This window comes from Notolepis coatsorum, assembly GCF_963971535.1.
Source record: "Notolepis coatsorum genome assembly, chromosome: 17".
NCBI lineage: Eukaryota > Metazoa > Chordata > Actinopteri > Aulopiformes > Paralepididae > Notolepis > Notolepis coatsorum.
The window spans coordinates 100,725,658-100,955,657 of NC_140181.1; the positions used below are offsets into that span (position 1 = coordinate 100,725,658).

The 230,000-nt window shown below is 42.8% G+C and overlaps 6 protein-coding genes across 6 annotated transcripts in view; 4 read left to right on the plus strand and 2 right to left on the minus strand.

Annotated features, from left to right (window-relative positions):
- Positions 1 to 50,547, minus strand: part of LOC311243549 (microphthalmia-associated transcription factor-like) — a gene marked incomplete at both ends in the record, with an annotated part of 94,699 nt that extends 44,152 nt beyond the window's left edge. Inside the window, 1 exon segment of the mRNA XM_084332804.1 lies at positions 50,431 to 50,547. Within this exon segment, the coding sequence (XP_084188930.1) occupies positions 50,431 to 50,547 (117 nt within the window).
- Positions 50,548 to 70,203: 19,656 nt separating this feature from the next.
- frmd4bb (FERM domain containing 4Bb) lies at positions 70,204 to 145,134 on the plus strand. The gene is made up of 24 exons (XM_084332808.1): positions 70,204 to 70,310; positions 97,020 to 97,085; positions 98,324 to 98,418; positions 100,354 to 100,446; positions 100,820 to 100,904; positions 101,650 to 101,706; positions 101,804 to 101,826; positions 104,946 to 105,029; positions 107,989 to 108,054; positions 108,707 to 108,764; positions 108,852 to 108,938; positions 114,935 to 115,011; positions 117,857 to 117,995; positions 122,818 to 122,959; positions 126,906 to 127,039; positions 128,363 to 128,479; positions 131,148 to 131,376; positions 133,957 to 134,010; positions 134,617 to 134,758; positions 135,949 to 136,125; positions 137,046 to 137,848; positions 139,527 to 139,668; positions 142,861 to 142,986; positions 145,093 to 145,134. Exons 2-23 carry the CDS (start codon positions 97,020 to 97,022, stop codon positions 142,982 to 142,984), a joined length of 2,994 nt encoding a protein of 997 aa, XP_084188934.1. The 5' UTR covers positions 70,204 to 70,310; the 3' UTR covers positions 142,985 to 142,986; positions 145,093 to 145,134.
- Positions 145,135 to 152,998: 7,864 nt separating this feature from the next.
- Positions 152,999 to 155,970, plus strand: lmod3 (leiomodin 3 (fetal); the record flags this gene model as incomplete). Its single annotated transcript, XM_084333583.1, has 3 exons — positions 152,999 to 153,289; positions 153,960 to 155,639; positions 155,858 to 155,970. The coding sequence occupies 3 exons, from the start codon at positions 152,999 to 153,001 to the stop codon at positions 155,903 to 155,905; spliced, it is 2,019 nt and encodes a 672-aa protein (XP_084189709.1). The 3' UTR covers positions 155,906 to 155,970.
- Positions 155,971 to 162,373: 6,403 nt separating this feature from the next.
- LOC311243551 (PRA1 family protein 3-like) lies at positions 162,374 to 191,380 on the minus strand. Its single transcript, XM_084332806.1, has 3 exons — positions 191,109 to 191,380; positions 188,617 to 188,834; positions 162,374 to 164,329 (listed from the first exon to the last, which is right to left on the minus strand). Exons 1-3 carry the CDS (start codon positions 191,288 to 191,290, stop codon positions 164,154 to 164,156), a joined length of 576 nt encoding a protein of 191 aa, XP_084188932.1. The 5' UTR covers positions 191,291 to 191,380; the 3' UTR covers positions 162,374 to 164,153.
- Positions 191,381 to 197,778: 6,398 nt separating this feature from the next.
- On the plus strand, positions 197,779 to 219,697 carry LOC311243550 (NEDD8-activating enzyme E1 catalytic subunit-like). Its single transcript, XM_084332805.1, has 18 exons — positions 197,779 to 197,891; positions 197,992 to 198,030; positions 205,970 to 206,087; positions 206,889 to 206,969; positions 208,682 to 208,764; positions 208,898 to 208,978; positions 209,761 to 209,804; positions 209,931 to 209,995; positions 212,042 to 212,197; positions 214,132 to 214,234; positions 215,197 to 215,307; positions 215,768 to 215,821; positions 215,967 to 216,003; positions 216,098 to 216,179; positions 217,837 to 217,937; positions 218,088 to 218,151; positions 218,244 to 218,298; positions 218,445 to 219,697. The coding sequence occupies exons 1-18, from the start codon at positions 197,872 to 197,874 to the stop codon at positions 218,531 to 218,533; spliced, it is 1,383 nt and encodes a 460-aa protein (XP_084188931.1). The 5' UTR covers positions 197,779 to 197,871; the 3' UTR covers positions 218,534 to 219,697.
- Positions 219,698 to 223,269: 3,572 nt separating this feature from the next.
- Positions 223,270 to 230,000, plus strand: part of LOC311244177 (chemokine-like protein TAFA-2) — a gene marked incomplete at its 3' end in the record, with an annotated part of 11,442 nt that continues 4,711 nt past the window's right edge. The window contains exons 1-2 of the mRNA XM_084333584.1: positions 223,270 to 223,394; positions 228,169 to 228,309. Coding sequence (XP_084189710.1) covers positions 228,174 to 228,309 — 136 coding nt within the window. The 5' untranslated portion in view covers positions 223,270 to 223,394; positions 228,169 to 228,173. The remainder of the gene's footprint in view (positions 223,395 to 228,168; positions 228,310 to 230,000) is intronic.

A 230,000-nucleotide genomic window follows, 5' to 3' on the forward strand; every position in this document is an offset into this window, starting at 1 on the left:
GAGAGAGGGGGAGAGGGAGGCTGGAGAGGGAGAGAGAGAGAGAGAGAGAGAGAGAGAGAGAGAGAGAGAGAGAGAGAGAGAGAGAGCGAGAGAGAGAGAGAGAGAGAGGTGGAGGGACGGGGTCAGGAGGGAGAGGGAGAGAGGGAGAGAGAGAGGGAGAGGGAGAGGGAGGAGAGGGAGAGAGAGAGAGAGAGCGAGAGAGAGAGAGAGAGAGAGAGGTGGAGGGACGGGGTCAGGAGGGAGGGAGAGAGAGGGAGAGAGGAGAGAGAGAGAGCGAGAGAGAGAGAGAGAGAGAGGTGGAGGGACGGGGTCAGGAGGGAGAGGGAGAGAGGGAGAGAGAGAGGGAGAGGGAGAGGGAGAGAGAGAGAGAGAGAGAGAGAGAGAGAGGCAGACTGGAGAGGAAGAAAGAGGGAGACTAGAGAGGGAGAGAGAGATAGGGAGAGAGGGAGAGGGAGAGAGGGAGACTGGAGAGAGGGATAGGGAGAGAGGGAGACTGGAGAGGAAGAGAGGCTGGAGAGGGAGAGAGAGAGAGGGAGAGCGGGAGACTGGAGAGGAGAGAGGGAGAGGGAGAGAGAGAGAGGGAGACTGGAGAGGAAGAGAGAGGCTGGAGAGGGAGAGAGAGGGAGAGAGAGGGAGAGCGGGAGACTGGATAGGGAGAGAGAGGCTGGAGAAAGAGAGAGGGAGAGAGAGGCTGGAGAGGGAGAGAGAGAGAGAGGCTGGAGAGGGAGAGAGATAGAGAGGGAGAGGGAGAGCGGGAGACTGGAGAGGGAGAGAGAGGGAGACTGGAGAGGGAGAGAGAGGAAGAGACGGGGAGAGAGACAGGGGCATATGAGGAGGTGATATGGGGAGAGGGGAAGCGAAAGGAGAAGAACATGTTGAATGGATTACAGAGAGAGAGAGTGGTGAGAGTGAGAGATAAGGAGAGAGAGAGGGGAGAGGGGAAAGTGAGAGAGATAAAGAGAGATGGGGAGGGAAAGTGGGGGGAGAGAGGAGAGGAGATAGAGAGGAGAGAGGGAGAGAGGGGAGATAGAGAGAGGAGATAGATATAAGGAGAGAGGGAGAGAGAGAGGAGATAGAGAGAGGAGATAGAGATAAGGAGAGAGGGAGAGAGAGGAGATAGAGAGAGGAGATAGAGATAAGAAGAGAGAGAGGAGATAGAGAGAGGAGATAGAGAGAGGAGATAGAGATAAGGAGAGAGGGAGAGAGAGGAGATAGAGAGAGGAGATAAAGATAAGGAGAGAGAGAGGAGATAGAGAAGACAGTGCAGGACCAGAGTAAGAGAGAGGAGGTGAAGCGTCAAAGGAGAGGTCAAGCAAAAGAGAGGCGAAAGGGGAAAAGATTAGCAAGAGTGGAAAGAAGAAAAGACAGTGAGAGAGAGAAGACAAGGAGGACAGAGAGGACATGGTTACTGTGAAGAGATGAAGGAGAGGACAGTGAGGACATGGTTACTGTGAAGAGAGGAGATGAAGGAGAGGACAGTGAGGCCATGGTTACTGTGAAGAGATGAAGGAGAGGACAGTGAGGACATGGTTACTGTGAAGAGAGGAGATGAAGGAGAGGACAGTGAGGACATGGTTACTGTGAAGAGAGGAGATGAAGGAGAGGACAGTGAGGACATGGTTACTGTGAAGAGAGGAGATGAAGGAGAGGACAGTGAGGACATGGTTACTGTGAAGAGAGGAGATGAGGAGAGGACAGTGAGGACATGGTTACTGTGAAGAGAGGAGATGAAGGAGAGGACAGTGAGGACATGGTTACTGTGAAGAGAGGAGATGAAGGAGAGGACAGTGATGACATGGTTACTGTGAAGAGAGGAGATGAAGGAGAGGACAGTGAGTGAGGAGGAAGAGAGGGAGACTGGAGAGGAAGAGAGAGGGAGAGAGAGGGAGACTGGAGAGGAAGAGAGAGGGAGACTGGAGAGGAAGAGAGAGGGAGACTGGAGAGGAAGAGAGAGGGAGACTGGATGGAGAGAGAGAGGAAGACTGGAGAGGGAGATAGAGGTAGACTGGAGAGGGAGAGAGAGGGAGACTGGAGAGGGAGACTGGAGAGGAAGAGAGAGGGAGACTGGAGAGGAAGAGAGAGAGGGAGACTGGAGAGGGAGAGAGAGGGAGACTGGAGAGGAAGAGAGAGGGAGACTGGAGAGGAAGAGAGAGAGGGAGACTGGAGAGGGAGAGAGAGGGAGACTGGAGAGGAAGAGAGAGGGAGACTGGAGAGGAAGAGAGAGGGAGACTGGAGAGGAAGAGAGAGGGAGACTGGAGAGGAAGAGAGAGGGAGACTGGAGGGAAAGAGAGAGGAAGACTGGAGAGGGAGATAGAGGTAGACTGGAGAGGGAGAGAGAGGGAGACTGGAGGAAGAGAGAGGGAGACTGGAGAGGAAGAGAGAGGGAGACTGGAGAGGAAGAGAGAGGAAGACTGGAGGAAGAGAGAGGGAGACTGGAGAGGAAGAGAGAGGGAGACTGGAGAGGAAGAGAGAGGGAGAGGACAGAGTCAGGAGGAAAAATAAATGTTCAACAATTGAAACAGAATTCCAAAATGAACTGTACGTTGTCAGTCATTTTGAATAGAGATGTGTCACGATATACGTGAGATCATGGAAGTAACAGCCCATACAGATCTATGGATTAATTCAACGGCACACTGTCTCTTAACACAAAGAGGAAGACTTCTCCTCAAACGTCTGTTTCAGTTCTCCCCACGGCCTCCCAGACAGAAGAAACCCGCGGGCCTAAAATAGAGAGGCTCTGGTGAAGCAGAACTTGTCAGGATGAAGTCTTCGGCGAGTGAGTGATCCTTTTGATAAAACCTCAGCAAAATGTCCGACCAATCCAGCTGTGCGGTAATCGCACTAATTAGCCTCGGGAGTCGAACACAGCTTTCGCTCTGCGGCGCAGTGTATTCATTGGGTGTGTTGAGTCCCCACCCTCCACATACCATAATCCCCGCCCCACCCCCCCAGCCCCCACCCCCCCCCCCCCCCCCCCCCCCCCCCCCCCCCCCCCCCTCGCTACATATAAACGCAGTGTCTCACCGAACCCTCCTCAACCCTGCGGAAGAAACACCACATTTCTATTTTATTATCTTTATACCTAGCGTGGATCTTATCTACACTGTACATTTGACTGTATATTTCTGTATATTTCTGGCTGGATAGTATATTCAAGATTGTAGAATGTATATACATACCATAATGTATATCCCGGACCGTATTTTATTCTTATTTTTTATATTATTATATTCTTATTCCTATTTTAGTCGTATTGACTACCTAAATGTTTATTGTTGTTCAATGTGAGCGATCTCTATTCCCCGTACCTGGTTCAACTAAGTTGATCAAAAGTCCCATAAGCCAGATTCAATTAACCCGATGTTTGAATCCAGGCTTTCTGTTCCTCGAACGCTGATTCAGTCTCGTTAATTCGAACCAGACTTGATACTCAGGATAATTGTGCGCGGCCGCCTCACCTGAAAAGACAGCAGGTGTCGATCGCAGAAATCCAGATTTTCTAACGGCATTGATTGATTGATTGATTGATTGAAAACTTTATTAACAGATTGCAGAATGGGTACAATACAGTACGGCTCAATAGCCTCGCCGACAAGTTAAATGCATAATCTATAGGCACATTTTAAGTCCCTCATTACCCCAATCAATCAGATTATATTTCTTTAAATGTGTAGTAGGCTTAATGGAATGAATAATCGAATGAGATCTTGCTAGCGATAATAATTAGTTCAACTCTTTGACTTTCAGAATAAGTAGATAAAAACAAGCCCAAAGAGTATCTAATTGATACGAATTAATACTTATGAGGATATATGTACTGTATGCGCTCGGCTTAGGTATCATGTACTATATAAATACATGGTTCCCAAAGTTTTCAAGGAGCGACCCCCCGAAATAATGGTGTCAGAGAGGCTTGGAGGGAGGCTATACAGTTTCACTATTAATCAGGTTTTAATCGTTTTCGGACATCATCCATACATGCATTGAATTGATTAACCTTTGGTTTATACCAGTGACACCTCATGTTCATCATCAGATAACAGTGCTTGAACAGATAAATGCATTTTCTCAAATTCATTCATCAAAACATCAAAGGCTCATTCAATTTCTCAAGTCACATCCACGTCATCAAATCCGTCAAACAGAGCATCTCCTCATACATTTTAATCCCAGTTACAATATCACAATAACGTGTGAGTGATACAATTCAACAATCCACAGATTCAGATTCCTCGTAATTCATATCCACAATCCATGCATAAAGACGCTTCAATTTATGCTTGAATGAAACACAATCCGGGCGCTTCGTTAAGCAAATACATCCACAGCGGAGAATATGAAACTAATCAAAGCCAAACGGCCGATAGGTTTCATTCATTAAAAATATCCCAGTGGGGGCGCCCCAGTGGCGAACCACATAGCACGCTCAGCCGCGACACGGCCGACCCGGGTTCGACTCCCGAACCCGTCGTTATTTGCCGAATGTCTTCCCCCCACTCTGTCTCCCATTCCTCCTCTGTCTCTCCCTACTGGACTGCCCAGTAGAAATAAAGCGATAAAACGCCATTTTTTTTTTAAATAAAAAAAAAAAAAATATCCCAGTGGGATTCACATTTGCAATGCTCCGTTATTAAAATAACCACATAGTGTGTGTCGCGACTTGCGAGTGCCGTATCCGTATAACTATGACGTGCATTATTTAAGTAAATCCATAGGCTGAATATGATTTATTATCAGAATTTTAGCTCTATTATTTTACATTTCAAAAGCCCCCTCTAGAAAAATGAAGCACAAAAACATAATTCAGAATGGTATAATGGAATCTGTGAGGAGAGCTGGCATTTCTTTGCGAGGGCGTGGCCAGTTTATCCAGCTATCTGAACTTAACCCTGCGCTGGAGCAGGTTCAAACTTTCTGATCTGTTGCCATAGTGATTTAGACAATCGCACGTCGGGGAACCGAAAGGTCTGGCTTAAGTCAAGTTATCTTGAAAATTATCCGACTAACTCAGTTAGCCAGGTACGAAGAACAGGGCCCTGTAGTGCCGATTTTCCCTCGGGATTATTAAAGGATTTCTATTCTATTCTATTCATCTCGAGGTGTAGAAAGTAGTGAGCATTACGCAAGGAGCTACTTTATTAAATGGTCAAATGGCTGCATTTATATAGCAGCTTTTATCCAAAGCGATTTACAATTCGTTCCTCACATTTGATACATTCACTCACACTCGGACGGCGGTGGTGACCTGTGCAAGGAGCCAACTTGCTCACCGGGAGCAGTTAGGGGTTAAGTGTCTTGCTCAAGGACACTTCGACACGCTGCCCGGGAGAAGCAGGAATCGAATTGGGAACCTCCGGATTACCAGACGACTGCTCTACCTTCCGAGCCACCGTCGCCCCATCACCATTAGTGTAGCTTCTCTGCTATTCACTATCACTAAGTTAATGGAGGAGAATGAGCAATTTTGTATTCATTCACAACACTGTAAAGATAAATAATAAGTGTCTTATTTCTTTTATGTATGGTGAAATAGGCGTTGTTTTATATATATATATATATATATATATGTCCCTACCATACCACAGAAACATAAATTATCCCTACAAAATAATTTCTGAGTGTAGTTTTAGTATTATAACTCTCAACTCTCAACAACACAACACTCAACTAACCACCTCGGCTTGTCCTTCATACCAGCGGCCATCAGGCTCCACAACACTGGGCAGGGACCGCTGCCAGACATCCAACTACTAGGAACTTCTATCACTGAGTGACTGACTCTGACTCCCACCTAAACAGACAATATATAACGTGTGAAGTATATCAGGCATACATAACCATACATACTGCACCTTATGTGTATACTGTATACTTACTTCATCACAGCATATATTTAGCATTTTTAGATTAGATATATTAGATTAGATATTAGATTATATATATTGTAACTATATTTATTGTAGGGAAAATATAACTGGGAGGGCTCAGGGCATACATACCCTCATCTTGCACCTTGACCTTTTTACACTGCCTACTTGCCCATATGCGCATGTCCAGAGTTAATTATATTGTTATATTGTTTACACTGACTATTTTTACTTTTTATTCAATTTTTATTTTAGGCCAAAGGCATCAGTTCAGGAGGTTAAAGGGGGCAACAACAGTGGCTCAGAAGGTAGAGCAGTTGTCTGGTAATCAGAAGGTTCCCTGTTAGTTTCTGGCTCCTCCCAGGCAGCGTGTCGAAGTGTCCTTGAGCAAGACACTTAACCCCTAACTGCTCCTGATCGTCAGGTTGGCACTTTGCGCGGTCGCCTCTGCCGTCAGTGTGTGAATGTGTGAGTGAATGGGTAAATATGAGACATATGTTGTGTAAAGCACTTTGTATTAATAAATGCAGTCAATTTAATTAAAGAAACATCGGGATAAGCTGATGCTCTTTGTAGCTCAAAAAGCAGCATTTACGTGCAAAAAAACACTTCTGCTCGCACACTTTCCGTCGTTTATTGAGAAGTGATTACGTTAGGCCTATGGCGTGTCTGGGGAAAGGGACGCATCTCTCTTTTTCGGCTGAAGAGCCAGATGACTGACTTGACTTACGCAAGACAACGTTTCAGATCAAAATAATCCTCATCATCTGGAGGATCTCTCCTGCTGTCGGGCACCAACGAGCCTGCTAACAAGAAAGGCACTTGTCGAAGTAAATAACGATGAGAGAAAAATAACCAAACCAGTTCCATTTCCCATCGCTTGGCAGTGTGTGTCAGTGACAGAGCTAAAAATGTGTTTTTTTCTAATTCCCTGGCTGTTTATATAACGTGTCCAACCTAGCCTTCAAAATAACCGCTTGGGTCCTTGTATAGAGTTTGCGTTGTGCCGCTAGTGCTGAAACTCCTCAGCCAGGAAGAGGGAGACTGCAGTAAAACGAGGCTTTTTTTAAATACAGGTCACGCTCTATAGCCTAAGGGTCTTCCTGCATCATTATCATGCTGAAGTCCACTGTGGCCTGCAAACTTTGAGTTCATCGGTGGACAGAGTCTTACCAAGAAATGCTAGCTTGACGGGCTAACGCATCCCACCACTGTTAACCCTTTCACTACCACACTACAGAAGGTTAACCTTTCACTACCACACTACAGACTAGTGTGGCAGTGAAAGTGTTAACCTTCTGTAGTGTGATAGTGAAAGGGTTAAACGTATGTAGTGTGATAGTGAAAGGGCTAACCGTCTGTAGTGTGGTAGTGAAAGGGTTAACCTTATGTAGTGTGGTAGTGAAATGGTTAACCTTCTGTAGTGTGGTAGTGAAAGGGTTAACAGTCTGTAGTGTGGTAGTGAAAGGGTTAACCTTCTGTAGTGTGGTCGTGAGAGGGTTAACCCTTTGCCGTGTGGCAGTAAAAGGGTTAACCTTCTGTATTGTCGCAGTGAAAGGGTGAAAGGGTTGTTGTGTGGCAGTGAAAGGGTTAAATGTCATTCATGCAAGGTGGTTCCTTGTGAATGACAACTGCGAGTGCATGTTGCAAAAATAATCAACACTTTTTAAAATACTTGACCATATTTAGAAAATGTTGTCGTTAGCCAAAATCTGTCGTAGCGAATGCAAAGTAAACGGAGCCTGTGTGTGGTTTATTCAACTGCCCCCCCTGGACCCTACAATGTGATGTACAAGTGTGTCTGAAAATAAATGGAACAGGCAAATTCACTGAGCCTCTCTGACCCAAAAGGAGGAAGAGAGGACTTGGAACAGAATTGCGGCCGTCATGGAGAGTGTGGCCTGTCGGGGAGAGAGAGCAGGGAACAGCCTGCAGCCTCCCTGGGCCAGGAGTTCAATTCATCTGTCAATTCACTCCCCTTCCTTCCTTTTGTTTGGAAGGTCTAATTAGGTCCGTTCACTCTCCCAACTCAACCATGTGATGCCAGGTTGCTGTGTGTGTATCGTCTCGTGTGTCTGCAGGACGCCCGCCGCAACGCCATGTCTCTGAATCACTGCAGTGGCGACTACCTCACACTAGAGGGACACATTTCTTTATGATCAGAACTGAGTATTACTTTTGCCCCTGTTTAATGTGAAGACCATACTACATAGGCTACATTCAATATCCTACTCACATTTGCATAACATGGCAGGTGTCAGACAGTGTGCTAGATTCCATCCATAGTGGAGCTCAAACAAATCTAATGCCACACACGGTGCATGTGTGTCTATATATTCAATTTAATTTCAAACCTTTATTTAAACTCAAAAGGGAACTGAGGTTTCCCTCATTTACAGTCACGTCGAGTGTACATACAGAAATAAGCCAAAAAAAGAAAAAGTATTAAAAGCATAAAAAGGGACAACAAGGCGAGGCAAAAAGCAGGGATAGCAAATAAATTAAAACACGTACAACTTGATTGACAAAGGTTGGAGGTTTTAAACTCTGCAACAGAGGGGATAATCTCAAGCTTCAAGGACTGTTGGAGTTCATTCCATGAGCTAGAGGGGCATCATAACAAAATGCAGATTTACCCTGTTCAGAGCAAACTCTGGAGACCTTAAGGATCAGCCAGTCACTAGAACAGGTTCCATACTGTAAAATATTTATGTTTTTTTCACAGGAAATTCACTGTATTATTTTACAGATTACTTTTGTTTTTCTACTTTAAGTGAAAATGCCATAAAAATACAGTAAATTACCTTTTATCAAAATATTAACCATTAAATAAAGGTTGTAATCTGTAAATGTATTTGATTTTACTGTAATTTGACAGTAAGTATTTGGCAACCATTGATGGCAGACATTTACCGTTTTCTTGCAGCTTTTTTTCTTACATATAGGTACCAAAATTCCATTCCAATAACGATGTAGTATAAGGAGGTAGCTTACCAATAATGATGTAGTATAAGGAGGTAGCTTACCAATAATGATGTAGTATAAGGAGGTAGCTTACCAATAATGATGTAGTATAAGGAGGTAGCTTACCAATAATGATGTAGTATAAGGAGGTAGCTTACCAATAATGATGTAGTATAAGGAGGTAGCTTACCAATAATGATGTAGTATAAGGAGGTAGCTTACCAATAATGATGTAGTATAATGAGGTAGCTTACCAATAATGATGTAGTATAAGGAGGTAGCTTACCAATAATGATGTAGTATAAGGAGGTAGCTTACCAATAATGATGTAGTATAAGGAGGTAGCTTACCAATAATGATGTAGTATAAGGAGGTAGCTTACCAATAATGATGTAGTATAATTAAGGAGGTAGCTTACCAATAATGATGTAGTATAATTAAGGAGGTAGCTTACCAATAATGATGTAGTATAAGGAGGTAGCTTACCAATAATGATGTAGTATAAGGAGGGAGCTTACCAATAATGATGTAGTATAAGGAGGTAGCTTACCAGTAATGATGTAGTATAAGGAGGTAGCTTACCAATAATGATGTAGTATAAGGAGGTAGCTTACCAATAATGATGTAGTATAAGGAGGTAGCTTACCAGTAATGATGTAGTATAAGGAGGTAGCTTACCAATAATGATGTAGTATAAGGATCTAGCTTACCAATAATGGTGTAGTATAAGGAGGTAGCTTACCAATAATGATGTAGTATAAGGAGGTAGCTTACCAATAATGATGTAGTATAAGGAGGTAGCTTACCAATAATGATGTAGTATAAGGAGGTAGCTTACCAATAATGATGTAGTATAATTAAGGAGGTAGCTTACCAATAATGATGTAGTATAAGGAGGTAGCTTACCAATAATGATGTAGTATAAGGAGGTAGCTTACCAATAATGATGTAGTATAATTAAGGAGGTAGCTTACCAATAATGATGTAGTATAAGGAGATGGCTTACCAATAATGATGTAGTATAAGGAGGTAGCTTACCAATAATGATGTAGTATAAGGAGGTAGCTTACCAGTAATGATGTAGTATAAGGAGGTAGCTTACCAATAATGATGTAGTATAAGGAGGTAGCTTACCAATAATGATGTAGTATAAGGAGGTAGCTTACCAATAATGATGTAGTATAAGGAAGTAGCTTACCAATAATGATGTAGTATAAGGAGGTAGCTTACCAATAATGATGTAGTATAAGGAGGTAGCTTACCAATAATGATGTAGTATAATTAAGGAGGTAGCTTACCAATAATGATGTAGTATAAGGAGGTAGCTTACCAATAATGATGTAGTATAAGGAGGTAGCTTACCAATAATGATGTAGTATAAGGATCTAGCTTACCAATAATGGTGTAGTATAAGGAGGTAGCTTACCAATAATGATGTAGTATAAGGAGGTAGCTTACCAATAATGATGTAGTATAAGGAGGTAGCTTACCAATAATGATGTAGTATAATTAAGGAGGTAGCTTACCAATAATGATGTAGTATAATTAAGGAGGTAGCTTACCAATAATGATGTAGTATAAGGAGGTAGCTTACCAATAATGATGTAGTATAAGGAGGTAGCTTACCAATAATGATGTAGTATAAGGAGGTAGCTTACCAATAATGATGTAGTATAAGGAGGTAGCTTACCAATAATGATGTAGTATAAGGAGGTAGCTTACCAATAATGATGTAGTATAAGGAGGTAGCTTACCAATAATGATGTAGTATAAGGAGGTAGCTTACCAATAATGATGTAGTATAAGGAGGTAGCTTACCAATAATGATGTAGTATAAGGAGGTAGCTTACCAATAATGATGTAGTATAATTAAGGAGGTAGCTTACCAATAATGATGTAGTATAAGGAGGTAGCTTACCAATAATGATGTAGTATAAGGAGGTAGCTTACCAATAATGATGTAGTATAAGGAGGTAGCTTACCAATAATGATGTAGTATAAGGAGGTAGCTTACCAATAATGATGTAGTATAAGGAGGTAGCTTACCAATAAGGGCCTTAAAAATGTACAAATAACATTGTTTGTTGTGCCTCTCCGTCAGAGAAACGACAGTGACGAGTGTCGTATCTATCATTAGTGATGGATCTGAGGGCAGAGTGATAGACAGAGTCCAGAATGTATAATAATAAACCTCCTCTCTCAACCCATCATCAAAACGTTGGCCCTGTGAGACGGGATCCAGAGGCATCCTGGAGAATGCAGGAAACTCAGAGCTCCATCACTGATAGCCTGAACTGTCAGCGACACTGAGGGGCTCCAGGCCCACAGTGAGCGCAGCCCCCGCAACCACAGAGCCACAGAGAGGCCCGTCAGTGAGTTGGCTGTGGGCTCTGCCATAGATATCATATTTATTTTTGACCATACCGCCAAGCCCCTAGGCAAAGGCCTCAGCAGCTTTCCCGACTACACTCTGGCCAAGTGAAAACCATTAAGAGTTCAGAGGGAGGTTTCACTGGACCCTTCTGGTTGTCCCTACCCTCTCCAACTTCTGCCAACACTTAGAAGACCTCCAGCTTCTCCTCAAACTTGTTCGACACAGAGAAACTCTTGAAAGAGAGGATGAGATCCGGAGAGAAGCTACTCTGAGGGATTGATCTCTGTATGCAAACAAAGTAATATATGCACGTATCCACCTTTTCCGCTGGTGCAGGAAATAGAACAAGAGATTTAGCAACAACACCATAGTCTCTATAGCCTAACTGCTCTCTGTTTACTGACAGACAAAGCGCATAACATGCGTTGAGCTGTGTTGGTCTTCATCGGTCCTGCTGCCAGAACTATCGCTGTCAGAACTCGGGATGTGGGAACTCACGTGCACTCATTGTACTTTTTGTATTTTGTACTTTTATGTTGTATTTGTATTTATATTCTATATTGTATTTATAGTGTATATAGATACTGGACTGTATAGAACTGTGAAGCTCTATATCCCCCCCCACCCCCCCCCCCCCCATGCTGCTTTGCTTTGACACCTGAATTTCCCCAAGGGGATTAATAAAGGATCATCTTAATCTTATCGGGTGTTGAAAAGCTGTGTTTGCTTCGTCCGTCAATAAATATCTCGGAGCAGCTGTGCTGTCGTGTGGAATTGCTGGACTGTTCAGGGATTAGTCTGGACCGTCAAGGAAGAGAGTTAGGAGGAGACCTGGATAGCTTGTGTCCTCAGCCACCGGAATGATGCCGAGGTGAATTAGGCAAATTAGCGCCCTGCCTGAAACCTAGTAAGCCTAATATCTCCCCTGGCCATGGGAGGGGGGGGGGGGGGGGGGGGGGGGGGGGGGGCCTTTGGTCCCCTCTGGCAGATGTTTGGTGTCCCATGCGGGGGACCCGGGTTTGAATCCGTGTTAGTTTTTACAGTGGTGGTGCCGTGTGCCAGACAGGTTTTCTCTGTGGGAGGTCCAAGGAGTGTAAGAGAGTCGCCCCCCTGCCTGAAGCCTAGTAAGCCGAAAAGCTCCCTTAGCCACAAAGCATTACCCTTTAAGGCTGACCAGTAGATGGCTGCTTTCCAAAATGCGGTGGGAGTTTGAATCCAGGTGAGTTACATTAGCAGTCGTGTTGTGATCATTATTATTGCTCTTTCAGTCATTTTAAAGGTATTGGTACATTTTATATAAATGTGTTCCCCTATTTGGCCCTGTCGTGTGTGTGTGTGTGTGTGTGTGTGTGTGTGTGTGTGTGTGTGTGTGTGTGTGTGTGTGTGTGTGTGTGTGTGTAGGTGTGTGTGTGTGTGTGTGTTTCAATGATCAGAAATGTATGAAGAAAAACTCAAGCTCTCTCTCTCTCTCTCTCTCTCTCTCTCTCTCTCTCTCTCTCTCTCTCTCTCTCTCTCTCTCTCTCTCTGCTGACAGCGAAGTGGCTTTCTGCCAAGTTGCTCCTAAACAGACCACTGAAACACATAAAAAGCTCCTTTGTCCTGTTTAACTTCCCATTATTGTATGTTGCGCACACCTCCGCCATGCTTGTGTGTATATCAAGGAACACAATGGCTGCACAGTCTTAGATAGCCACGCCCCCCCCCCCCCCCCACCCCCAGCTCATCGTTTCTCTGATTCCGTTCCCTGCTCCAATGTAAGTCTGTTAAAGCTAAGTCTAACATGACTGACAGTAAAAAATTATGAATAGGGAGTCGCCCTAAGCCTGAGCCTACTGTACCTTACAAGAGTCAGTGAGCAGTGATTTCATCACCTCAAAAGCCCAGTTTTTCTAAAAATCAACCGGGCTTTTGAGGTGATGAAATCACTGCGCCCAGACAGCAGTGGTTCGGCAAAAAAATATTCTGAGTATCTGCTTAGAAAACGAAAATGTCTAATTAAAAAAAAGAATTCTCCATGTGGCAAATACACAGTTCACAACATGTTTACAGGAACGTCTTGGAGTTGTATTTGGAGTGTATTTCATGACTGTTGGGAACTAGGCTACACTGGCACACCTACTTCCAGTGAATGACGCTAAGCTAGGCTAACGGTGCGGCTGTTCCCTAAGCCTAATGCATGCACAGAGAAGAAAAGGGTATGTATCTGCAAGTCTAACTCCAGGGTAGATGGCAAATAAGCTAATTTCCCAAAAGGTTGGCGTGTTCCTTTAAGAGTAGAGTGAACGCAGGAAGGAGGAGGCAGCTTCCTGCCAAGACACCCTCCTAATTACACACTGGCTCAAGAATAGCTCCATCGAATGGACAATAAATGATGTCTGTCGGAAAAACTGTTTGTGTAAAGAAGCAATTAGCCTAACCTCTGAATCTTTAATCAATTGCACTTCTGTCACACATCTGCCACCGTTGATATCCTCCATAAAGGTCGGTGTGAGTATTTTGTTTACAACTCTTTAAAAGCATGTAAAAGTCTCATTTGTCAAAAAGTTTTCAATATAAATCATTATTTTGCACACTCATAATAACCCTGCTTCATGAGCAGCCAATGCATCCAAAGCTCTGGAATGAGCTGCCACTGCATGTTAAGCAGGCCCCCACTCTGCAGGTGTTTAAATCACGCCTTGAGTCAAAACTAATTTATTTGCTTTGGCTTTTGGCTTTTAAACAGTTTGAGAGACCTGCCTTTTTTATGTGACATATTGTATATGTTTTTATTGTGTGCTTTTATCTTTTTATCTTATGTTGTGGGATTTGTACAGCACTTTGGTCAACTTTGTTGTTTTTAAATGTGCTCTATAAATAAAGTGGATTGGATTGGATCCAACTAAAATGCTAATTCTTCAAAATAAACCAGTTAAAACCGGCAAAAAGCACCAAACAATAAAACATCACCTACAGATGGCAATATGAGCTGCACACACACTCAGGGACCGAAACTAAAGCCCGCCGCCCGCCAGGGGCGGTCTGTTTTTACCTTTGGCGCATGACACTTAGAGGGCTGTCCGCCGTGTGGCGTGTAGACGTGTAGTTCATAACGATACTCTTGTGCGAGTACAGATTATAGCCGCTCGTCTTTTTTTTCTCCGCCGCGAGATCGTTAAAAAACTACAAGTCCCACATCGCACTCAAGTCAACGGTCCAATCACAGTAGAGTGATGTGACTGGTTTCATGAGAAAAAAAAGCAAATGACCAATCGGAAGCTATCATTTGGCTTGTTTACTTCCGTCTGCTCTAGTCTATATCGGACCTCCATGAGCTAACGTTACTGTTTAAACAATGACCCAGTCAACTATTCACTTTTAGTTTAATACATGATGAGGCATTGTCTAACGGTATCTAGCTGGCTAGCTACTGATAGCTGCTGATATCAACAAATGCTCCAGCAATAGTCTACTCGAGTGCATAATACCTCCGTTCCCTCGTTAGCTAGCTTAGCTAGCTCTCGTTAGATCCATCTGTCCCAGTAAACTAAATTGTCTTAACGTTATCTACCGGGCTAGCAGTAGCTACAGATAGCTCCTGATATCAATGTCTTATAACATTGATTGAATGCGTATTCTAGCTGAGGGCATGTTGAATGTGATTTGACAAAAGAACCGTAATGTTAAATAGGGTCCAGCTGCATCGCCGGAGAATCCTTGCATGCTGAATGTAGGGTCTAGCTGAATATAGGGTCTAGCTACAGGGCCGGAGAATCCTTGCTGGAGCTGGAGGCTACTCAAGTATACACACAGACAGTGGAGCTGTTTGCAGATAGCAAGCATTTTGACTTATTGCGTGGTGGCGATGTCTCGCAGATAATACAACTACAAGTATGATTATATAATATATATTTTATTTAAAAAAAGAAATGTTTATATAAAATATATATATATTTTTTTTTAATCAAAAGAATTTTGGCAGGTAAGAAATATGCTTGGCGGGTAGACTCTTCCCATCTACCCGCCACTGGCCGGTGAGTCAAAAAGTTTATTTCGCTCCCTGCACACACTGCACAAAGCGAAAGCTATTAATAGCCGTAGCCTGCATGTGTTACAGTTTTAACAAAAGGGTCCGCAGCGCTACCGTCCTTCACCCGACACACAAAGAAGACACGTCCTTAATGCAATGCGTCACGCAAATAATGTCACTGGTGCGGAGTCGCCGTACTCACGGGTAGTAAGAGGAGCGGCAGGGTCTGTGCACTTGTACTCCCAAGGCCTCCATGCTTTGTTTTTCACGAGAGATCAGTGAAAGTCAAGCTGGGTAATGCAGCGCTGGAAGCGTGTCACAAGGGGGGAGGCCTCCAGGGTCACTGGAGAGAGAGAGAGAGAGAGAGAACCGGCCCCCGGACCTGCAAACTCACGTCTACTCACAGGGGGACGGACGGGCATGTGCCCAATGGAGACATATTGTCTGTACGTAGCATGGAAAACCAAATACGGACCCTGGGTAGAGATTGAAAAACACACACACACACACACACACGCATGTACACACACAAACATACACACATGCGCACACACACACACACACACACACACACAAACATACATGCATGTACACACACATACATACACACATGCACACACACACACATACAAACATACACGCATGCACACACACAAACATACACGCATGTACACACACAAACATACACACATGCACACACACACACACACACATACAAACATACATGCATGCACACACACAAACATACACGCATGTACACACACAAACATACACACATGTACACACACAAACATACACACATGTACACACACAAACATACACACACACATACATACAAACATATACACACACACACACACAAACATACACGCATGCACACAGACAAACATACACGCATGTACACACACAAACATACACGCATGTACACACACAAACATACACACAGACACACACACACACAAACATATACAAACATACACACACACATACTGTACAAACATACACACACACACACACACACACACAAACATACACGCATGCACACACACAAACGTACACACACAAACATACACGCATGTACACACACAAACATACACACACACACACACACACATACAAACATACATGCATGCACACACACAAACATACACGCATGTACACACACAAACATACACGCATGTACACACACAAACATACATGCATGTACACACACACACAAACATATACACACATGCACACACACACACACACATACATACAAACATACATGCATGCACACACACAAACATACACGCATGTACACACACAAACATACACACATGCACACACACACATACAAACATACATACATCATGCACACACACAAACATACACGCATGTACACACACAAACATACACACATGCACACACACATACATACAAACATACGTGTACACACACAGTCACACACACACACAAACATACACGCATGTACAGTACACACACAAACTTACACGCATGTACACACACAAACATACACGCATGCACACACACATTTAGTCATACTGTTTATTAGGGCTGCAACGATTAGTCGACATAATCGACGACGTCGATTATAAAAAATCGTCTACGAGAAATTGTTGCGTCGATTAGTCATTAAAAAAAAAAAAAAAAAAAAATGTTGTGCACTACTTATCTTTGTGAGAGTGGCTTCTCAGGGTTCCAGACAACATCATAACATGCTGATCCCATAGCAAATTTTGGACATTGAAAACATTGTTCCCCTGCAGGAGATGATGATCAGACTAGACACACAATACATTACACACGCACTCCTCTCACTCACACACAGCGATCAGAGTAAGACACACACATACACACTCCTCTCACTCACACACAGCGATCAGAGTAAGACACACACACATACACACTCCTCTCACTCACACACAGCGATCAGAGTAAGACACACACACATTCACACTCCTCTCTCTCACACACAGCGATCAGAGTAAGACACACACACATTCACACTCCTCTCACTCACACACAGCGATCAGAGTAAGACACACACACATACACAAATTACACAGTACACACCTCTCACTCACACAGCGATCAGAGTAAGACACACACACAAATTACACAGTACACACACTCCTCTCACTCACACAGCGATCAGAGTAAGACACACACACATACACACACACACGGACTCCTCTCACACACAGCAAACAAAAGTTATTTAAAGTACACTTCCACTTTAATTTGTATTATTTAATTTATTTATCTTGTTATGAGTGATTGCTGTATTGTTCTTCAAATACATTTTCATTTAAAGTGGCTTAAAGATCCAAATTCAAATGTTTCATGAGTCATTATTTTTATTTGCTATGGGATCATCATGTTATGATGTTGTTGTTTGGTCCTGACAAGAGTCTCAAAGTCTGGGGTGATGGTAGACAAGCAACTCTGAGGTCATGCTCAATGTCCAATCTGTTCCTCTGCTCTGTCTTCAGCTGGACCAGAGCTGAGAAGCCACTTTCACAAAGATAGGTAATAAAAAAATAAATAAAAAAAAAATCCTTTTTTTTTTTTTTTTTTTTTTGTTGTCGTTTACATTGGTTTTCGATTAGTCGACTAATCGAAAAAATAATCGGCAGATTAGTCGACTACCAAATTAGTCATTAGTTGCAGCCCTACTGTTTATAGTATGTGTACATGTACAGAGACATACATCGCAAACACACATTCTGCATTAAGATGGCAATGGAAGATAATCTGTACAGCTTTTCCCCACCAGAGGGCGATATACCATCTCCAGCCTAGCCTACAGTGTATCCCAACTACCGGGATAGGAAGAAAAATCAGGGGTGGTCACACTATAAACGGCCACAAGAGATACTTCGCCTCTCTATTAGGGAATGTAAAGTTGACATCTCATTTCTGGGGCAAGCCGCCATGTGTAGAGAATAATTCCTATTGACCGCCACGTTCTCTATCCGTTCTTCAGTTTTTGTACATTTCGCAATGCAAATTGGTGTAAGTGATAGGGATGGTAAAAACTCACAAAATTACTATTTGATAGGGCGGCTGGGTGGCGCAGCAGAGATTGCGCTCATCACCAATGCAAGAGACTCCGGTCTCGAATCCGGGTGTCAGCATTGCCTCCGGCTTGGGCCGGCCGTCATACTGGCTCAATTGGCAGAGTCAGCGGGTGGAAGTCGATGGGTGGTAATCTGGACGTTGTGGACAGCGACTCCTACAGGACGGTTGGGGGACGCCTGCACAGCAGAGACAGGAAATAGCGGGGGTAGTGTGAGCCTCCCACACGTTACACCTCGCCAATGAGAGTCCGCGCTGGCAGGTGAAAAGATGCGACTGGCTGCCTCCACATGTATCAGAGGGGACATGCAATGGGCTTCTATCCTCCCTACAACCGGCCAGTGGGGGGCATATGCGAGCAACGTTCAAGACAGGGGAGGGGAGAATTGGAAACACGAAATTGGGATGGGAGGAAAATAGAAAAATAAGGAGAAAAAGTGGATAAAAAAAAAGTATTACTATTTGATAGTCACTGGGAACTATTCGACTTAATAGTGCTTATTTTTACTTAACAGCATATATGAGATAATCCAACATGCAAGCTAGCTGGCTGCTGTCATTGCTAACAGCTAACGCTAGCAGACCAGGCTAGCGTATTTCCGCGAACAAAAGCCTTCATTCTGAACCAGCGTTTCCGTTAGCCGGTAATTACCGGTATTTGAAGTCCGACATATTTAATCTCTCCGGTCTTAATGTCCGGTGAAAATAATTCCCTGAGTCTAAGCACAATTTGATTATTTGAATTGTATTAAAATAGGCTAAAATTAAATAGCCTATGCGATGAACGAAACAATCATTACATTTGTTTCATCGTTGCTTCTAATAATGACAACGACGTTGTCAGCGAGAGCTTAGTGCTGGGTGTGCAAACTTTTGTGAAGCTGCAGAGCCGGAGCAGCAGCAGCACAATGCAGTACTCCAGCAGTACTCCAATTCAGCCATTTTCAATTCAATGTTGGGTGGGGGGCGCTGCTGTGCGGTCCCCAGAAAAGAGCCAATAACAGCTGAATCTGCTGCTCTGCATCGACATACTCTCGCAAATAAGTCATTGGGAGGTGGAGAGAGAGAGTCGTCACGCAAACCCACGATAATGTTGCCGTCTCTCTCTGCCAAATTTCTCAGTTCTTCGCTTGATATAATTAATACAAATGTCCAATATAACGGAATTCGTTAGCTCATAAAAATGTGATTATAACAGACTGTTGTTTATTAATGTCGGGCGACTGCCCACAGACACCTATTTGATTTAAAGTCGGCAGCAGCACGAGTCTCAGGACTTATTTTATTTGGAATATAATGACTTTATACGCAAAAGTAGCCTAGTTTTAAGTAAAAATATTATAAATCTACATGCCTTGATGATGTCATTCTTTTGTTTTGTTTGTCATTCTTTTGCCTATCAATTGTTTTTAAGCTCAATAAACTCTGACCGGAATTTCTCTCATTTGACCGGTAGATTGAAATCTACCGGACACTGAGGCCGGCAACAATTTTTTCTAACGGAAACCGTTGATGCTTGAAATGTGTGAACTTAGAGAAACAACATGGCAAACATACAAAACGTTGCTACCATATAACATCTCCGGTCTCTCTTCTGCATCTTTCTTTTCTGTTCTCCCAGCTGGGTCACTTCCGGCTTCAACATGGACGGTCGCATTTTACCCAGCTCCCGTAACCAACGCAACAGAACAACAACAAAAAAGTATTTTGCGCATTTTCTACTTTCCCTCCTGTAGATTATGGACTTGTACCTGAATTCACAACTCAAGCAACAACTCCAGACAGAAGTGGAGGGTAGCGAAAATGCAAATCAGCAGTCCCATTGCGACTTCTACTTGTTAATGGGCATGGAGAGGAAACATCCAGCCTTCGGAGCCACGACTATTCACACAGTACTTACTGCAAATCCGGAACGAAAGAAATTACCCCCGACAGGCAAGTGTAATAAGAGATCAATGTTTTTATTATATCTGCTCATGTCGGGTGACATACACCAGAACCCTGGTCCCGTAATGACACGGAACCAGAGACTACAGTTAGATCTGCTGACCCAAGAAGCAGCATCGCTCCAAACACCGGCGCCGGCAGTCGAGATCAACAGCATCCACGCAGCTGACGCTACAGCCAGCAGTTGCACCAGCCGACCAGCAAGCGGCGACATACCCTCACCGAAGCCCCAACAGACGAGGCGAGAGGCGAGAGAAAGAGCGGCGCGGGACGTCGAGATCATATCTATGGTCGAGATCACCAAGGACGCGCCGGTTAGCTCGGCTGGCCCCGCCATGCCAGCTAGACTACCCGGGCCGGGGCCAGGACAAAAGGCACCCCCCCTCCCCCACAATGGAGTACTAACAGACACATCTGTAATCAACCAGCCCCCCCCCCCCCCCCACATCGCGGGCTTTCACACAGAGGAATACAGACTCCAGCAAAGGATAAAGGATCACCCCCTCCCCACTCACGGCACAAACAACAACAACGCCCCCCCTCACCCCACCACAGGACAGGACACAAATGAACAGAGTTACCTCCAGTGTGACGACATCAATCAGATTACCTGCAAAAATGGACTTCATATATTCCACATTAATACAAACAGCCTGAGACCTAAACTGGCTGAAATCAAACAATTGTTTTTAAACGTTAAGGCTAGAGCCATATGGAATCCGCGATCACGGAATCGCAGACGGAATCGCGGAATTGAGCAATAAAAATGGAATCAACTATAAAAGAAATTAAAAAAAATACGTTTTTTTTTTTTACTTTTTTTACTTTTTTTATGTTGTGGGACTTGTACAGCACTTTGTTCAACTTTGTCAGTGCTGTAAAGTTTAAACCTTTTAAAATCTTAGACAAACAAAAACACTTTGCTTTCATGAAATATTGTAAGCCGTCATTTGAGGCTTTATAAAAGCAGCATAATGAACACAAATCTGTCAGTGCCGAGTCCGACCTCATCTTAAATAACAAACAGCATTGCTTGTTGTAGTTAACAAAGAGAGGCAGAGTTGATTTTGCTAAAATATATATAATCTTTTTTTTTTTTTTAAATAATCAAATTTTATTTTCATATTCGAATCCCATGCCCACCGAACGAAGCTTCGAAGTATTTAAGACAGCCCTATTAAATGGACTGTTATATCTTATTAAATTGTGGACATTTATTCATTCCCACTTATTAGACACTATTTCTGATGGTAAAATGAGCGTACAAAGCAAAATACAGAATTCTGAAATATTAAAACGGAAAAAACGGAATTTGGAAAAAAATAAAATGGAATTTGGAAAAAAATAAAACGGATTTCATATGGCTCTAGGTAAGGCTAACATATTGTGTTTCACAGAAACAAAATTAGACTCATCTGTACAGGATCCAGAGATTGAAATAGAAAACTACTCAATAGTCAGGAGGGATAGAAACCAGTATGGAGGTGGCGTCTGCGTGTATATACACAAAGATACCAAATACATCAACCGTACTGACCTTAACCATCACGAAATTGAAACTGTTTGGATTGAAATCTTATTAGACAGGGCGAAACCAGTACTAGTAGGCACAATCTATAGACCGCCAGAACAGAGTGGCTTTTATGACACACTTGATGGGTGTTTAGCTGGGGTGGAGGGGGTAGAAAAAATTCGTATTGGGGACTGGAACACGGATATGCTGCGTAAAGCAGCACCCGTCTTCAAGGCCTTCAGTAGATTTTCTGATCTGCACGGTTTCAGCCAGCTAATCACCCAACCCACAAGGGTATGTGACTCGACACAAACCACCATTGACCTCATTTTGACCTCTGACAAGTCCATGATCTCCAATAAAGGGGTGATAACATGTGGGTTAAGTGATCATTATATGATTTTCTGTACCCGCAAAAAGCTAAAACAGAAGGCCGGCTGTCACAAAACAGTCACATCTAGAGACCTCAAAACTTACTCTAGAGAGGCCTTTAACCTAGAACTGGGGAGCTTGGACTGGTCAGATGAACTCAGTGGTACACAGGTTGAAGAAACATGGCTTGGATTCAAAACAAAATTCAGAGCAATACTCAACAACATGGCACCCATAAGAACCACCAGGGTTAAAAATCACGCTGAGCCATGGATGCACACTGAAATACTGGCCGCTATGAAAACCAGAGACAAAAAATGCTCTGAACTTCATAAAAGTCAGACAAAGCTTTCGAAAAGCTCAAACAGTGAACTCCAAGCCCACGTGGTTGAACTAAAAATTCAAAGAAACAGACTAAGAAATGACGTAAACACCATGATCAAAACCGCAAAAAGAAATTTCATCAACGACAAAACTGAGGAAAACAAAAACAAACCCTGCGAACTTTGGAAACTAGGTTGCAGTAAAAAACTTAAAACCAGATTCTCAAACATAAACATAAAGACGGACAACACGCTCATCACAGACAAGCTGGATGTAGCCAATTACTTAAACATCTTCTTCACAAACATAGCCACAACACTGGTAAACAAACTACCCTCCCACTCAGGGCATTATGGGGTAGAACACATAGTAGCATACTACAAAAACCTAGGGGTCCACAAAGACGACTTCAAACTTGAAATGGTAACAACCGATGAGGTACTCAAAAAAATGTGCGCCCTCCAACCTAACAAGGCCACTGGCCATGACAACATCCCCTCCAAATTCCTCAGAGACGCAGCAGCCGCCATCACCCCAGTCATCACTCACATAATAAACCTCTCTATAAAACAGGGACACGTCCCCAAGGACTTCAAAATTGCGAGAGTGACCCCTCTGCACAAAAAGGGCAGCAAATTAGACCCAGGCAACTACCGCCCTGTTTCTATTCTTACCTCCATCTCGAAAGTCATGGAGAAAATAGTCTTCGAACAGGTCGAAAAGTACCTGGCGGAAAAAAATCTAATCTACGAATTCCAATCTGGCTTCAGAACGTCCCACTCCACTGACACATGCCTCCTCTATTTGAACGACCACATCAAACAAGAGGTGGACGCAGGCAAATACTGCGGCATGGTCATGCTGGACCTACAAAAGGCCTTCGACACTGTCAATCACTCCATTCTGATTGACAAGCTAAAAGCAATTGGTTTTGATAGCTTATCAGTGAGCTGGATGCAATCCTACCTGGAGGGGAGAGAACAGATGGTAGAGGTAAACGGTACTCTATCCCCCCCCCTCACAGTGAGCTGTGGTGTTCCACAAGGAAGCATACTAGGACCCAGCATTTCCGTTAGCCGGTAATTATCTGTTGAAGTCCGACATATTTAATCTCTCCGGTCTTAATGTCCGGTGAAAATAATTCCCTGAGTCTAAGCACAATTTGATTATTTGAATTGTATTAAAATAGGCTAAAATTAAATAGCCTATGCGATGAACGAAACGATCATTACATTTGTTTCCTCGTTGCTTCTAATAATGACAACGACGTTGTCAGCGAGAGCTTAGTGCTGGGTGTGCGAACTTTTGTGAAGCTGCAGAGCCGGAGCAGCAGCAGCACAATGCAGTATTCCAGCAGTACTCCAATTCAGCCATTTTCAATTCAATGTTGGGTGGGGGGCGCTGCTGTGCGGTCCCCAGAAAAGAGCCAATAACAGCTGAATCAGCTGCTCTGCAGCGCCATGCTCTTTGCAAATAAGTCGTTGCGAGGTGGAGAGAGTCGTCACGCAAACCCACGATAATGTTGCCGTCTCTCTCTGCCAAATTTCTCAGTTCTTCGCTTGATATAATTAATACAAATGTCCAATATAACGGAATTCGTTAGCTCATAAAAATTTGATTATAACAGATTGTTGTTTATTAATGTCGGGCGACTGCCCACAGACACCTATTTGATTTAAAGACGGCAGCAGCACGAGTCTCGGGACTTATTTTATTTGGAATATAATGACTTTATACGCAAAAGTAGCCTAGTTTTAAGTAAAAATATTATAAATCTACATGCCTTGATGATGTCATTCTTTTGTTTTGTTGTCATTCTTTTGCCTATCAATTGTTTTTAAGCTCAATAAACTGACCGGAATTTCTCTCATTTGACCGGTAGATTGAAATCTACCGGACACTGAGGCCGGCAACAATTTTTTCTAACGGAAACCCTGCTAGGACCGCTACTCTTCCTAATTTATGCAAATGACATGTCGTCAGCCTGTGACTGCAACTTGTTCCTGTTTGCGGACGACTCAGCCCTGCTGGTCTCTGACAAGAACAAGTTGCAGGTTGAAAAAACCCTCAGCTCGGAACTAGGCAAAATCTGCATATGGCTCGCTGATAACAAACTATCATTACACATGGGCAAAACAGAGTCCATTCTCTTCGGTTCAAATAACAAACTCAGCAAGACCGACGGCTTCTCAGTTGCAGTGGGTGACAATATTGTCACAAGGAAAGACGAAATTACCTACCTGGGTTCCATCCTAGAGGCAAATCTTTCCTGTGACAAAATGGCATCCAATGTAATAAAAAAAGTCAACCAACGAACTAGATTTTTGTACCGGATCTCCTCTCTGGTAAACAAGAATACCCTGAAGACTCTGGCAGGAGCACTCATTCAAGGGTACTACGACTATGCGTGCACCTCATGGTACCAAAGCACCTCAAAGGCGCTTAAAACAAAATTACAAACATCACAAAACAAACTGGTCAGACTACTACTTGACCTTACCCCCAGAACCCACCTCACCCCTGCCCACTTTGACAACCTAGGATGGCTTAGAGTAGACGACAGAGTACAGCAACTTGCAATGGGCCTGGTCTACAAGATCTAGGTCTACACTATACGACTAAGGTACCCATGTACATGTCAAAATACTTCCCAAAGGTCAGTGAATACCACAACCACTACACCAGAGGAAGCTCAACAAATCATGTTAAACCCAGATTCGGCTCAAACAAGGGACTAAATACGTTTCGCAATTATGCCACATCAATGTGGAACGCCCTACCTAAAGCTGTAAAGGAATGTGAATCCCTACCCACATTCAAAACTGCTCTTAAAGAGCACCTACGGGAGGCTGCAATTCGAAACTGGCCACCGTAAATGCCCAAAACCCCCACCACCTCCTAATAGACAGTCTCCTCCCCACCGCATGTATATATTCCCTCCCCGCCGTATGTATATCTCTCTCCCACCCACCCACCCCCTCCTAATGTACAGTCCCCATCCCATCATATGTATATACTCTGTCAGGATCTAGGGGTAACAGTACTGTATATTTGAATACCGTTTATGTCACAAATGTATCAGTACTAAATACCTATATGTCCCTATGCCATAAATGTCATGTATGTTGTGTATGTCATAAATGTCTATATTAATTGAAAATGGGGGTATTGAGCCGTACTGTATTGTACCCATTCTGCAATCTGTTAAATAAAGTTTTCATTCATTCATTCATTCAACAGACTGTTATGCTACCTGTCAAGCTAGCCTTTAACATTCACTTAGACACTTTAAAAACACTTTTAACACTACACCATATTTAATTTATTACAAAAAAATTTGCACTACATCCATACCTGATTTTTGCATTTTAAAAGTTAGCATTTTGTACTTTAGGTTGTACTTTAGTTTGTACTGTATATTGAATATTTTGTATAGTGTTTTTGTATAGTGTTTGGACATTATTCTTTTAAACTTTTTTTTACTGTATGAAGCACATTCTCAGGGGGCTCATACAGAACCATGCATTTCACTGTAATGTACATGTACCTTATACGTGACAAATAAAAACAAACTTGAACTTGAACTATTCTATTTTATTTTTAATTAAACGACTATTCCAATATTCGAAAATCGACACCCATCCCAAGTAAATCTTCCAAACATGGTGGTCGGGTAACAAACATGGTGGTCGGGTAACAAACCTACTCTTTTAAGCCTACGGGCCCCTCCTGGGGCCCATTTACCACTGCTGCTTCTCTGTATCGTAACTCTTTGAGTATTTACGCTATCGAAAAAAGCTCAACGCCGTCTGAAAGCCAAGGAGATGTGCTTTCTTCACATATATGGCTTATTACGGTACTTTAATTCGGACTTTAATTAATGGGTTTGAACGTTCGGTGAAAACAAAATAAAGCAGGCGCACGACGTTGAGGCGATGTGAAGCGGCACGTCCCCCGAGGCGCTTGGCTCAACCAGTATGGTCTCTGCCGGGCTGTAGCTGGATACTATTGTCTCAACCAATGCAATAGAACAATTTTGATTGACAGGCGATTCTGCCAATTACGTCACACCGCTTGCACCCGCCTCTGCTGTTACCACCAATCGGCAAGCGCTTATTATTTTTTTACTTCCGGCAATGCCGCCATTGATCTGCTTGCGAGAAGCACAACAGACTTCACCGTAGCTAATACGTTAGCTCCCCGCCGAGGAAGGATCATTAATGAATACCAGCCTTTTTCGGCCACGGAGCGCGAGCTTCATGGCGGGAGGTGGTTGCGTTGGAAACAACTCTGGCCGAGGGCGGACGGGCGGCAGGCGTGTTGGGAGCCCGGTGGGACCCCGCCGGTGTCTCTCTGTCTCTCTGCCGTCCCCCGTTCCGAGGTAGACGGTGGACGGGTCTGTTGAGGAGCCGAGGCGCGCGCCTCTCTCCCCTTCCCGTCGACCAAGAGTTATTGAACGTGTAACACTAACTATATAACGTTAATGCCACAAAACGAATGCCTTTGTTTATCTAGCCCCTTACGTGACTGCGGTGTGCAAGGGCTATTGTTTATCATAAGTAGTAACTTTGATGCAGTAGCTTGTTTATTTTCTTCTGAGTGCATTGTTTAATTACATGTTTACATGAACAGCCACCACTGTAAACAACATGTTTTTCACCAATAGACTATGCAATGCCGCCCTCCGTAGGATCTATAATAATACAATAAAAAAAATATATATATTATTAAAATTAAAAAAAATTAAATATTAAAAAAAACGAACGTTCGAACGTTCGTTCGATAAACCCTGGCGAACGTTCGAACCCTAAAAACAGGGTTCGGGGACAGCCTTAGGAAGTAAACACAGGTAGAATTCTACCTGCTTCAAGGTCAACCACCAAGGTCAAATTCCGCCTGGACAAAAGTGAGTAAAAAGGAGCCTAAGAAGAATAAATCTAAAAGGCCAGGGTTCACAAACTTGATACACACTCAACACATAGAGTAAGTTAAGTTTTTTTATTTGTTTTTTTACTATTTTTTTTTTGTGTGTATTGTTTTTATTGACTTATAGTCCATTCATGCTGAGTGAATCAGTTCCCCCAGCCACATTTGTGTATTCAAATTCTTTTGGGGAATTAACTGATAGAAAATTAATCGAAAATGTATCGAACATTTATCGAATCGTGCTCAAATGAAGAGATTTCATGATGCATTGAATCGTTGCCTGAATAATCGTAATCGAAATTAATCGTTGTGAGGTCGCATCGGTACACCCCTACTCACAGCACATTCTCTGACAATTACACAGCAATAACAACTACATATACCCAGGCGGACTGTTTCAGGCTTAGGTTTAAAAGGGTTTCCGCTCACTTCACAAGTAAGGCCTGTTGGAGAGAAGCCGTCTTCATGACCTACACGAAAGTCCTTGATCTGCCTGCAGTAACTACCTCCTGCTGATCACAATGCCACCGCTTACTGCTAGACACCTGTTCTGCAGCAGATTACTGGCAGCCACATCACTAAGACAGGTGGGGCGACAAGCAGTTCTCGAACAGTGAAGCTCAATTGTGTCTTGAGATTTTGATCAAATGTTGGAGGGTGAGTGTGAACCGTCATACTAGATTTGGGATTTTAGTCAATAATTAGGTGTGTCTCGTCTTGTGTGTTTTGTGGACATATATACACAGCATTTAATGCCCCAATCAACCACATCAATGTGTGGGGTGTAGTACATTCTTGAAGAGTACGCTCTGTGAATGGAGAAAATACTCTATTTGGAACTTTCTTTCTGTTTTATGTATCGCTTTACTGCTACAAAATACAGTGGATACAATAGAGGCCTTGCACAGAATGTTTACAGCGAATACAATAGAGGCCTTGCACAGAATGTTTATAGCGAATACAATAGAGGCCTTGCACAGAATGTTTACAGCGAATACAATAGCGGCCTTGCACAGAATGTTTACTGCAAATACAATAGCGGCCTTGCACAGAATGTTTACAGCGAATACAATAGAGGCCTTGCACAGAATGTTTACTGCAAATACAATAGAGGCCTTGCACAGAATGTTTACAGCGAATACAATAGCGGCCTTGCACAGAATGTTTACTGCAAATACAATAGAGGCCTTGCACAGAATGTTTACAGCGAATACAATAGCGGCCTTCCACAGAATGTTTACAGCGAATACAATAGCGGCCTTGCACAGAATGTTTACAGCGAATACAATAGCGGCCTTGCACAGAATGTTTACTGCAAATACAATAGAGGCCTTGCACAGAATGTTTACAGCGAATACAATAGAGGCCTTGCACAGAATGTTTACAGCGAATACAATAGAGGCCTTGCACAGAATGTTTACAGCGAATACAATAGCGGCCTTGCACAGAATGTTTACAGCGAATACAATAGAGGCCTTGCACAGAATGTTTACAGCGAATACAATAGAGGCCTTGCACAGAATGTGTGTGTTAGTTATCTTTATTCCAGTATGGCTGCTTGTAACCATTGGTAACCACTTTCAAATAGAAATGCCTACTTTCTAGGGGTGGGAATCACCAGTTTCATCATGATACGATACGATATCGATTCTTTGGACAACGATACGATATTTGCCGATATCACAAAGTCTCTCACGATACAATACGATACGATTAGATTCAGGTGCCTGCGATCGATATGAGATGATATCATATGCCCATTTAACACAATCAGTAACATTTAGATAAAAAAAGGTAATGAAAATATCATTTGACATTTGTATTTTTGAGCTCTTCCAGACATTTAAAGGAAAATCAATCTATTGTTTTTAATACAAATAGACCTCCTGTTCACTGTAAAGTGCCACGTTTTTATATATTGAGCTTTAAACTTTAAGCTACATTTTTTGGAACTCAAAACTCACAACCTCCCTCTCCCAAACCGTTCCTACAACAATTTGTTGATGTTGCATGATCATGTATAGGCCTACATTTATTATGTATTATATTGTTTCTGTTTAAATAACATTTAAACATCAAACTCCTCTGACCTCATCTGGTCTTTCCAAAGACGCGCGCACACACACACACACACACACAGAAAGGGAGAATGCTATGCTGTAACATCTACACACACGGAGCTACTGCTGTTGTTCTTGGGCGGATATGAGACTCGCCACAGGATTTTCAAAATAAGAGTATCGATATGAATCGATCTTATTACATCGCATCGATCCGATTCGATTGTTGATAATTACATCGATGTATCGATCTGGATCGATGTATCGTCCCACCCCTACTACTTTCTGTGCAGTGGTAGAGCAGGAAAAACACTGGAAACACAGTTTACAAGATCCAGTGATAAGACACCAAATTCTTATCTTTTTTATTGATATATTATTTCTCATGTATCAACCGCTGCTTTGCACATTGTCTCTTCCATTGCCTCGTATAAAACAATGGTTGCCATGTTACGGGCAGCCATGTTGGAAGACAGAGAACTACACAAACATGCCGTGCAAGGCCTCTACTAAACACGTATATTTAGGCCTAACTGTTTGTCTAGTCCTCGTATCAAGCAATTAGCTCAAATGAATGATAAAATATATTTTTCTATATTGTTGGTGTGGTGGGGCTATCCTGGTTGGGCCTTTTAAGTTCAAATCAGGGAATGTTTGAGTGTATTAATAATAATGGCAAGATTGTTAAACCACAGGACTCTGATAGAATATTATGTCTATTCAACTTCTAGACCCCCCCATAACTGGTCCATTTTGCGCAAATGTACACTACAGTACAAACATAAACAAACCATTTACAGCATAAAGACGCAAACCCATTTCAAACCCATTTCTAACAAAGACATTTAATGAAATAGCTAAACATAGAGCCAGTATTGGGGAAACTATGGAGCATGCAGGGCGGCTGTTTACAAACTCCAGACAGAGTAAAAAGGTTGACAACCGTTGACACCAGGGATGGGTATTGAAAACCGATACCATTTGGTATTGGTTCTTGATTGGGTCAGTCCAGGGTTCGAAATTAACGGGGGCTTGGGGCAAAATGCCCTCGAAAATTTACCAAATGCCCTCGAAAATCAGTTAAGGGGGGCAAGAAAAGCCCCAGACAGTTTACTAATTATATATATAATTATATATATAATTATATATATGCTCTACAGTGCGAGCATTTCCCTCGTATTTGCCCCTAATAATATGTGTGTGTGCGAACCGGAAAAATCATTTACTTGCAGACAGTGTGCGAGACGAGTGAAGATTACAAAACAGCTCCGCTGTTAATAGTTCAGAAACTGGACTGAAATTCAGTTTTTGGGTGGAATGTCTGTTGCAAGGAGGGAGGGAGGCGGGGCCCGCTGCGTGTTACAGGGTGCTTGAGAGGTGCGAACGCAGACAGACAGAGAGCTCTGCTCTCATCAAGCATACATAGTGTAACATAATTTACACTGCTATCTTAACGTTAGCAAGCTAAGCATCTGCATAGCGCGACCTGTGTAACGTTAAGTAACTTGTGTTCCACGGGGAAAGACCGTTCCATTTGTAACACAACTCCAAAGAATAACATCCAAATCCGATCCCGATGCGCATTTCCTTCATTCCACAGCGCTGAGCGCGCAACGTATTTCATTGATCGATCTGGCCAGAGCCTATACTCACAAACGTTGCGTGTGTGGGGTTTTTCATGTATCAATTTGAAACAAGCCTCTTGACTGTTGGAATTAGGGATGTTAAAAATAAAATAGCTAATAATATTATTCAATATTAGACATTCATTGATCCAGAGGCAACCGGCTATTCGTCTGCTATTTGTAGATATATCAAGACAACAACACAACTTGCCCTCAGGGACAATAATATTTAATCTATTTAGATAGAGTATGTATGTATTATTTACAGATAATTGAAGGTACCTCAAAACATGAAACCAAGCCATGATGTCACATATCGTGTGTGTGTGTGTGTGTGTGTGTGTGTGTGTGTGTGTGTGTGTGTGTGTGTGTGTGTGTGTGTGTGTTACTTGAACAATTGTCACTGTGCTCCTAAATTTCTGTGTGCTCCTAAATTTGTATTTAGATTTAATTTATTAACATTTTATTTAGGAGCACATGTGCTCCTTGGGAAAAAGGTTAGCGTAGAGCCCTATATATGGAGACATTAACATTACGTTATCAAACATAGGGACGAAGACTGTAAAAAAAAGTGTCAACAATGTTTTATAATATTTATGTTAATTTTCATTATAAAAATGCTGTGCCCCTGAAAAAAAAAAAAAAAAGCCCCCGAAAATCAATTAAGGGGGGCAAAAAAAGCCCTTGAAAAAAAATGTTAATTTCTAACCCTGGATCAGTCAGTACTGAAATATCAATAAGCTCCTGTACAAATGGTGTTGCTATGGATACTTCCGTCCCCTAATGATGACAGAGCTGCTGGTGTGCTGTGCTCTCCAGTCATACGTGTACGGCTCACTTTACTAAATGTAATGATGCAGCTAAGTCCAATATTGTGAACATCTACAGAAGATTGCGGAACTTGAAACTAAAATATTTAGTTTGGCTAAGCTAATGTGAACACTGCTAAGCTAACGCTAGTTCTGGATACTGATAGGGCTAGTATCCGAGGCTGCCATGGAGATCATGGCGGTCTCATGAACTCTGACCTGCTGGGGAGACAGGAAGAGAACACCCGAAACACACACACACAAACACACACCATCAGAAAAGACCTGAGGCCTGTGATCACATCTTTTTGCACCAAATTATGGAGAGTAGTTTATCGATAAGAGTTGATAATTAAGTATCGATAACTATCGGTATTGATAAGCAGTATCGGTATCGATAAAATCCTAACGATACCGATCCCCAGTTGACACAGTAAGAGATGCATTCAAACGGAATTCAGTTCAGGTGCAAATCGTTTGGATACAGCAGTCTGTTACTTTGGATTAGGCCTACTTAACTTCTTCTAATGACAAACTACAAACTGGAACGCGTTTGCAGAAAAAACAAGTACAACAGTGGCTCGGGAGGTAGAGAAGTTGTCTGGTAATCCGGAGGTTTCCGGTTCGATTCCCGCTCCTCCTGGACAGTGTGTTGAACTGTCCTTGAGCAAGACACTTACTTAACCCCTAATTGCTCCTGATGAGCAGGTTGGCACCTTGCATGGTTGCCTCTGCCATCGGTGTGTGAATGTGTGAGTGAATGGGTAAAATGTGAAGAACAAATTGTAAAGCGCTTTGGCACGGTGGTGTAGTGGTTAACACTGTCGCCTCACAGCTAGAAGGTCCAGGGTTCGATTCCCGCTTGGGGACCAGCTTGGCGAGTTGCCAGTTACCCAGGTGTGGGGTATCTCCCGGGCCTTTCTGTGTGGAGTTTGCATGTTCTCCAAGAAAAAGAGATAAGGAAAAACATGCAGAACAGATCGCTAACGCTGTCGCGTCCCTGACGAAGACAGACAGGAGCACTTGGATTGGTCCCCCCCGGGGTGCGGAAGTTTGGTACCGTTGGGTACCGGTATCGATTCACAGGTACCGGTACCGGTATCGGTTCAAATGTGAAAGGTACCCACTGCATGACGACATTGTCAATGTGTGCAATGAATAAAGACTTCTTCAAAGTCCAGTTTAATATTAATATTTAATATGAATAAAGGTTTGAATAGATGATGGCAGGTACAGTACTAGGTTAACGCATCGGGGGAACAAAGAGGTACGCTCAAGCTGGTGAACCACCCCGGAGGATAATCACCGTCTTTGTTGTGGTATTCTCAGGAAGCAGGAAGCCAAGGCTGCTGAAGATAATTTCAACTTGCTGGGTCTTATTTCTCTAATTAGGTTTCATGCCCCCCCCCCCCCCCCCCCCCCCCCCTTCCACCCACTATACACTGACTTGGCCGATAGAAGGAGCACGTTCAGTGTTCTCGGACTCCCAAGATGCAACACTGAACGTCACAGGAAGTCCTTCATACCAACAGCCATCAGACTGTATATAACGCCTCACTGCCTCACTGAGTAACTTCTTGCATATCTTCCTGGACATTTTATTTCATTTAAAAAACATTTACAGTACATTTTACTGTATATTATTGGCTGTATATACATATTTTAGAATGTATATCCTTGGCTGTATTTTTATTCTTATTTGACATTTTTGTCTACCTAAATGTTTATTGTGAGCGATCAGTACAGTGCTGAATTCCCCTCAGGATCAATAAAGTACTTTTCTATTCCATTCTATTCCCTAAGTCTCTCTCGACTGTTTGCGGTACCGTGGCCTTTTCCCGTGCACTTTTCCCGTGCACTTGCCTCCCTGGCTGCTTTGACTATAGGATGAGGATACGGGACACATTCAAGGACAGACAACTAGGGCTACACTCTAATTCCGTAGGACACATACTGTAGAAGGAAGAGACGTCCACTTATTTTCCCACAGTACTTCAGACAAAACATTTATGATTAGCCTGGAGATGACGTGTGCAGCCACCGACACCGACGCTTGTTGTGAGAACAGGATCAATGCAACTGACTGTGTTGATGAATAGAATAGAATAGAATAGAATAGAATAGAATAGAATAGAATAGAATAGAATAGAATAGAATAGAATAGAATAGAATAGAAGTGACTTGACCCTCATTTCTCAAAACACAACAACTATGAAACAACACAACACAAACATTCCAACAGGGACGTTTTCCTTCCCAGTAATACATGCACTGATACTAATACTGGGCCAAAGCCAAACACCAAGGTAAACGGGGTATTTGTTTCACTGATACTGGGCCAACTATTTAGGGCAGCGGTTCTCAAACTATAAAATGGGGTCGTGCCGTGGTATAAAAAAGTTTGAGAACCCCTGATTTAGGGTATTAGTATTTGATCATTTCCCCAGTACTAAGATATTTTCTAGAGTGTTTAGGGGACCTCAAAGACCTAAATGGTAAATGGCTGCATTTATAAATATAGCAGCTTTTATCCAAAGCGCTTTACGATTTGTTCCTCCCATTTTTACCCATTCACTCACTCATTCACACACTGATGGCGGAGGCAACCATGCAAGGTGCCAACCTGTTCATCGGGGGCAATTAGGGGTTTAAAGTGTCTTGCTCACGCTGCCCCGGTAGGAGCGGGAATCGAACCGGGAGCCTCCGGATTACCAGGCGACTACTCTACATCCCGGGGGGGCGGGGACGCTCTCTCATTGACGGTACACAGTGTGAGAAGAGCATTTATGCAGGTGAACACCAGGAAGGCGGCTGGCCCAGATGGAATAACAGGACGCATACTTAAGTCCTGTGCTAACCAGCTAGCCCCTGTGTTCACCACCATATTTAATCGATCCCTGAAGGAGTCAGTGGTCCCTGCCTGCTTCAAGATGTCTACCATTATCCCGGTACCAAAGAAACCCTCCCCAGCAGGTCTCAATGACTACAGACCGGTGGCACTCACCTCTGTGGCCATGAAATGTTTCGAGAGGCTGGTCAAGGATCACATTTGTGCCTCCCTCCCCAGTGATATGGACCCTATGCAATTTGCATACAGGCCAAACAGGTCCACTGACGATGCGGTCTCCCAAGTACTGCACAGCACCCTCTCTCACCTGGACCGTCAGAAGGGGGGCTATGTGAGACTGTTGTTCATTGACTACAGCTCAGCGTTCAACACCATAGTCCCCACCAGACTGGTGGACAAGCTGATCGAACTGGGTCTGAGCTCCGCTCTGAGCGCCTGGATACTGGACTTTCTGAGTGAAGTGAAAGACCCCAGGCGGTCAGGGTGGGGGGTCAGACCTCCAACACCATCACCCTGAGCATCGGGTCCCCCCAGGGCTGTGTTCTGAGCCCCCTGCTGTACTCACTATACACACACGACTGTGTGGCCAAGTTCAGCTCCAACTCCATAGTGAAGTTTGCAGACGACACGGTGGTGGTGGGGCTGATCTCGGACAACGACGAGAAGGCCTACCGGGAGGAGGTTCAGGTACTGGAACGCTGGTGCCAGGACAACAGCCTGCTCCTGAACATTGGTAAAACCAAGGAGCTGATCGTGGATTATAGGAGAGGACAGCAGGAGACACACACACCACTGAGGATAAACGGGGCCACCGTGGACAGGGTGAGCAGCTTCAAGTACCTGGGGGTCCACATCTCAGAGGATCTGACATGGTCAACACACATAGACACAGTCGTAAAAAAGGCGAAGCAGCGCCTCTACCACCTGAGACAGTTAAGGAAGTTCAGAGTATCGGGGAAGATACTCCAGTCCTTCTACTCCGGAGCTGTAGAGAGCATCTTGACTGGAAACATCACTGCCTGGTATGGAAACAGCACGGCACAGGACAAGAAGGCCCTACAGAGAGTGGTGCGCTCTGCCGAGCGTACCACGGGTATTGCACTACCGCTCCCCTGCAGGTTCTATACAACAAGAGGTGCAAATCCAGAGCCTGCAGAATAATGAAAAACCCTCACCACCCCAATAACAGCCTGTTCCAGCTGCTGAGGTCAGGCAGACGCCTGCGAACACCAGCTACTAGGACAGAGAGGCTTCGGCTCAGCTTCTTCCCCCAGGCCATCAGAGCCTTGAACAATGAACACTGAACTCTCCACACACAAGCACACATTAGCACACACACGACACGCATGCTGTGCACGCTCGCACACTAGCAGCCACTTTAACATGAGAAAGCACTCACTCATGCTGCACACGCACACACTTATGGCCACAAAGGAAAGGTCACTTTAAAAATAGTATACAGTGTATTGCACTACCAAGGGACCTAGCATGTCCTTCATGCTCTGTAAATAACTATGTACAAATACCGTGATGTCCCACTATGTTACCTGTTTATTGCACAATGTTGTTTATTGGATTCCATTATATGTTGTACTACTGTATTGCACATCGTTGCGGGCAAGACCACCCGCATTTCATTGTATACTTGTATGCCGTGACAAATAAAACTCTTGACTTGATTTGATCCCGAGCCACTGTCGCCCCCACCTATATTTAACTTGTTGAAAGTAGGCGGTCAGGTGGCGTAGCGGAGATTGTGCTCGTCACCAATGCAAGAGGCTGCGGTCTCGACTCCCGGAGAGTCAGCATTGCCTTGGCTTGGGCCGATCGCTATACTAACTCGTTTGGCTGAGTTAGGGGGAGGGGAGCCGTGGGTGGGTCCTGGGCGTTGTGGACAGCGACCCCTACAGTTCGGTCGGGGCGCCTGCTCAGCGAGGGTAGGATCTGGAGAGAGGTAGTGCGACCTTCCACACGTTACACTCTCCCGGTGAGAATCTGCGCTGCCAGGCTGGCTGCCGTCTGGCTGCACATGCGTCGGAGGAAAGCATGTGACAGTCTCCGGCCTCTCGGACCAACAGTAGGGGGGTGCGCAACAACCAGGAAGGGGGTTGGGAATTGGCATAACGACTAACAGTGGGATGGGAGAAAAATCGGAAAAAAGGAGGGGGGAAAAGATAACAAAAAAAAATAAAAACTTGTTGAAAGTAACAAAAATATGTCCCCTTTATGACTCAGTCGTTATCAGCAGTGAGGTAAGAAGGGGATGGATGCATCCCGAGGTTCGGGGGTGACAGTGGCTCAGGAGGTAGAGCAGTCGTCTGGCAATCCGGAGGTTCCCGGTTCGATTCCCGCTCCTCCTGGGCAGCGTGTCGATGTGTCCTTGAGCAAGACACTTAACCCCTAATTGCTCCTGATGAGCAGGTTGGCACCTTGCATGGTTGCCTCCGCCGTCGGTGTGTGAATGTGTGTGTGAATGGGTAAAATGTGAGGAACAAATTGTAAAGCGCTTTGGATAAAAGCGCTATATAAAAAAGCAGCCATTTACCATTCTTACGGCGTGGCGCTGGCCACGAGCCGTCAAGAACAGGGTTTGCTCGGGGCGCCCCAGTGGCGTGTAACGGAGGTACCACGAGTATATCCACAGTCACGATGGACTTCAAGTGTTGTGAAGTGACTGTGGACGTTAGCGGTACTGCAAGTTAAGCTCACTCCCCCTTAAAAAAAATAAAAGGCATACAGACACGTTACCAAGAAGTGAATTCACCTCTTGGTATAGTGGTCTGCGATGTCGCCCGCGGCGCGGGAGACCGGGGTTCGAGACTCGCGCGGGGGAATCCCTTAACAGGGGTCGAACTGAAACACAACGCAGATGGCAATACGAAAGTAGCTACAGGCGCACCACGTAACTACGCTTATGCAGCATAATCGCAACGTCCTGGGTTCGAATCCGGCCCAGGGACATGTGTTGCATGTCCTCCCCATCTCTCTCACTCTTCCAATTTCCAACTGTCCTGTCAATAAAAGCACTTAGAAATGCCCTAAAAAAGATATATATATTTTTTTATCCACTTTTTCTCCCCATTTTCTATTTTTCTCCCATCCCAATTTCGAGTATCCAATTCTTCCCTCCCCTGTCTTGAACGTTGCTAGACTATGCCTCCCACAGGTCGGTTGTAGTGAGGACAGAAGCCTTGCATCACGTGTCCCCTCCGGTACACGAGGAGGCAGCCTGTCGCATCTTTTCACCGCAGCAGCTCAAACTCTCAGTGGCGAGGAGTAACGCGTGGGAGGCTCACGCTGCCCCCGCTACTTCCTGCTTCTGTCGCACCGGCGTCACCAAACCGACCTGTAGGAGTCGCTGTCCACAACATCAATTCCCCACCCACCGGCTTTCCCACCCAGTCACTTGCCAATTGTGTTAGTATGAACGACCGGCCAGCCGGTAGCAACGCCGAGAGCTGGGCTCAAACCCAGCGTCTCCTGCATTAGAGGCGAGCGCCTTGCCCACTGCGCCAATCAGCCGCCCCTAAAAAAGATCTTTAAAAGAATTTTAAGAACAGGGTTTGCCTGAATGTCCGTATCTCTGTCCGTCTGTCGCCACAAAAGTAGACCTATCACAGCTCACACTGCTACGCACACAATCACAGCCAGTATTGGGCAGTAATGCGTTACTTACTGCGTTACATCATTGCCAGAATGCCTCCTATAAGGTTCAATTACGTTTATACATAGTCCTCGGTAGATGACGTGTCATCATCATCAATCTTTATTTATTCTCAAATACAATTGAGGTCACCCTCATTTTCAATGTCGTCGAGACTTTACAGACATTTCAATGCACACATTTCTACAATATAACAATAATAAATATGAATAACTATCTATATAGTACTCTTCACACATGGACCGCACTCCAGAGTGCACCACAGCAATTAGTATAAAATGAACATAGGCATAAAATCAGCACACAGATTGACAAAGTGTGTGTGTGAGCAGGTCAGAGGGAGGTCACGTCAGCTACTGGCCAGAAATCAGCAGGAAGAGAGGTTAACGTTACGCGTTCAATAGTTGTCCGTTGTGAACTATGTGTGTGGGGAGCAAAGAGTTTGCAACCACAAAAAAGACAACATCTAATTTGATGAAGCATCTGACACGGAAGCATGACAATGTGACAACTTGACGCATAAAAAACCCAACGCTGACCGGGAAGCCTCTACCAGTGCCAGTGATGGATGTAAAGAAAACAACAGAACCTGGATCTAAGATCAGGGCAAACAACCACAAGTGAGTGAGAAGGTCTGAAGAACCTCACCATCTTCGAGGAGATGTGACCTATTGACAAAGAACAATGTCAAGCTGCCAACAGAGAAAGACGCTGACTACCTTGAGAGAGAGAGAGAGCGAGAGAGAGAGAGAGAGAGAGAGAGAGAGAGAGAGAGAGAGAGAGAGAGAGAGAGAGAGAGAGAGAGAGAGAGAGAGACTACAGTAATGTGAAGGCCGCACTCCAAGAGGTAGACAACAGATGCTAAAACAGCTTGTACATTACTTTTTCGGGGGTAACTTTCGAAAGCAACAAGTAACGTCGTAACTAGTAACATAACTAATTACTTTGATACAAACTAATCAGTAAAGTCCTTTTGATTACTTTAGAAAGGAGTAATCAGTAATAAGCAGGGGTGTAAAAAGTACCCAGAAATTATACTTAAGTGAAAGTATGGTGTGACGAGCCTGGTGTTGTTCAAGCTCGACACGGACCAAAACAAACTATTTCAATAAATAAAGGATATTTATTGTTTAACAGCACAAGTCCAATGGGCATTAGGGTAATCGTATCACAGTCCAGGGTCAAAACACGTATCAGGCTCTCGTACAAAAAAGGGATTGTTCAATACTCAGAGTTTGTCTTCCGGTCCAGGGTCAGTACACAAGGGGGTTTCTCAGCCAGTCTAGGGTCCAGTACACAATGAACACCTTCTCGCCTTCACCTCTCCTCTCACTACCTCTCACAACTCCGTATCAACAATCACTCTCTCTCTGCACTCCACTACTACCTCACCTCCACTCAACAATACTCTATCTGTCCTAGTGTTTTATGGTATGCGTGTCTGGTGTGTGTGCATATGGGATGTGTGTGATCTAATGGTGCACAGGTGTGTTCTATCAGTCCTAATCAGCTGCCTAATTGCTTCTCCTCTCCTCGTGGCAGTAGTATCTCCCATCCTTCACGTAGCCATGGGACGGGGAATGATATCTGCCACATGGGTACCATCTCAAAATTGTACTCAAGTAAAAGTCAGAGTATCTGGCTAAAAACACACTTGAGTAAAAGTTTAAAAGTTTCTACTTTTAAATGTACTTAAGTACTAAAAAAGTAAAAACATTGTTTTATTCCGGGGCAATGAAATGTTCCATTTCGTCCTCTTCATCACTCGTACTATCGTTTGTGGCCATCTTCTGTTTTACTCAAGTGTGTTTTTAGCCAAATACTCTGACTTTTACTTGAGTAAGATTTTGAGATGGTACCCATACTTTCACTTAAGTATAATTTCTGGGTAGTTTTTACACACCTGCTGAGGATAAAAAAAGGACACCTAGTAACTCACTATCCATAGCTGAGGACACAAACTGGACGCCTAGTAACTCACTATCCATAGCTGAGGATATAAACTGGATGCCAAGTAACTCACTATCCATAGTTGAGGATACAAACTGGACTCCTAGTAACTCGTTATCCATAGCTGAGGATTGCACAGGGAAGCCTTCTTCTTCTGGCGTGTGTCTTTAGACCTGCAGCTCCGTTGAGGCAAGCCAGGCCAACGTTTCATCGTCCAGTTCCATCAGACCGCGTTCTCCATACGGTGGCCGGTGTTTGGGGCAACTGGTGATGATATGTTCCACAGTCTGTGCAGGGGCTCCACACTCGCATGAGGCACTGTCCTTGAGGCCCCACCTCTTCATTGGAACGTAGCGTCCGACGCCAGTCCTTAGGCGGTTGAGGGTTGTCCACTGCTTCCAGGGCAAGTCCTGACCAGGGACGTCCACAGGGTCATTGATGTAGAGGTGCAGCCTGGATGGTTCTGCTGACCTCCACTGGTCCCTCCATCTCGTCCTGACCCAGGAGGCCTTGGAAGTGTCAGATGGTGTTGTGTGGAGTAGCCTGTAGGCTTGCATGGAAAAGGGGCGCCGTGACTTTAGGCGCACACGTCGTGGTGTCTCTGTGGTGGTATTGTGGAGGAGGTGGGATGCACTGATCTGTGCCTTGCGGGAAAGGGCCAGTGTGGCTGCTTCTCGTCTTTATTTCTTTATTTCAGATCCCCATTAGTCACTGCCTCAGCAGCGACTATTCTTCCTGGGGTCTGTATACAAACAATTAAACAAGAATAATCAATAAAACAACATAAAAACAAAACAAATATCAATAAAACACCAATAAAATATACAAACAATTATAGAACATTAAACAAAATCAGACATACAAACAAATAAGTATGCAAAATCGTCTAATATAGAACAATAACAAATATACAAACATATAGAACAAATCAAATATCAATAAAACAACAAACGGAGACATCTCAGAGAAAACTAAAACGTGCTCAAAAACAGCACGACATTCCATACACTAATACTCTAATACTCCTCATAACCATAGACAAAGACATTCCAAATCAACACATAACCCAACACAAGAACCCATTCATTAGACATAGACCCAACCAAAATCAATCTCGTTCTGCATTACAGCCCATCTTAGTCTCCTCTTGAAACCCACCTTACTGGTAATTGAAACCAAATACTGTGGAAGTCTGATGGTAGCCGGGGCAATACCAGCGAGTAGTACGGGCAATTGGTTTACCGGTGTGGCTTGTAGGCAACCAGAGACTGTCCGCAGGACGCTGTTGAGGACAACATCCAGCTTCTTCACGTGGGTGCTACGGCACCAGACCGGGGCGCAGTACTCGGCGGCAGAGAACACCAGGGCCAGTGAGGAGATGCGCAGTGTCTTTGTTGAGGCTCCGCATGTGGTGCCGGCTAGTCGTCGTATCAGCGCGGCACGGGCGGTTGTTTTTCCCCTGGCACCTTCCAGGTGTTGTTCTGTCAAGCTTCACACCGAGGTATGTGGGGGTATGTTGGTACTGTAGCCGGACGTTATCCACCATGACGCTCATCTCACGGCCCGGGTCGCTTCCCTGTTGTTGAGGTGGAACATTGTAGACATTGTCTTTCCCATGCTGAGCTTGAGACGCCAGTTCCTCAGGTATGAAGACAGGATGTTCATATCTTCAGTGAGGGAATGGCTTCAGTGAGGGAAGACATGCCGTCATTAGACTCCGTATCACGGATCCAACACGTGTATTAAAAGCCACATAATGAGTGACGATGCATTGAAGCACTAATGATTTCACAGCAACGAGGTGTGACTGTCAGCGACCATCTGATCTATCCTCCCCAGCCACCACCTGTGTCAGTCACTCAGCCAATGACGTATCCCAGACTTGAAGAAGGGGAGAAACTCTAGTCTGGCCTCTCGTCCTCCTGGAGCATGCCTGGCCCCCCGCTCCTCAGGGGTGTAAAGTACTTGAGTAATTGTACTTCATTACAATACTTAAGTACTGTTTTGGGGGATTTGTACTTTACTCAAGTATTATTAGGTTTGTATACTTGTACTTTTACTCAATTACATTTCAGAGAAAAAAAACATACTTTTTACTCCTTACATTTAAAATGCAGACCTACAAAGTACAAATCTTGCAGGTCCAACTATTTTAATTAGTATATTTGTTTCTCTGGCCAAACTAATGTTAACGTTATACATTTTAATTTCTATTAATTTCAAATTAGAAACTTTGTGTGTTTTAGCCAGATACTCTGACTTTTACTCAAGTAAGATTTTGAGACGGTAGCCATACTTTTACTTAAGTATAATCTCTGGGTACACTCCTCTGCGTCTGGCTCAGCTTTCTCTCAAGGGGGGGGGGGGGGGGGGGTGATTCCTCTTCCTCCTCCTGACATGTTGCACACTCCACCACGGTTTGTGTTTGTTATTATTTGACATTCTTGACCGATTGACCGGTGTGTTCTACGGCATGTAGGCTAATAATGTGTTGTGTGATTGTATGAACGGTATCCGTTATGAAGCAACGCAACGAAACAAAAAGATTGTTTGACTGACAGGGGAGCAGGGGAAACATGTCGTCTGGAGGTGCATTCTGACTAAATAACGTTAATATAAGCAACTTTACAATCTGTAGTCATTTACAACTTTACAATAGTATGCAATCCACGGTGACCTAGAGGTAGTAGGCTACATCAATCAACACGGAAATGGTACAATGTACATCATTTGTAAAAATGTTAAGGGAACGCGCCAACTTTTTGGGAAATTAGCTTATTTGTCATCTACCCTGGAGTTAGACAAGCAGATGCATACCATTTTCTTCTCTGTGCATGCATTAGGCTTAGGGAACAGCCGTGCCGTTAGCCTAGCTTAGTGTCATTCACTGGAGGTAGGTGTGCCAGTGTAGCCTAGTTCCCAACAGTCACGAAATACACTCCAAACACAACTCCAAAACTTTCCTGTAAACATATTGTGATACTCTGAACTATTTTTTGCCGAACCACTGCTCCCTGGGCGCAGTGATTTCATCACCTCAAAAGCCGTGTTTTTCAAAGATCAACAGGGCTTTTGAGGTGATGAAATCACTCCAGGGTAGATGGCAAATAAGCTAATTTCCCAAAAGGTTGGCATGTTCCTTTAATGAATAAATAAATAAAACATTCAGTAGAACTGTGGTTCTTAAAGTGGGGTCTGGGGACCTCTAGGGGTGCTTGACAGGGTTCCCTCAGCTAAATGAGGAATAGTTTAATTTCACTAATATTTTCTTCAATAGAAGTTACAATGTGAGAATGTACAAGAGCAACTATCCTGCCTAGACAGTTATGGAATTCGGTATTCAATTTCAGATGGGGGGGGGGGGTCCCTGACAAGATCTTAAAGGGGCACTTCACCAAAAAAACAATGCCGATTCATTTTGCACACATTCATTTAGTTTGACAGTTATTGAGAGTAAATTTACTCATAATTCATTTATGAGTTTGAATATGGCCATCAGTGATGTCACCAGGGACATTGAATCCTTGTGTTGTGTTAATTACAGCTAAATTCAATTATAAGGTTGCAGTCTCTTATCCCTATAAGACATTGCTATTCGTTCATCTACATCATTTCATGAAGCTGAAATTAACACAACACAAGGATTCAATGTCCGTGATGACATCACTGGGAGCCATATTCAAAATGATTTACTCTCAATAACTGTCAAACTAAATAAGATAAGATATTCCTTTATTGATCCCCTTGGGGAAATGTGGGTGTAACCGGTCTTATTTTGACATGCCCCGAGTGGGAGTTGAACCCCGGTCTCCCGCGCCGCGGGTACCACTGTACCAAGAGATAAACTCACCTCTTGGTAATGGGTCTGGATGCCTCTGGGGAGTGAGTTTACTTGCAGTACCGCTTAACGTCCACAGCCACTTCACTACACTGTCCATCGTGACTGTGGATAGACACGCGGCACCTCTGTTACATGGGCATCATAGCAGCATGGGGGAGGGGAGGTACAGGTATGGGCATGGTAATAGTAGAAAGACATAAATATAGGCAATACAATTATAATAAAGATAGAAATAAACTGTGTAAACAATATAGTTAACTCTGAATATAAGAATATGAGAAAGTAAACAGTGTAATCAAAGGTGCAGATGAGGGTCTGTATGCCCTATCATCAGTTATATTATACGTTACAATAAAATATGGGGGTTAAGAATTTGAATCTGAATATAGACCATGAGTAAGTAAAGTAAACAGTATAAACAGGTGCTGTATACTATACACAAGGTACCCTAACTAAATAAACGTGTGCAAAACTGTTTTAGAGTTTTTGGATGTGTGTGTGTGTGTGTGTGTGTGTGTGTGTGAGATTATGTGCAAAATAAATCAGCATTGTTTTTTTTGGTAAAGTATCCCTTTCACTGACCTATAACCAGGGGTGTAAAAAGTACCCAGAAATGATACTTAAGTGAAAGTATGGGTACCGTCTCAAAATCTTACTCAAGTAAAAGTCTGTATCTGTATCTGGCTAAAAACACACTTGAGTAAAAGTCAAAAAGTTTCTACTTTTAAATGTACTTAAGTACTAAAAAGTAAAAGTAAAAAAAATCTGAAGGTCTATTCTTCTGATAGCAGGTGTTTAATCAAAGATCCCCGCTTTCTAGTCTTACACAAGAACCAATCAGCATGGGTATGGGCGGGTTCATTTTCCATTGATGGGGATTTGATTGGCTGTTTTTAAATAAAGTGCGGCAGCAGGATTAATAACGCTAACGTTAGTTCGGCCAGAGAAACAAATAAACTAATTAAAATTGTTGGACCTGCGAGATTTGTACCTTTGTATGTCTGCATTTTAAATGTAAGGAGTAAAAAGTATGTTTTTTTTCTCTGAAATGTAATTGAGTAAAAGTACAAGTATACAAACCTAATAATACTCGAGTAAAGTACAAATTCGCTCAAAAACAGTACTTAAGTATTGTAACGAAGTACAATTACTCAAGTACTTTACACCCCTGCCTATAACGTATCAATCTGGGAGCCCTTTGCAGGAGAAGGTATGAGAGCCTCTGTATTAGAAAAACATGAAGACATACTATCTGACTCAGTCTCAGTCTATTTTATTATTGTATTATTGCACAATCGATGTGGGCATGACCACCCGCATTTCACTGTATGCCCTGGTATGTATGTGACAAATAAACCTCTTGATTTTTTTTTTTTTTTTTTTATATTTTTTTTATTATTGCAGAACAAAAATTATTAAAAGTCAGTACTCAACACATAATGCATAATGAAACTTTCAGTCAAGGTGGTTAAAATTACATGCAAGTACAGAAACAAGATAAAACAAAAATAGTCCATAATAACATTTTGACCGTATACAGTGTATATCCAATAAATTACAATTATATAAATTATATAAAATTATATAAATGTTAGTATAGAATATACCCCTAAACCTATTTTCTAAAACCCTACACACATATGCTCCAGCTCGAACCCCCCCCTCCCGGACCCCCCCTTGGATAGTACCTCCATTATCCCTCACTCCTAACCAGACACTACCATTATAAGCTAGCTTTTATTCTCTCCACCACTTCTACCCACATTGTCATTTTGGATTCATTGAGACCCAGAATTCTTGCTGTAGATATTTCTTGATATATCACATCGAGATATGTAAGAAACCAAACTTTCCGGCACATTTTTTCCGGTTGAAACCAGCGTGATGCGATCAGCTTTTTAGCTACTGTGATACCCGATAAAACCAATCTCTTTAGCTGTGGATTCACTGCAAACTCAAAAACATCATTCAATAGTAATACCGAGGGGTGTACAGGTATATTCCAAGATACGAGTTTTGATAACTGTTGGGACACATCTTTCCAGAATGCCTTAACTGGTGGGCAGTCCCAATACATGTGCATAAATGTTCCTTCGTCCCCATTTGTACATTGGGAGCATTTGGAGTCTTGTTTAAGCCCCATTCTGCACAGTCTTATAGGAGTCAAGTATGTCCTGTGAATATAGTTCAGATTGATTTGTTGATGATCCGGGTTCCTTGATGTGAGTCTGACATTTGCCCAGGCTCCTTGCCAATCAAAGTCATTTTCCAGGTCTGGTATATCCCTCCTCCAGACAGTGTCTAGTTGAAGGGTTTCATACGAGGACGTTAGTAATTGATAATAAAAACCTGATACAAAACCTCCTAATGTTTCTCTTTCATAGAAATATTTGTGGAATCTGTGGTGTTCAATTGGTATGAGTAATGGAACACCGTGAGACCTCAGACATAGTCGTAACTGTATATAAAAAAGCCATGTGGACTCGGTGAGGTTAAACTTTGTGCATATTTCGCCATAACTACAGAAGCCCTGGTTATTAAAAATATCCCCTAATGAGTGTATGCCATGCTCTTCCCATATAGGGAATCTTATAGGGCGTTTTCCCATTAAGAGTGCATTGTTATTGAATATGGGAGTGTGATTATGCCATTCTTGAGGGTTAGGATATTTCTTTTGTGTTTCCCGCCATGTTCTGATTGCATGGGTAATTATGGGGCCAAATTCCCGCTCACAATGCTTGATTGAAAGTTTAGTGTGTGCTATGTCTTTCAGTCTCTGTGGGGCTACTATGTTTTCTTCCAATTCTCTCCAAGATACCAAAGCCTGGGGATCAAACCATATTTTCAATGGTCTTAATGTGAAAGCCTTAAAATATTGTAAAAAATCTGGAACTGCCATGCCACCGTCTGCTTTATTTAAACCTCTTGATTCTTGATTCTTGATTCTTACTAAGTATCACTTCAACAACACAAAAAAGAAATGGAAGCTCAACTCTTGGCTTCTGTGATATCGCAACCGCTGCTAAATTTATACATCTCATTTACACTGCATAGAAGACCCGCTCTGCCGTCTGTCTCAGGTCTATATTAGGCACACGGAGTCTGGCACACACACGCAGTCTGCGGTGGGTTTCAGTGCTCCATCAAAATTATTCTGAGACGGCAAGAAGAACGAGGAAAAAAAGTGTCTCTCTCCAGGAAGGGAAGGGAAGGGAGGATGATGACAACTGCTATCATCGACTAAATCAAAAGGCAGCTGTGACAAGGCATCAAAAAACAATCAATTGTGTCTATTGTCAACTATATGATCCACAGAGGGTTGGCGACGTCTGTGATTTCAACACACAAAGTCAATGTGACAACGATCGCAGAGGATCGTACTCGTGTGATGATGACGAGATGAAGGGGAAGTGGAATATCTTCAAACAGTGATAAACCCATGATAACCGACATTAAATCCAATTGTTGCGTGACTTACTGCGGCTAGTCTGTGGCGCTTTCACTTCATGGTTACACTGGGCGCGATAGGCCGACACTCCCGTTGCCACGCCCCCCCCCCCCCCCCCCCCCCCCCCCAGTCAATTCGGCATGAACACACACACGCACTTGACCTCCATGACCTCCACTTTCAGCCTCTTAGGGCAAAACCTGTGGCCTCTAGAGAGGGTGGACATTTTTGTCTCAGAGCTGCTGGTCGCAGCTAAAAAAAAAAGGGATAGACCACACAGTACTAAGGGCAATAACATGACCTGGGAGGGGTAGAAAGAGCTGTCTGCAATAAGAGCTCTGTCCAGACACAGAGGAGCACTGTCCTCTCTCCCTCTCCCTCTCCCGCTCCTTCTCTCTCTCTCTCTCTCTCTCTCTCTCTCTCTCTCACTGACAATGAGGTCATGTGTTACTGCCACAAGCAAAATGATAAAGAAGTGCAGAAGCCTGAAGACCAGAGAAGGCAATACTGCTCAACAGACGATCAGACAGCATTTGCATTCTTTCAACTGCTATGCCATGAAATACCTGTAGGGTTCAATGTCATCAGCATCATCAATCAATCATCATTATCATTATCATCATCATCATCATCATAGATGTACAGTTTCACTAAATACAGTGTCTCTCTGGTCTGCCATATAGTTGTCACCCTTTTATGAAGAAAATTAACTACAAATAAGGAGTCGTGTTTTTTTTTTTTTTTTTTTTATCTTATGCTCAGAAATGTTTAGAGATTTTTAATGTTTCTGTTTGTTTTTTACTTTGACAAGGCTGCCAGTGAACTGTGTTCGGCTCTGCAGTAGAAGTGATTAGAAACAGTAATGTGATGTCACTGACCACTTCAGAACAAGGCATTACAAGGATATTATTCACATTAGGGGGAGATGTAACTGAAAGCACAGGCGTTCAGTATATAGGCTCTGACTCCCAGCATATGGGGGGAAAGGTCAAATCAGACTATGGCCCCGACTCAGCTCTAGGTTGTCATTGTTTGGAGAGGCCTCTGTAGGTTATGGCTGGAAATAGATTTTTTTAATAAGTCAGTAGTTAACTATGGCTACAATTGTGTGGTTTTCTTTTGCTGCCTGGAATGGCTTTGACATTGATGAGAGTCTGGAGCCAAAGAGAGTTTTGTTTGTTTGTTTTCTGTAGTGAAACCCGGAGATAAGTTTTGTTTTTGTTTTTGTTTTTTGTAGTGAAACCTGGATAATTTAGCTGCAAATGCAGTCTACTGCTTCCAAATTGAAATGGCCAATGCTAGATCAATAGATTCTTCCATTTGGGCAAAAGCTCTCTTCAAAGCCTGATGTGTAAAGCGAAGCATTTTTCACCAGTGTAAACGGGGCCTGTAAAGTAGAGCATTCTTTTAGGCTACATAAGGCGAGCAGCAACCATTTTACACGCTAACGTTACGCATGACATGCATTTGAGTTAAAGGTAGAATCTGTAATGTCGCCAAACAGCAACCTCTAGGCAAAAGATGACAACATGGTACTGCACTTTGTTTACAGTTTGTTTGTGTGTCTGGTGTTTGTTTGGGTTAGATTTCAGGGGGCATATAGGGGAGGGGTTGCTACTGCAGCTGGCCAAACCTTGGGTTCTGCGAAGAGACGTCTGGAGAAATTCACAGTATAATAAAGTTACTAAAGTTCAAACCACACATCAGACCAAAACAAAAAAGTATACAAAGTGCACTACCAAGCGGGGCTCTTTTGCCTAGAGGTCGCTGTTTGATGCAGATTCTACCTTTAAAGCTGCAATAATTAAATACTAATTTAGAAAGACACGTCATTATTCGTATTTGATTAGGCTAGCGACCTACTGTTAGGTATAGCGACCTCTGTAACATCGTCGTAGCTCTGTTACGCTCCGTGCGCATCACCGTGCACGATTATTTTGGGAGACAAACTGCATAATCCAAAATAAAAGCCTTGTGCGCATACAGTCTTACTATAGGCTACAGTCAACCATACAAACACACAACTTTAAGTAAAGCTGATGATCACCGACCAGACCCTGTCCTCTAGTCAAAACACAGCAATACAAAGCATATCTTCAGCTAATATTTGAAGTTGATGTTCCTTATGCTTATCCTATTGCATGGCCTGAAGTTATGCAACCCTTGGGTGTTGTTTTGTCTCGTCAATAAGATAAGATAAGATAAGATAAGATAAGATATTCCTTTATTGATCCCAGGGGTGTTGGGTGTTGTCTCGTCTCGTCAATAAGATAAGATAAGATATTCCTTTATTGATCCCAGGGGTGTTGGGTGTTGTCTTGTCTCGTCAATCAGATAAGATAAGATATTCCTTTATTGATCCCAGGGGTGTTGGGTGTTGTCTTGTCTCGTCAATAAGATAAGATAAGATAAGATAAGATATTCCTTATTGTTATTGATCCCAGGGGGGTTGGGTGTTGTCTTGTCTCTTGACTCTTGTCTCGTCAATAAGATAAGATAAGATATTCATTTATTGATCCCCTTGTAAAGGAATATTATCGTATCGTATTGACAAGACAAGACCCAAGGGTTGCATAACTTCGGGCCAATAGGATAATAAGGAATGGGAGGCAGGCTGCAGGAGCGCTCAGCCGGACCGGCTCCAGTGTGGCATCCTGCTGGGAGAGACGCGTCCAACGAAACAGCTGATACCAAGGGATCCTGTGCAGTCATCAAAACACCCCTAGCGTGATTATTATCGACGACAATAACAAACCCCCCGCTTTACTATTATGCGAAATAACTGTCCACCGGCCAGCAGGGCACAGACAGAACTGACCTGTTTTTCAACGGCTGGCTCTTCAATTCGTAATACGTTTTTGGTTCCTCTTGAAACTCTTCTCCGACCTCGAAGTCGGGAACTATTCCCGATTCCGACTGCATACCGCGACAAATGTCAACTTTTTGAAAATAATGTCAAACGAAAAGTAAGGAACGGTTATTTCCAACGCGGTACTACTAGTTTGCTATATAAAACACACGCGAGTCGCCTCTCGCTCCGAGACCCAGAGCGCAAACGCCGCACAAAAATCTGTAGTTCTCCGGACAGGCGTAGAGGAGCGCAGTGCCCAACGTGGGTCTGGCTGACAGAGGGACTACAAGGACCAGGATACTACAGATCTGTCAATAGACCACAGCACTTCCGCGTTATATGGAGCTCGTGAGGGGGAGAGCGCGCTGTCATCATCAAATGAATGAATGTTGATTTATTAGAGCCTTGACATAAGTGGTTGTAGCTACTGTACGGCTAGCCGCTTAGACCTACCTTGTGCACACAAACAGTACTGTATTTGCAAATCTGGTATGGCATAGATGTAGATGTAGCAGTACTGTCTATCTGTATGTCATGTATGTCATATATGTCCTGATGAATTGAAAATGGGGGACCCTGATGTAAACAAGACGAAAGTCTTTCTCTGGTCTGCATCCCCTTAACAATTGTGTGTATTGAGCTGTACTGGTATTGTACCCATTCTGCAATCTGTTAAATAAAGTTTTCAATCAATCAATCACTTCCGCGTTCCGCTGCACATTCATTGATTCTGATCTATATTGTTATGGTTTGTAACCGACCCCAATCGCACAACACAAGACAGGTATGAGGGTAAGCCAAGAAACGGGCATTTATTGAAACAGAAGGAAAAAACGGCACTGTCCCTTTAAGGGAGAAACACAAAATACTGGAATAACAAGAAGGGAAAGGTACAGTGCCTTTAAGAGGCGAGCTGGCTAAGGGGAAGGCAAGGGAAGTCAGGAACAGGGAGGAACTAGGGGGAACTGGACAGGGAGGACTAGAAAGGGGAGAAGGGACAGAGGCCCGCGGAGGCGGGCTGGGGACAAACAGGGTAAGGCCTTGGAACAGGACGAGGGCAGGAGCTGCATACTGGAAAAGAGTAAACACACAGTGAGCAAATGTTCCAAAACACAATCCCAAGTGAAAAATATCTTCGTGTAAATACACAGTGAGAGTGAAGTCCAAAAAACAATCCAATGTGAATAATATCTTCGGTGTGAAACAAATACACAGTGGGAGATGTAAAGTCCAAAAATATTATCCCAGTGAAAACAAACAAAGGCACACGCTGGGTGAGTGACTGTCTGATTAAAAAGGTGGTAATCTTCAGTGTTATAGAAACACACGAAAACGGAATTTGATCAAGACAGTCAGTAAAAACTCACCCAGACGTTTGTGCGCAAAGAGCGCTGGAACAGCAGCGGGGCGAGAGCGTCGCCACCGGGGAGCCGGCTGTCCGAGCGGAGGTCAGAGTGGTGCGCCACTGCTTGGAGTGCGCGCCGGTACAGAGAGACGCATCTGGAGTGCGTCTGCGTGGAGGAGCGTGCCAAGCTCGGAGGTCTGGATGATGCGCGTCTGCTGGGAGTGCGCGCTGGTACGGAGGAGCGTGCCAAGCTCGGAGGTCTGGATGATGCGCGTCTGCTGGGAGTGCGCGCTGGTACGGAGGAGCGTGCCAAGCTCGGAGGTCTGGATGATGCGCGTCTGCTGGGAGTGCGCGCTGGTACGGAGGAGCGTGCCAAGCTCGGAGGTCTGGATGATGCGCGTCTGCTGGGAGTGCGCGCTGGTACGGAGGAGCGTGCCAAGCTCGGAGGTCTGGATGGTGTCTGGGCGTCTGCAGCGCGGAGGTCTGGATGTGCGTCAGGACGACTGCTGCGCGGAGGTCTGAAGTGGATCACTGGGATGCCTCCCGTGGAAGTCTAGGGAGCGCAGTCCAGTCTCTCCCTCAGGCAACGGCGACAGGAGGCGAAGGCTGGAGCACATCTTTACGCCGGAGATAAAAACAGCATAGACAGAACAGAGGACCTCCCGAAGGAGTCTTGATGATAGAGAATATGATACCGAAAGTTACGGCATGTTACAACACGACCCCACGAGGAACAGAGTGGAAGAGCCAGGTACTTAAAGGCCACAGGGGAACTAATTAAATCGCACCACAGGTGCGAGAGGTAATTGATAATCGAACTAAAAGTGTGAGTTCGGCACCAGACCAATCAAACACATAATGACAGGTAGTACAAGGGTGTGGCCGCTGAGAGCAAACGAGAGTAACGAACAAGAGGGTGGGGGCTAGAGAGAGTGAGTGAGAAGGAAATTCCCCAACAGTAGGCTTAAAGGAAACAGAGAGAGTAGGTGAGCAGCGGACAAAACCTCACAGTACCCCCCCCTCAACGGGAGCCACCCGGCGACCCAAAAAAATACAGACAGAGTGGCAGGGGACAAAACAAGGCAAAAAACAAAAGGTACTGGCCAGGCCAGCAGGGGAAGCCACAACAAAAGTGGGGCAAGCAACTGGGGCAGGGTAGCCGGGGGGTAAACTAGGGAGCTGAGGGGTAACCATGGTAGCTGAGGGGTAACAAGAGGAGCACCCGGAAAAGGGCTAGCAGAGGGAAGGTTAGCTGCCAGGCACTGATAGCTACAGGGCCTATGCTAGCTGTACTGCTACATCAACATAGAGGCTGCGCAAGCTGCCGGAGCTAGGCTAGCAGAGGGAAAGGGTAGCTGCCAGGGCACTGATAGCTACAGGGCCTATGCTAGCTGTACTGCTACATTAACATAGAGGCTGCGCTAGCTGCCGGAGCTAGGCTGGCAGACAGGGCTGGACCAGCATGAGAGAACAAGCTAGCTGGAAGGGGCAGACCCAGCAGTGAGAGAAAACTGACCCTGCTAGCTGAAGGGGCAGTCCTAGCAGTGGGAGCAAACTGACCATGCTAGCTGAAGGGGCAGTCCTAGCAGTGGGAGAAAACTGACCTTGCTAGCTGAAGGGCAGTCCTAGCAGTGGGGAAACTGACCTTGCTAGCTGAAGCGGCAGTCCTAGCAGTGTGAGATAAACTGACCTTGCTAGCTGAAAGGGCAGTCCTAGCAGTGGGAGATAAACTGACCTTGCTAGCTGAAAGGGCAGTCCTAGCAGTGGGATAAACTAACCTTGCTAGCTGAAAAGGCAGTCCTAGCAGTGGGATAAACTGACCTTGCTAGCTGAAGGGCAGTCCCAGCAGTGGGAGCAAACTGACCATGCTAGCTGAAGGGGCAGTCCTAGCAGTGGGAGAAAACTGACCTTGCTAGCTGAAGGGCAGTCCTAGCAGTGTGAGATAAACTGACCTTGCTAGCTGAAAGGGCAGTCCTAGCAGTGGGATAAACTGACCTTGCTAGCTGAAAAGGCAGTCCTAGCAGTGGGAGATAAACTGACCTTGCTAGCTGAAGGGCAGTCCTAGCAGTGTGAGATAAACTGACCTTGCTAGCTGAAAGGGCAGTCCTAGCAGTGGGATAAACTGACCTTGCTAGCTGAAAAGGCAGTCCTAGCAGTGGGAGATAAACTGACCTTGCTAGCTGAAAGGGCAGTCCTAGCAGTGGGATAAACTGACCTTGCTAGCTGAAAAGGCAGTCCTAGCAGTGTGAGAAAAACTGACCTTGCTAGCTGAAAGGGCAGTCCTAGCAGTGGGAGAAAACTACACAAAAAGTGGAGGCCATGCAGAGGGACCGGGTTAGCTGCCTGGGCCCGGCTAGCTACAGGGCCTATGCTAGCTGCAAAGGCTGCATTAACATAGAGGCTGTGCTAACAGCCGGGGCCAAGCAAGCAGACTAGGGCCATGCAGAGGGACTGGATTAGCTGCCAGGGCATGGCTAGCTACAGGGCCTATGCCAGCAGCAAGGGCTGCATTATCATAGAGGCTGTGCTAGCAGCCGGGGCTAAGCTAGCAGACTGGGGCTCTGCTGAGGGACTGGGTGATGCGCGTCTGCTGGGAGTGCGCGCTGGTACGGAGGAGCGTGCCAAGCTCGGAGGTCTGGATGATGCGCGTCTGCTGGGAGTGCGCGCTGGTACGGAGGAGCGTGCCAAGCTCGGAGGTCTGGATGATGCGCGTCTGCTGGGAGTGCGCGCTGGTACGGAGGAGCGTGCCAAGCTCGGAGGTCTGGATGATGCGCGTCTGCTGGGAGTGCGCGCTGGTACGGAGGAGCGTGCCAAGCTCGGAGGTCTGGATGGTGTCTGGGCGTCTGCAGCGCGGAGGTCTGGATGTGCGTCAGGACGACTGCTGCGCGGAGGTCTGAAGTGGATCACTGGGATGCCTCCCGTGGAAGTCTAGGGAGCGCAGTCCAGTCTCTCCCTCAGGCAACGGCGACAGGAGGCGAAGGCTGGAGCACATCTTTACGCCGGAGATAAAAACAGCATAGACAGAACAGAGGACCTCCCGAAGGAGTCTTGATGATAGAGAATATGATACCGAAAGTTACGGCATGTTACAACACGACCCCACGAGGAACAGAGTGGAAGAGCCAGGTACTTAAAGGCCACAGGGGAACTAATTAAATCGCACCACAGGTGCGAGAGGTAATTGATAATCGAACTAAAAGTGTGAGTTCGGCACCAGACCAATCAAACACATAATGACAGGTAGTACAAGGGTGTGGCCGCTGAGAGCAAACGAGAGTAACGAACAAGAGGGTGGGGGCTAGAGAGAGTGAGTGAGAAGGAAATTCCCCAACAGTAGGCTTAAAGGAAACAGAGAGAGTAGGTGAGCAGCGGACAAAACCTCACACTATATGAATTGAAAATGGGGGACCCTGATGGAAACAAGACAAACGTCTTTCTCAGGTCTGCATCCCCTTAACAATTGTATGTATTGAGCCGTACTGTATTGTACCCATTCTGCAATCTGTTAAATAAAGTTTTCATTCATTCATTCATTCATTCATCATTGTTTCAAGTTTTGTTTTATTTGTCATATAAGGTATAGGCCTACATATACATTACAGTGAAATGCTTGGTTCTGTATGAGAATGTGCTTCATACAGTAAAATAAGTAAAATAATCAAAACACTACAAAATATACAAATATATAAACAATATATACATTGAGTCAGATTCGGATAATTTCCTTCCACAACAAGCAAAAAAAATAAAACTAACTGGTCACAGATATATTGCCCTGCAGGTCACATGTTGGGTCCTCTCAGAAGATGCCATTGACCATGAATGAATCGCTCTCTACTCAGTGATCTTCAGACACGGGCTGCAAGGTTGGTCTGTGTGTAGCGGTGAGGAAGGGGTCGCAAGAATAAAACAGTCCACTTCACTGCATGTCAGGTCATTTTAATTGACTACTAGACCATTGTCTACATTATATGTTCCAAGTTTATTGTGCTTAACCCTTTCACTACCTACCACACTACAGAAGGTTAACCCTTTCACCACCACACTACAGACAGTTAACCGTCTGTAGTGTGGTAGTAAAGGGTTAACATTCTGTAGTGTGGTAGTGAAAGGGTTATATAGCGTACTTGCATCGCGTCCCGCTCTTATGCCATACCGAGATATACCTCATCTCATGTACCTATTGTACTCCATCAACGAAAAAACCAAATACACCCCTCACCTGCCAGGCCCCGCCCCTAGTGGCGTGCTACTTAGTACTGGGCATGGCCACCACTCACTCTTCCTCTAATTTCGTTTCCATCATAGCGGATGCAAGTCGCCCTATGCAACTAGCTGTTCGAAAAGTTTAGATAATATTGAGTGCTTACCGAAGATTTGCCTACCCCTGAAATCTTCGCGGCATGTTCTGGCGGTTCTGTGACTCTGCAGCGGGATCAGCGTCGAGTTCGGTAGTTTCCTTGTCTTGTTGGCAGCAGACAGGGGACAGCGTGTGAGGTGTAGCTATCGAGCTACCTCGCACAAGGTAGGACTTACGCCACTAGGCATTATCGCTGGTGTTAGTAAATGCTGCTTGTTGTGAGTTGTATTTTGTGCCAGGGGCAGGATGTTTGGGTAAACGTCCCTCTAAGAGGTGGACGTTTCCCAGGCTGTCCTGGAGCGCGCTGCTAATACTAAAATGCTATAAATGCTGGGTCAATGTTCTACTGTTCCCCGCTGTGGGATGTCACTAGGCATGACAAATGCTGGCGTTTGTGATGTGCTCGGGTTGTCCCGAGAGACAACCGAGTGTGTATTGGCGCAAGCGGCGGGATATCTGGGTAAACGTTGTTGTTTTCCCCGTTATCCTGAAGCGCGCGGCTAACGCTATGCTATTTTTGGGCTACTGTTTCTATTCTGTCTCTCTGCTACGGGAATGTCTGTCTATACTACAGTTTTTCCCTCCTCCCAACCATTCATGCTGATGGTCAATCGGTGTCTACTGGGGGAGTAGCGCGGGGGGGGGCTTTGTTTACCTTCTTGGGTAAATGAGCTGAGGTCTAGGGCTGGTGTGCTGTTGTGAATATTATGAATGAATGTAGGACTGGTTCTCTCTGGTCCGCCTCCCCTTAACGTCGTGTGCATGGGTTTGCCCATTCTACAGTATGTTCGTGGTGTTAGTTCATTTATTCATTAACCCCTTCATGGTGCACACCACAGTGGAGGTTCCTGTTTGCAACCACCACTGGTGCTCCGTGTTTACATCAGTCCTTTGCTTTTGACATGTTGAAACAGTGCCCCGCCCGGCCGACGCCATGAGGTGGGTTGGCCCGGCGAGTGGCTGGTGGGCTGCTAAAGCCTGTACTGCCACGGTATGGAATTGGCAGCGATTAGTAACTTAGTTCGAATTGCTGTTTCTATAAAAAATGGTGTCTGGTGGCGGGGCCTTGAGGGCCAGCCGACGTCGACACATCGCGCAAGGTTGTTGACGTTATTAGCTTTGACCTAGCCGCAAGCTATAACCGCTCAGGGCTCCCCTCTCCGCAGAGGATTTTTGTCTTCCGCTGGAGTGCGGGCGGTATTGTCCTAGGCCCCACACCGCCTCACACCGCACAGCCAGAAGAAGAGAGAGCACGGCCTCGTCAGCGGCGATGATGAGGCCCTCGACAGGCGGCCATGTTTTCCCCCGCCAGAGGTATCCTGGGCGTTGAATCGACAGGTGTCCACAAGGCCGACAGCCTTGGCGGCCGAGGGATCGGCCATGTTGGATGGGCTCGGTTTGGAATATACAAGCCGTCGCCGTCCTGCCGCGAGCAGCCCGCTCTCCGCTCACTCCCTCCCCCAACACCAGCGGAAAAAGGGGGCTCTGATTGTTTCCTTTGGCTGCGGGCCACTTTTCGCTTCTCATGGGGACAGGGGCTGACACCCAGTTGATGGCTGAGCCTGGGTCTGTCCGTGATGGTTGGTTGGCTGTGTTGGTTGAGCCTGGTGTTACGTCTGTCAACTATAAGTGTTGTCAGCAGGGGGGCTCGAAACCTTTTTGAGGCACACAGTGCAGGCTTCCCCGACCTTGCCTTCGCCAGGCCAGGTATCATGTTGGTGCCTCCCACTCCCGCGAGATCGGCAGTGGTCTGAAAAGAAGAGGTGCACGTGATTTAGGTGGTAGTAATATCACTGCAGGGCTACGGTGTGTAGGAACCCATGGGGTCCGGCTGCAGAACAACTCCTCAGCATGTTCTGGAGGGGTGTTCAGTGGGGGGGCTTTTGTCACCTAGATTGATGTCAGCTTCCCCCGTATCAAACCGGCCCTTTCTGTCGGGGTCCCCCCTTGGGTGCGATTTCCTCGTGGGTAGTGTCAGGTTCCGACCTGACTCCACGGAACGCTCTGCTCGCAAGGGTCCAGGGTTGGCTACGCACAGCGGGTGGTACCGGGCCGACTATCTACAGTTCCTGGCGGACCTGCGCCACATGGCGGCGGGTGCGTTGGAGTGTCATCACATATGACTACGGCAGTACCATATGTCGAGGTGGATGGAGAGAACGCTGAGGTGGGGACTTGTATTTACACAACCCCACCCGTTTTCGGGTTTGGTACAGACCCTATTGTCAGGGTCACCAGCAGTGACAGCTCTGGTCAACGAGATCCAATCTCTGTAGACGAAGCAAGCCATCGTCGTGGCGTTTTCCTCCCGGTGTTCTCTGGTGCCTGAGAAATCGGGAGGGGGGGTGTCAGACCCATGCTGGACCTGTCCCATGGGAAGGTTCAGTATTTTTTGGATCGTCTCCTACCTGTTGAACACTGTCAGGTGGGGGTCTGGTTCTCCTCCATAGACCTGTAGGATGCGTATTCGCATCTCCGATCTTCCATCCTAGGGCTTACCTACGCTTCCTTTGCAGGGTTAGCGTATGAGTACCAGAGGCTGCCGTTCGGTTTTCTCTGGCTCCCCGCATCTTCACCAAGTGCATGGAGGCCGCACTGGGGCCTCTGCGTCGTCAGGGGTTACGAAGTGTATTCTGCCCTGACGACGTTCTGGTCCTTGGCGGTCAAGGTGGATCGTCGGGTCTCGTACCAGGCAGGTTCCTGCCAGCCTGGGGTTTGCTGTAGACTGGAAGTAGAGTACTCCTCTTCCCAGTCAACGGTTGGAGTGCTATGGGCATCCCTCTCCCTGTCGACACACTACGGAGGTGGGTTTTCCAGTATGGAAATAGACCCGGTGAGAGGCAAGTGGAAGCGGCTAAGTTCCCGTGTCAGTACTGGGGGACCTCGCCCTGGGGGGTTCCTCACCAGGGGGGTCCCCATGGGCAGTAGGCTGTCACACGTCACGTTTTTCACCGACGCCTCCCTCGCTGGAGACGCGTCGGGCCAACGCAGTAGGGGGCAGCTGGCAAACCATGCTGCCCGGTCTGCGCTACGTTCAATGTGTTGGTATTGAAAGCGGTCCTTCTGGTCCTCAAACGGTGTTGATCAGGACGGACAAAATACAACGTCAGTGTCGTATATCAACAGACAGGTTGGAGTACGCTCCCCCCATCTGCACCGGGCGGCAAGCGGCTGGATATGGGTGTCCTCGATCTGCGCGGCCTGAGGGCTCCCCACATCCCCGGCAGGGTGAATGTGGGTACAGGTGTAATGTCGCGGGGCGGTCCTCATCCTGACGGGTGGGGATTACGTCCGGACATAGCCAGGCAGGTCTGGGACCGATGCCGTGCCGCCTGGGATTCTTTCCCCATACATCTGTTAGGTCAGTTGTTGGGACGGGTACGTTGAGGAGCGCAGGTCCTTGATCCTGATTGCGCCGGACCGGGGCGCAGCTGTGTGGTTCCCGGTCCTGATCCAGCTACTGGTAGCTCCGCCATGGCCTATTCCTTGGTCAGCGAAGGCCCTCACTCAAGCACACGGGTCGCTGTTCAGCACCCGGTGTTGTGCCAACGTCTGATGGTTTGGCTGGTGAGAGGGTAAGTCTGGAGAGGATGGACCCTTCTGTGGTTGATACCATCCGGAATGTGCATGCTCCCTCCACTGTCGCGCTTACGCGGGCAGATGGCGTATGTTCCAAGAGTGGTGTAAGGCGGGGGGCAGGGACCGGTGTCCTGCTCCCTGGATACTGTCCTTGTTACCTCCAGTCTCTCCTTGATAGACTGTCGGCTTCGACGGTGAGGGTATATGCAGCAGCTATATCCTCTTATCATGAGGGATTTGAGGGTGATGTTTTGTTCAGCCACCCTCTTGTGAAGCGTTTCCTGCTTGGCGCCCGACGCGCTAAGCCGGTAAAACGCTCTTTGGCTCCGAGTTGGGATCTTCAATTGGTCCTCGGTCGGTTGTCCTTGGCCCCGTTTGAGCCTCTTGAGCAAGCGCCGTTGGAACAGCTGTCGTTCAAGACCGCGTTCTTGCTGGCCGTCACCTCCGCTGAACGCGTGGGTGTGCTTTGTGCTCTCTCGGTACGACCAGAGTGCCTGTCTTTCGTTCCGATTGCGGTGCCACTCTGCGGCCTAATCCTGCCTTCGTGCCTAAAAATATCCGGAGTTCCTTCCGCTCCAGGGATATTGTGGTTCAGGCGTTTCATCCACCTCCTCACGCTAGTGAGTTGGAGGCGGGCCTTCACCTGTCATGTCCGGTCCGTGCTTGGGGATTTACCTCAGCCGTACTCAGGGCCTCAGGGCTACCGATCAGCTTTTTGTCTGTTACGGTGGTTCTCGTGCCGGTAAGGCACTATCGAAACAGCGCCTGTCCCATTGGTTGTGCAAGGGCATTGCCCTCTGCTACACGTTGGCCAGGCTGGATCCCCCTGGGGGCGTCAGGGCGCACTCCACTTGTGGGGTGGCGGCCTCTGCCGCTCTGCTGGGTGGGGCCTCGGTGGAGGACATCTGTGCTGCAGCTTCATGGTCCTCCCCGGGTCCCTTCGTAAGGTTTTACTCCAACCGCAAATCAGGAAGTGAAAATCAAAACAGACCACTGATGAACGAACCAGTCCGCGCGAAATGGCAGAGGGATTCGATGTTTCCAGGGCTTGTGATGGCATTGATGAAGATGATGTCAATAACAACAATGTCTCTCCATGGAATGAATGAATGGAAAAGATGAAGTTGTGGGATGCAGGCGCGGCGTATCTAAGGTAAGGGATAATAATGTTGTTAAACTGCCGCTGTGCACTGCAGCATTGGGCTGTGTTGGCACTTTCTTCGTCTGTTAACATACCATGGTGATTGATCTGATCTGTGGTCTGGGGTCCCCACATGATTTTGGGGCCATGGAATGTTTTGTGAGTTACATATTTAAATACATTTGGTCATTTAGCTGACGCTTTCATTCAAAGCAACTTACAAATTGTGTACAACAAGTCAGCATGAGTGGTACATATCTAGCAGACAAGGATAAATAGTATTGTTTGTCTAGCAGTGTCAAGCTTGAGTGTTATACTCTGAGTACATACTATATAATAATAATAAATAATGCAGGACCTGTTGCAGAGGTCTTTATTCGGCATGCAACGACACTCAATGTTTTAGCGGTACACACAGCGGTAAGTTTTTTAGCACACACACCGGAACACACACGCATGCATTGTCTCTTTAGAATCGCCGATGCGATTCGTCTCTGCGATTAACCCATCCGGTCGTCCTTCCCCCCCAAGGGCAGCCGGGAGCAGACAGGCGTCAACGTGAGCCGCGCCAGGGGACCAATCCAAGTGCTCCTGTCCATCTTCGTCAAGGACGCCACAGCGTTAGCGATCTGTTGTTGTGCATGTTTTTCCATTGGGTTTATCTTATCGGGGGGGAAACCCTTGCGAGCACGGGGAGAACATGCAAACTCGACACAGAAAGGCCTGGGAGATACCCCACCTGGGTACCTGGCATCATGGAAACCTGGTCCCCAAGCGGGAATCGAACCCTGGACCTTCTTGCTGTGAGGCGACAGTGTTAACCACTACACCACCGTGCCGCCTATACTGTAGTAGTATAGACATATTAGCATAGTTGGTGGTAGTATAGACATGGTAGCATAATAGTAAAATGCAGTAAGACAGTTATTATTAGTTAAAATTCAGATATTGAAGAAGTGTGTTTTTGGTTGATAAAGTGGGCAGGTTTCAGCTAGGAGAGGGTATCAGGCAGCCAGAAGATGCAGAGTTTAGGGATAAATAATACATAAAGATAGAATAGAAAAGAAACTTAGCATTCTTTTTGCCTGTTTGGTGGAAACTTGATAATGAAGTAAAAAAAAAAAAAAAAAAAAAGTAGTGCAGATGTAGCTAGCTATTTTTGCCATGTTCTTGTAGTGTAACTTGCTACATTTATCTGGGGATAGCTTCCATTGTAGTTGAGCTATATTTAATCGAGAGTAACTTGTTGTGTAGCTTGCTACATTTCCCAAGTAGCTTGCCCATCACTGAGCAAAACAGTACGTACCCAACCTGGAAACAACCGCTTCTCACAACAGTTGGTGCTTCCTACAGTCCAGCTGTGTTGCCGGAGGGCAACCCCATCCAGCCGCAGCAAGGAGGACTGTAGCTGGGGAGCATGTCAGCGGCATGACAAAAAAGCCGTTGAAGGTCGGAATGACCTCCAGTAACGAAGACAATATCGCCGTATTTTCTCGAAAAATAGTGAGAGAGAAAATAAAGATATGATGTCAACGTATCTTTTGTTTTCCAACTTTCTTCTACTAACAACCTCGTCAAGTGGGGATCTACCGAAGGCACTTCCTTGTGGTGAAAGTGAAGAAGGAGGCGAGTAGGTGACCACACACCTGCTTATGAAGGTAAGCGGAAAGGGGGTGTGGTCAGACGAATGTTGGGATGTAAAGGTACATGGTGGAATTTTTTATTCAGTGTTTATGCACGAAGTGAAGTACAGTGCAACTAGGTGCTGAGCGAAGCCATAACGATACAGAACTGCTACACAGAGACTCATCAAACCTGGACTAGATTAACATGAGGAGACTTTAGGGGACACTAGTGGTCACACCGATTCACAGCTGAAGGTCATTATAAAGGCTATTTTTTTGTATCTGTTTTTTATTTAATAATTGCTACAGATATATAGGTGGTTGTGAAATTGTTGTGAAACGATTGTGTAAATTCATACATCATAAGCTACTTAACAATCACACATTTGTCTGATATTTGTGGTTACAAATATAAATTGCCTTGCATTAAAGGGTAAAAGTGTTACGTTTTTCTAATTGTTATGTGATATAAATGCACAAATCAGAGGGTTTTGAGTGCAAATAGGCTACCATCAATTGATTGATTGATTAATTGATTGAATTTATTGGACAATCAAAAATCACATACAATACTGGTATACACAAAATGTACAGCCATCACATATAATTTAAAACCGTCGAGGATTGAAACACAATAACATTTTACGGTTTATTTCCATTGTGGTCCTCAAGGGGGGGGGGGGGGGGGGGGGCAAGATGACGAGTATGCACAAATAAGACATGCACAAATACAATTTTCAAGCATTATAAATATATAAATGAATACGAAAAAAATGCAATAAAACAAACAAGCACAAAGTCTACAGCACACCTGCATATATCGTTCTCTATCCTGAGTGACTAAGGCATTTCTTCAAAGCCTGTTTAAAATGTCTATCTGACTCAATACTTTTTATGACGCTGGCAGTTTATTCCACTCACAAGCTGCTGAGTACTGAAAGGTATTTTTCCCCATTGAGCTCTTGAATTTGCACAGTTTAATGTCAGTTAAACTGCCCCTGGTTGCATATGTGTGGGTGGCCCAACTTAATAAGATGTAAGTAATGAGAATGAGCCGAGAAATGTTTCCCCTCAAGTTTCCCCTTATTAACCTGTGAATTGGATACCAACTTCAGCCGACAGTATACAGCTAGGAAGAATGATCTCTTGTGAACGTACAGATGACACCTGCTGTCACACAGCATGCAAGTGCAAGGTCAATATTTGCATTTGACTTATCCTCCTGGCAAACTGGGTCAACCCTACATTTCAACCATGCAAATATTACACAAACAAATATATCTCAGAAAACATTGCCTTATTGGACCCGTTGCCTCTTCCGCCATCACCTTCAACACGCCCCCCCCCCCCCCCCCCCCTGCCTCCTGATGAGCAGGTTGGCACCTTGCACGGTTGCTCCCGCCGTCGGTGTGTGTATGTGTGAGTGAATAGGTCAAATGTGAGGAACAAAGGCGGCTAGGTGGTGCAGTGGGCAAGGCGCTCACCACCAATGCAGGAGACGCTGGGTTCGAGCCCAGCTCTCCACATTGCTATCAGCTTGGCTGGTCGTTCATACTAATACAATTGGCAGTATTAGGGGGTGGGAAGCTGATGGGTGGGGATCGGACGTTGTGGACAGCGACTCCTACAGGTCGGTTGGTGCGCCTGCGCAGCAGAATCAGGAAGCGACGGGGGCGGCGTGCTCTCCAAACGCAGACCCCCGATGCTGAGAGATCGCGCTGTGCAGGTGAAAAGATGCGACGGCTGCTTCCTCTAGTACCGGAGGGGACACGTGATGTAAGGCTTAGTCCACATTGCAGCCGGCTTGTGGGAGGCATGGCCTAACAGCGTTCGAGACAGGGGAGGGTAGAATTGGACGATACGAAATTGGGATGGGAGAAAAATAGAAAATGGGAGAAAAAAGTAGATCAAAAAAAAATGTAGGAACAAATTGTAAAGCGATTTGGATAAAAGCGTTATATAAATGCAGCCATTTACCATATACCCTCCTGTACTCCCTGTACACACACACATGACTGTGTGTCCAAGCACGACTCCAACATTACGAGTTTGCGGACGACACAGCTGAGGAGAAGGCCTACCTGAGAGGTCAGCAAGACAAGGCACGGAGAGTGGACCGTCACCTTTGGGGGGTAAACAGGAGAGGAACCACGGCCCTGGTGGAGAGGGTGAGCAACTGCAGGTACCTTGTAGCAGCCTATACATCTCAGAGGACCTGTCATGGACTACACACTGTGTACTACTGTGTACACACACAGATTGTCAGGGTTCTACCATGTCAGTACTCCTGCCTCTCTCTGTTCTCTTCCCCACTCTACCGCTCTCATTATCTTATATTAGTTACAGCTGGTGTGTCACGAGGCAGCTGATCTATGGTCTGGAGGCAGAGTGCATCATGGTATATAAACCCGCCTCAGACGTGGAGCAGCTGTCAGATCGTAAACTCTCGTACCATGTTAGTCATGTTACTATGTTCTTGTCCCCTACTCTGTTGCTTAAGTTGTTCGCCTGGATCTCTTGTTCATCGACCTTGTCCTAATCTCTGTTCTCATCCTCTCTCCTAGCCTGTATGATGAAGACCTGGAGACGCTGACCTGCAGGTGAAGACCTGGAGACGCTGGCCTGCTGGTTAAGACCTGAAGACACTGACCTGCCGGCTAAGACCTGGAGAGACACTGGCCTGGTTCACAAAATACTGCTCTGACCCACGCCCGGCTGACGACAACTGCTCCTGCTCTCACCCCGTCTGTCTGACTTCCATGCCCCCGTATATATCCTGGACATTACGAGAACCTCCTCTGTGTACCGACCCATTCCCCGACTTAAATATACCCATATTGGGTTTTGCTCAGTTCTGCCTACCGTGTCTCCTTGCCTGCACATTGGGTTCTTCCAACCACAACCGTGATACAGATACTGAATAACTTTTACACATTCCAGGATTTGGGGTACATTTTGAGTCTTAAATAAAGTAGGCCTATACAACTAAATCAATGTATCTGTAATACGCTACACTACTACGCTACACTACTGACCATCCTGACTGACTTAATGGAAAGTTGGCTGTGGAGTGTGGACACAGAGAAAGTTTGTTTGATATGCAGTCCTTCGTGCTCACTGATCCCTGGAAGGCCAGCTGGGTACCGACACACCCCTCAGCTGGGCACTGAGTCTGACACACCCCTGTTCAGTGTCAATGGAGCATCTCCAAAGTTGAGCATGATGATTAGAATCTCCTGTCTCTCCATTGTGTTACTTTATAGCTTTGGGGCATCTTGGGATATACACATCTCAGGGAAATAATAATTTATGTATAATATATGTATATGTGTACTTATTTTATATCATTATGAATGAATGAATGAATGAATGAATGAATGAATGAATGAATGAATGAATGAATGCATGAAAACTTTATTTAACAGATTGCAGAATGGGTACAATACAGTACGGCTCAATACACACAATTGTTAAGGGGATGCAGACCAGAGAAAGACTTTTGTCTTGTTTACATCAGGGTCCCCCATTTTCAATTCATAGTGAGTTATTGAGTCTGCATGTTTACATTGCACTACTTTTATTGTCTTTCATACCTATTCTTATGTCACTTTATGCATTGTTTTTTTTATTCTGTCAATCTGTGTGCTGATTGTATGCCTGTTCATTTTATACTAAATATAGTTATTCATATTATTATTGTTATATTGTAGAAATGTGTGCATTGAAATGTCTGTAAAGTCTCAACGACATTGAAGATGAGGGTGACCTCAATTGTCTTTTCGAGTATAAATAAAGGTTGATGATGATGATGATATTATCTAATAGTATTTTCAATTGCCCCATTACCCCTTAGGTGTTAATGATTTCAGGTTGCTGGTTTGAACCTGGTGGAACTCTGCATGTGTGTGACGTAAGTCGACACACCTTGTGGTATTTGCATGTCTCAGTCTCACCACCACCAGCTCAGTGTAGCCGGCAGCAAACAAAACATTAAACAATCCAGCAGACAACCCATGTGCCTTCACCTTGGTTTATTATTACTGTATTAGTCAACCTGATCATTTATGTCAATAAAGAGCAGTTTAACCCTTTCAGGTGTACAAGTTAGAATACAAATATAGAATTCTGAGAAAACAATCTTAAACACGTATAGACACAGGAATTTATACAGATTTATTGTAGAAAAAAGAAACAGTCTGATGCCCTATAATCATTCTGATGTATTTACGAAACAGCGATTGAAATATTCATGCATTAAATATTTCATTAAAAAACTAGCATCACAGAAATTATAGTCATAGATATTATGCAATGTAAGAATCTTCCTGTATAAGATTCATTGGGCAGGTGGTTTTGGGAGTTCTTAATGAGACACTTTTATTCACGTCTGATGACAGATACCCAAGAAGAACAAGGGGGGAAGGGGTTACACTCCCCAGGGTAAAGCGCTTACTGTAGACTGGGAGGATATAGAGTAACAAACCACAACCGTAGTTCATCAATCATCCACTTGACAAGCAGATTATGATGTACACTACAGTACAACATATCCACGACCGGGACACATTATTTCATCCATCATTTCTGATTATGCTGGTATTTCTTTTCCAATTTCTAAAACCATCTTGAATTTTGGTCAGTCTTTTCATTGTAGGTATAACCTCAACTAATATCTGAAAGATGATCAAATCTAATTTAGTCTCCAAAGTCTACTGTATTGTTTAATTGGAAATGTCTCACCTGGATTACTGTTAAAGGGGCAGTTCACATAAAAGTAATTCTGAATTTTTTTCCCCCGCACAGAATTTCACACATATAAGGTTTTGCACACATTCAATTAGTTTGACAGTTATTGAGAGTTTGTTAGTTTGAATAAGTCCTCCAGTCATTGGAGGACATTGAATCCCTGTGTTGTGTTAATGACAGCTCAGTGAAATTATGTAGTCCCTATTGTCATTTTTTCATCAGCATTCACCAGCTGTAATTAAAACAAGGATCCACTGTCTTCTGACGAATCACTGAATAACATTATTCAACTGACTCTCTCAATAGCCTGTCAAATTAAATGAATGTGTGCAAAGGAGTTCTGCGATATATGTGAGATATTATGTGCAAATGATAAGCTTAGTTTATTTGGAGGAAGTGTCCCTTTAAGAGTGCGATGAATATTTCAGGAGTAGCACCATGCTCCCTGATCAGGAATGAATATTGCATGTGAAACACACACCAATAAACTGGTTCAACCATTGTGTGTCTTTCTAAATGCCAAATTAGGATGATAATGTGGGGGAACAAAAATCAAACTCATAGCTGCTGCAGTCACCGCACGTGACACGCTCCAAACGTACTCTCTCTACAAATGTACGCAATAAAAGTCCATCTTGGTAAATGTTCTGTTACATCTAATGGTTGATTGATTGATTCAAAACTTTATTAACAGATTGCAGAATGGGTACAGTACAGTACAGCTCAATACATACAATAGTTAAGGGGATGCAGACCAGAGAAAGACTTTCGTCTTTAGTGTCCCCCATTTTCAATTCATGAATGAATGAATGAATGAATGAATGAATGAATGAATGAATGAATGAATGAATGAATGAATGAATGAATGAAAGAATGAATGAATGCATGAATGAAAACTTTATTTAACATATTGCAGAATGGGTACAATACAGTACGGCTCAATACACACAATTGTTAAGAGATGCAGACCAGAGAAAGACGTTTGTCTTGTTTACATCAGGGTCCCCCATTTTCAATTCATAGTGACATTTATGACATACACAACATACATGACATTTATGGCATAGGGACATACATGACATACAGGTATTTAGTACTGTTACATTTGTGACATATACGATATGCAAATATACAGTACTGTTACCCATAGATCCTGACAGAGTATATGATGGGGAGGGGACTGTACATTAGGAGGGGGTGGGTGGGTGGGAGAGAAATATACATACGGTGGGGAGAGAATATACGGTGGGGAGGAGCCGAGGAGACTGTACATTAGGAGGGGGTGGGTGGGTGGGAGAGAAATATACATACGGTGGGGAGAGAATATATATGCGGTGGGGAGGAGACTGTCTATTAGGAGGGGGTGGGGGTGGGGGGGGGGGGGGTTTGGACCTTTACGGTGGCCAGTTTCGAATTGCAGCCTCCCGTAGGTGCTCTAGCGGTTTTGAATCATAACATATATGGGATGTTGAATGAATTAAACCATGCAGGTGCATCTAAACTCAAAGCCAACTACTGTATACAGTGCAGAGCGGTGTCACTGTCGTGCCTGATGCGTCTCCACCACCACCACGAGTCCACGACACATGTCACAAAGAGTCTATTAACTCTGGCTGTACAAGTGTCATTCTCAAATTGACCAATGGGGGGCATTATAATGCAGAATATTTCGATCGGGTCAATAGAATAGCTTTTTCATTTGATACACATTGATCTTGTCATTAATGACGTTTGTTTACAGTTGGATTTACAAAGCTATGTTGCTCACTTGGAGGCTGTGTTATAGGGTGCCAAACGTTGTCAGCTTGAATGTATGATACATTCCATTAATTCCTCTATGACAAAAGTGGGTGGCTCCTCTATTATTTTATTCTGGAAAGTGATTTATTGATAACAGAATCTGCTATAGGGACCATTTGGAAAGTGTCACGTATGACTGTCTTCAACCTTATTCGGTCACTTTGACACCTGACCTGACCTCGTTGGGAACGTCAATCAACAAAGATGACAAAGGTTGTGGGTTCAGTCCCTCATGCATGATATCTGTGATATCATCTGTGATGTCACAATTCCTTATTTATTGCTGCAACTGCAAGCTATATTTTCTGGTTGTATTTGCATCTTATATAGCTATCACTCTCTTTGTGTGAAGATATTAGGCTATATGTTCCTATTCACCTTAATCTGTATCGTTTCATTTTGAAGCTGTAGAATATAATATAAGTATATTAATCCCGAGGGAATTTCAGCACCACAGATATCGCTCACAATAAACCTTATAGGCTTTAGGTATAGTCAAAAAAATAAGAATACACAGTCAAAGATATACATTCTAAAATATACAGTTCAAAATATAGGCCTACAGTCAAATGTACAGTAAAATGTAGCTATATTATTATTATTATTATTATTATTATTATTATTATTATTATTATTATTATTATTATTATTATTATTATTATTATTATTATTATTATTATTATTATTATTATTATTATTATTATTATTATTATTATTATTATTATTATCATCATTATTATTTAGCCTCACGTGATGAATGCAACAAAAAAAAAGATGACTCTAAGGTTATGACGGTTTAGTCTTCGCCTCGGGCTAAGCAATAAACACGATTTGAATAAAACCCGATGCATATACAGTAGAGCTACCTCAACTAATAATTTCCACCCCACTACTACAGTGTTATTATTACTACCGATTGGGTGTAGTAGGCTACAGTACTAGGCTGCAGGCAGTTCGAGGCCAGGCAGCAGCTGCTGGGCGAGCATGGGTGGGGCTGGGGGGTAGGAGGGGGGGGCTGCTTTCACATACAATACCCGCGGGGGGGGGGGGGGGCGAAGGCGTGGCGGCGGTGAGCGTGCAGGATGAACACAAGCGTGCGTGCGCTGTAGTGCGCTCCGCTCCGGGAGAATGGAACCGGGGAAATAAAGCCGGTAGAGAAGACTGGAGAGATGGACTGAACGGGGACGCTCTTATACCTTATCTACACTTCACTGGGAAATAAACGCCGGTAATAAAAGGTAAGAAGATGATGCGGCTGTCGCGACAGATGAACATATGAGCGGTATTATAGGAGACAAAGTAGACGCCTATATGTGTCAACGGGAGAGGATCAATTAACCACTGTATAGCTATATCCTTATCGCTATATGGGGTTGGCTCTTATACCGGCAGTACTCCCAGACTACTGTATTTTCTCAGCAAATGGAGTATGTAGGCTATTCCCATTTTATTTGCCATTTCTGCTATTCCTGAAATATGCTATCGGGTTCAGTTTGAAACCACCCATGTACAGTGTAGCCTACAGTAGAGTAGCTATTCATTGTTCTTCCCTTGGTCAATGGCACCTGCCCAGTGATAGTCCTATATGATTGCAGGCTGTGTTACACTAATGGTTTTAATGATATATATATATAATATATATATACATCATGGCAGTGCTATTCTATTTATCTGAGAACCGAAAGGTCAGAGAGTAACTACACAAAAATACTGACAAAATACTGTACATTTTCATATAGGGTTGATCAAAGCTTATTGCCCAATATATTGCTTTACTCCTTTCACAGGAGTGGTCTGGGTAATAACACGTGTGCTAAAGATAGGTGATTATTTGTGATAGCAATACATAGATGATTGATTTGTGATACAGAGGGATGATTTGTAAAATATGTCACTTATCACCAATATGAAAGCTCTACTTTTGTCGAAGGTAATTCAGTGGCCTATTTTGTGCACAATTCTTAGCTGTCAAAGAGATGCTTTATTGTATTTATGGTTTTATGTGGTCAATGAGTGACTAGACATGTGCAGCCCCTCAGCCTCTGGCCCAATCAATGGTGTTCACCATACCCCAGGAAATTACACCTCCTAGCAGAAGGCAAATTACCATTTTAGCACAGGTGGTTGAGGCGGTCACCAGCTGAGAGATGTACCACAGGCTACAGCCCTATTCTGAAAAAGGTTGGGGGAGGGGGGGGGGGGGGGGGGGGTGTAGATTTTCAATAATAGTTGTAATTGGAGCAGGTATATACTCTTTGTTTTAATGCTTACAGACCTTACATAACCAATGTAACAACATAAACAATGTAAATAGACCCATGTTTATTTACTATTGCAGTGCTTGCTAATACAATAGGTGACAGGAAATACACTTGCGGCCCAAGGCCGTTTCGCCAGCAATGGGATTCTTCTTCTTCTTCTTCTGAATGAATGAATGAATGAATGAATGAATGAATGAAAACTTTATTTAACAGATTGCAGAATGGCTACAATACAGTACGGCTCAGTACACACAATTGTTAAGGGGATGCAGACAGACCAGAGAAAGACGTTTGTCTTGTTTACATCAGGGTCCCCCATTTTCAATTCATTTTCAATTCTAACTAAGGTCTATAGAAAAAGAAGGACGGGACACTGAGAACTTTGTCAAAGTGGCATCTTTTACGATTGTCACTGTGTCATCTTCCCAGAGCGTCGCAGGAGGAGTGATGATGTAGGTCAGGCAGCAGGCATGGTAAACAGGAATTGTTAGCCTGATTGATGTTTTTCGTTGTCACTCGTCGCCATCCTGAGACGTGACCGTCGTAGCCACTGGACAGGATATCCGGCTTAAAACAAGTGTGTGATTAATGTCATTTCAGCACCGCGGCAGATAGTGCCGCCTGTTGTTTCACTTCCAACTTACTTGGGGAAAGGAGAAGAGGGGAACGGTCAGGGGAAAGGCCAGGGCAGAGCATGTTTAATGACTACTATAGTGAAATAGCTCCCCAAATACATACAATCAATCTGTGACTTAATAGAACACTCCCTTCCCTGAAAATTTGATTTGATTAAAATGTATTGTCATCATACATCACAAGTACAGTACAACGGAAATAAGTTTGGCATCCATCCAGAGTGCAAATGTAGCAGTAAAGGGCAGTAGTAATATTATATTACTAATATACAATGTACAGGTGATGGGTATACAATATATGAATGAATGAATGAATGAATGAATGAATGAATGAATGAATGAATGAATGAATGAATGAATGAATGAATGAACAAATTGCAGAATGGGTACAATACAGTACGGCTCAATACACACAATTGTTAAGGGGATGCAGACCAGAGAAAGACGTTTGTCTTGTTTACATCAGGGTCCCCCATTTTCAATTCATAGTGACATTTATGACATATAAATGAGTACTACTGAGTAATAGTGCTAATGAGATGTATGTACTATGATAGTAAGTCATACTGGCCAGCAGCGTAACTAGTAAGAGTAGGTAAGGGATATGTACAGATATAGATATAGTATCTACAGACATGTAAAAAGGATTATATGGTATGTACAGACAGATGTACATCGAAAAGTACCTGGCGGAAAAAAACCTAATCTACGAATTCCAATCTGGCTTCAGAACGTCCCACTCCACTGACACATGCCTCCTCTATTTGAACGACCACATCAAACAAGAGGTGGACGCGGGCAAATACTGCGGCATGGTCATGCTGGACCTACAAAAGGCCTTCGACACTGTCAATCACTCCATTCTGATTGACAAGCTAAAAGCAATTGGTTTTGATAGTTTATCAGTGAGCTGGATGCAATCCTACCTGGAGGGGAGAGAACAGATGGTAGAGGTAAACGGTATACTCTACCCCCCCCCCCCTCACAGTGAGCTGTGGTGTTCCACAAGGAAGCATACTAGGACCGCTACTCTTCCTAATTTATGCAAATGGCATGTCGTCAGCCTGTGACTGCAACTTGTTCCTGTTTGCGGACGACTCAGCCCTGCTGGTCTCTGACAAGAACAAGTTGCAGGTTGAAAAAACCCTCAGCTCGGAACTAGGCAAAATCTTCATATGGCTTGCTGATAACAAACTATCATTACACATGGGCAAAACAGAGTCCATTCTCTTCGGTTCAAATAACAAACTCAGCAAGACCGACGGCTTCTCAGTTACAGTGGGTGACAATATTGTCACAAGGAAAGACGAAATTACCTACCTGGGTTCCATCCTAGAGGCAAATCTTTCCTGTGACAAAATGGCATCCAATGTAATAAAAAAAGTCAACCAACAAACTAGATTCTTGTACCGGATCTCCTCTCTGGTAAACAAGAATACCCTGAAGACTCTGGCAGGAGCACTCATTCAAGGGTACTACGACTATGCATGCACCTCATGGTACCAAAGCACCTCAAAGGCGCTTAAAACAAGATTACAAACATCACAAAACAAACTGGTCAGACTACTACTTGACCTTACCCCCAGAACCCACCTCACCCCTGCCTACTTTGACAACCTAGGATGGCTTAGAGTAGACGACAGAGTACAGCAACTTGCAATGGGCCTGGTCTACAAGATACACTATACGACTAAGGTACCCATGTACATGTCAAAATACTTCCCAAAGGTCAGTGAATACCACAACCACTACACCAGAGGAAGCTCAACAAATCATGTTAAACCCAGATTCGGCTCAAACAAGGGACTAAACACGTTTCGCAATTATGCCACATCAATGTGGAACGCCCTACCCAAAGCTATAAAGGAATGTGAATCCCTACCCACATTCAAAACCGCTCTTAAAGAGCACCTACGGGAGGCTGCAATTCGAAACTGGCCACCGTAAATGCCCAAAACCCCCACCACCTCCTAATAGACAGTCTCCTCCCCACCGCATGTATATATTCCCTCCCCGCCGTATGTATATTTCTCTCCCACCCACCCACCCCCTCCTAATGTACAGTCCCCTCCCCATCATATGTATATACTCTGTCAGGATCTAGGGGTAACAGTACTGTATATTTGAATACCGTTTATGTCACAAATGTATTAGTACTAAATACCTATATGTCCCTATGCCATAAATGTCATGTATGTTGTGTATGTCATAAATGTCTATATGAATTGAAAATGAGGGACCCTGATGTAAACAAGACAAACGTCTTTCTCAGGTCTGCATCCCCTTAACAATTGTGTGTATTGAGCCGTACTGTATTGTACCCATTCTGCAATCTGTTAAATAAAGTTTTCATTCATTCATTCATTCATTCATTCATTCATTCATTCATTCATTCATTCATTCATTCATTCATTCATTCATTCATTCATTCATTCATTCATCCATTCATTCATTTCATTCATTCATTCATGTGGATAGATATATACACGGTAAGAATAAATATATACAGTATATGCAGCATTAATGTAAATGCTATCCTACAGAGTTGTATGGGTTATATGTAGGTGTATATAAGTAGGTATATAGAATGATTCTATGCAGGTATATTCACACAGATATGGATATATATATGCAGTAAATAATATATAAATGTATACCGTATACGGTATATACAGCACTACATGCTATCATACAGAGTTATATGGGTAGACTATAGTATGAGGTAGGTAGTTGTGATTATTATGATCACTATGAGTAGCCTACACTACAGTGTAGGGCAGTTGTAGGCTCCTACATGAGCGGCAGCTATTTTGCTCACATGCCTTAGAGGCTGTTATATATATATGCCCACATGCCTGTTTGATGCTGCTGAGCAACACCTCAGCTCTCAGTTGGCCGCCTTCCTTCCAGGAACCATGATTCTCCCGAGTGTCTACACAAAACACCCCTAAAGAAAGAGATCTATTTCTGGGAAAGTCAAGACATAAATCTGTTACACACAAGACAAGTGTTCTACGGTACGCTGTCTGTTCCTCTAGTAGAGCGCTAGCACTTCATAGTGGTTTGCAGTATAGTGGCTAAATGCTTTGCCTTGATATAATGTCCAATAATGGAAGGTTGTTTAACCCTTTCACTACCACACTACAGAAGGTTAACCTTTCACTACCACACTAACCGTCTGTAGTGTGGTAGTGAAAGGGTCAACCTTCTGTAGTGTGGTTGTGAAAGGGTTAACCCTTTGTCGTGTGGTAGTGAAAGGGTTGACCTTCTGTATTGTCGCAGTGAAAGGGTTATCCTTTTGGTAGTGGTAGTGAAAGGGTTAAGGATTTGGGCGTAGTACTTTGGACGAGTGAAGGAACGGAATGCTATTTGTTGCCTAAACGGTAAAGATTATGTGGTAGTAGTACTACTACTGAATACTGTGATAATATTATTACAGGATTGTAGACTGGCTTCTCACTCCAGGCCGTATGCATTGCTAGTCTTGTGGTTTATATTCATATTCGTGTTGTATATATTTTATATTTACATTAATATTGATTGATAATCTGTTTTAATATGTTTATTTATAGGGTAGACTAAGACTTAGTATGGAGTACTGTACATTTGTACAGGATAGAATTATGTTAGCTATATATTTGTACCCATGGGGTAGGATAGAGTCTGTATATTCTACAGGGTGGGCTGTATTGGCATAGTGATATCAATCATTGGTATATGATATATATTAAATAAAATACATATGTCCCACCTGTCCAGTGATCCAGTGCAGTTCGATTTTACCTTTTTTTACTACCATTTTCTTTCATTTTCTCACAATTCATTCTTATTATCCTGCCTGTACCTCTCCCTCTCCATCTCCTATTGCTGCTTTGACACCCAAATCTCCCCATGGGGATGAATAAAGAAGATCCATCTCATCTTATCTATTTTCTCCATCCATTCATATCCCCATCTGCATGCTCGCCATGCAGTGCACCCATCAGTGACCGCAGGGCTCCTCTCCCCAGAGCTCTGCAGAAAGTCACTCTGCAGTCCCCTTCTGTAGCACTGTCAAAAAGAGAGGGAAGAGTGTTCTGAAATACCTATTGTGGTGACACGTGAGCTATACCACAAACGGATGCTAGTAAAATCTCCCAGATTGCTGGTGTTCTTACAGACCACCGAGTGGGCCCTGAACACACTACTTGGTGAGTGTTTTTCCTGAGAACATTCCTTGGTGAGTGTTTTTCCTGAGAACATTCCCTGGTGAGTGTTTTTCCTGAGAACATTCCCTGGTGAGTGTTTTTCCTGTGAATATTCCCTGGTGAGTGTTTTTCCTGAGAACATTCCCTGGTGAGTGTTTTTCCTGTGAATATTCCTTGGTGAGTGTTTTTCCTGAGAACATTCCCTGGTGAGTGTTTTTCCTGTGAATATTCCTTGGTGAGTGTTTTTCCTGAGAACATTCCTTGGTGAGTGTTTTTCCTGAGAACATTCCTTGGTGAGTGTTTTTCATGAGAACACTCCTTGGTGAGTGTTTTTCCTGAGAACATTCCTTGGTGAGTGTTTCTCCTGAGACACAAATGCTGCATCGCTACATTTCAGGTTACACCTAGGGTGTTTTCGTTTCGTTTTCAGGATGAGTTTCGCTTTTCCAGGTCGCAACGTAGTGGCAGCCGAGTTAGACATTCGTTTTGCAACCTGAGCACTATCGTTTTGCCTCCTGAGCACAGTGATGTAGTACAATGCCAAAGCAGTAGGTGGCAGTAGGTGGCGAACATGAAGGCAATTTTCAACCAATCAGCACTTGAATCTGCCAATACACTTCCTGCAAAGAAATGTCAACAAGCCGCCATCTTTAAATGCCTATTTAGCGAATGCAGCACTTATTTTTCAGCAAAGTGTAATAAAAGTGCAATAAACAAAACGGATACATTCACTGTGTGTTCTGCCTCTCATTTGTTGATGAAACAAAACTAACATCAACACAAGTGACCACCAAGAGCGGATAGTTTAGTCTAAAAAAAGATCGCCGTTGTTAGCTACATGCTAACGTGAATGGAATATGCCAGTATAACAGTATAGCATTGTGGCTAGCAGCTAACGTTAGCTCATGTTAGCCAGCCAGCACCAAACTGATGATATCGGGAGCTATCAGTAGCTAGATAACATTAGAGACAACGCCTCGTGTATTAAACAAAAGTGAATAGATGACTGGGCCATTTTGTTTAATGCTTGTTAAGATTGAAAGAGGAGTTTGAGCTAACAGGGTCTGATAGCTAACGTTAGCTCACGTTAGCCAGCTGCTCATGCAATCGTTAATGCTAGCAGAATGAATGGATGTAAACTTTATTTAACATATTGCAGAATGGGTACAATACAATACAAACAATACAAACAATTGTTAAGGGAATGCAGACTGTTGTAGCTTGGACTGGGGTCCTTATAACAATAACTTGACAACACATGGTAGCTGCAGCTATTTGGGACAACTCTGTTGTCACCGGACGTTGGTGAGGGCACGCAGATGCCGGTATCTACTGCGCATGGGCGTTGAGCAACAACGGCTCCGCGCAGATTACACGACTCGTTGTCGGCGAGTTTTGGCGTTTTTTCAAAGCGGAAACACAATTTCAGCGTTGTCAGTAGGGCAACACGTTTTCCTGCCAAAACGGCATTTCTATTTAACAGGGACAGCAAACGTATTCATTCAGCAACAAAACGAAAACAAAAACACCTAGTCTAACCATGGCCGTATTACAAGTTTAAAAACATGATACTGTGGAACACCAAAGACATGTGAAAGACCTGTCAAAATTCGGATGAAGACATTTTGCATTACACTCTAAAGGGCGGTGCAATAACAGTTGGAGGGCCTTAAGCATACAGCATACAGCAGTTGAGTTGAGCACCAAAATATGATGTCCTCAGCAAACTCTCAATTTGGAGTGGATACTGGATACTCTAACCACACATGGCCAAGCTGGTAAAGTACTTGACCTTACAAGAAGTATTCAATAAATAATGTATTTTATCCTTGCTTTTGCATCTAGAACGTTACCTGTTTGCTTTAGGTTTGTCGTAAGAAAATAAATACGACTCTGCTGTGAACCAAACACCAATTCCAAATGCATAGCGCTTTTTTATTTCAGACAGTTTGAATGCTGTTTTAAATCACATCATTTAGTGTATTTAGCTTGCAAACACCGATTTTCAGCTTGGTCTGAACACTTCTAAACACAATCGATGTGTTTCAACAGTGAAGTAAATCACCCCTCACTACAGCGACTGCCACTGCATGAGTAGAACCAGCAGTTAGCCACGTTGCAGCGGATGAGAGGAAACGACAGCTTTAAATCGATAATGTGTAATTGTGGTGCCTGCGATTTTTGGTTAGTATTCGAATAGTTCCCAGTGACTATCGAATAGTAATTTTGTTGAGTTTTGCCCATCGCTATTCTAGGCCTATTCTAGGGGTGACAGTGGCTCGGGAGGTAGAGCAGTCGTCTGATCATCCGGAGGTTCCCGTTTCGATTCCCCGCTCCTTCCGGGCACCGTGTCGAAGTGTCCTTGAGCAATTGACACTTAACCACTAATTGCTCCCGATGAGCAGGTTGGCACCTTGCATGGTCGCCTCCGCCATCGGTGTGTGTATGTGTGAGTGAATGGGTAAAATGTGAGGAACAAATTGTAAAGCGCTTTGGTTAAAAGCTCTATATAAATGAATGAATGAATGAATGACCTTTATTTATATAGCACCCTTCACAGCACGAATGCACAGGGTGCTTTACACTACAGCTTAATATAAATGAATAAATTGTTGAAATAAATGACAACAACAACAAACAGCAGTTAAAAACAGTGAAACCAGATAGAAAAAGTAGAATAAAAGAATTTGGATAAAATCATGAGTCACTAATTAAAACAAAAACTATAAAAGTGAGGACAAGAAAAAAAAGTGCCTATGCATGACCAAATGCGTTTTTAATTGTTTTTTAAAAGAGTTCTCAGAGGGGGCAATTCGCAGGTCCAGGGGGAGAGCATTCCAGAGCCTTGGTGCTGTCACCTGGAAGGCTCGATCACCCCTTGTTTTAAGCCTGGACATGGGGACCACCAGGAGGTGCTGATCGGCAGATCTGAGTGAGCGGGTGTTGGTGTAGGGATGGATGAGTTCAGTGATGTAGATGGGGGCCTGACCGTGAAGTGCTCTGAAAGTGAAAGTGAGGACTTTGAATGCAGCCATTTACCATTTAGGCGTACTGTATGGCTGCCGTTGTGAGGAGGCTGACTGGTGAGGAGCTGGTCGTACCCAGACAGTTTTAGGCCGTAGCAGCGGAAGTGAGCGGTGTGTTGAACATTATGTTACTACTATTATTTCTGCTGCTTTAACTGTACCTAAGAAACGACTATAAGAAGTACGACCACCTTGAAAACTGATACTAATGGCGCATAGCTGTCATACAAATACTTGTACCACTGCCGTTAGAAATAGTACTACTGCTTAAAGGGGAACCCAGATTAAGAATTCCAATGTGTTATTTCCATGGCCTATAACGTTCAATCAATAGTTGTGAACATGATCTGCTCTCTCTCTCCCAAAGCCAGACACCAGAGAAGGTTTAGTTCAAAAGCATGAGTCATAAAAAAAAGAAAAGAACTTTCATTCAAGTGTCAAGGATAACATGATAAAGTACATGATTTACTGTGTTTCCATCACGGTCCTTGCTGTTACTGGGACAATACAATAGTAGTAGTAGTAGTAGTAGTTTATTCAGTCATCACACAATACAATATACACAATCATTTAACAATCTTTTATTCAGGCAGTGACTGAAAAGATACAGACTGAAGCATAATGCTTACTGTATATATGCCTGTCCTATATTTTTTACAAAATTAAGACTCCAAAACAGTATTCTAAAAGAAAATAACAAAAAAATGATTCACATTGGTAATCTTCAAATACACATACAGATACAGATATTTACATGAAATACATTTATGACACAACATAACAACACAACAATACTACTAAAACTGACTACTGCAGCCTATGACTCAAACCTGTGATGTCATCCGGTATATAAAGTCTGGAGCTGCTCCATTGACAATTCATTGATTTTTGTGGACCCACGGAATGTTTGTTTTATTTTTTTTAAACCCAAATGAGCTTGATTCTACAGTAGTCGTGTTCTTAGTTCTGAAACAGAAAATGGACCCACATACATCATTTGAATATTTCCCTGGGTGTGCTCACAGTGTCACCTTTTTACGATCCCTATCCCCATTCATTGTCAATGGAGCTGTCCCTCTTCAGAAAGGCACCGCCAGCCGTGCAGCTACTACTGCATAATGACATCATTCACACAAATCACCCCTCTTAAGATAGAGCCTGTCATTTCATCAGAGCAGACTTGAAAACGAAATAAATTTTCCCGCCAGTTCTGAGTGCCCTAATATCCTGAGATTCACCGGGTTCATGCCATTTCCCGGAGATCACAAAAAACATCGGAATGGTTTTCCTCGGGAGATCAAGGTTGTTAGTTTCCATGTGACTGACAAACGCATGATGAGAGATGATATGAGGAAGCATGTCCTGCCTTGCACCATAATGTACACCATCTCTGAACTAACACTGCAATCAAATATTCCTCTTTTTTCTTTATCAAATCTTTTTAATTTTCAATTTTCATTTCATTTAAGAACACAACATCAACAATAGTAATCATAATAATGACAAGACAATAAGAAATAAGAAATACAGATCAAAACTGAACTAATAAATCAAATATTCCTCTTAAAGGGGCATTTCACAAAAAAACGTGCAGATTTATCTTGCACATAATCTCGCACACATCCAAAAACTCTAAACAGTGTTAAATAAGGCAGGCCAGTGATTCTTCAAGATACTGTAATAGCTTGTTTTGAGAAACAAGTTAATTTGTATTGGAATAAGTGAAATAATCTCACCCCATTGGCAGATTTTAAGATGCAATACAAGATCAAAGTTCTATCGAGATATTTTGCAGTACCAGAGGACCCAGAACTCACAATCTCTGAACCAAGAGCAGCCAGAACTCACAACCTCTGAACCAATAGGACCCAGATCGACAATCTCTGAATCAAGAAGTCTGGGAGGCTCTCGGTCTCTGAACCAGGAGGACCTAGAGCTCTCAGTCTCTGAACCAGGAGGAGCTCTCAGTCTCTGAACCAGGAGGACCTAGATCTCTCAGTCTCTGAACCAGGAGGACCTAGATCTCTCAGTCTCTGAACCAGGAGGACCTAGATCTCTCAGTCTCTGAACCAGGAGGACCTATAGCTCTCAGTCTCTGAACCAGGAGGAGCTCTCAGTCTCTGAACCAGGAGGACCTAGATCTCTCAGTCTCTGAACCAGGAGGACCTAGAGCTCTCAGTCTCTGAACCAGGAGGAGCTCTCAGTCTCTGAACCAGGAGGACCTAGAGCTCTCAGTCTCTGAACCAGGAGGACCTAGATCTCTCAGTCTCTGAACCAGGAGGACCTAGATCTCTCAGTATCTGAACCAGGAGGACCTAGAGCTCTCAGTCTCTGAACCAGGAGGAGCTCTCAGTCTCTGAACCAGGAGGACCTAGAGCTCTCAGTCTCTGAACCAGGAGGACCTAGATCTCTCAGTCTCTGAACCAGGAGGATCTAGAGCTCTCAGTCTCTGAACCAGGAGGATCTAGAGCTCTCAGTCTCTGAACCAGGAGGATCTAGATCTCTCAGTCTCTGAACCAGGAGGAGTTAGAGCTCTCAGTCTCTGAACCAGGAGGATCTAGAGCTCTCAGTCTCTGAACCAGGAGGAGTTAGAGATGACAGTCTCTAAACCAGGAAGAGTTGGAGATTACAGTCTCTGAACCAGGAAGAGCTAGAGATTACAGTCTCTGAACCAGGAAGAGTTAGAGATTACAGTCTCTGAACCAGGAAGAGCTAGAGATTACAGTCTCTGAACCAGGAAGAGCTAGAGATTACAGTCTCTGAACCAGGAAGAGCTAGAGATGACAGTCTCTGAACCAGGAGGACTTGGAGCTCTCAGTCTCTGAACCAGGAGGATTTGGAGCTCTCAGTCTCTGAACCAGGAAGAGCTAGAGATTACAGTCTCTGAACCAGGAGGACCTAGAGCTCTCAGTCTCTGAACCAGGAGGACTTGGAGCTCTCAGTCTCTGAACCAGGAGGACTTGGAGCTCTCAGTCTCTGAACCAGGAGGACTTGGAGCTCTCAGTCTCTGAACCAGGAGGATTTGGAGCTCTCAGTCTCTGAACCAGGAGGATTTGGAGCTCTCAGTCTCTGAACCAGGAAGAGCTAGAGATTACAGTCTCTGAACCAGGAGGACTTGGAGCTCTCAGTCTCTGAACCAGGATAAATTAGACCTCACAGCCTCTTTACGTAATGTAAATGTAAATGCTCTCAGTAGGTTTACCTTTAGGATTCTCAGTATGGTCCTATTATACCTTGCACTGCAGAATCAGACTCCTTCTGGCCTAAAGTACTACTAGTACTGAATGATCCAGGAGAGCAATAAGATCATGTATACAGTAGCTTTGTGCCACATAAGACTCCCAGAATAGAGACAGAGCAGCGCAAATAGGTCCCGTCTGCACCAGAGGGGGGAGAAACATTGCATCGCTCCTCTCCATTGACTTTGTATTGTGTGACGGCGCCTCCCTGTCATTTTGGTCAGCTAGCTAAACGACAGCAGAATACCTCAAACCGGGTGTGTGGTGGTGGGATGCACTGCCAACCTGGTCGAGAACCGAGAACTACGTTTTTCATACGCTTCAGAACAGAAAAACAGAGCCTTTAACCCTTTCACTACCACACTACAGAAGGTTAACCCCTTCACTTAACCGTCTGTAGTGTGGTAGTGAAAGGTTAACCTTCTGTAGTGTGGTTGTGAAAGGGTTAACCCATTGTCGTGTGGCAGTGAAAGGGTTAAGCTTCTGTATTGTTGCAGTGAAAGGGTTAACCCTTTGGTAGTGTGGCAGTGAAAGGGTTAAGGAGAGAAAAGTGGATACAGGCAATAAGATGTGAGGCGTCAGCAGCAAGAATGGGGAAAACTGTGGGACATTGTCATTTTTAGTTCTAAACTATTTTTGCCATAAACAATACTTTTATTTTTTTTTATCTACTTTTTCTCCCATTTTCTATTTTTCTCCCATCCCAATTTCGTATCGTCCAACTCTACCCTCCCCTGTCTCGAACGTTGTTAGGCCATGCCTCCCTCAAGCCGGCTGCAATGTAGACTAAGCCTTACATCACGTGTCCCCTCCGGTACTCGAGGAGGCAGCCGTCGCATCTTTTCACCTGCACAGCGCGATCTCTCAGCGTCGGGGGTCTGCGTTTGGAGGGCACGCTGCCCCCGTCGCTTCCTGATTCTGCTGCGCAGGCGCACCAACCGACCTGTAGGAGTCGCTGTCCACAACGTCCAATCCCCACCCATCAGCTTCCCACCCCCTAATACTGCCAATTGTATTAGTATGAACGACCAGCCAAGCTGATAGCAATGCGGAGAGCTGGGCTCGAGCCCAGCGTCTCCTGCATTGGTGGTGAGCGCTTTGCCCACTGCACCACCTAGTCGCCCCCCCATAAACAATACCTTTCCTCCCTCCAGTGGTGTGTCTAACCTGGGGATATTGACAGTACTGTAGGTATTGCTTGTCAATATACCCTCTGCTCTCTGGTAAATTAATCCTTTGACATGCTGATGATATATTTCATGTTTTTAATTAGCTACAGGCATTTTTTGTTAAGTTTCCTTTTCCAGCGGGCGTGGTCCGTTTGACTCATTGTGCTCCGTCCCTCTATACATAATGGATACTTCTACAATATGCTAGGGACACAATAACCTATTTGAATTGAGTCCTTTTGACCCTGGATGGTCGGTCCACGGTTGACCCTGAAGGTCAAGGTCATCACAAGTGCGTCAGATGTCACAGGTCAGTTCACATAGCAGCAGCAGCAAACTGGGATTCGCTTGACTCTTATTGTTGTCACACAGCATCACAGAGGGAGTGTGGAGCCCGCTGTCCTGCAGAATCGCTCTATACAACGGCACAGATTGGGGTTGTTTTGATGTTATTGTCACACGGCGTTGTCAGAGGGGACATCCTGTTTGAGTCGTCTTGTTTTCAGCAACACAGGAATTCACAGGAAGACGTTATTTTGGCTCCTCGGGGGCCCTCGTCTTTGTTTTGAAGGAGGAATCCTGATAACAGCGCTACGAGTTGAGTCTGTGTTGTCGGGGAGTGAGCTCTTCTCGATGGTACTGATGGAAAAGTACTGTATAGATAGTAGTTATTAATATTTATTATTGTTATATTGTAGAAATGTGTGCATTGAAATGTCTGTATAAGTCTTGACAACATTGAAAATGAGGGTGACCTCAATTGTCTTTTCGAGAATAAAATAAAGGTTGATGATGACGGTCACTGGGTAAAGGTATCCGTGGGACGTAGGCTACATCATGTCCAGTCTGCGGAGAGGTGGAAGCGAATGTATCCCGGCCAGGCTGTTTGCTTTGAACGCATGTGTCCAGGAGAGAACGTGTGTAAGCACAGCGAGCGGGCATTGTGTGTGTGAGACCGGCTTTCATCAATAATTCATGAAAACAGGAAACTGAGATAAGATAGGGGACAGTCTGGACGTGTTCGACACAGTCGGCCATCTTACCTAGGAATGAGGGGATTTCATTTAGTTTCAAACCTTTATTTCAACCCCGTGAGACACAGAGGTTGTACCCTAATTCACGAGCGACGACGGGCGTACGAAATAAGACGTTGTTTATCGGCGATTTCATACGTATATAGGCACAATAAATAAAGAATAAAAAAATATCTTCAGCTTCAGAGTCCAAGAGTCAGAGTCCAAGAGTCAAGGTCAAAGTCAAATAATATTCTTCCCCATTTTCCTAATAGGGAATTTCACTCATTTCAAACATTTAAGCATTTATTTTCCCCCACTGTATGGTTTTGACATGGCTTGTGTTCATTCATCGCCGTGAAAAGAGATTCGCTGAGATTTCCCTCTTGAAATGAGTGAGGTCACTCCCTTCCTGTGCGTTTCGACACAGTAACAATAGAATTGTAGAATAGGTCAAAAGATGAATAATGCCAGTGAGAGAGCATGATTAATCTCTGCCAAACAACGTTACCACCACTAACACAGTACACAGTTTGTAGCCTGTACTAATCTTAATTGGGACATTGCACTGCAACAATCTATAACAAGCTGTCACTACAACAGTATAGCCATCCTCAGGCCTTATAGACTGGAATCACAGTCCCATACCCTGCCTCCCTGCGTCCCCGTGGGCATCTGTCCTGTCTCTGGAGGGACAGACACAAGGACTGACATTTCTTTCATCTTCTTTTCCATGAAGGTTTTAATGCCTGTCTCACTTAACCCCCGCAGGCCAAGGCTGGTCTTTCATTGAGTCTGAATAGGCCGTGGTTTGGTTGACTGAGCAACAGTCTTGCTGCGGTGATAAACACTAGACCTGTGAGTCACACACATGTGAGAAGTGAGTCATTCATCATAAGTGAGTGTAAGTGTTGTAATTAACATAAATACTGGAGTTATAGGTTATAGCCTATATATTAATCTATACTTCATCAAACCTTTATTTAACCAGAAATAAAAATAAAAAAAAACATTGAGACGAGGTCTCTTTTTCAAGTGATCTGGCCAAGAAGGCAAGCACAAATGATGTCAATACATACATAATAAAGCACAATACACATACACGTTGTCAGTAGACTACCATACAACTTACCATAAACGTACATTTAAATGTGTTTTATTTAATTTAATTTAATATAAGTCCCATTGTGTGCTAATCAGCAGGGTTCCTTGAGGTTGCCTTGTCCAGTGAGATATACATAGCGGTTCTGGAGAATTTGATTTGATTTGATTTGATTAGGGATCCCCATTAGCTGGTGCGATAGCAACCAGCTAGTCTTCCTGGGGTCCACACACAAAAAAACATACAAAAACAATCACTATTGCAAAAAACAAAATTATTAAAAGTCAGTACACACAATGCATAATGAACCTACTGTAACAATTAATATAGCTAAAATTACATTAGTGTAAAACAAAAACAAAAAATTACTTTACAGTGTTAAAAACAATTTAAAAACAATTTAAGATTATTTTTAAAAGTTAATCTGTAAATGCAGCAGAGGTTCCGAGGCAGGCCATTCCACAGAGTTAATGCTCTAAAAATAAAAGATCTCGCCAAAGCGCTGGTTCTAGGACCTGGCAATTCAAGCTGCCCACTACTGGAACCTCTAGTGTAATGCTCGTGCACAGTATTACTAAAAACAATCTGATTATGTATAAAAACAGGAGTTTTACATGACCAACTTGAACAGCACAAGTATATTAAAAGACAATCTATTTTCAACGTTAAGCCAAGAGAGGCGGGCATGCATACGATACGGCTCACATTAGACCTTAGTGAGCAGCCCAGTACCAACCGTGCTGCCCTGTTCTGGACCACCTGGAGCTTCCTGAGGTCACTACTGGCAGCAGATGACCACATCGCAGAGCAATAGTCAAGATGACATAAAACTAAACTTTGCACTATCTGACATAAAAGGGGACGGGCAACAAAAGAAGCACATTTCCTGGAAATACCAATTGCTCTTCCCATTTTTTAAACAATATAATTAATATGCTGAGACCAAGACAGAGTGCAATCCAGCATCACTCCAAGGAGTTTAGTACTTTCAACTTGTTGAACTGCTGAATTACACAAGTTTAAATGAAGCTTTGGATTTGTAGATAACCTGTGCCTTGTTCCCAGCACAATACATTTAGTCTTGGAGATATTAAGGACAAGTCTATTACATACTACCCATGCACAACTTTAAGTTCTCTACTCAAAACTTCATTAAGTTCATTGCATGATGGTGCAGCGTAATACAATGTTGAATCATCTGCATAAAGAACTGTTGTAGCACATTTGGTAGCCCAAGATAGGTCATTAGTAAATACAGAGAAGAGCAAAGGTCCTAGGCAACTTCCTTGCTGCACGCCACACTCTAGACCTCTGCTACAGGACAGGCTGCCATTTAGATACACCTTCTGTGATCTAGACTAGAGGACAAATAACTTAGTATCCACTTTAAAGCAGAAGAGTTAAAACCATAACATTTAAGTTTATCAACCAGTAGAGAATGGTCCAGCACATCAAATGCAGCACTAAAATCTAACAGCACAGCTCCCACCAACATAGAGTTATCTATAGCTTTAAGCCAGTCATCAGTCATCTGTATCAAGGCAGTAGAAGTAGAGTGCCCAGCTCTATAGGCATGTTGAGAATCTGTTGCAAGCTTGTTTGAAACAAAATACTCTTGAATTTGTGAATGCACCAACTTTTCCATGATTTTGCTCAAGACAGGTAAAATACTTATAGGTCTAGAATTTCCCTCATTAAAAGCAGCTTTGGTATCCTTAGGTAAAGGAAAAACCTTAGCCTCCTTCCACATCTTTGGAAAAAGACCCACTGTAACGGCCATATGAGTGTTTTGGTTATTATTATTATTATTATTATTATTATTATTATTATTATTATTATTATTATTATTATTATTATTATTATTATTATTATTATTATTATTATTATTATTATTATTATTATTATTATTTCAAATAGAAGGATATGATTTATGGGAATGTTATGATTTATCTGTGTAAGAGCCAAAGCTATATATATTTCGGTTATTGTATTACATGAATGTTTAATATTGATTGGATTTAGATAAAGTCATTGAACCGTCGTATTTGTCATAATAGGGCATTTTGGAACCTAGAACCTTCTAGAGCGGTGTGGTGATGTCATAATAGATTTTCTAGAACATAGAACATTCTAGAACCACCGTATGACATCATGATAGAATGTTCTGGAACATTTGTGATGGCACTGTATGATGTTATAACCGAACCTTCTAGAACAGTGGTCACCAACCCGTCGATCTTGATCGACTGGTCGATCTTTGAGACTGTCCCTGTAGATCTTTCCATGAAAATAAAAAATAAAAATAAAAAATAAACGTTTTTTATTTTTTATTTTTTTTATCTTACCTTGAGAGTCCACATTACAGTTCTACTTTTGTTTTGATGTGAAAAGTGATGCTGCACTTAGCACTGACTGAGAAAGTACACATTACAGTTCTACTTTATAAAATGCTAATTGTAAATATGTTTGTCAATGTTAATAATATGAGAAAGTCCACATTACAGTTCTACTTTTGTTTTGATGTGAAAAGTGATGCTGCATAAGATGACTGCACTTAGCACTGACTGAAAAAGTACATAATAGTTCTACTTTGACGTTTTAATGTTGGACCAAAGCATTGCATGTAATTAGAATACAGGCAAATAAAAGTCATTTAGTTTAAAGTACAATCTTGGCTGTCTTTTTCTGTCAACGCTTCAATGGGTAGATCTTGCCTTCACCAAAAAAAAAAAAAGTGATCTTGGGCTTAAAAAGGTTGGTGACCACTGTTCTAGAACATTTGGGTCTCTATATATAGCCACGATTCTCTCTCTGTGTCAGTTGCATCTTCGACCAGACTGGACGGGACCGAAAGGATGGACTCAACAATGAACTGAAGCCAGAAGCCAGCAAGTAGATTCACGGCTGGTACACTACGAAGGAATTTTCCTGTGTGGAGTCGGCGGTGATTTTGGAGACTGGGAAAATAGTTTTCTTACCTTGTAGTAGTATGTGCATGAGTGACAAGAATATTTAGGAAAGTAGATTTAGGACCACTTCTGTAAAGAAAGACTTTGCAAATAAACCATTTGAATATCTTTACTATACACGGAGCGCTAGAAATGGAAGAGTTAGTGGCCCGGCTTGCCGCGAAAAGGCTAACACGACAACTCGATGAAGAGGAGGCTCAGTTCTTAGCGGACTCATCTAAGCTAAGAAGAGAGAGGGCGGCACAGGATGCAGAGAGGGCGGCACAGGATGCAGAGAGAGCGGCACAGGATGTGGAGAGGGCGGCACAGGATGCTCGGATTTTAGCTAAGATAAGAGAAAAGAGAGAGGAGTTACAGATCGAGGCAGCGTTAGCTGAGGTAGATGCTAAGTTCAGAGTACTGGGAGAGCGTGGGGGCCAACGAACCCCAGACGAAGGGTCCCATATTAGTGGAAGGAGTTACATACAGAAAGGGAAGACCTACGAATCCCAAGCCCGCAAGCAGGCTCGGCCCGCTCCACTGACCGTCACGATAAAAAAGGAACCTGGTGACCGTCTCAGCTCCAGAGCACCAGGCGGCGCTACCCAGAAAGAACAAGAGGCTCCGCGACCAGAGTCCCGACGGGCCAGGGTGGAGGTCCCAGGGAGGCTGCCCCCTCAACAGATTCCTACATTCAGGGGAGAACCTATGGAGTACAGGCCATTCATCAGGGCCTTTGAACACGGAGTGGAGGACCAGACAGATAGCAGCAGGGACCGGCTGTACTTCTTGGAGCAGTACACGGCTGGGGAACCAAGAGAGCTGATAAGAAGTTGTCTTTCAATGGACTCAGAACAAGGCTATCCTGAGGCAAGGCGGCTCTTGCAAGAGCACTTTGGAAATGGATACATCATATCAAGGGCGTATATAGACAAGGCGCTGGACTGGCCCATGATCCCGACCGAGGACGGAGGGGCGCTCCGCTCCTTCGGCCTCTACCTCACGGGATGCCTCAACGCTATGACTGACGTGGAGTACGTACAGGAGCTTGACGGCGCATCAACTATGCGGCCCGTCACCGCCAAGCTTCCGTACAAGCAGAGAGATCGGTGGAGAAGCAAGGTCCAGGCGCTGCTGAGGACAGAGCAGCGCGGCGCCAAGTTCCGCGACCTGGTCGAATTTGTCAACCTAGAAGCCCAGGAAGTCCTACACCCGCTCTTTGGCAACATCACAGAGGGAAGCAGGAGCCAAACTAAGGCTCACAAAGACGAGAGGACCTCCAGAAATAGCGGTGCTTGGGGAAGCTTCACCACAGCTGCTACAGCAGTCCAGCACCCGGCAGAAGCTAAAGCGCATCACAAGGGCGATACCTTCTGCGCCTTCTCCAACCCTTGCCTCTTCTGCCAAAGAGAACAGCATGCCCTGGAGCAATGCAACAAGATGAAGAGGTCTCTTCACAAGGAGAAGATAGAATTTCTCAAGAGTAAAGGTCTATGTTTCAGCTGTCTGAAACGGGGTCACATGAGCAAGGACTGCCCCGAGAAGAGTAGCTGCAGAGTCTGCCAGCTTATCCACCCTACAGTTCTACATAATAATAACCAAGCGGCCTATGAGGAAGCAAGGTACAAGAAGGAGACATCGGACATCGGATGTCAAGCATCAGATGCCAGTGCTAAGGTCAGTGGAGGCATCAATGCAGAAACGGAGACCTGCAGAGTTACTGGGGCCGGTAACGTCGAAAGCAGCTTGGCTATCGTTGTGTTTGATTCACACCACCTTTCCAAGACACCACCATGGCAAACTCTGGAGTGAAGTGGATTGTGGATCGACTTGAAGATTTTGTTATTTTGTGACAAGGAAGGTCCAGAAGATGGAAAGAGGGACATTTGAAGAAGAATGGCCAGCTATAATGAACACTCACCTGACCAGGTTATTTGTTTAGTAATTGTGTAGACACAATTAGGGGCCGGTGTAACAGCCATACGAGTGTTTTGGTTATTATTATTATTATTATTATTATTATTATTATTATTATTATTATTATTATTATTATTATTATTATTATTATTATTATTATTATTATTATTATTATTATTATTATTATTATTATTATTATTATTATTATTATTATTATTATTATTATTATTATTATTATAATATATTATTATTATTATTATTATTATTATTATTATTATTATTATTATTATTATTATTATTATTATTATTATTATTATTATTATTATTATTATTATTATTTCAAATAGAAGGATATGATTTATGGGAATGTTATGATTTATCTGTGTAAGAGCCAAAGCTATATTGTATTACATGAATGTTTAATATTGATTGGATTTAGATAAAGTCATTGAACCGTCTTATTTGTCATAATAGGGCATTTTGGAACCTAGAACCTTCTAGAGCGGTCTGGTGATGGCATAATAGACTTTCTAGAACATAGAACATTCTAGAACCACCGTATGCCATCATGATAGAACGTTCTGGAACATTCGTGATGGCACTGTATGATGTCATAACCGAACCTTCTAGAACATTTGGGTCTCTATATATAGCCACGATTCTCTCTCTGTGTCAGTTGCATCTTCGACGGCCTGCTAACTTACTATCAGGAAGAGAGCGGAGTAACCGCTCCACCTCACTGACTTCAGCCTGATGAAATTCAAATTCACACATTTTGTCTTTCATTATAATATACTTAATACAGTTTGTTTTAAGGTTGTTTGAAATATTCATAGCATGCCTTAGTTTAGATACTTTACCCACATAATAATCATTAAAATGATTTGCAATCTCACCTGGTTTCGTGAGAACAAATCCATTTTATTCCACTAAGGGTGTGCACACAGTTGTCTTTCGACCCATCATTTCATTAAAAACATTCCATATTTGTTTGCTATCATTTCTCGCATCATATAACCTTTGTTTAAAATAGTCCCTTTTTTTTACCTTGTTTAGTTTTGTCACCTGATTGCGTAAAGCACAGTATTTATGCCTCTCATCAATTGAACCAGAACTAACTGAGGCTTTTTTGGCCATGTCTCTCTCTTTCATTAGGAAGATTACAGCACTACAGATGATGGTGTATAGCTTCCAGAAACTGCCTTCTCTTTCCACTCGGCTCATTCATACTGTTATGAATACTAATCTTTTAAGCTTGATTGATTGATTGATTGACAACTTTATTAACAGATTGCAGAATGGGTACAATACAGTACGGCGCAATACACACAATTGTTAAGGGGATGCAGACCAGAGAAAGACGTTCTTCTTGTTTACATCAGGTCCCCCATTTTCAATTCATAATGACATTTACGGGGGTCATACAGATATACAGATATATATCATGACATTTATGACAGTACTGTTCCATTTGTGACATACAATATATGCAAATATACAGTACTGTTAAACAGAGATCCTAACAGATAATATATACATACGAGGGGGAGGAAAGTGTACATTAGGAGGGGGTGGGTAGTTCGGAGGGGGGGGGGGGGTTTGGACATTCACAGGGGCCAGTTTCGAATTGCAGCCTCCCGTAGGTGCTCTTTGAGAGCTGTTTTGAAGGTGGGTAGGGATTCACCTTTTTTTTTTACGGCTGTGGGTAGGGCTTTCCACATTGATGTGGCATAATTGCAAAATGTGTTTAGTCTCTTGTTTGAGCCGAATCTGGGGTGAACATGATTTGTGGAACTCCCTCTGGTGTTGTGGTCGTGGAATTCACTGACCTTTGGGAAGTATTTCGACATGTACATGGGTATCTTAGTTGAATTTGACTTGTATCTGCTGAGGTATAATTGCCGGTATTGCTGATGGTAATCGTTCACTGCATGGTCATCTAAGTCCTAAGAGACTATTCTCTCTAAAGAATGTCTAAGAATTTCCACCCAACATAGCATTTTTTTCCTGTGCCATCTAGTGGCCAGCATATGTCCATGCCCCTGGAGGCGAGCCTATAATAGAATACTTATTACAGAGGCATATTGTACGACCCCACCGCTGTGCCGCTGTAACTATGTCAATATCAAATCAAGATAACAACAGGTCAGTCCTGGCGTGTGTCACAAAGCAGCCGCACACAAAATTAATTGGATTCGTTGAATGTGCACTTTTCATACGGATCGTAAAATGAGAATTTATAGCCGTCGGTACAGCTGGAGCGCTTTTCAGGAGCTGTCATTGACAGCGTGGTAATTAAAACTCCACGGTGAATGAGTGAGTGCAGGGGCGTATTTGACGCCGGGGACGGCGGATAGTGTCCCCCCCACGTTTTACCGTCCAAAGAGCTGAGTCTGACTACCTGTTCTATTATTATGCAAAGAGCAGTAGATGGCAGTCGCATTCTTGCCCTACGCGGGCCAAGTACCCACTCGCTAAAGTACTTGTCTTTGCATAATAATAGCTCGGGTCGTCAGCCTAGGTGTGTGTTAAAATACGTCAAACATATTGTTTACACTGTCTTTCTTCTATTATAACCCTCCCAAATCATATTCAGAAAGTATCACAGAGACTTCTATTGACCAAGGAATTAGTTATTATTTCGCGGTTTATTCACATAACGTTATATTGTTTACACTGTCTTTCTTCTATTATAACCCTCCCAAATCATATTCAGAAAGTATCACAGAGACTTCTATTGACCAAGGAATTAGTTATTATTTCGCGGTTTATTCACATAACGTTATATTGTTTACACTGTCTTTCTTCTATTATAACCCTCCCAAATCATATTCAGAAAGTATCACAGAGACTTCTATTGACCAAGGAATTAGTTATTATTTCGCAGTTTATTCACATAACGTTATATTGTTTACACTGTCTTTCTTCTATTATAACCCTCCCAAATCATATTCAGAAAGGCACACACACAACATATTCCAGTTAACGGTATATTTTTTTAATGATTCGTTATGGCGTAATCAATACTTCCATGCGTATAAATTGCGTTCGCAACCTCCGTGTTTTGGGGGTAGTCATCAGAAACCTCGGATCCGGGATTCGCTCCCATCCGTCGGGCAAGAACTGTGGGTTTTCAGCCTCTCTCTCTGGAGCTTAACGGAGTTTCTGGAGGAGCTTGTCGCGGCTCATGCGCATGCGCACGCTCAACCAATCAGAGAGGGGCTTCGCTCAACCAATCAGAGAGGGGTCTGCAGAAATAGAGTTCAACCAATCAGAGAGGGGTCTGCAGAAATGCGGCTACGGGCCCTAACCCCCCCCCCCCCCCCCCCCCATCGACGTCACTCGCCACGCCCCCAAATCTGTCCCCGGCACACATTGAGAGAGAGTTACGCCAGTGAGTGAGTGGCTGTGGCCGCCTGGCACCGGGACGATTTATTTAATCATGTATTCATCGCAGCCTTGGAGGGACAGGGATGTGCGTCCTGTAGCCATGTGGCCTGTTAGATCAGTTTGATCGGTTTGATCTTATTTTAAGCAGTGGTGGAAGAAGTACAGTACACAGTTCCTTTACTTTAGTAAAAGTAGAAATACCCAGATAAATGAGTAGGCTACTCTGGTAAAAGTAAAAGTCGTCCATTAACTACTTAAGTAAAAGTATAGAAGTATTTGCTATTGAATGTACTTAAGTATCTAAAGTAAAAGTACACATTCTTCTACATGACGTTTGTGTATTCCAGCTTGGGAGCATTTGGTTAAATAAAAAAAAATAAAATAAAGGTTAAATTCAATTGACCCCCATTCATTGACATCTACAGGTTATGTTAAAGTGGTAAGTGGTCCAGTTATGCTGCTCTGATTAAAGGTTGTGTTAAAGTGGTAAGTGGTCCAGTTATGCTGCTCTGATAAAAAGGTAATGTTAAAGTGTGGTATGTGGTCCAGTTATGCTGCTCTGATTACGTCCTCTTGAAGTTGACAGGCTTCAAATGTGAAAGTACATACCGGTAATCTACATGCATTTCTGCCTAAATCTTTTTTCTTCAAAGTAACTATAGTAACTATGGGTTCAGATAGATGTAGTGGAGTAAGAAGTACAATATTACCTTTGAAAATGTATAGTGGAGTAAAAGTACAGAGTTCCCAATTTCTTTTTAAAAGAATACTCACGTAAAGTACAAGGGTTAACCCTTTGGTAGTGTGGTAGTGAAAGGGTTAATATACTGGAAGCCTGCCATACTGGAAGCCCGGCGTCTAAAATATGACCTAGAGTGCCCCCTCACTAGGTCAGATCCGATGTTGTGCAAACCGGCCTGACCACCAGGGTACCAGGCGTCGCCGGGCCTCATGGCTAAGGCCCAGGCTGCTGTGTTCAGAATCAGTCGGTACTAGAGCTTGTATTGGACAAGCTGCTGGACGGACTTCCTCAGACATCAGGGCTGCTCGTTGGCGTCGTGTAACCGTTCTGGTTCTGGTTGTCCAGGGTGGTCCAGAGGGACGAGACACCGAGTATATAAAGGATGAGGTCTCGCCAAGGATGCATCCAAATCTGCGCCACCACTCTCCCCGGCGGGGAGATCTACCAGGTTTGCTGCTCCTCCCGCGGTCTCTAGGAGTTGTGTGGTCAGCCTGATTGTGTCAGAGAGTGTAGCCAGGCGGTTGAGTCTATAATATACCGGATGTAATGCTCGACGGTCGGTGTGAGCAGATTCTGTAGTGGTTAACCTGAATCTGTCACTTTCAGCGGCTGTTATATTTATCAGGTGTACTGGCGGGGCTTTGAGCAAGACTTACTGGGTCGGCCTGATTCTATCGCAGGGAGGGTTTGTAAGCAAAGTTATTATAATTAACTACAATTAAACTAAAAACTAAAACTAGGGGGGGGGGGGGGGGGGCATTTTAGTTAATTGAAATAGAAATAAAATTAAAACTAACTGAAACTATATTGTGTACTTATCTTAATCTAACTAAAATAGAATACAAATGTTGTTAGTTTTAGTCTTTGTCAATTTGGTCAAATGTGTCAACATAAGCAGGCATATGCTTATGTTAAATAATGTTTATTGAGACTGGGATGGACTGGGACTGAGACTGGGATGGACTGGGAGTCAATTGCCTTTGTAAAGTGCTGTGTTTGTATTACACAATACCCATTCTGAACTTCTCAAATCTTGCCCATGACAAATACACCCCCCCCCCCCCCCCCCATATTATAATAAACAAAACATAAATAAAACCAACACTGACACTAATAAAAACAAAACTAAAACTAAAGCCTATCAAAAAAAAAAAAAAATGAAAAATACAAAACTATAATAACCCTGGTTTGTAAGAAGGGCATAGCGGCAGTGGTAAAACATCTTGCACTTGTGTAATTTCACTTCCTCTAAATTGAAATTGCGAAATTGTGTGCATGCAGAGTCTCGTCAAAATCTGACACAGTGTTTTCTCTACCTTGTTTTGATTTGGTTTCACGCTTCTCCTCAAGGCCATCATTCTGTGACATTCAGTGACTTTTGAGAACAATGCCGACATTTGTATACCCAAATAGCAAATACTTAGGCTCAAGGACTGAACGTTCTATGTAAAAGACTGAAGCTTTCAGAATCCTAAATCCTTGTTTAGTTACCATAGCGATACAATCCAGTAAATCCTTGAGACAATGGTGTTATTGTAATTAACAACGTCAAACGGTCATTACTTTAGCAGGATTATACTGCATGAATCGACGTGTTACTCGACGCGGGTCCTATTTGATAGTAAATGGTTCTGTGGTAGCGAATACCCACTTAGAACACGATGCCTTGATGTGTTTGTTGTCCACTTCCTTCTGTTATAGTGTGACAACACTCACTGGGCCCTAGTTATACTGGATCACCACACTGGAAAACATACATTGTGCACAATTGTACAGCCCTGGCCTATTTTTATTTTATAAGTATATTCTATTCTATTGTACTTCTATTTTAATTTAGTTTATATTCCATTTTATTTTATTCTACCTTAAAGGAACACTCCAACATTTTGGGAAATTAGCTTATTTGCCATCTACCCTGGAGTTAGACAAGAAGATACATACCTTTTTCTTCTCTGTGCGTGCAGTAGGAGTAGGAAGACGCGCACCGTTAGCCTAGCTTAGCGTCAGTCACTGGAATTAGGTTCCTCCATTAGCCTAGTTCCCAACGTCTTCCTATACTCCTACTGCATGCACAGAGAAGAAAAAGGTATGTATATTCTTGTCTAACTCCAGGGTAGATGGCAAATAAGCTAATTTCCCAAAATGTTGGAGTGTCCTTTAACTGTCTGCCCGTTAATGTCGCACCAAATGACCAAATGTAATTCCTTGTATGTGTAAACTACTTGGCCTAATAAAGACCTTTCTGATTCTGATACTGCACAGCATGTGATTCATATTGTAAGCCGTGACTGTTCTCTCTCTCCCTCTCTGCCCGCTAGATGACGGAGGGCAGACTGTGCCAGGTCCACCTGCTGGACGACAGGAAGTTAGAGCTGCTGGTTCAGGTGTGTGAAAGCTCATTTATATAATGCACTAGTATGATGTCACCACGGTGTCATGCTGCGACACCCGAGACTGTAGCTACATTCAAGACACACCGGCTCGACACCGTTTCACGGACAGTGTTACTGACCCTTAGCTGCCAGAGTTGTACCCTTGGCTTCCTGCTGACCTGTTGTACAGGGTTCCCACAGACATTGCAAAATGAAATTCAAGGACTTTCAAGTACTTTTCTAAGCACTATTTTTCATTTTAAAATGGCATTTAAAAGGATACAATTCACTTTTAACACTAGCACAGCCGACAAGGGGTCAAATGACCCCTATAGGCATTTTCAATAGCATTTTCGAGCTCCAGCTCTGTCACTCAATGACTTTTCCTAAAAGTACCGGTTTTATCTGGCACAGTTTCTGAAATTTCAAAATTACTTCAGGAAAATGTAATTAGAACGTTATTCCACATATGGGCTGTTGGAACAGACGAAAGTCACAGCACTTTGCGAGCGTCTAACGATTTTAAACGATTTGTGTCACCCAAAGCTACATTTCATTGTGGTAAACCTCATATTTTTATATTCAGAGGTAATTATATAGTTTACACTGTTTTTATTTTTAATTAGTGGCATTTTCTCCATGGCTGTGCTAGTGTTAAATGCGTTTTTTGTCTGATCCAATATTTGGCTTAAAACCAATTTCCGACAATTAGTTATACTTAAAAAAATAAAAAATAAAAAAGGTATTTCTTGATTCAGAATTTTTTTATCATGGATGGACACTTTCAATGCGAATGGTTGATTTGAATTTCAAGGACTTTTTAAGCACCTTGTTAAAAATGGGCTGTTTTCAAGGAATTCCAGGCCTTGACTCTTTTTTTATCAAGCACTTTAAGCACTTCAGGACCTTGTGCAAACCCTGCCTTCCTGCTGACCTGTTGTACAGAACTTGTAAGTCGCTCTGGATAAAAGTGTTCAGCTAAATGACTAAATGTAAATGTTAACGCAAACAACATAATGGGATGCATTGCATGCAGCTGTATCTGTATCCAAAGGGAGGTTTGTCCAAATGTAACAAGGTTAATCATTGTTTTCCCATATTCTCCAATTGACTAATTATAGTAAAAGGAAAAAAAGGATGCAAATACATTTGGATAATAGTTTGTTATCCTGTTGTAAGCTTCTTTTAGGATCTATGGAAATAACAACATGCTAAATGGCTGGTAACCAGATGTCCTCTCTGTTCCTCAGCCCAAGCTGTGGTCACGAGAACTCCTTGATCTAGTGTCCTCTCACTTCAACCTCAAAGAGAAAGAGTTCTTTGGACTAACATTTACTGACGACAAGTAAGTACAGTGTGTGTGTGTGTGTGTGTGTGTGTGTGTGTGTGTGTGTGTGTGTGTGTGTGTGTGTGTGTGTGTGTGTGAGTGAATGAATGAATGAATGAATGAATGAATGAATGAATGAATGAATGAATGAATGAATGAATGAATGAAAACTTTATTTAACAGATTGCAGAATGGGTACAATACAGTACGGCTCAATACACACAATTGTTAAGGGGATGCAGACCAGAGAAAGACGTTTGTCTTGTTTACATCAGGGTCCCCCATTTTCAATTCATATTGACATTTATGACATACACAACATACATGACATTTATGGCATAGGGACATACAGGTATTTAGTACTGATACATTTGTGACATAAACGGTATTCAAATATACAGTACTGTTACCCATAGATCCTGACAGAGTATATACATATGATGGGGAGGGGACTGTACATTAGGAGGGGGTGGGTGGGTGGGAGAGAAATATACATACGGTGGGGAGGAGACTGTACATTTGGAGGGGGTGGGTGGGTGGGAGAGAAATATACATATGGCGGGGAGAGAATATATACATGCGGTGGGGAGGAGACTGTCTATTAGGAGGGGGTGGGGGGTTTGGACATTTACGGTGGCCAGTTTCGAATTGCAGCCTCCCGTAGGTGCTCTTTAAGAGCGGTTTTGAATGTGGGTAGGGATTCACATTCCTTTACAGCTTTGGGTAGGGCGTTCCACATTGATGTGGCATAATTGCGAAACTTGTTTAGTCCCTTGTTTGAGCCGAATCTGGGTTTAACATGATTTGTTGAGCTTCCTCTGGTGTTGTGGTCGTGGTATTCACTGACCTTTGGGAAGTATTTTGACATGTACATGGGTACCATAGTCGTATAGTGTATCTTGTAGACCAGGCCCATTGCAAGTTGCTGTACTCTGTCGTCTACTCTAAGCCATCCTAGGTTGTCAAAGTGGGCAGGGGTGAGGTGGGTTCTAGGGGTAAGATCAAGTAGTAGTCTGACCAGTTTGTTTTGTGATGTTTGTAATCTTGTTTTTAGCGCCTTTGAGGTGCTTTGGTACCATGAGGTGCAAGCATAGTCGTAGTACCCTTGAATGAGTGCTCCTGCCAGAGTCTTCAGGGTATTCTTGTTTACCAGAGAGGAGATCCGGTACAAGAATCTAGTTCGTTGGTTGACTTTTTTTTATTATATTGGATGCCATTTTGTCACAGGAAAGATTTGCCTCTAGGATGGAACCCAGGTAGGTAATTTCATCTTTCCTTGTGACAATATTGTCACCCACTGTAACTGAGAAGCCGTCGGTCTTGCTGAGTTTGTTATTTGAACCGAAGAGAATGGACTCTGTTTTGCCCATGTGTAATGATAGTTTGTTATCAGCGAGCCATATGCAGATTTTGCCTAGTTCCAAGCTGAGGGTTTTTTCAACCTGCAACTTGTTCTTGTCAGAGACCAGCAGGGCTGAGTCGTCCGCAAACAGGAACAAGTTGCAGTCACAGGCTGACGACATGTCATTTGCATAAATTAGGAACAGTAGCGGTCCTAGTATGCTTCCTTGTGGAACACCACAGCTCACTGTGGGGGGGGGGGGGGGGGGGGTAGAGTACCGTTTACCTCCACCATCTGTTCTCTCCCCTCCAGGTAGGATTGCATCCAGCTCACTGATAAACTATCAAAACCAATTGCTTTTAGCTTGTCAATCAGAATGGAGTGTGTGTGTGTGTGCGTGCGTGTGTGTGTGTGTGTGCGTGCATTCTTGTTTGTGTGTGTGTGCATGTGTACAGTATGTTTGTGCACGCACACATGCATAGAAAGAAACACAAACATGCATGCAAATGTACGGGTGCGTGCATCTGTGGATTCTCATGCACATTTGTATGTACATGTACTATACGTGTGTGGATATGAAGCAGTTATCTAACGCCTCAGCACTCTTGCAGTGGTCAGTGCAAATGGTTGCAGTTGGATCGCAGAGTTCTCGAGCATGACTTCTCTAAGAAGACAGGACCCATTTCCCTCAACTTCCTGGTCAGGTAATACTTCATCTCCCTGTGTAGTTCACATGCCCTCCAGCAGGGGGCAGCCCTGTACTGACCTGGAATCACCCTGTAAGACCCTCGGTTGCAAAATTACAGCATCACTTTTAGTATTTAAAAAGTCTTTAAATGTTTATTTTTTTTAGCACATTTACATAGTCAATGGGTCCTGTTGTTCAGCCTCACAGTGCTATTGGATAGTAAATGTGTTTATCGGTCCCACATTCTGGCCTCTGAAGTTTAATTTGGGCCTTACAGGGTTAACTAACATCTGTACATAAACTTATATTGGTAATAACAAAACAAAACAAAAAATATATATACTGGTTTTATCCTCAAATTATTAATATTTTGTCTTTCTCCTTTATAGGTTTTACATAGAAAACATTACGCTGCTTAAAGACATCATAACAGTGGAGTTATTCTTCTTGAATGCAAAGTCGGCCGTCTTCAACGTGAGTGTGTTTGGTCTCATTTACTCTGACGTTTTGAACCAGTGATGATGAATCATTCCTGCTTCCATCACCTGCTTCTCAGAAGGTCAGAGAGTGCCTTGATGATGATTCACCGTCCCCTCCGTCCCCCTCCGTCTCATGCCGGGCAGACGATAGCTGCAGGGCGGCGTGTCCTCTCTCTCTCTCCAAGAGGCAGCCAGACAGTCAGGGAAGCTATAGACTTGCATTTTGTTCAGTTTAAATATTAGTCATTTGCAACAAAGCAGACACCACAGCGTGCTGGTCTGGAAAGCGCTCCTGATGACACAAACACACAGGAACAACATTATCAGATGGTCTACGTTCTGTTAGATTCAGATTCCTTTATTGTCACTTATTTCAGTACAGCAATACGAGTGAAATTCTATTTATTGTGGTCCCTTGACCATAGCAGCTTCCAATAATAAAAAATACAATACATTTAGCATAGAATAAAATAAGAAGACTAAAATAAAGATGACTATATACAGTTCTAAAAAGTGTGCAGTGCACTACAATAAATCTTGCATAGAATAAAATAAGATGACTAAAATAAAGATGACTATATACATTTCTAAAAAGTGTGCAGTGCAAATCAGGATGTAGATATTATACTATGCAATTTAAACAACAAAATGGCTATGTACAGTTCCAAGAAAAGTATGTTGTGTGATGATGTGCAATGAGCAATGTGCATTTGTTTCATGGTTTGTTTCATGTCTCACAGGGTAACATCGAGGTGGAGAGTGAAAACGTCTTCAAATTAGCCGCAAATGCTTTGCAGGTCAGTGTGGCTTGAATCACTTTCTCTCTTTGTGCATCAATCACTCTTTAACGATAAAAACATGTGCCTAACAGCACGTTTCTCTTTGTGTCTATAGGAGGCGAAGGGAGACTACTCAAGGTAAGAACAACATATGCTCAACTTCGTAACAGGTCATTAAAGAGCGGGCCGAGTGAGTCATGTTTAGCGAAGGCATTCGATAGTCCATTTGTTTTGTCCGCCGGAGTCCTCCAGACTGCAAATCAATAGCGGTGTTATGTGAAAATTGCCCGGTGGGGGCTCACCGGATTGCTGAGAAGCTTTGCACCAGGCAGCTAATGAACCTCACAGCACTGATGATAGAAGCGGAGTATTGCAGAGCAGAGGGGGCGGCTTCTCACAACAGAGAACTACTCTTGAACCTACAGTAACTGAGTTTTACACAGCTGCCAACATGCTCTTGCAGTGTTCAAGGGGGAGAAGACAAGAGGTCTGTGTGTGTGTGTGCGAAGCCACCTGGTCCCCAGCAGCTGAGGGAGATGGAGAAGAACGTATAGTCATCTTTGTTCATTTCCTGGACTTCTTAATCAACAACCCCCTTTGAGCTTGTGGTTAATATGTGTAGTTTCTCTGCTGCATCTGGTCCAAGTATTATTGAGTATTATGTATCAGATGAACCGCTTGACCTGAAGAGCTCAAGACCTGCAAAACAATGCACATCACATTAGATTAGATTTGATTTGATTCAAATTAGGGATGTTCGGCTTTTTTTTACCGATATCCGATACACCGATATTGTCCAACTCTTAATTTCCGATACCGATATCAACCGATACCGATATATGCAGGGTTTCCCCCCCAAAAAACACAACATTATGCATACTTTTCACAATAAATAAAATAAGAATTTGCTCTTACTTGCTTGCCTGGGTAAATAAAGGTTAAATAAATGTAAAAACAAAAAAAACAATAATTAATTATAATAATTTTCGATTATTACATTTTAATGCCAATATCGGTAGGCCGATAATATCGGACATCCCTAATTCAAATGTATTGTCATCATACAGCACAAGTACAGTACAACGAAAGGAAGTTTGGAATGTAACAGCAAAGTGCAACAGCAATATACAATGTACAGGCGATTAAACTGGTTACAAAATATACAAATTAGTACTACTGAGTATAGTGCTTATCAGACGTATGTATGTATGTATGTATGTATGTATGTATGTATGTATGTATGTATGTATGTATGTATGTATGTATGTATGTATGTATGTATGTATGTATGTATGTATGTATGTATGTATGTATGTATGTATGTATGTATGTATGTATGTATGTATGTATGTATGTATGTATGTATGTACAGAGTTGTAGTACTAATATGTACAGTGGTACAGGTATAAAGACACTATGGTAGTAAGTCATACTGGCCAGCAGCGTAACTAGTAAGAGTAGCTAAGGGATATGTACAGATATAGATATAGTAACTAGTAAGAGTAGGTAAGGGATATGTACAGATAGTAACTAGTAAGAGTAGTTAAGGGATATGTACAGATATAGATATAGTAACTAGTAAGAGTAGGTAAGGGATATGTACAGATATAGAAACTAGTAAGAGTAGGTAAGGGCATAGGCGGAGTTTGAACTTGACGCCAGGGGGTGCGACTGCTTGGCGAACGATACCCTCGCGTTTTTACAATGCCCTAACCCCTAATTTTTTATTTTATTTAGGTAGTACAGCAGCACACACACACACTCACACACACAGCACTACGGGGATCATTTTTAACTGACTTACTCTTAATCATTGACAAAGTGACAAAGATAAAGAAGGAAATACTAAAATAAAAAGACCACAACAAGTATATTGCTGCTCCACTAGACCACTTTACTGTACCATACATGACGTACAAAAATAACAAAATACTGTGCAACACTCTGCCAAGCTCACAGCCGCGCACACGTATGCATACAGTAGGTTGTCAAAGGCTGTACAAACAAAAGTTCACATTTTCTAATAACAGCATTATTAGACATGCCAATCCAACGAAAGATGTGCTGGTCGCACTGGAGAAAAGAAAAGAAAAAGATGTTGCGTTTGTCTTTTACGTTATTTGTTATTCTAAGATGCTAATTCATCTGTATCTGGATAACCAATGAACGGATTCTGTCGGGGCAGGTAGCGTTATTTATTTCGGGGAAATTGATATCTATAGTCTGGTATATTTTTCGTCCATGAAAAATGGAGGCTCTAATTATTATTATTCATAGAGACTCTCGAGCAATAATAATTATTACAGCCTCCATTTTTCGTGGACGAAAAATATACCAGACTATAGATATCAATTTTCCCGAAATAACGCTACCTGCCTCGACAAAATCCGTGCATTGGTTATCCAGATACATTAATTATCATCTCAGAATAAGTGGCTTTGTACAAGCGTTACAATGTACTATCGCGCGGGGCATTCTGCTGCTGCTGCTGCTGCGAATGGTGGTGCTTGGCCGCGCGTTAACCCTTTCACTGCCACACTACAGAAGGTTCGCCTTATAATGTGACATGATTACTACTATAAAATGAATGTATTGTAAAACAAAACATAATAGAATTCAGATTTGTTTCTCACAATTATTATAATTTTATTAAAATAAAAATAATCTTGATTTAAAAAAAAAAAAATGCAATGCACCCCCTGCACCCCCATAAACTCCACCCATGGGTAAGGGATATGTACAGATATAGAAATAGTAACTAGTAAGAGTAGGTAAGGGATATGTACAGATATAGAAATAGTAACTAGTAAGAGTAGGTAAGGGATATGTACAGATATAGAAATAGTAACTAGTAAGAGTAGGTAAGGGATATGTACAGATATAGAAATAGTAACTAGTAAGAGTAGGTAAGGGATATGTACAGATATAGAAATAGTAACTAGTAAGAGTAGGTAAGGGATATGTACAGATATAGATATAGTAACTAGTAAGAGTAGGTAATTAAGGGATATGTACAGATATAGATATAGTAACTAGTAAGAGTAGGTAAGGGATATGTACAGATATAGATATAGTAACTAGTAAGAGTAGGTAAGGGATATGTACAGATATAGATATAGTAACTAAAGAGTAGGTAAGGGATATTTACAGATATATATATAGTAACTAAAGAGTAGGTAAGGGATATGTACAGATATAGATATAGTATTTACAGATATGTAAAAGGATTCTCATGACTTGTTTGTATTTTGTCTCAGCGATGAAAACACCAGAGCTGACCTGAAGAAACTTCCGACTGTACCGACCAAAGTGCTGAAAGAACACCCGTCACTTGCATACTGGTACGCTTCCTGTCTGAAAACGTTGATATATAATAATAATAATAATAATAATAATAATAATAATAATAATAATAATAATAATAATAATAATAATAATAATAATAATAATAATAATAATAATAATAATAATAATAATAATAATAATAATAATAATAATAATAATAATAATAATAATAATAATAATAATAATAATAATAATAATAATAATAATAATACACTTTATTTATATAGGACCTTTAAAACGAGAATTGCAGCTCAAAGTGCTTCACAGCAGTAAAAAAGACATATGCATGAAATGAGCACAAAATGGGCAGATTCAAGAGCAATGCATAAAGTGTAGACATAAAATTAGGCATAATTGAATAAGCATAACAAATCAATTAAATCATTTTCCACATTAGGATTTAACATCTTAATAGGCCTCTGTTTACATTTTGATCAAGGTCAAGGTCAATTATGAATGTATAATTCAAATGGATTATAATTTTATTACTGTATCTACAAATCCTTCTGTTTAATCATCTTTTGTACACTTGATCCCAAGAAGGTGTTGAATGAGCTCAGTGAGCGGGCTCGGTTCCAGCACAATTGTAACATGGTGTTATTCACCGGCAAAGATGCAAAAGAAAATCATAATTTATATTCTCCTTTGTTTCATTACAATTTACTCAAGCAGACACAATATTTCTAACACTGGGAATACATACCCCCCCCCCCCCCCCCCCCCCCCCAGGTCCCTAGACCTTGTAGAAGTGGAGCAATCTTCCATTAACTTAGGCATGTACCTTTCGGCGAAATCTCTGAAAATAGTGCTACAGTTTAACCCTTTCACTGCCACACAACAGAAGGTTAACCCTTTACTATCACACAACCGACGGCGAAGCTAATGATGCTAATGATGGAGCATCGCCGTCGGTTGTGTGATAGTAAAGGGCTAACCTTCTGTTGTGTGGCAGTGAAAGGGTTAACAGGTAGAATCTAATCTAATCTAATATGCTGTCCCAGTGTTTTATCTATTCTGCCACTACACAGAAATTGGACATTTTCTTTTTAACCCTTTTCACTGCCGCACTACCAAATGGTTAACCCTTTCACTGCGACAATACAGAAGGTTAACCCTTTCACTGCCACACGATAAAGGGGTTAACCCTTTCACGACCACACTACAGAAGATTAACCACTTCACTACCACACTACAGACGGTTAACCTTCTGTAGTGTGGTGGTAGTGAAAGGGTTAAAGTGGTTACCAGTGGTTACAGGCAGCCATACTGGAAGAACTACTACGTAAACATGGTTCAGTCTTCACCCATATCACATCTCACCTTTGACGGCCAGGTAATCCCCCTCTCCCCCTCAGTCACAAATCTGGGGGTTCGATTTGACCCCCACCTGACCTTCAACACCCACATAAAACACCTCTGCAAGACCTCATTCTATCACCTAAAAAACATATCAAAACTCCGTCCCATTCTAACCCTGTCAGATGCAGAGAAGCTTGTCCATGCCTTTATCTCCTCAAGACTGGACTACTGTAACGGACTCTTCATCGGGATTCCTGGCAAGAGCATCCAAAAGCTGCAGTACATCCAGAACAGCGCTGCCAGGATCCTGATGAGAGTCCGTAAACACGATCACATAACCCCCATCCTTCACTCACTACACTGGCTCCCCGTCTCATCCCGGATCAACTACAAAATCCTTACGATCACCCATAACTGCATAAACGGACACGCACCCCTCTACCTTCAGGAACTCATCACTCCACAATCCTTCACCCGCACCCTCAGATCCGCAGGTAGCCTGCTCCTTCAGGTCCCCAATACCCGGCTCTGCACCATGGGTGACCGAGCCTTCTGCACGGCTGCACCACGCCTGTGGAACAGCCTCCCCATCCAGCTGAGGGCACCACAGAGCCTGGACTCTTTTAAAGCAGGCCTGAAAACCTATCTATTCAAAAAGGCCTTTGACTGTTAGCTTTTTATTTAAATTTTATTGCGCTTTGTTTTTAAATTGTCTGTTTATACTATGTTTTTAATTAACTATGTTCTATTTTTATTCTGTATTTTATTTTATTTGTTTTACTAATAACTATTTTATTCTATTTTTTTAACTGTTTTAACCATGTAGTGTAGCACTTTGGGATCCCAGCGAACAAAAAGTGCATTACAAATCCAATCTATTATTATTATTATTATTATGCGAAGGCCTCAATTACAAAAAACCCAGATTTTGACCTTGACCTTTGACAGCATTTTTGTGATTCGATGCGCCATAAACTTCAAGTAAAAAAACATAACCTGTTAACCGACACAACTAGCATATCAGCATATCTTATATCCTCTCTTGAACTAAACAACAAGAAGCTACTTGCACCGCATGCACATTATTACTGTACAAAACGTGAATCCCCCCCCCCTCCCCTCATTATGTTCCACAGCACAGCTTATTCAAATGTGTTCTATTCTTCTGACAGCAGCAGAGGAAAAAACATGTCAACATGTAGTCAATTTTGTTTTGTTTTTAATACACATTTTAAATGTAAATATATACTGTATATATATTATTATTTACATTTGTATTTCTTTTTATATATTTTTGTAATTTGTATTGTCTATATATATATATATATATATATATATATATATATATATATATATATATATATATATATATATATATATATATATATATATATATATATATATATATATATATATATATATATATATATATATATATATATATATATATATATATATATATATATATATATATATATATATATATATATATATATATATATATATATAATAATAATAAAAAAGTGGAAATAAAGAAAAAAAATAACAAAAAATGCATGTAATGCAAATAATAAGAAATAAGTAAAATAATAATAAAAAAAGAAAAGACAGCTGACATTTAAATGTTAAAATGTGTCCTCTCTCTTAATGCCACAGCGAGGACCGAGTGATTGAACACTACAAGCAGCTGAAGGGAGTCTCCAGAGGACAAGCCGTGGTGCAGTGAGTACAAGTACTGAAGAACACAGTGGCATCAGATCAGGGACATTATTTTACCACAACTTCATACATCTTTTTTTCACCTCCACAACCTCGCTCTCTTACTCTCTCTCTCTCTCCCTCCTTTCTCTGGCTCCCTCTAGTTCTAACACACCCTCTCTCTCTCCTTCCTTTCTCTGGCTCCCTCTAGTTCTAACACTCTATTCCCTTTCTTTCCGTCCCTGTCTCTATTCCCTCTTTCTTTCCGTCCCTGTCTCTATTCCCTCTTTATTTCCGTCCCTCTCTATTCCCTCTTTCTTTCCATCCCTATCGCTATTCCGTGTCTCTCTCTCTCTCTCTCTCTCTCTCTCTCTCTCTCTCTCTCTCTCTCTCTCTCTCTCTCTCTCTCTCTCTCTCTGGCTCCCTCTAGTTCTAACACACCCTTTCTCCCCCGCCCCTCTCTCTCTCTTTGGCACTCGATTGCTCATCGTCTGACAGAAATCAATAAGCACACTCGGGTTGCAGCCGGTCAGAGTGAATCATTGTGATTCACTGTGGTTTACAGGCATCTGTAAGATATCACATGATCACATTCCGCATTAGAATACCAACTCCTGTGTGCCAAAGATAAAGCAACTTCAGATGTTTAGATATTTTTTTTAAATTTTCTCTCTAGGTATTTGACTTTGGTGGAATCCCTGCCGACGTACGGCGTTCATTACTATCAAGTGAAGGTAAGATTTCACATCTATCAACAATAGAACAGAATTTATTGTACCCTATATATACAGTACCCATCGAACTATGCCCTCGCTTCACAGGACAAGCAGGGGATCCCATGGTGGCTCGGGATCAGCTACAAAGGAATTGCCCAATACGATCTGCAGGACAAGTTAAAACCAAGAAAGGCAAGTGTTTTCAGTGCCAGCGCAACGTGGTGGCGGCTCCTCTTTAACCCTTTCACTACCACACTACCAAAGGGTTAACCCTTTCATGGCGTCAATACAGCAGGTTAACCCTTTCACTGCCACGCGACAAAAGGGTTAGCCCTTCCACTGCCACACTACAGAAGGTTAACCCTTTCACCACCACACTACAGACGGTTAACAGTCTGTAGTGTGGTAGTGAAAGGGTTAACCTTCTGTATAGTGTGGCAGTGAAATCCAATCCAATCCACTTTATTTATAAAGCACATTTAAAAACAACAAAGTTGACCAAAGTGCCGTACAAGTCCCACAACATAAGATAAAAACATAAAAAAAAAATAGAATAAAAGCACACAATAAAAACAAATACAATATGTCACATAAATAAAAGGCAGGTCTCTCAAAAACTGTTTAAACACCAAAAGCCAGAGCAAATAAATGTGTTTTGAGGCGTGATTTGAACACCTGCAGAAAGGGCTCAGATGGCCACTGTGCGTGTGGACGTGATTAAACAGGGCCTCTTGATGCACACAGAGCTGTGATTCACCAGGTGTGTCATCCGTTCCACTAAGTAGCGAGGAGGTTTGGATCTTTAGCCCGGGCTGGAGCTCGACTAGGCCAGACTTGAAAAGTGCAGTCAAGAAGAAGGCGGTCTGCAGAAGTCTTTTACCCGTCAATGTGCTATAAACACGTCCTGGGATACACGGCACACGTGATTTGCGTTCTTGTTTTCAGTGGTGTACTGCTGGTGCAGGACTCCGGGTGATGGTAACTGGTAGTTGAGAACACAGCGTGGCGTGAACCTGCTTTTCTTGTCCTGTGTGGATGTTGTTTTAGCTTGCGAGTCGATAGGAGAAACACCCCATGATATGAGCGATCAGTCAGCTATGTTATTATTATGTTTTATGATACAGTGTGTGCCTCTGGGAGGGGCGGAGCGCAGAGCGGTCTTATCGGAGCGGTGTGAGTTTTCTGAGCAATTCTGACTACTTTTGGAATTCACTGACCGCTCGATCCCTGCCCCCAAAAAAATACCTCAGTTCTATATATCACTGATCTACGACTGACCGGGAATGTTTTTCAACCCCCCGTCGGGACTGTTTTGTTGAGCAGCACGTCTTGTTATGGAGGGAAGAGGAGGGAGGGAGGGAGCTTGATGTGATGTCAGGAGGGAGAGAGGCAGGGCCGGGGTGTGACCTGCGCTCGGAATACCTGAGGAGACAAGTTGGGGAATTGAGGGAAGACAAGTATGTGTTTGTGAGTGAAGAGCAACTACAGCTAGAAAGGACAGCAAAATAAAACACTGACTTTAAGGAACAAGCCCTCGATCTTCACTGGTAAGGCTTCATGTTACAGCTTGCAGTTTTCTTATCTTCTGTTTTTTTTTCAAAGTGACAGCAGTTGTAAAGTGATGATTTAGATTTGACTCTAGAAAGGCTTTAAAAAAAATGTAGGGCAAAATAATGTTTATTGATTTCCATGTTATTTGATTTGATTGAAGTTTATTTCAAATATACAAACAACAACAAACAAACATCAAGTACATATATAGCCTTAATACAACATGGGTACAACATTGTCATGTTTACTGATTTTTATAGTGGAACTGGGATGGATCATGGATGTTCACCCTGTCCTCGCGCTTTACTTTTTAAAACAAATTGCATTTTTTATTGAATGAATTCCATGAATTACACGTATATATATATATTGTATTGTGTGATATGAAAGTTTCCCCTAAAGTGTCGATGTGAATTATTATAATAATAATAATAATAATGACACAACGCCAACAAAACGAGTTATTACCTCTGGGCTGCCTCTGTGTTATGTGCTCATAACAAGACCGTCAGACCATCGCTTGGCTCCAGACATAATGTGATTCATTTGACCAGAATAGAATCTTCATATCAGGCTTTCCGTCAGCGAGTGCACCTGGCAGAGTGTTAAGAAGGGAGTGTAGATGGAAAGTATTGCACATGGCGATGAGTCCCGGCATAAATGTCCCCCTTGTGGCGTTCCTCTGTGTTCTAACACCTGCATTTACTGCAGACTTGGCATGACAGGCGAGCGAGCACCTTGTCTAATGACGGCTCAGGTTACAGTCTGGCTTTTCTAACATGACTGTGGTTTAGACATGCGAGCCAAAAAAAAAAAAAAAAGAAACCGCCTGTTCTGTTGAAGGTCTTTGTGATTTATTTATTTGTTTATTATTTGATGTCAGTCATCATCACTCGTGACACAAGGTGTTTTAAAGGGGCATTTCGCCGATTCTTAACGTGAATCATCGTTGTGTTGTGAGGAGGACATGTGATATAATCGCAAATTCAACTGTACGGCCCTGCGCAACTAATCGGAACTGGTTTAGCTTCTGCGTGGGCAGTATAGTAGAGGGAGGCCCAACCTGAGGGAGGCCCAACCTGAGGAAGTGTCTGTAGTTCACTAGAGGTCTGCTCTGTGTCTGTAGTTCACTAGAGGTCTGCTCCCCTCTGTGTCTGTAGTTTACTAGAGGTTTGCTCTGTGCCTGTAGTTCACTAGAGGTCTGCTCTCCTCTGTGTCTGTAGTTCACTAGATGTCTGCTCTCCTCTGTGTCTGTAGTTCACTAGAGGTCTGCTCTGTGTCTGTAGTTCACTAGAGGTCTGCTCTCCTCTGTGTCTGTAGTTCACTAGAGGGCTGCTCTCCTCTGTGTCTGTAGTTCACTAGAGGTATTCTCTGTGTCTGTAGTTCACTAGAGATCTGCTCTCCTCTGTGTCTGTAGTTCACTAGAGGTCTGCTCTGTGTCTGTAGTTCACTAGAGGTCTGCTCTGTGTCTGTAGTTCACTAGAGGTCTGCTCTCCTCTGTGTCTGTAGTTCACTAGAGGTCTGCTCTCCTCTGTGTCTGTAGTTCACTAGAGGTCTGCTCTGTGTCTGTAGTTCACTAGAGGTCTCCTCTGTGTCTGTAGTTCACTAGAGGTCTGCTCTCCTCTCTGTCTGTAGTTCATTAGAGGTCTGCTCTCCTCTGTGTCTGTAGTTCACTAGAGGTCTTCTCTCCTCTGTGTCTGTAGTTCACTAGAGGTCTGCTCTCCTCTGTGTCTGTAGTTCACTAGAGGTCTGCTCTCTGTCTGTAGTTCACTAGAGGTCTGCTCTCCTCTCTGTCTGTAGTTCATTAGAGGTCTGCTCTCCTCTGTGTCTGTAGTTCACTAGAGGTCTGCTCTCCTCTGTGTCTGTAGTTCACTAGAGGTCTGCTCTGTGTCTGTAGTTCACTAGAGGTCTGCTCTGTGTCTGTAGTTCACTAGAGGTCTGCTCTCCTCTGTGTCTGTAGTTCACTAGAGGTCTGCTCTCCTCTGTGTCTGTAGTTCACTAGAGGTCTGCTCTGTGTCTGTAGTTCACTAGAGGTCTGCTCTCCTCTGTGTCTGTAGTTCACTAGAGGTCTGCTCTCCTCTGTGTCTGTAGTTCACTAGAGGTCTGCTCTCCTCTGTGTCTGTAGTTCACTAGAGGTCTGCTCTCCTCTGTGTCTGTAGTTCACTAGAGGTCTGCTCTCCTCTGTGTCTGTAGTTCACTAGAGGTCTGCTCTGTGTCTGTAGTTCACTAGAGGTCTGCTCTGTGTCTGTAGTTCACTAGAGGTCTGCTCTCCTCTGTGTCTGTAGTTTACTAGAGGTTTGCTCTCCTCTGTGTCTGTAGTTTACTAGAGGTTTGCTCTCCTCTGTGTCTGTAGTTCACTAGAGGTCTGCTCTCCTCTGTGTCTGTAGTTCACTAGAGGTCTGCTCTGTGTCTGTAGTTCACTAGAGGTCTGCTCTCCTCTGTCTGTAGTTCACTAGAGGTCTGATCTCCTCTGTGTCTGTAGTTCACTAGAGGTCTGCTCTGTGTCTGTAGTTCACTAGAGGTCTGCTCTCCTCTGTGTCTGTAGTTCACTAGAGGTCTGCTCTCCTCTGTCTGTAGTTCACTAGAGGTCTGATCTCCTCTGTGTCTGTAGTTCACTAGAGGTCTGCTCTCCTCTGTGTCTGTAGTTCACTAGAGGTCTGCTCTGTGTCTGTAGTTCACTAGAGGTCTGCTCTCCTCTCTGTCTGTAGTTCACTAGAGGTCTTCTCTCCTCTGTGTCTGTAGTTCACTAGAGGTCTGCTCTGTGTCTGTAGTTCACTAGAGGTCTTCTCTCCTCTGTGTCTGTAGTTCACTAGAGGTCTTCTCTCCTCTGTGTCTGTAGTTCACTAGAGGTCTTCTCTCCTCTGTGTCTGTAGTTCACTAGAGGTCTGCTCTCCTCTGTGTCTGTAGTTCACTAGAGGTCTTCTCACCTCTGTGTCTGTAGTTCACTAGAGGTCTGCTCTGTGTCTGTAGTTCACTAGAGGTCTGCTCTGTGTCTGTAGTTCACTAGAGGTCTTCTCTCCTCTGTGTCTGTAGTTCACTAGAGGTCTCCTCTGTGTCTGTAGTTCACTAGAGGTCTTCTCTCCTCTGTGTCTGTAGTTCACTAGAGGTCTGCTCTCCTCTGTGTCTGTAGTTCACTAGAGGTCTTCTCACCTCTGTGTCTGTAGTTCACTAGAGGTCTGCTCTGTGTCTGTAGTTCACTAGAGGTCTGCTCTCCTCTGTGTCTGTAGTTCACTAGAGGTCTTCTCTCCTCTGTGTCTGTAGTTCACTAGAGGTCTGCTCTGTGTCTGTAGTTCACTAGAGGTCTGCTCTGTGTCTGTAGTTCACTAGAGGTCTGCTCTGTGTCTGTAGTTCACTAGAGGTCTGCTCTGTGTCTGTAGTTCACTAGAGGTCTGCTCTGTGTCTGTAGTTCACTAGAGGTCTGCTCTCCTCTCTGTCTGTAGTTCACTAGAGGTCTGCTCTCCTCTGTGTCTGTAGTTCACTAGAGGTCTTCTCTCCTCTGTGTCTGTAGTTCACTAGAGGTCTGCTCTCCTCTGTGTCTGTAGTTCACTAGAGGTCTTCTCTCCTCTGTGTCTGTAGTTCACTAGAGGTTTGCTCTCCTCTGTGTCTGTAGTTCACTAGAGGTCTGCTCTCCTCTGTGTCTGTAGTTCACTAGAGGTCTGCTCTGTGTCTGTAGTTCACTAGAGGTCTTCTCTCCTCTGTGTCTGTAGTTCACTAGAGGTCTGCTCTCCTCTGTGTCTGTAGTTCACTAGAGGTCTTCTCTCCTCTGTGTCTGTAGTTCACTAGAGGTCTTCTCTCCTCTGTGTCTGTAGTTCACTAGAGGTCTGCTCTCCTCTGTGTCTGTAGTTCACTAGAGGTCTGCTCTCCTCTCTGTCTGTAGTTCACTAGAGGTCTGCTCTCCTCTGTGTCTGTAGTTCACTAGAGGTCTGCTCTGTGTCTGTAGTTCACTAGAGGTCTGCTCTCCTCTGTGTCTGTAGTTCACTAGAGGTCTGCTCTGTGTCTGTAGTTCACTAGAGGTCTGCTCTGTGTCTGTAGTTCACTAAAGGTCTGCTCTCCTCTGTGTCTGTAGTTCACTAGAGGTCTGCTCTCCTCTGTGTCTGTAGTTCACTAAAGGTCTGCTCTCCTCTGTGTCTGTAGTTCACTAGAGGTCTGCTCTCCTCTGTGTCTGTAGTTCACTAGAGGTATGCTCTCCTCTGTCTGTAGTTCACTAGAGGCCTGCTCTCCTCACATATCCTCCTCACAACAAAACAATCCTAGGGACTTACTTACAAGGACTTTTACTGTCATGACAAATTAGGACTGAACAATTAGTCAAAAATCTAAATGGCAGTGTGGCCTATAGTCCAATATCCAGATCACAGTGGGCTGCGATGTTTGATAGTGCTGTGCTTTCTACTGCAGAGATGTCCTGGCCTACAAATCCTATTCTACAGACTTAATATCGTGCACATGGGAGCTAAACTGACATACTTCCACGATGTAGTACACCACATAACCACTAGGAGGCGGTGTTGCGTTGTGTCGTTGTGTTACATTTCGGAGGGAAGATTGCTAGAGCTGCATCTGCCCCCAAACTCACAAAACAAATCCATAACCTGTTGTTGTTGTAATTGTTTTCATGTATCTGTTCTTACTCTCAGCTCTACCAGTGGAAGCAGCTAGAAAACCTCTACTTTCGGGAGAAGAAATTCGCCGTTGAGGTTAATGACCCACACAGGTGAGAAAAGCGGTTATTTGATAAGAGGTTTGTTTCATAACCCTTAGGCCATGTGTGCAATCAGATGACTTTGTTGTTAGCTACCGCTGTCTGGCTGAATCATTAACAGCCGAATTGCAGGCCGAATTGGAATATTCAAAGGGGGAAACTTTCCATGGGAATTATTGAGCATATATGGGAATGAACGGGAATAAAATGGAAACATACTTGTTAACAGAATTCGACTATAGGGCGACAATAATGTGGTCAAGAGGCATGGTTTCTATCTTGAGCCTTAACTGGCGTTGTTCCTTTTTATTCACATGGAAAGCAGCAGTAACATAGAGGTCTCCTCTCTCTGAGAGGCATGGGGGGAGAGAACGAAGTGGGAGTATACCTTTGCTTTTATACTCGCCACAAGTTGGTGTACCTGGGTGGCTCCGCCTAGAGCACCCTCTAGTGGGAACAGATATATATGCAACTAGACAGTCACTGGTGGAGACAGTTATATTATGCAGGTAAACAGTTACTAGTGTAAACAGCCATATGTACAGTTAGACAGTTACTAACAATCCTACACAGAACCTCTGATCTCAACAATACTGTAGGGGTTATTTGCACAGGCTCCCTTTACCTTGTCATATGCAGGTAGAATCATAAAGAAAAAATCAAATCAACAATTTAGTTACATGTATCTTTTGATATATTATGTATATTTTCAATAATGTAGTTACTAGATCAACTTGAATTAAAGAGGATATATGATGTATCTTTTCATTAATGTAGTTACTAGATTAACTTTAATTAAAGAGGATATATTATGTATCTTTTCAACAGTTGTATACAACTTCACTGAATCTGTGGAAGACAGATGCAAAGAAACTAGTCGACATTTAATTGTAATATCTATTTTCCTGCACCTCTTTCTTCCCTTGTTCATTCAAGAATAAACAACCATTATATAACCATCATGTACTACTGGGCAGTACATTAGGTAGGCAGTGTTCCTGGCTCCAAAAACCACAGCTAATTGACTAGGCTAATCCAAGCCAATGCATTGTTTGTGTCCCACTGTCCAACACAGGGCGATAATTCTGACCAACTTGTTTATAACTTGTTTATATAATAATATATTCAATTTGTAGGGGCACTTTATATTTGTGGAACAAATCTCAAGGCGCTACAGTGTAGAAGAACATACAAACTAGTAAGAGAGTAGAAAGAACATAAAATAAGTAGGACTAAAACTAGTCAAAAGAGTAAAAGAACATAAAATAAGAAGGGCTAAAACTAGTAAACGAGTAAAAGAACATAAAATAAGAAGGGCTAAAACTAGTAAAAGAGTAAAAGAACATAAAATGTGTGGGGCTAAAACTAGTAAAAGAACATCAAATAAGAAGGGCTAAATCTAGTAAAAGAGTAAAAGAACATAAAAAAGTAGAGCTAAAACTAGTAAAATAACATAAAATAAGAATGGCTAAAACTAGTAAAAGAGTAAAATAACATAAAATGTGTGGGGCTAAAACGGTCTGTGGTGCTCTCAGATGGTCAGGGAGAGCATTCTAGATCCACAAAGAATGGATTGCACGGAGCAAGTTGCACCCTTACTTACAATTCATTATGAATTGAAAATGGGGGACCCTGATGTAAACAAGACGAAAGTCTTTCTCTGGTCTGCATCCCCTTAACAATTGTGTGTATTGAGTTGTACTGTATTGTACCCATTCTGCATTCTGTTAATACAATTTTCATTCAATGAATCACTGTGCAGATTGATTGATTGAATGAACATTTTATTAACAGATTGCAGAATGGGTACAATACAGTATGGCTCAATACACACAATTGTTAAGTGGATGCAGACCAGAGAAAGACTTTCGTCTTGTTTACATCAGGGTCCCCCATTTTCAATTCATAATGAATTGTAAGTAAGGGTGCAACTTGCTCCGTGCAATCCATTCTTTGTGGATCTAGCCCGGAGCGGATGAGCAGAGAAACCCTGGCCGTGTCTCTTTTCACCCAGTGCCTAAACCCTTTCACTGCCACACTACAGAAGGTTAAGCCTTTACTATCACACTATGTGATAGTAAAGGGTTAACCTTCTGTAGTGTGGCAGTGAAAGGGTTAACCTGCTGTTGTGTGGCAGTGAAAGGGTTAACCTTCTATGTATTGTCACAGTGAAAGCGTTAACCGTTTGGCAGTGCAGCAATGAAAGGGTTAATAACATCTCAGACTGCCAAACAAAGACTAGGCAAAACACATTTCCCATACAGTAATATATTCCCTTTAAATGAGTCGACTCTCGTACGTTGTTTTACATATTGTATTAGAGTGATCTGCACATGTAAAGGGAGAACGCATGGTGCGTGCAGAGGGTTGTAATTCTACTGAGTTCCCATGAAATGGGATTCTGGTAATTAATTATCTGTGCATACGATGGTGGGCTGCGCTGCACTTTAAATGCACAGTGCAGGGTTGCAACTCAACACAATTTTCCATTTAGCTGAATGGCAATATTTTAACCAAAACATGCTAAGAATAGAAATACTTGATTCATCCCGAGGGAAATTTGGCACTACAAATCGCTCGCAGTAAACATTTGGGTAGACAAAAACAAAAGTCACGAATAAGAATAAAAATAAGCCTAAGAATAAAATACGGTCCGGGATATACATTTCCTATGTTACATTCTAATATAAAATATACAGTAAAAATACACAGAAATATACAGTAAGTGAAAGGGTTAACCTGCTGTATTGTCGCAGTGAAAGGGTTAACCCTTTGGTAGTGTGGTAGTGAAAGGGTTAAGGCGGTTTGAATAATGTGTCAAAAAACTACAACTCATCCTATGACTTCCTGTCCACAGGAGGGCGGTGACCAAGCGCACCTTTGGGCAGACGGGCTTGGTCATCCACACATGGTACGCAAGCCACTCTCTCATCAAGACCATCTGGGCCATGGCTATTAGTCAGCACCAGTTCTATTTGGACAGGAAGCAAAGCAAAGTGAGTATTTTTTCAATTTAGGTTACTATGAGGAGGTGCTGGCGCTTCAGTCATACCGAGGATGATGAAAATGGTGAAGAGTTGAAGTAATAAGAGAGCCAGTGTTGTAGTCGAGTCACTAAATCTCGAGTCCGAGTCGAGTCGAGACTAGAGTCCCCAGTGTTCGAGTCCGAGTCCAAGTCCAAGTCACCAAAGAAGAGCCTGAGTCGAGCCCGAGTCGAGTCTCCATTTCCTTAGTCCGAGTCCCAAGTCATCAACGTCTCTTTAGGCATCTTAAGTACCGACCATGAGGGTATCGACGTGAATCTGCATGTAGGTGGAACACACGTGTCTGCCCTTGCATGAAACTAAATAATGTTACGGTATTAATATAGTCATCAATATCTTATGCCAAATGATTAGGACCTATTACAAAAAATACAATATATATTATCAATTTATCACGTCTGAGTCCTCGTCTGCACCTTCCGAGTCCGAATGCAGTCAATGGTCGAGTCCGAGTCCAAGTCCGAGTCATCAGTGCTCAAGTCCAAGTCGAGTCACGAGTCCTGAACATCACTTGAGTCCTGGACTTGAGTACTACAACACTGATGAGAGCTAAGCCAACATGACTGGACCATCAACCACTGTAGCATAGACCAGGGGTTCTAAAACTGTTTTACACCACAACCCCATTTTATTTAGGATTTTTTTGGCGACCCCACACATCCCGTAATTTCAACATGGAATTAAGGAATATCAAAATAAAAGCACACGTTGTTGAACTTGATCATGCATATGTATTAGAAGAAATGTAATTACTGCACTATGTTATCAATACACATTTATAAAACACATTTATAAAAATTATAGATTTAATTTTTTAACGATTTTGACTTGCCAATGCGACCCCACTTTGGGTTCACGACCCGTAGTTTGAGAACTGCTGGCATAGACCCTTCTTTCATCAATGTCACCTTGTAGGGAGAGACTCCAGGGACACTTTGGATGAAAGCGCTTGCGTGGCCAGGTCGTCGGGACGCCATGTTGTATCATCCAGACCTGGAGACATGCCCTGTGTGTGTCCTAAAACCTTTACAAACAGTAATCTGTATAGACTAACCTTTAGAGGTCAATCAATGGAGGGTTGAATGGTCCCAAGTGATACCATAACATCAGTGTTGTGCTAGTTACTGAAAAATAATAACTAGTTACCATTACTAGTTACTTCATTTCAAAAGTAACTCAGTTACTTTACTGATTATTTACACCAAAAAGTAATTTGTTACTGTGAAAAGTAACTTTTTAGTTACTTAAAACAAAATATATATATATATTAAATTGAATAGATTGATAGAATGGGAGCCAAGTCATGCTTTTAAAAATAGTATTGATGAGATGCCCTTACAGATTCTTACAGTCAAAATCTGTTGATCAACTTGACAGTTTCCATTCATTTGCATTCACATCACTGAACTCTGCTAAGCAATGTGGTCTATACAAACACAAACCTGACACAAACACAAAGATATTTTTTAAATGCCAATTCCGTCCCATTTGCCGTGTGCCGCCTGGACATGGTATCATGCTGATTGATTGATTGATTGAAAAGTTTATTAACAGATTGCAGAATGGGTACAGTACAGTACAGCTAACTAGATGCCTGAAAGCGGGTGACTCCACTGTAGAAATAGGCTGCATGTTTTCTACAACATACTGTGCAATTGCTTAACATAGTTTTCCCTGGCTAGCAGTCCCTCGGTTAAAATCCAGCCGCTGTTGCTTGGCTGGAGTGGCTTCGGATGAGTCGGATGAGTCCAGGGTCTTTAACGGCTACTAGCTTCGTTGAAGCATGTTGTTTCTCCAGGTGATTCAACAGATTGGAATTGCTGTTTTGGGCAGTAGATAGGATCTTTGAGCCTCCAAGACACAATGGACATTTAACTAAAAGGTTATTTTCTTTGTGCTCGACAGAAGACAAATAGTGAGAATATCTCCAAGAGTAAAAACTCAACTTAGTGGGCGCCGCCATGACAGTCTAGACTAGAGTAAACACAAACACGGCCACAGCGTGTCTTCACATGTGACACAGGAGTCAGGACTGCACTCCAGCGCGCTACCAATCTACATAAAAAATAACGCAGTAATGAACTACGAACCATTTAGTAACAGTAATTGAGTTAATGAATTTTAAAAGTAATGCGTTAGAGTACTAGTTACTGCCAAAAGTAACAGCGTTACGCGTTAGTCCCAACACTGATTAACATACAAAAATATCCTATTTTGATTTGTCATACATTTACTTACGAATGGAGGGACATTTTGATTGGAGGACTTTTAATTGTACTACTTTTACTATCGGAGTATTTTTACTTTTACTTAAAGGAACATGTCAACATTATGAGAAATGTGCTTCCTGTCAAGACAATTAAGAAGATACATACTAATTTCCTCTCTGTGCGTTCAGTAGAAAGCTATCCGGCTGCAAGCTAGCCTAGCTTAGCACAAATTTATGTAAGCCGATACGAACCACTAGCCTAGCCTAAAACTCCGGGAGAGGTGTTCTTGGCAAACGGCTAGGCTAGTGGTCCATATCCGCCTCCATTAATTTGTGCTAAGCTAGGCCATAGCTTTCCACTGAACATGCAGAGAAGACATTGGTATCCATCTTCTTGTCCGACTCTGGAGAAGACTGTAAGAGCATTTCCCATAATGTTGGCACGTTCCTTTAAGTAAAGCACATTATGTGGAGGCTACCACTGATTACTTAGTATTTGTACACCCACTGACCTTATTAGTATTATCATGTGTATGTGTATGTATGTATATATATATATATATGGTAAATGGCTGTGCATAATATATGTGCATACCGTATGTAGGTATATAGTTGTATATATTGTGACGAACCTGGTGGGTTTCAGGCTCGCCATGGTTCAAATACAAACACATTTGAATGTCCACACAAGAACAATATCAATCAATACGAGTATTTATTGAATTCAGGGCAGAATCCAGAGGAAAAAGCAAAAGAATGGTTGTGATTCAGTCTGAGGGTCAAAAACACAAAACAGGCTCGCAGACAGAAAAGGGGATTGTTCACCATTCAGGGTAGTCGTCCAGTCCAGGGTCAGTACACAAGGGGGTATCTCAGCCAGTCCAGGGTCCAGTACACAAAGAACACCTACTCGCCTTTACCTCTCCACTTACTTCCTCTCACCTTCACTCTGAATATAACAATCTCTCTCTCTCTCAATACACAACTCCAATCTCACCTCCGCTCAATTTACTCCTCTCTAACTTAGTGGTTATGTAGTGTGTGGGACTGGGTGTGTGCACGTGAGATGAGGGTGGACTAATGATGCGCAGGTGTGTTCTATCAGTACTAATCAGCTACCTAATTGACTCTACTCCTTCCGTGGCAGAAGTATCTCCCATCCTTCACATATCCATGGGAGGAGGGAGGAGATCTGTCACAATATGTATACAAAATTGTTGGAGGAACTATACAGGGTAACCTACAGATTTGGCAAATAAAAATGTATTGTTAACAATTTTTTCAATATAAGTCTAGTTTAGTTTAGTTTATTTATTTAGCACATTATTTAAAAAAAACAGTGCCAGGAGGGAACGAAGCCCAAAGGTAATGTAATGTATGAATTAGTAAATATAATATAGTATGTTCTGATGAGTAAAAAGGGGTGGGATTAAATAATTGTATGCTTCTTCCCACTCCTTTTCAAATATGTAAATGCCAAAAACGAAAAAAATTCGTTATTTCTTATTTTTTATATACATTTATTATTTGAACAGCTTAACTCATTCAGCGCCGGAGCGATATGCCCGATATAGGTCTAGTACGCCACCGCTTTAATCAATAGGGGGACTGCGAGATTTGCGAGTGCTTAAAATATATCTTAAATTATAGCTATGGGTCTAATACACCCGTCGATTATCAGTGAGTTGCTTCCAGTCAACATGTACAAAACGGATTGGTTTTTCATCGGTACATTTCCATTTTATACCGTTTTGAATATGAATATAGTTTGGGTGATTCTGAGTAATTCCAGAGAAAGACGCGATAATAGCGTTTTAGTGGAATACACTAAACACGTTGTCATTTTTCGCCTGATTATCGAATCTTCCTGAAATCAACGCTAGATCATCATTATTATCCTTCCTCGTGCAAGAATGAAAAGAGCCTCGTAGCGCGAGGCTCCCCAAGTCCCCTCCTGCACTCAACGGCACACAGCCACACACACACAGAGACAGCGTCGATCGGGGTAGAAATAAATATCAGATCAACGATACAATTTATATATAGTGTTCTTACCTTGTTATCCAATTATCTGATCGCCATTCCAAATACTGCTCGTGGAGGTCCGTACCACATTACCGACCGTTACACACTGACGGGCAGGCGGGGTTACTGTTCCATGCCATCGTTGTTGAGGCCTACCTCGCCTGAGTATTTAAACCCCGCCCGCACGGCTCGGATCGTCCCAGAAAAGAAACTACACCATTCCCAATGGAGTGCAATACCATCTGGAAGGCGTAGGCGGCGGTATTTGCCCTTTTACGAGCTCAGACCCATTCCCAACGATAACATCAGGCTGGACGGATGAAAATGAATGGATATCGCTAATAAAGGAAATAACGTTTAAAACCTGACTATACTCGTGACTGGCGCTGAATGAGTTAAGGCTATATCTGTACTTGATGTTTGTTTGTTATGTTGCATATTTGAAATAAACTTCAATCAATAAATCAATCAATCAATCAATCAATCAATCAATCAATCAATCAATCAATCAATCATCATAATTTCTCTTCATCTCTTCAGGGTAAAGTAGGAGCAGCAAGAAGTTTGGAAGAGGTTGCGATGGATCTTACCGAGCACGCAGGGTCCAAGACCAGCAGGCTGGGAGACACGGGGCTGAAGAACAACCTCATCATGGCCAGCAACGGAAGCCTGGTATCAACAGGTACAGTCAGGGGTGTAAAGTACTTGAGTAATTGTACTTCATTACAATACTTAAGTACTGTTGAGGGAATTTGTACTTTACTCGAGTATCATTAGGTTTGTATACTTGTACTTTTACTCAATTACATTTCAGAGAAAAAAAAACTACTTTTTACTCCTTACATTTAAAATGCAGACTTACAAAGTACAAAGTACAAATCTCGCAGGTCCAACAATTTGAATGAGTATATTTGTTTCTCTGGCCAAACTAACGTTGACGTTATTAATTCTGCGGCTACACTTTATTTAAAAACAGCCAATCAAATCCCCATCAATGGAAAATGAACCCGCCCATACCCATGCTGATTGGTCCTTGTGCAAGACTAGAAAGCGGGGATCTTTGATTAAACACCTGCTATCAGAAGAATAATTTCATATCAAATGAAAACTTGGCCCATGATGGAATGAGTTTGAGACCCGGTATATTCCTTGCAATAAAAAAAAGTTTAAACTTTTACTTTTTAGTACTTAAGTACATTTAAAAGTAGAAACTTTTTGACTTTTACTCAAGTGTGCTTTTAGCCAGATACTCTGACTTCTACTTGAGTACGATTTTGAGACGGTATACTTTCTAGGTACTTTTTACACCCCTGGGTACAGTATACAGTGGTGGAAGAAGTACACAGTTCCTTTACTTAAGTAAAAGTAGAAATACCCAGATAAATGAGTACTCTTGTAAAAGTAAAAGTCCTCCATTCAAATTCTATACTTAAATAAAAGTAGAGACGTGTTTTCTATTGAATGTAGTATCTAAAGTAAAGGTATGCATTCTACATGACGTTTGTGTATTCCAGTGCTTGGGAGCATTCGATCCTCAATCCATTGACCTCTATATTAGGTTAAAGTGGTATGTGGTCCAGTTATGCTGCTCTGATTATGTCCTCTGTGAGAGTATATAATTCTTCATACATTCTTGCCATGTTTTATATGCAAAATATATTTCTTCAAAGTAACTAGTAACTAATGAGTTCAGATAAATGTAGTGGAGTAAAAAAGTACAACATTTCCTTTGAAATGTAGTGGAGTAAAAGTATAGAGTTCCCTAACATGGAAAATACTCAGAAGTAGCTAGAAATTGTACAGTACAAAAAAATAAAAAATAAATAATTCACCACTGACAGTATACACGTCGTTTCAGGTCACGTTCATATCTGAGGAATGTCACGTCATAACGAATGTCATGTCCTCACAGGCAGCCTTTTCAAACCGCTCTCTAACCACTCAGCCCTGAGCTATGGTACACTGCTCTTTCCCGGCAGACAGAGATGCCGTGGGAGGGGGGCGGGTTAGTTGTAGCAATGGCATGAATAACACGCAGAAACAGAATATCGCAAGCATGCCCTGCGGAAATGGAATTCACAGTAAGAAGAATCCGACAACAAACAAATAGATAACCACGCATCATTATCCAGAACTGTGATGCACGTCAACAAGGTTTGGCCGAGTGAATCCACAGTCCCTTGCTCCTCAATAGGAAACCAACCTAGATTTACCATGAAGAACTGGTCCTATACCGAACCGTTCGTTATACAAGTATCACAGAGAAATGTCAAAGGTACTCACCGTTGCACGAGGGTCTTGGACAGATAATCGCAATGGTTTGAAAGCTTGTCGTTGCTAATAAACATTTTAAATAATTTTTATAAACTGGTCAACACAGCTTTATTTCCGGCATTGGGTGCCTGATGCGCCTGCGCTGTGATCCGCTCCCAGTCTGTGGAATGCTCTCCCTGACTACCTGAGAGCACCACAGACTGTGGATGTTTTTAAGAAAGGCCTCAAAACTCACCTTTTTAGTAGAGCCTTCTGTTGACTTTTTATTAAAAAAAAATTGCTCGACACATTTTATGTTCTTTTACCAATTTCTTTTATCAGTTTTATTATTCTATGTTTCTCTATGTTGTTCTATGTTTTAGTCTTGCCTATTTTTATATTCTTTCTTTCCTTTATTCTCGCTAGCTTTTAAGTTCCTTTAACTGTAGCGCTCTGAGATTTGCCCCGCAACTGTAAAGCGCATTACAAATGAAATCTATTATTATTATTATTAGGCAGCTAAAGCCGTTTTGAGCTAAATCTAGGTTGGTTTCCTATTGAGGAGCAAGGGACTGTGGATCCACTCGGCCAAACCTTGTTGGCGTGCATCACAGTCACGAAAGGGGCTATAGGTATATCCCGGCTATATTGGGTTTCCCATGGGAATCACCGGATATAAACTTACCACAGCGATTGTAAAAAAGGATATGGCGGCGCTTACATGCACAAACTCATAAACTGGAATCTCCCGAATTATTAATGTGAAACCGACGCGCGTCGATGAGCTCATCAGTGCCCCATGGCGCTCCAGTGCAAACTTGTTATAACAGAGAGATACCCGTGTTCGCAGATGGAAGATAGCAAACAAAAACAAAACGTTCCTTACTGAGGCACGGACGGTACTAGTCTGTTCTTCTTTCGCTGCCACTCACACAGCTGCATGTGGAGCGTGAGGGAGTTATTAACCCTTTGTGGAGCCGACGGAAACGGAATTTGATATATAAACGAATAATGCTAAAATCAAATCAGTGGTGGGGACAATTTCAGTCATCAGAAAAGAGACAAGTCCCCACCCTCTTGGGGTGCGACAGTGCTTTTGAAGGTGGGTAGGGAAACACTGCAGTCGTCTGGTAATCCGGAGGTTCCCGGTTCGATTCCCCTTCCTCCCGGGCACGGTGTCGAAGTGTTCTTTGAGCAAGACACATAAACCCTAATTGCTCCCGGTGAGCAGGTCGGCACCTTGCACGGTCGCCTCCACCGTCGGTGTGTGAATGTGTGAGTGAACGGGTCAAATGTGAGGAACAAATTGTAAAGCGCTTTGCATAAAAGCGCAATATAAATGCAGCCATTTACCTCCCTACCGTAAATTACACCCAGCCATGACGATGGATATTCTTTATCAATTCCCTTCCTGGTCGTTGCGCTGCCCTACTGTCGGTCTGGGGAGGGTGTGTAGACTACCTACATGTTCCTCCTCCGTTACATGTGAAGTCGCCCGCCGCTTCTTTTCACCTGACGGTGAGGAGTTTCACTGGTAAAGAGGTTCACTCTATCTCCCCAAGATCACCCTTCCTGCTGAACAGACCGACCAGTAGGAGTCGCTTTTGCAATGACCAGGGACTCATACCCTCCACACTACTCAGGCACTCCACGACAGCTGTTCTTTGTTTTGAACTTGAGAGGTCATAAGGTCATCATCTTCACCAGTGATGCTCTGTGACAGGGAGCAAAGTTATAATAATATGTGTGAACATCCTGGCTTTAAATTATATAGTTAATTAGTGTTAATCAGTATTTATTAGTGTTTATTTCAACACTGTCTCTTTTAAAGGGACACGCCAACTTTTTGGGAAATTTGCTTATTTGCCATTTACCCTGGAGTTAGACAAGCAGATATATACACTTTTCTTCCTTTTTCAAAAAACAACAGGGCTTTTGAGGTGATGAAATCACTGTGCCCAGGCAGCAGTGGTTCGGCAAAAAAAATTACGAGTATATATCTGCTTAGAAAACGAAAATGTCTAATTATTTTTTTTTTACATTTCTCCATGTGGTAAATACACAGGTCACAACATGTTTACAGGAAGGTTTTGGAGTTGTATTTGGAGTGTATTTCATGACTGTTGGGAACTAGGCTACACTCTGGCACACCTACTTCCAGTAAATGACGCTAAGCTAGGCTAACAGTGTGGCTGTTCCCTAAGCCTAATGCATGCACAGAGGAGAAAAGGGTATGTATCTGCTTGTCTAACTCCAGGGTAGATATAGCAAATAAGCTAATTTCCCAAAAAGTTTACGTGTTCCTTTAAGAGTGAGTGCATCTTGGTAAACATTCACCGGCGGACACAACAGTGAAAGTGTCTCCTCTCCACCAGGCTCTGCAGACTCTGAGGTGAATGAAGAACAGAAGAGGGAGAAGCTCGCCGAGCTGAGGAAGAAGGAGCAGGAGATCCAAGATGTTCTGGCCAAGAAAACCAAGGAGCTGAAGAAGATTTGCCTGAGAGAGGCGGTAAGAAGAGATCATGTTGCCTTTGATCGCTTGCTCTGTGGACTGTGTGAACAACATGTTGCTTGACAGAAGGCTCAAGGCACAAATCTTTCTCGGGACAAACTACTTCCTCGTGTAGCTGTCGGGTTCAGCCAGCCGACCGTCCTCTGCCGTGTTGTTGTCGTTGGGGGTGGTGCGCCCTTCAGAAGCATGATACATTTAGATTAAGAAGGCTGTCAATCGATTAAAATATTTAATCTGATTAATCGCATGATTGTCCATAGCTCGCGATTAATCGCATATTTTTTATCTGTTCTAAATCTACATTAAACAGATCTTTTTCAAGTTTTAATACTCTTATCAACATGAGAGTCAACAAATGCTTGCTTTATGCAGGCATTTAACACAAAAGGATGACCCTCATGCATTGCAAATGTGCATAAAATTCAAAACAGAGTGATGCACAAAATAACTTAAAAGAAAATAATAATTTAAAACAATGAATAAAGTGTGCATGAAATAATAGGGGAAAGAAAACGTTAGGAACTTGTTACATTCACCCACACAAGGGCTGAGGACTCACCCCCGCCCGCCTCCCCCCCTCTCTCTCACACACTCTCCCAGCTCTCTTGCCCCTTCCTCATCTCTCTCTCTCTCTCTCTCTCTCTCTCTCTCTCTCTCTCTCTCTCTCTCTCTCTCTCTCTCTCTCTCTCTCTCTCTCTCTCTCTCTCACACACACACACTTTGAGTCAGAAACAAACATAGTATCAATGAGAGTATCAATAATAAATAATAAATAAATAAAAATAATAAAAATAATAAAGTAAAAAATTTGGAATGGACTCAATGAAAATGGATGAGAAAAGAAAATTCCGGAATCCACATTTTACTTCTCAGGCATGTAACCCGAGCCGATCGGATTCATTGTGGAGCCTCAGAACAGCGTGGATTACATATGTACAGTATGTAGCGTTGGATCAATAAAAGCGATAGATTTTTGGAATGGCGATCAGGAATTGGAATGATCTTTTTGGAGAACATCTGGTCTGAGGTAAGGAATCTATGTTACAAGTATTGGGATAATCAGAGTTGTATTCGCTGAGATCTCAGCGTTCCTTGAAAACGAGGGCTTTTCAAAATGCTATAAAACAAAAATGAACCGATAAAAAAACAATCCGCTTTGACAATGTTGACTGGAAAATGAGTCATTGATAAGCAAGCGACGGGCAGATTAGACACATAGCCATAATTTAAAACTAAAAAAAAATGATACACGAGTGAGTTGTTTTGCCCACAATTATTTACAGTTTGTTTACTTGTTGTTTTTATTTTCTTCTTCCCCAGGAGCTCACGGGCAAGCTCCCAAAAGAGTACCCCCTGTCCGCAGGCGAGAGGGCCCCCCAGGTCAGGAGACGAATTGGCACAGAGTTCAAGTTGGATGACCTTTTCCCCTACAATGAGGTCTGTATGACGCAACTCAATGGAATCGGAACACAGAGCATGTCTCGTCTCACTAGAGCCTTGTGTCTCCATTAGCTATGTTCAGGCTGGCTGTGGCTATAGCCATGGTCTCTAGCATGGTATGGTATGCTATGGTTGGGTTTGTGTCTGCATTGCGTTTCTTGTGTAAACTCTCCGGTTGCTAGGCAACCTTTCAGAATTCACACACACCAAATGTGGTACACCAGCTAAACCATGATGATACAACAGTCCCAGCCAGGTCTGGCCAGGTTGTGAAAGGTGTCTGTCTCAGCCAGGGTCCAGCCAGTTTTGGCCAGGTCCTAAAGACAATGGAGACGCTCACTGTGTGCCAGACAGGCCACAGCACGGCTAAACCCTGGCTAGTGGAGACCAGACAGGGCACAGCACGGCTAAACCCTGGCTAGTGGAGACCAGACAGGCCACAGCACGGCTAAACCCTGGCAAGTGGAGACCAGACAGACCACAACATGGCTAAACCCTGGCTAGTGGAGACCAGACAGGCCACAGCACGGCTAAACCCTGGCTAGTGGAGACCAAACAGGCCACAGCACGGCTAAACCCTGGCTAGTGGAGACCAGACAGGCCACAACATGGCTAAACCCTGGCTAGTGGAGACAAGGCCACAGCATGGCTAAACCCTGGCTAGTGGAGACCAGACAGGCCACAGCACGGCTAAACCCTGGCTAGTGGAGACCAGACAGGCCACAGCACGGCTAAACCCTGGCTAGTGGAGACCAGACAGACCACAGCACGGCTAAACCCTGGCTAGTGGAGACCAGTCAGGCCACAGCACGGCTAAACCCTGGCTAGTGGAGACCAGACAGACCACAGCACGGCTAAACCCTGGCTAGTGGAGACCAGTCAGGCCACAGCACGGCTAAACCCTGGCTAGTGGAGACCAGACAGGCCACAGCACGGCTAAACCCTGGCTAGTGGAGACCAGACAGGCCACAGTACGGCTAAACCCTGGCTAGTGGAGACCAGACAGGCCACAGCACGGCTAAACCCTGGCTAGTGGAGACCAGACAGGCCACAGCACGGCTAAACCCTGGCTAGTGGAGACCAGACAGGCCACAGCACGGCTAAACCCTGGCTAGTGGAGACCAGACAGGCCACAGCACGGCTAAACCCTGGCTAGTGGAGACCAGACAGGCCACAGCACGGCTAAACCCTGGCTAGTGGAGACCAGACAGGCCACAGTACGGCTAAACCCTGGCTAGTGGAGACAAGGCATAACTAATGATGACCTATCTACATTATATCATGCATTTCACAATACAGAATGCATTACATTGGATACATAGCTATTGTGTTGGTTATGTACTAATATAAGGTACACTGGAGGTGGTGTTGTATATATAATTGACCAATCTCGTTGAAATGATGTATTCTATCTAATTGACCAGGAGTTCCACAAATCATGTTCAACCCAGATTCGGCTCAAACAAGGGACTAAACACGTTTCGCAATTATGCCACAACAATGTGGAACACCCTACCCACAGCCGTAAAATAATGTGAATCCCTACCCACCTTCAAAACCGCTCTCAAAGAGCACCTACGGGAGGCTGCAATTCGAAACTGGCCCCCGTAAATGTCCAAACCCACCCTCCCCCCACCCAACCCCCTCCAATGTACAGTTTCTTCCCCCTCAAATGTATACTCTCTTTTAGAAACTCTGTCTCTTAAACAGTACTGTATATTTGTATATCTTGTATGTCATAAATGTCTGGATGTAACGGTACTGTTTATCTGTATGTCGTGTATGTCATAAATGTTATGATGAATTGAAAATGGGGGACCCTGATGTAAACAAGACGAAAGTCTTTCTCTGATCTGCATCCCCTTAACAATTGTGTGTATTGAGCCGTACTGTATTGTACCCATTCTGCAATCTGTTAATAAAGTTTTCAATCAATCAATCAATCAATCAATCAATCAATCAATCAATCAATCAATCACCTATCTCAAACCCTGCCCTCTTCTCTTGATCCTCCAATCAGAACCAACAGTTGATTGGATTGGAGGATCAAGTAAATAGGGCGTCCGAAGGGCATCACTGTATCAATCAACTGCCTTTCAGGAGGCTATTCCAAAATATTATAATTAAGTCCTGCAACCCTACTAATTATAATTCCAAATCAATATTATAATTCCAAAATCAATATTGAAATCAACTAACAACTAAGTTATTCTTCTCCTGGTATAACATTGTGGAAACATAACTGTACATTAGTATAATTATTGTATACAGTACTTTACCTTAATTCTTAAGCTTAGCATTGTATTGTATTTTATTCTTCTATTATTACTTTTTAGCATGTCTATTGTATTATCTATTCTATTTTATTATTTGTATCTTTGCACAATCTAGGCGGGCATGGCCACCTTCATTTCACTACATTGTCTTGTGTATGTAGTATGTGACAAATAAATCTCTTGAAATCGACCGACATCTCATCTGCCCGGGGGGAATTAACCTCAGCAGAGCTGGCAGGGAAAAAAGGAACAAACTAACTACAAAAACAAACACTATCAAAAACGAACTGCAAACACGAAAACAAAGATGGTGGAAACGACAAAACCCTAACACTAGAAAACACTAACACTAGAAAACACTAACACTAGAAAACACTTACGATCAACAGGACCCCTACCTGAGGAACCTGGAGAGCCGGTTCGCCCTGCAGCGGAAGATCGTGGAGGCGGCGAAGAAGCTGGCGAACGAGACAGAGATCTGCAAGACGGTGAAGAAGAAGAGGAGGAGGAACTGCCTGGACGCCATGCAGAGGCTGCAGCAGATCGAGGACGACATGAACCAGTACCGGATCAAGAAGGGGAAGAAGCCGACGCAGAGAGCCTCAGTGATCATCTCAGGTAACGACGACACAGTTAACTTTGGCTATGGCTAGTGGTTTTCCAAAGTCCAACAGTCCAACAGCCAAAAATCACTCTCACACACACACACACACACACACACACACACACACACACTATCCAAATATCCAGTTCGTTTTTATCGTGTAAAGTTTGGCTACTTGAGACAGAGAGAGAGAGACTCTCATTACATGCGACGCAAGGAAGCATGCACTGCGTTCAGAGACTAAACACCTCTGTCTCTAGTCTACGCCTGTATGTCATTGTCACAGCCTGCTAAACACCTCTGTCTCTACGCCTGTACGTCACAGCCTGCTAAACACCTCTGTCTCTACGCCTGTACGTCACAGCCTGCTAAACACCTCTGTCTCTACGCCTGTACGTCACAGCCTGCTAAACACCTCTGTCTCTACGCCTGTACGTCACAGCCTGCTAAACACCTCTGGCTCTACGCCTGTACGTCACAGCCTGCTAAACACCTCTGTCTCTACGCCTGTACGTCACAGCCTGCTAAACACCTCTGGCTCTACGCCTGTACGTCACAGCCTGCTAAACACCTCTGTCTCTACGCCTGTACGTCACAGCCTGCTAAACACCTCTGTCTCTACACCTGTACGTCACAGCCTGCTAAACACCTCTGTCTCTACACCTGTACGTCACAGCCTGCTAAACACCTCTGTCTCTACGCCTGTATGTCACACCCTGCTAAACACCTCTGTCTCTACGCCTGTATGTCACACCCTGCTAAACACCTCTGGCTCTATGCCTGTATGTCACAGCCTGCTAAACACCTCTGTCTCTAAACTTTTTTCAACACATTTCGGTACATTTTCGATAAGAATATGGGGGGAACAATAATATAATATTATTTATTCAATATGTTAAAGGGGACATGCATTATAAATGGCTTTTTTCTGTGTTTAGCATGGTTTTATAGTAATATGGGTTAGTATCAATGGGTCTGTGTCTCTAATTACCATATTACCATATCGGTCTAGTCTCGAGTTCACGAGATCCTCCCTCACTCAACTAAGCTGTTCTGATTTGACGGTTTTGCTGATGTGAATATAGACCACTGCACTTCCGCGTTACATTGAAATCGGGGAGGAGATAGCGGGGGGAGCAAATGAATGAATGTGGATGAGAGCCTTGATGTAAGTGGTTGCAGCTACGGCTGTGTGGGTGCTGGAGACATGATCCAATAGACTTTTATGTGCCTGAGTCTCCTGAACACGGCGCGACCAAGTCCAAATCGATCAGAACTAAATCGGCCGAGCTAAAGTCCCCTTTTCAGCACCTACTCCCCATACGCATGCACAGATTGCCAACGGAGTCTGAACGGCGTAGCTGCAACCACTTACATCAAGGCTCTCATCCACATTCATTAATTTGCTCCCCCCGCTATCTCCTCCCTGATTTCATAATCGCGGAAGTGTTGCGGTGGTCTATAGCACTGATTTGCATAACTAACGCCCCCTCTATGGTTGACAGCGACAGCAGAGCGAGTGGAATTATCTTCACTTCCTCAAACAGAGCGAGGCAGACAACGAGTGAGAGAGAGGGAGAGAGAGAGATAGAGAGGGAGAGAAAGAGAGAGAGGGAGAGAGAGAGAGAGAGAGGGAGAGAGAGAGAGGAGCTTCTGTCGAGGAAGCAGCAGTAGCACATACTAATTTACACACAACCTGGACCTCGCGGGGAAGCAGCAGTAGCACATACTCATTTACACACAACCTGGACCTCGCGGGGAAGCAGCAGTAGCACATACTCATTTACACAAAGTGCTTATGGGCGGAGCCAGGCCAACACAGCCTGAAATCCAAAGGGAGAACATTTTGGCTTTTGAGTACTTGATTAGAAATATAAAACAATGCATTTTTTTTAATAAAAGCTTACAGATGTGTTCAATAGACTCACAGGAATTGTGTAAAGTTGCCCAAATAGTGATAGGAATAGCAATGCATGTCCCCGGGAAAACAATATGAGTAAAGGTAGCACCGGTTAGTTTACTTCCTGCTTGGATGGAGATGTTTGACAGTGGAACGTGCGTATGAGTGTTTATTATTTGTTTATTATATGGATCCCCATTAGTCTACATCTACACCCATGGGTGAAAGACTATTCTTCCTGGGGTCCGAACACATAACTTACAACATTGGCGTAAAAAAAATAAACATAAGAAACACTTTAGCGTACATTCTCAATATCTTCAAAATCTCAACACAAAAAAAGGCTCCAACCACAAATACAATACTAACTAAATAAATCAATAACTCAACTGTATTTCATTATTCATAACAGCATTTTTCAACTTTTTCTTAAAAGTAAATTTGTTGCTGATCATCATTATCTTCACAGGTATACAATTCCAGTATGCAGCAGCTCTATACATTACGGTTCTCTTCAGTACATTTGTTCTTGGTAGAGGTAGAGTAAAATGAAGACCCAAGGCGTGTCTGGTGACATAGCCATGTCTAGTATTGGTGGGTTGTAGTTCTGACCACAAAGACTCAGGTTTACCAATTTTATAAATAAATTTTTATTTTTTTAAACGAATGCAGTACTTTTGGATTTCTTCCCCAGATGAACTCATGCGCTCAGCCTGCAGCTCCCTCTCCAGCCTACCGACGGAAGACGGTGAGTAAGACGGAAAAAATTCCAATGAGACACGTTGTTAGAGATTATACTCAACTCAAGCAGGTTCAGCCACAGACTCATACTAGGTCAGCCCTAGTATTATATACTTTACTTACTCATAGTATATTGATTCTAGTGTTTATTGTAACCATATTTATTGTAATGTATAATATAACTGATGGGGCATACAGACCCTCATCTGCACTTTTGATCACACTGCCTACTTGCTCATATATTCAGAGTTAATGTATATTGTTTAAACTGCCTATTTTAACTTTTCTACTGTACTATAATTTTTTTGCCTATATTTATGTCTTTCTACTATTAGAATGCCCATATCTGTACCTCCTCTCCCCCTTCCCCCATGCTGCTATGATGCCTGAATTTCCCCAAGGGGATCAATAAAGGAATATCTTATCTTATCATTATGTAAGAACATTTGATATGATATGATATGATATTTGCATTTATAATGCACCCCCCAGCCAATTTTTACATCGGTCCGGGCCGCAGCCCGGGGGAAAAAATTATTTATTTCACTGTTACTATGGTGACCCGCTGCATGGCAGTATTCTAACCCACGGTTGCCCCCCTGCCTGCACTCAGATGACTCAGAGGGTCCCCAGAGGCCTCGGTCCCGGTCGGTCCAGTGCTCCCCCCAGCTGAGCCCCGCATGTTCGGTTGGACCCGAGTTTGATCTGGAAAGACATGGATCCCCCAGAGACAACCATCACAAGAACCACAGCAGGTGTGTATAGGGACTAACAGCCCCTTCATACGCCTCCGTCCCTTCTGTTCATATACTGTATATACTGTACATCCATCCATCTGTCCGTCATCATCATCATCAACCTTTATTTATTCTCGAAAAGACAATTGAGGTCACCCTCCTTTTCAATGTCGTCGAGACTTTACCGACATTTCAATGCACACATTTCTACAATATAACAATAATAAATATTAATAACTATCATAGTACTGAGTACTTCTTCACACATGGGCCTAAACATAGGAATAAAATCAGCACACAAATTGACAAAATAAAAAAACAATGCATAAATTGCAGACATAAGAAAAGGTATAAAAGACAATAAAAGTAGTGCAATGTAAACGTGCAGACTTAAGGATAGGCATAAAATAACTACAATAGTACAATGTCGCTCCAAGGCATGTGAACCCCACCGGTATATACTGTACCTGTATATAGATCTTCTATATACCTACTTATACACCTGCATATAACCCATATAACTCTGTATGATAGCATGTACAATAATGCTGTATACCGTGTATATATATATATATATATATATATGTATTATTACCGTATATATATATATCTATCCACATCTGTCTGTACATAACTGCATATAATCCGTTTTACATGTGTAATACTATCTATCTATATCTGTACATATCCCTTACCTACTTTTACTAGTTACTGCTGGCCAGCATGACTACTACCATAGTGTCTTTATACCTGTATCACTGTACATATTAATATTACAGCTCTGTACATACATCTGATTAGCACTATACTCAGTATTACTAATTCATATATTTTATACCCAGTTTAATCACCTGTACATTGTATATTATTATTGCACTTTACTGTTACATTTGCACTCTGGTTGGATGCCAAACCTCATTTCATTGTACTGTACTTGTGCTGTACAATCACAATAAATAAATCTTATCAATAATCAATCAATCTAATCTAATCTAATTCATTAAATGCCCTGAGACGTGCAATGAAGAATAACTGGTCTTGTAACGTTTCTATTCAGTGATGAGGTAATGATTTTGAGTGACACAGCACGTTAGGCCTGCACTGTCATGTTTGCAGCCCCACCTGTTTCCCCCTGAACCTTTCAGGCAGAGAGAGCTGTTGCTAAAGATCCTCTTCCTGTTCCTCCACACGCACACACACCCTTCCAGACTAGCTTCCGATGGCCAGGAGCCAACGCAGTACCACCAGGGAGGCCCCAGGGAGGTCTCCTCCGCCAACAGTAGCCCCTACAAGACCGTTTCCAGGCTCCCCAGAGATCCACACGGCATGCAGCCCCCTCATCCGGTGATGATGACGCGCAATGCCTACAGCAGCAGCCAGCTCAGGTCTGACCCTGTTTCTTTCCCCCCGGCGTGGCTATAATAACCAAGTGTCTTCCCCCAACCAGACCTGATCGGCCAAATAAAATAAGGGTTTAATGTTGTTGTATGGTTTGTAGGGGTGTAACAATGCATCGATGCATCGATCCTAAGGTGACGATTCAACTGCATCGATTTGAAAATGTTAGAATCGATTAGATACAAAAAGATTGTGAATCAGTTCCCCCAGCCACATTTGTGTATAAAATTTGTTTTAACTGATCGAAAATTTATCTAATCGAATCGTGGTCAAATGAAGAGATTTCATGATGCATTGAATCGTTGCCTGAAGAATCGTAATCGAATCGTTGTGCGGTCAAATATTTACACCCCTAATGGTTTGTTTTAGTCAACATACTGTTGTAGTACATCGAACAGTGAAGTGAGTGCCAGAAAGCTCAGATGATCACAAGATAGTATGTGAAAGTCAATTTAGTATATTTCTCAGTGTTTGACAAGTTTCCACTCTCACAGTAATTGTCCTGATTTGGAAAACCCACCTGTCTGGTACTGTAATATATAGGGGTGTAACAATGCATCGCAATGCATCGATCCTAAGGTCGAATCGCATCGAATCGTGGTCAAATGAAGAGATTTCATGATGCATTGAATCGTTGCCTGAAGAATCGTAATCTAATCGAATCGTTGTGGGGTCAAATATTTACACCCCTAGTAATATACAATTATTAACACCCTCTGACCCAGGTCTGCCCCAAACCATCGCTGCATCCTCCTCTTCCACCCTCCACCTATATATACCCTGCAATCTCTCACCCAAAATCCCAACCCTTTTTAAATGAATCAATACATAACTATACACTGTAATTGCCTATTTCCTTGGGATAGAAATTCCACATAACCTTAAGTGTTCCGCATCCCTTCCACAGGTCGGAGGTCAGCTCCCAGTGCTTCCGACACCGCAGCGGGAGCCTCGAGTCAGACCCTCGGCTCAGGAAAGACACGGAGTCGTCGGAGAAGCCCGTGTTCACCCTGTCGCCGGCCCACCGAAGCAACAGCACGGAGGCCCTGGAGGACTGCTCCTCCTACGCCAGTCAGTCCAGCCTGGACTACTGCGGCGGAGCGCCCAACCCCCACTACTGCACCCTGGACTCCAGGACCCGCAACCTGCACCATCTACACCGGAGGGTGGAGGTCTACGGGAACACGGGAAGCATGCCCAATCTGGTCGGGAACCAGTCCGGCGGCTCCGGTTACGAGACCCCGCCCGCGAACTACGCGCCCAGTGCCTACTACGTGGCCGGCTACCCCTGTCCGGACGCGGAGCCTTACTCCAACGGTGCCTTCGTGTACGAGAATGAGGTGGAGGGCCACTACAACGTCAACCCGTCCTACCAGACGCACGCCTATCACCACGGACACGACCGCTACAGACACTACAGCAGCAACGGGTCGGACGGCCCGCTCGCCCAGAACCCTTACGCCACCATGAGGCCGCCGCGGGTCCGGCCGGGGCCCAGGAACGAGCTGCTGGCCAAGAACATGCAGAAGGCCCTGGTGGCGGAGCATCTGCGCGGCTGGTACCACCGCAGCGGGGGGCACCGGGAGGCGGGGAGGGGGCTGATGACGGCGGGATGCGACTACTACGACAGCGGCTCTCAGCTCAGCCTGGGCTATCAGACCATGCCGGCTCCGTTCAGCCACTCCAGTCGTACCACGTCTTACTCCTCGGGTAACGACTCCCCTCTTTTGTCTTTTCGAGGGGGTTTGGTGGGGAGACATTTTTATTTTCTTTAAGGCTGAGACGATATGCCATTTGGAAGAATCGATAAATCGGGACAAAATTATCGATAAATAATATTAACGTTATAATTTTTTTTATTATTATTATATTTTTGATCCACTTTTTCTCCCATTTTCTATTTTTCTCCCATCCCAATTTTCATATCGTCCAATTCAACCCTCCCCTGTCTTTGAACGCTGTTTCTTGCCTCCCACAAGCCGGCTACAATGTGGACTAAGTCATACATAGCACGAGTCCCCTCCGATACTCGAGGTAACAGCAGTCGCATCTTTCCACCTGCGCGGCTCGATCTTTCAGCGTCGGGGGTCTGGGCTTTGGAGGGGCCCCGCCCCCGTCGCTTCCTGATTCTACTGCGCAGGCGCACCAACCGACCTGTAGGAGTCGCTGTCCACAACGCCCGATCCCCACCCATCAGTTTTCCCTCCCCCTAATACTGCCAATGTGTATTAGTGCGGACGACCAGCTAAACTGAAAGCAATGTGGAGCGCTGGGCTCGAACAGGGAGATGATCTGTTTGAGCCCAGCCTCCAGTATTCATGGTGAGCGCATTGCCCACTGCACCACGTAGCCGCCCATTTTATTATTATTTAAACAACTAATTTATGTTTATTTTGCAGCAATTCTTTGTCGTTGCCACCATCTTTAGTGTTACAGATTTGCCCATTCAAAACTACCACAGTGCCACAAGACCTAGTATTTTAGTATAGTATAAAGTATTAAAAAAGAAAATACAGTATATATATATAAATTTTTGTTTACACATTTATTATTCTTTAATAAGAATAACTATACCGTAACAACACATTGCCATTGTGATGCGTTGTTGTTCTATACGTGAAGTAAAATAACTCCTTTTGCAACCTGAATCTTGAAGTTAAATGTGTTAAATGTGTAAGTAGTATTTTTGTGTTGAAATATGTGTTAAATAGCTCTACATTCTGACAGTCATCACTGGTATAGAGTGTTTGGTCAGTAACATGGGTCTCCCAGTCCCTCCCATCTGCAATAAACACAAAAGAAATGTTCTGGTATCCCTTCCCACTTTATCCAATCAGGTGAGAGAACCCTAGATCGTATTACTTATTTCAAGAACTCTTGCCAAGCCAAATTCGCTCACTGCACTGACCGATTATTTGAAACCAGTTTCAAGCACATAATTATTTGTTTAAAACTATTTTTTTCACATCTTATTTTTGCCAGACCATCTTTTCAGTCTGGAGGGGGAGTAGGAGGGAGGGGGAGAGCCGTGTTACTGACCAAACGCTCTACATCAGTAGAGCAGAGTGTAGAGCTATTATTCTAACATGTAGACCAGCTATTTTAACAAAGGAATACCACTTACAGCACCTTTAACGCTGGCCAAAGACTCCTGAGTTATATCCTTATTTGCATTTGCAAATTTTGTACTTTATTTTGTACTTTAGTTCGTTGTATATTGTATATTTTGTATAGTGTTTGGTCTTTATTCTTTTAACTTTTTTAGGGGACTCATACAGAACCAAGCATTTCACCATAACGTACATTGTGCTTTATATGTGACGAATAAAACTAAACTTGAACTAGTTGAGTGTTTTAACCTTTTTTTCTTTTTGGTTTATGTTTGCAGTGTCCTCAGTGGCCAGCACAGGTAACTGGCGGAACCAGCTGGCGGTGGGGCTGGCGGAGTACGACATGCCAGACACGCCACCTCAGTACTCTCTCCCCGGGGCTCACGGAGCTCCGTACAGCCGCAGCCCCACACACAACAGGTGAGGAGGGGGTCACCGGCAGGCAGGAGGGGGGTGTTAGAACAGCTGCTGACGTTTTCGATTTGGCTGGTGTAATGAAAGTGTCTGGCGGATTTATGAATCCCATGCGGTCGATGGGATAAAAAAGAAACGGGTTGTTACTTTCATCACTGGATATGCACCATGGTTGGTACAGTTTTCAAAATAGAGCTGACAGAATCATCACCGTTTATTATTCAGTCATCAGCGTAGATTCAGACGATTCACTCCAGAGCGATCGTTTGTGGATTCCAGATAGAACGCCATCATATGTAGCTACAGTAGACAGTGGCGTCGCGTGGGTAAAATAACAGGGGAAGCCAAAAAAAAATTATTAAAAAAAAAAAATTCAATATTTTTATTAATACTTTTTTTTTTTTTAAAGTCAAGCAGTCACCATGTACACTACAGTATGGCTCGGCGGCCAGTCAAACGTTATTTTTATTTATTTAACAGATTGCAGAATGGGTACAATACAGTACGGCTCAATACACATTTACGATGAATTGAAAATGGGGGACCCTGATGTAAACAAGACGAAAGTCTTTCTCTGGTCTGCATCCCCTTAACAATTGTATGTATTGAGCTGTACTGTACTGTACCCATTCTGCAATCTGTTAATAAAGTTTTCATTCATTCACACACAATTGTATAAGGGGATGCAGACCAGAGAAAGACGTTTGTCTTGTTTACATCAGGGTCATTAATACTGCTGGAGCATTGGTTAATTTTTGGTCCGATTTTTCCTTGCGCGATTTTGCGCGCCGCGTGGGAGCAAATTCGAGACACATATTCGGTTGCAAAAAGGTGTCCCACGGTCTCCTCTATGGCCGTGAATATTTTCACGCGGATCGGAATCACGGCGCGCCCGTGGGACACTTTTCCGTTTCGGCGAGTTTATTCCACGCTTTCTGTTTTCCTTTTCTAAGCATTTTAGGGGCTACATGTGAATCAGTAAAAGTTGCGGGACGCCCAGATGTTTCCACGATAGAAAGCTCGCGTGGATCCCATAATAGGCTCACTTAATACAGCGTTTTTAAAATCACGCGACATTTTCAGGGTCGCGAGCCGACCTTTTCCCCTCGTTTTCGATGATGGAAGTGATTTAGGAAAAGCTTCGGCACGCCGAGAGGTCCCCGTGGATTTAATCTCGCGAGGATCGGGGCAATATTCGGCCCGTGGGAACAGTTACGGGTTAATACAGAGTGTTCAGAGTGCAGAGGGGAAAATATGGCACCTGCCCCGCCTCCAGGTGGAATATTATGCTGAACGTCTTCCTCCCAGCTCCGTTTTAAACTTTTAGGGTGTGGCCAGTGGCAGTCAGCTCGAATCTGATTGGCTAGGATCGGATTTGGAGTTTGGACTCACTCTATAATGCTGGAAGCCTGGAGAAAGAGACCTACCCACTGCTTCTCTCCTATACTAGCTGCAGTAGTGAGCACAGTCTGACAGTGTGTTAGAGGGAGTGAGAAGGAGAAGAGGGAGACATATAAAAAAAAAAAAAAAAAAAACACAGATGCACAGATGAAAATGAATGTAAACTATATTAAAAAAAATATATATTTAATTTTTTTTTTTTTTCATATTTCATATTTCATAATTTGATATGAAATTTATAGGGAGGCATGGCTTCCGTTGGCTTCCACAAGGATTCGCCACTGACAGTAGATGCTCTTCCAACTTTCCCAGTTCAGGTCAAGAAACCTATCAAAAAAAGGAAGGGCCATCACATCACTGTGTAGCGCGTTAAAACGCACATTGGTGCAAGCGCAGAAACTTCCAGTTCGGCCGACATTGAGTGGAATGGGATCGTTATCTCCATGTTGATGACCTAGCATTTAAACAGGTTATTAAATTGGTAACTAGCTAACGTTTGATATATTGGTTGATTAATACAGGCTTCAATAGAACTGGCACCAAAGTCTGGCACTAAGCAGATCGTATTCTGACGTGATGATGACCCTTCCTTCCTTTTATAGTTTCCTTGGTTCAGGTGTACCTGTGGATGACCTCCCCGTTTCCTTTTTACGTCGGCCTGCTGCAGCAACGATCCTCAGGGGCTTCTCTTCCTCCTCTTCCTCCTGCTTTCATCTCTCAATCTGCTCTTCCCCCTCCCGCATCTTCTCCTTCGGTTTGCTTGAACTGGTCTCTTATGCTATGTTCACACTGCAAGCCTTAGTGCTCGATTCTGAGTTATTGCTCAGGTCCGATTTTTTTGTTTGGCTGTAGAACTGACACGTCATGCGCAGATACACAACAATGACGATGGACATAACCCTTTCACTACCACACTACCCAAAGGGTTAACCCTTTCACTGCGACAATACAGACGGTTAACCCTTTCACTGCCACACGACAAAGGGTTACCACTTTCACAACCACACTACAGAAGGTTAACCCTTTCACTATCACGGGTTAACCGTCTGTAGTGTGGTAGTGAAAGGGTTAACCTTCTGTAGTGTGGTAGTGAAGGTAGTGACACTGAAGTTGTATGGTTTAATTTATAAGTTGCAGTGGAGGCCAGCTAATTTTGTGAGCAGATGCTAATGGAGGCGAGGAGAAGGTGAAAGAGAATGCCTTCAAACACAAACCGGTTATCATACAGTATATCCCCCTCAAGTCTTGCTTGTACAGAAGTATCACCCCAAACACTGTGTGACGCCCGCCACGGAACTGTGATGAACGTCAACCTAGAGTGACGTACAAGTCGCATGGATTCTGACGTGACTGTTCAGACTGAGGTCGCATTGCAAAAAAAATCAGACCTGTATCTCAAGGACCACATTATGAAAGTGGCAAAAATCTTAATTGAAAACATAATTTGTGCTGTTCACATTGTCGTGAAAAAAACAGATCGGAGTCATGAGCAAAAAGATCTCAGGGCACTTCTGCCTGCAGTGTGAACAGAGCCTTTGACCGGCACTGAAGGTTTAATGACGCAATGTACTACAATGTCTTTCTCTTCTGGTGTTGCTAACAAGAACTCAATATCTGTACCTGCACTATTTATTTTGCTTGTGCAGCCTGAAACTAATGATTATCTAAACTAATGATTAGATTCCAATACATGGGGATGTGGTGATCTTGTCCTTCCTTCCTTCCTTCCTTTCTTTCTTTCTTTCTTCCTTCTCTCCTCCCTCCCTCTGAATTTACAACTAATCCTCGTCTGTGCAGATGCTCTCCGGAAAGCAAAGTGTCGGAGTCTGACATTTTGCCTAAAAGATCTGAGTCAGTTGAGGGGGTTGGCGATGTGGGCAGTAGTGTTGAGGAACCAGCGGGCAACCAGTCTAGCACTTAAGGGTGAGATCAAACACAGTAGACCGTTCTCCATCACAGCATCTATCATCTTTATTTTTAGAACCCATCTGTCATTGTGATGCCAATCATTTTAGTTAGTGAGATCCGCCAAGCATTCCTGGGAGGTGGGGTGGGGGGGAGGGAATAGAGACAGGGAAGAGAGACAGGGAAGAGAGAGAGAGAGAGAGAGAGAGAGAGAGAGAGAGAGAGAGAGAGAGAGAGAGAGAGAGAGAGAGAGAGAGAGAGAGAGAGAGAGAGAGAGAGAGAGAGAGAGAGAGAGAGAGAGAGACGGAAAGAGAGAGACAGAAAGAAAGAGGGAATAGCGAGAGGGATGGAAAGAAAGAGGGAATAGAGAGGGACGGAAAGAAAGAGGGAATAGAGACAGGGACGGAAAGAAAGAGGGAATAGAGACAGGGACGGAAAGAAAGGGAATAGAGACAGGGATGGAAAGAAAGAGGGAATAGAGACAGGGTATAGAGAGAGACGGAAATAAAAAGGGAATAGAGACAGGGTATAGAGAGAGAGATGGAAATAAAGAGGGAATAGAGACAGGGAATAGAGAGAGAGATGGAAAGAAAGAGGGAATAGACACAGGGAATAGAGAGAAAGAAAGAGGGAATAGAGAGAGAGACGGAAAGAAAGAGGGAATAGAGACGGGGAATAGAGAGACAGAAAGAAAGAGGGAATAGAGACGAGGAATAGAGAGAGACAGAAAGAAAGAGGGAATAGACATGGAATAGATAGAGAGACGGAAAGAAAGAGGGAATATATACGGGGAATAGAGACAGAAAGAAAGAGGGAATAGAGACAGGGAATAGAGAGACAGAAAGAAAGAGGGAATAGACATGGAAGAGAGAGAGACAGAAAGAAAGAGGGAATAGACAGGGAATAGAGAGAGACCGAAATAAAGAGGGAATAGAGAGAATGAAGAGAGTAAGAGATAGAGGGGATTTGCACAAATCTTGTTAATTGGCCTGAAACATAAATAACTCAGTACTACAGGGTGACATCATCATATTCTGTTTTCATATTGCTGCTTGTGTACTGCACTACCAAATGTGGGCCTCTTTCATCATACACACACACATTTGTACAGAAGGTATTTTGAATACACACTATCGAATGTCACTGAGCAGAGCAAGACAGATAGCTAACCATACACGTTTCCATCCAATAAAGACAAGGCTTGACTTTATTGTGCACCTACTGGAGAAGCATAGGCCTACGCTACGGTGAAACTGGAAACACAAGCGGAGACAGATGCATACAACCATCCATGTTACAAATTGTACAAAAATGCATTATAAACAGAAATAAGTGTACTCAGCATAATATATCAACATATAAATGTCCATTAACTTAAAATATAAAAAATGTAACAGGCAAACTGGGACATTCAAGCTAATTAGCTAGCTTAATTTGACATGGCAGGAACACATGGAGGAGTAAAAGTTCTATCTTGCAGACTAGTCTTTTCTCTCACATTTCAGAACAAGATACATCCTAATCATATTTATTTTACTTCCAGACAAATGGAATCCAAGGCAGAGGCGATTAAGAAAACACATTTGCAGCCCAGTGTTCAGCTGAAGAGCACAGCAGCATGGCTTCTGGGAAACTGAGAAATTATTTTGCTGCATAATCTACATTATCCACTAGGGGGCAGTGTAATCAACACAAATTAGAGTTAAAGAAACATGGCTTCTACATTCTCACACACACTCGAAAAGGAGTACAGCACAAAAAAAGCCTTAAGCTAACATAATGCACGTTTTGTGTTATTCTATGTTGGTATTTTATCAACATGCAATGCTTTCCATAAATACATTTGATGAAAACATAAATACTGATAAATAAGACCAACTTAAATTGAATGATTTTTGCATCAGTGTCTTTGTGTGTGTGCTCCAAATACTCTACAACCATCATCTCTGTGGTGTTCTACTTATTTTCTATTACAATATCACTCTTTTTTATTCGTCCATTGCTTTTCCATTTTCACGTCTATAAAATAAGTCGCCACCAGTCACCGCGCCTCAAGGTTCTATATCTTGTGCGCTTCATTCGGAAGCTCTTGAACTTGACTCGTGTGATTGATTCCCCTCATAGATATCACCTGGACGGAAGCTACATGGGCATCCATTGAAGCGGACCAAACAACAACAACGACAACAACAACAACAACAACAACAACAACACCACCCTTGGCACAGATACCCCCCCCCCCCCCCCTCCCCCCAGAGACAGGAAGCACATGAGGCGGACGGTGACGTCGGAGGGCGTCGTCATCATGACGTATGTTGTGACGTTGCCGTGACGACGCCAAGCTCTGCCTGTTCAGCGAGGAAGGAAGCAGAGTCCAGTTGTCCACACAGGGCGGTCTCTCTCCACGCGCGCCCCCCGCACCGGCGAACCTCCGAAAAACACAGCGGCCCGTGACACTCTTGAATGACTTTCCCACGTGCCTTTCATGGACTGCATGGATGGAGAATGGACCTGTCTCAAACCCTGCCCCTTTTCTTGATCCTCCAATCACAACTGTCGCTTACCTCCCGAGGTCACAGCGTATATACAGGTGTTTCACACACACACAGCCTCGTTGGAGACGAACCCCCACTGTGTGTGTGTGTGTGTGTGTGTGTGTGTCTGTACGTGAGGAAGGAAAAAGATAGGCGCCACAGTTGTGAACACGTCCAAATGACTGTATTTGAACAGGACTTTAAAGAGCTATTGCCTTACATATAAATGGAAGGTAATAGGATGGGAAAAAGGACAGATCTGTTCAACTGTCTTGAATATAATGTCCAAAATTGGGTAGAAAGGGTTAAAGGATCAATGGGTGGCTGCTGATTTCTTCCAACATTTTACATTTCTCATTATATCTTGACAGTAATCGATAGTACAAAATAAGTACAAAATAAGAACGTTTGACAGCAGAATTTTTTTAAAGATCATTCCGGTAAGGGGCAGGAGCTCAAACAATGACATCCAATCAAACGAACGACCAAGTCAAACGATTGGAACGAGCAAGCTGTCTATCAAACCCTCGAGTGACACATGCACATAACAGTTGCACGCGTACACAAAGGCCTGCTGCTGACACATACTGCCTGCTAGCTACTGTACCTAGCGGGCATGGCTTTGGGGGCAACCTGATGCGTTCTGATTGGGAAGGGGCGTTGTCGAATTCGGTTTAAGGATTTGAAAATATTATTTCGAAGTTCTGCCCAAAATCAACGGCCGCCCATTACTCCTTTAAACCGTTCACAAAATGTGACATGACATAAAATATAGACGATCGTCGTTCACAGCAGTCTGTGCATCCTATGGACTTACATTTTCTGTACTCTAAACTATGAATCAAGAATGTATGTTGATATTGTTTATAGGATCATCTTTCTTTTGTTAGTGTTGTAATGTGGATCAAAATGCATGCAGAGAATATCCATTTTTGATAAGAACAATTTCAGCCTTTTTGTATGAATAGAAGACCACTGCCCTAAGATAATGTTCTCTTGACTCATTCATTCCTTTAACATATTTGTACAGTCAGTGTAGTTATGTGTTGTTTGGCGTTGTCCTCTAGTGAAACCTCTTCCATTTGGAACAAGGATACTGTATGAATAAATACCAGTGTGAAACACATTGCAGGACTTGACTTACTTGACTTAAACCCTTTTGCTATTTGGGGAGCATAGGTCATTCATGAAATTGCAGGAGTGTCTCGTAAATTCTTTTTTTTTTTATCCACTTTTTCTCCCATTTTCTATATTTTCTCCCATCCCAATTTTGTATCATCCAATTCAACCCTCCCCTGTAAATTCTTGAGGAGTTTTAAGTATTTCTTTTTAAAACACAAACATTTTCTACTGTGTACACCTAAAACTATGTTTATACAATGGCATGCAAATGTCTTGATTCTGATTGGCTGAAACAGTGAAGTTGCCGGTTGTTATTTAGTATAACACACTCCACGTGACCCCAGATCCCTCCCACAACCGAAATACTTTATTCTTTCTGTCTGAATCAATCCGCCATAGATAGAAAAATGGAAGTATGAATAGCTTTTGAACGAATCCTCCAAAAAAGATACACTCAACTGGAATATGTTAGTTTGTTACATACACATGGATTATGTAATTAATTTGTCATGACTCATTGTGAAACAAAAGAAAAATCGAGAAAAAAAAAGAAAAAAATGGCAGACGTTTTTTCTTCTTCTTTTTTTTCCAGATTTGATTGATTGATTGATTGATTGAAAATTGTATTACCGGATTGCAGAATGGCTACAATACAGTACGGCTCAATACACACAATTGTTAAGGGGATGCAGACCAGAGAAATACTTTCGTCTTGTTTACATCAGGGTCCCCCATTTTCAATTCATCATAACATATATGACATACATACATGACATACAGATAGACAGTACTGCTACATCTTGTTTAAGAAGCACAGTGAAGTTACCTAGTAAAATGTTCAATCAATCAATCAGTCAAACCGGTTGTTATTGGATTGATTGATTGATTGATTGAACATTTTATTACCAGATTGCAGAATGGGTACAATACAGTACGGCTCAATACACACAATTGTTAAAGGGATGCAGACCAGAGAAAGACTTTCGTCTTGTTTACATCAGGGTCCCCCATTTTCAATTCATCATAACATATATGACATACTACATACATGACATACAGATAGACAGTACTGCTACATCTTGTTTAAGAAGCACAGTGAAGTTACCTAGTAAAATGTTCAATCAATCAATCAGTCAAACCGGTTGTTATTTGATTGATTGATTGATTGATTGATTGATTGAACATGTTATTACCAGATTGCACAATGGGTACAATACAGTACGGCTCAATACACACAATTGTTAAGGGGATGCAGACCAGAGAAAGACTTTCGTCTTGTTTACATCAGGGTCCCCCATTTTCAATTCATCATAACATATATGACATACATGAAATACAGATAGACAGTACTGCTACATCTTGTTTAAGAAGCACAGTGAAGTTACCTAGTAAAAATGTCAATCAATCAATCAAACCGGTTGTTATTTGATTGATTGATTGATTGATTGATTGATTGAACATGTTATTACCAGATTGCACAATGGGTACAATACAGTACGGCTCAATACACACAATTGTTAAGGGGATGCAGACCAGAGAAAGACTTTCGTCTTGTTTACATCAGGGTCCCCAATTTTCAATACATCATAACATCAAAATTGCTTCTGTCAACCCGGACTCAACCCTGAAACCCTTGATAATTTCCGCCCCATTTCCAACCTCCCCTTCCTCTCAAAAATCATTGAGCGAGCCATTGCCTCCCAATTAAAATCCTACCTCGACAACAATAACCTTTATGATATCTTTCAATCCGGATTCCGCACCAGACACAGCACCGAAACTGCTCTTCTAAAGGTCACCAACACACACTCCTCTCTGCCGACTCTGGTTCCCTCTCCATCCTCATCCTCCTAGACCTCAGCGCTGCTTTTGACACCATCAGTCACCCCATCCTCATCACTCGTCTCCAATCCTCCGTTGGCATCTCCGGAATCCCCCTCACCTTGCTCCAATCATACCTCTCATACAGGCACCAATTCATCTCCATCAACAATTGCAAATCCCATCACTCATGGTGTCCCCCAAGGCTCAGTACTTGGACCCCTGCTCTTCATCCTCTACATCCTTCCACTTGGTCTGATTCTCCGCCAACATGGCCTCCGCTTCCACTGTTATGCAGACGACACTCAGCTCCAGGGGAGTAGCTGGGGGGGGGGGGGGGGGGGGGGGGGGTTAGGATGATTCCAAGGGCCCAGCACTGGGGGGGGGGGGGGGCAGAGAACACTGTTATTATCTTTTTATTAATATGGTTTTATTATTCTCCTAAAGTAAGTTAATGTAGATGACTCAAAAGTATAATTGCCTGTATTAATAAAAAGAAATTGGTAAAAACCATATTATGCGTTTTCATCAATAAATAAATGCCCCACATTTTTTAAGCTTGCGCGCTCGCATGGATTGGGGGCCCACAAATATATTCTTTCATGGGGCCCAGAATCTCCAGCTACACCCCTGCTCAGCTCTACCTCTCCACCAAGACTATCACTCCAGCCACTCTCTCCACCCTCACCACCTGCCTCACAGATATCAAAACATGGATGCAAAATAACTTTCTTAAACTAAACTGCAATAAATCAGAAATCATCATTATCGGTCCAAAATCCCTCACCAGCCACACCCAGGATTTCTCCCTAAATATTGATGGTTCCATTGTCACCCCCTCCACTCACGTCCGTAACCTTGGCATCGTCCTGGACTCCACCTTTTTTTTTCTCCCCCATGTGAACCACATAACCAAAACGGCCTTCTACCACCTCCGGAACATTGCTCGTCTCCGCCCCTCCCTATCACTCTCCGCTGCTGAAACACTGGTTCATGCATTCATATCATCAAGACTGGATTACTGTAACAGCATCCTCTACGGCTCACCAAACACTATCCTCAATAAACTCCAATATGTCCAAAACTCTGCTGCCCGCATGCTCACCTCCACCCGTCGCTCTGATCACATCACCCCTGTCCTCCACGACCTCCATTGGCTTCCGATCAAATACAGGATACAATTTAAAATACTTCTCATCACATTTAAAGCCCTCAACAACCTTGCCCCTCCCTAACTGTCCGACCTCCTCCACCATCACACCCGTCGCCTTAGGTCTGCTGATGCCAACCTCCTAACACCTCCCACGACCAAGCTCCGGACCTGGGGCCTTTGCTGCTGCTGCCCCCTGCCCTCCCCAGCCATATCCGTGATGCAAACACCCTGACATCTTTTAAATCAGCCCTCAAAACCCACGTTTTAAATCTTGCTTTTGACCTCTAATTCTGTCCGTTTTATTTTATTTTGTCATGTATTATTTTTGTTGTTTTTGTTTTGCCATAGGTTTGTCTCTTCTACCCATGTAAAGCATCTTTGAGCACCTGGAGAAGCGCTATATAAAATAGATGTATTATTATTATTATTATTATTATTATTATTATTATTATTATTATTATTATTATTATTATTATTATTATTATTATTATTATTATTATTATATTATGACATACAGATAGACAGTACTGCTACATCTTGTTTAAGAAGCACAGTGAAGTTACCGGTTGTTATTTGATTGATTGAAAATTGTATTAACAGATTACAGAATGGGTACAATACAGTACAGCTCAATACACACAATTGTTAAGGGGATGCAGACCAGAGAAAGTATTGAAATTCTTTATTTGGAATTACCCCTTGAGATGAACCATCTCGTTTTCAAGGGGGTCCACAGCTTACAAAATACATAAATTATTATGTATTAAACATAACAAAACAAAAGAAACAAACAAAAACCAAACACAAAACAAGATAAAATTTATAATAAACAGGTTCAAACAACATCAAACAAGAGGAACATAAGACAAACAAACAACAAAACACAGAGCACATATTCAAGTGATTGCTCCAAAGATCTGTTATACCATTATTGGTGGAAACATGAACAAGTAATCTCAAGGTGAGAGGACAGCGCAGTTTTAAACAGTTGTGAGGATGTTATAGCTCGAATATGAACTGGAAGATTATTCTAGTCAGATGGACCTTTGAACATGAATGATTTTTTGCCAACTGAGGTAGTTAAATTTGTTGGAACTTTAAAAAAATAGCTGTGCACAGTGTCTCAGTTGATGTCTAGAGGTGAAAGGGTCCATATACTGTTTGAGATATTGCGGATAATTGAAGTGAATACATTTAAAAATGAACTGTAACCAGTGCTGCTGTCATCTTACTGTGGGAGCTGGCAAATTAAGGTTTGCATACATGGTGCAGTGGTGTCAAATATGGGCAGCCAAGAGCAAATCTGCATAGACGGTTGAATAGTGTGTTTAGTGGAAGAAGGTTGGTTTTAGATGCAGTTTGGTAAACTACGTCAGTGTAATCCATGATGGGTAAAATGTGTTGATGAACCAGTTTCTTTCTGACAGGGAGTGTGAAACATTTTCTGTTGCGGTAGAGAACACCAGCACTAAAGTTGACTTTTCTAACAATATTATCAATGTGACATTTATATGAGAGTTCTGAATCAAGCCATAGACCAAGGTATTTAATGTGATCAACTCTATGCAGTTGTGTACCGTCCAGACAAGTGACATTAAATGGTTGATTAATGGTTTTGGATGCATAGAGCATAGTATTAGTTTTAGTTTTGTTGATTAGAAGAAAGACTTTCGTCTTGTTTACATCAGGGTCCCCCATTTTCAATGCATCATAATATATGACATACAGATAGACAGTACTACATCTATACATTTATGACATACCAGATTTACAAATACAGTACTGTTTGTGATACAAGAAGAGTCTAAAAAAGAGAGTATATACATTTGACGAAGAAACTGTACATTGAAGGCGGTTGGTAGGTAGGAGATTGGTTGGTTGGAGGGGGGGGGGGGGGGGTATTTCGTATAACACACTCCACGTGACCCCAGAACCTCAATGTAAATAAACCACAATCACCCTACAAAAACAATACTGTATTTGTAAATCTGGTATGTCATAAATGTATAGATGTAGCAGTACTGTCTATCTGGGTTTAACATGGTTTGTGGAGCTCCCTCTGGTGTCTACTAGTGGATCTACTATTGAATCTACTTTCTCTGTGGATGGTTTTGTGAATAAATCCATTATGCTTCAATTACTGTGTGTTTATTCTAATCTATAGCAATAAGGTTGGGTGAATTCGGCCATTGTATAAAAGACATTACACCACTTGTAGTCGTGTGTTATTGGAATTAGATCATGCCTAGGGGGGTCTAACCACCCTCCGCTGCGCGTCGGGCCTAACAACCACCCCAGGCATGATCTAATTCATATAACACACTCCTGCACGTGATGTAATGCTTAATTACTTAACATTGCTTAGAAGTGTACTTCTGAGAATAAAGTGCTAAACTGTTGTTGTGTTAATACAGTATATAGTACTCAAGTTTTCAAGTTTTGCTTTATTTGTCACGTATAAGGTATACATTACAGTGAAATGCTTGGTTCTGTATATGAGCCTCCTGAGATTGTGCTTCATACAGTAAAAATAATAAAGTCCAAACACTATACAAAATATACAATATACAAACTAAAGTACAGTACAACCTAGAGTACAAAGTACAAAATGCAAACAGTAAAGTACAAATTAAAGCTTTTTTTAAATGCTAAATTGCAAGGATGAGGTATAGGGATGTCTGCTAATCTCTTTGTAATACATTATATAAAAAGATGGTGTTGAAAGAGTGTCTACTAAAGGTCAAGCAGTAAAATGGCATGCAGTTGAGATTAGCAACACAGCCAATTCCTCCCTGTTGATGTTGTATCGGTTGTTTGTTGTTGTTGTTGTTGTTGTTGTTGTTGTTGTTGTTGTTGTTGTTGTTGTTGTGTACAGCACAAGCGATAATGTTTTACTGCTGTGTGTGACTGGACGCACCTCTGTGAATGAATGAATGAATGAATGAATGAATGAATGACAAGTTTATCCAACAGATTGCAGAATGGGTACAATACGACTCAATAAATACACACAATTGTTAGACCAGAGAAAGACGTTTGTCTTGTTTACATCAGGGTCCCCCATTTTCAATTCATAGTGTGTGCAATGGAGAGCCTATAATAAACACAGACTCCTCCTGGAACCGTGACGGTGAATCCCATTCCCACCTGTCGCTGTCAATCCACCGCGCTTTTCCTTCACCCAGAGCAACTGCCATCCAGAAGGACCGCGACGACCCGACCAGCTGAGGGAAGTGGCTGAAAAAAGACCTACCCCTCCTCCACACAGTTCTGTGTTTAATTTTAGCCTCTTCATGAGATAGAAGCTCCGCAAACTCCAGTCAACGCTCTCGCCTGAGCTGTTCGCCGTGGACAGAAGTTTTCTTTTCTTTTTTTTCTCTCCTATACAAACGACGCGACCATGTCGAACAACAACAGGGACACGGAGGAGATCGATGAAGAGGATATCGATGAGGATGAACTCCTGGCCATGCTTTCTCCCGAGGAGATCCAGGAGCTCCAGAGTGAGATGGATGTCATCATCGCCCCGGACGAGAGAGTACCCGTAGGGCAGAGACAGAAGGACCAGACAGAGAAACCTCCTACGGGGTCGTTTGACCACAGGGGCCTGGTTGACTATCTCTACTGGGAGAAAGAATCCAAACGCATGTTGGAGGAAGAGAGGGTGCCTGCTACTCTGCTGCCCAGCGAGGTGAGAGGACAAATATGTAGTGTCCACCCACCCTAAGATATTGAGAGAAATATACACACATATGCACTACAAATACAATTTATTATTATTATTACTATACACGTGTGTGTGTGTGTGTGTGTGTGTGTCTGTGCGTGTGTCTGTCTGTCTTGTCTGTCTGTTCGTTCATGTGTGTGTGTGTGTATATCTATCTGTCTGTCTGTCTGTCTGTCTGTTTGTTCATGTGTGTGTATGGCTATCTGTCTTGTCTGTCTGTGTTTGTTCATGTGGTGTGTGTGTGTGTGTGTGTGTGTGTGTGTGTGTGCATACGTGTGCGTATAACTTGTATATTCTAAGTGTATTCTGTTACATATTCAAATTGGAACTAACTCAACCTCGCAGTGTAGGGAACTCCTTAATAAAATCCAAGGGGTATTTAATACATAATTTTTTAAACATGAAGGGTTATTAAGGTGTAAAATGAAGGGACTCGTTAATGCTTAACCCTTTCACTGCCGCGCTACCAAACGGTTAACCCTTTCACTGCGACAATACACAGAAGGTTAACCATTTCACTGCCACATAACAGCCGGTTCGACCGTCGGTTGTGTGATAGTAAAGGGTTAACCTTCTGTCATGTGGCAGTGAAAGGGTTAACCTTAATTGTAAGCTGATTATTTGTCTTCAACAGAAAACCTTGACAGAGGAAGCTGAGAAGAAAGAAAAGGAGGAAGCTGAGAAGAAAGAAACGGCGAATGGTGAAGACGTGGAATATGTGTATGAAGTGATTGAAGTCATTGAGGAGGAGGCTGGTGACGGTGAAGAAGGAGAAGAAATCATTGAGGAAATCATCGAGGAAATCATCAAGGAAGAGGTTGAGGACCAGGAGGAGGAACATCAGGAAGAGGAAGAGAGAGCACAGGAAGTAGAAGTGGGAGACAAGACGGAGGCAGAGGCAGAGAAGATAGAGGAACTACCTGCGACCACAGAGGATCGCGGACATCTCGTAGAACATTCGGATGACAGCGTTGAAAATGGCCACAGTGACGCGACCGACGGCAACCATCAGCCGCCCTCAGGGATGGACGAGAACAAAGAAGAGGTCGACCGGCAGCCGGGCACGTTGTCGTCACAAGAGGAAGAGGAAGTTCATACCAGAGACTCCTCCCCTCCGAGAGACGCAGAGCAGACCCCGGAGGAGGAGCCTGTTTTTGTTCCGGAAAGAGAAGTGCGGAAAATAAACAAACTGAATATTCCAAAGCTGCCGATCGGCGGCTTGAAGATGACGTCGAGGCCCTCGGGCAACGAGACGAACCTGGACACGACCCTGGACAAGATCAAGAAGAACAACCCCTCCATCACCGAGGTCAACCTCAACAACATAGAAAACATTCCCAAAGAGATGCTCTTGGATTACGTCAACGCCATCAAGAAGAACCGCTTCGTGAAAACGCTCAGCATCGCCAACACCGGCGTTGACGAGACCACCGCTTTCCACCTGGCCAACATGCTGAGGGAGAACCGCAGCGTGACCACACTGAACATCGAGTCCAACTTCGTGACGGGGAAGGGTATCGTCGCCATCATACGCTGCCTCCAGTTCAACGAGACCCTCACGGAGCTGCGCTTCCACAACCAGAGGCACATGCTGGGCCACCACGCCGAGATGGAGATCTCGCGCCTGCTCAAGGCCAACAACACCCTCCTGAAGATGGGCTACCACTTCGAGCAGCCGGGGCCTCGGATGGTCGTGACCAACCTCCTGACCCGGAACCTCGACCGTCAGAGGCAGGTGAGGAAGGAGGACCAGAAGCAGCAGCAGCTGAAGGAGCACCGGGAAGCCATTCAGATGTACGAGAACAGCCTCAACCTGCCCCCCGGTCTGCTGGAGATGCTGGGTTATGTGCCCCCCTTGGAGGTCTTGCAGCAGAACGGTCTTTTGCCGTCCTCTTCGGAGACGAGCGCCTTCCTTCAAAAAATTCAGCGGAAAAACAGCCCACCTACAGAGCCTCAAGCCTCACAGCCCAGACACACTTCTTCGCGCGACCCCATTCCAAAGCTACAGACGATCAACATGGAACCGACAACCCCACTGAGGGATGTCCAGCTTAAGAGGACTCCCAAGAAGCCTAACCCTCTGCTGCAGTTTGAGGACATGAAACCGGATAGGGCCAGTTTCCATTTGAGGAAGGTGTCCAGAGAAAAGGACACAGATAATGGAGTGATGGGGGACGATAGACCCAACCTGAGGGCTGTGATTCAGACTTTGAGGCCTGTCCCTCGGGTGCGAGAGCCAGCGAAGATCGACCTCACGCCCCGCGATTTCCTCCTGAACCAGATCAAACAAGGCAACGTGGCCTATCTTAAATCTGTAAGTATTTGAGGATCCTCAAATGAGTGTGAACGGTGGCCCAACAATTATGTTGTTAACCTGAGTTGATAATAAGCACCACATTCAAGTTGATCACCCTACAGGGGAATCACTCAAGATGTTACTGACCCATTCTGTATCTGCCTGTGCTTAGATACCATGTATCTTTTAAAAGCCAGTGCTTTATAATCATTGTTTGTTTACGTCTCTGCTTGCAGGTGCCGCTCCCCAAAGAGCTGGAATCAAGAGAGACCAGTCTCTTCTGAGGAATTAACCTTCAACGACAGCTGTTTGTTCAATTTAATGTCCTCCTCAGATGACGCCTCGCTTTGTCCGTTCTGCTGGCCCAGGCAAATTGTTGTGTTTTGCAGTGAAGGGAAGGAGTAAAAGAAACATATATTCTGTACATACGTATTTTGAATTAGCGCCAATCAAAACATTTACCAGAAAATGCTGCAATTAAGGCGAGACAGTACCCCCGAAATCGCCTTTTTGCTTTTTTTCGACAATATTGAGATTTTGTTATATTTTGCTTCCGGCCATTAACGTTGATTAATGTCCTTGGATGCCAGCATCCACTTAAAAACACATAATCTATGTTTTAAATTATGGCTATGTGTCTAATCTGCCCGTCGCTTATCAATGACTTGTTTGCAGTCAACATCGTCGAAACGGATAGTTTTTTAATCGGTTCATATCCTTTTTATAGCATTTCGAAAAGCTATCGTTTTCTCGAAAATTTCAGGAAAATAGAAAGATTCCGTCATAAACGGCATTTATTGGAATATCCTCGAATACACTAGACACGTTGTCATTTGTCGGCCTATTTATTAATCGTTTTCAAATAAACGCTAGATTATCGATAGTATATGTGTACTTATGCACGCTATAGAAGCGAGCTGAGAAATCGATTCTCTTATTTCCTCAACAGCACACACACACATATACACATACGGGACACGCTGTTATCTCAGTGAAAACAGCTCTGATTATCCTAAAACTGGTAACATAGACTCCTTACCTTAGATCAGATGTTCTCCAAAAAGATTATTCAAATTCCTGATCGCCATTCCAAATATCGATCGCGTTTATTGATTGATTATTGGCTGCTGTAAATATATATTCCAGGCTGCTTTCCATCTCGCGATCACTTCCCTCTTCATCAGACGGCTCGCCAGCATAGTGGAGCCAGTAGGCTCCCCCCCCCCACACATCCACCAGTCTAATCGAATGGGCTGCAGTTACACAGGGATAGACGATAGGGGGCGGTATTTTCCCATCGGAGCTCCTAGAGGGGCTGCTGTACCAACGGGAGACTCGGTTGATGAAATATGAATTCAGATCGCTAATAAAAAAAAAAAATTACAATTAGCGTCGTCGGCATTCAACGGTCGGCATGAAATAACGACATAACACATCGCCGGCACTCAAAGTGTTAACATGTCTTATTTCACACTACTGGCAATAAAATATCGAAAACACACAATTAGTTGTTTATTTTACTTCATTTTGTCTGATCGTGTCCATAGATCACAATTACAATACAAAACGTTGAGGTTGTCTTCTCAAAAACAGGTTTCTTTGCATTTAACTTACACACAGTCTTGGAACTCCATTTCCCTAATACATACACACACACCAAACTTTCCACATTTCTTCCCATCCATATCCTGCTTCTAATTCCAGAAGGGTTTGTTGATATATCATTCATAATTCTGAAAGCTTGCAATACATTTTCTCTTAGTTTTTATGTACATAACAAAACTGGGAAAGTTTCATAGTGATATCTATTATAGTATTAGGGGGTACTGTCTCACCAAAATACCGGTAAAGTGAAATCATGTAGAATACTGACTGGGTCTGGTTTCTGGATCTCATCTCACTAATGCATGGTTTCTTTGGGAAGTCAGCATGAAGAGAAAGGTGGGATGGGGATCTATGTATTTTCATTTACATTTCAATATACAGTAATAGCACTTAGTTTAAGAATTAATAGATGCTATTCCTAAGGCTTAGGGATCCAGTCTTTGTGAATTTTTCTTTTCACATTTGTGAAACAACTTTCTCCCAAAGCCAGAAACAAAAAAACTCAAAAGACTCAATTCAGTGATGTCATCAAGGTATACATCCCTGGAGCTGCTCCAGAGGATTATGGGAGACTGTCTATCAAAATAAAATATATTCTAATCTATAGTATTACTATTATTCTGAATCAGAATATGCATCCTTATTCCTTGAAGTTGTTACTTTTTGTTACTCTGAGTGACCATTTCCATCTACGACAGTGGCTCGGGAGGTAGAGCAGTCGCCTGGTAATCCGTAAGAGTTCCCGGTTCGATTCCCGCTCCTCCCAGGCAACGTGTCGAAGTGTCCTTGAGCAAGACAATTAATTGCTCCCAATTAGCAGGTCGGCACCTTGCATGGTGTGTGTGAATGTGTGAGTGAATTGGTATAATGTGAGGAACAAATTGTAAAAGCGCTTTGGATAAAAGCTCTATATAAAATGCACCATATACCATTTCCATCTTCTCCAGGTGATGCCCAATAGGGATGACTAGGACGGGACAGACATGTTCTCTCGTGTTCACCAATGGGAGACAGTTGTTCAGAAATACTGTACGCTTCTTTAGGACACAGGAGTCACAGTAGAAACTTGAAACAGGGTTCCCACAGACATGTAATTCAAGGACTTTCACGTACTTTTCCAAGCCATATTTTTTCATTTTAAAAGGATACAATTCACTTTGAAATGCTGGTTGGATCCAATATTTATGGCTTAAAACCAATTTCTGACAATGAGTTACACTTTAGATTAGAAAATGATACTTCTTGATTCAGAGCTATTTTATCATGGATGAACAAAACTATCAATGCGAATGGTTGATTTGAATTTCAATGACTTTTTAAGAACCTTGTTAAAACAAATAGTCTGTTGTCAAGGAATTCCAGGCCTTGACTTTTTTTTGTAAAAAATCAAGCACTTTAAGGACCTTGTGCGAACCCTGTTGAAATACAGCGGCGTTCTTCAACGCCTATTAGATTGCGTAGTGTGTGCAGACTGATGTGATAGGCTATAGCTGAGGCAGAGCGCTGGAGTTGACTGCTGCCTGAACTGGCTTCGCATCATAACTCAAATGAAGCATCACATTTACATCACATTTAGTAATTTAGCTGCCGCTTTTATCCAAAGCGACTAACAGCAGGTACAACCCTTTCAGCCGAGTAACAATGTTCATCAAACAGTGCTGAAACTTGGGTGCTGCGGTGTTGAGTGCATAGTAGTAAAGACATTAGTATAGTAGGAAGAGTGCATGATAGAAGATAGTAAGAAGGTTATTTTTTTCATTTCAGATATTGATTGAAGAAGTGTGTTTTTAGTCCATGGCGAAAGATTGGTCGGGTTTCGGCTGTCCTAACTGGTGGGAAGTTTGTTCGCATTAGAACAGATACAAAATATATATACACAACATTAACTTAGGATATATATTATTTTGAACCCTTTCACTACCACACTACAGAAGGTTAACCCTTTCTTAGTGAAAGGGTTAATCTTCTGAAGTGTGGTAGTGAAAGGGTTAACCCTTTGTCATGTGGCAGTGAAAAGGTTAACCTTCTGTATTGTCGCAGTGAAAGGGTTAACCATTTGGTAGTGTGGTAGTGAAAGGGTTAAAGCAGAGGGATGTGGACGAGGGTTGCTTTCCCATCCCTCAACAATTACCACCAAGATTAATTGTTATACTAGACTAGAAGTCTTTATTTGTCATGCAGTTTTAACACACACGCAAGATGGGCGACCCACAGGAACACACACACATGCACTGAGTCGCCGATGAAATGTCTCTCTGCACTTTTCCCATCCCGTTGTCCTTCCCCCCATGGGCAGCCAGGAGCAGATAGGGCGTCAACGTGAGCCGCGCCCCGGGGACCAATCCAAGTGCTCCTGTTCGTCTTCATCAAGGACGCCACAGCTTTAGCGATCTGTTGTGCATGTTTTTATCTTATCGGGGGGAAACCCTTACGAGCACGGGGAGAACATGCAAACTCCACACAGAAAGGCCTGGGAGATACCCCACCTGAGTACCTGGCATCATGGAAACCTGGTCCCCAAGCGGGAATCGAACCCTGGACCTTCTTGCTGTGAGGCGACAGGGTTAACCACTACACCACCGTGCAAGATGCCGTTGTGCAAGGCACTTGACCCCCAACTGCTCCTGTGGAACAAGTCGGTGACCAATTGTACAATCTCACTTCTCCCCTGAATTTGTGGTCAAGCGGCCCCCATTTGTCTGAAATAACATATAAAATTGAAAATACATCAAGCTAATCAATCAACGAATTATCAAATAACAAAAAACAATCCACTAATTTACCTTTGTGTCAAGTCAATATGCAAAACAATGGGTCTCATTTTCAAATGTTTTTCTTTCATATATTTGTGCATACAGACGTACAACATATCTATGCTCCGATAACTTTCTGTGCCGTTTGTACTCTGTTGTGCAGTGGCACTGGTTGGTCGTCACACACCTGTCTCCATCCTAGGCTTCTTCTCCCTCCTCTCCCTGTCTTTCTCTGCCTCTGGTTCACCTGTTTGTTTAAATTTCATAAAACACATTAAGACAACATTATTTGGACAGTTGGTTGACATGTGCATCAAATATAATTTAGCATTCATTAAATTCATGATGAATAGTCCATCTGAACATACTATGCACTATGGTGTTATGCCTTCATTCACTTTACACAATGGCACTCAATATTGCACCTGTAGCTTCTTCTATGATGCTGGTTCCTGCAAAGGCCTCTCCCTCCTCCATCCTTTCTTTTTCTGATTCAGGTTCACCTGTGTGTTTAAATTGTATTAAACAGACATTTGGACTGTTTGCGTTCATTTTAACTATTGTAATGCAATCACACATTTATGAATAGTCCAATCTGAATATACTATGCATTGGTGTATTATGCTCAAATTCACTTAACACAATGGCACTCAATATTGCACCTGTAGTTTCTACTATGATGCTGGTTCCTGCAAAACCCTCCTCCATCCTTTCCCTTTCTGACTCAGGTTCAACTGTGTTTAAATTGCATTAAAACAGACATCATTTGGACTGTTGGTTGCCAGCTATTAAATATGATTGATTGATTGATTGATTGAAAAGTTTATTAACAGATTGCAGAATGGGTACAGTACAGTACATCTCAATACATACAATTGTTAAGGGGATGCAGACCAGAGAAAGACTTTCGTCTTGTTTCCACCAGGGTCCCCCATTTTCAATTCATCATAACATATATGACATACATGACATACAGATAGACAGTACTGCTACATCTATACATTTATGACATATCAGATTTGCAAATACAGTACTGTTTGTGATACAAAAGTGTCCAGAAAAGGAGTGTATATACATTTGGCGTAGAAACTGTACATTGGAGGAGGTTGGTGGGGTTGGGTGGGTTGGGTGAGGGCTGTACATTGGAGGTGGGGGGGGGGGGGGGGGGTTGGGTAGGGGACACACACACATTTTACACTGTACATTGGAATGTTGACAAAGCCTTACTTGGTCATTTACTGTACAATTAGGTTAGGACATTTGTAGGGGCCAGTTTCGAATTGCAGTCTCACGTAGGTGTTTTTTGAGAGTGTTTTTGAAGGTGGGTAGTGATTCACATTCCTTTACAGCTTTAGGCAGGGCGTTCCACATTGATGTGGCATAATTGCGAAACGTGTTTAGTCCCTTGTTTGAGCCGAATCTGGGTTTTACATGATTTGTGGAGCTCCCTCTGGTGTTGTGATCGTGGTATTCACTGACCTTTGGGAAGTATTTTGACATGTACATGGGTACCTTGGTCGCGTAGTGTATCTTGTAGACCAGGCCCATTGCAAGTTGCTGTACTCTGTCGTCTACTCTAAGCCATCCTAGGTTGTCAAAGTGGGCAGGGGTGAGGTGGGTTCTAGGAGTCAGGTCAAGTAGTAGTCTGACTAGCTTGTTTTGAGATGTTTGTAATTTGTTTTTTAGTGCCTTTGAGGTGCTTTGGTACCATGAGGTGCAAGCATAGGACTTGTAACTAGCACTAGCAGGCAAAACAATATTGCTAAATTATTTTATTGAAGTTAAAGAATAGCAAAGTTAAAGTAAATTGTTGATGGATCAGAATACTGGGAGAAAGCTTAGCTAGCAAAAATAATATTCATAATGACGTGTGTGGAGCACTGGATCATGTGAATCACCTGTTGCGATTACCCAGTGGTTTAAGTAGGACTCTTGGTATTTTCTTTTAAATGCAGCTTTCTTTTTTCTGGCACTCTGAGACCCTTCTGTGTCTCATCCTCCCTTTTCAAAGAAGCTCTCCAGTGACATTATAGCAAGCAAACTGATGCACAGACAAAACCTGCGACTAAGTCAAGTATGCTGGAGTGAGGAAGTGGCAATTTTCTAAATAAGACTGATGAAAATAAAGAATTTTATTTTAAACAACTTTATTCTTTCTTTGCAGCCCGGTACCAAACCACATTTTGGGATCTATAAATGTCTGATATGTAAAACAAAAAAAGAAGAAAAAAGCATGAGGTTGGGCGGCCCTCGCAAATGGACCGGCCCATCCGGGAAAATTCCCGATTTCCCGATGGCGCCATCATTTCAATGCTGGTTAGTGCTAGTGTGATGCTGGTTTAGCTGGTCTTTCTAGCAGGGCGTGCAGACACACACACACACAGGAAAAGAGACTTCAAGACTTAAATTAGCTTTATTATTATATAGACATCAGAGTTTTGCTTCCAGTTCGGCGGTTACATCGCCAATACGCCATAATGAAAAACAAATCACATAAAAAAAGAAAACACAGAATATGGCATCCATATGAACATTCTCCTTCAACCACCACTGGTGAAGTTAGCATGCACACATTGCTGTGAACGTGTCAAGAGCAAGATGCAACATCTGCACTTTAATATTAGGAAAACAATATAAAACGCACACGGTTAATGTCATCGCGCTTTTCCCTTTGCTATTTCAAAGGGAAGCGGATTGTGTCCCAATAGGAAATATGATGTATTTACTAAGCGCACACAGGGGTTACATTGATGCACTCATCATTGATGATGAAACTAGTGCCAACGCTAAATCATGTGCTTTCAAAATTGCGACCGTCGGGGCTTTAATGGCGTCTGCATGCTCTTATTATGAACACACAGACCCATCGGACATTATTAAAAGTGCAAAAACAACTAAACGTGAGCACACATCTATAAAATAATAAAAAGCTGCATTAGCCATTCTCTTTTCAATAATGCATAACTGTGATCATAAGGTTCTCACTCACGCCTGCAGGGACAAGGCCTGTTACGCAGAAACCTTCTAAGAACAAGCAGGACCTTGTGTGTGCAAGGCTCACTGTTCAGGTCACACAACAACCAGAAACATTCACAAATCAGATCTTTATTGCTACTTATAGCAGCGGAACTTGGTTCAATGACTCTTAGAGGAGAACTCTAGAGAATCTGATTCTACTAGGGGGGAGGGGGGGAACAAATAACGCCTTTGTTTTGAGGTAGCAAACTGATTGGTTCTGATTAGGGATGTTCGATATTGGCTTTTTTACCGATATCCGATATACCGATATTGTCCAACTTTTAATTTCAGATACCGATATCAACCGATACCGATATATCCAGGGTTTCCCTCCCAAAAAAACAGAATAATTTCAGTTAATTAACATTACATATATCTTGTTGTGGAATTAACACAACATTATGCATACTTTTTACAATAAATAAAATAAGAATTTGTTCTTACTTTCTTGCCTGGGTAAATAAATGTAAAAATAAAAAATAAAAAACCGAAAACGGATACTGATAATTTCTGATATTACATTTTAATGCCAATATAGGCCGATAATATCGGTAGGCCGATGATATTGGACATCCCTAGTTCTGATTTAGTTTAATCTTTTAGTACAAAACTCTTCATCGTCTTCTCCTGAAAGCCGCGATACACTTAAAACCCAATTGCTTCAACATGCAAAATACATATTGCATTCAGTCATGCAGCTTCCTTTTGGCCGACGCCTTCGTTGCGCACTCTTCCACAGCCGCAGGGACGCCGTTCGATGATGGGAAACGCGTATCGAGGTTGTTGGTTCGGCAACGTTATTGGAACAAAATGCGCGGAGTAGTACACAGGAATGCTCAAACCTTTGGTAACAACAGTGCCTTCTCAAACATTCAATCCATATACAGTGGTGTGCAAATCTTTGTAAACCGCACCCCGTGTAATTTAGGTGACTGAAAACAGTAACGTATATAAAGGGTAAAAGTAAAAATGAAGAAAACTAAAGAAAGGGTGAAATAAAGCATAGGTGATAAATAATGTTCGAGATAAATTATGGGGAATGCGGAACGATGCTTTATTGGGGCACGAATGAAATTCCCACTTGGTTTGGTGCTACTGACATTATGACACCTCAGGATGGGGCCACTCCCTCCCCCTGCTCATCCTCCTCCCCCCCTCACTCCTTCAGCTTGCACTCAATGAAATCCTGGATCTTGTTGATCTTCTCCTCCTGCTGGTCCAGAAGGTCCAGGATGATGCTCATGGGGGACCTCTTCAGCCCGGCACTCTCGATCTTGTTCTCCAGCCGGTTCTTCATGTTCCGCAGTCTCAGCGAGGCGTGGATCAGGACCACTGGGGAAACATAACAACACATAACACATTACAACACATACACAACATATTGGCTGACAGGAAGAGCATATTCAGTGCTAGGCTAACACTCCATAAATGTAGCACTGAACGGCACAGGAAGTCCTTCATTCCGACAGCCATCAGACTTTACAACGCATCACTGTGCCTCACTGCATCACTGAGCACAGGGTGACAGTTACCATCTTCCTGGACTTTTCCTTTTTTTTTAAATTATTATTATGTCTTTGGTAGATTTTTTATTGTATTATTATAGAGGAAGAACGGGAGACAAAGCGGGGGGAAGACATTCAGCAAATGACGCCGGGTGCGGGAATCGAACCAGAGTCGGCCGCTTCGCGACGCAGCGCGTTGCATGGTTCGCCACTTGGGCGCAGACTTTTACTTTTTAAAACAACACTGTTCAATATTACACTTACTGTAGACTTCTGTGTATTTTATTTTATTCTTAGGCAATTTGTTTTGTTATTCGTGACTTTGTTCTGTCTAAATGTTTAATGTGAGCGATTTGTAGTGTCAAATTTCCCTCGGGATGATTCAAGTATTTCTATTCTATTCTATAACACATAACAAACATATAACAACACATAACAAAGATAAACACGGAAACACCCGTCTGATTTCAAATATTTCCATGTGCCCAGAGAAGTTCTAATCAATATTTGTGAAAATGAGCTGCTCTCTCCCAAAGCCAGATACAGAATTAGTAAGACTCAAACTTGTGGTGTCATCAAGTGTAAACGGTCTGGAGCTGCTCCATAGGCAATGAATGAGAGACCCATTTTGTGGTCCCACAGAAAGTTGGTGCGAGTATTTACTCAAATTACCTCTATTCTCTAGTAGTATTCTCAGTTCTGGAACATAAAATGCATCTGTATACTATAAATATGACTACTGTATATATGCTGTGTGATTTTATATACTTTTTCCTTTGGCTTACTTCTGTATACACTTGACGTGACTGAAAATTATGGAAACCTCAGCCTTTCGAGTTTAAATTAAAGGTTTGAAATTAAATAACACAGAACATTCACCTGGGCGCTCTGGGTGTCACCTATAATAACATCTCTCCCAATTCATCGTCTCTGAGGCACTTATCACACGTTTGAGGTGTAGCACTCTATAGTGCGGTGGCTTAGCACCAGATTTGAGAAAGATGTGGATGCGCCGGACAAAAGCACCAAATTTTTCCCACGTGTTCCTCATCATCATAGCTTTCATTTTGGGGTAGGGGCCACGTCATCATGATGGATTTCAAGATGGCCGCCATGTAAAATCAAGGTTCTGCCCATTAATAAATATCTTGGTCCATATTCATTAAGCCCAACTGTTGGGAAGGGGGTTTTAATAGGCAATGATTCAAAATTATGTTAAATGTTCACCTAGAAAAAACTGCCATGCTCATCTTCCAAAAGGTCCCTTGGCTGTTCACATGAATATATCAGAGTGAACATTGGTTTTATAGGTACCCACAAGCCTCTTCTTTCCAGACATAACCACTTTGTCCAACTTGCATGCTATTTGGAGCAATAATCAAGCAGGTTTGTGCATGTGGTACAAATGTGTCAAACATTCTAACAACTGCCAAAAATTTGAATGTTGGGTTAGGGTTTGTTGTTAGAATGTTGAACATAGAAGATCAATTTTGGTGTCAAACTATACATTTTCTGGGTCAATAAATGTGTTAATGCTATGAAGAATGTCACCAGATGAATATTTGTACCATTCTAACAACATATTTACATCATTTTTTACTTGTTTAACAGTCAGACATGCATGAATCGAATAGACATTTTATTAGGATCACTCGTTACATTTATTATTAGTATCATAACTCTTTAGCCCGTATAGGTGTATTTAACTGTTATGGAGATATTTTCGCGGGTCTTGTGCAGTGGTCTCGTGCCCGCGAAAATATCAGAATGTTTCATAATAATTCCCGCGGTATACTGGCCAGCTCTCAGTGACAGCTGTCATGACAGCTGTCGTGGCTTAGCGCAGCCAGAGGACAGAGCGATAAGGGACATGTTTAAAAAGGCAAAACATAATATAACAGGTAAGTCAAGTGTCATTACTTTAGTTATCAAAGGTGGAATCTCTGGATATAAGCAATAGGGATGGGAACCGTTCACATTTGAACCGATACGGTACCTGTGAATCGATACCGGTACCCAGCGGTACCTTTTTTCTGTACTTTAGTCTCTAAAAATGTAATCTACCTACCTCAGTCGTAAAAAGAAAATCCAAACTTCAAATAACTACACTTTCGACCGTTTTCGGCTTGCCATTGCCCCGACTGCTTTGTTGTTGAATCAAGTCAAATCCTAGGCAAGCGTATTGTAGAGGAGCCAAAGCTATATATTTAGGTTATTGTATTATATGAATGTTTATGTTTATTTTTATAACCTTACATTGAAACGGCATTAGGAATATTGATTGGATTTAGATAGTCATTGAACCATATAATTTGTCATAATAGAACCTTCTAGAACATTCGTGATGTCACAGTATGATGTCATAGTCAAACATTCTAGAACATTTGTGATGTCACAGTATGATGTCATAATGGAACATTCTAGAGCATTCGTGATGTCACAGCATGATGTCATAATCGTGTATCTATATATATTCAACAATTCTCTCTGAAGAGCTCAGTGTGCATTTTGAAACTGAGTGCTGAGCAGTACTGAACAGATAGACTAAACAACATAGATTGAAGCCTGCATTTCTAGACCAGGGTGCCTTGCCTACCATTTTGCTGTTTATTTACGGCTTTCAGGTGAGGAGGAATTTTCATGTGTCGAGTCGGCTGTGATTTTGGACTCGGAAAATACAGTTTTCTTACCTTGTAGTAGTGACGTGAATATTTAGGAAAAGAAATAGCTTTAGGATCACTTCTGTAAAGAGAGACCGCTGTGGAAGAGAAATAAACCATTTGGATATCTTTGTTTTACACCGGAGCGGCTGTGGACCTTATTTTTCTTTATCAACGAACGTACTACTCACGAGTAAGCAACTTTAACCAGTAGAGTGGAACATCAGCCCTGATACGTATATTGTGCGTGTGAACGTTGACATGAAAAGAAAAAAGGTTAAAAAAAAATTGCAAAAAAAAACAATTATTTTTCTTTTTACGGTATCTTACGTGAATCGATACTCGGTACGGTAGTACCGACGTGTTTCGGTAAGTATCTTTAAAAGTACAGAATTCTGTACCCATCCCTAATAAGCAATGATGTTATAGTTTAAAGCTAAACTATACGTTTTTTTGGAAGATGAGCATGGCAGTTTTTTCTAGGTCGAAAATGTAACATAATTTTGAATCATTGCCTATTAAAACCCCCTTCCCAACAGTTGGACTTAATGAAAATGGTACCAATGGAAAGCTTAGCTTCTCTAGTTTACAGGGATACCAATACCTTTGTGTTCGCTAAAATATTGAGCGCGCTATGGACCAAGATATTTATTAATGGGCAGAACCTTGATTTTACATGGCGGCCATCTTGAAATCCATCATAATGACGTGGCCCCTACCCCAAAATGAAAGCTATGGTGATGGGGAACACGTGGAGAAAATTTGGTGCTTTTGTCCGGCGCGTCCAAATTTGTTTGCCAAGCCACCGCACTACTAGGGAGAGAGTTGTTAGGCGTGTTCGAGATTGATTTCGGCTCGCCTCGAAAATAGACGAGAGTAGACGAGTGCAGCCGGGGGAGGAGTCAGAACGTCAGACACTTCAGATTTGACGTCAGCCTCTCGCCTAGTCTCGCATGGCAGATACGCGTTCACGTTACCACACACACATACACACCTGTCCAGCTCATTATAATGCGATGGCCGCATGCAAAATTAGATCAGATTCAAATGTACAGCACACCATATACCTGCTATAGTGGAATATACTATTCATAATCCATAATGTATACCATCTTGTTGCGCGCTCCTGGCCACGCACGCAGACACAACACACACTGCTGAATAATTCTGTTTTGCATCAATATATATATATTGTATATTGAGGCAAAACAGAATTATATATACCGGTACCGGTACAAAACAGACGACGCGTGTGTGTATGTGTGATACAGTATAGATTTATATGGAATTCGTTCTAGCGATTGGGTTAACTGAGAGCCAGATTGCTTAGAGTACTGTACATAGAGCGGTAATGCTCAGATTGCTCATTGAGTCATGACTATAAATGCAAAACGTAATTGTCGTATTTATTATCATTATAATTATTTAATTCCGATCATAGAAACAGTCCGTCTGTAGAATCGACTTGAAGAAGCAATCACCATTTGTTCAGGGGGGTTGATATATTGTTATTTTGATATAAACTCCATTGCAAAGATGGTTATTAAGACAGCATTCATTACTGATAAAAAATTACTTGGTGTCTGACAGCTTGAAGTTTATCATGATGATATGATGATAACTTTATTTGAGGAAGCTCTTGGTACCCAAACTCCTGTATCCAATAATAATAATAATAACTAGTAGGGATGTCCGATATTATCGGCCGACCGATATTATCGGCCGATATCGGCAGTAAAATGTGATATCGGAAAATATCGGTATCGGTTAAAAAAAAAAATACAATAACAATATTTGTTATATATATATCCAGTGAAATGATTAGTTACCTGAAATTATTCCGTTTTTTGGGGGGGGAAACCCTGCATATATTGGTATCGGTTGATATCGGTATCGGAAATTAAGAGTTGGACAATATCGGAATATCGGTATCGGTAAAAAAGCCAATATCGAGCATCCCTAATAACTAGACAATTCCGCGCGGGGGAAATTGTGAAAGTGTGGGTGACGCCTGTGCACCGCCGGCCAACGGGAGAGGGTCTCTCGCGAGTCTCTATGACAAATGGTTCAAAGGATACAAAAAGGGGGCGCGGCCTAAGGATCGGGGGAGTGGTCAACATAGACCATTTGAAGATCGGACTTTTCAGAGTTTTAATTTTTTTTTGGATTTCAGAGTTTTCGGAATTTTCAGTTTTCGGATTTTTCTGAGTTTTCCGAGTTTTTGAACTTTTTCGGATTTTTGATGTTTCCGAGTTTTCGGAATTTTCAGAGTTTTTGGATTTTTCCGGGTTTTCTGACTTTTCCGAGTTTTTGAACTTTTTCGGATTTTTGATGTTTCAGAGTTTTCGGAATTTTCAGAGTTTTTGGATTTTTCCGAGTTTTCGGATTTTTCCGAGTTTTTGAACTTTTTCGGATTTTTGATGTTTCCGAGTTTTCGGATTTTTCCGAGTTTTTGAACTTTTTCGATTTTTCCGAGTTTTCAAACTTTTTCGGATTTTAGATTTTTCCAAGTTTTCGGATTTTTCCGAGTTTTTGAAAGGGGGTGTGGCCTAAGGGGGCGTGGTCTAAGGATCGGGGGAGTGGTCAACATCGACCAATGAAAGATTCAAGATTTCAAGATTCAAGAGTTTTAATTGTCACGGCATACAGGTATACAATGAAATGCGGCTGGTCTTGCCCGCGACGATGTGCAATACAGTGGTACAACATATAATAGAATCCAATAAAATACAGTGGTACAACATATTAATAGAATCCAATAAAACAGTGCAATAAACAGGTACATGGTGTGCCATCTCGGTATCTGTACATTAGTATTTACAGAGCATATAGGACATGCTAGTTAGCTTTAGTAGTGCAATACACTGTTCCTGATGTTATACTATTTTAAGTGGCCTTTCCTCTGGCCATAAGTGTGCGTGTGTGCGGCATGAGTGTTAAAGTGGCTGCTAGTGTGTGAGCGTGCTCAGCGTGCGTGTCGTGTATGTACTTGTGTGTGGATAGTTCAGTTTCTGTGTCTCTCGATGTTCATTGTTCAAGGCTCTGATGGCCTGGGGGAAGAAGCTTAGCCTAAGCCTCTCCGTCTTAGTCTCTAGAATTCGCAGGCGTCTGCCTGACCTCAGCAGCTGGAACAGGCTGTTATTGGGGTGGTGGGGGTCTTTCATTATCCTGCAGGCTCTGGATTTGCACCTCTTGTTGTATAGAGCCTGCAGGGGAGGTAGCGCAATACCCGTGGTACGCTCGGCTGAGCGCACCACACTCTGTAGGGCCTTCTTGTCCTGTGCCGTGCTGTTCCCATACCAGGCAGTGATGTTTCCGGTCAAGATGCTCTCTACAGCTCCTGAGTAGAAGGACTGAAGTATCTTCCCCGATACTCTGAACTTCCTTAACTGTCTCAGGTGGTAGAGGCGCTGCTTCGCTTTCTTTACTACTGTGCCTATGTGTGTTGACCATGTCAGGTCCTCTGAGATGTGGACCCCCAGGTACTTGAAGCTGCTCACCCTGTCCACGGTAGCCCCGTTAATCCTCAGTGGTGTGTGTGTCTCCCGCTGTCCTCTCCTATAATCCACGATCAGCTCCTTGGTTTTACCAATGTTCAGGAGCAGGCTGTTGTCCTGGCACCAACGTTCCAGTACCTCAACCTCCTCCCGGTAGGCCTTCTCGTCGTTGTCCGAGATCAGCCCCACCACCACCGTGTCGTCGGCGAACTTCACAATGGAGTTGGAGCTGAACTTGGCCACACAGTCGTGTGTGTAGAGTGAGTACAGCAGGGGGCTTAGAACACAGCCCTGGGGGGACCCGATGCTCAGGGTGATGGTGTTGGAGGTCTGACCCCCCACCCTGACCGCCTGGGGTCTTTCACTCAGAAAGTCCAGTACCCAGGCGCTCAGGGCGGAGCTCAGGCCTAGCTCGATCAGCTTGTCCACCAGTCTGGTGGGGACTATGGTGTTGAACGCTGAGCTGTAGTCAATGAACAACAGTCTCACATAGCCCCCCTTCTGACGGTCAAGGTGGGAGAGAGTGCTGTGCAGTACCTGGGAGACCGCGTCATCAGTGGACCTGTTTGTCCTGTATGCAAATTGCATAGGGTCCATATCGCTGGGGAGAGAGGCACAAATGTGGTCCTTGACCAGCCTCTCGAAACATTTCATGACCACAGAGGTGAGTGCCACCGGTCTGTAATCATTTGGACATGTTGGGGAGGGTTTCTTCGGTACAGGGATGATGGTAGACATCTTGAAGCAGGCAGGGACTACTGACTCCGCCAGGGATTGATTAAATATGGCGGTGAACACCGGGGCAAGCTGGTTTGCACAGGACTTAAGTATGCGTCCTGTTATACCATCTGGGCCTGCAGCCTTCCTGGTGTTCACCTGCATAAATGCTCTTCTCACACTGTGTTCCGACAACGAGAGAGCGCCCCCGCCCCCCCGCGGTTGCCCCCCCCCCTCCACAACAGCCGGTGCGCCAGTGACGTCACTAGCCAGAGGGCTAGCGGCGACACTGTCTACACCGAACCGAGCGTAGAAGGAGTTGTTTGTCCGCTAGAGAGGCGTCGTCGCTCCCCATTGCGGGGGCGCTGACTTTGTAGTCAGTTATTGTCTTCAGTCCCCTCCACAAGCCTCGTGTCGTTTTGTGCCATTTGTGTCTCCAGTTTCTCAGCATATGTCCTCTTAGCAAGTTTAACAGCCTTGCGCAGAGTGTAGACTGAAGCCTTGTATTCTTCCATATTTCCTGACTCTCTGCCCAGGTTATAAGCCGTGGTGCGTGAGTTTAGGGCTGTTCTTATAGTGCTGTCCACCCAAGGTTTCTGGTTTGGGAAAACCCGCGCCGTCTTTGTGGGGACAATGCCGTCTGCCACTGTTGTTATGTAGCTTACAACGGTATCAGCATACTCGCTGACGTCACTGGCGCTTCCTTCAAACATGTCCCAGTCTGTATCCTTGAACGCGTCACGGAGCTCGGCCTCTGATTCGTCAGCCCACTTTTTTGTCTCACGTGACACGACGGCTTCGCGTGATCGCTGTTTGTATGCTGGGATTAAAAAGATGGAGTCGTGATCGCTCGCGCTTACAGAGCCCATCAGTGGCGGAGCCGCTACAGCCTTGTAGGCAGCTCTGAACGGGGTGTAGCAGTGGTCGAGTGTGTTTCCCCCTCTTGTGGAGCAGGCGATGTGCTGAAAAAAAGTCGGCATCACTTTTTTCAGGTTTGCCTGGTTGAAATCACCAGTCACTATCGTTGCGGCTTCCGGGTGCTTGATCTGCTGTTTGTTGATGTGGTCGTGTAATTCCCCCAGCGCTTTGCCGGTATTTGCCTGTGGATGAATATACACGACGGATAAAATGACCGCGGTAAACTCACGGGGTAGGTGATACGGGCGACACAGGATCTGGAGATGTTCCATATCTGGGGAGCATGCACTTGAGAGGACATGTACTTCCTTGGGATGGTGGGATGGAAAGGTGGTCAACATGGACCAATGGCACAATCCGCAAGTCTCTACGACAAACGGTTCAAGAGATACACTGAGGGGGTGTGGCCTAAGGGGGCGTGGTCTAAGGATCGGGGGAGTGGTCAACATCGACCAATGAAAGGTGGTCAACATCGACCAATGGCACAATCCGCAAGTCTCTACGACAAACGGTTCAAGAGATACACTGAGAGGGTGTGGCCTAAGGGGGCGTGGTCTAAGGATCGGGGGAGTGGTCAACATCGACCAATAAAAGGGGGTGTGGCCTAAGGCGGCGTGGTCTAATGACCGGGGGAGTGGTCAACATCGACCAATGAAAGAGGATATCCCTACCGAGTACAATGGCACAATCCGCAAGTCTCTACGACAAACGGTTCAAGAGATACACTGAGGGGGTGTGGCCTAATGGGGCGTGGTCTAAGTATCAGGGGAGTGGTCAACATCGACCAATGAAAGGTGGTCAACATCGACCAATGAAAAATGAAAGAGGATATCCCTACTGAGTACAATTACACAACCCGCAAGACAGAGGGCGCTGTCCAGCAATTCAGTACTGCAACACAGTGATGGGCAATGATGGGTTAAAGTGGATGAGGTCATTGGCAGCTCAGCCACGAGCCACACAGCTGTTAGGCTGAACCAATCATGAGTGAGCCACGAGCCACACAGGTGACGCAATCACTATGACTTGCATTTTCTATCCAATGCATTTCTATGGAGGCAGATGCATGACTGCATTGTCACGTTGATTAAAAGAAAACTATAAGAGATGAATCGTTGTGACGCGCACAGGACGAGTAGGCGAAGGGTTGTGTGCGATATTGTGGCATTCGTGCGATATTGTGGCACTCCTTCGGCGATCGGAACAGAAGGCTAAAAAAGAGTTAGAAAAAAGAGATTCCTAGAGTGGATTTGCATGGCGGTCAATGGGGAGGAGAACCTTCAAAGAAATGGTCGTCAGTTGAGATATAAATGTCCAATTCCATTTATTTTTCTTTTGTGAGCGGGCTGACAGCCGTGTCATCGTTTTGATGTGTTTGTTTTATTTCTACGTCCAAAATTGAGATCACACTCGCAATTCACCCAAGGTAGTGGAAAAAAGATTATTTCAGCTGCTACACTCTAAATTGCAATGCATTTCCAATGGGACCGAATTTTTACCGTTTAAAGTCGATTCGTAGCCAGACGGTGCGGTGAAACTTTACGAGTTCGAATACCGCAGTTGCCATAGGCAGGCCGGTCGTTTTGATACCTTTCACGTGTATGGGGCGCGAACGCTCTGGCACGAGTGGTGTTTGCAAAATCGGTGGAATAAAGAATAAAGAATAAAAAGAGTAACAAGAACAACAGTGTGGGTGGCAACCTGGCTTTGGCTATTACCTGTATTATGTCTTCTACTATTACCATGTACCTGTACCCCCCCCCCCCTTCCATGCTGATATGATGCCTGAATTTCCCCAAGGGGATCAATAAAGGAATATCTCATCTTATCATACCGATATATATATATATATATATGATGTCAAAGAGAAGAGCTTAATATGAGTCATCGCTCTATTCCCAGGTCAGATCCTGACTGCATGACGTCAGCCGGTGAGTGTGTAGTTATATCCAACAGTACAGAGCAACGCGGCCCCCAACACAGGCTGCTGCCCGGGCAGGTCTCCTGGGAAGCCCCACATCACCCCCAACACAGGCTGCTGCCCGGGCAGGTCTCCTGGGAAGCCCCACATCACCCCCAACACAGGCTGCTGCCCGGGCAGGTCTCCTGGGAAGCCCCACATCACCCCCAACACAGGCTGCTGCCCGGGCAGGTCTACTGGGAAGCCCCACATCACCCCCAACACAGGCTGCTGCCCGGGCAGGTCTCCTGGGAAGCCCCACATCATCCCCAACACAGGCTGCTGCCCGGGCAGGTCTCCTGGGAAGCCCCACATCACCCCCAACACAGGCTGCTGCCCGGGCAGGTCTCCTGGGAAGCCCCACATCACCCCCAACACAGGCTGCTGCCCGGGCAGGTCTCCTGGGAAGCCCCACATCACCCCCAACACAGGCTGCTGCCCGGGCAGGTCTCCTGGGAAGCCCCACATCACCCCCAACACAGGCTGCTGCCCGGGCAGGTCTCCTGGGAAGCCCCACATCACCCCCAACACAGGCTGCTGCCCGTGCAGGTCTCCTGGGAAGACCCACATCACCCGCAACACAGGCTGCTGCCCGGGCACTGCGGGCAGGTCTCCTGGGAAGCCCCACATCACCCCCAACACAGGCTGCTGCCCGGGCAGGTCTCCTGGGAAGCCCCACATCACCCGCAACACAGGCTGCTGCCCGTGCAGGTCTCCTGGGAAGACCCACATCACCCGCAACACAGGCTGCTGCCCGGGCACTGCGGGCAGGTCTCCTGGGAAGCCCCACATCACCCCCAACACAGGCTGCTGCCCAGGCACTGCGGGCAGGTCTCCTGGGAAGCCCCACATCACCCCCAACACAGGCTGCTGCCCGGGCAGGTCTCCTGGGAAGCCCCACATCACCCCCAACACAGTCTGCTGCCCGGGCAGGTCTCCTGGGAAGCCCCACATCACCCTCAACACAGGCTGCTGCCCGGGCAGGTCTCCTGGGAAGCCCCACATCACCCCCAACACAGGCTGCTGCCCGGGCAGGTCTCCTGGGAAGCCCCACATCACCCCCAACACAGGCTGCTGCCCGGGCAGGTCTCCTGGGAAGCCCCACATCACCCCCAACACAGGCTGCTGCCCGGGCAGGTCTCCTGGGAAGCCCCACATCACCGCCTTCACGCCTCGCCTCCGTCACAAAGCTGCAGCTGCCGCGTTCGCTCTTAGGACGTCAAAAGCGCCAATTATTAGGGATGTTCGATATTGGCTTTTTTACCGATATACTGATATTGTCCAACTCTTAATTTCCGATACCGATATCAACCGATACCGATATGCTGGGTTTCTTCCTCCAAAAAATGGAATAATTAACATTACATATCTCTTGTCGTGTAATTAACACAACATTATGCATACTTTTGACAATAAATTAAATAAGAATTTGTTCTTACTTGCTTGCCTGGGTAAATAAATGTATAATAAATGTTTTTTTTGTAAACCGATACTGATATTTTCCGATATTACATTTTAATGCCAATATCGGACATCCCTACCAGTAATAGATGATAGATGTTGTTGAAACATGAGTCAAGAGTGAATTGGAGAAACGTGTTCATATGATACCCTCTGATGTATGTATCCCTGTGTGACTCAACTTCACCAAGGTTATTATAGTTAATTAAAACTAACTAAGAAAACATAAAACTACAGTAGGTGTGGAGATAACTTATAATAATGAAACAAATAAGCTAAAACTAAACTGAAACTATATTGTGTATAGGGCTGACCTTCAAAGCTTTTTTTTGGCAATCGAAGCTTCGGATTTTTTTTTTAATTTTCTTTTCAATTTTTTATTTTATTTGTTTTATTCTTATGTTGTGGGACTTGTACAGCACTTTGGTAAACTTTGTTGCTTTTAAATGTGCTCTATAAATAAAGTGGATTGGATTAATTAATTAAGTAGCCCCTTTCGTGACTGTGACGCAGCCAACAAGGTTTCACTCGGCTGCGCTGCCTGGGTGCAGTGGGGCTGCTCTCACAGCCAACGACATGACATTACATAATTATGTTGCAACCTTCGTCTATCAAGCAAACAATTATATAAATATTTATATGTAGTTGATAGAGACAAAGGCAGAATTCGACTTAATTAAGCACGTTTTATTAAGACATATTTTTATATGGGTCGGGACACTTTAAAAAAGCAGCACAATGAACACAAATCTGTCCCGACATAGTCTTAAATAACAAGTCGAGGCGCCGCTTACTTTCATTTAGGCGGGAAGGCGCCGCTTGCTTTCGTTTCATTGGAATGGAGGCGCAAGATTTTAGAGGCAAAAAAAAATATATATATATTTTTTTAACTTCGATTTATTTTTTATTTTTTTTAAGCTTGTGCCATCGAACGAAGCTTCGAAGTATTTAAGACAGCCCTAATTGTGTACTTACAAAAACTGACTAAAATAAAATTCTCTTTTAGTTTATGGAGACTGGGATGTCTTCACACATGGTGTTGTGTTTATTACACAATACCTCATCTGAATCCTTGCCCCTGACAAACACCAACCAAAAACAAACAAACAAACTAATAATACTATTTTAATAGCTTTCTTTTAATACAGTTTCTCTCCTGTGAAATACAAATGTTCAACAAAACCCTCAACATTGAATCAGCTAGACCTATTTCTTATATCCGCGGCGCTAAAATTGAAGATTTTTCACTCCATAGATTAATCTAGATTAATTTATTTTAATGCTTTAAATATTTTTAATTAATCTCAAGTTAAAGCATTAACTTTGACAGCCCTAGAAAAAACTCAAATAAAAATACAAAACTATAATGACCCTGGTTTGCACCATATAACACTAGCCAACCAGTAGGGTTGTCACTTGCCACAGGAGGAAGCGCACCTGGAAATGCTTTATTTATTATCGTTATGTTCACTTCATTTCCTACTTACTGTACCAATGATGCTGTTGATCTAGAGTCCTTTCTCAGCACAATCCAATACCTGCAGCTCCAAAGCTAATGCAAGGTCAATGGGGCCAGTCTGTACAAGCCCTGGAATAAACGCTGAAACCTACTTTGGGTGCACTGTGGAGTAAGTTTCAGTGTTTATGTCAGGGCTTGTACAGAGTGTACAGGCAGAGAGTGTGGCCCCATTGACATTGCATTCGCTTTGTGGCTAACTAGCCAGAGATGCGAGTATACATCCAGTATGAAGGACATCCAAGAAAGGACCCTACCGATCATTGGTAAGTAGGAAATGGGGCTACGGCTCCAAAATTCTGAACTTACCCTTTAAGTTTTTCAAAAAACAACGGCTTTTGAGGTGATAAAATCACTGCACCCAGGCAGCAGTGGTTCGGCAAAAGATTGTTCCAAGTATATATCTGCTTAGAAAACCAAAATGTCTAATTATTTAATAATTTATTTTCTCCACGTGGTAAATACACAGGTCACAACATGTTTACAGGAAAGTTTTGGAGTTGTATTTGGAGTGTATTTCGTGACTGTTGGGAACTAGGCTACACTGGCACACTTACTTCCAGTGAATGACACTAAGCTAGGCTAACGGTGCGGCTGTTCCCTAAGCCTAATGCATGCACAGATAAGAAAAGGGTATGTATCCGCTTGTCTAACTCCAGGGTAGATGGCAAATAAGCAAATGTCCCAAAAATTTGCCATGTTCCTTTAAAGCCCCAATCCAGCATGTTTTTGATAATATAAATGTCGGTGATCAAACGTCCTGATTTGTGCGGGACAGTCCTACATTTAGCCCTTTGTAACAGAAGAGAATGTCTAGCATTTAAATAAACTAATCTAAAAAAAGCCATGTCTCGCCAGAACAGAGAGAGGCACTGCTGGATACTACAGTTGTGTTGTTGTCGCGCGCAGTTTTGACATCCCGGCACTTTCAATTTTAAAAAGGGGCAACAGTGGCTCAGGAGGTAGAGCGGTCATCTGGTTCCCGGTTAGATTCCCGGCTCCTCCCGGCAGCGTGTCGAAGTGTCCTTGAGCGAGACATTTAACCCCCTAACTGCTCCCGATGAGCAGGTCAGCACCTTGCATGGTTGCCTCCGCCGTTGGTGTGTGAATGTGTGAGTCAATGGGGGAACGCAAGTTGTAAAGCACTTTGGATAAACGCTGCTATATAAGTGCAGTCCATTTACTGACCTCTGCAGATGCGCTCTATGGCAGGTTTTTATTTCAGCCTGCCACGTCAACGAGAAGTGGAGATGACTGTACTGAAGTTGGGAATGCTGCTAAAGTACATCCAGCTGGTCTCCTTCCTAAATGCCTTTGAGGAGAGGCTGGTCTCTCCTTCCTAAATGCCTTTGAGGAGGCTAGTCTTCCTCACGACCGGTGCGTTGGACAGAGGAGAGACATGGATACAGTGTGCAGCTCGTGAAGAGTGAGATTCAAGTCAAAGCGAATTTCTCTTCGTCATGCTAAGGGTTTTATAACTAAAGACTCTTCATCAGAAGACTCCCAAGCATAGAGGTCCAGCGAGAAACACTTCAGCAAAAAGGTCTACACTGTACAGCAGACCTGGGCATTGTACGGCCCGCGGGCCCGTATGATGATTCTGACCGGCCCGCGAAAGATTACATGATAATAAAAAGAAAATTAATTTATATATATATATATATATATATATATATATATATATATATATATATATATATATCTTTTTTTTTCATGTCAACGTTCACACGCACAATATACACTTACCTAGGATTTGACTTGATTCAACAACAAAGCAGTCGGGGCAAGCCGAAAACGGTCGAGTGTGGTTATTTGAAGTTTGGATTTCTTTTTTCACAACTGAGGTAGGTAGATACAATTTTTAGAGACTAAAGTACAGAAAAAAGGTACCGTTAGGTACCGGTATCTATTCACAGGTACCGGTACCGTATCGGTTCAAATGTGAACGGTACCCATCCCTACTGAACACACAACTGCAGGGCAAGGGCATTTTAGAAAGCTAAGAAAATCCTTGTTTCAATAGTATATGAAACTCTAAATAATAACTTTATTTGTATAGCACTTTTTCATACATGCCCTTTGTTATTAATGTTTCACATTTTGTTTATCATTTTGGAAATAAATTCTATTTGAATAAATTATATTTTTGAAAGCTAACCTCACCTATAACATACACTCTTACCAGGGGTCAAAACAATGCCATTTACTGCTTTTTATATAGAAATAAAATGTATATTATGCATAATTTGAGTTTGGAATTTTGGCCCGGCCATCCAACATATTTTCAGTTGCTCATTCGGCCCCCGGGAAAAATAATTGCCCACCCCTGCTGTACAGGAATAGCACTGCCCTCTCCATGGTGCTGAAACCTTTGTCTCACATTAACCAAATTATGTTTTGGGAGAGTTAGGCTAACATTAGATTCAAATGTATTGTCATCATACAGCACAAGTACAATACGACGGAAATAGGTTTGGCATCCAAACAGAGTGAAAATGTAACAGTAAAGTGTAATAATAATATAAGGTGCTCAGTAACCACTATGAAGACAACTGGTCAGCCTACAATATATGTTCTGCTCTAGAGAGTTTCTGCTGCATAGCCATTTGACCTACAATTGCCCTGTAATCATAGTTAATTATATCTCATGAGAAATATCTGCAAAAACCTAAAACGTCCCATTAAGAAATACCAAACCCCAAAACATAGAATAATTAAATTCACTATAACTAGAGATGTTCCGATACCATTTTTTCCTTTCCGATCCGATTTCCGATACCTAAGCTTTGGGTATCGGCCGATACCGATACTGATCCAATACCAGTGCATACATTAAAAAAATTATATAAATTATAATTATATATTTTTTTTATACAGCTACTGTTTTATATATACTAACTATAAAGTAATGGTATTTATTCAACAACAGGTGATTGTATAGATTAGTATTAGTATCAGTATCTCAATTAGTTCACCCACGGAAAGGTTGTTGGCACATTAGTTCCACACGGACATTATTCGTTGCTGCACTTGCTTCCACAAGGCTCCGTTGAAGTAGCAGAGGATCTGTTGTGATTTTTGCACAATATTCAACATTCTCTTTTGAGACTCCGCCTCAGACTCTTATCATTTGGCACTAAAAGCTAAACATTGTCACTGATATGGCTGTCCGCAACATGTCATTAATTGTGTACGCGAGGTGGTCGATGACTGACGACGTTAACGTGAGCTAGGTTAGCTAGCATGAGCTACCAGTAGATGGAAAGACTGTAACTTTACTGGTAAAAATGTGATTTACGTTGGAATACTCCTTTGCCAACTTGCTGTACTTTGCTTGCAGGTCTGCAGCCATTATTGCTGGATTATGAATAGCCCCAACTTTAGCCAAGGTAACGTTATGGCTAAACCTTTAACGTTAGTTAACGCTAGCTTTCGGTTAGCTGTTCAATGCTAATAACACAACCAAGCGAACCCATCAGAGCTCCCCGTCAACACCGCTCTGTCGGGAGGATGGCATTTAAGAAAGTATCTGCTGTTAAAATGACAAACAGCATTGACACTAATTCACGGTCGGTTAAACACACGTTTGTTTTATAATGCTCACAGCATTGCCCCCCTGTCTCCGGAGGTCTCGTAGTGGTGACCGGAGTGCCGGATGTCCCGCGATGATGTCGGGGAGTTCGCGACCCTCTCTGCGCCGCCCCCTATCTCCCTGTCTCCGGCTGTCCCTGAGCAATGACCGGAGTGTTGAATGTCCCGTGACTAAGACGGGGAGGACGTGACCCTCTTTGCGCCGCCCCTGTGCCTCAAATAGATCCGCTATCAACTCTATCTTTAATCTTTCAAAATGTTCAGTTGCTATCGCTATTAGCTCTATCTTTAATCTTTCAAAATGTACAGTTGCTATTGCATGCACTCATCTGTGTTTCACTACACACATGAGTGCATGCTTACCAACTGTCCGTCTGCAACACTACTATCACCAACATCTAAGAAGGGAGATCCCCCCTTGAATGGCCCTTCTAAGGTTTCTCTCCTCCACACTGCCTGTGGAGCTTTTTCCCTATTGTTAGGTTTTAGTGAGTTTTTCCTTACCTTCGCGTGGGGTATGTCTGGGAGTGCTTGCATTCTTTCATTTATTTGCATTCATCTAAAAATGTTTGGACCTTATGGTGTTCTTGTTCTGTTCTTGACTTATTGTTATGTTTTCTTCTTGACTTGTTTAAAGAAGACCTGTACGGCCCATGGGGACATTAACGTGTGTTGTCGGGCCCTATAAATAAATGTGATTTGATTTGTTGTTGATAAATTACGTCATATGGTATCGGAGCGCAAAATTAGAGGGTATTTGCCGATACCGATACCAGCATTTTAGGCAGTATCGGCGGCATATCCGATACTGGTATCGGAACAACTCTAACTATAACCAAATCTAAACGTTTTTTCCATCACTACTGGGCAAAACTATAAATAGGTCAAGCGATGTACAGCCATGGTGACAGTACAGTAGCAAGTCTACGGGCAAAGGAGCAGAGAAGAATGGTTGGGTCTGTCGGGCACTTCCAGTGCGACTGAAATGCCTACTGGGCCCCGTCGGTCTGCTCGCCTTTAGCCTACTATGCGTTAATAAATGAGCTCATCTAAATGGTTATGTAGATAAATCCTTTACACGTTATGTCCACATTATTTGTTTCACTCAGTATTAGTTTACGGTCATGCATTTGGATTATGTGGATTTGGTTTCTTATACATGTGTGGTTCATCCTTGGAGTTTGATTTGGTTTCTATATACATGTGTGGTTCATCCTTGGAGAGTTTGATTTGGTTTCCCTATACATGTGGTTCAATCTTGGAGAGTTTGATTTGGTTTCACTATACATGTGTGGTACATACTTGGAGAGTTTGATTTGGTTTCCCTATACATGTGTGGTACATTCTTGGAGAGTTTGATTTGCAGATGAAAAATAAACTCCCCACTGATATCTGCAAGCAAGCACTCTTTATAATTCTCTTTCTCACTTCCATATTTTGCTAACTGCATATTCACTAACTGGGCTATTTTCTTTTACTTTCTTTTTGTACTTTTGATATATATTTAAAAAGAAGATTACAATAAAGAAACAGTTTGGAATGACAATAAATAACAGTGAGAGCTGGTAAATGCAAAGATGTGTGTGTGTGAGTTAGTAGTAATACCTGCTGGTATTGTTCATTATCTGCTGCAATCATTACCAGGCAGCCACACAGTATGGAAAACACGTTGCTTTTTATAGTTGAAGCGGACTCTTTATGCTATTGTGCCGTCTACCTAATTGTGCGGTTTATATCAACCTGATTATCGACTCCGAGAGCACATATGTAACTGTGAGCCAGGTAATGTAGGCTAGAGAAGGCTCCACCTTCCCTACATTAAAAATACGTACAAATAATGCCAGTATTCACCTGCCCTCTCAAAGACAGTCTTGTTCATTAGGTCTCTCCTTCTCGTGTAGCCTGAGCTGATGTATCTGCTAGGTCTCTCCTTTTTGGGTGAGCTGACCTGGTGTCTAAAGGGTCTCTCCTTCTTATGTAAACTGACCTGTATCTACTGGAGCTCTCCTCTACCCGACGAGCAGCAACAGTTGCTAGATCCCAACCCAGCCACTCTCCTAGATGTTAAGGATTTAGATGAAGCTTGTGTGTGTGAATGTGTGTGCTTGTGTGGGGAGGGGGGTTTGGTCTTGGGGGTGGGGAATGGGTGTGCCAGGGGGGTGAACTTGGGGAGGGGGTGGATTCAGGGGGGGGGGGGGGGGTTAGTGGGAGGTCTCTGTTTATTGTACTTTCATTTATCATTTATTGTATCTGTATGTACCTTACAGATGTGAGTTACATAAATGTGAGTTATTGTAAAGTCTTAAATGTGAGTTATTGTAAAGTGTGTTTATATTTTTGTAATCTGTCAGAGAAGTAAGCCTTGGGCCTCTACATAGAACATGTTGTGCCTGTTTGTGTCGCTTTTTATTTTTTAGTACTATTATTAGTATTATTATTTTAATCTCAATCTTTTAATTTCAATGTCTTTTGTGTCTTTTTTGTGTAAAAATGGAAAATGTCAAGAAATATATCAAGAAAAAGAAAAAAAAATGTTTTGTAAAAATAATTCTAATTCAAGTAGCCAGTGAGGCTATCACATCCAGGATCCCTGGATAGGCTTATCACGTCCGGTTGCAAAACACTACAAGACAAGTTGCAATTGAACTGCTGAAGTACAAAACTACCGTCTCCGACTGGGTTACTTCACCTCAAGACGTGGATCATCCTTTATTTACTTTACTAAAAAAGGGAAATCGTGTGAAGGCAAGAGGTAAGCGGATAGCAAGTGATGTTAATAATATATGACTAATGATTTAACGTTACAGGATTAAAAGGCGACTAATTTTGGGTTAGCTAATGTTAGATGTGGTGAACGTGTCTGGTTAGTACATAACGTTATAGCTTGTGCAAGATAATCGTGTTCACTGCCAAGGATGTGGCCGACATTGTTGATTTGCCAAGGTTTCACTTTTTGTGTAATGGTAAGTAACATATAGCGGACTTGCTGGATTTGTCTAAGAGATATTAAGAAATGGGATTTAGGAATGAAGACGAGCACTTCTTCTCGACGTTAACATCTATGTTTAGCCTACTTTCTCACTTGATTGGTGTGGAATCAGCTGCTTAGTGGTGAAATGTTAGGGTATTAATAGCTTGAATCAGAGGACAGAGACTGTGGGTATAATCATGCCATTGGCTGACTATTTCAATCATAATTCCCCGCCCCTTCCGCTATCTGCGACACTATTTTGGAAGGGCCCCGTCGTTGCATCCTGGGCAGCCAGAGCGTTTTCCCCCCCTACACCGGAATGATAATGGGTTCAGCCAGAGCGCTTTTCCCCCCTACACCGGAATGATAATAGGTTCAGCCAGATCTCTCTCCGTCACTGGCACAGTGCTAACATAGTGTGGCGAGAGGTACGGCTACTGTATGCGATACTAGGGTAATAATCATTTTCTTATCACATTACTAAACGGTACCTTTGAGTAAGGCTGAGACCACTTATCGATTCATCGTTAATTATCGATAACTGCGTGAAATCGATAAGTGGCGTCACTTGCATGTGTATAATTTTTTTTATAAAAGATACGTTTAAAATACTTTTTTCTTAAGAAAGAAAAAAAATATATTATTTAAAAGGGACATGCATTATAAATAGCCTTTTCCAGTGTTTAGCATGTTTTCCTAGCAATTGGGGATTATATCAATGTGGTCTGTGTCGTTAATTATCATATTGACTCATCAGTCTAGTCTCGAGTTCACGAGATCCTCCCTCACTCAACTAAGCTGTTCTGATTTGACGGTTTTGCTGACGTGAATATAGCACTGATTTGCATAACTAACGGCCCGCCCCCTCTATGGTTGACAGCAGAGCGAGTGGAAATATCTTCACTTCCTCAAACAGAGCGAGGCAGAGAGCGCATAGTGTAACCCGACACTTCCTCAAACAGGTTTTGACTGCGAGGCAGGGAGCGGACGAGCGAGAGAGAGGGACCCGTCTTCTCTCACACACACACTGAGCGTTTACACAGGTTGTGTGTAAGTGCTCCGTGCCTCCGTGTGTCCCTCTCTCTCTCTGTCTCTCTCCCTCGCAGTCGGGAGCACCAGCATATCACTGTAATATCTTTGCGCATGCTCCCACGCGCACACCCGTATTCCGATCCGTACAATAATATTCACAGGGGTATATATTGTCATTTGAAACAAGTTACCAATGCATTGTCCCGTGGCATTATGCCCCCCTGCGGCAAAATTTATTAGTATCCCCCTCAGTCTCTCTCTGTGCCAGTCGCAGACTGTGGATGACGGTCACTCAAAGTGATTATGGGCGGAGCCAGGCCAACACAGCCTGAAATCCAAAGGGAGAAAAATGTGGCTTTTGAGTACCGGTACTTGATTAGAAATACGTTAAATAGTTTTTAATTTTTTTTAACAGCCATGTATGAAAATGTCACTGATTCCCGCCGGAAGGGGTCAGATGACCCCACAGCTTATATGAGAAATATGAGAAAAATAAACAATTACTATAAAAATATGAGGTTTACCACAGGTTTGAGTGACAAAAAAAAATAAATAAAAAAAAATTGTAAATATTTTTTTGGATGGAAGAGCCACACATTGACGCAATTTGACGGGCAAAGAGCCACATGCGGCTTGCAAGCCATGGGTTGGCCACACCTGTGCTAGACGCTCGCAAAGTGCTGTGACTTTCCACATATATATTCCATATATATGTGGAATAACGTTCTAATTACATTTTCCTGAAGTCATTTAGAAATTTCAGAAACCGTGCCAGATAAAACGGGTACTTTTAGGAAAAGTCATTGAGTGACAAAGCTGGAGCTCGATTTTAAAATATATATATTTATCGATAATTTTGTCTCGATTTATCGTTTCTTCCAAATGGCATATGGTCTCAGCCTTACCTTTAAGCTCCAATTAAAACAACGTTCACTGCTTCCGTTTACTTTAGCTAACGCATCAATTTCGGGTCCCAAAACTGCTTTGTTATCACGTTCCTAAGCGTTACATTTTAGCAAAAATTAAAACAACATTTGCTACTTCTGTTTACTTCAGCTAACGGATCAATTCCGGGGCCTAAATCATCCCTGGCGAGCCTTCCCCGGAACTGAGCCTCACCTGGTGGCTACGAAGTGAGGTCAGTGAATATCTCAAATGTATTTACCTTGTTTTATGTCCCTTGCCTGCATGTATTATGGATATACAACATAATAATTCACATATGTGTACGTTCATTCTCAAAACAATTCATTAATCTATATAAATTCCCATGTATTTAAACTGAATCAACAGAGATGTGGAAGTCCACACCTTCATTCACGACATGAAGTGAATCCACAGTACGGGATCAAAAAACATGTATAAACGGACTGCCGGAAATGCAGGCTTGGCCGTCTCTCACTCCGACTTATCCAGCCTTAACCTGGAACTCACCAGTCAAAAGTCAAAACTAGGGATGCCGTCGATCAGCCAGCGATCGGTATCGGCCGATATTCAGTATAAATATGAGATTGGGGAATTCTGATAATGCTTTCTAGTCGCCGATTGCGAAAACCGATCGCAAAAAACATGATCCAATTCTCAGCGGAGTTGGAATCTCGCTGTCTTCTCTCCTGTGCCTGTTGACACACAGGCACACACACGCTGCTGCAGTGCTGAGTGCACACATTGCCCCTCCCCCTCACAGACCAGTCTTGTCAACAAATCCTCTCATTCACTCCGAAGATGGCAAGAGTCGAGTGCAATAGCCTCCGCAACTTGTCGTGACAGCTCCTCTTTCTACATCACTGAAGCCTTAAACAAAATGGACCAGTAAACTATTCACTTTAGTTTAATACATGAGGCGTTGTCTAACGTTATTTAGCTGGCTAGCTACTGATAGCTCATAATATCAACATCTGATAACATCATTGGCATTCGTTTTTGCAGCTGTCGGCTAGTGTTGGCTAACTAGCTATCGTTCTTCCGTTGGCTAACGTTAGCTACCTAGCTACTGTTTAAACAAAATGGCCCAGTAAACGAATCACTTTAGTTTAATACATGAGGCGTTGTCTAACGTTATCTAGTAGGGATGTCCCGATCCGATCACGTGATCGGCGCCGATCATGTGCTTTTCAGAGGATCGGATAAAAATCGGCAGTCAAAAAAAATATTTTTTTTTCAACAAACATGACCATGTCCACGTCTTAAACTCATACAGAGGCCTTAGTTTTGGTTTTAAATTACATATAATATATCATCATTAATGTATTTATTGTCACACAGAGCAGAATAATGTCCACAACAAACACATTCCCTTTAATTTACACCGTTGCAACAAACACATTCCCTTTAATTTACACCGTTGCAACAAACACATTCCCTTTAATTTAGACCTACACGCTCACATCACAACAACACGTCGCTCCCAAAACACGGTTATCCACTGACTTGAGCAGCTAGACAAATGTCAGAGGTTTGGAACTAAGCATTTTAAAATAGAAAGTCAAGCCAGTCCAACAGCGCAATTTTTGCAAGGAGGACATTCCGCGTGGAGGAAAAACTCATGAAGCAGCAGGCTGGAGGCAAAGTTTTCAAACTAACTTTTCACCTGGAGGATAATGTCAATTATTTGCTGTGACTGAGGATTATCGTCTGCGTTTCAGACCAGAATGGAGCAAATCATTACGTAAGTCGAACACTGAATGTATACTAATGTGCAAACATATATTGAAACTTTTAATATTTCTCATATGAAGCACATTTCTCAGGGTGAATGTAATAACAAGAGCCTCCGCGCTCGCGCCCCTCGAGGGACTATCTAGCATTAGGCAACAGAGGGGCTTGTCTTGCTCCGCCAGTTTCTGACAAATGCGTCAAAATGTATTACTAATGTGAAAGATCGGATCGGGAACGATCGGGATCGGTAGATATTTAAAAATCACATGATCGGGATCGGATCGGGAGCAAAAAAAGCGATCAGGACATCCCTATTATCTAGCTACTGATAGCTCATAATATCAATGTCTGATAACATCATTGGCATTCGTTTTTGCAGCTGTTGGCTAGCGTTGGCTAACTAGCTATCGTTCTTCCGTTGGCTAATGTTAGCTACTGTGAAGTTTGTTCATAGGAAAAAAATGAATGACTATAATGGTCAGAAGTAAATGAACTTAGATGCTTTTATTATGCTTAACACCCAGTACTATTCACTTTACTTAATTTCTAAGATTAGATTAGATAATTTAGTCCGGCGTCCGGATTTTGAGAATGCCTGTGTTAGACCTACAGTATAATACTGCCAGCTGCTATAACAAAACCAAAAACGATCGGTATCGGCAGGCAGTGTATCGGCCGATATGGCTCATAGATGATCGGTATCAGTGGCAAAAATGTGATCGGTCCCTAGTCAAAACTGCATTGCATATGCAATTTGGAAGAATTGATCAATCGGGACAAAATTATCTATAATTATATTTTTTTATTATTTAAACAACTAATTTATGTTTATTTTGCAGCAATTCTTTGTCATTGCCGCCATCTTTAGTGTTACAGATTTCCCCATTCAAAACTACCAGTGATCCTTCTACGGTAATTTTATAGTGCATATAGTGCACTGTGCATGTTGCAATTCAACTGAATTTACATAAAATGGGGATGTTTTAACTAAAACATGCCACAAGACCTAGTATTTTAGTATAGTATAATTTTTTTTTTCTTTTTTTAAATAAAAAAAGTTATGCCACTTATCGATTTCACGCAGTTATCGATAAATCAATAAGTGGTCTCAGCCGTACAAACCAGAGACTTACACAGCAGAGGGAAGGTAATTCCAAAGACGAAGACCATCACCCCGCCACACAGAGACAACAGGAAGTAGCTTGTGCCCAGGACCCCGATGACGAACAGGCTGGGGCTCTTCTTTTTGAAGTTCTTAATGACAGCCTGGTTCTCTCCCGCCCACACCGAGCCCATGAAGACCAGAGAGACCACGGCTCCGCCCAGGAACATACCGAGAGGGTTCAGGAACCTGCGCGGACGGAAAGGAACATTAGTCATCATGGCCAGGAACATACCGAGAGGGTTCAGGAACCTGCACGGACGGAAAGGAACATTAGTCATAGGGGCGTTGTTGCTGTCGTCGGCTTGTCGCGCGCAGTTTTGACATCCTGGCACTTTCAATTTGAATTTTACGGGGGCGAAAGTGGCTCGGACTGTATGGTATCGTTTATTCTTAATCCCAGAGGGGAAACATGGTTTGCCACCAGAGTGAATACAAATACACAAACAAGAAACAATTACATACAGTACAAGTTACATAACACAGTAAAAAGAAGAGCCTCTCAACACAGAGCTAGCGGTGTTCGTTAAAGAATTTAACCGCAGCAGGAACAAAGGACCTTCTCAATCGCTCAGTAGAGCATCGAGGCATCCACCGTCGGTGTGTGAATGTGTGAGTGAATGGGTAAAAATGTGAGGAACAAAATTGTAAAGCTCTTTGGATAAAAGCGGCTATATAAATGCACCATTTAGTCGTGTTTAGATGTACCGGAACACATAGGAGGTGTCGGACCAAAACCTCAACATTTTTGTAAGAACAGCACAACCTGCTGCCTGGTTGTAATAACAACTACTGCCGCGCCACCATCCTGGTGCCATGTTAAGAGCTTCTTAGATTAGATTCAAATGTATTGTCATTATGCAGCACAAGTAGTACAGTACAACGAAAAGAAGTTTGGCATCCAACCAGTAAAGTGCAATAGTAAACGGGTCATTAAACTGGGTATAAAATACATAAATTAGTACTACCGAGTATAGTGCTAAGCCGATGTATGTACAGAGTTGTAGTATTAATATGTACAATGATACAAGTATAAAGACATTATGGTAGTAAATATATAGATATGGTATATACAGCATTATTGTACATCATACAGAGGTAGCCTGTATGGGTTATATTCAGGTGTATACGTAGGTATATAGAATGATTATATGCTGCAGGTATATAGACAAATATATATATACTGTATATGCAGTAAATATAAATGTATATACGGTATATAGAGCCCTGTATGCTATAATACAGTTATATGGGTAGACTATAGTATGAGGTAGGTACTAGTTGTGATTATTATGATTACAGACAGTGTAGGGCAGTTGTAGACAGTGAAAGCAGTAGGTAGGTATAAATTGAGTATACTGGTGGACTAGTATACAACAGTGATATTCAGTGACAACTTGAATATCATGTAATTTGCCAAATGCAATGAAAATACAGGAATTTGTCTCAGAGAACAGGACATCACATAGTGCAGAGGGACAGCATGACCACTGACAAGACTACAGTAACGTTACACATCACTCTCAGCGCATTTTCTTTTCATATCATCATGAATAAAGTTACTGCAAATTACCCAGAATATTGTGATATTATTTTAAGGCTATATCGCCAACCCCTAAAACATAGACTACTGTACATCACTCTCAGTGCCTTTACTCTCCATACATTTACTGTATGAAGCACAATCTCAGGGGGCTCATACAGAGAACCAATCATTTCACTGTAATGTACTGTATGTACCTTATATATGACAAATAAAAACTCAACTTGAAACTACATCATGTGAAAAATAATCCATCATGAGAACTTGTGGATTCAAGCTGTCAATGTCATGTAGTAGTCTCAACACAACTTAAATAAGATGTAGAAGACCTAGAGGCCAGTGAGTAAGTAGGACCGTTTAGCAATAACCCTCTGTATAATAATACTATGAGAGGCCTGACTGTTTGATTGATTGATTGATTGAAAAGTTTATTAACAGATTCAGTAACAGTAACACAGCAAGTGGCACCACCGGTGATGATGATGCATAAAAATACTGTACAGCTACATAGGATAGATGTGTCTGTTATCAACAAGGGGATGTTGCTAACGAATACAAACCACATCACAAAATGTTTGTTTCGCCACAAAGAGTCTTGCCAGAAAAAGCCAATGTTTGAAAAGGACATGTCTTTAAATTAAAGCAGATCACTTAAAAGGCCTAATGACGTTACTCAAAGCACAGCTGACGTCACTAGTGCATAAAGTTATTATTAACAATGTGTTGGCAGTGATCATCATCGCCACACAATACTAATAATAAGCACCGCAAATAGCGTGTGACGTGTGACTCACGGTGGGTGTGGTGGGTTAGAATGCGGGCTAACCAAAACAAGTACAGTGAGCTGTCGTTTATTAGCTGAGTTAATTAGCCAACGTTAGCTCACTGTGCAGCCGACGGGCGTTAGCACCACGACTCACCCCACGACGACGAACACCAACACGGCCGCGGCGAAGTAGTTGGTCTGGTAGTACAGCAGGTTGCTGATGACTCTGTTGTTCCATTTGGTTAAGTCGCCCACGTCGGGCTTGGCGAAACGGTCCGTCCCCGGGAAGAAGTCGTCCAACGGCCTGAGTGGCGCCAGCTCCATCCTCACCGCCATATTGCTGTGAAGTACAGTATGATGTTGATGAACACACACTGCTGCTGCGTGGATATTTTGACAGGTCAGCTGATCATCAGTGAGAGAGGAGAGGAGGAAGAGAACGAGGGCTGCTCAAAAGCCCGTGCGCGAGCCGCGCTCTTCTCGCGAGACAGTGTGGGAGTAGGGAGTATAGGGTCCAGCTGCAGCTCCGGAGCCATCCTCTCACGGGGCAAGCCTGTGAGATGCTTCCAGCTGCAGCTCCGGAGACCAGCGCTTACAAGCCCCGCACATACAAGCCCGCACATAGCAACCCCTCGCTTCCATTGGCTGATTTTGGTCACGTGATTTGGGTCCCACCCAATGGCTGAAGTTCTGCAGACGCCTCTCTGATTGGTTGGGCTCCATTTCTGCAGCCCCCTCTTTGATTGGTTGAGCGAAGCCCCTCTCTGATTGGTTTAGCTCGCCATGCGGTAAAATGCGGATGTTAATGTTATCATCTCAAGAAGATACAAATAAATATACTACCAGATTCGCGTTTATAACGTTATTTCGCGTGACTTCGCGGTTTATTCATAACGTTATGCACATTTCACAACACAGCCAGCTGTCAGAAACTGTACATTGTAACGTTATATGTTTATTCACGTAACGTTATTTCACGTGACGCGTTCAACTTGTTTACACTCCCCACTTACTGAAACTGTACCATGACGCACTCCCCACTTAACCCAGTTAATGCCTTAACTAGACAGTTAACAATATAACATTTAGATTAATTAACCCAGTTAATGCCTTAACTAGACAGTTAACAATATAACATTTAGATTAACACAGTTAATGCCTAACTAGACAGTTAACAATATAACATTTAGATAGAGAGGCTGGTGGTCAAGTCAAGAGTTTTATTTGTCACAAGTTGTTTATTTGCATACACGTTTATGGGACAGTTTTCTACACCTGACTGAACGGTCTGGGGACAAATGATTAAGGTGGGGTTACAATGATATCAAGGATGAATATGAAAAAGTGGATCTGATCTGATGGTACTTGTACTTTATAATGTGTTATATATGTATGTACATGGATTTTATGTCCGGATGGTATATCTATGGAATGGTCACTGTCTCTATCACACTCTCATATGTGCATGTTTAGCCGCATACAAGTATCTAGGATACACATATTCGTATGTGTACATAATAGGTTTACACACACTCATATGCACAAGGCTAAGTTATACATGTCAGGGGCACACATACATGCACATACTCACTTATAGGAAATAGGCATACACACACCTACATATACACATAGTTGAGGTATAGGCTCTCACTGACACATATGGGGGATATACATGTACATAGGAGACACACACATACGTAGCTGAGACGCACATATATATGCACACCTGAGATATACACTCACATAGGGGGCGGAGGCACACATGGATACGAGACACACACAAGAGATAGGAGTACAGTCGCATACCTGGAAGATGCACACACACACACATGTGAGGCATGTACACATGCTTACGTACACAGCCCTCACCCAACCCACCCAACCCCACCCCACCAACCTCCTCCAATGTACAGTTTCTACGCCAAATGTATATACACTCCTTTTCTGGACACTTTTGTATCACAAACAGTACTGTATTTACAAATCTGATATGTCATAAATGTATAGATGTAGCAGTACTGTCTATCTGTATGTCATGTATGTCATATATGTTATGATGAATTGAAAATGGGGGACCCTGATGTAAACAAGATGAAAGTCTTTCTCTGGTCTGCATCCCCTTAACAATTGTATGTATTGAGATGTACTGTACTGTACCCATTCTGCAATCTGTTAATAAACTTTTCAATCAATCAATCAATCAATCAATCAATCAATACACGTACCCACATACATATGTTGGAGACACACATGCATGCATGCTATCATGCACACCTACATGTGTCTGGGACGCTTTCTCTCACATGCAATATGGAGAAGGGTGGCATCCCGATAGAGGATGCAGCACATACCTGCTCGCAGGTAGATCGGTCTACATGCAAAGTATATATATCAGGGATGTATACGCACAATGTATAGTATAGTATTTTTCTTTTTTTCGTAAGTCTTTTTTATTTTCCATGTCAGTTGTACCCATTCTGCAATCTGTTAATAAACTTTTCAATCAATCAATCAATCAATTCAATCAATCAATCAATCAATACACGTACCCACATACATATGTTGGAGACACACATGCATGCATGCTATCATGCACACCTACATGTGTCTGGGACGCTTACCGAACACTGTGACCTCATTTTCTTCTTCTAAATTCATGCTATATTATGTTATTATGTTATTTGATACTATCTTGTCTAGCACAGTCTCTGGAGCGTAACAGTAAGAAGCATTTTGTATGAAAGTATTCTGTACTTCTGTATGACAACTATTAAAGAACTTGAACTTGAACTTGAGTTGTTAATGTATTTGTATGAGTCCTTTACATGTTTTGTATGTTCTTACAAAAAAGAAAAAGGCAAATCTTGGAAGTTGCATATGGTGATGTGGAAAGAGATGTTTTGAATATTGGAGAGATTTGTGCAAAAAATATCAAAAAAAAAAAAAAAAATTAAATGCGGGTGGTCGTGCCCGCAAAGATGTGCATAATACAATAGTAATAACATATAATAGAATCCAATAGAACGACATTGTGCAATAAAACAAGTAAACAGAGTAGGGCATATCGGTATATGTACATAAGTTATTTACAGAGCATGGTAGGACATGCTAGGTCCTGTGGTAGTGCAATATTAGCTACGGATGAGGCACTGGGTCTTTATGTACATGCTATATTGGTGGTCAATGTCACTTCGGATTGCTACGACACATCTCTACTGCTTGTGACAGGCTGTGGTGCGTTCCAGACTTTACTCCTGTTGGGAAACTATAGCGATGGTCTGTGCTCACCACACTTTTCTTCGGCCTCCCCGCAGCGAGCCGTCGTCGACCCCCGAGCTTCATTTTACGACGGGCAACAGAGGTGGGTTGAGCCGCTATACTTGGCCCAGCACGGTTAGCGACTCGCCTGAGTGCGTGTGCACGTTTTGATGCATGGCTGATACCAGAGCGGCCGAAGGTGTGTAGCGCTGACAGCAGCTTGGAGGGATTCCCCTTCAGCTGATTGAAGGTCTTTATCATGGCTTTATCATCACCACCCTCTGTAGAGCCTCTTGCTCTGCCTTTGTGCAGCTGGAGAACCACACAGACTGTCTGTACAATACTGCTGTAGGCCTATAATACTTATGTAAATAAGTAAGGCAATTGAAATATATCTGCAGTACAGCTCAATACACACAATTGTTAAGGGGATGCAGACCAGAGAAAGACTTCCGTCTTGTTTACATCAGGGTCCCCCATTTTCAATTCATCATAAATGTACAGTTCCCTCCCCCTTGTATATATTTACTGTATGTCACAAATGTAACAGTACTGCATGGTCTGCATCCCCTTAACAATTGTGTGTATTGAGCTGTACTGCATTCTGCAATCTGTTAATAAAGTTTTCAATCAATCAATCAATCAATCAATCAATCAATCAATCAATCGGTCACTGTACCCATTCTGCAATCTGTTAATAAAGTTTTCAATCAATCAATCAATCAATCAATCAATCAATCGGTCAGGTCACGTGTACCCATTCTACAATCTGTTAATAAAGTTTTCAATCAATCAATCAGGGCCTGTGGTCACGTGTACCCATTCGGCAATCTGTTAATAAAGTTTTCAATCAATCAATCAATCTGTTAATAAAGTTTTCAATCAATCAATCAATGAATCAATGAATCAATGAATCAATGAATCAATCAATCAATCAATCCCGCAGTGCAACGTGACCCAAATCATACGGCAATCTGTTAATAAAGTTTTCAATCAATCAATCAATCAATCAATCCCGCAGTGCAACGTGACCCAAAATCACGTGACCAAAATCAGCCAATGGAAGCGAGGGGTTGCTATGTGCGGGCTTGTATGTGCGGGGCTTGTAAGCGCTGGTCTCCGGAGCTGCAGCTGGGTACTATTGGAGCCTGTGGCATGATTGATTGATTGATTGATTGATTGATTGATTAATTGATTGAAAACTTTATTAACAGATTGCAGAATGGGTACAGTACAGTTCAATACATACAATTGTTAAGGGGATGCAGACCAGAGAAAGACGTTTGTCTTGTTTACATCAGGGTCCCCCATTTTCAATTCATCATTATGACACACACGACATACAGATAGACAGTACTGTGCTACATCTATACATTTATGACATACCAGATTTGCAAATACAGTAGTTTGATACAAAAAAATCCAGAAAAAGAGTGTATATACATTTGACATAGAAACTGTACATTGGAGGAGGTTGGGTAGGTGGGGTTGGGTTGGGCTGTACATTGGAGGTGGGGTGGGGGTTGGGTAGGGGGGACACACTGTACATTGGAATACTGACATACATTTGACATAGAAACTGTACATTGGAGGAGGTTGGGTAGGTGGGGTGGGGTTGGGGGGGGGCTGTACATTGGAGGTGGGGTGGGTGGGGGGCACTGTACATTGGAATACTGACAAAGCCATACTTGGGTCTTTACTGTACAACTGGGTTAGGACATTTGTAGGGGCCAGTTTCGAATTGCAGTCTCCCGTAGGTGTTCTTTGAGAGTGTTTTTGAAAGTGGGTAGTGATTCACATTCCTTTACAGCTTTGGGTAGGGCGTTCCACATTGATGTGGCATAATTGCTAAATGTGTTTAGTCCCTTGTTTGAGCCGAATCTGGATTTCACATGATTTGTGGAGCTCCCTCTGGTGTTGTGATCGTGGTATTCACTGACCTTTGGGAAGTATTTTGACATGTACATGGGTACCTTGGTTGTGTAGTGTATCTTGTAGACCAGGCCCATTGCAAGTTGCTGTACTCTGTTGGCTACTCTAAGCCATCCTAGGTTGGCAAAGTGGGCAGGGGTGAGGTGGGTTCTAGGAGTCAGGTCAAGCAGTAGTCTGACTAGTTTGTTTTGAGATGTTGTAATTTGGTTTTTAGCGCCTTTGAGGTGCTTTGGTAGTGGTACCATGAGGTGCAAGCATAGTCATAGTACCCTTGAATGAGTGCTCCTGCCAGAGTCTTCAGGGTATTCTTGTTTACCAGAGGAGAGATCCGGTACAAGAATCGAGTTCATTGGTTGACTTTTTTTTATTACATTGGATGCCATTTTGTCACAGGAAAGATTAGCCTCTAGGATGGAACCCAGGTAGGTAATTTCATCTTTCCTTGTGACAATATTGTCACCCACTGTAACTGAGAAGCTGTAGGTCTTGCTGAGTTTGTTATTTGAACCGAAGAGAATGGACTCTGTTTTGCCCATGTGTAATGATAGTTTGTTGTCGGCGAGCCATATGCAGATTTTGCCTAGTTCCGAGCTGAGGTTTTTTCAACCTGTAACTTGTTCTTGTCAGAGACCAGCAGGGCTGAGTCGTCCGCAAACAGGAACAAGTTGCAGTCACAAGCTGACGACATGTCATTTGCATAAATTAGGAACAGTAGCGGTCCTAGTATGCTTCCTTGTGGAACACCACAGTTCACTGTGAGGGGGGGGGGGGGGATAGGGTACCGTTTACCTCCACCATCTGTTCTCTGCCCTCCAGGTAGGCTTGTATCCAGCTCACTGATAAACTATCAAAACCAATTGCTTTTAGCTTGTCAATCAGAATGGTGTGATTGACAGTGTCGAAGGCCTTTTGTAGGTCCAGCATGACCATGCCGTAGTATTTGCCCGCGTCCATCTCTTGCTTGATGTGGTCGTTCAAATAGAGAAGGCATGTGTCAGTGGAGTGGGATGTTCTGAAGCCAGATTGGAATTCGTAGATTGGATTTTTTTCCACAAGGTACTTTTCGACCTGTTCGTATACTATTTGTTCCATGACTTTCGAACGTTAATTGAATGTTAATTGAACGTTAATTGCCATAAAACAGAAAGTTTATCTACCGAAAGCAGAATGCAGTTAGTTTCTCTACCTTAGCAAACAACTTTTATCAAAGATGGAGAAACGCAAACAAGCCTTATTATATTACCTTGTACCCTTTCATTGCCACACTACCAAAACAGTTAACCCTTTCACTGCGACAAATATACACAGAGGGTTAACCTTTCACTGTGACAATACACAGAGGGTTAATCATTTCACTGCCACACGACAGAAGGTTAACCCTTTACTATCACACAACCGACAGGTAAAGGGTTAACCTTCTGTCGTGTGGCAGTGAAAGGGTTAATTTATAAAATAAGCTAAGATATTCCTTGGATCGCTCCGGAGCTTCAGCTGGACCCTATTGGAAGAACGAGGGGCTCAAAAGCCGTGCTCGAGCCGCGCGCTCTTCTCGCGACAGTGGGAGGTGCTCTGGGAGTTCCGCGGTGGTTAGGTTTGCGTAGTATTTGCGCAGAGGCGCGCAGCAGCCGCCGGTGCGCGGTTTACACAGAGGACTTTTATTTACACCGCGCAGTTGTGACGCACCTGAACACCCGCAGCCTGCACCGAGGACATGGGACCGTGAAAGTATGGCGGATGTTGAGGAGCCGTAAGTATATCAATGGATGAAAATAGTATTTATGATAGCATCTGTCATAGTTTGCTACAAACCGAGCATGCTTGACCCTTCTTTTGCTCTCTCCTTTCAGGGAGAAGAAAAGAAGGCGAATAGAGGACCTGACTGAGAAGTTAGTGAATGTGCTAAATAGAGGGCTGCGCTGTGTGACTTGCGGTGCACATTGAACAGCGTCCGACACTGCAAGGCCAGGCAATGTGAAACAATTGCATTTTGCACAGGAGGCATGCATGAGTAACACACCGAGCTAACTACTGTAGCTAGCTGTTTGTTTTCAGAACTTGTTTGATCGCCGATTGTGTCTATTATGTATTCAAATAACGCACCGGACTGCGACGTAATGTTTTACCGTTTATTTGCTTGCTCCACCAGTGCACCACAACACACACAGCAACTCCCGTTACCACAACGCTTTACGGTATTTCACAGCACTGTCGCAACATTACCGTGCCCATAGACCGTGCCATCTTAAGTTAACACTTTGAGAGCCAGTCGTGTTTTCCTTTTTACCCCCTTGAATGCCCACATCCACTCCAATGTTAATGTTAATATCGCCTAATCTATGTTTTAAATTATGGCTATGTGTCTAATCTGCCCGTCGCTTATCAAAGACTCATTTTCCAGTCAACATTGTCATGGCAGATTGTTTTTTTATTGCTTCATTTAGTTTTCTAGCATTTTGAAAATCACTCGATTTCACGGAAAAAACAACACATTCCATGATAATCGCCTTTTACTGGAATATTCTAGAACGTTGTCATTGTTCGGCCATGTCATGAATGGTTTTCAAATAAACGCTAGATTATCGATAGTATATGTGTACGTGCGCACGCTTTTGCGGTGAGCCGAAAATCGAGTCTCCTATTTCCTGATGGCGCGCACAGTCAAACAGCGATAACACACAATCACATAAAAGCTTATATCTCTGTGAAAACGAGTCTGATTATCCTAATACTGATAACATAGATTCCTTACCTGAGATCAGATGGTATCCAAATGGTTTATTCCAATTCCCGATCGCCATTCGAAAAAATCGATATGTTTATTGATCCACCGAGTATACTGTAAAAACACATATTCCCCGCTGCTCCCAGAGTCCAACATGAAGCTGGTAGACGGCGGTTGCATGAGTGAGAAGTAAAACGTGGATTCCGTTTTTTTTTTTTCTCATTCATTTTCATTGAGTTCAATCCAAAAGGGTGAATTACCATCTGGGAGACAATAGGGGGCGCTTTTTTCACATCTGAGCGCCTGAGGCAGCTGAATGTCCAACGGCAGACTCGCTTGATGCAATATAATTTCAGATCGCAAAAAAAACGAATAAAACGAATATTCTCGGGCGTGGGCATTGAACCCGCGGGGGGTAAACCCGAATAATCTCGGGCGTGGCATGCAAAGTGTTAAGGGCCCGGTGAACACCGTTGTGATCCACAACAGTGTCCTCCTATCGCAGCGGCAAAGCACAACATAAAGGCGAGTGCATACAATGTTACTGTTTTGACTGCACTGCTGCAGCTATGGCTGGGCGATATGGAAGACATATATTGCACTAATCACGATAAATCATCCGGATCTCCCCCAATTTCGATTTATAATCACGATATGCGAACACTATGCAACATTACAACATATATACTAGGGGTGAGGGGGAGTGATTCACATACGAATCGATCGAATGGATTCACAAATTCTCGAAAATCGATTTTTCTTTTAATTGATGTGTGTTTTTTCCTTTGAGACCTATTAAACTGTCTAACACAGTCGGGTGAGAAAAGTAACTCAAAACAGCAATCTATAATACAATCTAAATCATGACTCCATAATCAAATCAGTTTGAATTGTGAGATTCCCAAATCACTGTACCTCTAATAAATAATCCAAGAGGCCCTGGATGTTTGTGTAGTTCTTTCTTCCAGTATAGCTGCTCTGTAACCACTTTCAAAAGAAAATGTCTAATTTCTGTGCAGTGGTAGAATAAAGGGAGCCTGATATTACTGTTCCACTGTGACTTGTGACACTGTACAAGATCCAGTAACAAGACACTAGATTATTACAGTTTTGTTGCTATTTCTCATATAGCAATACATGGCAACTGTTGTCTCTTCCATTTCCATGTACATAACAATGGTTGCTATGTTACAGACAGCCATGTTGGAAGACCGATAACTATGCAAACATGCAAGGATTCTATTGCTGTTCATTGCATATCATATTAGTGTGACAATATGATATATCAAATCAAAACTCTGTTATTTTTTTTAATAACATCTGCACAAAATAAGGAAAATCTAACTTTGAGAGATATTTTTGTTAATGTGTGATTGAATTGCACGCAATGATATCATAATTTCATCACAACATACCGATACGATAAGCATGATGACCCCTCTGCACAAAAGGGCAGCAAATTAGACCCAGGCAACTACCGCCCTGTTTCTATTCTTACCTCCATCTCGAAAGTCATGGAGAAAATAGTCTACGAACAGGTCGAAAAGTACCTGGCGGAAAAAAATCTAATCTACGAATTCCAATCTGGCTTCAGAACATCCCACTCCAGACACATGCCTTCTCTATTTGAACGACCACATCAAACAAAAGGTGGACCCGGGCAAATACTGCGGCATGGTCATGCTGGACCTACAAAAGGCCTTTGACACTGTCAATCACTCCATTCTGATTGACAAGCTAAAAGCAATTGGTTTTGAACTTATATTCAAGACGCAATAAAATGAGAACGTATTGATGAAATTTTTTTCTTCTTTAAGCCATTTTGAAGGGACGGTTTATGGTCTCAATTGACAATGAGAATGGACAGATAGCAATACTATAAAGTATAGATTTAGCTCTACAAACAGCTCCACGGACTATGCAAGTCTGTTTAGAAATGCTGGCCGTCTACAGTGATTTTAGACACATCCAAATGGCCATGAATGTGTTAAGTGTCATGCACATGCAGGTGTCAATCAACTCAGTACACCTGCAAGCCTTAATTGATTCAAATCCTGTGGTCAACATAGACCAATGAAAGAGGATATCCCTACTGAGTACAATGGCACAACCCGCAAGTCTCTACGACAAACGGTTCAAAAGATACACAAAAGCGGAGGAGCCGAACCATGGGGGCGTGGTCAACATAGACCAATGAAAGAGGATATCTCTACTGAGTACAATGGCACAACCCGCAAGTCTCTACGACAAACGGTTCAAAAGATACAAAAAGGGTGCGTGGCCTAATGATCAATGGTTAGTCCCCTGAAGGGGGAGGAGCTGAACCATGGGGGCGTGTTCAACATAGACCAATGAAAGAGGATATCCCTACCAAGTACAATGGCACAACCCGCAAGTCTCTACGACAAACGGTTCAAAAGATACACAAAAGGGGAGGAGCCCAAACATGGGGGCGTGGTCAACATAGACCAATGAAAGAGGATATCCCTACTGAGTACTATGGCACAACCCGCAAGTCTACGGCAAACGGTTCAAAAGATACAAAAGGGGGCGTGGCCTAATGATCAATGGTTAGTCCCCTGAAGGGGGAGGAGCCGAACCATGGGGGCGTGTTCAACATAGACCAATGAAAGAGGATATCCCTACCGAGTACAATGGCACAACCCGCAAGTCTCTACGACAAAAGGTTCAAAAGATACAAAAAGGGGGCGCGGCATCACAACGGAACATGTTTGAGTTTTATTTGAATAATATAGATAATATGTATGGTAAGGCTGTCCCCGAAGCCTGTTTTTGGGATTCAAACTTCGTCAGGGTTCTTCGAACGGACGTTCGAACCTTCGTTTTTAATAAAAAGATAAAAATAATTATGTATAATTTTTATAATTTTTCTTTTTTATATCCTCAAACTAAATCCTCAATTTGAATAAAGTGATTCAAACTTCGTCAGGGTTTTTCGAACGGACGTTTGAACCTTTAATGAATTTTTTATTTAAAAAATGTAATTAAAAAAATTATCCAAATTTTTTTTTTTTATATATTTTTTTTTTATCCTCAAACTAAACCCTCAATTTGAATAAAGTGATTAATCTGATTAAATGAGTCTTTTTTCTTTTATTAAATCAACTTTCCAGCCCCCTGTCAACTGTCAAATGATGTCAACTGTCAACCTGAATTAACATTCAGTATTCAATATTGTCTGATTCAATATTAACATTCAGTATTCAAGTAGAACAGCTAGCTAGCCGTTGTGGACACTCACCTTTCCCCAGCAAAACGGTAGGCAAGGCACCTTGGTTGAGAAATGCAGGCTTCAATCTATGTTGTTTAGTCTATCTGTGCAGTACTGTTTCAAGATGCACAATGAGATCTTCTGAGATAATTGTTGAATAGATACACAAATGTTCTAGAATGTTCTCTCAGAAGATCTCATTGTGCATCTTGAAACAGTACTGAACAGATAGACTAAACAACATAGATTGAAGCCTGCATTTCTCAACCAAGGTGCCTTGCCTACCGTTTTGCTGTGGAAAGGTGAGTGTCCACAACGGCTAGCTAGCTGTTCTACTTGAATACTGAATGTTAATATTGAATCAGACAATAAAAGTGGTCAACATAGACCAATGAAAGAGGATATCCCTACTGAGTACAATGACACAACCTGCAAGTCTCTATGACAAACGGTTCAAAAGATACAAAAAGGGGGTGTGGCCTAATGATCGGGGGAGTGGTCAACATAGACCAATGAAAGAGGATATCCCTACTGAGTACAATGGCACAATCCGCAAGTCTCTATGACAAACGGTTCAAAAGATACACAAAGGAGGCGTGGCCTAAGGAGGTGTGTCCTAATGATCGGGGGAGTGGTCAACATAGACCAATGAAAGAGGATATCCCTACTGAGTACAATGACGCAACCCGCAAGTCTCTACGACAAACGGTTCAAAAGATACAAAAAGGGGCCGTCAAGGGTTAATCGCGTGAGAGGTCATTGAGTTTATTGAGTTCCCTCTGAGTCATGCACACCTGCTACCCTTAATTGATTCGAATTCTAACTGACGGACACTATGGACCCAATGTATTTCAATGAGGGCTGAGGCGTCCTTCACTCTCACGATGATTAAAGCAAAACGATAAGAGATGAAGCTTAGTGACCTTAATATGAGCACTTGAAGGGTTATGTGAAGGGTTTTGTGTGATATTGATTATTGTGTAATTCCGTCGACAATTGTGGCCTGGGTGGCGATCGGAAAACAAGGGAAGGGACGGTAAAAAATCTGATTTTAGCTAGAGTGGAGAGCCCATTCGTGTCTATGTGGAGCATGACTTTCAAAGAAATGGTCATAAGTTGAGATAGAAATGTCCAATTCCATTTATTTTTGTGAGCGAGGGCACACTTGTGTCATCGTTTTGATGTGTTGTTTTTATATCTACGTTCAAAATGAGATCACTGTCGCAATTTACAAAAGGTGATGGTAAAACAAAAAAATGCAGCTTCTACACTCTAGTTCTGCCATTCATTCCTTATGGACCGAAATTTCCTGTTTAAAGTCGATTTGTAGCCAAACGGTGAGGTGAAACTTTCCAAAAAGTAATAGAAACTCAAGTTGGACCAAGCCGGTCGTTTTGATACCTTACACGTGTATGTGGTGCGAAAGGAGTTAGCAGACAAAAATCGGCGGAATAAATAAAGAATAATAAAGAGTATAGATTATAATAGTGCGGGGTCACCCACACTAACTATATTTATTGTAAGGCAAATACAACTGAGGGGGCATACATACCCTCATCTCGCACCTTGTTGCCCATAATGCGCATGTCCAGAGTTAATTATATTGTATATTGTTTACAGTGCCTTTTTATTTTTACTTCTCCACTGTACTATAATTCTGTGACCTGTACCTGTATGTCTTCTACTACCTGTACCTCCCCTCCCCCCTCCCCCATTCTGCTATGATGCCTGCATTTTCCCAAGGGGATCAATAAAGGAATATCTTAAAGGTGGTGATTCACTGGCTCTTTGGGCAACATTGTTAGGCGACAGTGGCTACATTTTTACAGATTGTATGGCAACCTCTTGTTGTTCATATAAATTCTATTGTATATCTTCCCCTCTCGTATCACCGAAATTCCCTGTTGGCAACTTGTTGCACTTTTATGTTTGGCAAAAATATCTTTTTAGTAAACTTTTTGGGCAACATGATGATGGAGCAAAACGCTTGTCATCAGGAAATGAGATGGGAGGGAAAATACAATTTAGTGCCTTGTCTCCACTAGCCAGCGTTTAGCCGTGCTATGCCCTGTCTTGCACACAGTGAGCGTCTCCATTGTCTTTAGAACCCGGCCAAACCTGTTTGGACCCCTGGCTGAGACGGCCACCTTTCACAACCTGGCCAAAGTTGGCTGGGCGACTGTTGTATCATCACGGTTTACTTGGTGGTGTGGATTTTGAAAGGTTTCCTAGCAACCGGAGAGTTTACAGGAAACACAATGGAGACGCAAACCCAACCATACCCTACCAAGGCTAGCCCCAGCCAGGCTGCACACGTGGCTAATAGGTTTAGGTTTACTTTATTTGTTCAAGGGGGACAGTGTACATTAATAAAACATTTTACAAATGTAAATGCACCCAATTTTAGCCATAAGGCTAATTTCCATTGGTAGTCCCCCTGCCAGAAGGTTAAATCCTGTGTAAAAAAAGGGTTAGCAATAAAAACAGAATAAAATCAAGATAAATACATTAGAATAAAAACACAACAAAAGCACATAGACATAGTAGGGATACAGGTCACAATACAGTCATGGACACAAGGACAGAGCACATCATGACATATTAAGAGACCCAGACATAGACAGACGCACCATATCCACACACACATATACACATACAGACACCTCAGTGTTGACAGTTCTGGTTTTCAATGAGCCATTCCCTAACCCTGCACTTGAATGAATGGTATGATGTGGACACTCTAATTGTTTGAGGAATTGAGTTCCATTGGTGGGATGCTCTGTATGAGAAGACGACCTGGCCAAATACACTTTTTTTGAAAGGGATTGTACAGTCCCCCCTTGCCGCACCTCTAATGGAGGCATGATTTATCTGGGCAATCAGGGGTTGCCATGCAATCGGTACTAAACATGCAGAGACATTCACCAGAGACAGTGGCTCGGGAGGTAGAGCAGTCGTCTGGTAATCCGGAGGTTCTCGGTTCGATTCCCTCTCCTCCCGGGCAGCGTGTTGAAGTGTCCTTTAGTTTAATGAAGTGTCCTTTGTTTAATGCTTGTTAAGATTGAAAGAGGAGCTTGAGCTAACAGGGTCTGATAGCTAACGCTAGCTCACGTTAGCCAGCTGCTCATGCAATCGTTAATGCTAGCAGAATGAATGGATGTAAACTTTATTTAACATATTGCATAATGGGTACAATACAATACGGCTCAATACAAACAATTGTTAAGGGAATGCAGACTGTTGTAGCTTGGACTGGGCCTGGGGTCCTTATAACAATAACTTGACAACACATGGTAGCTGCAGCTATTTGGGACAGCTCTGTTGTCACCGGACGTTGGTGAGGGCACGCAGATGCCGGTATCTACTGCGCATGTGCGTTGAGCAAAAACGGCTATGCGCCGATTACACAACACGTTGTCGGCGAGTTTTGGCGAGTATCCAAAACGAAAACACCTTTTCAGCGTTCCCGCTAGGGCAACGCGTTTTCCTGCCTAAACGGCATTTCTGTGTAACAGGGACAGCAAACGTATTCATTCAGCAACAAAACAAAAACAAAAACGCCCAGTGTAACCTAGGCCTTAACCCCGGCCTAACCGCTCCCAATGAGCAGGTTGGCACCTTGCATGGTTGCCTCCGCCGTCGCTGTGTGAGTGAATGGGTTAAAATGTGAGGAACAAATTGTAAAGCTCCTTGCATTAAAGCTTTTATATAAATGTACAATTCTTTACCATTTACTTGTCCAATGTTGCCCAACACGTTGTCCAGTGTATCACCACCATATAGATGTAATAGACTAAGTATAAGTGAAGGGGTTCGTTGCTAATTGATGTGTAGCAGAACATCTCGTGTGTGTGTGTGTGTGTGTGTGTAGAATGGCAGTAGATGGTGCAAACGGTGCTTGTACCTGGGACGGCCGGTGGAACCACGTCAAGAAGTTCTTGGAGAGACCGGGACCGTTCACCCATCCTGAGTTTGAGCCCAGCACTGAGGTGAGAAGGAGATTAATCGTATGGTGGAATGGCAACGTGAACTTGTACTTAAATCATGTGAACTGGAAAAGGCAACTTGAACTTAAATCATGTGAACTGGAAAAGGCAACTTGAACTTGAACTTAAATCATGTGAACTGGAAAAGGCAACGTGAACTTGTACTTAAATCATGTGAACTGGAAAAGGCAACTTGAACTTAAATCATGTGAACTGGAAAAGGCAACTTGAATTTAAATCATGTGAACTGGAAAAGGCAACTTGAACTTGAACTTAAATCATGTGAACTGTAAAAGGCAACTTGAACTTAAATCATGTGAACTGGAAAAGGTAACTTGAACTTAAATCATGTGAACTGTAAAAGGCAACTTGAACTTAAATCATGTGAACTGGAAAAGGTAACTTGAACTTGAACTTAAATCATGTGAACTGGAAAAGGCAACTTGAACTTAAATCATGTGAACTGTAAAAGGCAACTTGAACTTGAACTTAAATCATGTGAACTGGAAAAGGCAACTTAAACTTGTACTTAAATCATGTGAACTGGAAAAGGTAACTTGAACTTGAACTTAAATCATGTGAACTGGAAAAGGCAACTTAAACGTGTACTTAAATCATGTGAACTGGAAAAGGTAACTTGAACTTGAATTTAAATCATGTGAACTGGAAAAGGCAACTTGAACTTGAACTTAAATCATGTGAACTGGAAAAGGCAACTTGAACTTGATTTATGCAGACTTGAAACGTTAACGTATGTTTAAATGCAATTTCTGAAAGATTAATTCAGTCTTCCTTTCACATCAGTCCCTGCAGTTCCTGTTGGAGACGTGCAAGATTCTGGTCATCGGAGCCGGGGGGCTTGGATGTGAACTGCTCAAGAATCTGGTTGGAATCCGTTTTTCATCTTTAACCTTCTGTAGTGTGGTAGTGAAAGGTTAACCTTCTGTAGTGTGGTAGTGAAAGGGTTAACTGCATATAGGCCTTCTGGAAGTAACTAAACACAAGGTAATTTTGCTGCCCTGCTGCACACTCTGCCCCGCCCCAATCTGTGATGTCAGACTGCCTCTTTGGCGGTACTGTCACGTACTCTGACATCACAGTTTGGGGTGGGGCAGAGTGTGCAGCATGGTGATAATATCAACCACTAGGGAACCAAAATGACCAATGCGTGTAATTACCATTTTTTTATTTTATTTTGTATCTACTTTTTCTCCCCCTTTTTTCCGTATTTTTCTCCCATCCCAATTTAGTCGTTATGCCAATTCCCTTCCTGGTCGTTGCATGCTTTTGCCCCCTACTGTCGGCCTGGGGAGGGAGAAGACTACCACATGTCTTCCTCCGATACATGTGGAGTCAGCCAGCCGCTTCTTTTCACCTGACAGCGAGGACTCTCACCGGGGGAGTGTAACGCTGCTGAACAGGCGCCCCGACCGACCAGTAGGAGTCGCTGTTTACAACAACCAGGATACATACCCCACCGGCTTCCCACCCGCTAACACTGCCAATTGTGTTAGTAGGGACGACTGACCAAGCCGGAGGTACCGCTGACAGCTGGATTCGATCCCAGAGTCTCTGCGGTGGTAGGCGAGCGCTTGGTCCGCTGCGCTACCCAGCCGCCCCCGTGTAATTACAATTTCTTTAACGCCTTAAGCCAGAGCGGTCTGGTACCGGTACAAGATTGATATCACGCCATAAATAGATGAATACAGAATGTATGAATTAATGTTGCGTTTCTTTCTTTCTTTCTTCAAATGTCTGAACGGCTAGCAAAAAACTGCGTTGCAATCTAATGAAAAATGGCAGAGATATTTACATTATAAAAAAGTAACTGTACTTACAGTAGATTTCATTCAGTGTTTGCTGCCCTGTCAGGGGCCCCTGGTGGTACTAAATCCAGATTGAACTCTGCCATTGGAAAGGGGAGATTTGGCCCGATCCATAGACGTGTGACTTGGCCATAATAAGGTAATTTATAGGCCTGATATTCTATATACATATTTCAAATTGCATGTGTCCGGATGGCAGAATTCAGTACTGTATCTACAAAAACCCCATGTAAATCATCTGCCCTTTATTCATTTACTTAGATCTTTTGTACACCTGATCTCAAGAGGGTGCTGAATGAATTTTTCACGTCTGGTCAATGTTAGCATGGTGTTATTCACTGTCAAATATGAAATAAAATAAGAGAAATTGGTTCATTACAATTTACTCAAGCATAGTAACGGACACAATATTTCTGACACTGGGAATACATTTCCTGAGATCCATAGATGTCCCTAGATACCAAGAACATGCAAATGGACCTTGTAGAAGTGGAGCAATCTTCCATTTACCGGTACATTTATTTTTAGGCGAATTTTCTGAAAATATGGCTAGGGCTTAAGAGGTTAAAGGGGCATTTTGCCTATGTTAAACCACTCGGCCGCATTTGCTTTTACTTAATAGGGAATGTGAGATAATCCAACAAGCGAGCTAGCTGTCTGCTGTCATATATACACACACACACACACACACACACACACACACACACACACACACACATACAGACACATCTATCACACACTCACGTATGTTTGCTTGTGACCTTGTTCTAGGCCCTCTCCGGGTTTCGTCTCATCCACGTGGTTGACATGGACACCATTGATGTATCCAACCTCAATAGACAGTTCCTTTTCAGGTACGTTTCTCTTTTATCCTGCCGTCTTCATAGCTCCTATACTGTTTTTGTATAATTGTGGACAAAAAATAAACCACTAATGCCACCAAAACATGTCTTGATTCGAATGTTTTTACTTTCACATTCCATTTAGGCCCAAAGATGTCGGACGACCTAAGGCAGATGTGGCTGCCGACTTCATCAACAATCGCATCCCTGGGTCTAAAGTTGTCCCGTATCCTTTGACACTATAATACTTACCCAGGGATTCTGTATAATATGAATGACATGTCAACCACACCATATTAGAGAAACATAAGACTACACAGGAGACTTACTGTAGCCTATATTTAGTATGTAGCCTGGCAGCTGTAGTCCGGCAGCATGGCTACATGGGTAGAGCACTGGACTCGTGTTCGGAAGATCACCAGTTCGAGCCCCGGTTAAGGCCATTGTCGGAAAGTGGGGAGCACTCTTGTCCTCTGGACTTGGCAGTAGCAATGCCCCTGTTACGGTGATAGCCCAAGGCTCGGTGCCACACAGTGGTGGTGAAGGAGGTGTAGTCTGACGTCACTTTAGTTTCCCGCGTGGTCCACCCGTATAGGGATTTATCATTGGGAAAATGTATTGTAATAATTCTGCCTCGTGAATATTGGCAAGCCTTCCATTCTTGCACAAAATTAGTTTAAGATTAATTGTGAATTGTTTCATGTTGAGCTATAGATTGTGGATGAATACACACAGAAAGGTACACCATGCCAATGTTCATGTTTTATTTGTTTTAAACGAGACGATTTAGAAATGTGTCCATTAGAAATACATGGCAATTTCAAGCGAGGTGGACCGGCCGGAAACAACAATGACATAACCACTACACCTCCCTATTGTAAAAAGCGCTTTGAGTGTGTATAGAAAAGCACTATATAAATGCAATGATCATTCATTCATTCATCATTATTCATATTGAGTAAAACTAGCCTGATCACCAATGGTATTTGTTCTTAATACAATTCTCAGACACTTTAACAAGATCCAAGACTTTGACGATTCTTTCTACAGACGTGAGTTCACCTTTTTATTACAATACAAGATCTGTACAGAATCTTAGTTAATCTTAGTCCTACCCAGAGTTAACCTGCAACATAGAGATGATGATCATTTTACACATTTACACTCCCTCTTTGTAGAATTCCACATCATTGTTTGTGGACTGGATTCCGTCATTGCCAGACGCTGGATGAATGGAATGTTGGTATGTATTTTCCTGGATGAGAAATGTATTTTTAGTTTTGCTGATCTAAGTGAAGATCTGATCGAAAGATTATTTAGCAGTGCGTCAGTGGAAAAGGCCTCGGAGCCAAAGAGTTGAAAACCCAGGAAGTCAGACACCGGTCAATGATAAGAGCAAGAGAATCTGATGGCAGGTCGATTTTGGTTTACCTCAACCAAGGCACATCATCACCAAAATGACTTAATACATACAATGTAGGTTTAACCAGGGGTGTAAAGTACTTGAGTAATTGTACTTCGTTGCAATAATTATGTACTGTTTTTTGGGGATTTGTACTTTACTCAAGTATTATTAGGTTTGTATACTTGTCCTTTTACTCAATTACATTTCAGAGAAAAAAAAACTGTTTTACTCTTTACATTTAGAATGCAGACCTACAAAGTACAAATCTCGCAGGTCCAACTATTTTAATTGGTATATTTGTTTCTCTGGCCATTATTAATCCTGCGGCCACACTTTATTTAAAAACAGCCAATCAAATCCCCATCAATGGAAAATAAACCTGCCCATGCTGATTGGTCCTTGTGCAAGACTAGAAAGCGGGGATCTTTGATTAAACACCTGCTATCAAAAGAATAGACAGTCAGAAAAAAACGTTTAACTTGAACTTTTTAGTACTTACCGGTAAGTACATTTAAAAGTAGAAACCTTTTTAAACTTTTACTCAAGTGTGTTTTTAGCCAGATACTCTGACTTTTACTTGAGTACGATTTTGAGACGGTACCCATACTTTCACTTAAGTATAATTTCTGGGTACTATTTACACCCCTGTACTTGAGTAATGCTTTTCGTGCAAAAGATAATGTTGAATCTACACTATGACAGAACCCGTCTACTGACTGGATATATACGGGAGGTGTTCCTATTGCTGGCCACACCCCAGGCTCTAAGGTGTGTCTAGCAATACAAACACCATCCCTATACACACTCAAACCCGCACCTCAAACCAAAACAAAGAAATGTAAGTACCAAGAGGGCCTCTACAGGCATTACAGATCCTAAGCCAATCCTTAGTTCACTAGACTTTTTTTTTGTCCATCCTACTTTGTTGACTGATTTGGAATAAATACCTGGAATTAATAATAATACAACTCTAAGCTCTAAATGTTTGGCGGGGAATCATCTGTTCAGATCTAACTATTGTTTTACATTCGTGTGATGCCTCACTGACCACCACCGCGCCTTCAGCCCTTTTTAGCAAGCGGGCCGCCTGTCAAAACGTCCCTAATCCATCGAGACACGAGTGAGAGAAAGCCGCGGGGGGTGTGTGGGTTTGCAAGTCTAAAATCGGTGGTAACTTTACTACTGGTGTCTCGTAGTAGTGCGTCTGACTCTTAACCACCTAAACCTGCACGGACTACAACGTATGCCAGTTAGGGTACCTTGTTGGGGTACCTTGTTTACTTTGACTTATAGTGTATTTTCAGATTTAAATTATTTATTGCATATATTTATTGTAATGTATGATATCTGCACCTTTTGTTTACAGTTTATTTTTATATTCTATCTAATTTTATTCTTTCTACTATTACCCTGCCCATAGCTGTACTTAAACCTCCCCCCTCCCCCCATGCTGCTCGAATTTCCTCAAGGGGATCAATAAAGGAATTATATTATCTAGGGATGCTCGATGTTGGCTTTTTTACCGATACCGATATACCGATATTGTCCAACTCTTAATTTCCGATACCGATATCAACCGATACCGATATATATGCAGGGTTTCCCCCGCCAAAAAACGGAATAATTTCAGGTAATTAAGATTACATATGTCTTGTTGTGGAATTAACATAACATTATGCATACTTTTGACAATAAATAAAATCAGAATTTGTTCTTACTTGCTTGCCTGGGTAAATAAAGGTTATAGAAATGTAAAAAAAGATTTTTTTTATTTTTTTGAAAACCGATACCGATATTCTCCGATATCACATTTTAATGCCAATATCGGCCGATAATATCGGACATCCCTAATATTATCTTATCTTTATTCTTCTCTTACTCCAGATATCCCTCCTGAGCTACGAGGACGGTGTTCTGGATGCCAGCTCCGTCATCCCCCTCATCGACGGAGGCACGGAGGGCTTCAAGGGCAACGCTCGGGTCATTCTACCCGGCATGAACGCCTGCATCGACTGCACGTTGGAGCTGTACCCACCTCAGGTGCCGCACCCTGTCTTACAACTCTTACTAGGATCATAATCATTCTGAAAAAGAGTGTATGTTGCAGGTTCGCACAAGGTCCTTGAAGTGCTTAGAGTGCTTGATTTTTTTACAAAAAAAAAGTCAAGGCCTGGAATTCCTTGAAAACAGCAAATCTTTTAACAATATGTTAAAGATGCATTGAAAGTTTTGTTCATCCATGATAAAAATGTTCTGAATCAAGAAATAGATTTTTTATTTATTTAAAGTGTAACTAATTGTCGGAAATTGGTTTTAAGCCATAAATATAGCGTCCAATCTTTTTTCTATAAACGGCATTTAAAAGTTAATTGTATCCTTTTAAATGCCCTTTTAAAATGAAAAATAGTGCTAGGAAAAGTACTTGAAAGTCCTTGAATTTATTTTAGTAAGTGTCATGTGAAATGTGTCTTGTCCTAACACCTTCAGTGTAAAAGACTAACACCATTTGTTATAATCATAATAACATCCAGTCATATCTTACATAAGTTTGGAATCTACGCATCATGAGAGACGTTTAAATTAGGGATGGGCAATTACACAGAATTACGTAAGGGATAATGTATAGCTACGAGGTCATTGTCGCAAAATAATTGACCGACACGGTGTTCTAAACGCAGTGAAGGTCAATTATTTTGCGACAATGACCGAGTATAGCTATACATTATCCCTCTTATTACATGGCTAATTTACTAACAATATACCTAATTAATTTTACACCATTGACAAGACGAGATCAAATGCAGATGCAGTTGTTCTGTGGCTCCTCTGTCATCGCCGGCAGGTGTGGACTTGATTCACCTGATGTAGTGCAGCTGTGTGAGATAAAGCTGGGAACGAGGTTATAGCTTTCGTGACTGCGATCAAAATGCTTGATTGTGATTGGTCAATAGCGCTCTGTTGCCCCTAACAGCGGTCATTATTGCGCCGTTGCCCATAGCAGCGGTCAGTTATTGAGAAATAATTGACCGCTGCTAGGGGTAACGGAGCGCTATTGACCAATCACAATCAAGCATTTTGGCGAATGTTAAAACGCCATGTAATAATATTTGATAGTCACTGGGAACTATTCAAAACTATTCAAATACTAATCAAATACCCACGTTAACATGATTTTGTTGTTACTAAATAAAGAACGTGACATACTCAAACGAGAGCTAGTTGGCTGTTGTCATTGCTAACAGCTAGATATTTGCGAGTCACAGCAGGCTAATGTTATTTACAGGGACAAAAGCATTAATTCCGAAATTTACAATGTTGATGCTTGAAATGTCTGAGCTTCCATGTTAACGTATGGTTTTGTTTTTAGTTAATGGGGAACGTGAGACGATCCAACAAGCGAGCTAGCTGGCTGCGGTCATTGCTAACGGCTAACGATAGCAGATCCAGGCTAGCGTACAACATGGCAAACGTACAAAACGTTGCTACCATGTAACATATCCAGTCTCTTTTTCTTCATCTTTCTGTTCTGTTCTCCCAGCTGCTAACGGACATGTTGTGCTACCTGGCTAGCTAGCGAGCTGTACCCAGCTTGCCATTCAGTGGTGTAACAGTTAATAGGGTCTCCTCTCAATATACTACACAGTGTAGATGCCTAGTGTAAAGACGAGGGAAAATATATTTCTTGAGACAAAACAATATTCACATAAACTATTTGATTTTTTATAATGTATCGACTATTAGAATATTCGAAAATCAATGCCCATCCATAGTTTAAGTATCTCTTAAAGAAGACCTTTGCATTGCTCGGTCTCTTACTTTGTCCAGTGTGTTTGACCTTACACCCGGCTTCAGGCCCTGGCATTCACATCCTTGTTTTTATTGACCCTTCCTGCCGCTGTCGGTGCACAGAGCTCGGCTGAAACAGCAAGGTATTTGAGTTCTCGTTGATTTAGATTTCTCTTTTCTGTCCACAGATTAATTTCCCCATGTGCACAATTGCATCAATGCCAAGGCTCCCAGAGCACTGCGTTGAATATGCCAGGATGCTACAGTGGCCGAAAGACAAGCCTTTCGGGGGTATGCTAATCTAGAATAGTACATTACTCTTTTAGATTAGATTACATTAGATTAAAAATGTATTGTCATTATACAGCACAAGTACAGTACAATGAAAATAAGTTTGGCATCCAACCAGAGTGCAAATGTAACAGTAAAGTGCAATAGTTTAATACAATGTATTAAACTGGGTATAAAATATATTAGTACTACGGAGTGTAGTGCTAGTCAGCTGTATGCACAGAGTTGTAATATTAATATGTAAAGTGATACAGGTATAAAGACAACATGGTAGTAGTCATACTGGCCAGCAGCATAACTAGTAAGAGTAGGTAAGGGATATGTACAGATATAGATATAGTATCTACAGATTTGTAATAAGGATTATATGCAGGTATGCACAGACGGATGTGGATATATATATATATATATATATATATATATATATATATATATACACTGTAAGAATAAATATATAGAGTATATTTATTCAGCATTATTGTACATGCTATCATACAGAGTTATGTGTTATATGCAGGTGTATATGTAGGTATATAGAAGGATCAGGTCTCTGACATCAAGGCCACCTAATCATCCCTTCCCCTTAATTGGCTGATATCAATCCCTGCCTCCTGAGCCGTTCAGCCATTGTGTAGTGTGATGTGTGCCTGGTGATGACAGTGTATGGGAGCCATTGAGCCTGCGTAGCCCAAGGTTGGGTGCCACCAGTGGTGGTGAAGGAGGCAATTTCCACCCTACATTGTGGCGAGCGCTTTGAGTGTCTAGAAAAGCTATATACTGTATAAATGTAACGAATAAATTATTATATGCAGGTATATTCGGACATGTATATATTTTTTCAAATGTAAAACACTTCCAAAACATGATCATCAGTTGCCAGATTAGATTTGAGTTTAGATTCTCCCCCGGTGCTTAAAGAGACATGATCAGGTGATAATGGGGACTCCCACCCTCTCGTCTAGATAACGCCCTAGATGGGGACGACCCGAACCACATCCAGTGGGTGTTCCAGAGGGCCCAGGAGAGAGCTGCGGCCTTCAGCATCACAGGGGTCACATACAGACTCACACAAGGTGACAAACTTCACTCTCAATTCAAAGTCATTATTTACCCCCACTGATACCCGCAGCTTAACCCTTTCACTACCACACTACAGAAGGTTAACATTTCACTACCAGTGTGGTAGTGAACGGGTTAACCTTTAGTGTGGTTGTGAAAGGGGTAACCATTTGTCGTGTGGCAGTGAAAGGGTTAACCTTCTGTATTGTCGCAGTGAAAGGGTGAACCCTTTGGTAGGGTCGTAGTGAAATGGTTAAAGGTAAATTCTAATTCAAATAAAAGGACGATGTTCCTCATTTCAGTTCACTTCAGGACTAGCATGTATTTATTATTCTTTACTACTGTAGCTTTTTATTTATTATTATTATATTTATTATCTTTCTTTATTTTTTGCACTGTAGGCTTGCTTACAAGTACAGCGCCATGTCATAAAGTATGTCCATGAGATTCATGTGATTTTAAAATCTTCTGCAGGAGTCGTGAAGAGGATTATCCCTGCAGTGGCATCAACCAATGCTGTAATTGCTGGTATGAATCTTTTAAAAGCATGTTTCAATACGAACGGATAGTTTATGATTAAATCTGCGACAAATATGTGCAACATTGGTGGCATGTTCTTATCACGTGTCATAATTGGAGTAACTGGATAAAATCTTGCTTTTATTCTCCATAGCTGCCTGTGCCACTGAAGTTTTTAAGATCGCTACAAGGTTGGTTGCAGACATACATTCTCCCATTGTTTCCTTTTCCAAGTTATTTCCACGTTTCTCAGACATTGTTCTCATAATATCTTATTTTTTGCAGTGCATATATTCCTCTAAATAATTACATGCAATTTAACGATGTGGACGGTTTGTACACCTTCACCTTTGAAGCAGAGCGAAAGGTCAGTTGTGCCATCATTTAATCTTCATTAACCCTTTCACTGCCACACTACAGAAGGTTAACCCTTTACTATCACACTGCCGACGGTTAGGGTTAACCTGATGTTGTGTGGCAGTGAAAGGGTTAACCTTCTGTGTATTGTCGCAGTGAAAGGGTTAACCGTTTGGTAGTGCGGCAGTGAAAGGGTTAACTCTCTTGCCTTGTTGTCATGGTATTTTACTGTGGGGAACTGTTGTAGTGGAGTGTAACGATAATACACATTAATCTTTATTATATCTTCATCTATTATTATATCATTCATACACTTTCTGATAAAGCATGTCATGATTGAAGGAAAACACAAATAGTTTGAATATATTTGGATTATTTACTAAATACAATGATTAAACATGAAATATCCTTGTGTGCATAAGTACCGGTATGTGAACTCAGCTGCTGGCACATATGGCTTCAACTAAACCTTTCCCAGACCTTTCCTAGAGTTGAATACTAGTCTCTTGCATGTGCTTTGATGGATCTTGGTTAGTTTTCATCATTGAACTCCCGCAATTCACTGACATTTTAGGGATTCCTTGCATGAAGAACTCACTACAACTTCTACAGTATTTCTGTCCCAAAGGTCCCAGTGTCATCTCAGACCATCCATAATGCTATATGTCTTCTCATTTAACCACTATTGTGTATTTCGGCTTGAATATTTAGAATCGTTGCCTTGCTGCATAACTCCGTTGGCATGGCTACAGCTCATGGAGCACATGACCCGTCATCCCTCCGTAGAATTTGAAAGTAAAAACATAGAATTCACGGATTTCCTCGTAATGGCAAGGTCACCAGCCATTTTTTTTGTGTGTAGCTATCCTATATATAGGTTTAAGAGGGGAGGTCGCTTATAAGCCCTTGGGCTTTTTTGACCTTTCCTGCACATTTTAACTGTTCTTCTTTTACTTCTTTTATTCCAGAATGTATGTTTGTAAGTGCAAATAACAATAAACAATGAACAAATAAACAAACCAGGACCAGAGGCAATAGTAGATTTATGGCTTTGGGACACTTTGAAATACTGTAGAAGTTGTGCGTTCCTCATGCAAGGAATCTCTAAAATGTCAGTGAATGTCACTAGTATTCAACTCTAGGAAAGGTCTGGGAAAGGTTTAGTTGAAGCCATACTGTAGGTGCCAGCAGCTGCTGGATCCCAAGGGTTCACATACTTTCAAGCAACACTGTGTGTGTATGTATATATAAATATATGTATATATATATACTACACAGCTCAGACAAATAAATAATTTTATTTCAAAGTCATAAACAATGAAAATGAGCATTAAACTAAAGAAAAAAAAGAAAGAAATAGTCTTCTATTATGCTACTAAGGAATATACTACAACACAGTCTTACTTACCCTTGGCTGCCAGAGTTGTACCCTTCCTGCTGACTTGTTGCACAGCACTTGTAAGTCACTTTGGATAAAAGCGTCAGCTAAATGACTAAATGTAAAATGTCAATAGGAGTAACCTCTTAAAAGTGTGAGACCTAAGGAATAGAACTAGGAGAAGGAGAATCATTGATGCACGTACATTTTAAACCCCTACTGTACGCTGTCGAACTCATAACTACTCCATCCGCTCCGGTCATCATTGTGCTGATGCTTTGATTGACAGGAGAACTGCTCGGCCTGTAGCCAAGTACCTCAGGATCTACAGTTCCCGCCCTCTGCCAAACTACAGGAGGTTCTAGAATACCTGACGGAGAACTCCTCTCTGTGAGTACTGTATCTCATAGCTTTTTTTTGGCAGTTTTTCCCACAAAGAAAATTATCATGGCGACATGGGAACATAGGAAACAAAATGGGAGACGGATCAGATTATGCAAAATGGTTCATATTTATATTTACAAGAGTTATGTTTTCCAGACAAATGAAATCTCCAGCCATCACCACAACCTTGGAAGGAAAAAATAAGACTCTATATTTACAGGTAACGCACTCTCATTTGAAAATGTATAATTAATAGTTAATTAATCTACGTCTTGTCGTGTGACTAAAAAGAAACGCCGTTTCCTCTTTCAGTCCGTTAAATCCATTGAAGAAAGGACGAGGCCAAACCTTTGCAAGACGTTGAAAGGTAAATAAAGGCACGACTTATTCTGTTCGTTTTTTTCCCCGTCTAGTCAAAGTGTTGATTTTCTATTATGTCTGCGCTCGTTCACGTAAGCCTATTGATCGTCTCTCTGGAAAAAACAACGCTTGTGTTTTTGTGTCGTTGCACAGAGCTGGGCTTGTCGGACGGCCAGGAGCTGGCGGTGGCCGACGTCACCACGCCGCAGACCGTTCTCTTCAAACTCAACTTCACCTCCTAAAAAAGAAAAAAAAAACTCATCTCAACACAACAAGATGCCAGACACGCACTTTCTCTGTCAAGGGGGGCGGGGGGGGGGGGTGGGTAAGATCAGCCCTCACAATCTGGCCTAAATGTGGGAGTGTCCGTTAAGTCGCTGTGCGCGGACGTTGCATAAAGTGGGCCGTGTTGCTGGGAACAAAGGCGAACTTGTCCTGCATCGAACCACGGGCGAAACGTGTCGTGTGTGTGTGTGTGCCTGTGTGTGTGCGCGTGTGCGTATGTGTGTGTGTGTGTGTGTGTGTGTGTGTGTGTACTCCAGACAGCTTTGGATTGCTTTGTTTTTACAGACACTCCAGTGAAATGTGAAGGCATCACAGATGTAGTAGAACGGAGAAGGCGGTCAACCCGGAACAGGAACTCGTCGACCTCACAGTTGCGATGTCCCGGTCGTAGGCGCGGCCACGCATTGGGGCGCGGCAGTGGCTTGAAGCCAAACGCTGGCGCTTAATTTCCACCATGAATGCACTCTTGTATGTGGTTTTGTTCTTACAAACGGTTCCAATGTGCGTTTTCCACAGTGAGTACAAGTGCTGACTTTAACGGAAGCTTCTGGATCTGGGACCGCGCACTATAGCGGGAACAACGCGCACGCCGCATCTATAGTTTCTGTCCCCCCCCCCCACCCCCCCCCCCCCCCCCCCCCACCCGCCCCCCGAGACCCGGAAGTTGTCTTGGAATTTCTTCAGTGCACACCTGGCCAATGGCTAAGACATTATGCTATTAGTGGATCTTTAGGGCGACGTTAGCCACCTTTTTAGTCTCAATGGAAACCGATACGCGTTGAGCGTCTAGCGTTGCTAGGTTTCCTATAATAATTCTTTATGGTTTCTGTATAGACCTTATTGTATGCGACGAGGTTGCCGTGATGTTACGTTAATATATTTGGCATGGTAATGTAAATAAGATTGGCTCCCATTTCAGTTTCTCTCGTCGGGTTTGGAGAAACTTGTGGGATAAAAAATGGCTCTGATGTCAATTTTGAAGTAATTTAAAGATCTCATTGTTTTACTCCTTGTTTTTTTTTCTCGTTGTTGAGTATAGTTGCTTTTCCCTGTCAGTGAAATTAAATGATTATAATGCGTATTATGTCATTTTCATGTCAAATAAAATGCCTTTATCCCAAGAGGTGGTGTTATTTGAGTCGCACCTTCATATGAGAAGAATACGAGAAAAAAATAAGTCTTTATTTGTCATGCAGATCAATCAACACACACATGCGAGATGGGACACACACACACACACACACGCATGTCTCTCTGCACTTGACCCATCCCATTGCCCCCCCCCAAGGGCAGCCAGGAGCAGAATGTGCTTATTTGTGTTTCATTACACGTATGTACATGCTTACCAACTGTTTTGCCTGTTTTATAGCAACACTACTATCACCGACACTACTATCACCGGCCTGACTGCAAGAAAAAAATATATATAATATATATATATATATATTTTTTTGCAGTCAGGCCACATAACTTAGAAGCAGGCCAGGCCAGTTCTTCTAGTTGCTGCGACTCAATAGTTGGATAACCTAAGTGGGGAACAACCAGGAGATCACTGTGACAATCAATCAATCAAATGTATTTGTATAGCACATTTAGACATGCCACTTGTCAACCAAAGTGCTTCACAGTAAGTCGCATAGCTACTAAAAAAAAAAAAAAGTGCTCCTAAAGTATAAGAAACAGACTGAGTACAGAGAGTAAACAGACAGAGTAACACAGTACAGTCATAACTCTTTTATTCAACTTCAGCCCTGATCATAACAATTTTTTTTAGATGTTTTTTTTTTATGTTAGATTAAAAATGAAATACTCCCACTTTTCTGAAGAGTTGTTAAGTCTGACATTACAAAAAACAAAAAATCCATCAAAATCAGTGTTGCTAATCATTGACACATGCTAGCCTGTAATAATCCCCCCCCAGAAAAATCCACTTTGCATTTGATATATTGAAGATATTTCATTTTGTGTGTTTTTTTTAACAATAATTTGTGATGCCATCACACAGGGGGGGACTATATTTCGTACTATATTTCCCGGCCTGAATTATTTCCCCAGTCCGGCCCTGCCGACATCTAAGAAGGACCCCCCCCCCCCCCCCCCCCTTGAACGGCCCTTCTAGGTTTTTCCCCTCCACATTGCCTGTGGTGCTTTGCTAGGTTTTTTGTGAGTTTTTCCTTACCTTTCGTGTGGGGTATGTCTGGGAGTGTTGCATTCATTTAAAAAAAATTGGACTTCAAGGTGTTTTTGTTTTGTTCTTGATTTATTGTGATGTTTCTTCTTGACTTGTTTAAAGAAGACGTGTCCGGCCCATGGGGACATTAACGTGTGTTGCCGGGCCTTACAAATACATTTGATTTGATGTGATTTGATTTAGACATGGGAGGGGAAACCCTTGCGAGCACAGGGGGGAAGCCATGTATACCTGGCAACCTGGTCCCCAAGTGAGCATCGAGCCCAAAGCTGTTAGGTGACAGTGTTAACCAATGCTGTGAGGCAACTGTTACACTACACCAACATGCCGCCCCATGCTTGTTGATACTATAGTTTAACTTTTGTTAAGTAAAATGTCAGATCCCGATTACACCCTCAAGGGGGGGTGCAAAGGTAAATGCTCAGAAATTCTTAAATAGAGGATCCTTGCCTGTCTGTCTCTCTCTGTCGTCATAAAAGACCAGATATTTTTTGGCTGAAAATTATGTAATTTAGGAAAAAGGTGTATAAGACTATCGCACAACAATCACTGTGTTGACGAAAGGCATGGAGGAGTAATGGATTATATGCAACAGGAATCTGATGATGTAAAATCTATGAACCGTTTGATATTGATACCAGATGATTACAGATACCTTTGAACAGGTTATTATTTGTTGGACTACTCTGACACAAAAATTGGCACAATTGTAATGGTAATCTCTTAATTAACTGCTTTAATAAATGGTATTCCTTCTCCATTACATTGGCATGTGTCCTGTCCACTGTAATCCTCTACAACCCTTTAATATATCAGCAGGCTGTGTCCACTGCAGAGGTCGATATAACAACAGTTGTCTCATAAAAGTAAGTCGATGTCATTTTAATGTACGTTCTTTTTCCAGATATGTTTGAACCAAAATCCACGCTCTTCATTTATCTCCTCATTGAAAGATGGCATATATTTTTTTTAGATTTGTAATTATAGGTGGGGCCTGCAGTACATTTGTAACATAAAATGGTTCCTCTTTTTCCCCCAATAGCCTACCAATATTTTCTTTTCATAATGCAACAAGGTAGAGAGAGAGGAAGAGGGCTTGTCCAGGGAATGTATTGTGGCCATTTCACACTGGGTACTGATTGGCCAATACACTGATTGATTAGCAGCAAACTATTTTTATTCTCAAGCAGGTTTGGCTATAGGCTACAGCTTTTTACAACTATCTTTTCATTTGAATTTACAGTGAATGTATGCCTAATCACCATTATTGTCTATGCAAGGAAACGAATGCACCACGGGGAAGGCCTATTCATATTTTGTTAATACAACTTTTATGTACTGTATATTTTACAGTATGAAATCAATCTACAGGAGTTGTAGATCGTTGATTATGAGCAAGTGTAATGCTGTAGGTGTGGCTTAACTTTGTGATTTGAAAAGGATAGTTGAGTAATACATTAATTGTTGCAAGAAACTGGATGAGTGACGGTAAGATCATATATTCCTTTATTGATCCACTATGGATTCCACTATGAATTGAAAATGGGGGACCCTGATGTAAACAAGACAAACGTCTTTCTCTGGTCTGCGTCCCCTTAATTGTGTGTATTGAGCCGTACTGTATTGTACCCATTCTGCAATCTGTTAAATAAAGTTTTCATTCATTCATCCCTTTGGGGAAATTCGAGCATCGTAGCAGCATGGGGGAGTTGTATGGGCAGGGTAATAGTAGCAGGGTAAGACATAGATAATACAATTTGATTTGAGTATAAAAATATGAATTGTAGATCGTTAGACACACTTAAATTGTACAACACGTGGCGCAAGTGTATCACTGAACGTCCACTCTGTAAAATCACCCTACTGTGGTTTATGATTGCAATTTGCAGACATTATGAAAATAATACCTTTTAGCCAGGTGAAACCATCTCCAAGTAAATGAGTGGAAAAGTTAAAACGATATAATAAATGTTACAATTGTGGCAATTCCCCTGCTTCTTGTGCCCTGCAGGCTGCAGAGACCGGGTGGTCGAGCATCAGTCCGCTGTGCTCAATACGCGTTTAAGCCTCTTAACTGAAACTGATAATGAAAGTGGTTGCATTGCAGTTCGCAAAAACAGATGGTTTCTTTCTTGATTAAGTTTTTTAATGACTGCAAAGCCGCGAGTGGCGTGCCTGCCAACTGCCAAGTCAGTGGCATTCTGTTCACAGATCTCATCATCACACACATCCTTCACAAGATGCGATCGCAATAGAAGTTTGCAAGACGGACCGCAGTTTTGTGTGGAAACTGCAGTCGGCACCGGGGGCGTCTGAAGTGTTGACTAATGATCGCTCTCGGGTCTTCTGCACAGCTGATGGGTGGTGGTCGATGCTTCTTCTTTCGGGTGTTTCTGCACAGCAGGTGGTCTATACAGGCTTCTTCGTGCGTGGATGGACACTGATTGATTGATTGATTAATTGATTGATACCACAGGGCAAGAGTGTATACTCGGGGAACTGACTACAGCTGGAAACTTTTGAATCCTGACTCCAACAATGATAACCACATTTGCATTGTGTTAAGACTTAAGATGACAACCTGCACAATGGACACTTCAGCTACCCGGATGATGTGATCTGAGAAGGTTTGTGCAAATGTGTGAACATGTCATATTTATTCAAACGGGCAGTTAATTGCACACACATGCACATACCCACTTTAAACACTTTCAACACTACACCATATTTGTATCTATTTATTACTAAAAAGATGTGCACTACATCCCTACCGACAAACCCGAATTGTTAAGTTATTTCATAGAGTTGATAACCTCTTCAAAGCAACAAGGTCATGCCAAGTGTTCAATGTATTCGTTTTTAGAAAATCTTGTTTGATTTGTTCAAATCCCCTCATCTCATGTATAAGATAAGATAGATAAGATATTCCTTTATTGATTCCCCTTGGGGAAATTCAGGCATCATAGCAGCATGGGGGGGGGGGGGGGGTACAATAGCAAAAACAACACAAGCAGTGTAAACAAATGAGTCAAAATAATTTACTATCTAACTAACTGAAATATACAGTATTCACAGTATGATGCTGTTTTTACAATTATTAACATTTGGAAGTCAAATTGTGTTTCATTGACAATCAGAGGCCAATAATAATAATCCTCTGCCAGACAGTGTGAATGCAGTATAACCGCAGGGGTTGGATTATTTATCACACCGATCTATCACCGATCTATGACCACAGGTGGCCAATACAATAACACAACACACGGCCAGCTGTGGACCAACTGGCTGTTATGTTCCAAGTGCTGTAAATACAGACCCCATTTGAAACGGTTATGTGAAATCATCTATTGTAACCATTTTGGGTAATTAGACACTTTAACACCTTTCTGGGGGGGGGGGGGGAAGCATATGGTGAAAGTACTTCAAGAATCAGTGAAACGTGTTTGTCTCTAGGCCTACATCATGTCCTCGGTGGCCGATATAGGATTATTCATTATTTCTGTAGTTCAATGAAAACGCAAACCAAGTCCCAGTTAGTCTGTGACTCATCTTACATTGTTTGTTGTTTCAGGGTTTTAACTCTTTGAGTGCCACCAACTTTCCCCATCTGTACTGGCTGGCGCCAGCGTTATTGACCATTTTAGCGATGTTTGCAGACCCATCCTGTGTTCTGTTAGCTATGGAGACACTCGTTTTACAGGCATTGTTCATAGTCCATTACTGACCAATCAGTTAAATATACACACTTTAGTTTGTTACATGCTACACGCTAAGAAACATCGCCCCTTTCCAAAATAATCCAGTCTTTTTCCATAGATCGTGAGATATGACACGTTATATGCAATAAGCCCAAATCGTTCTGGTTGATCGCCTGAAACCCCAAATACTCCCAAATCAAAGGTATATACCATGTACATATGTGCCTTCACAAAATCATCAAGGGGGGGGGGGGTAGTCTTAGAAGGTACTCCAAAAAGAATAATTCCAATGATCCCATCGGCGATCGCGATTACTCATTTATATGTAATTACTTGTGTATACGGGAAACTATAGGTTTTGAGGCGAGAAGATCTCCTAGCGATTGCTCTGCAAGAGCTCCTCCCCCTCAGAGCGAGTCAGGACAGAAAGGGATCAGGACGCGTCTATTCGAATCCTAACGCATGTATGCTTTCGCGTTTTGCTAATCTGATTGGCCACTGCCGTTTCTGGTGTGATCTGATTGGTCACTGACGTTTCTGGTCATGTGACATGTGAGCCCAATCGCGTGACGTGCCCATTTCTGCCTCGACCAGCAGCAAACTACCTAACACCTAGTTTATCACTGGTTAAGCTTAGGCGACTCTTTCGAAGTTGGTTAAGAATTTGGATTAGATTAGAGTTTGGAATCAGGGCTGGCATTCTATCGCCCTGCTTTAAGACAAACTCTAACCTTAACCAACTTCGAAAGAGTGCCTAAGCTTAACCGGCGAAAGAACTTGCCGTCACACGATTGGCACGACCAGAAACGTCAGTGGCCAATCAGAGCGCAAAACGCGAACGCGGAAGCATACATGCGTTAGGATTCGAATAGACGCGATCAGGACAGACACTGTCTGAACTAGACTATCAGAGTTCAAAAGGTAGGCGATACTGCCACCTGGTGATATTCGATCATCATTGCAATTCCAACGTAGGCAGATGAATCAGGGAGACCTAGAGGGCCTCGGGTTTTGCCACTCAACGCATGGCGAGATAACCCGATTTATCTCGGGTATGGCACCCAATGAGTTAAGCTGCTGGCCAGTATGACTTACAGTAATATACTGTCTTTATACCTGTATCACTGTACATATTAATATTACAGCTCACATACATCTGATTAGCACTATTAACTCAGTAGTACTAATCTATATATTAAATTGAATTGCCAAACTTCTTTTCGTTGTACTGTGCTGTATGATGACAACACATCTGAATCTAATCGAATTTTAGCATGAAGGTTAATTAGCATGGATTCAGTATATGGGTTTATACACTGTTAGCTGTGTTCTGCTGACCAACCTTTTCGAAGTTTGCAAATGACTCAAAGGTTTAATTAAAGGTTAGCATGACTCAGAATTCTGAGCATGAGCCTATGTTTAATCCAAGCTGGAGGGCTGACATCTCTTTGTGATGTGAAAAGGATAGTTGAGAGTATACCTTGTTGCAAGTAACTATGGATGAGTGACGAGGTAAGATGAGATCATAAGATATTCCTTTAATGATCCCCTTGGGGAAATGCAGGCATAATAGCAGCATGGGGGAGGGGGAGGGGATGTACAGGTATGGGCAGGGTGATGGTAGACAAACAAAAATATAGGCAATACAATTTGATCTGAAATTAAATATATGAGAGAAAAGAAAACAGTGTAAACAATATAATTAACTAACGATAAAAATAAACAGTGTAAACAAAGGTCATGTATAATAATGTTACAATAAATATAGGCAATAAAGAATTTGAATCTGTATATATACGAATACTATGAGTAAGAGTAAAGTGAAACTGTAGAAATTCAGATGAGTCAAATTGTATAAAAAAAATAGAACAGTTTATTTCTCTGTTTCTGTGGCCACAGAAAGAGTATGCTTAGTTTATAATCAGAGAGACAAGTGTACACACAAGCTTCTGTCCAGAAAGTGAGAAAGAGCTCTGGGTCAGGCTTACAATTAAATTAAGTACAAAGTTGACATGACGTCAAAAGATGAACAGATATGACAAGGTAAACAAAAATGAACAAAGATGAGAAAATGAAAACAAAAGATGGGTTTAGGGGTTTTATCGTGTCTCACACAAGAACTGGAGACGAGGCCAAATGTCATATCTCCTGGGCCTTGCCTGTTGTTTTAAGAACACCGTTAAGACTGTCGCCCTAGTGTCTGAGCTGTATACTAGTTAAACTGGTTAAAGCTTTGTACAGAGAATATCAAAAGTCAAAGTCAAAGATTTTTATTGCCATGTATGGACGAATCCACATTGGAATACGGGTACATGAGCAAACACTGTGTAAACAGTACAGGAAAAATATGTAAAAACACAGACAGTATAAAAAGGACAAATGCTAAAATTGATATCGAACATCCCCTAAAAGTGCATATCATAGTTAAAACAGCGCTTCCACAAACCTGACTAAAAAAACGAATAAAAACACAGAAACAAAATAGGATAAAATACAAAACTAGCCTTTGGAGTCATTCAGGCTCCGCACAGCACTGGGGAAAAAGCTCTTTGTAAACCGAGAGGTAGAGCATGTGATAGAGCGGTAACGTCTGCCCGAGGGGAGGGGGACAAAGAGGCCTGCGGCTGGGTGACCACTGACCAGAGAGGTCGTTGATAATGCCAGAGGCACGGGAAAGCAGCCTGGCACCATAGATCTCTTCTAGAGCTGGCAGGCTAGACCCGATTGTCTTGCGTGCAAGACGCACAATTCTATTCAGAGATTTCTTCTCCTGGTCTGCGATGTTACCAAACCATATTGTACAGGAGGAAGTAAGGACGCTCTCGATCACACAGCGATAGAAGTTGTGTAGAATCACCCTGTTATTTGTGAACTCTTTCAGTTTCCTGAGAAAGAAAAGACGTTGCTGGCACTTTTTAACAATGGTTCTGGTATTGGAGTGCCAGCTCAGGTCATTTGAAATAGTGACCCAGAGAAATTTAAAACTGCTCACCATCTCCACCTCTGAGCCATTTATGGTAATGGGGAGATGGGATACCTTGCTATGTCTAAAATCGATGACTAGCTCCTTCGTTTTGGAAGCATTCAGGGTGAGGTTATTGGTCTCACTCCACCTAACTAGGTTCTGTACCTCTGATCTATAAAATGACTTGTCGTTTGAGTTTATACGCCCAATGACCGTGGTATCATCAGCATACTTTACTATCAGATGGTTATCATAGGAAGCAGTACAGTCATGAGTGCAGAGAGAGAACAGTAAAGGGCTTAGAATGCAGCCTTGTGGAGAACCAGTACTTAAAACAAGTTCATCAGACATATTGTTTCCAATCCTGACTCTTTGAGGTCTCAAAATTAAAAAGCTAAGAATCCATTCACAGATGGCGTCGCATAGACCCAGACACAAGTTTGTGGATCAGATTAGATGGAATAAGCGTATTAAAAGCAGAGCTATAATCGATAAAAAGCATTCTAACATAGGAGTTTTTCTTATCTAAGTGTTCATACACAGGATTAAGAGCTAAGGAAATAGCATCATCTACTGATCTATTTTTCTTGTAGGCGAACTGCCAGAATATGTATTTAAACAGAGCTATGGACATGATAATATTTTCCAAGACATTCACATCTTATTGTCCAGATGCCAGCTTGTAGAGTGAAATATCGTAATGATGTGATTATTTCTGTCTCTCTGTTTACTCCACAGGAGCCATGAAGCTGAACTATGTATCATCGTGGTCGTCTCACCGGGGTCTCCTCCTCCTCCTCCTCCTCCTCCTCCTCTGTGTAGTGAGCGTCTGCAGCCAGCCAGTGTCCACTGGCAACCAGAGCTCCCAGGGGCACACAGGTACACAGGTCCAAGACCCAAGCCACACCAGCCACACCAGCCACACCAGCCACATACCCTCTCAGGGACTCATTAGGGCTCCTGGTCACCACCAGTATGCGCTGGTCCCCTAGCTAGATATAAGTGGAGTAGAAGACATAATACAGGTAATACAATTATAATACAGTAGAAAAGTAAAAAAAAAATAAAAAAAATAAGGCAGTGTAAACAATATAACAATATAATTAACTCTGAGTATATGCATAAGAGCAAGTAGGCACTGTGTAATCAAGGTGCAGGTGAGAGTCTGTATGCCCTATCGGCTATATTATGCAAATAATATAATATATAATATATAATAATAATAATAATAATAATAATAATAATAATAATAATAATAATAATAATAATAATAATAATAATAATAATAATAATAATAATAATAATAATAATAATATAACAGGTTTGCCTGCTCAAGTGCTCCGTTGAAGTAGCGCATCATCTCTTTCAGGCTGCTCTTGATTAAAGTGGGACTGAAATTATACTCTTTGCGTCAATTAGGGACAAAGTAGGCTATTAATACCACTGATCTGTGTTCAGTTATTTACTTGTTTGTTAATTGGAACGTTGGATGTCATATACTCTGTACTCTTAGTTCGACAAGGACGGTTTACTTCAGACACGAATACTCATGACATCCAGAGTGATTTGATTTCACGGTTGACACTGACAGACAGTGGATTGCTTGAGGCCAGCTGTATAATGTCACACTAATGACTTGGAGGTACTTGCCACTCCTGCAGTAGCCTACCAGTCTATACTCTGCGCAAGGCTGTTAAACTTGCTAAGAGGACGTATGCTGACAAGATGGAGGCACAAATGGCACAGAATGACACAAGAGGCTTATAGCAGGGACTGCGGACGATAACTGACTACAAAGTCAGCGGTCCCTCAATGGGGAGCGACGACGCCTCTCTTGCGGACCAGCTCCTTCTACGCACGGTTTGGTGCAAACAGTGGCGACGCTAGCTCACCGGCTAACGACGTCACTGACACACCGGCTGTCGTGGAGGGGGGGGGGGCATCCGCGGGGGGGCGGGGACGCTCTCTCATTGACGGAACACAGTGTGAGTAGAGCATTTATGCGGGTGAACACCAGGAAGGCTGCTGGCCCAGATGGGATAACAGGACGTATACTTAAGTCCTGTGCTAACCAGCTAGCCCCTGTGTTCACCACCATATTTAATCTATCCCTGGCTGAATCCGTGGTACCTGCCTGCTTCAAGGTGTCTACTATTATCCCGGTACCAAAGAAATCCTCCCCAACAGGTCTCAATGACTACAGACCGGTGGCACTCACCTCTGTGGTCATGAAATGTTTTGAGAGGCTGGTTAAGGATCACATTTGTGCCTCCCTCCCCAGTGATATGGACCCTATGCAATTTGCATACAGGCCAAACAGGTCCACTGATGATGCGGTCTCCCAAGTACTGCACAGCACCCTCTCTCACCTAGACCGCCAGTATCGGGTCCCCCCAAGGCTGTGTCCTGAGCCCCCTGCTGTATTCACTATACACACATGACTGTGTGGCCAGGTTCAGCTCCAACTCCATAGTGAAGTTTGCAGACGACACAGTGGTGGTGGGGCTGATCTCTGACAACGACGAGAAGGCCTACCAGGAGCAGGTTGAGGTATTGGAACGCTGGTGCCA

Excerpts from the sequence above, each read along its gene's own strand:
- frmd4bb (XM_084332808.1), top strand. The coding sequence starts at position 97,020 with ATGACGGAGGGCAGACTGTGCCAGGTCCACCTGCTGGACGACAGGAAG. Across the intron at positions 100,447-100,819 it reads TCCCTCAACTTCCTGGTCAG|GTTTTACATAGAAAACATTA; the intron begins GTAATACTTCAT and ends TCTCCTTTATAG. Across the intron at positions 105,030-107,988 it reads CACCCGTCACTTGCATACTG|CGAGGACCGAGTGATTGAAC; the intron begins GTACGCTTCCTG and ends TTAATGCCACAG.
- LOC311243551 (XM_084332806.1), bottom strand. The coding sequence starts at position 191,290 with ATGGCGGTGAGGATGGAGCTGGCGCCACTCAGGCCGTTGGACGACTTC. Across the intron at positions 188,835-191,108 it reads TTGGTGTTCGTCGTCGTGGG|GTTCCTGAACCCTCTCGGTA; the intron begins GTGAGTCGTGGT and ends CCGTCCGCGCAG. Across the intron at positions 164,330-188,616 it reads AATTACCTTCCCTCTGCTGT|TGGTCCTGATCCACGCCTCG; the intron begins GTAAGTCTCTGG and ends ATGTTTCCCCAG.
- LOC311243550 (XM_084332805.1), top strand. The coding sequence starts at position 197,872 with ATGGCGGATGTTGAGGAGCC. Across the intron at positions 197,892-197,991 it reads ATGGCGGATGTTGAGGAGCC|GGAGAAGAAAAGAAGGCGAA; the intron begins GTAAGTATATCA and ends CTCTCCTTTCAG. Across the intron at positions 217,938-218,087 it reads CTGACGGAGAACTCCTCTCT|ACAAATGAAATCTCCAGCCA; the intron begins GTGAGTACTGTA and ends TATGTTTTCCAG.